Source organism: Schistocerca cancellata, chromosome 6 (assembly GCF_023864275.1).
Source record: "Schistocerca cancellata isolate TAMUIC-IGC-003103 chromosome 6, iqSchCanc2.1, whole genome shotgun sequence".
Classification (NCBI taxonomy): domain Eukaryota; kingdom Metazoa; phylum Arthropoda; class Insecta; order Orthoptera; family Acrididae; genus Schistocerca; species Schistocerca cancellata.
The window spans coordinates 538,496,405-538,784,762 of record NC_064631.1 but is presented as its reverse complement, the minus strand read 5'-3'; the positions used below and the strand labels follow the sequence as shown (position 1 = coordinate 538,784,762).

Genomic DNA, 288,358 nt, shown 5'->3' with positions numbered 1-288,358 from the left:
GCTGGAACTGCTGTAGTCTCATCCGAAATGTTCTGCTGCAGTTCTTGAAGACTATGAGGGTCGTTGTGATATGCCTTAGACTTGAGGGCTCCCCACACAAAGCAATCGAACGCTGGTACATCAGGTGACCTGGGTGGCCAGCTAGGGTCGCGACCAAACTGATTCCTTCAAACAACTCTGTTAGGCGCGAAGCTGTGGAAACTTGTTCCAAGGTTTGGCCGCCTGTGTGAGCAGTTGCTCCATCCAATTGGAAATAACTGCAGAACCTTTTCTTCTCCGTTTATGCTGCCACAAATGGTTTTAAAAATGTTGGCAATGTAACGCGCCGAGGTCAGTGCCTGATGAAAGAAGATGGGACTAATAATGCGGCATGCGGACACTGCACACCGTATCTCAACCTTCTGATCAAGCAGTGCTGTTTCGTGAAAGTTATGTGGGCTCTCCACTGCCCAGAGCCTGTGGTTCTGTGAACTGACATAACCACTCGGGTTAAATCAGGCTTCGTCGGACATAAAGAACAAGTCCTTGTCCAAGCAATTCACTGTTATTTCAGTGAAGAGCCATTCACAAAACTGTAGACGCAGAGAAGCATCTGCTGGTTTTAATGCATGAACAACAGGATGCATGTGCAGGTCCAGGTGGAGCATTTGTCCGCATGGTCGACGTGATATGCTGGTCTTTTGCGACAGGCGTTGAGTTGATTTTTTGGAAATATGAAGCATTTCCTGCTGAACTGCAGCCACATATTCTGGTGTGCTTGCACGTTACGGAACGTTTCTTGACTCTTTCAAAACAGATCCTATCTTACACTATTTTCGGACCAAGTGTTGAATGACACTCTTTGCCAGCACTTTACCATTAAACTTCTCAGCAACCGCGCGGGTAGCCGTGCGGTCTGGGGCGCCTTGCACCGGTTCTTGCGGCTACCCCGTCGGAGGTTCGAGTCCTCCCTCGGGCATCGATGTGTGTGTTGTCCTTAGCCTAAGTTAGTTTAAGTTCGATTAAGTAGTGTGTAATCCGAGGGACCGATGACCTTAGCAGTTTGGTCCCACAGGACCTTACCACAACTTTACAAAATTCCAAATCTTCTCAGCAAACAACTGACTACACCGTTTCCATGAGTTTATTTGTCAAATGAGTTTCCGCAACGTACACACGCTGCTACACTGACTACCATCGCCCCTTTAAACTGGTCCACTCACACTGAGACAGCCCGCACTACGGTCTGAACCAGTGTGGATCACGTGGCCGGCGTACACATGGTATGCGTTTCACAGGGTGTGGTTATAAACATACATTCATGTCTGACCGTATCCACTCGCCCGGGCCACTGTATTCGCCTCACCTTCTTGAAGTAGCTTCTGCAGTCGCCTTGCGCAAGTTAACTTGCTTGTGGGCACACACCTTAATGATCCTTTCGTCGCCGCAAGATTAAATCAGTTTCTACCGTTTTTGAAATTCGGAAGGATGGAGAAGCAAACAGGCTCGAAGAAACTCTCCGCTTTATCACTGCGTTTCCTATTTCGGTCTCAACAGACAGCCAAGGAAAGTTGCCAATTATATCACTTTTAGAGATATTTTTAAGTACTGTATCCCGAACGATTTCGAGTCGTGTCCCACTGAATTTCTTGTAGTGCACTGCTGCGTTAGAGATGAATTTGAAATAACACGATTTATTCTATATTACATAAGGTTGATTATACCTTTCTCACTGGTCACCCATCTTAAAAAAAGTCGTTGAGGTAGTACGTTAGCATTTTCTTGTGATTTTTACTGTGCATCGCAAAACAAATATCTATAGTGAATTTCATATTATTGCAAACAAATACTAACAATATTTGACTGCTGTGAGTAGTGGAAAAATTTCCATGTTAATACGCTTCATGATTCATATTTACGGAAGCGGCGCAGACCATAGGCGAAACAAATAGACCATATGAACGACGGGAATACAATACTTCAGTATGTTCTGTTACTATACAGAGGAGGATATAGTTTCAGATGCGGCATATTACAACTGAATTGTTGCATTTTATCTCCATACTACTCCATATACGATATGAATAACTGCAGCAATGTAACAGCACAGATATAGGAGAGGCAAGCATAATTACTATATCCAGTAATTTGTGTGATCTTAGCAGACAAGCAACGCTACACTGCTTTTACGTGAAATCTGCGGATACCCTTCTCCACCTTTCAAAAAGAGAAATTTCTTGATCGTCTCTGTTGCGTCAGACGCTGCTCTAGCTGTTACTTCCAAGCCACGAGTGGGATCTGAAGTCAAATGAGCATAGTAATGGCCTAGCAGACAATCTTAGCAAGAACCTGACACATTTTTCACAAATGATGCAGTTATCTGAAATGAAGTAAATCTGAAGGAACCTGCAGAGATTTTCCGGCAGATGTTGATAACATTTCAAAATGTTGCAACAATTCGCACAACTTGATGTTTGGGTTGTGGGGAGCTCAACTGCGCGGTCATCAGCGCCCGTACAACGTCGCAATTTTTACACAGTGCAATGTAGCCACTGTCATGAATGATTATCATGAAATGATGAGGACAACACAAACACCCAGTTTCCGGGCAGAGAAAATCCCCAACCCGGCCGGGAATCGAGCCCGCGACCCCATGATCTACAGGCAACAACGCTAGTCACACTTTTTTTATAATGAGCGGAGAAAATCTCCGACCCAGCAAGGAATCGTACCCAGGTCCCTTTGCATGACATTCAATCGCGCTGGCCAGTTTTTTAATAGTTTTTTTCTTTAATTGAAAAAAGAGAGGTTTTGTCTGCTTTATGGCAAAAACAGTTAATTAAAAACAAATGCCTCGCCCGGAAATTAACCCAAGCTGCTGGCCAAGCGCAACACCCCATTTTTTAAAATAATTGTGATGACTGGGTGTTGTGTGATGTCCTTAGGTTAGTTAGGTTTAAGTAGTTCGAAGTTCTAGGGGACTGCTGACCATAGATGTTAAGTCCCATAGTGCTCAGAGCCATTTTTTTAAAATAATTATTTATTTATTCATTTTATATAAGTCGTAACAAAAACAAGGGAGCCATTCGCCAAAAATTGTGCAGAAAATGTGAACTAAAAAGGACCATCCTGTCCGCTGGGATCACCTTATCGAAGCGGGCGGCCAGTAACAGGCGGTCGTCATTGCAATGGACATCACCAGTCATCAACCGTCGGAGCGTCCGGGACCACTGCACACAGTCAGATACTGTTTCAGTTACCGTAGAGGAATCTTGGAAACATCACGTCTGCAAGTCAATTTCTTCTCACACCCGGCACGCGCTAGCTGGGTGGTGGGCCCATGAATGACGATCCCAAATAGTTGGAAAAAAGGTTCTGGTATTCCGTTCTGTTCGTTAAGACCAGGAACTCGTCGATCATGTTCAAATGGTTCAAATGGCTCTGAGCACTATGGGACTTAACTTCTGAGGTCATCAGTCCCCTAGAACTTAGAACTACTTAAACCTAACTAACCTAAGGACAGCACACACATCCATGCCCCAGGCAGGATTCAAACCTGCGACCGTAGCGGTCACGCGGTTCCACACTGTAGCGCGTAGAACCGCACGGCCACCATGGACGGCGTAGATCATGTATTGCCACAAATCGAGGACTTCCTTTTCGCCGTCGTGGTACATGTAGTGTATCGCTATTCCTCATACGTAATTGACCGCATTCAACCGGATCATCGGTAAATAGACATCGACGGGATAAAAAGAGGTCCAGGGCACAACCGAAACATAGGGGCGGCGTAGGAGGAGCCAGTATATGCCGGATCAGTTTCCAGCACTGGCGTGCTGGGCTACAGTTCCGTGTGTATCGTCGCGCAACGGGGGCACGTAAGGTTGTCAGTTAGGTGAATGGCATGTAGCCTTCGTCGGGTCGGAAATATCTCGTTAGTGACCACATACCTCGTCGTCCGCACTAAAGTTGACAGGAAGGGTGCGTGGATGGCTCGCCAAACCCGCTTCCATACGACCGTGGGGTGGCGTCGTACAGTGTTGTTAGCAGGATTCCAGCGCTGGAGAACACTATAATAAGTCTTTGCTGTCGCATCCCGCGTCTCTCGTAAAACCCCCAACATATAGCTGTGCTCCACGAAAACGTCCCAAAATGTGACAGCGATGGCGATAAATGTCCAACAGGTACCTGTGGGCACAGCGCGTGTGGGGCCACCTCAGGTGTCAGGAGGCCAGGAACACTGTCTGTTGGTGAAAGCCAGAGTCGCCGCATTGAGCGAAGGTACAGCGCCAACGCTCTGTGGTTGACGTCAGTGAGTCCAACACCTCCTTTGTGGAAGGGTAAAGTAAGAGTAACAAAAGGATCTTAGAAACGGCACCACGTTCACCACGCGTCCGAACACTGCCTGTATCCTGGAAGCCATCGTGTCTGTCATCGTGTGAGTGTCTTCCCTTTACTTAGCTACCTAAGTGAGGCTGATCACTTTCAGCTGTCTTTAATAATACCTTTCCCAACACCAATAACTTTAAATAATTGAGTTTACAGCCTCACTATAAAATGTTGACCCCGCGAGACAAGTGTAAGTCACTGTGATTCACCAAGCTCTTCTGACTGCTTACTTCCCGAAGACTTACCATCCGTTGAAAAGATCGGCGAACAATAGGGTTATCAACGCAGGAGAATGCCCAACAATAAGCAGCGTTAAATAAATAACTTTGCCGTTCACTTACATCTGTCACACGCACATATTACAGATCATTTTCAAATGCAGCGATTACATAAAATTCATGAAAACCTTGTAAAAAAGAGGAAAGACCAACTAGTAAAAATGACGCGTCAGTATAAATTAAGAGTGAAGCTCTTTTACTAAATTTAAATTCAAAGTTGGGCGATCAGTTCCTGTCTTCGTATCTTAACTCAAGTAGCTGCTGAAACTTTTCCAAGCCTTAGTAGCACCCTTAATAATTCATACGTTCTCAAGGAAGCTAATCACAGTAACAGAAAACTTCGAATCCTCCATTCCTCTACTGAGTTCCTGCCTGCCACTCGTATACTAACTGCAACAATCACACAATGCAGTTTCACGACCCGCGTTTGCGTATTTGCTACTTTCTTGTTTTGTGGGCATTAGGCCTTGGACCAAGGCATATATCCATACCTAACGTTTCGTCTTCGGGTTCTGGAGACACCATCAGCGGTTTTAACGACTCAGAGAGCCCTTACAGTCTCAATAAAGCGCAGCAAGCCTGTATCTGTGGCAGGACTTTGAGCTGGTTCGGGTGTCCTCCGTGGTGAAAGCTCGCTTATCGATTTCAGGTCGATCGTCTTCACGCGGAGCACGAAATTTTTCTACAACAGAATTTGATGCAGAATGTAACTGGAAACCGCCGTCCTGATTGACAGGGCCTCAGGCAATCGCATTTCCAGTAACGTCGATGAGGCGAACGCGGAAGTCGCCCGGAGCAACGCACAACCGTGCAGCAGATTAATGTTCGCTTGTAGCAACGCAACCGCTGTGCAACTGTGAACACCATACATGCGCCGGCAAGGCCTTAAACAGCCAAGATCAGTGTACTTTCGGCAGTATACACCAGCCGATCATGAGAAGAGTAGCTACACTGGTCTCCAAAATTAAAGCATCAAACGGAAATTTTGGAAGGTTGCGTTTATTTTGCCACAAAATAGCACAAACAGGTGATAGTAAAGTAGAAATAATGTAGAGAATATAGAACGTAAACAACTGCAATATTCATAATACTAGAAAACAATGCTCTTCGTTTTTTTAACATAATGGATTAGCACACACATTCCGACAACCCAGTATGGGGTGTGACTACCTCTGGCAGTAATACAGGCCTGACAACGACGGTGCATGCTGTGAATGATATCATCAGTCTTATTTTGAGACAATAACGCCCATTATTCTCACAGGGCTACTATCAAGTCCTGGAGAGTGGTTTGTGGATGCTGACTTGATGCAACCCGTCACCATATTGCATCCTAGACATGCTCTGTGGGGTTCAAATCGGGAGAGCGAGGAGGCTACGCCATATGCGGAATATCTACCGTTTCCAAGAAAACATCAACCACTCATACTCTATGAGAGAGCATTATCGTTCATCAATACGAAGTCTGGGCCCACAGTAACTCGCAACAACCGCAGATGAGGTACCAAGATCTCGTCACGATACCTGACAGCAGTTAAACCTCGTCTGCTCACCCGTACAATTTCGTGAAGAGGTGTTCAAGTGGTCTGCATAATCCCTGCCCACACCATTATGGATACCCATCGATATCGATCCATTTCGACAATGTTTGGGCCCCGAAAAAATGTCCTGTGTTTCCTCCAAACGCGAATCAGTTGAGAACCACTCTTCGGGTCAAATCGGGACTCATCCGTGAAAAGAACATTGGCCGACTGTTAGACCGCCCAGGTGGTATGTTGACGCCTCCGGTCTAGACGTTCCCTTCTGTGAAGAGCTGGCCGTTGTGACCGAGCGGTTCTAGGCGCTTCAGTCCGGAACCGCGCTGCTGATACGGTCGCAGGTCCGAATCCTGCCTCGGGCGTGGATGTGTGTGATGTTCTTAGGTTTAGTTAGGTTTAAGTAGTTCGAAGTCTAGGGGACTGCTGACCTCAAATGTCAAGTCCCATAGTGCTTAGAGCCATTTGAACCAATTTTTGTTTTTGTTTTTTTTCTGTGAAGACGCATCAGAGGTACACATACAGCAGATCTCCGACAGTAAAGATCACTTTGCCGAAGCCTTCTTTATACCGTTTGCCTCGATACGAGACGTCCAGTGGATGCTGAGAGGTCAGATTCCACTTGCCGTGCAGTACTAAGGCGGTACCGTCGAGCCCTTACAGCCAAAAAACGGTGCTCTCTTTCTGACGTCACACGCGGACCACACCAGTTTTCGACTGTCCAGCTTCCATTCTTCCTATGGCCATCCACCGCAAAGAGTCTGGCAGCGGTCTTCTCTATGCCATACTGCATGTTCTGTGACTGTATACACAGCGACTGTGGATGTGGACTAACGACCCAAACACTTCTTCGGTGAATTTGTGCCCCGACGTCATCGTTGGCGCGGTTGTCCGTTCACTGGAATGCAGTCTTACGTGGAGAATACGTTCGTGGGAACACTTGTTGACAGTTTGTATGATTATATCGTGAATTTGACACAGGACCGATAAATAACGGTTTGGTGCTTTAATTTTGGACATCAGTGTAGTTAGAAGCTCGGCAGTTCACCCGAAATTCCATGGTACAATCGATATGCTGGGACATTTTTAAGTTGCAACACCGGTGTTTAGAAAAGGTGGTTGAGGCCTCTAGTTCCAGTACATCGAGCCGTCAAGATCCGCGTTTATCTCGTTCATCGTATATCTGCTTGCTGAATGTAGGGTTGCTGTACTTCACCTCCTACTCCCGACGGCTGTGGGCAAATGACAGGTTTTATCTACGAGTGTTGTCTCCGGTTGTAGTCAGCCTTCGGCGTTTTTCACCCGTCCAATTGTAAAAGCGCGCTATCTGACAATATAGCCTTTTATTCATCATTCTATCCTTTTAGTCATTCTTTTTTACATTTTCCAACAAGTCATGCTGCCCAGACATAGTAAACACTCGTTATACAGTGCCGACACCAGGCGTCCTAGCTCTTGAACAATGCTCGGTTTCCATGTCAAGTAGGAAGAACAGCTTTTGTGAAAAAGAGACATAGTTTAAAAACTAATAAATAATTTAAATGTTGACAATTGTGCCTGGATTTATTTGGCTGAAATGTAACCTTGTATAAAAATGAAATGCGACAGTAAACAATATAGACAGGAAAAGAATAGAATGTCTGAAATGCAGTGCTATGGAAGAATGCAAAAAGGTAACACAGGTAGACAGGATAAGTAATGAATCTAGGAGAAAAAAGTATGAAAAATTTAATACCAGACAACTAAGATACGGCTATCCCAGCCATCTTGGGAGGAAGTGAGGAGGACTAAAATCGTTGAATGAGATCAAGCATATTCAAGTGGGCATAGTAACGCAGAAATGAAAAGGGATGCACAGGATAGCATATTCAAGTGTGTGTAATTATGCAGAAATGAAGAGGCTTCCATAAGACTAGTATGGAGCGCTGCATCAAGCCTGTGTTCGAATTCATGACGTATTAATATTTGCAGATGATGAATGGTAGACTAAATTTAAGAGAATCACCCGGAAGAATCATTGGGATAAGAGGTGGCATACTGAAGTATTGAGGTATGGAGTGAGGGTCCTCTGAGACTATGGGTGCTGCACTAATGAATACCACAGCAAGCAGGTGAATTCAACGAACATAGGTACAAGGAAGTGATAGAACAAATACTTCAGTTGATCGGAATGTCAGTTATGAATGAAATGAACACATAGTGCCAAGCAGAAATGGCAGCGGGAAAAATGTGAAGAAATGGTCATCGGAAGGACTGATTCTGTACATAGAAAATTCAAAGCAACCTTCGCTGAAACTAAAACCGAGAGCGTCAACGTTAAGAGTGCAAAGGCAAAAGGCAATTCCACCGCCAAACGCAACAGAGACAGCAGATAGGTGGAAAGAGTACACTGATAGACTCTACGACAGGGTCGAACGGTCTGATAGTTTTACAGAACTCTGGAAAACCTGGGACAAATTAAGGCAGAAGCGATAGATAATATCCCTTCAGAAATTCTAAAATCAGTGCGGGAAGTGGAAACCAAACGACTATTCAAGTTCGTGTTTAGAATCTTCGAGACTAAAACATACCATCACGCTTGCGGAAAATATCATCCACACAATTCCGAAAGTAACAAGAGCAGATAACTTCGGGAACTATTGCACAATCAGCATTACAACACATGCAGACAAGTTTCTAGCACAAATATTAATAGAAGATGTTAAAGAAAAACCGTCAGTTTGGATTTCGGAGTGATAAAGGTACCAGGGAGGTAGTTCTAACTCTGTGCTTGATAATGGATGCGAGCCTTAATAAATACCAGTACACTTCCATAGAATTTGTCGATCAATAAAAAGCGAAACAGCACAAAATAATGCAAGATGTTCTAAATTATCATAAAATGAAAGTAAGCTATATCTAAAGATGGTTAATCGTGCAAGAATCAGGACGAGCAACAAGCATAGAAGTGCTCGCAAAGGGTGTAAAACAGGGATGCAGTCTTTGGCGCCTATTATTCAGTCTATACATCGGAGAAACAATGACAGAAATAAAAGAAAGGGTCGAGATTGGGATTGAAATACAGGGTGAAAGGATATCAAGATGACATTGCTATCCTCAGTGAATGTGAGGGAGAGATAGAGGACTTGTTGAACGGAATGCACGGTAAATGAACAGTCACTATGGACCGAAAGCAAACCGAAGAAAACTAAACTAACGTGGAGTTGCAGAAGTAAGATTAACGATACACCCTAAATCAAAATTGGTAACCATAAAGTAGATCAAAGTAAAGATAGCTACTACCTTGGAAATAAAATAGCCCATTACGGGCAAAGCAATGACGACCTAAAACGCAGATTACCACATGCAAAGAGGGCATTCAATGCCGGGAGAAGTCTTCTAGTACCGAAAATAGGCTTCAATTTTATGAAGAAATTTTTGAGAATGGATGTCTGAAGCACGGCATTTTTATGGCAATGAATCATGCTGTGTGGAGAAACCTTAAAAGAAGAAAATCAAAGCGTTTGAGATGTGGTGTTACGGAAAAATTTTGAATATTAAGTTCGTTGATGAGATGAGGGATGTGGAGGTTCTTCGTAGAATCAGCTATGAGAAGCATATGGGAAACGCTGACGAAAAGAAGTCACAGGATGAGAGAGCATGTGTTAATACTTGAGGGAATAACGTCCATGGTATCATAGGGAACCTTTAGAGAGTGAAGGCTGTAGAAGGCAGATATTGAAAACACTACTGAAATTTTACAAGGAATTGAAGGTAATTTATATTATTTTTTTCTGATTTTCATCTCTTATAATAATATGAACTTATTCGAAAGACCTTGCATACTTTAAAGGCCATTGCACTGTGCATGGCAGAGGGTACACCGTACAATATTCATCTATTTCTATCTTATTCCATTAGCATATCAAGCGAGGGAGAAATGACTGTCCATGTTGCTCTGCCCACGACCTAATCAGTCTTCGCGTCTCACGATTCCTGTACGAGATATACGGTGTTCACAGCAGATTCGTCACATACCGGTAGTCGTCTTCAATTATCGGTACAAAAATTACACTTTTGTGTGGGTTATATTGATCATTCACCATCACACCAACGTGCCTTTCTTGGGAGGACTCAACAAGGTTGAACTACTGCCATGGAGTGATTCTTAGAGACTAAAGAATGGAATTCGAACTGAACTGCTTTCATGCAACAGGGAAGTTTATGGTGATGTACTTGAAAAGCAATGAGTCTGAGTCGATGTAAAATTAATGCTTCTGCATGTGCACCTTGTTCAAAATGGCTCTGAGCACTATGGGACTTAACGTCTGAGGTCACCAGTCCCCTAGAACTTAGAACTACTTAAACCTAACTAACCTAAGGACATCACACATCCATGCCCGAGGCAGGATTCGAACCTGCGACCGCAGCGGTCTCGCGGTTCCAGACTTAAGCGCCTAGAACCGCTCGGTCACACCGGCCGGCTTGTGCACCTTGTGTCACAACTGTTTCTCCATTATGCAAAAAACTCATGAAGAGTGTTCACCGTAGAGGCTTGTTTCTCACCATACTCTGTCATCAGCGATTTGACTTTCATTAGATTAATACGTACATTGTATGGAAAGACGTTGCTCCCTTGTTGAGGGTTATAAATACAAGGAAGACATTAAGTGGTTTACAACATGTGAAAATGCTATTTACTACTTGTCTGATGGCTGGTAAGCACCTTCCTTTGAAACAGCCTTCTACTCTATACTCGACAAGGAGGCATAAAGATACTGGTTGTATGGTAATATCCTGTCGAGCGGCATTATAGTTACCACCACCATAAACTGTAAAGTCGACATGTCAATGCGAAGCCGTATTTCTACATGACCAGCGGGTAAAGTTCACTGAAAGTCGCTAAATAGGCCATTTACCTCAAACCGCTACCGCCTAACGTTGACAAGTCGACGGTTGCAGTTAGTTACTTTCACATTCAGCAGATCAGAATCACGATAGACGTCATGATGCGAAACGTTCCAATTGAACTAAAAGTTTCAGAGACGTTCAGTCTACATTTCTAAACTTCTGCTATCTGTCGGATATTTTATGTCGGGCAGATTACCAGAGATTTATAGCTGAGTATAGCAATCATTTCACTAGAGGGAAGTGCCGAAATTTCTTCCTTTTATACTGTGTTGAATGAATTGCTCTATTACTCCCAAACTGTAGTGACAGGTTGTAATGGCAGGATTTTGGTGAAAGATACTTCAGCAACATGCCAACACTGTGCGTCAGTAACTTTAACACAAGTGGTTGTGTAAGTCATAAGTGATAGCTACAGAAACGTTAACTCTTGTGCCTGACACACTGGCAGTCACAAATCAAACAGCCATTATCGTTTAGTTCTATGAGCTGAGTGATTCTGACGGGTTAATCTTCTGCAGAGAGACTGAAGCAGTTGTAACAGTAAAGCTGCCTGCGTTCCTCCACTAAACCTGCAGTAGCCCCTACAGTCTTCTGGCGCGTCCAGAGACTCAAACTCTCCAGTCATTATTGTGCCTCTGATTCTAACGAAGCAAAGTTGTAAGACAGCTCCCAAAGAAAGTAACATCTCTGCAGATGAGATCTCACTGTCGCACTTTTCAGCAAACTGCAGTCCTGATGCTGAAACCACTCTTTGCTGTTGCACGTAAGTGGACGTGACAGTCAACACGTCGTGTTGCTCGCCAGACAAGCGGCTGCAACACGTGACGCTCCAATTGTCTTTCCAGCCCTACATTTGTCACAGCGGTGACAGTAGCACAAGGTGTACTGCAAGCGGACAGTCGGGTACCATGCGTTCTGTCAACACAGAGCTGTTCAAAGTACAGCTCGTCGTGCTACATGAGGTATTTCAATGTAACTGTATGTTCTCAAAACGGATATATCTTGCCTCCTAATTCGTGTTAATAATTAAAATTGGACGTTCCTGAGATTATCAACAACAATTTATTTCAAAATGTACAAATCACTTGTCTGAGGTGCAATGACTTTGCCGGCGATACGAAAACCAACCTTCTGGATAACCAGACATCGCATTTTGACAACAGAGACCTGTCCAAAATTGTGTACGGAATCTCAGAGGGGTCGAATTCGGCACTGTTTTCTAGATTCAGGTGTTATCACTCGATGGTCATAATATGCTACAAACAAACTCTGAAGATAGCTCCACCTACTGTAATGAGTGTGAATAAAAGTAATGAAGATAGCTCCAACTACTGTAATGAGTGTGTATAAAAGTAATCTCAAAAGTAAAGGAAGAAATAAAAATACACAAAATTCGATTCCAAAATGAGGGGTAAGCCTTTAGGAGAAAATACTTCCACTGTCACATTCAAACATTTCGTAGTGAGGACGAATGGCAAACATATGCTTCTGAGAATTTTGCAAAGCGTGCCGCCAGCTCAACGTTCGCAGCGTTCAAGAATATTTGGTAACCTAGTATTGAGTTCTACTCGAATATGTGGCACAACTCAAAAGAACTAAAAGAACTATAAAATTCGTAATAAATTTGTAAGGACGTTAAGCATACGGCTTCACCCACTACAATGTGCTGCCAAAACAATGAGAAAACTTAAATGAAAATGCTTAAAATACTAAAATAAAACCGACGTTTCAGGCACATTGCAGAAGCCTTTATTGGGGCAATTTTATTAGATGTCGCACCAATACACTCAGAAGGATTTTAATGGGATTGAGATCGGAAGTGATCCTCGTGAAACGCGGTACTCGTCTTGGGCTATAACGATTCTACGGTGTTGTTCGCGTTGTGACTGCAATAATGACGTGTCTGAGGTGAGAAAGATTAGAGCTCGTACAAACGCATCAAATACCTGACTCGACTGGAAAGAAAGGGAATTGTAATGTTTCGAAGAAAACTCCAACATTCAGAAAAGCAATACTGCATTGACGAATGCTGTTTCTTCTTGGAATAGTACTTTCTGTTGAAAAATTGTATAGATTTGTTTCTGTAGCTAAGCTGTGTCGCGTTCATGTTCAAAGTAACAGCGACAGTAATAAAACTGTCGTTTACGTAAAATAATGTCATGGCTCGTTGGTTACGGTTCCTCTAATAATCTAAAGCGTCTTGTTTCGGTCGCAGCCACTCAAAGGATTCTGCGCAATATTTATAGCATACATGAAGTGAAGAGTTAATGCACTTCCTCGCTCTGCCAATGTTCTTCAAAAATGGGGTGAAGGAGCTGCTGGACACTTGATACTCTTATTGCCTCGAAGTTAGACAGTGCTCATGAGAATGGAAAAACCAACAGTCATTAACAAGAAGCGCCTATGTTCTATGTTAAACAGTATGGAAGTAAAAATATTCTCTTTACTACAGGACGGATGGCGTCGGTTTCAATACTTAAGGAAGTTCGTCATTGGTTCCATCAAGATAAGAAAAATAACCCCAATAGCACCATGTGAGGCGTCCTGCACAACAGCTGAGGAAAGCGCAGTACGGAGTGAATGTCTTAGCACTCCACGCAGATTGGACGAGTCCTAAACCTCGGTGGTATCGTCCCCGCCAGACATGATTCCCACTGACTTCACCAACAGATTGGTTGGTTGGTTGATTCGGGGGAGGGGACCAAACAGCGAGGCCATCGGTCCAATCGGATAAGGGAAGGATGTGGAAGGAAGTCGGCTGAGCCCTTTCAAAGGAACCATCCCAGCATTTACGAGCAGAGCAGAGCTGTAAGCGCTCGGGACCGCCACGAGGCGAAATTAGAAGGCGCGCAGGCTGTCCAGCTGGCGTCTGCTAGGCGATCGCAACGCCATTGGTGGAAGCAGTATCTGCGTAACATAGGCGCAACGTTCCTGTGTTCAACAGTGACAGAAATCTCTCTCATCTCAGTCACAATTGAAAATTCTTCTGGGCTCTGTGTTAGAAAATAGTTCTGCAGTGCGTTTACTCTTTCAAATGCTCCTTGCAGTACCCAGCGCCTCTAAAAATATCAATTTTGATTCTGGGGAGGAAAAGGAAGTAGAGCAGCCATAAAAGAACTACTTGTTTTGGAAAGAGGGATCGAGGTGAACAGAAAATCACATTCATCATCCATCGAAATATTTTTTCTTTATAAAGTGGACTGCGAAATGCTGTTGAAGAATAACATAAAATTCAAACAGAGTTGAGGTGTGAAACATGTATTCACAAACTGGTGTACATATATGGATATTAATCATGTTAAGAAACATTTAGAGTGAGAACTGGCATCCTATTAGGCTGTTATCATTCTCTCTATTTATTTAATCAGTTTGTAGTAAGTATAAAAGATACTTTGAATTTGTATGTTACAGGATGCAAATTATTGGAAACAAAAATATTGCACTTCGAGTACCTTTATTAACTAAGTAAGACAACGTCAAACGAATTGAGGGACGCGTTGCAGTAATCGTTACAGCTCGGAATAATCCGTATCAGTATGTAACAGAGATTCTCGGGGAACAAACCGGAAACTTTGGAAAAAAGGCGAATTGTTCTCGTGAAACCCTTTCGGGAAAATTCAGACAAGAAAACTGTGCAACAGCATCTATCGCATATTTCGCCTCGGGATAATGAGACAGATCATGGCACGTACTGAAGTATTTGGGCAGGTCATTTTTCCCTTGCTCCTTATGTGAATGGAACAGAAATAAGGTTCGTTAATATTGGTACGAAGTGTTTCCCGCCAGACAACGTTCACTGACATATGGAGTACGTATCTAAATCAGTACGATGATGATGTTCGGGATAAGAATATTCATCGTTTGTGACCTTGATGTTTGCTAACGCAAGTTACTCAAATGCACAGTGTTGTTCCTTTCTCCATAGCAGCATACTGTTCACCTGAACTATAAAGTTGTCTTGCATTTGGATATTCCTATGAGCAGTTGTTTCAGAATCTTCCGTATGGGGAAGCTTAAATACTGATTAGGCGATAGATCTTTCTTTAAGAAACGGCGCGAGATGATTCTCAATTTATAATTTTTGAAGTCAGTAACATCACTGAGACACACGTTATTGATGTATAGAACACGTGTGTGTATGTGTGTGTGTGTGATTTACTAAGACCAGAACAGTGGACGACGTTCGTCATTGATAGATATGTCAGCAAGAGCAAAACAAGAGCCATAAATATCTCTGTATTCCCGCCGATAGTTTTTACTATCTCTGGGCATCTAATTTTTAATTTCAATCTCTAGAAACCTTCTTACTGTTTTCCATTTCTTCTTCTTCTACGTACACTCCTAGAAATTGAAATAAGAACACCGTGAATTCATTGTCCCAGGAAGGGGAAACTTTATTGACACATTCCTGGGGTCAGATACATCTCATGATCACACTGACAGAACCACAGGCACATAGACACAGGCAACAGAGCATGCACAATGTCGGCACTAGTACAGTGTATATCCACCTTTCGCAGCAATGCAGGCTGCTATTCTCCCATGGAGACGATCGTAGAGATGCTGGATGTAGTCCTGTGGAACGGCTTGCCATGCCATTTCCACCTGGCGCCTCAGTTGGACCAGCGTTCGTGCTAGACGTGCAGACCGCGTGAGACGACGCTTCATCCAGTCCCAAACATTCTCAATGGGGGACAGATCCGGAGATCTTGCTGGCCAGGGTAGTTGACTTACACCTTCTAGAGCACGTTGGGTGGCAAGAGATACATGCGGACGTGCATTGTCCTGTTGGAACAGCAAGTTCCCTTGCCGGTCTAGGAATCGTAGAACGATGGGTTCGATGACGGTTTGGATGTACCGTGCACTATTCAGTGTCCCCGCGACGATCACCAATGGTGTACGGCCAGTGTAGGAGATCGCTCCCCACACCATGATGCCGGGTGTTGGCCCTGTGTGCCTCGGTCGTATGCAGTCCTGATTGTGGCGCTCACCTGCACGGCGCCAAACACGCATACGACCATCATTGGCACCAAGGCAGAAGCGACTCTCATCGCTGAAGACGACACGTCTCCATTCGTCCCTCCATTCACGCCTGTCGCGACACCATTGGAGGCGGGCTGCACGATGTTGGGGCGTGAGCAGAAGACGGCCTAACGGTGTGCGGGACCGTAGCCCAGCTTCATGGAGACGGTTGCGAATGGTCCTCGCCGATACCCCAGGAGCAACAGTGTCCCTAAATTGCTGGGAAGTGGCGATGCGGTCCCCTACGGCACTGCGTAGGATCCTACGGTCTTGGCGTGCATCCGTGCGTCGCTGCGGTCCGGTCCCAGGTCGACGGGCACGTGCACCTTCCGCCGACCACTGGCGACAACATCGATGTACTGTGGAGACCTCACGCCCCACGTGTTGAGCAATTCGGCGGCACGTCCACCTGGCCTCCCGCATGCCCACTATACGCCCTCGCTCAAAGTCCGTCAACTGCACATACGGTTCACGTCCACGCTGTCGCGGCATGCTACCAGTGTTAAAGACTGCGATGGAGTTCCGTATGCCACGGCAAACTGGCTGACACTGACGGCGGCGGTGCACAAATGCTGCGCAGCTAGCGTCATTTGACGGCCAACACCGCGGTTCCTGGTGTGTCCGCTGTGCCGTGCGTGTGATCATTGCTTGTACAGCCCTCTCGCAGTGTCCGGAGCAAGTATGGTGGGTCTGACACACCGGTGTCAATGTGTTCTTTTATGCATTTCCAGGAGTGTATTTCTTAGACACACTTTGACTTCTGAAGAAGGGCGTGACTGGAAAATATGGGTACTCAAAAATAGCTCTGAACACTATGGGACTTTAACATCTGAGGTCATCAGTCCCCTAGCACTTAGAACTACTTAAACCTAACTAACCTAAGGACATCACACGCGTCTATGCCCGTGGCAGGATTCAACCTGCGACCGTAGCGGTCGCGCGGTTCGAGACTGAAGCGCTTAGAACCGCTCGGCCACAGCGGCCGGCAAATATGGGTACTGCTCATCTCCGGTTGTAATATGCGTTAGAAAAGACTAGATGATGACGATCCATAATAACACGTCTCATACACTGACGGAAAAAAATCGTAACACCACGAAGGAGTTGGTAGGTGTATTTCTACACCTGAAAGATGATGTCTGTTTAAATTTCGCAGTAATCGCATAAGACTGCAATGTTGCAGAAATGTAGCCACTGCACATGATTGCTCGCAGTGGTGGTCACGAGCATGTACGGTCGTAAAAAGGCCGGGCTCCGGATGCCCACTTAGCACTACCATCGTGTTCGGCCTGTGTCTCTGTCTCGTAGTACTGCATCTGCATCATAAATCTGAGCATCAGTTGGCATCGCATTGACACAACGTACTGTTACAAATCGGTTACTTCAACGACAGCTCCGAGCCAGACACCCTGTAGCGTGCATTCCCTGACCCCAAACCACTGCCGTTTTTCAACTTCAGTGGTGTCAAGCGAGAGATCATTGGAAGTCAGGGTGGAGATCTCTTTTGTTTTCCTGGTGGAAGCTGGTCCTGCTTCGGTGCCAGTGATCTGTGTGTTGTTAGAAGGAGGCCTTTTTAGGGCCTGCGACCAACCTGTCTTTGTGCTACACACTTTGGACGTAGACCTATTGCTATGGTCTGAGTGTGCAATTCCGTATGACAGCAGGAATACTCTCGTGGTTATCCTACAAACACTGACTGCACATTTGTACGTCAGTCTGTTGTGCTGCCATTCATGAACAATATTACAGAGGATCTTTTCCAACAGGATAACGCTCCCGCACATACCGCTGTTGTAACCCAACATGCTGTACAGAGCGTCGACATGTTGGCCTGGCATGCTCGATCACTAGGTCCGTCCACATTCGAGCACATATGGGACATCATGGGACGACTACTGGCAATTATTAATGTGTACCAGCATTTCACATTTGCAGTGGCTTATCTCGCGCTTACCTTAATCTGTGACCTTGTAATGTTAATCATTTAAATATGTTATCTAGACAAATGCATCCCCGAAATTATATTACTGTACTTTTTTGTAATTTTTTTTCCGCCAGTGTAGTTGCGTAACAACGAATACGTTCACTCGAACTGGAAGTTTAGGGTCCTTATCCATGACGAAATTTTCGCTGTCTGTCGGTCCGGCAGATTCGCCGTGTTTGTAGTGATACATTGTAACTTACAATAACTTGTTCACGTGACAACACGGCAAAAAAAGCGGTCAGCTGTACGACGCGGCTCCAGCTTCCCATTGCAGAGCTGGCAGCCGCACGGCGCGCGGGGTTCTCAGGTACTTTGTCATCCTGAAAAAATTAACATGATTTGCATTTTCCTGTAGCGCTTTTCATACCGCATACTGAAGGCACCAAATTTAAAGCCGTCTAGTAACACAGCCTGTACCCACCCCGTCGACGTTCTTTCTACTGAGTGCAATGACAGTGTTAATAACCCAGTTACCCATCCTTCCGCTCTCTTGCACAGAACTCGATTGCAGTATTTGCAACGCGTCTGTTAGGAGGAGGTCTTTTGAGGGCCTACGACCAACCCCCCATGAACCATGGACCTTGCCACTGGTGGGGAGGCTTGTGTGCCTCAGCGATACAGATGGCCGTACCGTAGGTGCAACCACAACGGAGGGGTATCTGTAGAGAGGCCAGACAAACATGTGGTTCCTGAAGAGGGGCAGCAGCCTTTTCAGTAGTTGCAGGGGCAACAGTCTGGATGATTGACTGATCTGGCCTTGTAACATTAACCAAAACGGCCTTGCTGTGCTGGTACTGCGAACGGCTGAAAGCAAGGGGAAACTACAGCCGTAATTTTTGCCGAGGACATGCAGCTCTACTGTATGATTAAATAATGATGGCGTCCTCTTGGGTAAAATATTCCGGAGGTAAAATAGTCCCCCATTCGGATCTCCGGGCGGGGACTACTCAGGAGGACGTCGTTATCAGGAGAAAGAAAACTGGCGTTCTACGGATCGGAGCGTGGAATGTCAGATCCCTTAATCGGGCAGGTAGGTTAGAAAATTTAAAAAGGGAAATGGATAGGTTAAAGTTAGATATAGTGGGAATTAGTGAAGTTCGGTGGCAGGAGGAACAAGACTTTTGGTCAGGTGATTACAGGGTTATAAATACAAAATCAAATAGGGGTAATGCAGGAGTAGGTTTAATAATGAATAAAAAAATAGAAGTGCGGGTTAGCTACTACAAACAGCATAGTGAACGCATTATTGTGGCCAAGATAGACACAAAGCCCATGCCTACTACAGTAGTACGAGTTTATATGCCAACTACCTCTGCAGATGATGAAGAAATAGATGAAATGTATGATGAGATAAAAGAAATTATTCAGGTAGTGAAAGGAGACGAAAATTTAATAGTCATGGGTGACTGGAATTCGTCAGTAGGAAAAGGGAGAGAAGGAAACATAGTAGGTGAATATGGATTGGGGGGAAGGAATGAAAGAGGAAGCCGCCTTGTAGAATTTTGCACAGAGCTTAACTTAATCATAACCAACACTTGGTTCAAGAATCATAAAAGAAGGTTGTATACCTGGAAGAATCCTGGAGATACTAGTAGGTATCAGATAGATTATATAATGGTAAGACAGAGATTTAGGAACCAGGTTTTAAATTGTAAGACATTTCCTGGGGCAGATGTGGATTCTGACCACAATCTATTGGTTATGAACTGCAGATTGAAACTGAAGAAACTGCAAAAAGGTGGGAATTTAAGGAGATGGGACCTGGATAAACTGAAAGAACCAGAGGTTGTAGAGAGTTTCAGGGAGCGCATAAGGGAACAATTGACAGGAATGGGGGAAAGAAATACAGTAGAAGAAGAATGGGTAGCTCTGAGGGATGAAGTAGTGAAGGCAGCAGAGGATCACGTAGGTAAAAAGACGAGGGCTAATAGAAATCCTTGGGTAACAGAAGAAATATTGAATTTAATTGATGAAAGGAGAAAATACAAAAATGCAGTAAATGAAGCAGGGAAAAAGGAATACAAACGTCTCAAAAATGATATCGACAGGAAGTGCAAAATGGCTAAGCAGGAATGGCTAGAGGACAAATGTAAGGATGTAGAGGCTTGTCTCACTAGGGGTAAGATAGATACTGCCTACAGGAAAATTAAAGAGACCTTTGGAGAGAAGAGAACCACTTGTATGAATATCAAGAGCTCAGTTGGCAACCCAGTTCTAAGCAAAGAAGGGAAGGCAGAAAGGTGGAAGGAGTATGTAGAGGGTTTATACAAGGGCGATGTACTTGAGGACAATATTATGGAATTGGAAGAGGATGTAGATGAAGACGAAATGGGAGATAAGATACTGCGCGAAGAGTTTGACAGAGCACTGAAAGACCTGAGTCGAAACAAGGCCCCGGGAGTAGACAACATTCCATTTGAACTACTGATGGCCTCGGGAGAGCCAGTCATGACAAAACTCTACCATCTGGTGAGCACGATGTATGAGACAGGCGAAATACCCTCAGACTTCAAGAAGAATATAATAATTCCAATCCCAAAGAAAGCAGGTGTTGACAGATGTGAAAATTACCGAACTATCAGTTTAATAAGTCACAGCTGCAAAATACTAACGCGAATTCTTTACAGACGAATGGAAAAACTGGTAGAAGCCGACCTCGGGGAAGATCAATTTGGATTCCGTAGAAATGTTGGAACACGTGAGGCAATACTGACCTTACGACTTATTTTAGAAGAAAGATTAAGAAAAGGCAAACCTACGTTTCTAGCATTTGTAGACTTAGAGAAAGCTTTTGACAATGTTAACTGGAATACTCTCTTTCAAATTCTGAAGGTGGCAGGGGTAAAATACAGGGAGCGAAAAGCTATTTACAGTTTGTACAGAAATCAGATGGCAGTTATAAGAGTCGAGGGGCATGAAAGGGAAGCAGTGGTTGGGAAAGGAGTAAGACAGGGTTGTAGCCTCTCCCCGATGTTATTCAATTTGTATATTGAGCAAGCAGTAAAGGAAACAAAAGAAAAATTCGGAGTAGGTATTAAAATTCATGGAGAAGAAGTAAAAACTTTGAGGTTCGCCGATGACATTGTAATTCTGTCAGAGACAGCAAAGGACTTGGAAGAGCAGTTGAACGGAATGGACAGTGTCTTGAAAGAAGGATATAAGATGAACATCAACAAAAGCAAAACGAGGATAATGGAATGTAGTCAAATTAAGTCGGGTGATGCTGAGGGAATTAGATTAGGAAATGAGACACTTAAAGTAGTAAAGGAATTTTGCTATTTAGGGAGTAAAATAACCGATGATGGTCGAAGTAGAGAGGATATAAAATGTAGACTGGCAATGGCAAGGAAAGCGTTTCTCAAGAAGAGGAATTTGTTAACATCGAGTATCGATTTAAGTGTCAGGAAGTCGTTTCTGAAAGTATTTGTATGGAGTGTAGCCATGTATGGAAGTGAAACATGGACGATAACTAGTTTGGACAAGAAGAGAATAGAAGCTTTTGAAATGTGGTGCTACAGAAGAATGCTGAAGATAAGGTGGGTAGATCACGCAACTAATGAGGAGGTATTGAATAGGATTGGGGAGAAGAGAAGTTTGTGGCACAACTTGACTAGAAGAAGGGATCGGTTGGTAGGACATGTTTTGAGGCATCAAGGGATCACAAATTTAGCATTGGAGGGCAGTGTGGAGGGTAAAAATCGTAGAGGGAGACCAAGAGATGAGTACACTAAGCAGATTCAGAAGGATGTAGGTTGCAGTAGATACTGGGAGATGAAAAAGCTTGCACAGGATAGAGTAGCATGGAGAGCTGCATCAAACCAGTCTCAGGACTGAAGATCACAACAACGATCAACCTGTTCTCGTGCTTTACACACTGGACGTAGACCTACAGTTATGGTCCAGGGTGCGTTTTTCATGACGGCAGCAGCACTTCAGTGGTTATCCCACACACCTTGACTGCAAATCTGTACGTCAATCTGTTGTGCTGTTAGTCATGAACAGTACTCCAGAGGGTGTTTTCCAACAGTACAACGCCCGCTCACATACTGCTGTGGACATGGTCGACAGAAATGCTGGTCCGTTATAACAGTTTCCACAACGAAACTTTGTCTCGAAAGCTGGCAGAAAATCCAAAGAGATTCTGTTCGTATGTGAAGTATGTTAGCGGCAAGAAACAATCAACTAATTCTCTGCGCGATAGCCATGGAGATACTATCGAAGACAGTGCTGCCAAAGCAGAGTTACTAAACACAGCCTTCCGAAATGCATTCACAAAAAATACGAAGTAAATATTCCAGAATTCGAATCGAGAACAGCTGCCAACATGAGTAACGTAGAAGGAAATATCCTCGGAATAGTGAAGCAACTCAAATCACTTAATAAAAGCAAGTCTTCTTGTCCAGACTGTATACCAATTCGCTCCCTTTCGGAGTATGCTGATGCATTAGCTGCATACTTAACAATCATATGCAACTATTCGCTCGACGAAAGATCCGTACCCAAAGACTGGAAAGTTGCACAGGTCAGACCAATATTCAAGAAAAGTAGTAGGAGTAATCCACTAAATTACAGGCCCATATCGTTAACGTCGATATGCAGCAGGATTTTGGAACATACATTGTATTCAAATATTATGAATTACCTCGAAGAAAGCGGTCTATTGACACACAGTCAACATGGGTTTAGAAAACATCGTTCCTGTGAAACACAACTAGCTCTTTATTCACATGAAGTGTTGAGTGCTATTGACAAGAGATTTTAGATCGATTCCGCATTTCTTGATTTCCGGAAGGCTTTTGACACTGTACCACACAAGCGGCTCGTAGTTAAATTGCTTGCTTATGGAATATCGTCTCAGTTATGTGACTGGGTCTGTGATTTCCTGTCAGAGAGGTCACAGTTGGTACTAATTGACGGAAAGTCATCGATTTGATTTTTTTCTGGCATTCTCCAACGTAGCGTTATAGGCCCTTTGCTGTTCCTTTTCTATTCGATTTGGGAGACAATCTGAGCAGCCGTCTTCGGTTGTTTGCAGATGACACTGTCCTTTATCGACTAATATAGTTATCAGAAGATCAAAACAAACTGAAAAACGATTTAGAAGAAATATCGGAATGGTGCGAAAAGTGGCAATTGACCCTAAATAACGAAAAGTGTGAGGTCATCCACATGAGTGCTAAAAGGAACTCGTTCAACTTCGGTTACACGATAAATCAGACTAATCTAAAAACCGTAAATTCAACTAAATACGTCTGTATTACAATTACGAACAATGTAAATTGGAAGGAACACATTGAAGATGATGTGGGGAAGGCAAACCAAAGACTGCTTTTTATTGGCAGGACACTTAGAAAATGTAACAGACCTACTAAGTAGACTGCCTACACTACGCTTGTCCGTCCTCGTTTAGAATACTGCTGCACGGTGTGGGATTCTTACCAGATAGGACTGACGGAGTACATCGAAAAAGTTCAAAGAAAGGCAGTACGTGTTGTACTACCGCGGATTAAAAGAAAGGCGTTTTTCGTTGCAACAGGAATCCTCTCACGAAATTCCAATCACCAACTTTCTCCTCCGAATGCGAAAATATTTTGATGACATCGAAAATGGTTCAAATGGCTCTGAGCACTATGGGACTTAACTTCTGAGGTCATCAGTCCCCTAGAACTTAGAACTAATTAAACCTAACTAACCTAAGGACATCACACACGTCCATGCCCGAGGCAGGATTCGAACCTGCGACCATAGCGGTCGCACGGTTCCAGACTGCAGCGCCTAGAACCGCATGGCCACTCCGGCCGGCGTTGACATCAACCTACATAGGGAAGAACGATCACCACGAAAAATAAGGGAAATCAGAGCTCGTACGGAAAGATATAGATTTTAGTTCTTCCCGCGCGCTATACGAATTGGAATAATAGAGAATTGTGAAGCTGGTTCGATGAACCCTCTGCCAGGCACTTAGATGTGATTTGCAGAGTGTCCATGTAAATGTAGATAAATTTTTGTCATGGACAGGGGTCCTGTACCTCTCGCAGCATGAAACAAACTCTGAGGTTATTCTATGGATAAACGAATAAAGTTTGCTAAAAATGACTTTATAGTTAGCAATTCCTCTACCAATCCAAGAGAGAGAGAGAGAGAGAGAGAGAGAGAGAGAGAGAGACTAACTTTGTTGTGCAGCGTACTCGTAAATAATATACAAGAAATATTTCTCTACCATGAGAGTAAAAAAAGATCGTGAGACATGATCATAGGACGACTATTGAAAGGACAAAATAATTAAATGTTCCATGGGCATGATGAGTTTAATGCTCCTGCCGGAGACATTTCATCATCACGTTCATACTAAAAACTAATAAATTTTGGCTTGTGTTAGGTTGTAAATCAGTAGGCAGTAGTTCAAGGAAGAGTGTACAAGAGATTCACTGAAATAAACATTCTGTTTCATTACGTTTCAAGCAGTTTATTTCTAGGCTGTCGTCGTGTACCACTGTCGATTGTAGGCCTACACTATGGGAACGAACTTGGTTAAAGTAAATGTTGCATCTAAATAAACTTACCTTGTACTTATATGCGTAACACATTCTACACATACGCACGACTTCCATTGGAAGGGGCCGAAGAGAGAGCACGAAAATAAAGCTTCACTGCACGCCCCATACCACCTCGCGACTGATTTAACGACACTATTTTCAGTAATTACAAGACGCGCAGCTCGGAGGCACGACGTAATGGTCGTATCGGAATGGAGACGCGCCCGAAGAGTGAACACCTCGGGAAGCCATAACGGTTAATGGAATTCATTAATAACCAGTGGACGGACGTCGCTGCGCAGGTCTAGTACAGATGAAAAGGGGCCGCTTCCCCACCTCAAGGCCATCCAGTAAAACAGAATGACCGTACAGGATTTTCCAGAACGTTGTCTGTTTCCAGATGAGCAGTACAGGAATGGAAAGACACTTCAAAGAGCGAGTGCGTAGTGAGCCATAACAGTCAGCTACATTCATTAGCGCCAATCGTCACAGTCCGGTGTCGACGAAGATGGAAAGTAACGACCTGTGTCTGAATCCGAACATCGGGCCACACAATGAATGGCCACGGTTCTTCTAGGGACCTTTACTTCTCATTTATTGCAGGAACCTACCTAGTACCCGTAACCTTGTCCAGTTAAAATATTCCTCTTTGAAGATACAACGCACGTAGGATCAGCTTATCTGACAGCGAAGTAGCTCTTCATTACTGTTGATCTTACATTTCTGTTGTGAGAGATATGGACGGCTCGTTAGAGCTTACAAGGTTTGAACAAGGACTGTAATTCTCATCTTGAAAGTACCTACTGAATGAAATGAACAATATACTGAATACTGATTGTAGATTGAGAGTAAAACAAGGAACGACTAAGGAATAGAGCCAGAAATAAGATCAGCGTCAAATTTAAAATAATCAGAATTAGAGAAGTGATGGAATTTTGCTATCATGGAAACAAAATAAAGCGTGGGATAAAGCAAGAAGAAAATGAAACGACGCACACATACCAGCAGAACATCCATAGCCGAAAGACGTCTACTAGTTGAAGCTTTTCAGAATTGTACTGCAATGCACTGGAGCCATATATTACTTGTAGTAAAGCTGTCACCGACTTTGGTTTTAGCACCACAGTGCCTTTCTAGGCACTGCCCTAATCGAGATTGTATGCCCTTTCCTTCCTCTCACCTATGAAATTACTTACCTCGCCGGTTATAGGATGACCTGCGCGTTAACATGGAATCCGAAGCGCATTGCGAGTAGCATTTTGCACACTTAAGCAGAAGAGGAAGAACTTATAAAAATCTTATGATTGACCGGAGCGCGAACTCAAGACCTTAAGACCTGTAGCCTGTCACTTTACAACTTATTTAGCATCTCCCCATAAAATCCATCATGTCTCTCTCCTAAAATGCCATCTCTTGCCAGCATCTCACGATGTAATCATAATTTTTTTTCCTTTTTTTCTCCTCTTGCTTTTCTTTTATAGTCATTATTTTTTATATTAAAGCTCTTCATGCCTAAAATAGAAAACACGAAGTATAGTCCCTGCTTCGGAATTATGGTATTCTGTCTGATCCAGTAAAGACCGTAAACACTCCAACAGCGTGGTCGGTCCTCGTTGAATACGACCTTGCATTCCTCGTAAGTGCAAATAAAGAGACATGACTAAAAACATTCTGATCCACATCTGATGCATCTTTGTCGCATGATCCAATATCGATGTTGCTGAGTATGTCCACAGTGGTTATGGGTATCGAGTAGGTAGTGAAATGAGTCACGTGCCAAGCATACGACCGATGTTTGACTCCTAGGAACATTGAAATTCCGGCTGGAAAAATGATTTTCAAGCCCTTGATATTTACCCTCGTTCTAGTAATTAAAGCCAATTTCTTCTTCGCCCGCGACAAAATTAATCTTTGTTCTAAGTTATTCTGTAACTGTCATTTCCTGCGGAAAGGTCTCGTGTTAGGCTGAGGTTGTGTGACTTCTCTCCGTTGCTACATACCCATAGATTACATTCAACTAAGCGGATATGACATCTGACGGCAGGAATTCTTTGATGAAAATTCTGCCCAACCCTGCTGCAATCTCTCGGTAGGTAACTCCTGTGAAGTAGGTTTACCTTCGAGTGCTGAAGAGTTTGTTGGTGTTAAAAAAGCCGTGGAACAGTATAGGGAATCCTCCAGTATATTGACTTGTCATGGTGAAGTACGATTGAGTACAACGCGGTGTTGGTTCTGTTTAAGCATGAATCTTGGCGGAGACATGTCGACTTGCCTAGAAATGTGGAACAAGATTTTAGTAACAGAATTTACTATGGTTGAGGCGAAACTGAAAACAGTTCTAGTGTAAATAACGTCGAAATGTACTAGTGGACTGCACATATGGTCAGGGATTCGCGCCAGTGAAGCGGGTAGCAGGAGCGCCTGCACTGGAACAGACCCCTTGATAATGTTGGGTTATGTAGTTTTTAAGTGTCTCTTGTGTACTATAAAATTGGCTCCTGAGATTCTGGAGGGTGGCAATGATTTGTTGTTTGATTTGATTGTATTCTTTAATTATATGGTATACGGTTGTGGTGTGACGGAAATCTAACGCTGTATCTTTCGATCTAATTTCATATCTTTTTGTGGCAATGCTAGCACGGCGAGGATTCTTCACCTTGTATTTCCTGCTAAGTGATAGGTTCTGTCGTAGATGGTCAGGATCTTCATATAGTTGTCTCAGCGCTGTAAAATAGTACTCATTAGGGGTTGTCTCCAATGAGCTTACGTAAAAGCATAATCCTTTACACACTGAGTGACTTTCGGAGTGGCGCAGTTGAACCATCATTCAGTTGTGCTCGGGTTGGCGAAGATGAGCCAGTATTCAATTCTGCTTTTGGATGTTGGACGGGAAGAAACGCTGCTACCCCAGAGTGATACCATCCCATGTTGTAGTTCCCCATCTGTTAGGCAGCAAGTGCATTGCCGCTATAAATTTGTGGTTCTATAAATAGGTTGTCGCATACGACGCCACAGGAAGTCACTGGCAGAGGGATCCGAGAAACTGGCGTTGACAGTCGACGGATGTTCACTAACGACCAACTGATTTTTTTAACTTGCTGGAGATTCTATCCGGAATGTACAACGCCAAGATGATATCGAGTCGTATTAATTTTGCTCGCATAGTATTGTATTGTAATGTATGTATTGTATGTTAACCGGGGACCTAGAAACGACGGAGAGGCTCCGTCCCCGCCGCAGCCGCAGTGGTCCACAACCCCACGACGACTACCACAGTCCACTTCACCCCTCCGCTGCCCCACGCCGAACCCAGGGTTATTGTGCGGTTCGGCCCCCGGTGAACCCCTCAGGGAACGTCTCACATCAGACGAGTGTAACCCCTATGTTTGCGTGGTAGAGTAATAGTGGTGTGCGCGTACGTGGAAAACTTGTTTGCGCAGCAATCGCCGACATAGTGTAACTGAGGCGGAATAAGGGAAAACAGCCCGCGTTCACCGAGGCAGATGGAAAACCGCCTAAAAACCATCCACAGACTGGCTGGGTCACCGAATCTCGACATAAATCCGCCGGGCGGATTCGTGCCGGGAACCAGGCGCTCCTTCCCGCCCGGAAAGCCGTGCGTTAGACCGCACGGCCAAACGGGCGGGCTCACATATTATTAGTTGAATCTGCTCGTGAAATTCCAAGCAATGCATTAAAATGCAAAAATTTTAAAACAATACTTATGCTTAGCCGTCTGTAACCTCTAAAGAAATTGTCAGTTGGTTTACAACAGCTAGTCGTACTTCCATAAAATACCTACGGAAGGATCTACTTTACTGTTGCGAATTATGGCTACCAAGCTACATCTTCGATAAGGGAAACAGTTGCGTGTGCTTGATATTGTGAGACAGGTCTCGTGTTTACTGTGTAGTAGATCTCTTTAACTATTTACACTATTGGCCATTAAAATTGCTGCACCAAGGAGAAATGCAGATGATAAACGGGTATTCATTGGACAAATATATTATACTGGAACTGACATGTGGTTACATTTTCACGCAGTTTGGGTGCATAGACCCTGAGAAATCAGTGCCCAAAACAACTACCTCTGGCCGTAATAACGGCCTCGATGCGCCTGGGTATTGCGTCAAACAGATCTTGGATGGCGTGTGCGGGTACAGCTGCCCATGCAGCTTCGACACGATACCACAGTTCATCAAGAGTAGTGACTGGCGTATTGTCACGAGCCAGTTGCTCGGCCACCATTAACCAGACGCTTTCAATTGGTGAAAAATCTGGAGTATGTGCTGGCCAGGGGAGCAGTCGAACATTTTCTGTATCCAGAAAGGCCCGTACAGGTCCTGCAACATGCAGTCGTGCATTATCCTGCTGAAATGTACGGTTTCGCAGGGATAAATTAAGGGTAGAGACAACGGTCGTAACACATCTGAAATGTAAGGTCCACTTTTCAAAGTGCCGTCAATGCGAACAAGAGGTGACCGAGACGTGTAACCAGTGGCACCCCATACAACCGCCAGTATGGCGATGACGAGTACACGCTTCAAATGTGCGTTCACCGCGATGTCGCCAAATACGGATGCGACCATCATGATGCTGTAAACAAAACCTGGATTCATCCGAAAAAAATGACGTTTTGCCATTCGTGCACCCAGGTTCGTCGTTGAGTACACCATCGCAGGCGCTCCTGAACCCACCGGTTCCATATTCTGCTAACAGTCATTCTATCTCGACCAACGCGAGCAGCAATGTCGCGATTCGATAAACCGTAATCGCGATAGGCTATAACCCGACCATTACCAAAGTCGGAAACGTGATGGTACGCATTTCTCCTCCTTACACGAGACATCACAACAACGTTTCACCACGCAACGCCGGTCAGCTGCAGTTTGTGTATAAGAAATCGGTTGGAAACTTTGCTCATCAGCGCGTTGTAGGTTTCGCCACCGGCGCCAACCTTGTGTGAATACTCTGAAAAGCTAATCATTTGCATATCATAGCAGCTTCTTCCTGTCGGTTAAATTTCGCGTCTGTAGCACGTCATCTTCGTGGTGTAGTAATTTTAATGGCCAATTTTTGCTCTGTAATTACTTGTAGGTGTCATCTTCTGTTTAGCTTAGTAAAATTAGACCTTGCAGCAATTTAAAGACGCACGGGCTTCAGTCTGATTTCATTATCGTAATGGTCGGTCTGCACTGGTAGGGTCAGAGGCAATTATATGTAAGAGCAGGAAAATTTCACAGTTTGTTCCAGTTCATCCGCCTACACGATGGTGAAGTCAAGATTGGATGTATACTACATGCACAGTCATGACATGGAGCAGCAGCTAACGCATCACTAGCGGTAAAAGCCGGCTCTCGCTTCGTACTAGAGCGCAACACTCGCTCGCTAGGATACACGCAGCTACGTCCATCTGCCGCGAACGTTTAACAGCTTGCTGTCGTTGGTGTTATTGCGTTACATTTTCTCAGTCATGTGTTAATGCACTTTATTTCCTTGCTCTGGCGGCACATTGGACGCCTGTACTTGCGACACCTACGCACACCGTTACATGCACCTGCTGCAGTTAAATTCAGAAGTACATCGTGACAGTTGTAGGGCTAATTTGATGTCATTACAGGCACATTCCAATCGCCTAAAAAGAACATGCTAAGGGGAAAAGGCAATGCGCGTTGAATAACCGTCTCTGCCCAGACGTACAGGTTGGTTAGAAACTGCTGATGTACTGAATAGCCCGAAATGGTGTTCGGGGGGAGGTTGTACTGACAAATAATTGTTAAGAAAAAATTCAATGTGTTGGTCAGTTTCCAAGTTACTTAGAATTGTACGAGGCGCATTCAAGTTCTAAGGCCTCCGATTTTTTTTCTAATTAACTACTCACCCGAAATCGATTAAACTGCCGTTACTTCTCGACGTAATCGCCCTGCAGACGTACACATTTTTCACAACGCTGACGCCATGATCCCATGGCAGCGGCGAAGGATTCTTTAGGAGTCTGTTTTGACCACTGGATAATCTCTGAGGCAATAGCAGCACAGCTGGTGAATGTGTGGCCACGGAGAGTGTCTTTCATTGTTGGAAAAAGCCAAAAGTCACTAGGAGCCAGGTCAGGTGAGTAGGGAGCATGAGGAATCACTTCAAAGTTGTTATCACGAAGAAACTGTTGCCTAACGTTAGCTCGATGTGCGGGTGCGTTGTCTTGGTGAAACAGCACACGCGCAGCCCTTCCCGGACGTTTTTGTTGCAGTGCAGGAAGGAATTTGTTCTTCAAAACATTTTTGTAGGATGCACCTGTTACCGTAGTGCCCTTTGGAACGCAATGGGTAAGGATTACGCCCTCGCTGTCCCAGAACATTGACACCATCATTTTTTAAGCACTGGCGGTTACCCGAAATTTTTTTGGTGGAGGTGAATCTGTGTGCTTCCATTGAGCTGACTGGCGCTTTGTTTCTGGATTGAAAAATGGCATCCACGTCTCATCCATTGTCACAACCGACGAAAAGAAAGTCCCATTCATGCTGTCGTTGCGTGTCAACATTGCTTGGCAACATGCCACACGGGCAGCCATGTGGTCGTCCGTCAGCATTCGTGGCACCCACCTGGATGCCACTTTTCGCATTTTCAGGTCGTCTTGCAGGATTGTGTGCACAGAACCCACAGAAATGCCAACTCTGGAGGCGATCTGTTCAACAGTCATTCGGCGATCCCCCAAAACAATTCTCTCCACTTTCTCGATCATGTCGTCAGACCGGCTTGTGCGAGCATGAGGTTGTTTCGGTTTGTTGTCACACGATGTTCTGCCTTCATTAAACTGTCGCACCCACGAACGCACTTTCGACACATGCATAACTCCATCACCACATGTCTCCTTCAACGGTCGATGAATTTCAATTGGTTTCACACCACGCAAGTTCAGAAAACGAATGATTGCACGCTGTTCAAGTAAGGAAAACGTCGCCATTTTAAGTATTTAAAACAGTTCTCATTCTCGCCGCTGGCGGTAAAATTCCATCTGCCGTACGGTGCTGCCATCTCTGGGACGTATTGACAATGAACGCGGCCTCATTTTAAAACAATGCGCATGTTTCTATCTCTTTCCAGTCCGGAGAAAAAAAATCGGAGGCCTTAGAACTTGAATGCACCTCGTAGTTAGCCAGTACGGTCGTCACACTCGAAAAATTCAAGCAGGTTGCCAGATGTGTTGTCGCCAAATGTGTTCTTCGTTGATTTCCTCAAACCGAGCCGCGCGGAGTCGCCGCGTGGTTTGAGACGACAGGTCACAGATTGCGCGGCCCCTCCCGCCGGAGGTTCGAGTCCTGCCTTGGGCATGAGCGTGTTTGTTGTTCTTAGCATAAATTAGCTTAAGTTAGTTTGACTAACGTAAGTCTAGGTAAGGATGACCTCAGCAGTTTGGTCCCTTAGGAATTCACACACGTCTTCCTCAAACCGAACAAACGTAGCTTTTGCTCACGTAGTTTAATGTCATCACTTTAGCACATTTCAGTTGATAAAGAGCTTATGAACCAGTGATAACTCACAGACGCGCCGATGTCTGTGCATTGCCGCATTTTAGCGCGTGCAAATGCTTGAATTTGTGCGCGCAATGACCTGATCGGCTAACTTCAGTACTAAATAGCTCGGAAACGACGCAACGTGTCGAATTCTTTTCTTAAAAATTGCCAACACAACCTACCGTGAAACACCCTCACAAGGTTTTCAGGCTGTTTCTAATCACCCTGTATAAACCTTAGTGACTTACGGCGTATGCTATGGTCTGATTCCTTAACATTAACCCAACGGATGTGCGATAGCACAATAGGTGACGACGTCATAAAGTATGCGAGACCGAGCTGCACGCTGGTATATCGGAACGCACTTAAATGCAAGTCGATACTTAAATGTAAGTTCAAGATAGCTTCGAAACTATCAGGTGACGGTTTCTGTTTTGCGTTTATAGAGTTCAGTGACTGCAAACGAGATACAGCCAGTTCCTCAAGTAGGTTTGTAATGTTTTGACCAGCTAATGTTCTAAATGGTTCAAATGGCTCTGAGCACTATGCGACTTAACTATTGAGGTCATTAGTCGCCTAGAACTTAGAACTAATTAAACCTAACTAACCTAAGGACATCACACACATCCATGCCCGAGGCAGAATTCGAACCTGCGACCGTAGCGGTCACGCGGTTCCAGACTGAAGCGCCTTTAACCGCACGGCCACACCGGCCGGCTAATGTTCTAAAGTTCAGTGTTCAATTTATGATGGAATTCCGCCGTTCCAATAGATTTCACAGATGGTGACAAAGAATTTCATAAATAATAAACCACCGACCTTAATGACTCCATCCAACGACCGAATAAACGGCGTATCAAACGCCGATACTCAACGAGCCGCTGCATAGATCTTTGAATTTTAACTCAGGACACTTGAAACAGACATTGGTGGCTAGAAATTGTATGCCACCATTTCTACTCCTCTTACATACTGGCATACAATTTCATCCGCCGTGTTCCAGGATTTCTAACCAGCTGCCAGTGAATCGCGCAAGTGTTAAGGATTTCTTCTACTGCGGCGGGTCACAGGAAAGAAACAAACCGAGGTGGGCAGTGATAAGACACGTATGTAGAGGCGTTCTTTCTATGCCTGTTAAAAAAAGCAGTTACGCCAGTCACACAACGGGCTTCGAGCACCTCTTTGTGGAACATTTGTGTCAAGTTAAAACTCTGTCCGTAGTCTGAATTCGAACTCGTACCCTGCGTTTACTAAACAGCGCACTACCAAGTGCGCCCTCTTCCTTTCTTTTTTTGCCTCACTCTACTCATTCTAACCCACTTTATTCTTTACATAATCGCTTTCGTCATCTAGCATTTCTTTACATAAATTTGCTTAAAAACATCCACTAAAATAATTTGAAAACTGAAATTCTTCTTGATATCGCAAAAACTTCTGGAAACCTAAAATTCTTTCAGAGACTCTCTCTTACATGAAAACAAAATTCTTGTACCCTACAATATTTTCAAAATTCAAATCTCCTGGCTAATCACAATGTTTTGAAAATTAAACTGAAAATCTTCTTTACAACGAAAGTAATATTCGAGACAAATGACTTTTTATAAACGAAAATCTGTTTGAAAAAAAAAAATACATCTAGTAAACTAAAATGTCCTCTCGTACGTGAAATAAAAATAAATCCTCTTCTGTGGGGAATGAACACTTGATGTTTACTACTTAATAAAGGAAAATACCTGAAAGAACGCAAAAAAATAGTTTAAATCTTTCAGGAGCCAAGGGGAGGGAAATGAAAGGTCAAGAAACTGATACGCTAGTAGGTCTAAGGAGATTAGTGTTTAACGTCCCGTCGACAACGAGGTCATTAGAGACGGAGCGCAAGCTCGGGTGTGGGAAGGATGGGGAAGGAAATCGGCCGTGCCCTTTCAAAGGAACCATCCCGGCATTTGCCTGAAGCGATTTAGGGAAATCACGGAAAACCTAAATCAGGATGGCCGGAGACGGGATTGAACCGTCGTCCTCCCGAATGCGAGTCCAGTGTGCTAACCACTGCGCCACCTCGCTCGGTGCTGGTAGGTCTGTCTCGCTTGAAGCACTGAAATCGCACTGATGCCCCACTATTATTTCCGTTCCTCTCAGAGCCGAAATGTGAGACTCACCTGCTGTCATCTGCACTGCTGAACCTCAGAGAAGCTTGCAAGTTTGCTCAGCTGCGAGGTGTCCAAGCAACGCCTAATGACTGCCCAAACACTGGACCACCGTCGCACCGTCTAACGTTAGCCTCTGCGTGCGTGCCTCTGTGCGTATGTGTGCGTGCGTGTTTATGTGTGGTGTGCGCGTGTGTGCGTGTGTGTGTTTGTGTGTGTGTGTGTATGTATGTGTGTGTGTGTGTGTGTGTGTGTGTGTGTGTGCGCCAAGGGAGCAGGCCACGAGGCACGAGGAGAAAGAGCAATGTCGTGTATATCAGCAGTTACTGTTAGAGTACTTAGCGACACATCCAAAAATTGCGCCTCTGAAACCACGATTGATTCGTACAGATCTATTCACAGGCATACATAGTATGCACATTTTAAGCATTCTGTATCCCCTGACTGTGTATTGTCGACACATGAAGACAAATACAGTTGGTAGAGGACATATACGAACCTGTACGATCTCCACTGTATTATAACGATTAGGTTTATAGACGCACATGATAAGGGTCGTGGAAATGTATGGAATTTTTGACTTTCATAATTCAGTACGGTACGAAGCCTTGCGTCTTGCAGTCTGACTTATAACTTTGTGTCATTGGATCGAAGAGGAACGGCACACATTCTTGTGAAATTTTTCTTCAAGCGATCGGTAAACAAGACTAGAAAAACATCAACAGTGGCTTATTGAGGAACTAGACGAATAAGTTGGCGACCAACCGCGACCCATACATCCCCTGTAATCCCCATGTCAGGCCAGGCAAGTAGCAGATAGACTCACCACAATGTACCAAATTGTTCACCAGTTCAGTGCTTAAAAATACCAGCAACAACAAACAATGAGCGGCCTCGTCATCAAAAACCACCGTCTCCATCTACATTTTTATCCCGCAAGCAACCTTACAGTCTGTTGCGAAGGGCGCTTTGGTTACTTCTGTCACTTACCCTTCCAGGATGCTACTCCAGTCAGGTGTAAAAATGAATGTGCGCAACGGAAAATACTGAACGTGAAAATGAAGTTTTGGTCCTGTCTGACTGCCCCCTGAAGCAGATCTTAGGATCTCTTAATGGTGATATTATTTCCTCCTTGTTGCTCTTTAACATATAAATTACGTAAAATGATAAATGTTGATTCTGCTTATATATATTGTAGATAAAAACCCCTTTTACATGTTACAAATGTTTATATATCAAGATCCAATGGCCGGCCGGAGTGGCCAAGCGGTTAAAGGCGCTACAGTCTGGAACCGCACGACTGTTACGGTCGCAGGTTCGAATCCTGCCTCGGGCATGGTTGTGTGTGATGTCCTTAGGTTAGTTATGTTTAAGTAGTTCTAAGTTCTAGGGGACTGATGACCTTAGAAGTTAAGTCCCATAGTGCTCAGAGCCATTTGAACCATTTTTTGAAGATCCAATGGACATAAAGAGACACAAATGAATTTCCTAACTAATATGATTGATCAATTGCCCAAATCTGCCCCTTTTATTGGCCACGCGATCTAATATAAATAACGCGAGATGACTGACATCATCTACGTACCAAGCACTAGAAGACGCTACTTTCAAAGTTGATCTGCAGTGGTGTGCAACCTCAATGGAAATAAAACTTACGTGATCACAGCTGTTTAGCTTTATCACCCTAATATGCCTAAGCAATTAACAATATCACCATATGTAGTGCGTCCGGTGCGTCAGAGCGACGGTTCTCGTACACGTCTGCGACCATGGAAGAACTCCAGCCACAAGTAAAAACTCTTTCAAACACTAGAACTGCTTAAGGCGGTCCTCTGACTAGCATAATCGAATACTGTTTTGTCCTCTCTGTGTTCTACAGACAAGAAACGCGAAGTCCCAGCCACAAGGAAGGAATTCAGAAAACTTCTCTACGTGAGTACAGGCAGAAGAAGTGCTCTCAGTCACTGAACACTACATACTCAGCGACGACTCCCTACCCAGAGGTGAAGTCCAGAATCATATAAGTTCTCAGCAGTACAGTGCCTAACTGTTCTAACTATAAAATCTCCCTACAGCAAAGACGGTGAGTCCGTCTGTCCCAACAAAAGCTGATACTAAGCGACCGTCAAACACGGGTGCTCAAAACGGAAGACCACTTTCTCTCCACCGCTGGCTTCCCCGCAAAGCTTGGCTTCGCTCCATCGTAACTGCAGAAAGCGAATCATGTTCTCGAAACCATGGAATACTGCCGGCCTTGGTGCCCGTGCGGTTCTAGGCGCTCCAGTCCGGAGCCGCGCTGTTGCTACGGTCGCAGGTTCGAATCCTGCCTCGGGCGTGGGTGTGTGTGATGTCCTTAGGTTAGTTAGGTTTAAGTAGTTCTAAGTTCTAGGGGACTGATGACCACAGCAGTTGAGTCCCATAGTGCTCAGAGCCAGAGCCATGGAATACTCTCCCTCTCTACAGATTCTTCCGAACGTCGACCAATCATATTTTATTATTTTCTCGTCCACCGCAGAAAGTTAGCGAGGAAATACCTATCCCCATTAATTAGGAATACATACAATGGTATGCTTCTCAGAGTAAAACTAAAACCCAGCCTGCGTGATTTCCGAGGTAAAGCTTCCCCGTTCCTCTCTGCTGCGTCCAAGATTTTCAGAGTTTCCGAAGTATCATGCGGTTATCCTTCCAGCCCCGCTACAAAACCAGCCGGCCGCCGCTGTATTGTGCTTCAGGGCTCAGGTGCCCCGACCGTCCGCCTTGGCTACTTCCTGTGCTAAGCAGGACCTATGCGGGCTTTTCCACCCAGGGCTTGAGTTACGCCTGCCGTTTCATTTACACTGTCATTTAAACATGTACTAGCATAGCCAATCAATCATTGTTGTTGTTCTTGTTGTGGTCTTCAGTCCTGAGACTGGTATGATGCAGCTCTCCATGCTAGTCTATCCTGTGCAAGCTGCTTCATCTCCCAGTACCTACTGCAACCTACATCCTTCTGAATCTGCTTACTGTATTCATCTCTTGGTCTCCCTCTACGATTTTTACCCTCCACGCTGCCCTCCAATACTAAATTGGTGATCCCTTGATGCCTCAGAACATGTCCTACCAACCGATCCCTTCTTCTGGTCAAGTTGTGCCACAAATTTCTCTTCTCCCCAATCCTATTCAATACTTCCTCATTAGTTATGTGATCTACCCATCTAATCTTCAGCATTCTTCTGTAGCACCACATTTCGAAAGCTTCTATTCCCTTCTTGTCCAAACTATTTATCGTCCATGTTTCACTTCCATACATGGCTACACTCCATACAAATACTTTCAGAAACGACTTCCTGACACTTAAATCTATACTCGATGTTAACAAATTTCTCTTCTTCAGGAACGCTTTCCTTGCCATTGCCAGTCTACATTTTATATCCTCTCTACTTCGACCGTCATCAGTTATTTTGCTCCCCAAATAGCAAAACTCCTTTACTAGTTTAAGTGTTTCATTTCCTAATCTAATTCCCTCAGCATCACCCGACTTAATTCCACTACATTCCATTACACTCGTTTTGCTTTTGTTGATGTTCATCTTATATCCTCCTTTCAAGACACTGTCCATTCCATTCAACTGCTCTTCCAAGTCCTTTGCTTGACAGAATTACAATGTCATCGGCGAACCTCAAAGTTTTTATTTCTTCTCCCTGGATTTTAATACCTACTCCGAATTTTTCTTTTGTTTCCTTTACTGCTTGCTCAATATACAGATTGAATAACATCGGGGACAGGCTACAACCCTGTCTCACTCCCTTCCCAACCACTGCTTCCCTTTCATGTCCCTCGACTCTTATAACTGCCATCTGGTTTCTGTACAAATTGTAAATAGCCTTTCGCTCCCTGTATTTTACCCCTGCCACCTTTAGAATTTGAAAGAGAGTATTCCAGTCAACATTGTCAAAAGCTTTCTCTTAGTCTACAAATGCTAGAAACGTACATTTGCCTTTCCTTAATCTTTCTTCTAAGGTAAGTCGTAAGGTCAGTATTGCCTCACGTGTTCCAGTATTTCTACGGAATCCAAACTGATCTTCCCCGAGGTCGGCTTCTACTAGTTTTTCCATTCGTCTATAAAGAATTCGTGTTAGTATTATGCAGCTGTGGCTTATTAAACTGATTGTTCGGTAATTTTCACATCTGTCAACACCTGCTTCCTTTGGGATTGCAATTATTATATTCTTCTTGAAGTCTGAGGGTATTTCGCCTGTTTCATACATCTTGCTCACCAGATGGTAGAGTTTAGTCAGGACTGGCACTCCCAAGGCCGTCAGTTGTCTATTCCGGGGGCCTTGTTTCGACTCAGGTCTTTCAGTGCTCTGTCAAACTCTTCACGCAGTATCGTATCTCCCATTTCATCTTCATCTACATCCTCTTCCATTTCCATAATATTGTCCTCAAGTACATCGCCTTTGTATAGACCCTCTATATACTCCCTCCACCTTTCTGCTTTCCCTTCTTTGCTTAGAACTGGGTTTCCATCTGAGCTCTTGATGTTCATACAAGTGGTTCTCTTATCTCCAAAGTTCTCTTTAATTTTCCTGTAGGCAGTATCTATCTTACTCCTAGTGAGATAAGCCTCTACATCCTTATATTTGTGCTCTAGCCATCTCTGCTTAGCCATTTTGCACTTCCTGTCGATCTCATTTTTGAGACGTTTGTATTCCTTTTTGCCTGCTTCATTTACTGCATTTTTATATTTTCTCCTTTCATCAATTAAATTCAATATTTCTTCTGTTACCCAAGGATTTCTACTAGCCCTCGTCTTTTTACCTACTTGATCCTCTGCTGCCTTCACTATTTCATCCCTCAAAGCTACCCTTTCTTCCTCTACTGTATTTCTTTCCCCCATTCCTGTCAGTTGCTCCCTTATGCTCTCCCTGAAACTCTGTACAACCTCTGGTTCTTTCCGTTTATCCAGGTCCGATCTCCTTAAATTCTCACCTTTTTGCAGTTTCTTCAGTTTTAATCTACAGGTCGTAACCATTAGATTGTGGTCAGAGTCCACATCTGCCCCTGGAAATGTCTTACAATTTAAAACCTGGTTCCTAAATCTCTGTCGTACCATTATATAATCTATCTGATACCTTTTAGTATCTCCAGGGTTCTTCCATGTATAAACCTTCTTTCATGATCCTTAAACCAAGTGTTAGCTATGATTAAGTTGTGCCCTGTGCAAAATTCTACGAGGCGACTTCCTCTTTCATTTCTTAGCCCCAATCCATATTCACATACTACGTTTCCTTCTCTCCCTTTTCCTACACTCGAATTCCTGTCACCCATGACTATTAAATTTTCGTCTCCCTTCACTATCTGAATAATTTCTTTTATTTCATCATACATTTCTTCAATTTCTTCGTCATCTGCTGAGCTAGTTGGCATATAAATTTGTACTACTGTAGTAGGTGTGGGCTTCGTATCTGTCTTGGCCACAATAATGCGTTCACTATGCTGTTTGTAGTAGCTTTCCCGCATTCCTATTTTCCTATTCAGTATTAAACCTACTCCTGCATTACCTCTATTTGATTTTGTGTATATAACCCTGTAGTCACCTGACGAGAAGTCATGTTCCTCCTGCCACCGAACTTCACTAATTCCCACTATATCTAACTTTAACCTATCCATTTCCCTTTTTAAATTTTCTAACCTACCTGCCCGATTAAGGGATCTGACATTCCACGCTCCGATCCGTAGAACGCCAGTTTTCTTTCTCCTGATAACGACATCCTCTTGAGTAGTTCCCGCCCGGAGATCCGTATGGGGGACTATTTTACCTCCAGAATATTTTACCCAAGAGGACGCCATCATCATTTAATCATACAGTAAAGCTGCATGCCCTCGGGAAAAATTACGGCCGTAGTTTCCCCTTGCTTTCAGCCGTTCGCAGTACCAGCACAGCAAGGCCGTTTTGGTTATTGTTACAAGGCCAGATCAGTCAATCATCCAGACTGTTGCCCTTGCAACTACTGTAAAGGCTGCTGCCCCTCTTCAGGAACCACACGTTTGTCTGGCCTCTCAACAGATACCCATCCGTTGTTGTTGTACCTACGGTACGGCTATCTGTATCGCTGAGGCACGCAAGCCTCCCCACCAACGGCAAGGTCCTTGGTTCATGGGGGGGAATCAATCATTATGAAATTACAGTTAAGTCAATACCATTAGCTGCTGACGGTCCTTGATATACATCAACGGGGACAGTTTAAAATGTGTGCCCCGACCCGGACTCGAACCCGGAATCTCCTGCTTACATGGCAGACGCTCTATCCATCTGAGCCACCGAGGGCACGGAGGATAGTGCGTCTGCAGGGATTTAGCACCGGCGCGCTCGCCGTTAGACCCACACTCTCAACTTATAGTCCACACACTACATTCGTAGTGCCGCTGCCATTATACCCATTACTCGCGGCAGACAAAAAAAAAAAAAAAATGATTCAAATGGCTCTGAGCACTATGGGACTTAACATCTATGGTCATTAGTCCCCTAGAACTTAGAACTACTTAAACCTAACTAACCTAAGGACAGCACACAACACCCAGCCATCACGAGGCAAAGAAAATCCCTGACCCCACCGGGAATCGAACCCGGGAACCCGGGCGCGGGAAGGGAGAACGCTACCGCACGACCACGAGCTGCGGACTCGCGGCAGACAATCCACCGAGTCCCGTAAGGGTTCAGGCAAACCGTGTGCATCCGCACTGAGGAAGGACATCAGCCGGTTGGCCTTAAATGATATGAAGATGGCATCTGTTCTTTCGGACATGTTTTTGTAATATGTGGAGCTATCTATGGTCAGTAAGGTCTTTGTCATAAAAGCGAATAAGAAGAAGGTGCGTAAATGAAATTGTTAGCAGAGTGGAGGAAGAGATGGAGGACGGCTTCAAAAAAACTGAGAAAATAATGACTTTTAATAACAATAGTAATAATAATAATAATAATAGTAATAATAATACGCGCGACCGCTGCGGTCGCAGGTTCGACCTCTGCCTCGGGCATGGATGTGTGTGATGTCCTTAGGTTAGGTAGGTTTAAGTAGTTTTAAGTTGTAGGGGACTGATGACCTCAGAAGTTAAGTCCCATAGTGCTCAGAGCCAGCCATTTGAATAACTATAATAGTAATACATAATCCACCAAACATAGTTTATCTTGTAAGTGGTTTACCGTCTGATGTCTACGTAGTTATAAGCCAAGTTTTAACAGCTCTAAGATTAGCTTGTCCAATATTGGTTCATTTGACGTTTAAGACTTAGCTTCGTGCGCCAAGAGCTGCTACGTCACACTGCTTTGCGGACTGAAGGCTCCACCGGCAGGAGGAGTTTTAGTTTGAGCAGTAAATACTTCATTAAGCCTGTGACAGGTGCGCGCCGTGGCGGTCCGTCGAGCTCTGTTGCTAACACATCCACGACGACCTCTTCAGTTGCGAACAAACACTAAATATTTGAACACTGCAGGCGCTGCGGGACGTGCCTCGTGTGTAGAGAAATAATAAGCACCGATACCCCTCCCAGTGGGATGTGGAATAAATCATGGCTTGTTTCTGGAGATGAGCGCGACACGGAGGCGGTGGTCGGTCATCGAACTACCACAACCGGTTCTGCTGGCACCAGCCGGCACCGAATTTTACGTCCGCGCTTACCTGGAAGACGTGAACGAGGCGCTAAGCTGCGACTCGTCTGCTGCAGCGTGCATCTGTATTTCAGCAGGTCTTCTCGTTGTAGAGTCGGTTGACTTAGCAACCACTCCTTGGAATTCTCTTGCGGCCATCGCATCACGAATAACATCTTGCTAGATCCTAGATGGACGTCATGCTTATTTTTTTCTAGCAGAATGAATTCTCATACACTATTAGAACAGTTCTATCTTTGCCTTCGGCATGGTCGTACTGCAGTAAATGTTCCATGTCATCTGTCGCTTCGCTTGTGTTATATATTAGCCTTTTCCCAGTGGCTTCGCTCGTGTATGAGTTTGACACGTACTTTTCATAAATGTCCTCCTTCCCACTGTCTCTCCCTCTCCTCATCCTCTCTCTCCATCTCCATCCCTTCTCTCTCACCATATCTTCCTCCTGCTCTGTCCATGTCTTGCTCCCCTTATAGCCATCTATTCCTTCCCCTTCCTTTTCCACCTGCCTACTACCCCTCCCACACCTTTCATCTGCCCCCTACGTCTTCCCGTCCTCCTTCCACTCTCTGTCCATCTCCTCCTAGCCTCTCTCACTGTACATCTACTTCTCCACCCTCTCTTCTCACATCCGCCTCTCTGTGCTCAACCATGCACATCAACATGTGTAATCCCATAAGCCATGCCAATCTTACCTGCACAACATACCTCTTCCACCGTGTCTCTGTACATCTCTTCCCCCACCCCATCCCCGTCTGCCCCCTCCTCACCCCTCTCTATCCATCTCCTACTCCGCTCTCTCTGTGTCCACCTTGTCCTACCCCTTTTCTCTGCCCATCTCATTCTCCCCCCTCTTTCACAACTCATCTTCCCCCTTCCTCTGCTCTGTCGTGGCCGTCCATACGTGTAGCCCATGAAAAACAAGTCGATAAAGCAGGCCGATGCTACTCCAACAAAACACGTCTCATTGTAAAATCAACTTGACTCGATATTTCGGCGATCCAACTGGTCGTTATCTTCAGGAGAATGCTGCTTCTGCTGGTGAGTCCCGCTGAGAACTGACGCCACGCTGCAAATCGACGTCCTATATAGGCCACCGTTCAGTACACGGCGCATGCGCCGCCCATCACGGTTGCTGCCCTTCACGACAGGGTGGTGGCGCCACCCTTGGTAGAACACTGCTGCCAACGATATATCGCACTCAGGGCCGCACCGAAGCACGTTCAGTTTTGATGCGAGATAATACAGGATTCCACGTCTTGCTAAGAGGAAACCGATTGTCTCTGTTGATTAAATTATCCGCCAACCTAATTTCAATCGCCTCTTTGTAGACACTGTTCCAAGAACCGGAAATGGCGTCAGTTGTCAGCGGGACTCATCAGCAGAAGCAGCATTCTCCTGAAGATGGCGACCAGTTGTCTCGCCGAAATACGGAGTCAAGTTGATTTAGGATCCGGCAGCAAACCCGAAGAGACTTTCAAGACTTATTACGTGGGAAAGCCTACGTAGTCACAAAACCGTCTGCCGTAGAGGGCACCATACGCGTCTGTGGCTGGGAAACCAACTCTTGCTTCTGAAGAGTAGCCAGCCCTGGAAGGCACAATACATACATATATTCTCTTACACTGTCTTTCTTTGCATAATCTGCAGTCTAGAAGCCATTCTTTCTATCCCAGAACCACCTTGAACAATGCGAGTATGCTTACTGCGTGAGTACCATTTTCTACCTAAGTTTCTGTTTCAGAGGTGTTAATAATCTCAACAAATTTGAAAATGATGTGTCTCTTGTTCGTCATTACATCTATGTTCTGCAGTGTAAAATTCAACTAATGCACTGATAGTTTATTCTGAGAGATCTTACTATTTACGCTTTCGGTGTTTTTACCGTCTAAGGACATAGTGATGCCTAAACATATAAACCATAATTTTTAATCCTCTCTTTCTTACTTTTCTGTTTGTATTCTGTCTCTTGTTGATTTTTTCTTCGTACTTATTATTACGTTAGATTTTTTAATCTCACTTGCGGCATTCCCTGTCGATCTGCAAGTGCCATTTGAAATTGTTTCAGTTTGTCCAGTTCTTTATCCATCGGTTTCGTACCATAGCAGATAACAATTGGTGAACATTTGTTGCTGTCGTATCGCTACACAATGAAGAAGACGTAAGTAAGAGACCTATGGTAAAAATGTTTAGGTTGCCACGAATTTACTTATTAGCGTTTAATACAGTTTAATCCCATCTGCGATAGCTCCCCTTATATGTGTAATTACATACAACCATAGTGAGGACAATGCACTAACTACAGTAACTGATTAAAGTTAATCCACCATCTGTAATCAAGGCAGTAATAATATATTGACTTCAGTAAAGCTTTTGATATCATCAACGTTGAAAAAATAAACATAGAAATTCTACAGCAAGAAATATAACAGTGGTTTAATACATTTAGTTACCAGGTGACGTTAATAGGATTGACTTAAGCGTCAATATATCATCTGAATATGAGTGCGAATCTCGAGTTTTATCAATTAAAGTGCCTGTTAATTAAGAATACTAGCCTCAGAATCGTTAGTAAATAATATGTTTACGTCGATAGAAACAAATAATATGCTTACTTCGATAAAAACAATAGAAAGAGAAATTATTGTTTTCATGTTTCTCGTAAGATGTTACCTCATTAATAGCTCAAAACGAAAGATTTTCGGTTTTTTACCTACTTTTGGTGCGAGTAACCTACCTCCGAGATTTGTGTAAGCAGTTATGGTATGCTCTGTACATTTCCACATCCCTGTTTGCTTGCTATAGACAGAACATGTGGGTTTTATATCATAACTGTTTTAAAACTATTGAGTTATTCCATTTGTATTGAAATACTGCGTAGGTAAACACTAAATTAATCGTCTGTTTTAAACGCATTGCAACGCTTTGGTATATCAGATGGTCTGTTTAGTTTTCAGAAGCTCCACAGCAACACGGTAATGAATTTTTGAAGATATTAGACATCCATACGTTACGGGTAATAATTGTTCGTTCGATGTTGGAAACCAATTTTGTGCACAAACACGTTCCTAAGCGTTTCGACCGTTAGTTACTAATTGCCAGCAAAGAGAATACTTGCGGCTAAATGTGCTCTCAACTCATTACGGCATAATGGCGTGGTGATTATTTTCGCATTCTCAACTCCATTTACCGGCTCGTTACTGCTTGTTCGTGTCCGTAACAGCAGCTCGTTACGGAAGAGTTACCACTTCACAGGAATTCCATCCGGTCTCAAGAAGAGAATGGTATCCAAAGTATTTCTTGGTCTTCTTCTTCTTCTGTGTGTTAGCCGCCTGTATTTTGACACCTTTATGTTAACACACTCAAAATAGTAGATTGCGGTTCATCACCGCCGTATTATAATGATACACACATTTTAAACAAATGAGTTCTGTATCAGAATCATAAGTTTCTGCTTTAAATTTGTTGTCTGAAGTTACTGTCTCGTTTTTTTTTTTTTCATCTTATGCCGTCGCCCCGATTTTTTTCCAAAACGTCTTACGTCCTTAACATGTCTAGCTTAAAATCAATGAAAACAAATACTGAACTACATAGTCGGAATAACGGTTGTTGTAGGCTAAATTAATCTCTCGTTGTTACTTCTACATTAGTGGTAATTCATTATTGATACCTCTAGGTAAAAATTTATATTCTAATGCCTCGAATACTGTGTTTGAACCTATATTTGTTGCGATATTTTATCCATAATACTGCTGCCAGAGCAATCTGTATTTTGGTCTCCGTCACTGTACCTTATTCAAGTAAATGTTTAACGGCAAGTAGGCTAATTTGCGCAGCGAGTAATCTTACTCGTTCAAAATTTCAAGCATGCGCTAAACATGACGGCTACCCACTTCTCAAACCTGCAAGTAACAAACAAGCAGAAGAAAACAGACGCTATTTGACTGTGGAATGCGTGAGTCCGGGACAAATAAAAGTCCTGTTTCTTGTTTCTTTTACCAGACCTAAAATAAGAAGTCAAGCTTATAGTTATTACTTTTTTTGGGGAGGGGGGGGGGGGAGGAGACCAGACAGTGAGGTCATCGGTCTTATCGGATTATGGAAGGACGGGGAAGGAAGTCGGCCGTGCCCTTTCAAAGGAACCGTCCCGGCATTTGCCTGGAGCGATTTAGGGAAATCACGGAAAACCTAAATCAGGATGGCCGGACGCGGGATTGAACCGTCGTCCTCCCGAATGCGAGTCCAGTGTGCTAGCCACTGCGCCACCTCGCTTGGTTTACATTTATTTAAATGTGATATTAAAACCTGTAATAAAAAATTGACATTAGATGGATTTCATAACACTTTAAAATACAGACTCTGATCGTGTAAGAAGGTAATGGTATACTGCCGTACTGGTGTCATGAAAGATAACAGGGGCACACCTCCGTTAACGAGAAGCTAAAACGAAGAAGAAAGTAAGAAACGAAAAGGTACAACAGACTGGGTAAAAGAACGAAAGGGTGAAAGCTGTACGTGGGTACTTCACTGAGCAACGAGAAAAAAAAAGAAATATAGAAGCACAAGTAAATAACACCAAAGTCGTTTAGATATCGAATGTTTCCAACATTTGCGATGTGAAGATGACAATGATTGCGATAACGAGTTTGCTGGTTCACTGAACCCACACTATTGCAGTTCAAAATGGCTCTGAGCACTATGGGACTTAACATCTGAGGTCATCAGTCCCCTAGAACTTAGAACTACTTAAACCTAACTAACCTAAGGACAGCACACACGTCCATGCCCGAGGCACGATTCGAACCTGCGACAGTAGCAGTCGCGCGGTTCCGGACTGAAGCGCCTAGAACCGCATGGCCACCGCGGCCGGCCACTGTTTCAGTTCCTAATCTGTTAAGTAGTACATAAAGGCAAATAATTGCGTTACAGATATGTTCGCTGCTCTGTTTAGAATCATGATGCATGTACTTGTACGAGAAACGAATATTTAAAAAGTTTTGAAATGTGATTTGAAAGTGATTACACAAACCATATTACTGTATAAACACATTTCAGTATTCTAATTTCCTAACAGAAAATTCCAGATAATGTCAATGGCGGTTGATTTCACTCATGTATACTTATGTGTACAATTTCTTAATCATTGAGGATAATTAACTCATAGGTTAGTTAATCGCATATATTTGTGATATTTACTTAAGCTCCACTGTACAGTTCTGCACGTCTAAGCCGGCCGGGGTGGCCAAGCGGTTCTAGGCGCTACAGTCTGGAACCGCGCGACCGCTATGGTCGCAGGTCCGAATCCTGCCTCGGGCACGGATGTGTGTGATGTCCTTAGGTTAGTTAGGTTAAAGTACTGCTAAGTTCTAGGGGACTGATGACCTCAGAAGTTAAGTCCCATAGTGCTCAGAGCCATTTTTCCAAGTCTGAACTAATTTACTACAGTTCATATATACACTCCTGGAAATGGAAAAAAGAACACATTGACACCGGTGTGTCAGACCCACCATACTTGCTCCGGACACTGCGAGAGGGCTGTACAAGCAATGATCACACGCACGGCACAGCGGACACACCAGGAACCGCGGTGTTGGCCGTCGAATGGCGCTAGCTGCGCAGCATTTGTGCACCGCCGCCGTCAGTGTCAGCCAGTTTGCCGTGGCATACGGAGCTCCATCGCAGTCTTTAACACTGGTAGCATGCCGCGACAGCGTGGACGTGAACCGTATGTGCAGTTGACGGACTTTGAGCGAGGGCGTATAGTGGGCATGCGGGAGGCAGGGTGGACGTACCGCCGAATTGCTCAACACGTGGGGCGTGAGGTCTCCACAGTACATCGATGTTGTCGCCAGTGGTCGGCGGAAGGTGCACGTGCCCGTCGACCTGGGACCGGACCGCAGCGACGCACGGATGCACGCCAAGACCGTAGGATCCTACGCAGTGCCGTAGGGGACCGCACCGCCACTTCCCAGCAAATTAGGGACACTGTTGCTCCTGGGGTATCGGCGAGGACCATTCGCAACCGTCTCCATGAAGCTGGGCTACGGTCCCGCACACCGTTAGGCCGTCTTCCGCTCACGCCCCAACATCGTGCAGCCCGCCTCCAGTGGTGTCGCGACAGGCGTGAATGGAGGGACGAATGGAGACGTGTCGTCTTCAGCGATGAGAGTCGCTTCTGCCTTGGTGCCAATGATGGTCGTATGCGTGTTTGGCGCCGTGCAGGTGAGCGCCACAATCAGGACTGCATACGACCGAGGCACACAGGGCCAACACCCGGCATCATGGTGTGGGGAGCGATCTCCTACACTGGCCGTACACCGCTGGTGATCGTCGAGGGGACACTGAATAGTGCACGGTACATCCAAACCGTCATCGAACCCATCGTTCTACCATTCCTAGACCGGCAAAGGAGCTTGCTGTTCCAACAGGACAATGCACGTCCGCATGTATCCCGTGCCACCCAACGTGCTCTAGAAGGTGTAAGTCAACTACCCTGGCCAGCAAGATCTCCGGATCTGTCCCCCATTGAGCATGTTTGGGACTGGATGAAGCGTCGTCTCACGCGGTCTGCACGTCCAGCACGAACGCTGGTCCAACTGAGGCGCCAGGTGGAAATGGCATGGCAAGCCGTTCCACAGGACTACATCCAGCATCTCTACGATCGTCTCCATGGGAGAATAGCAGCCTGCATTGCTGCGAAAGGTGGATATACACTGTACTAGTGCCGACATTGTGCATGCTCTGTTGCCTGTGTCTATGTGCCTGTGGTTCTGTCAGTGTGATCATGTGATGTATCTGACCCCAGGAATGTGTCAATAAAGTTTCCCCTTCCTGGGACAATGAATTCACGGTTTTCTTATTTCAATTTCCAGGAGTGTAGAAACTACAGCAATCTTGCATGCAGTTAGGTTTAGGTTACTCAGTATGAATGTGAAAAAACATTCATTTTTACTTAAGTACACGCTGTTCCCCCACCCACTTCTCGTTATATCTCTCAGTTTGTGAAGAATTATCAAAATCTGTATGGTAGAGAGCACTCTATCGATGACCAAAGAACGGAAAAAGTTGTAGAATTAAAACTGACTTTTCACTGCAATTGCGAATGTTAAGAAGATCAATAAGCCATTGCACAGTGTTTCTTTTCCTCGCTGAAGTTCATGTCAACGAACGTTCCACTAGTGATACTTTTGCGTATGTCCTTATTTTGATTCGGGGTTATAGTGAAGTGTCAGTCTACACATCAGTCCGCAGTCTGTCCAAGGTTTTAATTTCCGCCCCATACCGCTGCTTATGTCTCTGACAGTGATTTACGCACATTGAAAATGCAAAGTTGCACCGTAAACCGGAGTTCGCGTTAAATTGTATGTCCTCCAATATTTTACTCGAAAAGTCAGTTCAAAGACCGTAGGATGACAGAGGAATATGATCGGCCACACGACAAACCTGTCTTCGCCGTAATGATAACTGTACCTTGTCTGTTTATAAGGTAAACTTTTATGTTGATGGTGTCTAGTTTATGTATTCCCCTTTTTGCCATTATCCTATTATCGACAGAAACCACGGCGTGAAGGTTGGGGGGGGGGGGGGGCGGTTGGGTGCCGGGGGCTCTTGATAGCTCTCAGTGGTGTAGAAAACAGGAATTTAATGAAGACATATGCTTATATCACTACGCTTCGTAATCTATTTCATTTAACTCAGCAGCAGAAGCAGCTAATTGCCAGTAACTACAATAGCAACATCGAACTGATCTTAAACAGTTGAAATAAGTAGTAAAACGATGCACAACTATCATCTGGTATATCACCGCCAGTCTGGTCCAATAGTAAAATTCCAGAAATTGACAAATTCTTCTGCTTGTAACGACATTGTTTGTGACCACGGACAAAAAAGAAAGGAACACACCTAACCTACTGCGTTTGTGCCTATCTGGCAGGCGATCGCATATCTGGGTACGGAATCTATAGCAAAGTAATGACAGGCGAACACTGGCGCATTGACAGTATAATGGTGCGATGAGACATCTGAGTAATTGTCTTGGAAATCCTTTCCGCATGTACTCTACTGGAACCTGCAGTGCCCTTTACTATTGTTGTAGAATGTGCATGAGTTTGATGTAGGTCCTTCTTACTGAATATATCGTTCCTACGCCTGCAGTGCAATATACAGAAAAAGAAGACAGACACATAACACTGCTAATTGTAACAGTACACATCTTGTGAGACAACTTGCCTTGTTTCTAGAAATAACTGTTGTACATTATTCAATTGGCCTACTACATCGCTAATGTGTTCAGTAGATCACGGTATTGTTTTAACTTTGTTATGTTATATTTATGTTGACATGAGAGGTACTGTTCTGAAGAATGCTCTTCTTAACCCATTCCTGTCGAAAGGTGCTGAAAAATCAGTAGGTTACAGCTTTTCTATTCAAGCTCACACGATATTGATAATTCAGTTGATTTCCACCAGATTCGATAATGCTAGCTGTAGGTCCAAAGTCTGCTGGGCTCCCGAATTGTTTCTCTTCATTTATGTATAGACATCAGGCTTTCGAATCGTTTAATAGCATTTTTCATCTCATACTATCAGATCAAATTTTCTAAACAATTATTGTCTCAATAATAAAATCATACATTTTATGTCTTCGTCTCCTTTAACAATTTCCCCATTTGTCGCAAGCTCTGGTGCTAAGTTAACCAGTCTTCAATTTCATAACAGATTTTTACCAACATGTTCATTCGTCCAGCCTGAATTCCCCACATTTATTCTCTGAAGGAACTATTGTTCAGTAAAGGGTTTTTGGAGCCATATGTAGAGTAAGCGCGAAGCTCTCTTGTTGCTGAGCGTCAGGAATATTTACCACAGCTCTCCAACAAGTATTATCCCTCATATGTTTCATTATTTTTGTAAAAAGAAGGGAGTGTCACACGAATGTTCACATACGATTCCAGACAAGAGAAAGCTGTCCGTTTAGAATTTATAAAAACAAAACTCATTCGTTTAATGAGATAAGAAATACGGGATTTGAATCACTGAGTGAAATTACAACAAAGATAACAGAATGTTAGTATGACAGCACTTGACTTGTAAACCGGTTCGCTCAATTTCACTTACTGATTGTAGGGGTAATAATCATATATTGTCGCTTGGGTCGTAGTTAAAATATTATAGTCAGTGTAATTTGGCCCAGTACGTGCCTGAAAGCTCAATCATAACTAAATACGTGCTACTATAATTCTAACGTGACTCATGTCAGCTACATGTATGGGCCTACGGAAAACATTTGAATGAAGACATGAATTGGAAGTAGGGTTCTTTCCGTTCTTTACGCTTCATTTATCCAGTGAAGTTTTGCCTTAATTCGAAAACACCCTAATTCAAAAACTTCGAGGATGTTTTTTCTACAGCTTATCTTCCCTCCACTTTTTAATTTCGTACACTGCTTTTCTTCAAATACACGGTTTCATAATTTTTTTCTCTCTTTAAATTTGTTTGAAGGGGTCTATCTTGAACAAAACATAGTTCTTTTTTTCTTCTATTACCCAGACATGTTCCACTTAAGTTTCAGCGTCATCAATTGTCTCTTATTTTCTTTTTATTAAACAAGAGGAAAATGCTTGTTCTCAGATAAATCCGAGTTTTTTAAGAAGGTATTTACAAATTTTGAAAACAAACTTTTGTAAAAATACCTAGTTACCACATGCTGTGGTTTTACTGTTTATTTATGTTTGATATTACAGTTGTTTTCCTTCTACAGTCTAAAATCTACAACCATATAGATCTTCATTTAGAAAAGTTATTTACTTCGAAAATTTATAACTGGGAATGTTGAGGTTAAATTGATAAATTCTATATGAGACTCTGTGTGTGTGTGTGTGTGTGTGTGTGTGTGTGTGTGTGTTTATGGGTTGCTGTTGTCTGCTAATTTTCTGAGGGCAGAGAACAGAGGTCGGTTTTAGAGAGCTATACATTCGTTCAGCATTTGTTTTTTTTCTCCGACTATGGCTTTTTGTATTTGGTTATTTTCTTCAGTTATTAGTTTTTGAGAGACGTCGGGGAGGGGGGGGGGGGATTGGCTGTTACTCCACCTGAGAATTTTCAAGAGGATATCTGTTAGACCGTGTTTGACGTGCATAAGATGTTCAGCAAACGTAAAATGACGGCTGTTACTTTTTAGTGCTCTTCTGTGTTCTGTGTATCTGGTTTGAAGTTTCTGCTTGTTTGTCCAGTACCAATAGATTTGCATTCCTGGCGTATTATTTACTTATTATTGTGAGCGTTTCTTCTTCGCGTGTGCTTGTGTGTGTGTTCTGTGTGTTTATGTTCTGTGTGTTTGTGTTCTGTCTGTCTCCGTTTTTATGGTAGCAGTGGACTGCTTGTTTTTGTTTTCTAGGTGTCCCCTTCATTTTTGTTTCAATTTTGTGATTCAGTTTCTCTCTTTTTACACCTGATTACAATTTCGTACTAGAAGAACCATGTGAAGTCTCAATTCAACATTTCAACACTTCCACTATATTTAATTAAACAGTTATTTGTATTGACTGTTAAACAATCACCTTCAGACAGTAGCTCCTAGTGCAACTCGTATCATCAAGCACATTGTGAGACGTAACCAATAAGTAGTGCATTGCAGGCAGCAAATTGTCCAAGCGCTCAAATGTACGCAGTGCACTACCAGCACTGTGTGCAGCTATCCCAAGACTTTATATATGCCTTCGTCTGTTTCAGAGTGCCCTTTGGCAGAATTCGTGAGCAGTTCGGCACCTCCACAGCGCGTGCCTTTTGTGTTCCTGCCGCTAGAAGGTCAGATCGTCCACCCTAGCGCCGACATCAGATTCGCAGGTAAGTGCACTGGCAGAGCAGAGGAGACACGAAATGTTGAAATAATCAGCTGACTTCTGGTAGACACCACCTCTCAGATAATCGCACCCTACACTGTTTCACACAACTAAGCATCACAGATATAAAGTACACTAATTAAAAATACATGCGTGTCAAGAAATGGCGTAAAAATGAAGGATATGGGTGATGCACTGACGAATGGCGTTATTGGCAATGATCAAAACAGCCCCACTGTGTTCAGAATGGGACCATAGTGTTGAGGATGACAACACAGCATGGCAACAAGAAATGCTAGTAATACACAGCTGCCCACTAAAATTGCAACTCCATGAAGGTCTATTACGTGCTTGAAAAAGTGTCAGCAATTGAAGATCCACTTTCAAAACGTCGTAGAAAGAGAAGCACTGCTCAGATTAACGTCAAATATGAACAACATATTATTGACGCAGGGGAAAACTGGGCTCTGAGCACTATGGGACTTAACATCTATGGTCATCAGTCCCCTAGAACTTAGAACTACATAAACCTAACTAACCTAAGGACATCACACAACACCCAGCCATCACGAGGCAGAGAAAATCCCTGACCCCACCGGGACAGGGGAAAACGTCAAGGAACAAGAAAAACGAAATTTTACCAATAGAAGGCGCTGTAAGGATCTTAACTGGGGCCTAAGCCCCAGGGGTATGCACTGGATATACACCACAGTGGTTAGACCTAGGTTTTCCTGTGGGGCTTTAGTGTGGTGGAAGAAGGTAGAACAGCGGGTTGCTGCTAAAGAGCTTGCTAAGGTGGAGAGATTGGCCTACTTAGCCATAACGGGCGGAATTAGCAGCACACCAACCTCTGGAATGGAAGCCATTCTGGATATACCTCCACTTCACCTTTGGGTTAAGATGGAGGCAGCAGCTGGGGCATACAGACTTAAAACTGGCCAAAACTGGGTCTCATATGGATATCCAGAATCACACACTAACGTAGCGAGTGAGGTAAATATAGGTATGGCTGGGGAAATGCCCGCTGACTATATAATAACTCCGAACTGCTTCGACAAGTCTTACAACATAATAACTGGAAGTAGGGAGCAGTGGGAGAAAACAGTTCGACACCGTATGAGGGACATCGTTTGGTTCACTGATGGGTCGAAAACAGATCAAGGCGTTGGAGCAGGGTTGTACGGGATTCAGCCAAGACTGGAGAGCAGTATCTCCCTAGGGAAACTGGCCTCTGTATTCCAAGCCGAAATTACTGCAATTAGGACATGTGTGGAGGATAATATGAGTAGGTGCTACAATGACCGTAGCATCTACATCTATTCAGACAGACAGGCAGCCCTGAAATCATTGGCAGCTCCTGCAACAAGATCTAAGATTGTTGCAGATTGCCACAGGGCTGTGGTGGAGCTAGGGGGAAGCAATAGGGTGTACCTAGTGTGGGTCCCTGGCCATTCAGGGATCTGTGGCAATGAACAAGCCGATAGACTGGCTAGGATGGGGGCAACAACTCCATTTATTCGACCGGAACGTGTCTTGACAATCACCAAGGATATGATCAAATTAGAATTATGGACCTGGCTTAGGAAACAGCTCGTAGGATATGGGACCAAGGTCCATAAACAAAAACATGGTAAGGTAATGATGCCCAAGCCATGTTTTAAAAGAAGCTCTGTAATCCTGGGATTGAACAGGAAACAGATCAAGCTCATGACTGGACTGATGACCGGCCATGGGAACTTCAAAAAACACCTACACACAATGGGTATAATGGAAGAGGACCCTAAATGTAGGATTTGTGATGAGGGTGAAGAAACTGCATCAGACCTAATCTTTGACTGCATGGCATTGGAGAGTAAAAGATACAGAATCTTCGGGACAACCACACCTGAAGAAATTGTGTCTAACAAAAAACTGGTAGATGGATTCCTTGTACTATTTAAGGGCACTGGTTGGCTTTACTAGATATATAGGGAGCGATAACGCACAATAAACCTAGTTTCGGTGCGGGCAGTGGCGGGTTAGACCTAAGCTCTTTTAGCTCTCCTGTTAAAATCAAATCAGATCAATGAAATCAAGGATCTTAACACAAATAGGGTCTGCTACAAATGACAGATGAATCTCTGCTCAACGACTGCGATTTAAGTTGCACATTACATCATTCTTACTGTTCAATGTGCGTGACTACACATGACACAGTCAACAGTTGTGGTAATGTTGGTTAGGTAAGCCCATCCACCATGCAAGGTCGCACCACATCTGATGATGAATACGGTTTTCAATTGTCCTGAGGCCAAAAATCATATAAACAGCAAAATAACATGGGCTTGTTACAGTTCTAGGGCGAGAAAACGCGTTTAAAGCGAAATGACATCGGTTGCTAACTGTCGTGAGACTTGGGCAAAACCTGTTCAGTGCGCTAACCGCGGTTTACAGCCACAAGTGGAAATAGAGAAACATGTTTCTTTACAGATCAGAGAGTCTCAGGGGTCAAGTTCAGAATGTGTTGTGCGATGCTTCTTTCAGTTCAGCTACGTTCGTGATTGAGGCACTGAAAACAATATCTTTCAGATAATCCTCAGAGCAGGGAGTCACACAGATTAAGAGCAGGTTATCTGGACGGTCAGGCTGTAGGGAAATGAGAAAGGTTATTCTAGCATTTTCGAAAACCCTCTGCAGCAGCCGCTTGACGGCCAGTGCAGTGAACGGAGGAGCGACATCTTGCATACAAATGTTGCTATCCACACATCCACACTGTTGAAGGGCTGGAATGACGTTGGTGCGCAAAAGACTCTCGTAACGTTTGCCAGTGACGGTACAGGTAACAGGACCCGCAGACCACATCTCCTCGAAAAAATACGACCCACGATAAACGATGCCGTACTCCAGCTCCACAAAGTAACCTTTGCATGTGCGCTCCGGTTTTTCGGTGGCCATATTCCGCAATTCTGTGTATTAATATGTCCTTGGAGATAGAAATGAGCTTCGTCTGTCCATAAAATGTTGTTTTGTTGGCTCGTTAACAGGATGCAACTCCTGTACGTGGGTGATTTTGTATGGCTAGTAGTGCAGAATGTTTCGTAGGATTTTATGTACCGTACTCGCAAACATATCCAACATTCGGGCAATTCCTCGTGCACTGCATGTTTGCACACCGCCGCTCGACACCTCCAGCAATGCTGTAGCCACATCTGCAACAGACGTCGGATCAGCTGCTTCACCCCCTCTGCCACACTGCACTTCAAAAGAACCCGTCTTCTCAAATTGTGGAATCATTTTTTTCTAGACCCTTAGCAGACATCGGACGAATTCTTTGTTTCATACCCATGAGTGCCCCCATCTTCCGCAGGGCCACTGGAGCGCAGTCACTGTTATTATAAAAGAGGTTTACTAGCGGTGTGCGATCTTCCATGGAGACATTGACTTTGGGCGTCTGAGGAACAACCGTTTGCCTCTCGTCCGTTGGTATTCTGACGCTTACAGTACTATGTATTGGTCACATTTTCATTAATTTCCCATGACGTTTCCCCATGCGTCAAGAATATGCTGTACAAATGTGAAGTCATTCCGACCAGTAGTTTTCTTTCTACAGCGTTTTTAAACTGGACATTTAACCATGGACATCCTGTAGATAGGAGAAACGCCATATAGATTCTTTGTACAAGGAAAAGGTACACAGCAATTTTGTCACTCATAAATAGCATTTCAGTGTTGATTTTTGATGAGAAAGTCGTGCTATATCTCTAGTAAAAAGGAGAAACATCAACCAATTTGTGTCGGAATTAAACAGCGGAGAGAACGTGCCCTGTCGAGATTGCTGTTTACGATGAGGTGATAGAAATTATGGGGTACCTCCTAATATCATGTCGGACTTCCTTTTGCGCGGCGTAGTTCAGCAACTCGACATGGCGTAGACTCAACAAGTCGTTGGATGTGCCCTGCAGAAAAACGAAGCTTTGCTACCTCTATTACCGTCCATAATAACGAAAGTATTGCTGGTGCAGAATTTTGTGTACGACATGAATTCTCGATTATCTCCCATAAATGTTCGATGGGATTCATGTCGGGCGGTCTGGGTGGCCGAATCATTCTGTCGAATTGTCCAAAATGTACTTAAAAGCAATCGCAAACAGTTGTGGCCCGGTGACATGGCACATTATCATCCATTAAAATTCCATAGTTGTTTGGGAACATGAAGTCCATGAATGGCTGCAAATGGTCTCCAAGCAGCCGAAAATAAACACTTCCAGTCAGTGATCGGTTCGGTCCAGCTGTACTAGAAGACCCAGTCCATTCCATGTAACCGCAGCCAACACCGTTATAGTAACCACCAGCTTGCACTGTGTGTTGTTGACAAATGGGTCCATGGCCTCGTGGGGTCTCCGTTGCACTCGAACCTTTCCATCAGCTCTCACCAACTGAAATCGGGACTCATCTGACCAGGCAACTTTTATCCAGTAGTCCAGGCCCACGAGCCCAGAAGAGGGGTTGCAGGTGACGTCGTGCTCTTCGCTGAGGCACTCGCATCGGTCTTCTATTAGTGCTATATTTCGTTGGACTGTTCTAAAGGTTACGTCCGTCGTACATCCCACATTGATTTCTGCTTGTCTTTACCAGTGACAACTCTACACATACACCGCTGCTCTCGGTCGTTAAGTGAAGGCCATTGGCTAATGCGTTTCCTTGGTGAGAGGTAATGCCTAAAATTTGGTATTCTCGGCACACTCTCGACATTGTGGATCTCGCAATACTGAATTTCCTAACGATTTCCGAAATGGAGTGTCCCGTGCTTCTAGCTCCAACTACTGCTCCATGTCGAAAGTCTGTTAATTCCAGTCGTGCAGTCATAATCGCATCCGAAACCTTCTCATATAAGACACCTGAAAGCAAATGAAAGATCTGCCAACTCAGTGACCTTTTAGACATTGTGTACGCTGTAATACCACTATCTGTATATGTGCATATCGCTACCCCATGATTTGTCACCTCTGTGTATTAGTTCAGTGATACTGCTGCTCGCAAATGTCGGGATCCATCGACTGCCACGCGAATCTGGATCGATGGATTCACTAGGGCCATATTAAGTGCCATGAAGGGTCTTTATGGCCCTGTACGACTAGCCCCGGAGAGCACAGACACGAGATGTTCCGTGAGAGAGTATGTGACTTATTTGTAACTGCACAAATATCCGTACAGGCAGTAAGACCGAGCAGTATGGTAAGGCAGCATGGGGACCATCGTTGTGGCTTTCCTTGTGGCAGCAGCAGAGAGAGGCGTGCCGAAAATGATTGTGCCCTCAGATAGTGATGCCCTCAGATAGTGAAGGGCACGAGAGTGGCACCAAGGGAGTGCCATAATGCTGGACGTATTCGTGTGTGTAGGTTGTAAGGAGACCGAACATTACCAGATTGCGTTAATGGTCGTTGTACCTGCGTAGCACCTGGTGTGACGGTGTAGAATGACGTTTAACACATAACGTAAGCATCTATGGTTCGGATTATCGGTAATCTGGACAGCATCCCATATATTTCTGACATTTTAAGGCCGGTGTCTGTGCCCAATCTACCAGTCTTGAAAGCCTTTGTGAGCCAAGCTCAGTTCGACTTATTATTTTTATTTGCGTTGATGATGTTACACAGCCGATTGAAATTAGTCTTCTGACTGGCTTTATACGGTCTGCCACGAATTTCTCTCCTGTGCCAACTTCATCTCAAAGTAGCACATGCACCCTATGTCTTCAATTATTTGCTGGATGTATTCGATCTCTGTCTTCCTCTACCGTGTTTACCCTCTCTAGCTCCCTCTAGTACCATGGAAGTTATTCCGTGATATCTTGAAAGATGCCCCATCATCTAGTCCCTTATTCTTGTCAGTGTCTTTCATATATTAATTTCCTCGCCGATTCTGCCGAGAAGCTCTTCATTTATTGCCTTACCACCTAGTTTTCAACATTCTTCTGTAACACCACATCTAAAATGCGACTATTTTTTTTGTTCCGGTTTCGCCACAGCCCATGTTTCACTGCCATACAATCCTGTGCTTCAAACGAACATTCTCAGAAATTTCTTCCTCAGTTTAAGGCCTATGTTTGTTACTAACAGACTTCTCTTGATCTCTCCATTGGCAAAAGATTCCGGAATTGTCCCCAATTCGGATCTACGGAAAGGGACTGCCAAGGGGGAGATTACCATGAGAAATAATTGAATAATCAAGGAAAGGATAACGTTCTATCAGTCGGGGCGTGGAATGTCAGAAGCTTGAACGTGGTAGGAAAACTAGAAAATCTGAAAAGGGACTTGCAGTGGCTCACTATAGATATAGTAGGGGTCAGTGAAGTGGAAATACGACAAGGATTTCTGGTCAGATGAGTATAGGGTAATATCAACAGCAGCAGAAAATGTTAGTCAGAAAGAATCAATACGCAAAGAAGTGGGATACGGAAGTACTGGGGAATGATGAGATACGCTTGAAATTCTCTAAGGCTATAGATACAGCAATAAGGAGTAGCTCTGTAGGCAGTACAGTTGAAGAGAAATGGACATCTCTGAAAAGCGCCATCACAGAAGTTGGGAAGGAAAACATAGCTACTGGTACGAAGAAGGTAACTGCGAAGAAACTATGGGTAACGGAAGAAATACTTGAATTGATCGATGAAAGAAGGAAGTACCAAAATGTACCGGGAAACTCAGTAATACAGAAATACAAGTCGCTGAGGAATGAAATTAGTAGGAAGCGCAATGAATGTAAGATGGCTGCAGGAAAAATGTGAAGACATCGAAAAACAAAATGATTGTCAGAAGGACAGACTCAGCATACAGGAAAGTACCTTTGCTGGCATGGTGCTAACATTAAGAGTGTAACGGAAATTCCATGGTTTAATGCAGAGGAGAGAGCGGATAGGTGGAAAGAATACATTGAAAGCCTCTATGGCGGGGAAGATTTGTCTGATCTGATAGAAGGAGTCGATTTAGAAGGCATAGGGGATCCATTATTAGAATCAAAATTTAAAAGATCTTCGGAGGACTTAATATCAAATAAGGCAGAAGTGACAGATAACATTCCATCAAAATTTCTAAAATCATCGGGGGAAGTGGCAACAAAACGACTATTCACATTGTTGTGTAGAATGTATTAATCTGGCGACACACCACCTGACTTTCGGAAAAGCATCATCCACACAGTTCCGAAGACGGCAAGAACTGACAAGTGCGGGAACTGTCACACAATCAGCTTATCAGCTCATGAGGACGGGAGGACGGGTGGGTGTGGCTCGACAGTAAATCCACGTGATGTCAACTTTTCTTATTATTCCAGTGGTGATCGCAATTATGTGTCAAACAAATAAAGTACTAACAAAATGTCAGTTTGGTTTTCAGAAAGGCTTTTCAACAGAAAATGCTATATACGCTTTCACTGATCCAGTATTAAATGCTCTGAATAACCGGACGTCACCCATTGGTATTTTTTGTGATCTCTCAAAGGCCTTTGATTGTGTAAATCATGGAATTCTTTTACATAAACTAAATCATTATGGTTTGAGGGGGGGCAGTGCACAAATGGTTTAATTCGTACTTAACTGGAAGAATTCAGAAAGTTGAAATAAGTGGTACATGTAATGTTAAAACAACAGCTGATTCCTCAAACTGGGGGGCTATCAAGTACGGGGACCCACAGGGTTTGGTCTTAGGTCCTTTACTGTTCTTGATATACATTAATGACTTACCATTCCACATTGATGAAGATGCAAAGTTAGTTCTTTTTGCTGATGATAAAAGTATAGTAATAACATCTAAAAACCAAGAACTAAGTGATGTAATTGTAAATGATGTTTTTCACAAAATTATTAAGTGGCTCTGAGCTAACGGACTCTCTTTAAACTTTGATAAAACTAAGTATATACAGTTCCGTACAGTAAATGGAACAACTCCAGTAATAAATATAGACTTTGAACAGAAGTCTGTAGCTAAGGTAGAATTTTCAAAATTTTTAGGTGTGTCCACTGATGAGAGGCTAAACTGGAAGCAACACATTGATGGTCTGCTGAAACGTCTGAGTTCAGCTACGTATGGTATAAGGGTTATTGCAAATTTTGGTGATAAGAATCTCAGTAAATTAGCTTACTATGCCTACTTTCATTCACTGTTTTCGTATGGCATCATATTCTGGGGTAATTCATCGTTGAGTAGAAAAGTATTCATTGCTCAAAAACGTGTAATCAGAATAATTGCTGGAGCCCACCCACGGTCATCCTGCAGACATATATTTAAGGATCTAGGGATCCTCACAGTAACCTCACAGTATATATATTCACTTATGAAATTTGTTGTTAATAACCCAACCCAGTTCAAAAGTAATAGCATTGTGCATAGCTATAACACCAGGAGAAAGGATGATCTTCACTATGCAGGGTTAAATCTGACTTTGGCACAGAAAGGGGTAAATTATGCTGCCACAAAAGTCTTTGGTCACCTACCAAACAGCATCAAAAGCCTGACAGATAGGCAACTAACATTTAAAAATAAATTAAAAGAATTTCTAGATGACAACTCCTTCTACTCATTGGCTGAATTTTTAGATATAAATTAAGGGGACAAAAAAATAACAACTTAAACATTAGTGTCATGCAATATTTTTTGTAATGTAATATCTTGTACAAACATCTTTTATTAACCTGACACGTTCCATATCATTACGAAGTGTCGTATTCATGATCTATGGAACAAGTATTAATCTAATCTAATCTAACCTACGCGTTTCTTGACCACACATTGCAGTTAACCCGTTATGAAATCGGTTGTTTTCACTCCTTCCTTCCACAGAAACCATGCGGTCCATGTCGGTTTGTGACAGTCGCCTTCCTTCATGACCATATTTCTTATACAAGGTGGCAGCCAGCAGAGGAATATTTTAGGGAATAGGTTTAAAAAATTTATTTCAAAGGTCCAGTGAAATCTTTACTAGCTTTCTCCCACAGCAACTTACGCTGTGCCTACGTGACACAAGTTGCCTGTCTTTCAGAACCGAGGTAGTTCTGTCCAGTGAAAGCTGCTGACAAGAGACGTCTTGTGCCCTCCGCTGAAACTGCTAGCGAATTCACGCCATCGGTTTTAGCCAATAGCGTTCGCGGGATACAGATCACGTTTGCGACGCTGGACCATTCTACAGTGCAGAACACAGTAGCTTCCCTCTCTTGTGATCCAGACCTCGAGCAGAACAAACGTCTTTCTTGGGAGACCGGTCACCGACATAAATTAACTTGAACCGCCACCTCTTCCGTAGCGCATTTCAGTTAATTGTTCGACCTCCTAGACTGGCCTAAACCTGGTAACTTCCGACCCTAAGCGTGCCCCTTGTATATCGTACGTTGAAACATATCCTCTTCATTTTACCTATTTTCCTGTTCTGTCATTTAGTGGCAGCCCTTGATGCCTACTTACAAACCCTGACCGCTCGATTTTCTGTGCATTGTCCTTTTAAGCCGGATGCAACAACCTGCTCCCCGCTTTCCTGCCCGTGTACATTCTCTAGTTAACAAGAAACAAGAGCTGCCCTTTCACTGCATACACTGTTCAAAACTGCCTCTGGCGCCTAGATGGTGTACTACAATCAGTTCATCGGTCTACGAGAGGACATCCCCATAGTTTGAACAGTATTCATACAACAACGCAATTGTAAATCGTTTTCGAACGGCCTTCATAATTATCATCTCCGCTAGTTTTAACACTTGTGGTTCATGTAGCACTTAAATTAGCATTTTAAATATAGGAAAAATACGAACGAATTGTGATGTTACTGATGAGAGTTTCGTTTGTGGATACATTAGTATCACTATTATTATTATTATTATTATTATTATTATTATTATTATTATTATTATTATCATTGTTATTTTAATGCAGAAAGTATAAAAATTACTGATTCAATGTGCAAACTTCGTCGTAAATTAGACCTAGATCAGTCACAATTGTTTGCACTTACTTTGGCACTATATTAACTGCTCGTAAGTTTAATACTGGGAGTAACATTTTGTCAAATAATCATCCACACTAGTAGAAAGCATTGAGCTCTAAGTGGAATGGAGACTGTGCGCCGGATAGCGCCTGGACGTTATGCAAGTGGCACAACAGTTGTGCATCTTGTGTTTCGTACTGTCAGGCGTTCACTGTACCTACACTTACAGCAGCGATAATGGGAGTTTTTCCTCTCGTCTCTCACAGAAGCTGGGACGAGGCCAGTATGTGCAGTCACCGGGTCACAGTTCCTGAGCCGCGGCGGTTGGTCGCCGTTAAAGACGAAGGACACCTCAGAACCGCCCTTCAGAATCTTCAGAGACGAGGGGCGCACCTTCTTGCAGGTATGTCGGCCAAACACACGAGGTACAATCTAAGTCTTTGGTTTCAGAAAAATATCAGATTCTCTAATTATGTAAAGACATATGCATTTGTTACTATTAGAGCAAGTTTGCAAACTTTTGTACATCAAAATATCAAACAGCTCAGACAGGTTATCAACTGTCCTGCCGAGCGTATACATTAATGTTTCAATATACCAGTTATGCTAAACAGAAAGAATAATATGGAATCATCGCGCATGGCGTATAAACAAGGAAAGTAAGATAAGTAAAATAAATTCGAACTGTACTATTAATCCAAGTATTGTAAATTTTTGGAAATTTGTGGTAAGGTCCTAGGGGACCAAACTGCTGAGGTCATCGGTCTCCGAGCTTACACACTACTTAATCTAACTTAAACTAACTTACGCTAAGGATAACACACACACCCATGCCCGAGACAGACACGAACCTCCGAATGGGAGAGGCGTGTGGACCAAGTATTGTACCTACATTCATAAATTGATACACATTCCTAACTGAAATTATTGACATTGAAACTGCAGTAGCTGTTCATGTACTACCTATTGGTTCCGGTTTGGTTCCTTTATGCTGGCTGACCATTTTTTACAATCGTCGAAAGTCAACAACATGTGCGACATCTTATCCCACTGTACCACTACCAGACTGAGGAAATGTAATTTCTTTATACAGTTTCCTTACTGGAATTGAGGTACGTTAAATATACAACCGATTAAAACCTAGCTTTTGGCATTTTTAATTGCAGACTAATATCTTCTTGAAGTTGTTGTTACTGTGGAACATAAAATCTTCATGCGAAAAATACTTTCAGGCAGATAGTATGAAATAAATCCAAGGGATTGGATACCCATTAAAAGCCAAATTTCTATCTACATCTACATGGATACTCTGCAAATCATACTTAAGTGCCTGGCAAAGGGTTCATCAAACCACCTTCTCAATAATTCTCTATTATTCCAATCTCGAACCGCGCGCGGAAAAAACGAACATCTACATCTTTTTGTGCGAGTTCTGCTTTTCCTTATTTTATTAAGATGATCGTTTCTCGCTATCTAGGCCGGCGTCGACGAAATGTTTTTGCATTCGCAGGACGAAGTTGGTGATTGAAATTTCAAAAAAAAAAAAAAAAGTTCAAATGGCTCTGAGCACTATGGGACTTAACATATATGGTCATCAGTCCCCTAGAACTTAGAACTACTTAAACCTAACTAACCTAAGGACATCACACACATCCATGCCCGAGGCAGGATTCGAACCTGCGACCGTAGCGGTCACGCGGTTCCAGACTGGTAGGGATCCCACACCGCGCAGAAATACTCCAAAAGAGGACGGACAAGCGTAGTGTAGGCAGTCTCTTTAGTAGGTCTGTTACATTTTCTAAGTGTTCCGCAAATAAAACGCAGTCTTCGGTTAGTCTTCCCCACAACATTGTCTATGCGTTCTTACCAATTTAAGTTGTTTGTAACTGTTATTCCTATGTATTTAGTTGACTTTACTGCCTTTAGACTTGAGTGATTTATCGTGTAACCGTTGTTTAACAGATTACTTTTAATACTCATGTGGATGACCTCACACTTTTCATTATTTTCAATTGCCAATTATTGCACAATACAGATATCTTTTCTAAAACGTTTTACAATTTGTTTTGATCTTGTGATGACTTTACAAGACGATAGGCGGCAGCATCATCTGCAAACAACCTAAGATGGCTGCTCAGATTATCTCCTAAATCGTTTATATAGATAAGGAACTGCAGAGGGCCTATAACACTACCTTGGGGAATGTCAGAAACCACTTCTGTTCTAGTCGATGACTTCCCGTCAGTTACTGCGATCTGTGACCTTTCTGACAGGAAATCGCTAATCCAGTTACATAACTGAGATGATATTCCATAAGCACGCAATTTCACTGCAAGCCGCTTGCATGGTACAGTGTCAAAAGCCTTTTGGATATTTAGATATACGGAATCAATATGAAATCGCTTGTCAATAGCACTCAAAGCTTCGTATGTGTAAAGAGCTAGTTGTGTTTCACAAGAACGATGTTTTCTAAATCCATGTTGATGTGTGTCAAAGACCGTTCTCTTCGAGGTAATTCATAATATTCGAACGCAATATATGTTCCATAATCCTGCTGCATATCGACGTTAATGATATGGGCCTGTAATTTAGTTATTACTCCTACTATCTTTCTTGAATTTTGGTGTGACCTGTGCGACTTTCCAGTCTTTGGGTACGGATCTTTCGTCGAGCGAGCTGTTGTATGTGATTGTTAAGTACGGAGCTATTGCATCAGCATACTCTGAAAGGAACCTAATGGATATACAGAGTGGACCGGGAGACACGCTTTTATTAAGTAATTTAAGTTGCTTCAGTACTCCGAAGATATCTACTTCTAAGTCACTCGTGTTGGCAGCTCTTCTTGATTCGAATTTTGGAATATTTACTTCTTCTTCTTTGTTGAAGAAATTTCGAAAGGCTGTGTTTAGTAACTCTGGTGTCGCAGCACTGTCGTCGATAGAATTTCCATTGCTATCGCGCAGAGAAGGCCATTGACTGCGTCTTGCCGCTAGCATACTGTACAGAATCTCTTTGAATTTTGTGTCATGTTTCGGGAGAAATTTTCGTTGTGGAAACTATTAAAATAATGCCGCATTGATATCCGCGCTAAATTTCGAGCTTCTGTAAAAGACTGCCATTGCAGGTTTTGCGTTTGTTTAAATATGGCATGCTGTTTTCGTTGTTTCTGCAGCAGTGTTTTGACGCGTTTTGTATAGCAATAGGAATCAGCTCCGTCATTTGTTAATTTATTTGGTATAAATCTCTCAATTACTGTCTATACTATTTCTCTGAGTTCAAGCCACAGGTGGTCTACACTCACATTTGGAAGGAGTGGAGATTATCACTCAGGAATTCGTCAAGTGAATTTATATCTGCGTTTTTTAATAAGAATATTTACTTCTTTATAAGAAGAAAATCTTATAGAGTTGTCGAGCTGCAGTACATTAAATTCAGTAGTATGGCACTTCACGATTTTTAGCTATCATTAGCTTAGTCGTATGGCTCATAAAACATCAATTTTATTTTTAACATACAATTTGCACGGCGCAGGGTTTTCGGCAGTCAATGTAATACAGAGTAAATATCGTGCGAAGATTAACGTGGAAGTTAACTTAGCTCTGTCCAGTTTGATTCTATGATTTTAGATGATGTGTGGGGAACAAACGCGTCATTCACCCTATTAATTATACTAATGATAAATTTGTTCGATAAATTGCGTCATAATTTAAAATCCTTGTTTCATTTTTTATTGTATTTTAAAGTAACTTAATCGGACCAACCTCGTAGTTCAGATGTTAAGTACATCAATGTTTTGACAAGGGCACCGTGAATGAGTTGTGATACAATAAGGCCGCTGGGAACAATATATGGTGAAGTCGACGTACAACAACAAAATTACAGTGGTTGTTTTAAGGATATTTTCTGGCTATCTGTATCAATATGTAAAAGGCTCGTGTGTGTACGTATTGGCTGACTTTTCTCCATGACCACCCACAGCCGTCCACTCGTGTTTGTGGTGGTATGTATCTCTTGGTTCCCTGCTGTTACTAAGGGAGTTTCGTTGCAGTGCGTGGCAATGGGTGAGTGTGGCGAGCAAAAATTCATGAAATATGGAGCAAGAAATACTGTTAGGAAAGCCATATACTCGGCGACTTACGAACATTACCGTACATGTGAATATGCGTTTATTGTTTTATTACTCAAACATAATACGATCCTTGCACGGTTTCGTCATACAGACTTTAATAATGACCTGTAATATCAAATAGCTCAGTTTTTAATTTCTCAGAGGGTTTTCATCCGCTTATTTTTCGTGAGTATAATCCTTTATACAGTTTAATGCGTTATCTTCAGTCACTTCGCTGGTTATTCTTTTGTATTATTTTTCGTGAGTATAATCACACAGTACAGTGCGGAAGAAAGCGTTGACGACTATCACCACGCAGAAGTGCCGCAACACGACGTGGCAGGGACTCGACTAATGTCCGAAGTAGTGCTGGAGGAAATTGACACCATGAATCATTCAGCACTCTCCATAAATCCGCAAGAGTATGAGGGAGTCGAGATGCAGGTGATCACATAGGATGCTTACGTACGTGTCACCTGTCAGACGTATCAGGGGTCCCATATCACTCCAACTGCACACGCCCCACACAATTACAGAGCCTCCACCAGCTTAAAAAGTCCCCTGCTGACATGCGGGGTCCGTGGATTCGTGACGATGTCTCCGTACCCGTACACCTCCATCCGCTCGATACAATTTGAAAAGACACTCGTCCGACCAGGCAACATGTTTCTCGTGATCAACAGTCCAGTATCGATGCTGCTGGGCCCAGGAGAGGCGTTAAGCTTTGCGTCGTGCGGTCATCAACGGTAAGCGAGTGGGCCTTCGGCTGCGAAAGCTCATATCGATGATTTTTCGTTGAATGGTTCGTGCGCAGACACCTGTTGATGACCCAGCATTGAAATGTGCAGCAATTTGCGGAAGGGTTGCACTACTGTCACATTGAATGATTAACTTTAGTTATCGTTAGTCACGTTCTTGCAGGATCTTTTTCCGGTCGCAGCGATGTCGAAGATCTGATGTTTTGCCGGATTCCTGATATTCATAATACACTCGTGAAATGGTCGTACGGGCAAACCACATTTCGTCGCTACCTCGAAGATGCTGTGTCCCATCGCTCTTGCGCCGACTATAACACCACGTTCAAACTCAATTATATCTTGATAACCTGTGTTTTATAGGCTTTGCCGACCAGAGCACCGTATTCTGGGTGTTTACGTATCTCTGTATTTGAATACGCATGCCTACAATGCCGAATTACAAGAGTTCAGAAATGGCTCTGAGCACTATGGGACTCAACATCTTAGGTCATAAGTCCCCTAGAACTTAGAACTACTTAAACCTAACTAACCTAAGGACATCACACACACCCATGCCCGAGGCAGGATTCGAACCTGCGACCGTAGCAGTCCCGCGGTTCCGGACTGCAGCGCCAGAACCGCACGGCCACCGCGGCCGGCTGAAGTACAAGAGTTAATACAAGGCAGGGACACAGTAAAATTTGTGAAATCACAGCGAATACGATGGCTAGGACACTTGGAGAGAATGGCAGAGGATAGAATTCCAAAGAAAACAATGAATGGTATGATCCATTCAGTTAGGTGAAAAGGGATATCTAGAAGAAGATGGATCGACGAGGTAATAATGGATATCACCAATATGGGAGTACTGGGTGTTGTGTGATGTCCTTAGGTTAGTTAGGTTTAAGTAGTTCTAAGTTCTAGGGGACTGATGACCATAAATGTTAAGTCCCATAGTGCTCAGAGCCATTTGAACCAATATGGGAGTCCGGGGGTGGAAAACAGCAGCAAATAACCGAGAAGTGTGGAGGAAGATTGTTGAAGAAGCCGAAGCTCACCAAGGGGTATAGCTCTACTGAAGATGCCTATACTAGTTTCTTTGGCGCTTCAGTGTATTATTTAGCTTTACTTAGTGGTATTTGTTGCTCCATATTTCGTGGATTTTTGCCCACGACACTCACCCACTACCACGCACTGTAACCAAACTACCTGACTAACAGAATAACGGAATTCACAATATCCTTAATCTGTATGCATCTCATGTCTATAATGGTACTCATGACTTTTCCCGTGACACATATTGTGACCAGGTCTATGCCGAGCTGATGATTTATGCAGCTGTTACCCCATTTATCATATGTTTCTGCAAAAATACTTTCATAACATTGAAAAATCATATAACACGCCATCATTCTGACCCAGAATAGCCCGGTTTTTCGTAACCGCCTACAATCAGATGCAAAGGCCTTGTGATGTTACTGTCACTGCGATAATATCTCAGTATATCGTGGAAGTCGTGGATGCTCTTATCAGTGCCAGTTCATTTTTGTAACACAACCACGACCAGCTTAGAGACCGAAGTGATGACACTTTCAGCACGACCTGACCATCATTATGTAGGACAATGCTCAAGCACGTACAGTGCAAGTTGTTACTGATTTGTTTGACTGATGTGCTAAGTGCTATACCACCTACTGCAGTCCCCTGACTTAAGCCCTCGTGAGTTCAACTCGATTTCTAAACTGAAGGAAACACTTCACGGCATTCGCTTCAAAACTGTGGGCAATAGACAGCGGGCAATAGACCGAGCCGCTCGAACTGTCAACACAACTGGCGCTGCTAAGAGTATCCTACGACTTCCACATCGCTGGCAACGGATTAAACACAACGCTGGTGACTACTTTGAAGGTCATTAAGACTTTGAAACACACATTTATTTTGTACGAGCTGTAAATAAATAGTTGCCACTATCAAAGTTCCAACCCTCGTATTTTCAGTGCAGTGCTGACATAGAGATAAATTATGGTAAAGATTCAAAAGAAGTGCGATAAATTATGGTAACGATTAACGATTCAAAAGAAGTGCGATTATGCGATTACTCAGCAGCTAGCAATCGGAGACCACAGGTTCCTCATATCAAAAGACTCAAAAAACGTTCCTCAATAAACTCCGAAATTTGTAGGCGGAGTTAGGGTTCACACTGTATACATACAGGGTGTCCCATTTTTCCTGATCATCTCAAACAACTTCTTGTCCAGAACAAAAATAAAAAATATATCAAGCAAATTTTGTTTCGCTGCAAGGCCGACCTTAACCAGCACGATTGCTTTTTTTTTTTTTTAAAAAACTCTCTTCATGACGAAGACATGAAGAATACTGTCTCATTTTTAAGTAGCACCCATTACTTTTTATTCGGTAATCTTTTTCTTCTTCTGTAGAGCTGTTCCAAAGCGTATCACAGTTACGAAAGGATATGCTTTGGGTAGTATTACCGGGTTTATAATGCATGGCCGAGCTGTGCTGGTGGGAGCGGATTCCATTGCATTCGGAATCCACCGGTCCGAAATCTGCTATATAACGCACCAGCGCAACAATTGCCAGTCCATATTTGACCTCTATACCACGTCACATAACGGATGCCCTCAACACTGTGCACATAGCAGACGCACAACGTCAGCAGTGAATTTCTAAATACACTCCTGGAAATGGAAAAAAGAACACATTGACACCGGTGTGTCAGACCCACCATACTTGCTCCGGACACTGCGAGAGGGCTGTACAAGCAATGATCACACGCACGGCACAGCGGACACACCAGGAACCGCGGTGTTGGCCGTCAAATGGCGCTAGCTGCGCAGCATTTGTGCACCGCCGCCGTCAGTGTCAGCCAGTTTGCCGTGACATACGGGACTCCATAGCAGTCTTTAACACTGGTAGCATGCCGTGACAGCGTGGACGTGAACCGTATGTGCAGTTGACGGACTTTGAGCGAGGGCGTATAGTGGGCATGCGGGAGGCCGGGTGGACGCACCGCCGAATTGCTCAACACGTGGGGCGTGAGGTCCCCACAGTACATCGATGTTGTCGCCAGTGGTCGGCGGAAGGTGCACGTGCCCGTCGACCTGGGACCGGACCGCAGCGACGCACGGATGCACGCCAAGACCGTAGGATCCTACGCAGTGCCGTAGGGGACCGCACCGCCACTTCCCAGCAAATTAGGGACACTGTTGCTCCTGGGGTATCGGCGAGGACCATTCGCAACCGTCTCCATGAAGCTGGGCTACGGTCCCGCACACCGTTAGGCCGTCTTCCGCTCACGCCCCAACATCGTGCAGCCCGCCTCCAGTGGTGTCGCGACAGGCGTGAATGGAGGGACGAATGGAGACGTGTCGTCTTCAGCGATGAGAGTCGCTTCTGCCTTGGTGCCAATGATGGTCGTATGCGTGTTTGGCGCCGTGCAGGTGAGCGCCACAATCAGGACTGCATACGACCGAGGCACACAGGGCCAACACCCGGCATCATGGTGTGGGGAGCGATCTCCTACACTGGCCGTACACCACTGGTGATCGTCGAGGGGACACTGAATAGTGCACGGTACATCCAGACCGTCATCGAACCCATCGTTCTACCATTCCTAGACCGGCAAGGGAACTTGCTGTTCCAACAGGACAATGCACGTCCGCATGTATCCCGTGCCACCCAACGTGCTCTAGAAGGTGTAAGTCAACTACCCTGGCCAGCAAGATCTCCGGATCTGTCCCCCATTGAGCATGTTTGGGACTGGATGAAGCGTCGTCTCACGCGGTCTGCACGTCCAGCACGAACGCTGGTCCAACTGAGGCGCCAGGTGGAAATGGCATGGCAAGCCGTTCCACAGGACTACATCCAGCATCTCTACGATCGTCTCCATGGGAGAATAGCAGCCTGCGTTGCTGCGAAAGGTGGATATACACTGTACTAGTGCCGACATTGTGCATGCTCTGTTGCCTGTGTCTATGTGCCTGTGGTTCTGTCAGTGTGATCATGTGATGTATCTGACCCCAGGAATGTGTCAATAAAGTTTCCCCTTCCTGGGACAATGAATTCACGGTGTTCTTATTTCAATTTCCAGGAGTGTATGAATGTCGCCAGCAGATCCCCACCCGGAAAGAAAATAAAGCCTAGTCGACAATGGATTTTTTTTTACTATTATCGTGCGCACTGTGAGGAAGCACGGGTAAAATGCTGTACTAATCATTCACGAAGCATAAATTAAATCTTGTGCTGCCCATTTACTTTGAAAAAGCTGTACAACTGAATTGGTCTCATGAAGCCTTATGCTAATCATCTGCGTTAAAATAACCGTCTGATGCTAGACAGGGAGGAACGACGATAAACGAGCAAAAAGATGGATATGCAACATTTCTCCAATGTTGTACATCACTACATTTAAACCTATCGCTTGCGAAGCCTTTGCACATCCGCTACTCGCGAGGACACAGTAACAAGTGTCGTTTTCTGAACTCTCTCGTCTCTTGACTGTCTTGCACAACCTTTTTGCGTAACCCGAAACTAATTTGCTTTAGCAACTGGTTTGAGCTCCGAAATAAAAATCTGCGAGCGCTATCCGCTGTTCACTACAATAAACAGCTTTGCATGTTATATAAAATTCCATTAATAATTTGGCCACTGCACAAAAAGAAAGCACCATCACATTGAAATAACACCTTACCGTATTCCCGGTCATATTTATTAAATAAGACAGATGTCATAGGAAGTAGGGTTCGTAAATGGAAATTGATATCACAATTACCAAACATTTATTCAAATTCAAAGCTAACATGGATAACATTGCAGTGCGAGTCTTGAGAAGCAAAGACACAGACAACTGCCCTGAAGTACTGAATTTAGCTATTTGGAACTTTGATTGACGTCGTTAGAAAGACTGAAAGAAGAACAAACTCCGAGTTCCTTATATGCTCGACTCGCATTTTCAATTTAACAAGAGAAATAAACCAATGTACTCTGTACGCAAGATGCACAAACAGCCAGGTAAATGTGAGGTTTTCAGAGTAGGAACTCAGAAATGTGAAAGTAAGACCTCATGCTATAGCAAAAACAAACACATACATCTTCAAACTCCACAGTTAGGAAATACCACAGCCAAGAAACATTGAAAATTCTTTGTTCTCAGCCTAGGCTCCGATGGAAGGGCAAGAGCGTTCTTGTAGCCAATTTGACGAACAAGAAGATTCCTTGAAGCATGAAAATAGAGAGGAATGATACGAAAATTTCCCTGGTACGGCGGGCAAATGAGCATAAATAATTTACTGGGTTGGTACCGAGTCTGAACTGTCTCTTACTGTTGGCTGGCATTGTCTAGTAGAGAATACAAAACAGAAACAGAAATACTGTTGAGGTGGCAGGAAATTTCTTACCTGTCATGGGAACAGTGAGGCTGGATTATTGTTGACATTCATGCTTAATCGATAAAGATGGGCACTTGGGACCAAGATACCCTTGCGGTTATGCGTAACGGTTTAACGACCGAAAGCCGCACCGTCAGAATCCAGTCAGCAGGCCCTCGCAACTTCTCCTGAATGCCAGCCAAGTAAGGCTTTCCTGCTTCACATCTACAGTAAACATGATATCTTCCGGAATCCACTTCGTTGTGTGAGAACCTTTCATTCACCACCCAACAGTTTGTACTGCCTGCTTTTATTATAAAATAAATGTGATTGACTTGATACAAGATCGAGAAGCGATTTGTGTCTCTCATATTAAAAAGCCATGTAGGAGTCACATATCTTACTGTTAAATAGTTAAGAACCAGTGCTTTAAAGGAGGAAGTTCATGAAATTGACAGAAAATGTCGGCTTTAAATTTTTTTTCTTTGTTAGTAGAACACATGGACAGTAAGTTCCCAAAGTTTCGGTGATGAAGTCGCGTCTGAAGTGTCTGAAAAATAATTAAATGCGTGACACGACCTTCCTGCCACCCCCACTCCTTGAAGCAATACTTCTACACTAGCTCGGTCAACAACGATCCCGTGGACTACTTTCAACTAAACTTTCAGTTGGAAAATTTGAATGCATTGGACACATCCAGAAGAGAATGGGCTATAGATTGACGAAAGTTAGTGACACAAAGAGTGAAAAGTTGGACGATGGAAAGGGCATGGATGAACACAACAGACTCACAAAGAAGATGACACACAAGCATACTATGGTAAGGCTATCAGACAGAACCTATTCATTATACTCGTAAGTGACATGAAAAGCGCAGTACGAGCTATATATTTGCATATAATTCCTGGCCTATCCTTAAGTCGTAACGGTGTTCATGGCAAAACCCAGAATCAAAATGAGTCTCTAAATTCACTCATATGGAAACGATGTCCTATAACTACATTTTCATCCACTAGAACTGTCAGAATTGCAACTTATGATGTAGTTTTTGTATTTAATGTTGAGAACGCAGGGAAGATGAAGGTATTAGAGAGAATGGGCTTTAAGATAGGAATTTCACTCAAGACATCTTGAGAAAAATTCATTTGCCTCTCTGCAGCAAAAAGTCAATTGAAGACCTGCTACAGGAAAGCAGGCAGAAAACAAGAAATAAGACGAGAAGACATGAGTGGGAAGAGGACCATGAGTATACATTTATGACTTTCCGAAGAGGTGTCATAGGAAAAAGCGTTAGGCTGAACTGCATTTCCCGAAAGTCATGGTTTTTAAAGTTCATATACTACCTTTTTCTCAGTATCTATGAAGGCTAGAATTACGAAATTTTATATACTCATTTCAATACACCCAATAAATGTTGTCTCGACAGTAAATTTTGAGATTTTGAGCAGAGATACGGGGCAAATTGCTTGGAATTTTGCATGAATATTTTAGTATACAGGATTATAATTAAAAAATTATTAGAATTCACCTATCGATATGTTCAAAAAACCTCATGAGAGAGGTTCACCATAAGCAGAGAGATTAAACAGAGAATATTTTGTAGAAATCTTTTGAATAGTTTCTGAGAAAAAGGCACATATACTATTTTCTGAAAATAAGATTTTTAAATTGCACGAATTTAAATATATATAATCCAAGGAACATACGTGTAAGTGTGTTAATTTCATGTAAAGGATACTACAAAATTTCATTGCCGTATCTTCAAAATTGTGAATTTGGTGCATCTTTCAAATAATGTGTTTTGCATGAACGCTCCCCTTAACTGTGAACGTTTCAGCATCAACCTCGCCCAATCGCCATCATTGGAAAGACACGATTGCAGCCTGAAAGCCCTACCTGTGTCTACTCCCGCCTGATTTTTTACTCCTGTTAATTTTACCTGTCACCTGTCGATTCACAGTGTTCGTCCGCATTCTTCCCAAGTAATCCTGTCAGCTCAGTGACTGGGACATGGCCCTGTTGCAGTGGCTGGGGGAGGGAGCCCTGCGGTCACGCATGGAGGGCCACGTGCTGCTGGTGCGGCTGCAGTGCCGCCAACCACAAGACGCCGCACGCCTTCCGTCCGCCGCCGACTCTGACGCCTCCGCCACGGCAGACTTCAGCCCCTGCGTGGCCTTCCGCGTCGCGGGTACACCCAGGGAACCCGGTACGTCTCCTCTTACTCCAACAATGCAGTCTGCCTACACGGTATCTCAGTCTTACCTATTTAAGAATGAAAAATACTATTATCGTAACACAAAAGGCGAATAAATCCTGGGCAGAGTAAAGAACATAAAAGAAGACCTCTTGATGGATTCGCGCTTTTAATCCACCCCTCGAAATTTTATATCCGCAGAAAAAAAAACAAGTGTGCTGTTGCTTATTGTGGCTGGCGAATCGTTTCGATTTTGGACACAGGACCAGAGACCTCAGCTTATAAATTGCAAGCTGTAGTTGTGCCAACACCTTGCAGTTGAGAGAGCTCACTGCGCTGCGGAAGTAGGTTTACCACTTAAAAAGACGTCAATATGTCAAGATGTTTTGTGGTGGATAGTTACTCATATATTGCCCGGCGGATTATTGTCGCCGGCCGGTGTGGCCGAGCGGTTCTAGGCGCTACAGTCTGGAACTGCGCGACCGCTACCGTCGCAGGTTCGAATCCTGCCTCGGGGATGAATGTGTGTGATGTCCTTGGGTTGGTTAGGTTTAAGTAGTTCTAAGTTCTAGGGGACTGATGACCTCAGATGTTGAGTCCCACAGTGCTCAGAGCCATTTCAACCATTCTGATTAGTGACGAGGCTGGATGTGCCGGCCAGTCTGTGGATGGTTTTTCAAGCGGTTTCCCATCTGCCTCGGCGAATGCGGGCTGGTTCCCCTTATTCCGTCTCAGTTACACTATGTCGGCGATTGCTGCACAAAAACTTTCTCCATGTACGCGTACACCATAATTACTCTACCACGTAAACATTGGGGTTACACTCGTCTGATGCGAGACGTTCCCGGGGAGGGTCCACTAGGGGAGGAGCCGTACAATAACTCTGAAAGAGTGGTTAGGTGTGGGGTGGCGGAGGGGTCAAGTGGTCTGCTGTAGCTTGTTGTGAGGTTATGGACCACTGAGGGCTACGGCGGGGACGCAGCCTCTCCGTCGTTTCTAGGCCCCCAGTTCAATACAATACCATACACTACTCATATGTTTAGTGACAAGTGGCATTTCAGTGTCAGTCTTATAAATACGCTCAAAGACAAAAAGAACATTTTTCCGAAGCGGACGGAAATTGGTAGACGTCGGTAGACGTAACGAACGGGTACAGAAAAAAAATGATTACAAGTTTCATAAAAATTGGATTTTTTATTCAAGTGAAAGAGCGACAGAAACTAAGCAAGTCAATAACGCGTTGGGGCAACTCTGGCCCTTATACGAGCAGTTATTGGGCTTGGCACTGACTAATAGAGTTGTTGGATGTCATTCTGAGAGATATCGTGTCAAATTTTGCCCAATTGGCGCGTTAGATTCCAGGACGGCTTGCCATGAATGGCAAAAAAACTGGTCGTAGAATATTATCAGCGTAGCGATGTGCTGCAATGGTGCCGCGGATGACAACGAAAGAGACTCTGCTATGAAAAGAGATGGCACCCCAGACCATCACATATGGTTGTCGGATCTTATGGCAGGCGGCAGTCAGATTGGTATCCCACCGCTGTCCGGGGGCTCTGGGGCTCAGTTCGAAGCGGGACTCATTCCTGCTCAGTTCGAATCGGGCCTCATCACTGAAGACAATTACACTCCAACCAATGAGATTCGAGGCTCATACAAATGTACGTACGAGTACGTTGCTGGTTTATAAAATATATGTATTCTCAATATAATCCTACCTTCATTTTACAAACAAATTATTTTTTTCTTAGTTAAATTTCATTCATTTACTTCAGTTTTTGATACTTTTACTTTTGCAAATTTCTGGTCGCCGATGGCTGGAATGTAATTCACTGTAGTAGAATAGTCTGTGGTTATTATCCGTGGCACCCAGACAACCCAGCGGTACTTCGACGATATTCTCCGTCATCTTTTGCTGCCCTTGATGACAAGTTGTAAGTAGGCTGTTTAGGTTTTCTTATTGGCAACGTTACGTAGCGCTCTGTATGAAAATCACTGGCTGTGCTGTGTGCAGGCTGTGGCTAGTTTGCATTGTTGTTTGCCATTGTAGTGTTGGGCAGCGGCAGCTGGATGTGAACAGCGCGTAGCGTTGCGCAGTTGGAGGTGAGCCGCCAGCAGTGGTGGATGTGGGGAGAGAGATGGCGGAGTTTTGAAATTTGTAAGACTGGATATATATTATGATTATTAAGGTAAATACATTGTTTGTTCTCTATTAAAATCTTTCATTTGCTAACTACGCCTATCAGTAGTTAGTGCCTTCAGTAGTTTGAATCTTTTATTTAGCTGGCAGTAGTGGCGCTCGCCGTATAGAAGTAGTTCGAGTAACGAAGATTTTTGTGAGGTAAGTGATTTGTGAAAGGTACAGGTTAATGTTAGTCAGGGCCATTCTTTTGTAGGGATTTTTGAAAGTCAGATTGCGTTACGCTAAAATTATTGTGTGTCAGTTTAAGCACAGTCATGTATAATTTTTCTAAGGGGACGTTTCAAAGTCATCCTGCGCTTACATTTTAGCAAGTAAATGCACACGATGAGAGTTTCTACTGCTTGTCTTTGTGCCTGACAAACCTACCTTGGCCACCAACGTCGTCACATCTTTTCCCCATTGAGAAAAAAAAATGTTCAAATATGTGTGAAATCTTGTGGGACTTAATTGCTAAGGTCATCGGTCCCTAAGCTTACAGACTACTTAACCTAAATTATCCTAAGGACAGACACACACACCCATGCCCGAGGGAGGACTCGAACTTGCGCCGGTACCATCCGCACAGTCCATGACTGCAGCGCCTAGCCGGCCGGTGTAGCCGTGCGGTCTGGGCGCTTCAGTCTGGATAGGGGACTGATGACCACAGAAGTTAAGTCCCATAGTGCTCAGAGCCATTTGAATCATTTTTTGCAGCGCCTAAGACTGCACGGCTAATCCCGCGCGGTACTGAGAATATTGGGAGCATTGTGGGCAGGATCCTCCAACCAGCTCGTGATTTTGACCTTCTAACTCTCCAATTGGACAGAATTTGGCGTAATATCTCTCAGGAGGACATCCAGTAACCGTATCAGTCAAGGCCAAGCCGAATACTGACTGCATAAGGACCGGAGGTGGACCCAAGCGTTACTGGCTTGCTCTATTAGTAAAGCTCTGCTCTTGAATAAGCCACCCAATTTTTCTGCAATGTAATCATTTGTTTGTATGTACATGTACATAACTTCTTTCGACTTCCCTCGTCCCATTCGAGTAATTGCTTCTTGCTGCGTCGTTTTTTTTTTCCTTTAGTGTAAATTTTCCGGACTAGTTTTATTTTGCAAACCTGTTCATCTCCATAATGTCTCTAAAGATTCCAGAACTCTGCTCTTAGTTTTAATTAGTGCATAAGTCATTTTTTCTTCTTGACATAGTCGGAAGAACCGTATGAGGGAAATGTCATACTAGAGAATTGGAGACAACGCTTGCGCTTGGAGCCGACAGTGTCATACTCCCTTTATCGTACTGCTAGCGAAAGCAATCCATTCCTCTACATATACTTTTACGAATAAATTCATAAACCTTTGTGAGCATGGCCAGAAAGGATTCAGGATTCACTATCATAGCAGTGGAAGTTCAAAGAAAATAACCAAATAATTTTTCTTACATGTGAAAGTTCATCATTTTTTCACTTCCATTGGCTGCGTTTGTTGCTGTAGGTACACGTTTCTTCATAAGTAAGAGAGATTCTTCGATAAATTTTGCACAGCATACAAACCATACTTACAGGTGTATGAAACTCTAGAAATTATTTAATTTATGAAAAACTGAATGTGCTGTTACATTTTAAACTTTATGTTTAGAAAAAGCTCAAATATTATAGTTAATTATCTCAATTTGTACCACAGTTGTAATATATTTGGAAAATTGTAGGGTTTCATACACCTGTAAGTATGGTTTGCATGCTCTGCAAAATTAATCGGAAAATCTCCCTTACTTATGAAGAAAAGTGTACGCATAGCAACAAATGCAGCCAATAGTAAGTGAAAAAAGGTGAAATACAAATGTAAAAAAAATAATTATTTTCTTATATTTTTGAACTTCCACCACTATCTACATCTTCATCTACATGATTACTCTGCAATTCACATTTAATTGCTTGGCAGAGGGTTCATCAAACCACAATAATACTATCTCTCTACCATTCCACTCCCCAAAAGCGCGCGGGAAAAACGAACACCTAAACCTTTCTGTTCGAGCTCTGATTTTTCTTATTGTATTGTGATGATGATTCCTACCTATGTAAGTTGGGCTCAACAAAATATTTTCGCATTCGGAAGAGAAAGTTGGTGACTGAAATTTCGTAAATAGATCTCGCCACGACGAAAAACGTCTTTGCTTTAATGACTCCCATCCCAACTCGTGTATCATATTGCCACACTCTCTCCCCTATTACGTGATAATACAAAACGAGCTGCCCTTTTTTGCACCCTTTCGATGTCCTCCGTCAATCTCACCTGGTAAGGGTCCCACACCGCGCAGCAATATTCTAACAGAGGACGAACGAGTGTAGTGTAAGCTGTCTCTTTAGTGGACTTGTTGCATTTTCTAAGTGTCCTGCCAATGAAACACAACCTTTGGCTCGCCTTCCCCACAATATTATCTATGTGGTCTTTCCAACTGAAGTTGTTCGTAATTTTAACACCCAGGTACTTAGTTGAATTGACAGCCTTGTGAACTGTGCTATTTATCGAGTAATCGAATTCCAACTGATTTCTTTTGGAACTCATGTCGATCACCTCACACTTTTCGTTATTTAGCGTCAATTGCCACTTGCCACACCATACAGCAATCTTTTCTAAATCGCTTTGCAACTGATACTGGTCTACGGATGACCTTACTAGATGGTAAATTACAGCATCATCTGCGAACAACCTAAGAGAACTGCTCAGTTTGTCACCCAGGTCATTTATATAGATCAGGAACAGCAGAGGTCCCAGGACGCTTCCCTGGGGAACACCTGATATGACTTCAGTTTTACTCGATGATTTGCCGTGATTTATAAGTGAAAACCCTGAATCCTTTCTGATCATTCTGACAAAGTTTTATGAATTTATTTTTAAAAGTACAGACAGTGGAGGTTAAAAATTCCTGTAGTATCTCTCCTGCTCCAAGTCGTCCCGTTTGCCGTCCTACCCCCCTTAAGCTGTTAAGTGGCAACAACTTTTTGTTGTCGATTAAAACTTATTTTTTTCCGTGCTCGGTGCAGACAGCGGCTTATCAGAGGCGGACGGCCGGCTGGGGGCTGCGCTCGGGGGCGGCAGCGACGGCGGCGGTCTGAGCGCCAGCGAGTACGTGGCGATCGGCGTGTGCTCGCTGCTGCTGGGGCTCGTCTACGTGGCGTCGGTGCTGCTATACCTGCACGCGCGGCGCGGCGGCGGCGGCTCGTCCAAGTCGGGCTGCAGCTCGGCGGAGCTGGGCCTGGGGGCGGCCGAGGCGCTGGAGCCGCCGCCGGTCGTCAAGCGCAACCCGCTGCTGCTGCAGCCGCAGGCGCGCGCCGGGGGCCGCAGGCGCCGACACGACGACACCGACTCGTGCTGCAGCTCCGCCAGGTCCTCCGACGCCAACGACGACTCGCAGGGCCCACTGTCCGACGACGAGCGCGGATCGGTAAGCTCCACGGCGAAATTCTTGGCTGCAGATCTGTCAAATCACTTCGTTGCAGGCACTACTGGCGTTGTTACCTGTGATGCTGAAATCGTTTCAGGTTGGTGTCATTCTTGGTATAGTGGCGCTTAAGGGTGTTTAGAGGTGGCATACATGGCGCGTTTGTGCATCGTGAATGACCCTCCCTCGCCTTCATGCAGTTCTCTAATGCAGAAGTTGGGAAGGAAAACATAGGTACAAAGATGGTAGCTGCGAAGAAACCATGGATAACAGAAGAAATACTTCAGTTGATTGATGAAAGGAGTAAGTACAAACATGTTCCGGGAAAATCAGGAATACAGAAATACAAGTCGCTGAGGAATGAAATAAATAGGAAGTGCAGGGAAGCTAAGACGAAATGGCTGCAGGAAAAATGTGAAGACATCGAAAAAGATATGATTGTCGGAAGGACAGACTCAGCATACAGGAAAGTCAAAACAACCTTTGGTGACATTAAAAGCAACGGTGGTAACATTAAGAGTGCAACGGGAATTCCACTGTTAAATGCAGAGGAGAGGGCAGATAGGTGGAAAGAATACATTGAAAGCCTCTATGAGGGTGAAGATTTGTCTGATGTGATAGAAGAAGAAACAGGAGTCGATTTAGAAGAGATAGGGGATCCAGTATTAGAATCGGAATTTAAAAGAGCTTTGGAGAACTTACGGTCAAATAAGGCAGAAGGGATAGATAACATTCCATCAGAATTTCTAAAATGGTTACGGGAAGTGGCAACAAAACGACTATTCACGTTGGTGTGTAGAATATATGAGTCTGGCGATATACCATCTGACTTTCGGAAAAGCATCATCCACACAATTCCGAAGACGGCAAGAGCTGACAAGTGAAAGAATTATCGCACAATCAGCTTAACAGCTCATGCATCCAAGCTGCTTACAAGAATAATATACAGAAGAATGGAAAAGAAAATTGAGAATGCGCTACGTGACGATCAGTTTGGCTTTAGGAAAAGTAAAGGGACGAGAGAGGCAATTCTGACGTTAGGGCTAATAATGGAAGCAAGGCTAAAGAAAAATCAAGACACTTTCATAGGATTTGTCGACCTGGAAAAAGCGTTCGACAATATAAAATGGTGCAAGCTGTTCGAGATTCTGAAAAAAGTAGGGGTAAGCTGTAGGGAGAAACGGGTCATATACAATATGTACAACAACCAAGAGGGAATAATAAGAGTGGACGATCAAGAACGAAGTGCTCGTATTAATAAGGGTGTAAGACAAGGCTGTAGCCTTTCGCCCCTACTCTTCAATCTGTACATCGAGCAAGCAATGATGGAAATAAAAGAAAGGTTCAGGAGTGGAATTAAAATACCAGGTGAAAGGATATCAATGATACGATTCGCTGATGACATTGCTATACTGAGCGAAAGTGAAGAAGAATTAAATGATCTGCTGAACGGAATGAACAGTCTAATGAGTACACAGTATGGTTTGAGAGTAAATCGGAGAAAGACGAAGGTAATGAGAAGTCGTAGAAATGAGAACAGCGAGAAACTTAACATCAGGATTGATGGTCACGAAGTCAATGAAGTTAAGGAATTCTGCTACCTAGGCAGTAAAATAACCAATGACGGACGGAGCAAGGAGGACATCAAAAGCAGACTCGCTATGGCAAAAAAGGCATTTCTGGCCAAGAGATGTCTACTAATATCAAATACCGGCCTTAATTTGAGGAAGAAATTTCTGAGGATGTACGTCTGGAGTACAGCATTGTATGGTAGTGAAACATGGACTGTGGGAAAACCGGAACAGAAGAGAATCGAAGCATTTGAGATGTGGTGCTATAGACGAATGTTGAAAATTAGGTGGACTGATAAGGTAAGGAATGAGGAGGTTCTACGCAGAATCGGAGAGGAAAGGAATATGTGGAAAACACTGATAAGGAGAAGGGACAGGATGATAGGACATCTTCTAAGACATGAGGGAATGACTTCCATGGTGCTCGAGGGAGCTGTAGAGGGCAAAAACTGTAGAGGACGACAGAGTTTGGAATACGTCAAGCATATAATTGAGGACGTAGGTTGCTAGTGCTACTCTGAGATGAAGAGGTTAGCACAGGAAAGGAATTCGTGGCGGGCCGCATCAAACCAGTCAGTAGACTGATGACCAAAGGAAGCAGCAAAGGGTTCTTATGATGTTTCAGTGCTCTTGTTTCATGCCCTCCTGCGGCCTGATTATGGAGGGGTGCGATATTCACACACGCGTCAATAAAATAATTGTGATCGCTTCTCAGCTTTGGTTACTGATAACTAGATACCAGTGTCGATGAGTTTAATTTGTACACCACAGCACTGAAGATGATCACTATGTGATTGAAAATCGATTTTGCCATCAATAAAACATCAATATTACGGCCAACGCTGACCTTCCTTTTAATAAAACAGCAAACGGTCCATCTAATACCCCCAGTCTCCCCCGCCCCGCCATCCTATAGGCAATGACCATCGCGGAGTCATCATACGAAGGGATGAAATATGGGTGAGAGAGGCTGTGACGGCCTTTCCAACGTCTGACACGTCCACGACGGGGTTGGGCAGAATTATGGTGAAATTTTGTGGCAATGGGACACAATAACCCGCTTTACACGTCAAATGAATTTGTGAGCTCTGGCCTTTTCTTTCCCTTGTGTCGACAGTTCGCTGTCTGAAACATTGTCGTGCCCGAGGGTGACATTGCAGGGCGTCATAATTTTGCACCATTACAGAAGAAGTCTGTAGGCATCTTTGAGCCAAATTTCAAACTTGTGCGTTGCAATGGGATACATTTACGTGGTTTCGAAAAAGTGATGCTCAGTGTAGTGTGGTACTGCCTGCAACTTCATATCATATAAGTATTGACTGTTATTACCAGAGTGGTTAGCACACTGCACTCGCATTCGGGAGGACGACGGTTCAAACCCGTCTCCGGCCATCCTGAGTTAGGTTTCCCGTGATTTCCCTAAATCGTTTGAGGCAAATGCCGGGATGGTTACTTTGAAAGGGCACGGCCGCTTTCCTTCCCCATTCTTCCCTAGTCCGAGCTTGTGCTCCGTCTCTAATGACCTCGTTGTCGAAGGGACGTTAAACACTATCTCCTCCTCCTGTTAGTATCAGGGAGTGATACGAAATGCGGCGATCATCTGAAATACCTTTTAGGGAAGACGAATGCAAGATTTAATTTGTTGGAAGGGTTCTAGGAAATTGCAATGCATGTGTCAAGGAAATCACAAATAAGACGCAAGTGCCATCGATTCTTAAGTATTTTTCCAGCATATTGACTCCGTATCAAATAGGTGTGGCGACAGATGGCCAACGAATTCAGAGAAGTGCAGCGGATGTGGTGACAGGTTTGTACAGCCCGTGTCAAACTACGCAGTCTGATCCAGAATACATATTACTGAACACTAATATGGACTGTCTCCACACTTCACCTTGACAGCTTCAGCTTTGTTCAGGACGTTCTCACTCATACCAAAGGTGTTCCATTGGGTTCAGGTCGGCACTCTGTGCACGGAAGTCCTTTTCAGGAATGTTATTGTCCACAAACCAATGTCTCACAGTTGCTGCTAAGAGACAGAGTGCATTCTCATGCTGGCACAATTAATCATCGTTTCCAGACTGCTCATCTACTGCACAAAATGTAGTAAAATGTGTTCATATCCATCTACATTTGCCATTTTTAAGAGCGATAAAGATTTCACACCCTAACACGAAGCACACGCCGATATCGTAACAGTACCTCCTCCTTACTTCACTGTTGGCAGTATACATTAAGGAGGCTAACGTTCTCTAGGCCGTCGACTAGACACAATCCTTCCGTTGGATTTCCACAGGGTACGGCATGATTACTCACTCCAGATCACTCGTTTCTAGATGCCGTTTCGCTTTACACCACCTCAAACGTCGCTTACCACTGACTACAGAAATGTGGGTGTGGCTTATGACGACCTACTCGACCACTGTACTCCAATCTTCTAAACTTCCTGCGCACAGTCATCGTGTTAGCTCGGCTGCTGGTAGCACGTTGGAAGTCACGAGTAATTCCTTCTACTAATTTCGTGCAATGTGTGTAAGGTCACCTTTTTTCAGCTGTGATGTTGTATTCACCTTTCCACTTTACAGTCACTCTCCTACTATCGATCTGGCAGGTCTAGAAGGATTTGAATGTCACTGATGGATCTGTTACTCAGGTGACATCCAATGACTGGCCCACGTTCGAAGTCCAGTCCGATCCATCACCTGTTATGCTACCGGATCTGTCTCTAGTGCCGTTTAGTGGTCAGTTCCGCATTACATAGGTGTATCCGAATACTTTTTGTCAGGCACCGTATATGCCACAACTTGAAATGCTTGGATATAATCAAACAGCATAGAAGTACATAGAAGTACACGTGCCAGTGTTGTGTCTGACTCGGGGTAAAAACAGACAACCAGGAATGCGACCATGAGCTGATTATTCACATAATTAAAGTATTTTTATGCAAATGCAACATTTTGTTGGTGCAGGACTTTTAACCCTTTTATTTCTTGATCAGTTTATTAGAAATACGAAGGCTGTAATAACAGACATCCAGGAATTCGACCATGAGCTGAGTATTCGCATAATTAAAGTATTCTTATGACACAGTCGCCGATCCGACTTAAACGTCTGTCGTAGCGTTGTACCAACTTTCCAATACCCTCGTTATAGAAGGCAGCCGCCAGTGCTTTCCGCCAACTCTCTACGCTGGCCTACAGCTTGTTGTCTGTGTCAAAATGTTGTCTTCATAGCCAGCGGTTCATGTGAGCAGAGATGAAACTCAGAGGGAGACAAGTACGGGCTATATTGTGGGTAATCAATCCTTTCCAATTGAAAACGCTGCTGGAGCATCTTCATTGCCCCTGCAGAATGCGGCTGAGAATTGTCTTGAAGAAGAAAACGCACAACAGTTATATAATGTTGGGTGCATAGCTTCAGGCGAAATTTCTCACCAGGCCCTCGTACTTGGCGAGAGACACTATTGCTCTAGGTATCTTTATATGCTCCCTGTGTGCTCAGAACTAAAAAGAACAAGGAAAGCTAACAGCAGGCATACTAGAGACACTGACCAACACACCTGTGCAAAATTTCATCAGATTTTTTCACTATGGTTTCCATTTCTTGACCGATAGTTCCTTACTTTCCGAAGTCCCAGCTGTAGTACGTATATTTTGGCTACTAGTTTATAACTGACCGGCTCATTCTCAAATCTGGCCTACTAAGGCTGGACTGGAACTACATTATCTTTTTTCTTTGTTTAATGTGTAATGTGTGATCGAATGTTATTAATTGTGTCAAGATACGTAATTCTGAAACGTAACTACGATGGACCAAAACATATACATTTTGTGGAGATGAAACTTTTATGATATACTCTATATCAATGTTGCAGGTCTGTATACGCTAATGACTAGAAATAATTCCTGCAGGTGGCACTCGTAATCCTTTCATTTCTTATTCATTGCAAATACTGCATGCTCGTGCAAATTATTTTGTAGTTACTAATCACGCTTACATACATACATTAACTTCATATGTCTAGACAAATAACATCATTGCTGCAAAAATGTCTGCAAAAAATGGCGCAAAGCTATCACTACAGAGTTACTGTTTGATGTCCCGTACGACCTCGTGGCTGCTTTTCTGATTCTTTGACGCCTTAAAGTGGCTCTTTGAGTACCTTCCTGTGGTACCAGTTTTCTTTTCTTTCAGGTGACAGTGGGGTATTAGCCAAGTGATTTGTCTATCGGCAGCTTTCCTGCTGCTCGACGCATCGCTAAGAATGCATTCCAAATTAAACACCTAATAACGTGAATGAGATTTTCACTCTGCAGCGGAGTGTGCGCTGGTATGAAACTTCCTGGCAGATTAAAACTGTATCCCGGACCGAGACTCGAACTCGGGACCCTTGCCTTTGCGGACAAGTGCTCTACCGTCTGAGCTACCCACGCACGACTCCCGCCCCGTCGTCACAGCTTTACTTCCGCCAGTACCTCGTCTCCTACTTTCCAAACTTCACGAATCGCAGGAGAGCTTCTGTGAAGTTTGGAAAGTAGGAGACGAGGTACTGGCGGAAGTAAAGCTGTGAGGACGGGGCGGGAGTCGTGCTTGGGTAGCTCAGATGGTAGAGCACTTGCCCGCGAAAGGCAAAGGTCCCGAGCTCTAGTCTCGGTACGGCACACAGTTTTAATCTGCCAGGAAGTTTCACCTAATAACCTGTTTTTTTCTTTTTCTTTTCTTTTTTTTATAGTTCTTTCTGACAATGAAAGCAATGGACGGGCTTTCGTTTCCCAATTTCCACAAAGCAGTGACGGAAGAACCCATATCACGGATCGTTGAATAACAGCGCTAAATTTTCTAGTTAGCATTGCTTTGTGGGTCTCACAAAATCAGTTTTCGTGAGGCGTCAGCCGTGGAACATCTTCGCCTCTCGGAGTCGGCAAGTAGGACAATTGGTCGTTTGTTGAGTGGGCTGGTTGTTGCAGGTGCAGGTCACGGTGACGTCGGCTCTGGTCCACTCGTGCCGGCACCAGTGCGGCGCGGAGCTGTACCTGTGCGAGCCGGCGTTGACGCAGGAGGGCGCGGGTTCGATGGAGCGGCTGCCGCAGGGCGACGTGTCCATCGTGGAGACCACCGAGGGCGACGGCCGCGGCGGCTACGCAGACGCCGACGACCACCTCGCGCTCTGCGCGCCGGGGTCTCTGCGCGGCATCGCCTCGGGCCGGCGAAAGCTCTACTTCAACCCCGCTTACTTCGAGCCGGAGCTCCTCGCGGTCAGTCTCCTACCATGCAGTTTTGGCTTCTCTTCGTTCTACACTACTGGCCATTAAAATTGCTATGCCAACAAGAAATGCAGATAATAAACGGGTATTCATTGGACAAATATATTATACTAGAACTGACATGTGATTACATTTTTCCGCGATTTGGGTGCATAGATTCTGAGAAATCAGTACCCAGAACAACAACGTCTGGCCGTAATAACGGCCTTGATACGCCTGGGCATTGGGTCAAACGGAGCTTGGATGGCGTGTACAGGTACAGCTGCCCTTGCAGCTTCAACACGACACCACAGTTCATCAATATAGTCACTGGCGTATTGTGACGAGCCAGTTGCTCGGCCACCATTGACCAGACGTTTTCAATTGGTGAGAGATCTGGAGAATGTGCTGGCCAGGGCAGCAGTCGAACATTTTCTGTATCCAGAAAGGCCCGTACAGGACCTGAAATGTGCGGTCGTGCATTATCCTGCTGAAATGTAGGGTTTCGCAAGGATCGAATGAAGGGTAGAACCACGGGTCCTAACACATCTTAAATGTAACGTCCACTGTTCAAAGAGCCGTCATTGCGAACAAGAGGTGACCGAGACGTGTAATCAATGGCATCCCATACCATCACGCCGGGTGATACGCCAGTATGGCGATGACGAATACACGCTTCCAATGTGCGTTCACCGCGATGTCGCCAGGCACGGGTGCAGCCATCATGATGCTGTAAACAGAACCTGGATTCATACGAAAAAATTACGTTTTGCCGTTCGTGCACCCAGGTTCGTCGTTGTTGAGTACACCATCGCAGTCGCTTCTGTCTGTGATGCAGCGTCAAGGGTAACCGCAGCCACGGTCTCCGAGCTGATAGTCCATGCTGCTGCAAACGTCGTCGAACTGTTCGGCAGATGGTTGTTGTCTTGCAAACGTCCCCATCTATTGACTCAGGGATCGAGACGAGGCTGCACGATCCGTTACAGCCATGCGGATAAGATGCCTGTCATCTCGACTGTCAGTGATACGAGGACGTTGGGATCCAGTACGGCGTTCCGTATTACCCTCCTGAACACCCCCCCCCCCCCCCCGATTCCATATTCTGCTAACAGTCATTCGATCTCGACCAAGGGGAGCAGCATTGTCGCGATACGATAAACCGCAATCGCGATAGGCTACAATCCGACCTTTATCAAAGTCAGAAACGTCATGGTACGCATTTCTCCTCCTTACACGAGGCATCACAACAACGTTTCACCACGCAACGCCGGTCAACTTCTGTTTGTGTATGATAAATCGGTTGGAAACTTTCCTCATGTCAGCACGTTGTAGGTGTCGCTACCGGCGCCAACCTTGTGTGAATGCTCTGAAAAGCTAATCATTTGCATATCACAGCATCTTCTTTCTGTCGGTTAAATTTCGCGTCTGTAGCACGTCATCTTCGTAGTGTAGCAATTTTAATGGCCAGTACTGTATATTCATTCCCCAGGTGGGGACGGGCTGACAGAAGTGATGTAACTGATATTCAATCTACAGGTATTTAACATAAAAGCAGTGTTAAAATAGCATTCATCAACATCATCAGCGTCGTGGTCGTCATCATATACATTTTCGGGTTAGGCATGTATGTCTATTTCGAAACAAAGCTACTGAAAGCCGGTCGCACCATTTTCTTCATGGTAGTCCAATCCTCCTGCTACTTTAGAGTCCACTGTCGTCCACAAAGGGAGTATGGCATATTTAAAATATTTTTCGTGATATATAATTTGAGCGTGCATAAATGTTTTTTGTTACAGGTCATTTTCTTCCAAAAAGGCGTTGTCTTTGTTCTGTCAACTGAAATTTTGAAGCACAGAATATTTAAGTCTTATTTGAATCAAATATTTCGTACTGCATACCACCGTCACTACCTGCAGTATGAATCAAAAACCATTGAAGAGCATGGAATTTGATGGTAGAATCTTCTGAGTCACCAAACCACGTCATATTATTCTCCAAACTTATTCAGTGCTTGACAGTTCGAACCTGCTACTGAGACCTTCGACGCTTCTTCAGAATTTCACTGGAAGGCTGAACGCTATCGAAGGATATTGATGGGCTCAGTTATAAAAAGCTATTTTTCCGCGATTTTTTGGAGACTTGAGTTACTCGGTAGAAACTTTCAAGTTATTTTTGGTGGATCATCGTGTTTGCGTGAACACTGGAGGTGGATACTGAAAGAGAGATGGAAACCAAAACATTATTGTTGTTGTGCCGCCTAGATTCTTTTCTGATCAATGTTTATGTTACTCGTTCGTAGTGGCTGAGTGTTTACTTTCTTGATAGCAGGGTAGCCACTAAGATGGATGCCTGTAGCCATTATCCCGATTGAAATTGCGCTTATTCTTCATTTACTTTTATCCTATTATTATTATTATTACACATTCAGGACAGTACATTACAGTTATTTACGAGCACAAAACAAATCTACAATCAATACACAAGACATTGCGCATGTCAAATTGATTTTGCGGCCCACACTTTGGCAGTTTTGATTGCTGGCTCATTTGCTCAAACCATGTCATACAGCGTGCAGGTTGCAGGAAAACGCCGGGCACACCAAGACATGTTCAGTCTCTTGAAATTCCCCACAGTCGCAGGTTGCATCTCCAGTAATGCACCACCGCCTTAAATTTTGTTTCTGCCTCGACGCTCCAGTTCGCAGTCTGTTCAGTCTTCCATGTGTGGTAGCGTAGTTTGAAACCAGCAGCGGGCTGTTCCTTTAGATTTTGTCTGCTACTTCCACTTGCCTTGTTACGCCACAATTCTATTCGGCGATGTAATTGTTTCAGCTGTTCAAAACAGGCTCTTTCTAAACTTCACTCTAGAACGTGATGGCTCGCTCTAAACTTGGGATTCCTGGTATCGTTTTCCTGTTTTCTTCTCAACCTCTGTAGCTGTTCTTTGTCTAATATCCGGGGGTGCTCTTCATATCAGATGGTACATGTTGTCGACAGAAGTTGGTCGTAAGCAGTCACTAATAATTAGGCCTATCTCGTTAAGAACGGTGTCAACATGCCTCGTGCATGCGGGGTTTTCCCAGTCTGGTGCTGCATTTTCTGCCGTGGAGAAATATAGAGTTAGAGAAGACTTACGTGAAACATATTGCTGAGCTCCCCCTCTCCCCCCCCCCCCCCCCACACACACACTCCACCATGTGCTATTAGTGGCTTCTGTATATTATTTCGGCTGCAGTCTTTAACCTTCATTTCTCCCAATGGTCTTTGAAAATAAGTGTACAATCGAGTTTTTCTCCGGGGTATGTAGCGGTGTCCAAACATTATAGTTCATTTCACCTCTCAAGTACTTCCAGTTACTCCCTAACTTGTCTATTCCCCAAGTGAAACGAACAGACCTGTGTTTTAGATGGGTTAGTCCTTCTTTGAGTGTGTGCTTCAGTTTTCTTAGGTCTGTCCACATTCGTTCCTTTTAATGTGTGTCAGGGCGCTGATGACCTCGATGTTGAGCGCCCATAAGCCCCAACATACCACCACCACCTTAGGTGATTATTGTCAAAGTTTTCTGCCACATCTTCAAGGGCAGCAGTCAGTTTAATTTCTACCTCCTCAAGCTTCCTGCCTTAGACTGCAACTACTGTGTCGTTGTCATAAAGGAAAGATCTTGTGTTTGTTCCGACAGATTGGTGATTGGTGTAGATATTGTACAGCAGCCTTTCTTGTTGTTCAACGTGACAAAGAACCGCATGCTTTGTAGTAGGCCTTGGATGAACTGCATTAATAGGTAGTTCTTGGTGATCATACAACTTTTCCTTACGAGTTTGTTATGACATACTGTATCACACGCCAATGATAGTTCCACGAATGCCATACCTGTAATCGTCCCTCTCTTGTATCCGTTCTGTTTAAGCCCAGCTAGTTTGAGGATCTGGCCACAACATGATTTTTCGCGGAATAAATCCTGCATGTTGTTTAATAAGAGTCTGGTCTACATATCCCTAAACATTCTTCAGGATTGTTCTTTCCAGCGGTCTGTATAGATGACAGAGAAGAGAGACTGTTGGAAAATTTTCTTACAGCAGCTCCTGGAAGAGTTGTCTCTAGACACACACTATACAGACGACTGAACAGACATGGTTTATTCGCCCGGAGACCTTCAAGGTGCATTCCACTGACCCCTGGTCACAGGAGAGCCCATAAAGCCTGGTGTCAAAAACACAATACATAATCATTGGAACAGTGGCCCCATTTATGTTCACGGAGGAGTCCAGGTGTAGTCTGAACAGTGATTATCGCCGGGTTTTCATCTGGCGTGAACCAGATACCAACCCCTTAATGTCCTAGAAAGGGATCTGTATGGAGGTCGTGGTTTGATGGTGTGGGTTGGGATTATGATTGGTGCATGTACACCCCTGCATGTCTTTGACAGAGGAACTATATCGGGTCAGGTGTATCGGGGCGCCATATTGCACCAGTATGTCCGCCTTTTCAGGGGTGCAGCGGGTTCCACCTTCCTCCTGATGGATGATAACGCACGGCCCCACCGAGCTGCCATCGTGGAGGAGTACCTTGAAACAGAAGATATCAGGCGACTGGAGTGGCGTGCCTCTTCTCCAGTCCTAAACCCCATCGAGCACGTCTGGGATGCTCTCGGTCGACGTATCGCTGCAGGTCTTCAAACCCCTACGACACTTTCGACAGGCACTGGTGCAAGAATGGGAGGCTATACCCCAGAAGCTGCTCGACCACCTAATCTAGAGTATGCCAACCCGTTGTGCGTCATCATCCATCAGGAGTAAGGTGGGACCCACTGCACCGCTGAAAAGGCAGACATACGGTGCAAAATGACGTCCCGATACACCTGACCTGTTACAGTTCCTCTGTCAAAGACATGCAAGGGTGTACGTGCACTAATCATAATCCCACCCCGCACCGTCAAACCACGACCTCCATACAGGTCCCTTTCAAGGACATTAAGGGGTTGGTATCTGGTTCCTGGTTCACGCCAGATGAAAACCCGGCGATAATCACTGTTCAGACTATACCTGGACCCCTCCGTGAACATAACCTGGGGCCACTGTTCCAATGACCATGTACTGTGTTCTTGACACCATGCTCTACGGGATCTCCTGTGACCAGGGGTCAATGGAATTCACCTTGCAGGTCTCCGGGCGAATAAACCATGTCGGTTGAGTCGTCTGTAGACTGTGTGTCCGGAGACAACTGTTCCAGTGGTTGCGGTAATTTCCCGAGCTAGGCTACCTGCAGTACTCCGTGGCCGTCTGCGGGCACTGATGGTGAGATATCGGTCTTCTTGTGGTGTTGTACACTGTGGACGTCCTGTACTGTAGCGCCTGGACAAGTTTCCTGTCTGCTGGAATCGTTGAGGATCACACATTGTGGCGCACGGAGGGCCCGTGCTATGACCTGGTGTGTTTGACCGCCCACCAGTCGCCCTAGTATTCTACCACTCATACCTCATGAATATGTGTTCTTTGAACCGTTTTCAACATACAGTCACCATTAGCACGTCTGAAAACGTCTGCACGCTTACTCGCTGCACCGTTCTCTGACGTGCACCAACACATCTCTGCATATGTGGACAGCTGCCAATGCCTCCGTGCTGCGACAGCAGGTCAAATACACCGCATGGTCATACCCCGAGATGATTCAAACTCGCAAACCTCCCACCAGAGCGTTGTTTGACGATGTATCAGCATTATCCTTAATTTATGAGCATGAGTTTACTATAGGAATTCTTTGCATGTATCGTTCAAGTTTCATCGGGCCGTGTTACTTGACACTAACGCGTCTCCCGAATGTTACTTTGGATCTTAAGTTCTGCACAACGGTTTATAAATGTCTCTACTGTGCGCTGTGCTCTCCAAGTCGTGTCTTCACAGTGATAAGAAGCTGTTGTCTACAAATCGAGACACACTGCAGCAATACAGTTGTCACGTGGTATCGCAGCAGGCGGTCGAAAATGATGTAGTAGATGTTCTCCTCCGCGCCACAGTCAATAAATGGTGAGAACGGCAGAAAACATCCTTTTATAAGTTTTTCTACAGCGTTCAGCCATACACGGCCAACAATGGCATCCTGAAGAAGATTCCAGCAGAGGGATCGAGTAGTTGACCATTGAAGAAGTTTGAGCAGGAATATGTCGCAGTCTGACGAGTCATAAGATTTTACCATCAATAAGAAAGGCCTCAGCAGCCTACAAGCTTGTATAAGCACCGATTTTGTTGATATTATTTTCGTCTACATAAGTTCCAGATCGAGAGCTTGACTACTATGTTCTGAATATGACGCTCGTGAACATATCAAAGCGACCATCCAATATGATTTAAAAATTTTTGGAGTCCCCAGTGGAGGTGGTCAGAGGTTTGTTTCTGGTCCGCAGGCCCCGCCGCCGGCCGCCATAGAGTTCCTGACGAAGATCCGCGAGGTGATGGCCGTAGCAAAGCACAAGATGGTGGCGAAGCGCTTCTCGCCCAGCCTGTCGGGCATCCCCGAGGAGGATGCGGCGTACGGAGGCGGCGGAGGCGGCGCCCAGCTCGGGGCTGTAGCTGCTCAGGCACAGGCCACCGCCCCCTGGCCGCCCCCCGGCTTCAGCCTCAAGCGCGAGAACAGCCGCCGCAGGGGTGAGTGCATATTCCACTGTGACACCACAACCTCGACTCTTGGAGAAACACATAAGCACATCTGGCAAAAATTTAGTCCTCCCCAGTGGACCGTGTAACACCACCTGTATCCTTGCTAACGGCCTCTCCGTGTGTCAAGAAACAGGAAATTTGTAGGCAGCGTTTAGAGACATTTGAAACTTATGCTTTGCTATGAGAGACAATTTACGCTATTTCGAGAAAGAGGTGGTTTTATTGTGCTCGCAAGTGTAGTTACCTGTTGGAAAGTTAATTTACAAAGCCTTGAGACGGAAGGGGAGGCGGAGGAGAGTGGGAAATATGAAGGGGTATCTGCTGAAGGCGATATATACAGGAGAGGTGCTCTTGCCTATAGACCATGTCAATATTTCACCCGAAAGTCTCTAATTCGTATACATGTGTCTCACTTTTCTTTTGCATAGCTTCCTTACAGTTACTGTTTATAAATAACTTCGAAACAATCTTCATATCTCATTCGTTAGAATATTACATTTTGTAACATTTTAAAAAACATAGTTCTTATATAGGCCGGCCGGAGTGGCCGTGCGGTTCTAGGCGCTACAGTCGGGGACCGAGTGACCGCTACGGTCGCAGCGAATCCTGCCTCGGGCATGGATGTGTGTGATGTCCTTAGGTTAGTTAGGTTTAATTAGTTGTAAGTTCTAGGCAACTGATGACCTCAGAAGTTAAGTCGCACAGTGCTCAGAGCCATTTCTTATATAGGAAAACAGCGATCTGTGGTTATTATAAATAAATTGGAAGCAGTCTTGATCGCTTAACTTTTTTAATGGTGACCGGTTTAGATTTCTTTATCAGATCATCTTCGGTAAACATTCATGCTCCGATGATGATTTAATAAAAAGATCGAAACCGGTCACCATTAAAAAAGTTGCGTGATCAAGACTGCTTCCAATTTATTTATTACATTTTCTTCTTGGATAGCAAGCTACAGTGTTTCTTTAGTTTTCCCTGTGGATTTTTCATTTCCATTCATCACTCTATTTTAGTTAATTTCTTATTGTTTATTATTGTGTACAATTTCGACACCTGCCAACTGGAATACTATGTAGGTCATATTTCCACACATCTACAGAAGGTTGTATAGAACTGGTGTTAACATTTACTTCGAGACTTGTAATTTAAATATTTTCGCTTATTACTAAAATTAATTGTAAAGGAATCAGAAAATTTATAAAATATTAAATTAAGAAGAAAAACACCCAAAGGCTTCAAACCATGACACTATACGTGTTAATCATCTATACTACCGTCACAGTAGATGGCTTACCGGCAGTTCCTAATCTTAACCACCGGGAAACAACAGGGTGAAGGAAAGTATATTCTTCAGGAAGCCCATGATGTGAATTCTTCATCAATAAGCCATCCTACCATTACTTATTTGTATGTAAGCGAGTCCCCAATTGCTGGGGACTGCATACTAAGGCTGTAGAACCCGAGTTCCACAGAATCCATACAACCCCAAACAATCCTGAACCCAATGCGCGTCAGCCCTGAGATGGACGGCTGAGCTATTGCTGGTGTCCGCAGTACCACTGTAGTTAACCAATGGAATCAACGGATTCACTAACCCAACCCGCGCAGCCACAGCTCACCCCCCCCCCCACCCCCCACCCTCCCTCTCCCCCCCGCCGGAGCTCACATAAGTCACCTATAAGCTCCCACTCATTATGCCTGTTCCGCCATAGCTGCCACGTTGTTGGTAGCACATCAACTGCCTTTAGTCGTCCTCTGTACAGAAATTAATTCCAGCTTCGGTAAATCCGCGGTCATATTCACTCACTCACAGGATTCATGGCTCTGAGCACCATCGGACTTAACATCTATGGTCATCAGTCCCCTAGAACTTAGAACTACTTAAACCTAACTAACCTAAAAACATCACAGGATTGACTTCACCATTATCACTCACAATTTATTTTCTTAAGTTCCCTCCCAGATAACGTATTTGCTACCTCGTTCCCTAGATTTCAGTAGTTACAGGGGCAACAGTCTGGATGATTGACTGTAACACTAACCAAAACGGCCTTGCCGTTGTGGTACTGCGAACGGCTGAAAGCGAGGGGAAACTACAGCCGTAATTTTTCCCGAGGGCATGCAGCTTTACTGTATGGTTAGATGATGATGGCGTCCTCTTGGGTAAAATATTCCGCAGGTAAAATAGTCCCCCATTCGGATCTCCGGGCGGGGACTACTCAAGAGGACGTCGTTATCAGGAGAAAGAAAACTGGCATTCTACGGATCGGAGCGTCTTGATCGCCTCTGTCTCGCTGGTTAGTACGCCGAACATTAAGCTATACGAGTAGGTTATCCTCAGTCACTCTGAAATAGTGAAATTATACAACTTTAAAACCCGCATCTCGTGGTCGTGCGGTAGCGTTCTCGCTTCCCACGCCCGGGTTCCCGGGTTCGATTCCCGGCGGGGTCAGGGATTTTCTCTGCCTCGTGATGGCTGGGTCTTGTGTGCTGTCCTTAGGTTAGTTAGGTTTAAGTAGTTCTAAGTTCTAGGGGACTTATGACCACAGCAGTTGAGTCCCATAGTGCTCAGAGCCATTTGAACCATTTGAACAACTTTAAACATAGCTGTGTGCAGCCGCCGTGAAAACATTTTTTATAGTAAAGACAGCCCACTGGTTGCAATGGATTTTATAGTCGAATTGACCACGGTTTCGACTCCTAAACTAAGTAAGTCTTCATCAGAATTTATATTACCTAAATAAGGGGGATATAAAGTTAGTCATTAATAAGAAAAAAAACAAGACAGTAATAATTAATATTCGTATGTAAAGATGTACTTACACACGTAAGAAGTTCAGCATAACAGCTCTCGTCATACAATTTAACACCAAAAAGGCCACGTCACATAATAAAACATCTTACGTAAAAGTTTTAGTGTCATTTCTAGTTGAAAATTGAAGATTGCCGCTAAGGGCTGCTTGTGTATACTGAAACAGGTGGCATCAGACTGGGTGGCGCGTGCGCCGGCTATACTACGATGTGGACATGAGGTGTCACTCCATCTAGCGATGAAAATTGGTAACATCTGCTTTACCTGATAGAAAGGTTACAGCAGTTTGTATAGCAGATGTGTCTACAACTTTTAAACATTTTATAGTATGAAGACATATTATAATTTAAAAGCAGTAAGAAAAAAAATTCAGTAATTTGTTACAGTAAAATACAGTAAGTGATTAAACTGCAATGACAGTACGGGGAGGAAAACAACATTTCAGAAAAAAACAAAAGGAGAAATTGACATAGATGAAAAATATCTTTTAAGGATCCTTCAGTAAAGGTTTGAAGAGTATGTATCTTACGACGAGAGCTGTTATGCTCAACTTCTAACGTATGTAAGTACATCTTTATATACGAATATTAATTATTACTGTCTTGTATTTTTCTTATTAATGACTAAGTTCGTATCCCCCTTATTTAGGTAATATAAATTCTGATGAAGACTCCCTTAGTTTAGGAGTCGAAAGCATGGTTCATTCAACTATAAAATCCATTGCAACTAGTGGGATGTCTTTACTATTAAAAAAATAGTGAAATTAGTCAATAGGATCATGAATAACTTTGTATCATGCATTAAGTATTACAGAGTTAGTTTGTTCTGAGAGTCAGCAATTTTTTTCTGTACAACTGTATCTTTCTCGGCAGGAGCTAATCACTGCTCGTGTTTCAGGGTGCGTGGGCTGTCCTACATGCCGGCCAATGGACATCCCCGAGCCACCATGCCGCGCGTGCTGCCTGGAGGGTGTCGAGGCCCCAAACAAGGAGGTGTCCATTCGCAAGTGGCTGGAAGAAGTTCCCGTGCCTGCAGCAGTGAGGACACAGCAGCTAGCCGGGAGGGACTCCATACAGCCTGATTCCCTCGAAGTCATCAGCTCATCGAGCACGAGCGATTCCAGAAGACAGCCGCAAGATCAATCTGCAGAGACAGGAAAATCACTATCTAACTCGGGGCAGAAAAAGTCGCAGCTGTCCTCTCCGCGACCACAGCATCAGGGAGTGAAGCCAAAGGCTCCACTGCACCCAAACTCTCCACAAAAGGACGATCCCAAAGCAACAAACACACAGCACACCGAAAGTGTTTCGAATGACACTACAACGCCAATGTCACCGCTCGCGAACCGCCAGAAAATGGTAGCCAAATTGATCGCAGAGACGGCTGCAAAATTTAATAAAAGCCCATCTGAACGAAGAAGTATTTCAAAGCCAGCACCAGTGCCACCAAAGCCCGTGTCTCCAAAAGTCCCTGATCAATCGGTACCGACTCCTCCGCCACTTCCTTCACCAACATCTTGTCCTGCCCCACCTCCAATGCCACCAGTAGTGCCACCAGAAGACAAAGAAAAACGGGTAAGCACGCCAAAACGCAAATCGCCCGCTCCAATGGAAACGAAACACCTGATGGACGCAGTCATCAAAGAACTCGTAGGCCAACGATCACAGGAAACGAGCAAGACTGCAGAAACACAGAATTCTCAGCTGTCGGGCAAGAGTAAGCTAAGGTCAAAACCATCTGTCAACAGTAGTTTTGAATCGGACAGTTTGGAGAGATCAGATACCCTCGGAGTTCACCAAATCGAAAACCGAGGATTCTCGACTCCCACTGATTACGGGGACGGAACACTCAGGAGCTGTCTAGGCTCCACTCTGCGGTCGAACCTTCCTCTCGAAGAGGAGATGACAATGAGAAATGAGGTATTTAATGTGAATACAGGAAGTACTACTATATCCAAGCTGAAACCTAAGCAGGTAACTCGCCCAGAAGATGACCACGAATACGAAGTCATCATGGCAAAAGATGATAAGAAATCTAGTAATGATGAGGAAAGGAGTGGGCGAGCGACAGAGTTCTCCAAAGTTCTGTGCAACGGCGGCGGCTACAGCCTCGTCAGCGAGGTATACGTCAATGATGGGTATAGTTATGACAGTGGTTCTCCATCGTCGTCACCGAAGTCGCGTGGTAGCACAGGCGGCCCCAAGATCAGGTATGACGAACCGGAGAAGCCCGGTCACCTCACAATAGAAGTAGAAGATTCGCCTGTGGAGTACGCTCCAGGAGACGACTCGGACAGTTTCGAGCCTGACACACTGGACAGAAAACCTAGCAGACAAGGGTCAACATCGGCAGGGGTCATAGAAGTGCCTGCAGCTGCGTCCCACGCGCCAGTACCTGCCGAATGCTACAGTGACTCTCTGGAGCGGCCGGCAAACATCCTGCTGCGCACGACGGGCAGCTTTCGTGCCGACTCTGCCAGCCAGACGGGATCTTTCGACGGTTACATGGCAGTGCAAGGAGATGACGAAGTTGCCTCCTTCTCCAGGGCCTTCGGCAGCCTGCGGGAGATTTACGAGGCGCGCCACCTGTACTACGGGCTGGAGCCGGCCGGCTCCGACCACTCTGCCGCCAGCGAGCCCGACTACTACGGCCTGGCCTGGAGGCGAACCAACGGCCCCCTGTTCGACGGCTTGCTGCTCAACCCGGGGTCGCGCCAGGCGCGCCGCCAGCGTGGGGCGACGTCGCCTCCGCCGCTGCCTCCCAAGGTGCTGTACCAGCAGCCGCCGCCCCCCAGACCAGTGATGCCACAGTCGCTGGTGCCTCCGTCCCTGCCGCCAAAAAACGCACCGTCCAGAAGCATCGCGCGGCCTCCGGACCCGGCCCGTAGGCCGCTGCCGCCGCTGCCGCTGCAGCGCCCCGGCTGCGCGCTCCCCCCGAACACCTCTGCCGGTGCTTCTGCAGACAGCCTCGACTCCTCCTCGCCGTCCGCGTCCTCTTCTCCTTCGTCACCGTCGTCTGACTGCGACGGGTACGAAGCGTTCTACGACGAACCTTTTGCCGGGTCCCTCACGGGGACGGACGAACGGAACAGGTCGGCCACCGGAAACCGATCCCACGGGAGGTCTGGCGCTCAAGACAAGAACCACACCACGGCTTCTGGCGGAGGCAGCACGCGCTCTTCTGTCATCAGGCCTGCGTCGAACGGGACAGACGTGTGCCACACTAAAGACTACGTACGTTTCATCAAGGTGCTACAACCAAGTTTTGTGTAAATCTGCAGGCTTTGGTGGCTGTTGTCACTGAAAATAAAATCTTCTGGGTTATTAGGCCGCGTCATGTTTCTTCTAAAATGTTCGACGTTTCGGCCCTCTGCTGGGATTTTCTTCAGGACCTTTTGGCGTCCACTACCAGTGTTCTAGCAGTAGCGGACACCAAAAGATCCTGAAGAAGATCCCAACAGAGGGGTCGAAACGTCGAACATTTTAGAAGAAACATGAAGCGGCCTAATAACCCAGAAGATTTTAACTTGAACCAAGTTTTCTGTTTGCATATTTATGAAAAGCTACGACTTCCTGTCAGACCAGGATTCTAAGCCGGAATCTTGCCTTTCGCTAAAAGTAAGTTCCATCTTGCTATGGACTGATTCACAGCCTGACTGCCAGTGGTTCCCCGATCTTGAAAGGTATAGAGAGTAATCGTTGATAACAACTGACTGAAGCTGTGACTCGGTCTATTAGGGGTGCTCCAGCAGTGTCATGATAGACCTATTATCAAACTAAACAAGTAGATATCGCAGTTAGTAACGCGCTGCAGATTCTAGTCCTGGATTAGGACCAATCTGTGTCATAAATGAAGAGTGGGAATGGAAAGTATGATATTGTCAAGTGAATGAAGAAAAGAATGTATCTCTGTTTCTATGTATAAGGGTTGGAGTTATAATGGTAGCAACTATTTATTTACAGCTCGTACAAAATAGATACGTGTTTCAAAGTTTTACTGACCTTCAAAGTAGTCACCAGCATTAAGTATAACCCGCTGCCAGCGATGAGGAAATCGTAGGATACTCTTAGCAGTGCCTGTTGTGTTGACAATTCGTGCGGCGCGGTCTATTGCAGCCGAATTTGTAGCAGTTCTGAAGCGAATGGCGTGAAGTGTTTCTTTCAGTTTAGAAATCGAGTTGAATTCACGAGGGCTTAAGTAAGGGGAGTGCAGTACGTGATATAGCACTTGGCAGCCCCATCAGCCAAACAAATCAGTAACAGCTTGCACTGTACGTGCCTGAGCATTGTCCTGCAAAATGATGGTCAGGTCCTGCAGAAAGTGTCATCACTTGTGACAGCAATCGTATCCAAAGGGCTAAATTCCGCTGAAAATACGAAAACTGTAAAGAAAAAGAGGAATAAAAAAAACAAGGAAACAGAAAAAGGCACAAAAAGATCACCAAATGGAAATAATAGTGAAGAGAAAAACAGAATGAAGAGCTCAATAAGAAAAATACGGCAAATTGCTCACCATGTTCAAAAGGTGCAAACATTGTATAAGACTACGAAAATAACTTTGATGAGTACGATGAGGGTGACTGTGCTGGCTGCGGTGAAAGCTATTACGAAACTTATAAAATTACGATTGGATTCATTGTGATGCCTCTTCACAATGTCAACATCTATTAATAAGTGTACCTGCTGTGATGAGAGAAAGATAGGCTAATTCTTGCACAAAACCAACAACTCATTAGAAAAGCCAGTGTTCAGTCAGGATTTATAATAAACTGATGTAATTGTTTTGGACTAAAATATTTAATAATATAGTTCTGTATGAAATTTTAATTCACTCTTTTCTTCATGTATAGCCATTTTTATATGGTCCATCTCTCCCAGTTGAGGGGTCAACCTCACCCGACAGCTATGAGAATATACATCAGTGGTCCATCTCACCCATAGAGACAACTGATGTATATTCTCATTTTATCTTACCTCTTGTACTGGAAGCGGCAGCGCGTCAGTAATGTGTTGTACCTAAGTTTATGTGACACTCTATTCGAATATGCCGTCAGAATCCAAAAACGGTGAAAAACAAATAAATTTTATGCTGAACAAAAATAATGGTCCAACTCTTCCGGACTTACCCTATTTGTGACTTGAAGAAGCACTATCAATGGTTACTCTCTCCTAAGAGCAGATCGTGAAACACGACGCGGAGGTGGTGTGGGTGCCTATGTTCGCTCTGATCTCAGACCTACTGTACTATGCACATCGGATGCAAAGGGCGAAGGAGAAGCAGAGTTCTTGTTTTTCGAAATAAACACATCAAATCAGAAACTGCTAATTGGAGTAATCTATAAACCTCCAAACGTCGGTGCTATGTCCTCCTTTCAGTCTGCCCTGTCCTCGCTCGTGACACTGTATGAACACATAATCATTATGGGCGACACAAACATCGACTTACAGTTAAAATCTCCCTCTGCAGAAAAACTAAGGAGACTGTTCCACTCCAATGATATGAGTTTAACACCGCTGGACCCAACTCACCACACGCCACACAGCCATACACTCATAGATATAATAGCAACAAAGCGACCAGATAAAATAATTCGCGCCAATCAGACATCCGTTCCAGGACTCTCTGCTCACGACGTGATATTCTTAAATTACTCAGTGCATACTACCAAAGAAAAATCTCACCTGGTAACCTACAGAAACCTAAAAAATGTTAACCATGACGCTCTTCAAAAGGATTGCTCAGACATCCCTTGGCATGATACAAGCAATGAACCGACTTTAGACGGAAAAATTCGGGAATTATGTCGCAAAATTATTACACTGTATGATAAACATGCTCCTCAACGCACTGTCAAGGTAAAGAGAGCTCCCGCTCCGTGGCTCACCACTGCATTACGCCAGTTAATGAATAAACGTGATGCAGCACATAGGGCCTTCAAGCGTAACCCAACTCCCGAGGCGTACGAAGCTTATAGGAAACTCCGAAATAGAACCAAGCAAAGCGTGAGGAATGCCAAAATCAGACATGCCCGCTCTGTCGTATGCGGTATAACAAAACCTGCTGCACTGTGGAAAAAGGTGCGCAGTTTCGGTATAGGGAAGCGAAGATCTGACGCTGTTTATCAAGCGTCTGCAGAAGAATTCAATGATTTCTTCTCAACAGCTATAAACTACCACGCAGCGACAAATTACCAGCCCCAAGATATCAATCTCTCGAGAGACAAGTTTTACCTAAAACATGTAACTACTGGCACAGTACACAAGACAATTATGAGAATCTCTTCCGAGGCAGTAGGAAATGATGGAGTGAGCATTGGCATGATTAAGAACATCGTAGACACTATTACTCCAGTTATCACAGACATCTTCAACCTGTCTCTTGTCAGTAGTACATATCCTACTGAGTGGAAGCAAAGTTTAATTCAACCTATATCCAAGACTGACAACCCTAAGTCGCCAGGTGATTACAGGCCGATCAGCATACTACCTGCAATATCTAAAGCCCTAGAATACATCGTCCATGAACAGCTGACGAATTACCTCAAAACTCATAACATCCACAACAAATATCAGTCAGGCTTTCGAAAGCACCATAGTACAGCAACTGCATTAATCAAAGTAACTGATGACATTAAACATGCTATGGACAGACGTGAAGCTAGCATCCTAACACTGCTTGACTTTAGCAAGGCTTTTGATACAGTTGATTTTGATATATTACTAATTAAAATGAAACAGCTGAATTTCTCAAACAGCGCTATACACTGGTTCGACAGCTACCTCAAAAACAGAAGTCAACAAGTCATTTGTGGGTCGGAAAAGTCATCATGGAAAAACGTGCGCTCTGGAGTTCCCCAAGGCTCCGTCCTTGGTCCATTACTCTTCTCACTGTACATTAGTGATATTTCTTCAGTGATTCACTCCTGCAACTACCATCTATATGCCGACGACATCCAACTGTACATAAGTGCAAGCCCCAAGAACATTGCTGACGCAGTAGCGAGTATGAACGCAGATCTTTGCTCTGTTTCTCGATGGGCACAGAACCTAGGTCTGAAACTAAACCCCAAGAAATCCCAGGTCATACTTATATCTCATCCAAAGTTAATCAGTCGGTACTTTCGCGAAACAGTCCCTCAAATACTCCTCAATGGTACCCAACTACCATACCAAAAAACAGTAAAAGACCTTGGAATAATCTTGGATGAACACCTAAACTGGGAAGAACAAACAGTCACAGCTTGCCGGAAATCGCTCTCCTCCCTACATGCAATTCAAAAATTTAGAAAAATATTTCCAACCCATGTTAAACAAAAATTAGTCCAAACACTAGTCTTGCCTAATCTTTACTACTGTGATGTAGTTCAACACGGCACAAATAGTGAAAATTCGAGATGCCTCGAGCTAGTGATGAATGCTTGCGTTAGATACGTATGCAATATACGGTTGTATGATCATATCAGTCCTTCATACTCCCAGCTAGGTTGGATACGCCCACATAAGGCACGCGATCTCCACACGATGTGCTTACTTCAACGATTTCTTAGCCACTGGTGCCCCCAATACTTATCTTCTCACATTAAACACCTATCATCATTCCACAGCCGCAATACCAGATCGGCTACATCTAGCATCTTGGCTGTACCTTTACATAACACAAAATCTTTCTCTGTGTCATTCTCCATCTCAGCCATACGACTATGGAACGCGCTCCCCTGTGATCTGCGTCTTATCCAGAACCACTTAACATTCAAGAGGGAACTCAAGACTTACATATTAGGGACGGTATAGCCACCATTGTCGTGCCCCTCTCATCTTTCTCTTTCTCCTCTCCATCATAGCTTCGAATTTTACCATTCTATTTCTCCTCCTCTAACTTATCTACCTTTTCTATATCTCTTTCACCCCATTCTATCGTCTTATGTCTCTGCTTGATGAGAATAACTCACAAGCTGCAAGAATATAACGAGAAAATTCCCAACTAGCAATAGGACTGACATTCATAAAAGAAAAAATATGTTCACTTTCCTATACATAGTCATTACTATTATTATTATTCTTGATTATTATAATTACTTTTTGATTGTTATAATTATCATTGTAGTACTTTTATAATCTCTAATTTTTTTCTGTAACATTCATACTGTATAACATGTTATATGTCCTTAATGTTCTGTAGAAACTGAAATTTGTTGAATCTGAGTATGCCTGGTTAGGTGTAAGAGAGGGCCTGAAGGCCCTAATCTTGCCAGGTAAAATAAATGCATAAATAAATAAATAAATATTTGGAAAAATTTTCAAAGGTTGAGAGAAGTGAGAGTGGCATTCTTCTGTTCCAGAATCCGTTTGATTGTAACATTGGTGATTTGCCACTTTAACTACAGTTGGCGCTCACTGATTTTCTAGCAAATGACTTCTTGAACGAAAAGCGGAGAGCAGCAAAACATATCGAATTTTACCGCTGCTTATCTAATTCTGAGTTCCCGAAACCGAAGCAATTTGCCGTTGATTTTGCACCTGTGTTTACAACAACTCATGTCTGTGAGCAAACGTTTTCGAAAATGGTGTGTGCTAAGTGAGCACATAGAACGAGATCGACTGATGATCATTTGAAAGCAATTCTCTTGATTGGATGCAGTGGTACAACACCAAACACTGATGATATCTTCAAAGCCAGAGTCAGTTACACAAATCTCACGAACATTTATTGCTGGTTAGTTTTTGAGATTCAATTATGTGCAGAATAGGTCTGACGTAACCAGCCTATTTCTTTGCTAATATCACCTTATTTGATAACTTTTGTAGTAAATATAGAAGTTCATTGTCTTTGTGTCTTTTTTGCGTGTGTGCATTGGTTGCCAGTCACCTGTGATTAAGGCGGAATGCTGAACTTAGTTTATCTTCTTTTTTTTTTCGCACAGCTTTCGATCTGCGGCCCACGCTCGTCATTTTGTCATTCATTCGGCTCGCTGCGAAGAAAGTTGGGAGACCTCTCTCATAAGGGATAAATTTACATCCAATTGTAACCGTAATTAGTTTCTGTATAACGTTTACAAAAGTTTTTCTTCTTTCATCACCTTTCCGTCAAACTTTAAGTTCATAATGTTAACCAAAAAGTTGACTGCACCAGTTGCGTAAGAGAGCGAGAGGATACCGAAAATCTTGCGCGTCACGCATGCGCTATAGCTTAGGAACGTTCGTAGGCCAGTTTGAGGTTGTTTTCATCTTGATTGACCGAAAGCGTTGCATATGAAGTTGTTCGTCTCGACTTCTTGAACCATTGTGTGACATTGTAAACAATCACCGTTTACACCCTGTACATATAGAACTCTACTTGGCCTACGTCCCAAGGGACCAGGCACTTGGTGCAAATACAACTAGTGGAGGCTACCATGGGCTTTATGAAATGAGTTTCCAGAAATCCGTCTGATTCGGTATTATTGACGAAATATCTTCATTGTCTTTAGTAGAATCGGAATTACGAAGAACCATTATGATTTGGAGCATAATTATGCTCTCCAGACCCCTACAGTTTCCTTGCACTGGAGGATTTTTCTTCTTTAAAAAATCAGTTACTGAATCATGCCTGTTTACGGTGAACTAACGACGCAGTTCGTAAAGCAACAACGAAGCTATGATATTATTCCTGAGACTTGGCGGCTGAAATGAAAACAGTTGTCTGTGTTACCATGTTATTTAACTGTGAGAACTTGTTGTAGAGATATAATATCTGTGAAATCCATATTACTAAATGGTTAACCCGGCTCATGGTGCGGAGTTCTAATTGCAGGTTTCCAGCCGAACGGCTTCAAGGGGCAATAAATTTTTTATTTGTGGAATTTCATATAATTATCGAGCGAATTCTAAAATTTAGAATGCTGTCATAATCTTCTCATTAAGAGGTACAAACTTATGTTAAGTGTCTGACTCAGTAAGACAAGTACTACAATTAGAAACCGTGTTGCGGCAGTGAAACTAAAGGCGCGGAAATCACCCACACTATATTCATTCAGTATTTGAGAATGAGAGTACTTCGCGATCTCCAATATAATTTCTACATACTTTCAAACCTATACTAAACTTTTCATCGCTGACATCCCCCACAAATTCATTGTTTTTGCTGTAAAAAGGCTTGGGTTTTAATTTATTACTTCTTTAGCACTGACTCTATTCGCAAAACATTTTGCAGACAGTATCCACGTACACCACTGATTTTATGTGTAAAATTGCATCATTGCATGACATATAGGTCAGGAGATACAACGTTTCAAACGCTGAAAAAGTAGCTTTTGCATAAAACGGAGCGAAAATTACCGAGACTGCGTTTATCCAGTGTTTCACAATGAGAGCACTTAGCGACTTCCAATAAACTCAAAACACAAATTCGGCCCTTTTTCTAAGCGTTTTCTCGTTTCCATAATTAAGATCCAACATTTAAGACATTAACTCATTAGTAAAGTAGTCAGACGTTTGAAACCGTTAAATACATGGCAAAAAATGGTTCAAATGGCTCTAAGCACTATGGGACTTACATCTGAGGTCATCAGTCCCCTAGAACTTAGAACTACTTAAACCTAACTAACCTAAGGACATCACACACCTCCATGCCCGAGGCAGGATTCGAACCTGCGACCGTAGCAGTCGCGCGGTTCCGGACTGAAGCGCCTACAACCACTTTTTTTCCCTTTATTAAAACAACCATATATGTACATAAGCACAAAAGCCAAATAATGAAGTGCTGGAACTGTTTCAACTCGAATTGTATCCTACAATAGACTGAAGAACACATTTCAATATAGCGCCATTTGTAAGCTTACAAAATAGATCAAAAACAGTAAACTCACAATAGCCTCTTCAGTCCAGACAGAGACATAGAACCAAACCGCAAACATACATATAATTGACTGTCTTAACTAGAATCGACCACCACGGCCGGCTAAATACGAGTACATGGCAGTCTGATACTATAAAGAACCGTGGTTCTTACTTGTTTACTTGTTACTCGAGAAGTTGAAGACCTATTTTTTCGAGAGGGCATATCGTGACAAAACTGGGTCAGCATATTTTTAGAAAATAAATAAAAATACTTTTATTAAACTAAATGCAAAATGCATATGCCATTTTAAAGAGGAAGGTCTCTAATATTTTAGTACAAGAAAATGAAATTTGTCGTTTATTGGTTTGGCTCGCCTTGGCATTAGGTTCTGTTTTGCCGAGTGTATGTAGGCTATTACTAGGCGGACAACTTCACCAAAACGGGCGCTTTGTTATCTACAGCGCGGAGAGGCGGCCGGGCACAGGGGTAGCTGCGACGCCAGGCGTCGCTCTAGCGGCCCTCGAGAGTCGGCGCGCCCGCGCAAGTCGACGGCGGACGTGCCCCGGAGGCGGCGTCGGATGCTGCACGGCCCCGAGGATTCGGGCTACCTGAGTACCGACTCCAGCGAGTGCCCTGCCCACTGCAGCGCCGTCGCCAGGGCTGGATCGCGCCCGCGCTGCGCTTCTGACGCCGACGTCGACGGCGGCGGGGGTGGTGGTGGTGGCGACGGCGGCGGCGGTGACGTTGCCAGCGAGTCGGGCGCGGAGAGCGTCGCCACAGACTCGTTTATGTTCGGCCGAGCTCGCCCGTTACCGTCGGCAGCCGGCGCCAGGGATTCCCCGGCGCAACGCGGCCGTGGCGACCGATTTCGCCACAACAGGCGCAGCAGTGCCGGCGGAGGGCTGCGCTAAAAATCGCAACTCAGTGGAAAGAAAAAGTTTCAAGTGTGCGGTAACCATTTCTCATACTACTCAACCCTCTGTGAGATTTCAGATTCTAAGCAGTGTCAGCAAAGAGCTGTGCTGGCTAGTGTCAGAAATACAGAAGTTGCCAAGATCCTCTGGGCAATATTCACATTGTACTTATCTGTAGGCTTTGCGATACACATTAACATGTAGTACCTGCCTCAAAACGCAAAAATGGGAAGTACATGTACACGTCTACTGGAGTGGTTAGCAGCCACATTTGTGGTTATCTCCCAGATCTTCAGTGTGCCTGCCTGCCTACTATTTGGTTCCATGTTCACAGAGCTCCCCATGTCCATGGCAGTATTTAACTGCGTCCTGCACCAAATTTTACATCACCTGGGTAAAAAGTCTACAGTGTCACTAGTTGTATTTCAGCTGTATTTGAGGGATCAGAACAGAACCTCAGCCTAAATCCACACAAAAACTGCAGTGGCTGGTACTATGAAAGACTCTCTTATACATTGCAAGGAATCAAAGACAATTACAATCCTTTTATCCCAAAAATCACCACAGTGAACACTCTGACAAGAAAAGGCTAAACAGGCAAGAATATCATCACACAAAGACAGAAGAAGTAAGCATGAAACAGTCATCTCATATTTGTACTATTGTAATTAATACAGACTTGTATCAAGTCTCATTTTCAATTACTAGTATCAGTGGGGAAGTTGTACTTTTACCTTCCAAACAATATTTTTAAAAACCGTACTTTGACATTCCATTATCCTGCATTATTTTTAATGCTAGAACAGAGAGTCAGAGGGACTTTAGACATGATCTGTAGCTCAAAGCCAAATTGTACAAGAGAAGTAATATGTATGAAAAGCCGTAAAATGGTGCATATTTTACAACAGATTGTCTATTTTACTTATCTGCATGATCTTGTTCCTTTTATTCTCCGTTCACAACTTGCAAGTTACATATTAGCCACTAGCAACGAGTCACTAGTTTTGTACATTATGTGTTGCAAATTTAGTTATTAGTTCTATGAATCTAACTGCATTACACCGTCATTTTTATCTGATTCAATAGATTTGAAGACTTTTCCAATTTTTGTTGAACTTTCATATGATTACTCACTACCTGAATCATCATAAAGTACTGAAAGTACTAAATAATTTCAAGTAATTTTTTTACTGCTATAATATCTTTCCTGCAGCATCAGAGCAACAACTTAACAAGAAAATTTAGGTAGTTTCTCATTCCTGTTTCATGGCATGAAATTATCTAAGCAGCCAATCATCTAACAAAGTAATTACTACATTTACTTCAAGAATATTAACTCAAAAATAAACTTAATTATTGAATAAGATCACTGTAGTACAATGTGTTGGTAAATTCTGTTCAAAATTATTCTCTGAAACAAATTTCTTGTATTAAATAACCAAAAAGGAATATTTGTTAAAGTAATAATTGCTCATCAAAAATCAAATGTTGAATAAAACACAACAAAAATGCAACAAAAGAAAGCTTTTAATAATAACAATTATATTTCATCTATGTTTTGATGAATGGTTTCAACAATCACTGCTTTGACTAAACCCCAAGTAACAATACATATGTAAATAAATATAGCTGAAACACTGATACACAGGTGAAAAGGTCTCTCTCAATGTGTTCTGTATCTTGTAAATAGTATGCTGTTTCACATACTGATGCCAAAGTGATGTCTTACTTTTTTAGTAGGCTAAATTTAATCAAAGGTAATTACTGTAACATTATTTAATATGTAACACATCAGTATATACTTATTTTTTCCATGTGTTCTTTATGTTAAATGAATTTATGATTGTTGAGGCAGTTAATATTTGAATTATAAGCCAAATGCCTTTTCCATAAGGCAGTGTTTAAGTACCATGAAGGCCGAATGTGCAATTTTGTAAATAACAGATACCTTAAAGTTGTTAATATTTTTGTTGTATCAGTTGAGTGTTATCATAAAATGTTGTTATTGTTTTGTTAAACTCTATTCATTGTTGATAATGTTATTATTACCCCTAGCATAGTTGTAGTGTGTTTTTCATACGAATACCTACTCAGATAATTGAGTCTTCAACTATATCTTGTCTCTGCATGTAAAATAAAGACGTTTCCTAAGCCAAAGGTGGGAATGCATAGAGCAGATAAGAAGATAATCATCTGTTTTTTGAGGAATTGTATACTAATTTTGATGGCTCTGTATTTTTCAACAATTCACCCATGATAGATATCTAGTACAACATATTTTTGGTGACCTATTTATGTCACATAACTGAAATATTGACGCTTTCTGTGACAGCCTCCATTGTGATAAGCAGGAAAGCCAAAGATTAACAAAGAGATGACTGGGATTCACACAAGTACATGATGTAATGATGCCTCATGTGACCATATATTACACCAATTTTATGATTGAGTGTATTATCACTAGCCTCATACAAATGTAAAATAGTGTGTATACTTCTGGGAAGTTTCTCTCTAACTGGTGCCTAATTCTGCACACGTATTAGTAAATAATCTCTGCTGTTGTTAAAACTGATAAAATACATTCCGGTATCTGTGTCCTCGTGGATAACTGACTGCAGGTAATCTGAAATATGGTCTAAAATCTACGTCTACTCTAACAATTTTTTATGCTTATCTTTTGTGATACATCTAAAAGAATCAGCAATGGTAAAACACAGCTCTTTGACTAAAGACAAAATCTTGTTTGACTAGAAATAGGCTAGCAAACATTTTATCTCATTGGGACTCTGATATCAAAGATGCCACTGAAATTAAATTGTATGTTAACAATTACAACACTGCATAAACAATCAGTTATGCTTAGAAGCAGATGGTTGCCACTGAGAGATTACAGGATTGGGCACTATGATTAGACCGCGATGAAAAGAGTTACGGTGTGGGAAATGCACCAACATGAGTAGTGATATAATTTCTTATCACAGGAACCATCATTACCTCATTTACATATATTGATCTATCATCTCTTTGATAGTCAGCATCACAAAGACATTGGGGGATACTGTCAAAACTTCAAAACTTATGTGACATTGATTCAAGATGTTTTCCAAGAGCATTTCACATTAACATTGCAAGTTTGTTTCAATGAAACAATGTTTTATACACATAAAACTAAATCATGAAGACTCTTCTTAAAATATGTAGAATTGGGAAGAAGGGAGTAAAATGTGAACAATTTACAAGTGGATGCAGAAAGAAGCAGACAAAATACATTGTTAATAGAAAAACAATACATTGTCTTACAACCAAATGCCTATTGCTTATTGTTTCTAAAATAATAGTCTTATTCTCAAGGTTGTAGTACATATGAACAATCTGATCTTCATTTAATAGATGGCTAGTTTAATGTTCTCCATTTTACTTGCATTGCTCTGGATCAATCCATCAGGCTCCTATCTGTTTTAAGGAATAACAAAAGGAAAATTAAAAACATTAGCTCTCTAATGAATAAAGTAACTTGGGTGTAGTGAACTAACCAAAGATGAGCTGTAGTGGTGTGATCCATGTGCCAGTATGAATGTCACATGGCAAAGTAGCAGTCTTGCATCAGCTGCACTCAGTCTCCAGGTTTGACTTTTGTGTGCTGATTGGAGGAGATATGATTTTGCTAACTTTATCAACTTCAGCAGCATTGTTTAATGCAAAATTAACTGTATATGACTTAAACATTCTAATATCAATTGTCTATCTACAATCCTAATTTCATCATCACTTTGCTAAAACTGGGTTTTTCCCACTGTTACACTTTTCCTTCACTTAATTCTTAACCATAATTAGTGCAAGACCATCTACTATCAGTAACATACGAAATGTAGACAGTTTGTGTGAAGGAATTACAAGTGCCTCTTCATGTTCTCCCTGCTGGATTTGGAGTATAACTCTCATCACCAGAAATGTATCAAAGAAAAACAAAGAGAGATGAAATCTTCCAGATTTTGTCACTAGATTGTGCACTAATTGTCTCAGATAAAATCTGAAATCTGTTTCAAATGTCTGATGAATATAGTACTGGAAGTCCTGGTTGAATGTAAAGAAAGTAACGATAACAACTCACCAAATAGTAAAGGGCTGAGTCACTGAAAAGCAGCTAACAGGACACACACACACACACACACACACACACCTCTGCACAGTTATAGAGTTCTGTGAGTGTGTATGTGTGTGTGTGTGTGTGTGTGTGTGTGTGTGTGTGTGTGTGTGTGTGACTCAACTCCTCACAATATAGTGAGTTGTAGCCTTTACTCCTTAAATTACATGAAATGTCTCTTGGATGTACATTATGAGGGGATGTTCATAATAGTCAGTATATCAGCAGTGGTGTTGAAAATAAACCCACTTTTCCCTTTGGTGCTATTTAAGAGTAGCAAGAGAGTAGTAACACATTACAGCCTTATATCCTTCCTGATACTAATGGAAGAACTAGTAGGTAGAAAAAACCATATTTTTGCATTTTCTAATGAAAACTCCATTACTTGGTGCTTCTTTCTTATTGACCTGCATGGAGTCAAAAAAGATAGATGAAATGTCTTCCTGTTTCTGCCAATGCATTCTGGTACCATTAGAATCACTGTCGAGTTTGGGGTACTGACCATAAAGGGGAAGGAAGTGGGAAAAGCTGTAACTCTTAGGTGAGATATTGCAGCAAGATGCTGGCAATAACATAGTATTTAGCTCAGATGAAGCACACTCAAGAACTGATATAACAGTATATGTGTGGTGCACTTGTACATATGTGTGTGCATGTGCATGAGTGCATGTGCAAGGTTTGTTTGTGTGTGTGTGTGTGTGTGTGTGTGTGTGTGTGTGTGTGTGTGTGTGTGTGTGTGTGCTGTGCCAGCAATACATGTTTTTGATGTGGCAGTTTTAAGTTAGTTCAAAATGATGTATCTGGTGTATGGTTGTCTAAAATTTCAAGTGAATTTAATATGTACACTCGTTAATATTTTGTGTAATTTTTAGTAAACTGTAATGAATGGATTGTTAGATTATATATCTGGTAAGGGAACAAAAAGTGTCCTAGAAAGAGCTGTATCAATTTGTTCATCAAAAATTATAATTAAAATAGAGAACAGCCGTTTTACTTCAAATAATTGTTCTATTTTCAGAATCATGCCATGCTTCTTTGTACCTGTCCACTGTATAAAGACATAAAAATCTGATGAATAATTTTGTATTACAACATTGGAGGATACGTGATGTCATGGTGCCTTTATAATACTGCAAAATATACTAAAAATTTGTAATTGTTCTTTTTGTATTTTCCTCAACAACCTGAAGTGACAATCTGTGGATTTGGGTATTGCTTGCATATGCTATAATTCAAACCATTGAACAAATCTGGAGGACTCTGATACATCAGTGTTGCACTGCAGTTATGGTAGATATTTAACTGATATGGTGCTATGTTTTGCATATGAGCAGCATCACAGGAAAAAAGCCTTGACATTTGTGAAATTGATATGAACAGTTACTTTCCTTTAGCATTACAATGACAGAACAGTATTAACTCCATTTTAACAAAATTTCATTTATCTTTGCACATAAAATTAGATCAGGCATTTCCAGAAAAGAACCAATTGCAAGTCATCTTTTTGCTGTCTCTACTCTTTCACTTCCAAATATAGTAAATTTTTCATTGTCTGCTTGTTCATAAGCAATCTTAAAGACAAATACAATTTCTATGACACAGGTTTGTACTTTAGCCCATGGTGGCTCCACAGAATTGTGATTTTGTATTACAGTAATATGTGCTCTTATTCATTTTATGATCTGAAATTTTCGGTAACCTCTGTTTATACTTGTGTAAATATTATAGCTCCTCCTATAAGGCTTCTATCTTGCACAATAATATTCTCCTGATTTTAATAGTTCGTTGTATAATTATTTTATCAGGAATACTTCTGCAGGGTTAAGAACTATTGACAGTTTAAATTTAGAAAAAATTTAACTAAGGGATTTAAGCTACAAATTGTGTTACAAAGTACTTAAACATTAACTTCTTTTGTCAACCCATGGATCACTCCACTCCATTCTCTGTACCAATGGCCCAATGTTGTCTCCTTCAAAATAATCTCACAATGAAACAGATGACAATATCCATATTTGTAATCATTCTGCATGACTCAAAACATATACTACTGGAAGAAACTTTGTAATTCTTCATAATTCCATGAATTATTGCTGTACAGAATTCCCAGATACATATTCTGAGCCTGGAGTCATCTAAAAGCACCAAACAGCAAAAGAACCTTATCTTTCTGCATCTGCAGCTACATCTGCACTTATACATTGTGAACCACTGTGAAGTGCATGGCAGAGGGTACATCCCACTGCACAAGATATTAGAACATTTTCCTGTTCCATTCACATATGCAGTGTGGGAAAAATGATAGTTTAAATGCCTCCATGGATGATGTAATTAATCTAGAAATCTCCTCAAGAAACCTATCGGAGTGATATATAAGGAGTTGCAGTATATTCCTAGAGTCATAATTTAAAACTGGATATTGGAACTTTGTTAACTTTCTTGGAATAGTTTCCATGCACCTACATGAAACTGCCATTTCAGCCACTTCAACATCTCAGTGACGCTCATACATGGGCAATTCAAACATCTGACCAGATTCAGATTCTTTATTTCCACTGACCATATACAGTAGAATAGGCTTTTACAGTGATGGTAAGATACAAATATTGTTCACGTTACACGTAAAAATTATGTATCTTATATACAGCTAGAATCTTAATTATTAATACCAATATTGTCAATATCATAGAAGTATTTTATATGATAACATGGGTTTTTTGTTAGCCAGTCATATAATTTTATTTTGAACTTTTTAAAAGGTAAGGATTGAGCAGCAAGAGGAAATTTGTTAAACATTTGGAGGGCATTTACTTTATGGGAATTTCCTTTTATTGCTAGCCTGTGCTTGGAATTTCAATGTTTGCCTTATTTCTAGTAACATGTTTGTGGATTGTTTCCTTGACAATACATTCTTTAATGTTATTCCTGCCAAAGAGTGCAGCCTCATAGATATACAGATTCACCACTGTTAGTATCCTAAGCCTGGGAGAAAGCGGACGACAGTGTCATACAAGACTAGGCAGCATCACACATTATGCAAAAAAATTTTTTTGGGGCTTTTAAGATGTTGCTGTTATGAGGAGAATGTCCCCTAGATGAGTAGGTCATATGGTATATGTGATTGAAAGAGTCCAAAATATGCTATACGGAGATAATTATTATTGACCATATCTCTCAGTTTCCACATGAGGTAGGTCACTCTTGAGGGGTTTTTTTGCGGATTTGGCTTATATGCTCTTCCCAAGTTAGTTTGGCATCAATATGTACTCCGAAGAGCTTGACACTTTTATTTTCTATATTCTTAGATAATCCTAACGTAAGATTTTGGGTTTTGTCTGAATTACACACTAGTTTATTGGTTGCAAACCAATTTAATGCAGAGTCAAGAGTTTCTTGTGTAATCTTATAAAGGGTTGGGATGTCATGGTGTGAAGTAGGCAGAGTTGTATCACTTGCATAGCAGATAACAGACCGTGATACAGAATGGGACAGGTCATTGATAGCCACAATGATAAAAAGGGTGCCGAGGACAGAGCCCTGTGGTACACCCTTACCAATTTCTACTAATGGGGAATGCTTATTTCTAATTGAGACAAACTGTCTTCTGTTGGTCAAATAGGAAGAAATTATTGCTAACATAGATTTTTGTACACCATAATACTCCAGTTTTGTTAATAATATGTTAAAAGGAATGCAATCAAAAGCTTTACTTAGATCACATAATACAAGTGACACCATCTTCTAATTTTCAGAATCTGTTAAAGTCTGATCAACAATTTCCAGAACAGCTGCAGTGGTATTTTTACCTAGCCTAAATCCATATTGATTGTTGCAAAGAAAAATAACTGCTCAATTGAAAGTACATGTGTGATTCAATTATTTTTTTAAATATTGGCGCAATAGATACTGCTCGGTAGTTCTGGGGGAGTTGTTTATCACCCTTTTTGAATATGGGGATAATTTTTGAGATTTGTAGCAAATCTGGAAAAACTCCATTTCCTAAACATCTGTTAAAAATAAAGCTTAGTGGTTTACTTATGAGGTGGACTGTTCTTTTAACAACATAACTGAACATCCAGTAGCAGTCCATGCATTTGGAATTTGATAATTTAGCAACAGTTTTACTAATTTGATCAGGCATGATATTCTTCCAGTGAAATAAAGGTCCTTCAGACAGCTGGAGATGAAGCAGATCCCTTGCAGATGTGCCTGTAGTATCTGAGTTCTCTGACTGATTTGACAAAGTAGTTGTTCAGTTCTCCTGGGTTAAGTAGACTTTGACATACTTGTCTGGAAGAATTATCTTGTCTAATAACTTCCCATGCTGCCTTACACTTATTTGGAGCACCTTCTATATACCTTTCATAGCTGCTTTTTTGGCTTCTCTGAGCTTAGCTTTGTAATACTTTTTATTTTTAAGGAAAGCATTGCAGACCATATCCCTCTGTTCAGACCCTTGATTGTCCTTGTTTTTGTATGTTCGATACAGTATGAGCACTTTTTCTCCAATTCCTGCTGGTTCTTTTGTACACCAGTTTATTTTTGTAATTTTACATTTAACTGAGGACCTAACTTTTATTAATGGGGAACAGGAGTACCATATGTCTCTATATTTCTTAAAGAAAGCTTCAAAATCATTTTCAACTCCTGTTTTTCCTGGATGACACATGAACAGAGTCCCAGTTTGTGTCCTTTAACTTGTTAATAAATGACATAATGTGCTCCTCTCTCTTACCCCTTTCACATGCCACATTAAATTCATTGGAATAAGATGGTTTATTATGATAAAGTGTTAAAAACAATGGATCATGATCTACAAAAAACACTATCAGCCAAGCTAACCATATATTCTTCTCTATGCAAATTAACAATAATATTGTCTAGGCATGCATCATTATGAGTAGGACACTGGTTAGTGCAGTGCAAGTGTAAAGATCTTAATATATTTAAAAATATTCTGGAGTCTTTGCCTTGAATTTCCCATTTCAATACTAAAATCACCACAAATAACATTGTTTGTTTTAAACTTAAAAAGTTTCATAACTACTAGTTCAAAGTGTTCAAAGAAAACATTTATGTCTCAATTTGGAGACCTATACAGAGTAACAATTATTATGTTTTCTTCAGTCAATCTTATACAGCTAAACTCTGCATTTACTTCTGAACAATATAGTGTTATATCTAGTTTTGAAAATTGTTTGCCATGCTTGATATAAATTCCAACACTCCCATTTTTTCTGTTTCTCCTGCACATTTTATCAGCTAAAACATATCCTTGATAAACAAAACTGTCAACTTGATTTTCTGTTAGCCAGTGTTCTGACACACATATCACATCTACATCCTTAATGTTACAAAAATGTTCTAATTCTAACAGTTTATTTCTTAAACAATAAATATGGACTTGCAGTGACCTTAATATTTTGTCATTCTTTTCATTCTCAAGTGAGCATTCATCTGCATGTGGCAAATCAAAATTGCACACATTGTTTCTGACTAAGTTGGAGTTGCTAGAATATTTACTTTTGCTAAAAAAGCATTTTCACCAATGCTCTTGGTATATGTCACTGTTTCCTCATGTTGCATGTTAAATTCTAAAGATACATTACTTTTGTCTTTCAAAGGTATAACATGCTTTATATCTCGTAGCATGTTTGATTTTGCAAGAACTATATTCAAGATCTTGCAACAACAAATGCTTTTCCCAGTCTATTGAAGTGCAAACCATTTGTTCTGCCCCTCTCTGATTATGTTTAATATCCCCTACTAGACATCTCTGCTATGGGTCCCACACACTTAAGCAATATTCTAGGATGGTTTGCATGAGTGATTTGTGAGCAATCTCTTTTGTAGATTTATTGCAGTTCTCTAGTATTCTACCACAAAACTAAAGTCTGTTACCTGCTTTTCCTACAATTGAGGCTATGTGAATGTTCCACTTCTTGTACTTTCTAAGTGCAACATCCAAGTGTTTATGAGTTCACAGATTCTAGCTGTGAGTAACGAATATTGTATTTATAGTATACTATTTCCTTTTTCATATTGCGAACTGCACAGTTTCACATTTTTGAACAATTATATCATTTAAAGCAGTCATTGCACAACTTCAAAATCTTATCGAGGCCTGACTAAATATTTGTACAGCACTGTTCAGACTGTACTTCACTGTAGATAGCTGTATCATCTGCAAAAAGTCTGAAATTACTACTGGTATTGTCCACTAGATCACTAATATACAACATGAACAGCAAGGAACTCATACACTTTCTGGGGTAATCCTGAAGTTACTTCTGCATCTGTTGATAAGTCTCCATTCAAAATATCATGCTGCATCCTCCCTACCAACAAATCCTCAATCACACATTTTGCCTGATACCCCATATAATCTTACTCTTCATAATAAGTGTAGGTGCAGTACTAAGTCAAATGCCTTTCAAAAATTGAGAAATATGGCATGTGCCTAACTGCCTTGATCCATGGCTTTCAGAATGTCAAGTGAGTAAAGCATGAGATGGGTTCAATACAGTATGAGCATGTTGTTGTTGTTGTGGTCTTCAGTCCTGAGACTGGTTTGATGCAGCTCTCCATGCTACTCTATCCTGTGCAAGCTTCTTCATCTCCCAGTACCTACTGTAGCCTACATCCTTCTGAATCTCTTGATGCCTCAGAACATGTCCTACCAACCGCTCCCTTCTTCTGGTCAAGTTGTGTCACAAACTCCTCTTCTCCCCAATTCCATTCAATACCTCCTCATTTGTTATGTGATCCACCCATCTAATCTTCAGCATTCTTCTGTAGCACCACATTTTGAAAGCTTCTATAATCTTCTTGTCTAAACTATTTATTATCCATGTTTCACTTCCATACGTGGCTACACTCCATACAAATACTTTCAGAAACGACTTCCTGACACTTAATTCTATACTCAATGTTAACAAATTTCTCTTCTTCAGAAATGCTTTCCTTGCCATTGCCAGTTTACATTTTATATCCTCTCTACTTCAACCATCATCAATTATTTTGCTCCCCAAATAGCAAAACTCCTTTACTACTTTAAGTGTCTCATTTCCTAATCTAATTCCCTCAGCATCACCCGACTTAATTCGGCTACATTCCATTATCCTTGTTTTGTGTTTGTTGACGTTCATCTTATACCCTCCTTTCAAGACACTATCCATTCTGTTCAACTGCTCTTCCAAGTCCTTTGCTGTCTCTGACAGAATTACAATGTCATCGGCGAACCTCAAAGATTTTATTTCTTCTCCATGGATTTTAATACCTACTCTGAACTTTTCTTTTGTTTCCTTTACTGCTTGCTCAATATATAGATTGAATTGCATCAGGGAGAGGCTACAACCCTGTCTCACTCGCTTCCCAACCACTGCTTTCATGTCCCTCGACTCTTATAACTGCCATCTGCTTATGTACAAATTGTAAATAGCCTTTCGCTCCCTGTGTTTTACCCCTCCCAACTTCAGAATTTGAAAGAGAGTATTCCCATCAAAATTGTCAAAAGCTTTCTCTAAGTCAACAAATGCTAGAAATGTAGGTTTGCCTTTCCTTAATCTTTCTTCTAAGATAAGTCGTAGGGTCAGTATTGCCTCACGGGTTCCAACATTTTTACAGAATCCAAACTGATCTTCCCTGAGGTCGGCTTCTACCAGTTTTGCCATTTGTCTGTAAAGAATTCGCATTAGTATTTTGCAACTGTGACTTATTAAACTGGTTGTTCGGTAATTTTCACATCTGTCAACACCTGCTTTCTTTGGGATTGGAATTATTACATTCTTCTCAAAGTCTGAGGGAATTTCACCTGTCTCATACATCTTGCTCACCAGATGGTAGAGTTTAGTCAGGACTGGCTCTCCCAAGGCTGTCAGTAGTTCTAATGGAATGTTGTCTATTCCCGGGGCCTTGTTTCGACTTAGGTCTTTCAGTGCTCTGTCGAACTCTTCACGCAGTGTTATATCTCCCATTTCATCTTCATCTACCTCCTTTTCCATTTCCATAATATTGTCCTCAAGAACATCGCCCCTGTATACCCCCTCTATATACTCCTTCCACCTTTCTGCTTTCCATCTGAGCTCTTGATATTCATGCAAGTGGTTCTCTTTTCTCCGAAGGTCTCTTTAATTTTCCTGTAGGCAGTATCTATCTTACCCCTCGTGAGATAAGCCTCTACATCCTTACATTTGTCCTCTAGCCATCCCCAGGAAACGTCTTACAATTTAAAATCTGGTTCCTAAATCTCTGTCTTACCATTATATAATCTATCTGAAACCTTCTAGTATCTCCAGGGTTCTTCCATGTATACAACCTTCTTTCATGATTCTTGAACCAACTGTTAGCTATGATTAAGTTATGCTCTGTGCAAAATTCTACCAGGCAGGTTCCTCTTGCATATTTTAGCCCCAATCCATATTCACCTACTACGTTTCCTTCTCTTCCTTTTCCTACTGTCAAATTCCAGTCACCCATGACTACCTGAATAATTTCTTTTATCTCATCATACATTTCATCAATTTGTTCATCATCTGCTGAGCTAGTTGGCATATAAACTTGTACTACTGTAGTAGGCGTGGGCTTCATGTCTATCTTGTCCACAATAATGCATTCACTATGCTGTTTGTCATAGCTTAACTGCACTCCTATTTTTTTATTCATTATTAAACCTACTCCTGCATTACCCCCATTTGATTTGGTATTTATAACCCTGTATTCACCTGACCAAAAGTCTTGTTCCTCCTGTCACCAAACTTCACTAATTCCCACTATAACTAACTTTAACCTATCCATTTCCCTTTTTAAATTTTATAACTTACCTGCCCGATTAAGGAATCTGACATTCCACGCACCGATCCATAGAATGCAAGTTTTCTTTCTCCTGATAACGACATCCTCTTGAGTAGTCCCTGCCCGGAGATCCGAATGGGGGACTATTTTACCTCCATAATATTTTACCCAAGAGGACACCATCATCATTTAATCATACAGTAAAACTGCATGCCCTAGGGGAAAAATTATGGCTGTAGTTCCCCCTTGCTTTCAGCCATTCTCAGTACCAGCACAGCAAGGCCGTTTTGGTTAGTGTTACAAGACCAGGTCAGTCAATCATCCAGACTGTTGCCCCTGCAACTACTGAAAAGGCCGCTGCCTCTCTTCAGGAACCACATATTTGTCTGGCCTCTCAACAGATACCCCTCCATTGTGGTTGCACCTATTGTACGCCTATCTGTATCATTGAGGCATGCAAGCCTCCCCACCAACGGCAAGGTCCTTGGTTCATGGGGTAGGAGTATGAGCATATTTTCTCTAATTCCTGCTATTTCCTTTGTATACCAGTTTATTTTTGTATTTTTGCATTTAACTGAGGACCTAACTTTTATTAATGGGGAACAGGAGTACCATGTGTCTCTATATTTTTAAAGATACTTCAAAATCATTATCCATGTTTCTGAAATCCATGCTGGTTGGTATAGAGGAGGTTGTTCGGTTTGACATACATTTCTGCTTTTAAGCTCAGAATATAAGATTAAGTATTAATGGATCCAAAGATATTGGATGGTAGTTTTTTAGATCACTTCTCCTACCCTGCTTGTAGACGGGTGTGAACTATGCTTTGTTCCAACTAATGGGTATGGGTGGTTCTTTTTGAGGCTAACTCAGCCACAAATTGGGTATCGAATCTGACAGGAATTTTATTGGGCCATGGGGCTGTAATCCATTTGAATGATTTCAGCTGTTTTTCAATGCCACTAACACTAATATATATTTCACTAATCTATTCAGTGGTATGAGAATTAAGTTGGGGCAATCATCCGAGGATGTACTTTGTAAAGGAGCATTTGAAAACACAGTTGCGCATTTCTGCTTTTGTTTTGCTACTCTCAGTTTTCAGTTCCAGTCTCATCCATGAGTGGCTGGACACTGACTTTGGTGGCACTAACAGCCTTTAAATATGACCAGACTTTCTTTGGGTTGTGTGAAAGATCATGTGACAATATTCTGCTACTGTAGTCATTGAAGGCTTAATGGATTACTCTTTTGACAGCCAGATGTGCTTCATTCAGCATCGCTCTATCTCTAGCCCTATGCTTCTTGTTACACCTATTATGCAGTAATCTCTGCTTGTTTAGAAGTTTCTTTACAGTAACTGTACACCATGGAGGGTCCCCTCCCCCTCCCCTCATTTATTCACTGGAGGGTCAACTATTCTTTTTAACTTGAGCCATAGTTCCTGTATGTGTTCCTGTCCTGAACTGAAGGTTTCAAGTTCCTGGTTGAGTTATGACACTATTGATTCTCTGTCTAGTTTGATAAACATATAAATATTTCTGCCTGTTTCAGTTGCCCTTCGTGTTTTGATATTCAGTGTTGCCACAACTGCTTGATGGACACTGATATTAGTTTCAGTGTAGACTTCCTGAAAGATATCAGATCTGCTTTTTGCCTTTAGATCTAATATATTTCCATCATGAGTGACATTCTGAACTATCTGTTTATCCATCCATTTTTCTCCATTCTCATCTCAAAATTACTGAAGACAGGACCCCCAGACAGCTCTATGGATCTCCTTCATGTACAAATTTCCAACCTGGAGTTTTTGCAGATAGGTCACCCAAAAATTTGGTAATCAAGTTTAGTTATGATACAAGCCTCCACTTACCTTAAATCTGTCCTCTGCAGCCAACTAGAACAGATCAGACAGTACTAGACCTCATACATTGTAACAATGGCTTGAGTTTTATAAGCATCCACAAGCTATTAAGATTATCCTCATTTTCATTTTCTAGACTGAGTTTTCCTACTAATGGAAGTGTTCAATCTGTGGTTATGGGCTTTCGTTCAGCTGCACAATAATATTTGGTGAAGCCCACATTAAACCTGACTTTGCTCTCCCTCTATACCAGTGAATACACTCCATGACCTCTGTCATAACTGCTACCCTAAAATACATTACAGTACGTAAACAAATCAATAAGTTCTGCAACACTTGCATATCTATGAACAAGTGTGGGCTTAGATTAAAGGGAAGAAGGGTATGAAATAATAAGAACAATGAAATTAATGAAATCACTTTATTGTGAAAATAAAACAAAACAAAAGTAACAAAGCTAGAAGCAGACTGTTCTCAAGTGCACAACTTTGCATGTTTATGAAATCAAGATCTGCTTCTGGTTAACATTAAACACCAGGCTGCTTCACTTCATACAGTGTAAACTGTTTCAGTTCTCTTTGGCATACTACTCTCAAAGTGGTTGAGATGTTATGGTTCAAACGTGTCTCACTCTTTGAGAGTGGCGTTCTTGAAGTTATTTCAGTGTGTGATAAGGTTCCTGTGATGAGGTAATAAGTTTCATCTAGTAACAAGGACATTCAGGAAAGTTCACATTAATAGATGCCATACGCTCCTGAGAGAAAGTGTTCCTGAGGTGGGGGTGGTGTTCTCATACATTGTTGTCTTGGGAAACAAACCCATCACTAAAAAGCTTTCTATATGGCTGCAGAATAGGTTGGAAGATCTTGCCCTAATACTCCGAAACCATCAAAATAATCCTGATGGTGATAAGGGGCATCCACTATTTATACCCATAACAAGCCCAGAAAATGACTCAACCACTGCCTGCTAAATTAGTGGGACATCATGTTTGAAATGTTCATTAGTTCTTGGCCATATTCACACTCTACTAAGCCAACCATTAGACAGCTGGAGGTAAAGAGAACCCAAATACTTTGATCTGGGCTACGTTCTAAGGTCAATCCTTCATGCATCACAGTGCAGGGCAGGGGAAGTGGTGGGGGGGGGGGGGGGAGAGGGGGGAGGGGAAGAGGGTTTATGCTGGAGTTTGTAAGAGATGCCTGGAGGCAAAATTAATCATGTGGAGACAGTTATCTACACTCTGAGATGACACTAACAGTTGCCTGCAGAATGAAGGTACCGTATTCATTTCTGTTCTGTAGTTTGTAAGTAGAGGCCATTAGATGATGTTAGTGGTGGATGAGTGCATGGTGTCAGATCTCTAATATTTTTTGTTGTGTCTGATGCTAGTGGTTGGATGTAAGTAAGATACTGCTGTGGCTGTACAGCAGTATACCAGGAAACTTCTCATGTTAACAGCCCTTCTTGCTGTATGCTAATGTGCACATTGTCTATATTTCAAATGACACTTCAAAGCATGTGGCAGTTACCAGCATACACAGCCACACTGTTCCATTCATGATTGGAGACAGAGTGCACTCAACTGAATTGCACTGGGAATGTTCACAAACTAAATGACAAACTATGTCACAAACTTATCACTGATAGAATAAAATCCAAAATAGGAGTAATTGTACTAGTAAATTTATCAGAAATTCCAACTCACTATGCTGTTGGTGGGGAGGCTTGCGTGCCTCGGTGATCCAGATGGCCATGCCATAGGTGCAACCACAACAGGGGTATCTTGAGAGGCCAGAGAAATGTGTGGTTCCTGAAGAGGGGCAGCTGCCTTTTCTGTAGTTACAGGGCCAACAGTCTGGATGATTGACTGATCTGGCCTTGTAACACTAACCAAAATGGCCTTGCTGTGCTGGTACTGTGAATGGCTGAAAGAAAGGGGAAACTACAGCCGTAATTTTTCCCAAGGGCATGCATTCTGCATCAAACCAGTTTCAGGACTGAAGACCACAACAACAACATGCTTGCATTTATATGTATCTCTCATAGTGTCATATTATAGATGTAATTGTTGTTTTATATCATTTCGTTTCATGTTGCCCTGCAAAATTTCATGTACAGTAATGCAGGTAACATCAGTAAAGCATTTTGTCTACAAGTTATGACTGTTGGATAAATTATTTAACTGCAAATCTGTTAGATGGCTTTCAAGAACTTCGGGATATTTTTACACTCAGTTACCATGTCACATGACAATGAACTGTACTTGTAGCTTTTAATAAAAACGGATTTCAGTTGAACTATAATTTGTGTAATCACAATAAAAATGAAAGTTTTCATACATCATACAAACTTTAAGATCCATGACACAATATAAGGCATAGTGGTAATACCTTCAGTACAATGTTCCCTAATAACACTGTGAAACATGATACAGTGATCTAGATACATAGTATCCAAAAAAACTGGATTTATCAAGCTATGAAGTGTGAGGCAGTTTTGTTGCCAAACAGGGTAGCTATCAAATCCACATACCCACTGTGTTTCAGCAGACCTGGCATGAAGTGCAGTAATGCCTCCCACTGCCGTACATCTCCCCTCTGTAGGTTAGCTGTGATCTATGGGCACAGTGTTAGTCATTTGTCTAAAGATGCCACATGCATATACAATACAATCCAAGGAGCAAAATGGCCAATGTACACCCTTGATGGTTTTCAAAAGGCCCTTTGGTTTTATAACATTCTTAGGGGTTGTTTTACTTATCGTATCTGGCAATCTGTCGCAGCATAAGTCCTGAAACAGTAACTGTAAAAGAAAATGACTATAAAGTTATTTTTTAAATAATTAATCCTGTTTTTTGTTTCCACTGAACATTTATTATAATCTCAAACTAATTAAAAGCATCTTGACAAATCTGAAACAAGTTGTAATATACTTACAGTAAAGAAATAAATCACGCACAGCAAGCTACATGCTTTCTGTCTAAAATCCAAAACCAGACTGACTGACTCTGCCAACATGGCAGTCACTATTTATAATTTATTTACAATCCTGAATAATCCTCAGCATTGTTTAAAGTTGTTATTTCATTAATTAACAATTAAAACTCTCATCCTAAAACAAATGTCACATTTTAAAGATTACCTAGATTCTTATATATTAAACACATGAGTAAATTCTCATCTATATACTATTTATATAGTGTTCAAACACTTAGGTGTTAAATGATAACAATACACTTGTTATATTTACTACTTACAGAAGATTCATATCATATAAAATGTTCCTTCCAATTAATAGACTTCTACACATTAGTGTAATCAAGATTCCGTAATTATTTTCTTTGTAACTTTTTCATAAGTACATATTTTAATTAGACATATATTTTAATTAGACTATAACATTTCAACAACCCCCAAAAGGATTTGCAGAACTGAAAGTTGAACAAAACCTTTTCTGGCAGATCTATGTAACAGTCCTCATTTTACAATAAACTGGAGGAACAAGCATTTTACTTATGGTTTGAGATAAATCCTATGTTTGATTAAAAACATAAATTAATTATGAAGCATTATGCAATAATTATTACTCAGTAGTACAAAGGGAAGTACAAGTTATTTCTTAACTGTATGAGCTAACTTGCAACTTAGACTTTCAAACTAGTACAATATTCCTAAGTGTAAATGTACTAAACTCTGTACTTTACACATAAATGTAAATAGTCTTGATGTTTGCAGTTTGCTGACTGCTTCTTAGTGAATCTTGAAGACTACTTTGTTGAGGATCTTGAAGTTTGCAGTACGCAGACTGCTGTTTGGGGTGAAATGTCTGACCAGTGACCAATCTTACTATTTTTCATTTATCAAGACACTTCCAACAACACTTTCCCATGTTTACAATCATTCAAACTTGATATGTAAGAGTGCATATTACATCATATTGGTTGTGTTTTATAAGTAATTGAGTGATGGTACATATAAAAATAATTACATACAACTACCTTGGACATTGATGAATGTAGAGAGTAGTGTAGGTGAGCCATGCCTCATAATAATTACAAATATTGATAAGTGAGCCATACCTCATGATAATTACAAATATTAATAAGTGAGCCATTCCTCACGATAATTACAAATATTAATAAGTGTTCACAACTTTGAGTGCTGGTATGTAGCAAAATAAATACATGAGTAAAATGTTTATCAATTTGGTGACAACATAACAACAAAATTAGACATAAATAAATAATATAGTATGACTGAGAATAGTTACATCTAATAATGCAGGAATGCTAGCTTGTTCCCCGGATCCTCCTATAAAATAGATTTTAGTCCCCTAATAAAGGTGACATGGTAAACAAGAAGGGTCTCAGCAATCGAGACATATGCATGTGGACAGAGGGAAGGATAGATTGGTACTCTATTGAGAAGTAAGAAATGAAATAGAAGGTTTGGAGTGTTGGAGTGAAGAAGAAAAGACGACAGACCCCAAAGAGAGGAAACCCCCCTACCCAGGACCCCCACTGTTCCAGTACTTCACTGTGGCACTGGAGGGAGAAGAGTGTTCAGCATTCCCTGCAGAATGGACTCGCCACATCTTCACCTTCCCAGTCCCAGAAAATTAACCCCAACACTCCCTATTGATTGATCAACAAAGGGTGAACAAATAGCATTCTGCTGGTCAGAGTAAATGACAGATAAGATGCTGTATTAGTTAACCAATTAATAAATGCTATACCCAACAGCTTACTTATAAGCAGTCCCTCTAGTATCTGGGTCTGATCAAACATAATCAATTACATAAACATATAATATTGAAACCTGTGACATATCTCAGACATATACATGAAAATTACTAAAGTGACATACAGGATTACTGTGTTCCTCTGATATCTGTTGTTGCTCAAACATAAATTATTGCTTGAACATGAAAAAATAGAAATAAGGTAGTAAAATGCATTGAATTACAGCATATCACATATAAAAAAAATAATAAACAACGTCATCTGCCTCACTGGGCAGATGGTCCAAGTGTTACCATGTTCACACTATTATATGAAGCACTTTCATATACATCAATATATTTGCTAAACATCACACAGCCAAGTGTGACAATGATAAAAGAAATTTTTTGTTACATTTTCAAAATTAAATAAGAGGTAGGTCTGAGATACAAAATTATAGTTCCAAATGTCCTGGTATATATAAGTTTTACATTAAGTTCAAGGACATATTTACAATAAATAATTGCAGAGAATTAGGTTGCATGTGACAGCACATCATAGTATATGTCAATACATCAGTAGTTCCAATTTTGTGCCTGTAAGTTGTAGGTTAATTATAGTAAGTGCATTTCTTTTCAAAAAAATAGAACTGATAATAAGTGCTTGCTGAGAACAGTATATCATTGTATTAAGTATATGCAGAAAATATTACAAGCAGCAGTGCATATGAATAAACACTGAAAGTTTGAAATTACATTGACAATAGGTGATTATAAAGGAATATATTGCATGTAACAGTATATCATTGTATTGAGTCTAGACAGACCAGATTAAAGAGATGATTATAGTATGCATTGTTTTATGTACAGGTAGTTGTCAAGCAATTTACAAGAAACAGTAATTGTTAGCCTCTTCAGGCATCTATTTCCATGGAAAAATTATGTCAGTTTTCAACTGTTGAAATGCGCATAGATATAATGACTATACCACTTGCAGGGCCAAACATCCTCATCTCTTTACAAGTCAAACTCTGACTTTAGGACAACTGAGCCAACATGAACATTTCAGGTCAGGAAACCACAAGGACAGATAAAGGGATTTGCCACAATAACTGTCAAAGGCACCTTGTTCTCATAGCTTGAATGTCATCATCCCAAATTTTTCAGCATCTTCTTGTAGAGACTGAGAGCCACCATGGCCACATGCCACTGTAGAATCAGATTTACTTTTGCAAATTAAGTACCAGCAGGTTACTTCCAGAACACATACTGCTCAACAACTAGTTGACACATTTCTCATTGGTAATCACCACATTACACATGATGTAGCAACATCAGATCAGACAGTAATTAAAATTGGGCACAGATAAGGTAAATTCCAACATAGGTTAAGGCACAGGGTAAAGTACTAGTGGTTAAATATGAATGGGTTAATATTAGGAGTAAAATAGTTAGTTCAGCCACTCTAAAGGTATGATAAATATAATTATATTTCCTCGTCAGTTACATATTAATGAATCAACTAGTCTTCAATTGAAAGTAGATATCTGCAAGAACCATAACTATATCATGAATATAAATCCTCAATCTTTAGCTTTTTTTCTTTGCTACTCATTACACATGAATTATTAGTGGTCATCAGAGTATTTTCAATAAGACATTGGAGAAAATTAACCAGTTTTCATTAATAATCAGATAATAAGCTAACATTTGTATGTATTGAAAGGCATGGACTTGCTGTGGCTGTAAGATACAGCAGTATTAAACAGTTCATATTTGTGTAGACATAGTGACAAAGAACACCTCTTATCTGTACTGAGGAGAGAGCATGACTTGTACAGATACCAAACATGTTGTAAACATCATCCATATCTTATAGTGTTAAGATGGCAAAAGAATAATTAAATAAGGCTACCAATAGTTTGGTCATTGAAGTGGTAGAAAATTACATGAAAATAAAACTATGTGAATCTTAAATCCTTGGAATCAGAACACTTCCGTTCCAATAACTATTTCCAACATAAAATTCCATTTTCCTTGTGCTTCACAGATGAATTACAGAACTAATAGAAACATAATTAATTTTTTTCTGATAAATGGTCCTTTTCCAATTACATATTAGATCTAACACATTTTAAGGACAAGATCATGACAAAGTATTTTCATACTTGATAGTAAATCAATGTCTGTCCAGTGACTTTCACATAATTGGTATAGTAACAGGTCAAACCAAATGAGAACATGTATATAAGGCTACAAACAGTCTAACCTAATTGTAATCACATGTCAGTTGTAAAGTAATAGTATATTGCTATAACAGCACAGATATCTTAAGTAATCTTTGCACCAATTTTAAACATTTTCTCAACTTTCCACAAAGTCATCAGCACAATGAGATTTTAACTTTATCAGCATGGTGAGAATAACTATAAAGACATAACTAAATATTACACCAACTCTCCTCAGAATTCATACTCTGGTTGTATTATTAAACCACACATTATTAAATCTGCCCAAAGTTTGTACTCGTATCCAGATAACCAGAAAAAAACAGCTTGCCCAGTATAAAATACGTGCACCAGTTCCTTTTGGCATTCAGTCTCTAACTACTCATCCAAATCAGAAAGTGGAAGAGGATGAGTTAGTACAGATAAGTAAGAGAGGACGTGACTTGAAAAGGAAAGAGTCACACCAGCTCATAGCCTTGGGCTTGCCACACACGAATTGCAAAAAGAGCTTGCAACCTCATGAGGAAAGACAATTCTTATGATGTTATATGAGTGATGAAGGCTGTTTGTATAATTTCAGCTGTGTAACATTCCTAAGTCCAAATAATCCTTTGGACTTAGGACATGGAAGTCTATAAGCATTTGGGTGTGGTTTTTCAACAGTTTCAAATGGTCCTATATAAATATCAAAAAATTTCTTTATTTCTCTATTTAGTTCTTTAGATTTGGTGTAACTTTTTGTCAATACTAGATCCCCAACTTTGAATTCTATGTTTTTTATCTGTTCATCATGCCATTTCTTTCTTTTTCCGTAACAATCTTCCATAGTTCTTCTATCTCCTCTCTTTCAGCTGCTGTTATACTTTTACAAGCTGGAAACTCTGTAAGTTCTTTGATTAAGTAAGGTGGTTTTTAGTCAAACATGATCTCATAAGGAGAATATCCTGTGGTAGTATGTTGTAGGCTATTCATAATATCTTCAAGTTCTTTAACATAACATAACCAATTTGTGTGATCTTTCTGACAGTAAGTTCTACACAACCTACCAATTTCCCTCATGTACCATTCAGTTGGGTTCCATTTAGATGAATAGGATGATATTAAGATATGTCTGATGTTATGTTCTTCTACAAATTCCTTCCAAAATTTCGAAGTAAATTGGCTCCCATTGTCAGATAAAATAGCCTTAGGAGTACCCATTTTAATAAAGAAGTCCATTATAAATGTAGAAGCTATTTTATCACTAGTGGCTTTCTATAAAAGATAAAATTTCACATATTTAGAAAACAAATCTACAGTGACAAAAATGTACTGAAATCTTCCTTTAGCTCTTGGAAGTTGACACATATTATTAAAATATATACACTCTTGTATTTTTTTAATACATTTCAATGCACCACAGTGTCCGAAGTTTTCATGTGTGTACTTTATCAAAGTATTTATGTGAGAATCTGGCCAGAAAACTTTCCAAGCATCACTGTCTGAACTGAGTCTATAAAATAGAATACGTTTGAAAACCTGATAATACATTTGTACTTTCTCATGAACTTTCTTCCCTAAATAACTTTTTACAAGCTTCCAATGATCATCACCATTTTATATCTTCTCAATTGATTTCAGATTTTTCTAATTTCACTTTCCTCTTTGACATCTTTAAAAGACATTATTTTAAACTTTCCCTCCTGACTATTGTTTCCATTATCGTTTCCATTCTCCACTGGCATTCCTGATAAAGCATCAGCGATGACATTTTCCTTGCCCTTTATAAAATGAACTGTGTATTTAAACTGTTGTATGAACATTGACCATCTGTTAACTCTCCCATGATACAATTTACACTCTTGTAAGTAAGTTAATGCTTTATGATCTGTATAAACTTTGACTTCATGCCCAAACAAATAATTTTTAAATTTTTTGAATCCCCATATAATTGCCAAAAGTTCCTTTTCAATAATCATGTAATTTCTCTCATCTTTTTGTAAGGTTCTGCTTGCAAATGCTATAGAAAATATTTTCAATTTCCCTGTTAATTTCTTTCTCTTGGAACAAATGTACCCCCAATCCATAATCACAACTGTCTGACATTATACAAAATGGTAAAGATAAATCAGGTCTATGGAGGTTTTCACTTTCTGCCAAACCTTTCTTAATTCTGTCAAAAGCTATCTGGCATTCATCAGATCAATCCCACACTGCAGTTTTTCTTAACAGGTTCATTCAAGCATGGTGCATTAAGTGCCTGTGTTTTCACATATTTTTGATAGAAGTTTACTAATCCAAAATAAGATTTTAAATCTTTTTTATTTCTAGGTTTTGGGAATTTTGTGATGGCCTCAATCTTTTCTCCATCAGGTAAAATCCCTTTTTCATTTCTGCAGTGGCCAAGAAATTTTAATTCTTTCATTGCAAACTCACATTTTTCTAATTTCAAAGTCATACCCCCCTGTCTCATTTACTCTCCAATTTCCTTTAAAATTTGAATATGTTCCTCCCAGGTCTTACTTGATACCAAAATGTCATCCACATAAATAATTAACTTTTCTAAGAGTTCTTTACCCAAAACAAAGTCCAATCCCCTAATAAATTCTGCCACAGATACATTTAAACCGAATGGTACAACATAATATTGAAAACATTCCCCAATAAACAAAACTGCAGTGTATTTTCTAGAATCTCTTTCTAATTCAATCTGTTGAAATCCAGAAGTCAAGTAAAGACTAGTCATATATTTTACATTTTCACACTTTTTTTTTATTAGTTCATCTATACTTTCAGGGTGGTCAGTTTCTCTCTCCAAATATTGATTCAGGAGTCTACAGTCGAGCACTAAACGAATACAGCACTCTCGTTTAAAAACTACCACTAATGGGTTATAGTAACAATACCAGAGAAGGAAAGTTGCTCCTCACCATATAGCAGAGATGCTGAGTCACGGTAGGCACAATAAAAAGATTCACACAATTAAATCTTTAGGCCATTAAGGCCTTTGTCAGCAGTAGACACACACACACACACACACACACACACACACACACACACACACACACACACACACACACATAAACGCAACTTGCACACATGTCTGCAATCTCAGAAAGCTGCGACCACACTGCGAACAGCAGCACCATGCATGATGGGAGTGGCGACTCGGTGGGGGGTAAGGAGGAGGCTGGGGTGGAGAGGGGGACGGATAGTATGGTTGGAGTGGCAGACAGTCAAGTGTTGCAGTTCAGACAGAGGGCAGGAGAGAAGGTGCCTAGGTCAACGGGGAAAGTAGCAGAAAGGACAAAAATAAAAGAAATTAAAAGACTGGGTGTGGCACAGGAAAAGGATAGATTGCTAATCACTGTAAAGATGACCCACTGAATTGCACACAGACATAACAAAAAGATTGTTACTCATTATAACTTTTGGTCAAAACCTTCCTCAGCAAAGAAAACACACACACACACACACACACACACACACACACACACACACACACACACACACACACAAGCAAGCACACTTAACGCACAAATAACTGCTGTCACCAGCAGCTACATTCAGAGCTGCCAATGATAGAAGTCATGTGCGTGTGAGGTGTGCTTGCTTGTGTGACTATGAGTGTGTGTGCATTTTTTTTTTTTTTCCTTTGCTGAAGAAAGCATTGACCATAAGTTATAATGTGTAACAATATTTTTGTTGTGCCTGTCTGCAACTCAACAGGGGTCATTTTTATAGTGAGAAGCAGTCTATCCTTTTCCTAATATTGTTGATATTACAAACTGGAGTTTCCATTGTTTGAGAATACAATGTTTGTTTTATTATGGTGGTTGAGGCTGACCTGTTAGGACACAGTTGTATAACTTTGCATCTTATACATGGAATACTATCATAAAATTAATACATGGTAATGGAATAATTCAAATTAACATAAGGTTTATGAAAGATTAGGTACAGAAAGAATGACAAAATTATGAAATGGAATGGTGGGAGGTGTGCAGAGGTGGTCAGCCAATAGCAGGCAAAGTGATAGTTATTGAGAGAATACTGAAAGTTTAGATGGGTACTGATGTTGAGAGAATTTGAAGACTTGAATGTCAGACTCCAGAGAGTTCACACATTGCTGTTTTCAATTATTAGTGGACTTTGTTCTGGGGCTCCAAAGAGTCCAGATATTTTTGTGAGTGTTGCATTTTGTTTGTATTGGGAGACTTCAGTCTGGGACTCAAGAGAGTCTAGGCAGTTTTCACATCTGTTTCTGTTCAAATGAATCAGGGATTTTAATTGGGGACTTGAGCATCCAGACATATACCTTTGTAAACAGCTGTGTTTCCTAAATGGTGTTGGTTTTGAACTTAGCTTTTATCATGAGTATACAACGATACAACAATTTACATATTATTGAACTGTTAGATCTTTGAGCAATCACTGGGTTTATCTCAGTTTGGAATTCTCAGCCCCTTAGTATTATGAGGGTGGTTTAAAAAGTTCTCGGAATCAACACGAGAGGTCAGTGCTAGCACAACGAGTTGTTCACGTGATATTCATGGGACTGTTGCCTGTAAACACATGCCACATCAGTGCACTTGGAAGACAGCTGTGGTGGTGATGTGGCTCTGTTGTTGTTCCTGCACAGTGATTTGCAAAGATGGAAAAAATTGAGATTCGAGCAGTGATTAAGTGCTTCATAAAAAAAGCTATGAAAGCAAAGGACATTCATTCTGACTTCCAGAATAAACTGAGAGACTCTGCTCCTTCATATTCAGCTGTTGCCAAGTGGACAAATGAATTTAAATTTGGTCGGGTGAGTTAGATGATGATCCGTGCTGTGGTCAGCTAAGATGTGTTGCTACTCCAGAAATCATTGGAAAAGTACACAAAATGGTCATGGAGGATTGCCAATTGAAAGTGTGTGAAATTGCTCAAGCTTGCCAGATGTCATCTGAAAGGGTATATCACATTTTAACTGAAGAATTAGAAAGGAAAAAATTATCTGCTATATGGGCGCCATGACTCTAGATGCTGGATCAAAAATCCATGAGAATGGAGATACTGGGACAATGTTTGGCCTTTTTTGAGAGAAACATATAAGATTTTTTTGCTCTGGTTTGTGACCACAAATGAAACTTGGGTGCACTACTATATCCCAGACACAAAACAACAGTCAAAGCAGTGTAAACATGCTGATTTTTCGCCACCGAAGAAAACACAGACAATTACTTCAGCAGGAAAGGTCATGGCATCAGTGTTCTGGGATGCAAAGGGGATTCTGTTTGTAGGTTATCTCCCCACTGGATGAACCATTACTGGAGAATAGAATGCTAACCTCCTGGACAAATTGCAACAAAAGATACGCAAAAAAAGCCAGGTTTAGCAAGGAAGAAAGTCATCTCCCACAAAGACAATGTGCACCCGCACATATGTGCCATCACGATGGCAAAATTACACAAACTAAGGTGTGAATTGTTGCCACACCTGCCTTATTCAGCTGATATGGCTCCTCCAGACTTTTATCTCTTCCCAAAACTGAAAATTTTTCTTGGTGTATGAAGAATCACTTCAAAGGAAGATTTGATAGCCAGAGTTGGCAATTATTTTGCAGGCCTGGAGGAGACTCATTTTTGAGATGGGATCAAGGCACTGGAACATCGTTGGACCAAGTGCATTAGTCTACAAGGAGACTACATTGAAAAATAAAAAAATAAAAATCTGTCATGTAAGTACTTTTTTCTATTCGTTCTGAGAAGTTTTCAAACCACCCTCATATATTCAAGCAGGAAAGTTCTGTTGGAAAGTGTGATTGCACTTAGGAACAGTCACAACAGTTCTTTTGCAATTTGTAAATGAGACTTAAAGTGTGCCTGCAAAACTGGCTAACTGCTGCAGTGATTGAGATTATTAGTGCAACTGATAAACTGTTACTATTAAATAAATTAGAGTACTTTAAACAAGTTCATCTGTGTCATCACATGTCATTGTTGAATTCCAGATCCAGATCCTTAAATTTAATTACAGTACAGCTTGCAGATCTGCTTGGCTATTAGAAACTTTATTTTGTGGATCCCACCACAGATGTGGAATATGCCATAAACAACAGGCTTTGACATTGTGATGCAGTCAATCCTGTAATATATTAAGAAACTTATGATGCTGGTGTGTATCATTTTTTCAGTTTGACAAGGATAATTTTGACATACACACATTCGTAAAAAAGAGTTATTTCTTAGTTAAATATTTGTATCCTACAAATTTATTAATGTTAAATCATTTCAGTTGAGTTCATGTAAATTTATTTTCTTAATTGTTTCAAATATGAACCAGCAATTATCATCAGTAGTGTTGTAAGCTCTTTGACCTTCACATGAAATCACTGAGGTACAGAGACTTGGCGAGAATGTTGTGGATGGATGCTCTTGGTATTATATATTACTTGTGCCAAGTATGGAAATACTGAAGAATATAACTGTTTAAGAGTTCAGAAACTGCATTTATTGGAATATTAATCAGATGTTACATATATAAAAATCTGTTGACAATTTAATATTTCTTGGTACAAGGATAACAACTTGGGCCCAGCAACATATTCCATGGAGGACAATGAGACCAACAATGCACAAACAAGATAAGTACTAATTAAATGGAATCACTATTAGAAGTAATGTAGGACTGAATCCAAACTAACTACAAAACGGTAGTCAGTGTTTGTTTTAAGATAGATTGTTGAAAGTGCAGTGCTGCATAACCCATCACACTTGGTGGCCTCATCAGGTATAATTACTCTGCATCAAGAAATAGTAATCAAACTTATTTTTCACACAAGTTAAATGTAAAATTACCATAAATGCAAAAGCCAATGAAATAGAAATGAAAGAGAAGAACGCTTGAGATCTGTGAACCACGGGACTGGAGAACAATGAGGATATAACAAACATACAACAGAAGTTATGTATGTGATTCCAGCTTTTACTTTAATTATCTTAATAGCAAAAAGCACAAACAGAAAAGTTACTACTTGCAATATTGGCTTTTTTTTTGCATGTAAAGTAATTTTGCTAAAATAGATTATTAGTTAAATTTGCAAAATGGCACTAAAGAAAAATAAAAGTATCTCTGTACAGGACATTTTGGAGGAAGACAACTCAGGGTTAGAACTTCAGAAGGATAGTTTGGAAGATTCAAGAGAATCAGGAAACAAACCATCATTAGAACAATTAATGAGAGAAATGACCTCAGTTATAAAGGTTTTTTAGTATTGACAAGGTCATTTCAGAAAAAGATAATAGGTTTAAAAATAAAGTGTTATGTTTAGAGAACAATTTTCTTGATTTTCAAAAATATAGTTTACAGTGAAGTGTGACAACAAAAATATTTTTTAATGCAAGTTGTAATGGATTTTCTTGTAGCCTATGTTAGTGAAACTTTATCCTTGAGATGGAAGTTTGCATCCTCTTGATTTCTTATGACTCTGTACAGACAGCTTCATTCAAAACTTAACTGTTCATCTTACAATCAAATCTGTGAAAGATGTTTGGATGATGAAGCACTCTCTTGGACAAATCAGAGTTATACACAAGATTTATTTTATCAGGATTTAAAGAGTTTTCTTAACAAGTTTTGATCAATGAGAACCTAGAATTAAATGCAAAATCCTCAGCAAGCTATCTTTCAAAGGTCACAGAACAGAGATGAAATAATTTTGTAAGAATCAGTTACAGAAAATTCTTCATTTAAATCAACCTTTCAACAAACTGATGCTTTAAAGAGAAGGTCACCTGAGAATGTGCAATGGGGATTACTGTATGGTCTAATAATTATTCAGCTGAACAGTTACTTAAATTTGTAGGTAAGTTGGACAGAGCATTTGATATAAATAATAACAGGGTTTTTGTTCAAATCATTTCAGACAGGTTGATTATAATGGAATTTTGGTAAATAATAATTATCATGGGAAGAATGATAATGATAATCACAGAATTCCAGAAACAGGACCATCAAGAAGTTTTGGTAACAGAAGGAGGCACTACAATAGCACATACGAATGAAGTAACTGAAATCATAAGCAACATCCACCTCAACATTTCAGTCAGGCTGCTAAAATTAGTGAAACTGAAGGTTACTCTGCTGCAGGTCCTCGATGTGAGAGCAAAGGATAATGATTTCAATACATGGACCAAGGAGGGTAATATGATTGCTACTCAGAACAGTTGCTAAAACAGGAGAATGATTACACAAGAGTACCAAGTTAATAGAACAAGAGTAGGTTAAGAGTGTGGGCAAAAGTTTTGGTAAGGTAGAGCTAAAGCACAAAACACAGCAGAAACTAAAAATCCAAAGTATCAGTTACAAGAAGGTGATTAACAAATTTTTCCAATGTTGACATGGGAGATAATCTGAATGGGATTGCTGATGTTACCTTTAATATTTGAGAGATCTTTTCTGAATTTAAAGAAGTAGTAGAAACCAAGAGGGTGAGAAACATAAGGCAGACAAAGATGTAATGAATGTTTGTGGTGCTGTTGATGAAGGAGGAATCAAAGGCAATGAAAATGAAAAATTTGGATTATTTTGCTGGGTTTAAGGATGATTCATTAGATTATGAGGGAGATGAGGGCATGATATTCATTAAGTTGGCAGAGTTAAGTTGAAATGAAAATGAAGTTGCAAATGAAGTGTCAGAACCTGTTATGTGTGTAAATACCAATGATGCTCTTGACTTAGACAATGGAAGTGTTCAGCACAAACCTGTATGTGTAATGCCTAATCAGTCTTTGATTCTGAATACTGAGTTCATAATGAAAGGTTTCTGAGCACAGTTTGAATAATTGTTGGGGAAGAGCTATTTAGTGAAATGCTTTGGAAAAATTAGTTATCTTGAGCAAAAGAGTCTATCCTTATTCGGGGGAAGTTAAATGCAAAATAATTTATGAATCACTTAACAGAAAGGTAGGTGTGAGGGAAGATTTGATTGTGTTCTTAGGGAACTTGTGTAGTGACCATTATGATATAAGTAACAATGATGACACTGATATAAAAATTAATTAGATGGAGTGATTTAATGAGAAACAGGAGCATTCAAATTAGAAAATATATGGCATTCAATGCATTTGAAAAGAACTTGTTAGATGAAGACATTTATACAAAGACAAGTGATGAAATAGGAAATCCATATGATCATGTGCAAATAGGAAATTGAAAGGGCAAAACATTACTGGGTTTGCACAGCAGAATTTCTGTAATATAAGAATCTTAAAGTACTGAAATTAAACACAATAAGAATTATATTGAGATGCTGGTAATAGGAATTAGGCTTACAGGAGCTACTGGTAGGTGCAGTAAGTTGGTGAGATACCAAAATTTACTCACATTTGAAACTGAGGGTGTAGATTTTGAACATTGTTGCTGAATAATTTCACAATTACTTGAAAATTTATTTTGGAGACTGCTTGGTTACATAAAGTTAATGCTGCTCTTAAATGGAGATAAAAAACATTACATGTTACAGGAAAGAAAGGGGATATAATTCAAACAAAATTCATGGAGATGCTTGTAAAAACATGAACGGGTTGGCATTAGTGGAAGAAGGAACTTCTGTAGTGGAGGTGGGGTGTATTCTTCCTTCTTTTCCTGCTGTTGTTTATTTTGTAAGACTTGTGGTGGGTCTTATACCAGCACTAGGGGGAGGTTGCATCCCTGGCTGATATAATAGGGCTATATTTTACCAACCCCAGTACACCGCCAGATGAAAGTAATATTACCTTTATCCTCTCTTCTCAGAGCAGTTTTTTGGTAGTCTCGATCCTTCCATGCCACTTCCCTGTCAATCCAACTGCAGTGAAGATTCCTGGGGTCAACTGAAGAACAGGAACCTGTCAGCTTTGACCAGTGATGTCATAGGTTACTCATAGGTATTATGTGTTTACTTTCAAGTCACAGATAATAAATCAGTTGTCTGCTGTGGATAAGTGCCATCATTGTAAATTGAAAGAAAAATGAAAGGTTTTTAAAAAGACAGTGGTAAACATTGTGCAAGATTTTTTCATTTGCACTGATTTAAATAATTGGTCCTTTCCAATTTATATGGTACTTAACTTCATTCTTAGTGAGTTTGAGATAATTTGGAAGAGTAGTTTTTCATTTAGAAAAATTTTTAGTATTTCATTTTCATCTGTAGGTATGGATTTATCTATTCCTATGAATATGGAAGACTTAAAGGAGGCTTTGGATATAGACATGATAGCCCCCATTCACTTTTTGCAAATGTCTGGTCTTCTTGATGATTATATTTGATGTCATGAGTGCAGTGAACATACGCACCTGATAAGTGTGACTGCTCATTGTCCTCCCGATTTATTCATATGGAGGTGTAGCAAGGATTGACTATGGCTCTTAATTAGACAAGGAACATGGTTTGAAAAGTCAAAGCTGGCCTTGAAAGATATAATAAAAATTACATAATGTTGGTGTTTGAAGTATCACGTGTCGCTGTGTGTGCAAGAATAGAATGTCATTTGAGTGAGCATACCATTTTAGACTGGTATTTGTTTTGTAGGGAAGTTTGTGGGGAATATATAAAGTATGTGGGCCCGGGTGTTATACTCTAAATCCATGAGTCTCATTTTGGCAAAATCAGATACAACAGGGGGTAACCTGTGGTTGGATTATGGGTTTGGGCGGCATGTGTTAGAGGGTTCTGTAGTTATTTCAGATGGTTTTTCTTCATATAGTGATTTGGGGAATAGGGGTTTTCAGCATATTGTTGTCAATTACAATATTGAACTCAGATCTTGCGCCAGTAGTATACAGGGTGTTACAAAAAGGTACGGCCAAACTTTCAGGAAACATTCCTCACACACAAAGAAAGAAAATATGTTATGTGGAGATGTGTCCGGAAACGCTTACTTTCCATGTTAGAGCTCATTTTATTACACATTAATTGTGGAATGGAAACACACAGCAACAGAACGTACCAGCGTGACTTCAAACACTTTGATACAGGAAGTGTTCAAAATGTCCTCCGTTAGCGAGGATACATGCATCCACCCTCCGTCGCATGAAATCCCTGATGTGCTGATGCAGCCCTGGAGAATGCCATATTGTATCACAGCTGTCCACAATATGAGCACGAAGAGTCTCTACATTTGGTACCGGGGTTGCGTAGGCAAGAGCTTTCAAATGCCCCCATAAATGAAAGTCTAGAGGGTTGAGGTCAGGAGAGTGTGGAGGCCATGAATTGGTCCACCTCTACCAATCCATCAGTCACCGAATCTGTTGTTGAGAAGCATACGAACACTTCGACTGAAATGTGCAGGAGCTCCATCACGCGTGAACCATATGTTGTGTTGTACTTGTAAACGCACATGTTCTAGCAGCACAGGTAGAGTATCCCATATGAAATCATGATAATGTGCTACATTGAACATAGGTGGAAGAACATGGGGCCCAATCAAGACATCAATGCCTGCCCAAATGTACACAGAAAATCTGTATATGACGTGATTGCACAATTGTGTGCAGATTCTCGTCAGTCCACACATGTTGATTGTCAAAATTTACAATTTGATCACGTTGGAATGAAGCCTCATCCATAAATAGAACATTTGCACTTAAATGAGGATTGACACATTGTTGGATGAACCATTTGCAGAAGTATACCCATGGAGGCCAATCAGCTGCTGATAGAGCCTGCACATGCTGTACATGGTACAAAAACAACTGGTTCTCCCGTAGCACTCTCCATACAGTGACGTGGTCAACGTTACCTTGTACAGCAGCAACTTCTCTGATACTGACATTAGGGTTATCGTCAACTGCATGAAGAATTGTCTCGTCCATTGCAGGTGTCCTCGTCATTCTAGGTCTTCCTCAGTAACGAGTCATAGGCTGGAATGTTCCGTGCCCCCTCAGATTCCGATCAATTGCTTTGAGCGTCTTCCTGTCGGGACACCTTCGTTCTGGAAATCTGTCTCAATACAAATGTACCATGCCACGGCTATTGCCCCGTGCTAATCCATACATCAAATGGGTATCTGCCAACTCTGCATTTGTAAACATTGCACTGACTGCAAAACCACGTTCGTGATGAACACGAACCTGTTGATGCTACGTACTAATATGCTTGATGCTAGTACTGTAGAGCAATGAGTCGCATGTCAACACAAGCACCGAAGTCAATATTACCCTCCTTCAATTGGGCCAACTGGCGGTGAATCGAGGAAATACAGTACATACTGACAAAACTAAAATGAGCTCTAACATGGAAATTAAGCGTTTTCGGACACATGTCCACATAACATCTTTTCTTTATTTGTGTTTGAGGAATGTTTCCTGAAAGTTTGGCCGTACCTTTTTGTAACACCCTGTAGAAGGTTACTGCTCAGCCATACAATCTGTTGTAGGAAGGGGGAAACAACGAATTTTGATGCTACAGATCAATTTAGATCAATATTCATGGAGGTTTAGTGTGCCTGATACATATTGCCCACTTAAGTGTTTCCTGAAATGTGTTGGGCAAATGTATCATCCAAAATTTGTTAGTTAATTTCAGATTGGGATGGGGGTTAACTGATAATTAAGGAGAAGGATGGGTGTGGTCGAGATAGTTAAAATATTGATTTGGATTTTTTGGGGTTGATCCATCATTCTTCATTTTCTTATGTCCCATAATTTTCTTCAGTTTATATATATATATATATATATCAACTACCGGTTTTATATATTTGTATGTGTGTGTGCTTTTTTGTGATGTTGTGTTTCTTGTGTATGTTGGTATGTGAATTTTGTTGAAGTATTTCAGAACGAGCTACTGTTTTTCGTGGAGGAGTTGGCACATGGTAAGTTTAGTTCTTTGTTTTTATGTTGTACTGAATTTTTCTATTTTCATTTTTTTCTTTGTCATAGTACACTGTTCTGCATTAAGTTGGGTTTGTCAGCTGCAGTACTGAATACAAATTTTGTGCTGTTGCTCTATATAGGCCAACTGAAGCAAAGGATACGCGTGTTATAAATGTCATTATTTCCCATTTGCTAGTGCTAGTATCCTATTCTTCAGTTGACCTATATTGCTCAACTGAAGAATGGGATGCTAGCATCCTATTCTTCAGTTGACCTATATAGCTCAACTGAAGAATGGGATACTAATTTCACTGCTGTTGGTTTTCTTGTGATCACTAGCAAGACTATGATAACTTTCAGTCAATACTATTAGTGTCGAAGGTAAAAAAAAATAAAATAAAATAAAATAAAATAAAAATAAAAATTGTATCCCGTACTTCAGTTGACCTATTTAGTTCAACGGAAGCACGGTATACTAATTTTATTTGTGTCATCTTCTTCCGCCTTCATGTAGTTGAAGAGAGGTACAGATTACCAATGTTATGTATATTGATTTCTTTGTTTTCATTAGCAGTAGTATTCTTCAGTTGACCTATATAGGTTGACTGAAGTATGGGTTACAAATATTGTGTATGTAGATCTTTCTGCCTTCACTAGTAATACTATCATCACAAGAACAGAATGTTAGTAGTAGCAGAAGTGAAAGAAACAACACCTGTAAAATTTGTATCCCATACCTCAGTTGACCTACATAGTTCAACTGAAGAATAGGATACTAATGCTAACAAAAATGAAGAAATCAACATACGTCAAATTTGTATCCTGTACAGCAGTTAACCTATACATATCAACTGAAGTTCAAGATACAACTCATATATATGTCAGGTCGGTACTCTATGCTGCCACTACTTCTATCCCCTTCTCTTTTCTTTATTTTTTACAGAAGTACTAGGACTCAAACAAGCAATATCCTTAACATTATGGTCGAAATATTACTGGACATGATATGTCTACCATCTGCTTTCTCTCCTGCATTCCATTGTTTATGAATACTATCTCAGTTGTTAAATCTGTGTAATAAACCATCTCTGGCAAAGTCTGACATCATTGGTCAAAGCCGACGGGTTGTATCCAGTGCTTCAGTAGTCACGATTCCTGGAATGCTTCCCCAAGTTCTCTCTACTGCACTACTAAATAAATAGCCACATTTCTCAAAAATAGGGGTATATCTCATACAATATTTTCACTATTACTTTTTACGACACAACTAACAATTGCTGTGGTAATACCACTCTCTTGAATACATTCAAACGACCATACATGTATCTGTAGGACCTGAGATAAAAAACCAGAAAATCAACTACTGCTCTTCAATTGTTCATTAATCCCTTGTTGGTGCATCATTTACTCCATGGTTCATGGATTCAGGCACTTGCTGCACCATGGCACAAATGACTCCTGGATGACCAGTGGTTGTAATACCATTTTTACTGGTTCCCTTCTCGCTGGCTCCACCACTGCTCCACATTCACTGTGTACCAGAAAGGAAAACACACAGTTTTCCTTTCCCACTACATTTATCCTTATTCAGTATCCCGAAACACTGCAGAGGACAACTCAGAACCAGAAGCTGAAGAGAAGGGGTCAACAAAAAGAATTGAGGAAAATGTATCTGAAGCTATGGGGCTGAAGAATAAACAGAAACATGAGGTTAAAGGTTTGTAATTGGAATATGGGGATGTGTTCAGTGATAAATCAGAAAGAATGGATGTTGCCACATGGAAAGAGTTGGTGTTGATAAAAAGGACCAACTGCAAGTGGACCAACATTTAAAAAGAAATTGCAAAAGATGGAAAGGTATGGCATAGCTGAGAAAAGTAGTAGTGATTGTTATAATCCTTTGGTAGTTGTAGCAAAACTTGATGGGAGTATTCAACTTGTTTTAGACTCTAGATTTCTGAACAAGTTTATACACAGAGGAAATGACGATCCTGAGAACATAAACGAATTATTACATAATTTTTAGTGCATTAGACTGATGAAAAGCATAGATTTAACCTCTGGTATTTTTATTTTTGTAAGTGCTAGCAATACTGTGATGCACCCTTCAACTTAAATATTTCAATACCTGAGCTCATCATAGCTATGGATCAAGTGTTAGGTCAGGAACTATCTTTTAAACTAATGACTTTTGCTTTGCAATCAGAGTTGGGATGAACATTATTAGTTACTAAAAGAAGTATTAAACAAATTACAAACTGAGACTGGGAGGGATGTCATTAAAATTGTAAAAATGTAAGTTTGTGCTTAATGAACAGAAATTCTTGGGGCACTGCTTTACTGAGAAAGATATATTACCAGATTCTGACAAAATCAGAGCCAATTCTAAGTTTCTAGTATCCAAAAATAAGAAGCAATTGGAATTCTTCTTTGGAACGTGTAGATGTTGTAGGAAATACCTCAGAAACAAAGTATTTAAGCAGCAGGTTTGTGTAATTTACTGAGAAAGAATTCTTTTTAGATCTGGAACAAGGAATGGCAGGAAGTTTTTGATGCTATAAAAAGTGATTTATGTAATGGTAACTGCTGTGTAGACAAAACATATCCTTACCATTTTGTATATTGTGTGATGCTAGTGACTGGACTTGGTGAACATTTCTTTCAAATGATGATTGTAAATGGGGAAGACACAAATAAAACAATTACTTTCCTGGTTAGGATACTCCACAAACATAAAAGAGATTATACTGTAACTGAGAAGGAAATGCTAGCTGTACATTTGCATTTACCTAATTCAGAAACTACTCGTCAGGGCATAAAAATATTGTGTACTCAAACCAAAATGCTACAGAAAAAATTAAAGTTGTATCACAGTAGGTTCACAATGTGAGCCATATTTTAGAACAGTTCGACTATGAAGTTAAGTATGTTAAGGGATCTTGGTATCCAGGTGCCAATACACTGTCTTGGTTACCATTAGGAGGGGATAATAATAATATTGAAGAAGAGGAGGAGGAGGAAACCATTGAGTTCAGGATTATATGCCTGAAAGGGGTTGAAGATGAGAAGGTAATTAAGATCATCTGTAATGACATTCATAGCTACCAGAATGATAATTGCAAACTAGTGAAAAGTTGCTTTGGTAAAAGGACTTGTTACCTTCAACCCTGTTCAGATACCTAATTCTCAAATCAATGGTTTCCTTCTCCTCCTCCCCCTTTATATTATTATTATCCCCTCCTACTGATAACCAACACAGTGTATCTGCAGCTAGATACTAAGATCCCTTAACATACTTAATCTTGTAGTCAAACTGTTCTAAAAATATGGCCCACCTTGTCAACCTCCAGCTCTCGGCTGATATACATCTACATAGTGGCAAGTTAAGTGTTTATCTTTTTCTGTATTTTCCACTTAGAACATTTACTAAATTTTGTGCACATTTCTCTGTTTAAGAGGTTTAATCTCAGGTTTTTGTAAGTGTAGATTCATTCAATCTGTAGCACAACAATTGCTTACTGAAAAGACAGCTGTGTAGCCCTTTAATGTATCAGTGTCCATTGGTGACATATCAGGAGGGAAACAAGTTGCATATGTAGGATTGTCTGCTTTTATAGTTCACTTCTTCAGTTAGCCTTGCTAGGATATGTCCATGCTGTGTGCAGACCCAGGAGGAACTGGCTTCAATTTATGAACAGCTGAAGGTGCTTTTGGCTATGATCAATCAACTTCAGGCTGCTGCCTTGGGGTGTAGTGGTGGTGGAGAATCTGGCACCTCGTAGGCACACTTCAGGTGTTGCTTATTTTGCCATGGGCTCTGCTTCCAAGGCACCTCCTAGTGCAAGCAACATGATGGAATCACACTTACAGCAGGGTTAGTGATGGGAGGTAACATGTTTGTGTTGATGGAGGCCGAGGGGCAATGTGGAGACTGGCCACCTGGCATTGCCCATTCACCCTGTGAGGGGACAGGTGGTCACTCAATCAGTAGGGTCCAAGCAGGCACGGAGGAGAAGGGTTTTACTAGTTATTGGGAGCTCTAACATTAGGTGCATTATGGAGACCCTTAGGCAGATAGTGTTCAGGGCTGGAAAGAAAGTCAATGTGTACTCAATATGACTGCTGGGGGCCTCAACTGAGATGTGGAGGTGGCCTTGCCAGTGGTTATTGTGCATGCGTGTTGTGGCTCATGTCAGCACCAACGATGCCTGTTACATGGATTCTGAGGAGATCCTCAATTTGTACAGGCAACTGGTGGAGTTAGTGAAGACTGCTGGCCTCGAGCATGGGGTGCAAGCAAAGCTCGTAATTTGCAGCATTGTTCCCAGAGTTGACAGGGGCCCTTTGGTTTGGAGCTGAGTGGAGGGTCTCACTAAAGGCTTCATCAACTCTGTGACAGTCTTGGGAGCACATTTATAGATATGCATTATAATATGGGGACTTCTAGGACTCTTCTTGATAGATCATGGATGTACTACATGAAGGAAGCAACTACTCAGGTAGCAGAGTATTTGTGGAGTGCACTGGTTGGTTTTTTTTAGGTTAGGCATTAGTTTGAGGTGCTCTGATGAACAGTCAATATGCAGCAAGGGAAGTCAAATGGAGTTCAGAATAAAGACACTTTGACTGTCACAATTTTATCAGAAAACTATCGAAGCATTTGTGATAAAGTTCCTGAGTTTACTGCCCACCAGGAATGTTCTCATGCTCAAGTATTTCCTGGGACTGAGAGCTGGCTGAAACCTGAAGTGGAAAGCTCTGAGATACTTAGTGAGTCATGGAACACATATTGGAGAGACAGATTAGAGGTCATAAGAGGGGGAGTGTTCATAGTAGTTGACAAAAATATTTTGTCTACTGAGGTCATAGTTGAGTGTGACAATGAAGTCATCTGGTCGCGTATAACAGGTGTAGGTGAAACCAAGTTAATTGTTGAATATTTTTACCAGCCACCCAATCCTTCTGACAGTTCTAGAGTCATTCAAAGAAAGTCTATGGCCAACAGCATGTAAATACCCTGACCATGGAATACTAATTGATGATGTTAAGCTGCTTGAGTATAGACTAGGATGTCTATAGATTCATTGTGGGGAGTACAGACAGACAGACAGTTACATGAAATACTTTTGAACATGTTTTCTGAAAATTGTCTTGAGTAGCTAGCTTCGCAGGCCACCTAAAATGGAAATACCTTAGACCTAGCTATAAACAGGCTGGACCTTATCAACAACATCTCTATAGAAACAGAGATAAGTGATTATGATGTCATTATAGCAACTATGATTACAAAAGTTAATAAATCAGTCAAGAAGGCTAGGAGAGTGTGTCTGCTAGATAGAGCAGATAAGCAGTCTCACTTAGACAATGAAGTAGCATCACTTGGTTTCAGTAAAATGGATGTAGAGGAATTATGGGCAAAGTTTAAGCAGATTGTAAATCGTGGTCTGGAGAACTATGTGCCAAATAAATGGATAGAGGATGGAAAAGATACACCATGATTCAACAACAAAATTTGGTGGATTCTGGGAAAGCAGAGGCTGTTGCACTCTTGGTTCAAAAGAGAAATTCTGGTTGCTTGCACAATCACTCATTGGACCAAGGCTTCCATTCAGTCCCTTGTTGACCAGTCTGGTGTGGCAATTGCAGATAGCAAATCAAAAGGGGAAGTTTTAAATTCCATGTTCAAGAAATATTCACACAGGAGAGTCGTAAAAACATACCATCATTTGACCATAGGGCAGACTCCTGTATGGATGACATACTAATAAGCATACAGAAACAACTAAAAGATTTGAAAGCAAATAAATCATCAGGTCTGGATGTAAACCCAGTTTGATTTTGCAAAGAGCACAAAGTCCCAAGTGATGGGAAAAAAGCGCAGGTGACTCCAGTATAAAAGAAGACCAATATCCCTAACTTCTGTCTGCTGCAGAATCCTTGAACATATTCTCAGTTTGAATGTAATAAACTTTCTTGAGTCTAAGAAGCTTATGTCCATGAATCAGCATGGTCTTATAAAGTATCGATCATGTGAAACTCATCTTGCCCTTTTCTCACATGATATACTGAGAACTATGGATGAAGGGCAACAGGCCCATTTCATATTTCTAGAAATCATTTGACATGGTGCCCCATTGCAGGCTGTTAACGAAGGTATGAGCATATGGAATAAAATCATTGATATATGAGTGGCTTGAAGGCTTCTTAAATAATGGAACCCAGTATGCTGTCCTCAATGGCAGTTGTTCATCAGAAACAAGTGTATTGTCAGGAGTGTCCCAGGGAAGTGTGATAGGACTGCTGTTGTTCTCTATATACACAAATGATTTGGTGGACAGGGTGGGCAGCAATCTGTGGCTGTTTGCTAATGGTGCTTTGATGTACAGTAAGGTGTTGAAGGTGAATGACTGTAGAAAGATAGAAGACAACTTAGACAAAATTTCTAGTTGGTTTGATGAATGGCTGGCCATAAATGTGGAAAAATGTAAGTTAATGTGGATGAGTAAGAAGATCAAACCTGTGATGCTCTGATGCAGTATTACTAGTGTCTTGCTTAAGGCAGTCAAGTTGTTTAAATGTCTGGGTGTAATGTTGCAAAGCAATATGAGGTGGAATTAGCATGTGAGAACTGTGGTAGAGAAGGCAAATGGTTGACTTCAGCTCATTGGGAGAATTTTATGAAAGTGTGGTTCACCTGTAAAGGAGAGTGCATGTAGAACACTGGTTGACCTATTCTTGAGTAGTGCATGAGCGTTTGGTATCCGTGCCAGGTTGGATTGCAGAAAAACATAGAGGCAGTTCAGAGGCAAGCTGATAGATTTATTACCAATAGGTTTGAACAACACATAAGTGTTACGGAGATGCTTCAGGAACTCAAATGAGATACCCTGGAAGAAAGACAGCATTCTTTTTGAGAAACACTATTGAGAAAACCTAGAGAACCACAATTTTAAGCTGACTGCTGAACGTTTCTACTGCCACCAACATACATTGTGCCTAAGGACAACAAAGATAAGAAATTAGGGCTCATATGGAGGCAAATAGACAGTCATTTTTCCCTCTCACTATTTGCGATTGGAACATTAGAGGATATGACAAATAGTAGTACAGAGTACCCTCCACCAATCACCATATGGTCACTTGTGGAGTATCCATGAAGATGTAGATGGGGATGTAGCTGTAGATTGTGGGAAAGTTGACAAATATTACAAAGTACTGTAATAACAGAACTTTTTCCCAAGTAGTGAAGTATGTGATACCACCTAAATTGTGGGCAGATTTGGTCATGTTCTATTTATAAAGTACATAATCAATTACTGGTGATGTTTATGAACATGTCTAACCTTCAGGCTTAACAAAAACCAGAAGATAAGAGAAATTTCACTGTAAAACTTTGTAACATTCAATTTTGATAACCTTCAGAATTTGTTTTGTACAAATTTTTTTTTGTTCTTTTTCCTTCTTGCATCACGGGACACCCATAAATGCTTATTTATGAAATTCTGGGGGGGGGGGGGGGGTTATGTAATCAAGACAATAATATAATAAGAAATGTATGGCACCAGTATGTACTGATTTTTCAGTTTTATAGGAATTATTTCAATGCATATACATTCATAAAATGACCACTACATGAGCTCGCTATTGTTGGTCATTAAGAGAGAGGTATAGAGACCTGGTGGGAATGTTGTGGAATGGATGCTCTAGGAAGAAGAGTCATTGCAAAGGGCTTGATGTTGTTCAGAACTGCTGAAGGCAAAAGTACTGTATGTTATTAATACTGAGTGTGAAATCACTAAAGCATATATTTATTTCAAAGTTCAAAACTGCATTTATTGGAATAACCATCAGAAGTTAACTGAACAGCAAACTTTTGAACATTTCACATTTAATGGTACAAGGATGGCTTGGACCCAGCAACATATCCCAAGGAGTAAAATGAGACTAACTATGAACGAACAAGACAAGTATTAATTTAGAATTATAGATGCGATGTGGGACTCAATGCAGACTAGTCATAAGATAATGGACAACATCTTGTCTGAAGATAGATCAGTAAAGAGGCAGCATTGACATATTCATTACAATACTAATTACATTTGTGTTCTTCCACAAATACTCTCTCTGTAGTTAGCCTGTTGCTGACTTCTATGTTGTGTGAATGTGTTTCCATTGCTCTTTTGATATGAATGAAGCAATTATTATTGTATCCTGTGGTGTTACAGTTTCATTCAGTACACTTCCCATATAAGAGACTGACAAGTTCATCACACAGGAAACTGTTCTGCAGCAATTTGTATTTGGTCTCTATACAAAATCTGATGAGCTGAATTTCAGGTAATATCTAATTACAAATTAAAATTCCCTTCAAAGATAGAATTGTAGTTCTCAACAGGTAGTCCTAGCTCACTACTCAGGAGAACATCATTATTAGGAAAAGGGGAACTGACATTCTATGTTTCAGAGTGTGGAATATTAGATTCCTCAATCAGGTAGATAGGTTAGAGAATGTTATTATATGCCAACTGTTCCAGAGGTGACAATGAGGTTGAAAAAATGTATGATGAGATAAAGGATGTTATTAAGATAGGTAAGGTAGTTGAACATTCTAAAGTGATGGATGACTGGAATTTGGTAGTAGGAAAAGTCAGAGATGATATTGGGAAAACATTTTCTGGGGAAAAAGAATGCAAAAGGAAGCTTCCTGGTGGAATTTTGCACAGATTATAATTTAGTCACTTGGTTTAAGAATCATGAAAGATTGTTGTATACATGGGAGAGACTTAGGGACAGTGTAAGGTTTCAGACTGATTGTATAATGCCAAGACAGAAATTTAAACAGTAAGATACTCTCAGGTTTCAGATTCAGATTCTTTCTTGCCATTGACTACATACAGTAAAATGGGCTTATCCAGTCACAGCAAGTTACAGTTGACATCAAAGTATTAAAATTAAAATTCATATTATATGTACAAACCAAGTACCTTGTATAAACCTATAATCTTAAATGTTAATATCAGCATTGTCCATAACAAACACTTTTTTATATGGTAACACTGATTTTTTGTTAGTCATTCTTATAATTTACATTTGTATTTTTTAAATGGCAAATTTTCAAGCAGCAAGAGAAAACTTGTTAAGAATTTTAAGGGCTTTCGTAATGTGGGAGTTCCCTGCTACCGCTAGCCTGTACCTTGGAATGTCAATGTTTTTCTTGTTTATTTGTGAATTGTTTCCCTGATAACACATTCTTTAACATTTTCCTTGGTGAAAAGTGCAGACTCATAAACGTACATATTCACCACTCTTAGTATTTTATACCTAGTAAAAAGAGAGCAGCATTGTTCTTTAGGGTCAACCTCACATGTTTAAACTTTTAAAATGAGAAGAATGTCTAAAAGCACAAAATATGTCATACGGAGATAATTATTGCTGGCCATATTCCTCAGTTTCCACATGAAGTAGAACATTCATGAGTTTCTTGTGAAATCTTATCAAGAGTTAGGATATCATGATGTGAAGTAAGTAAAGTTGTATAATCAGTATAGAAGATAACTGACTGTGATACACAATGGGACAGGTCATTGACAGCCATAATGAAAAAGAAGGAGCAAATGACAGAGCCCTGTGCAATACCTGTATGAAAATCAACAAAGGAGTAGTGTCTGTTTCTAATTGAGAGAAGCTTCCTTCTGTTGTTCAAGTAGGAAGACATTTCAGCTAATGTAGATTTTTGTATGCCATAATACGCTAATTTTCTTAGGAATATGTTAAAAGGAATGCAGTCAATTGCTTTACTTAGATCATATAATCCTAGTGACACTGTCTTCTTAGTTTCAAAAGCTGTTAAAGACTGATCAACAATTTCCAGAACGCCTGCAGTGGTATTTTTATCTGGCTGAAATCCATACTGACTGTTTCTGAGGAAGTCATGCTTTTCAAAATAATTGCTTAATACTTTGTACATGAATGATTCATATATTTTTGAGAATATTGGCACAATTGAAACTGGCCAGTAGTTCTGGGGGAATTGTTTATCACACTTTTTGAATATGGGATTAATATTGAGATTTTGAGTGAATATGGAAAACTCCATACTCTAAACATTTTTTTAAAATGAAACTCAGTGGCTTACTTACAAAGTGAACTGCTCATTTAATGACACAGTTAGAAATACAGTAGCAGCCCATGCTTTTGGAATCAGTAAATTTGTAAACAATTTTACAGATGTAATTGGGTGCAATTTTATCCCAACGAAACAAAGGCCTTTTGAACATCTGGAGACCAAGCAGATCCCTTGCTAATGTGTCTGTGGCCTTAATTTTGTCTCCAAGTTCTATTACTGATATGACAAAGGAGTAATTCAGTTTTCCTGGATCAAGCAGAGTTTGACATATGTGTCTGGAAGAACTATCTTGTCTGATAACTTTCTATGCTATCTTACACTTATTTGGAGCACCTTCTGTATATCTTTCACATGCTGCTTTTTTTAGCCTGAGTGAGCTTACCTTTGTAATACTTTTTACCCGTAAGGTAAGTACTGTAATCTAAATCTCTCTTCAGTCCCTCAATTATCCCCATTTTTATATATTTGATACCATATGAGCATGTTTCCTCTAATTTCTGCTAGTTCTTAGTTCTTTTGTACATTAGGTAATATTTGTATTTTTATGTTTATTTGAAAAGAGAATTTTTATTAATGGGGGACATGAAATATATAAGTCCCTATATTTTTTAAAAAGTCATCAAAATCATTTACATCTGCAATTTTTCTTGTTGATTTTCATACACATGCTCCCAGTTTGTGTTCTCAGAAAAAAACATAATGTGCTTCTCCTTCTCCCTCTTACCTCTTATCTATGCCACACTGAATTCTTGAATAAGTTGGTTGCTTATAGTAAAGTATTAAAAAATGGAACATAATCTACAAATACTCCATTGGCCCGGTTAGACACATATTGCTCTCTGTGTAAGTTAACAATAATATTGTCTGTTCCTGCACAATGCAAGTTTAAATATTTTAAAAAATAAAAAAATGCTCTGGAGTCTTGTTACTTTGAGTCTTCCATTTCAATATGAAAATCTCCAAAGATAACAACTTCATATTAAACATAAAAAGTCTCTTAACCACTAACTCAAACTGTTGAAAATTACGTTCATATTTTCATTTTTGAACCTATACAGGCTAATGATTATTACACTTTGCTCAAGAGCCTTATACAACTAAACTCAGAATTTACTTTTGAACAATGTGGTGTAATGTTTAATTTGGTAAGTTTTAGCCCATGCTTGATGTAAATTCCAGCACCATCACTTTTTTTGTATTTTATACACATTATGTCAGCAACAACATATCCTTGAGGGATGAAACTGTCAATTTGATTTTTGGTTAGCCGTATTCTGATACAAACAGCACATCTACATCATTAATGTTACAGTAATGTTCCAATTCTAATAATTTATTTCTTGTACAACAGACATTGACTTGCAGCAAAGTAAATGTTTTATCATTGTTTTCTTTCTCAAGCAAGCACTCATCTGCACATGGCACATTCGAATTGCACACATTGTAATTCTGTAAACTGGAAAAAAAATTATCAGGATTCTGGGTCTTGATAGAGACCACCACTTGTACTGTTTCATCTCATCACAAGCTAAATTCCACACACATTTCACTTTTACCTTTCAAATGTACAACTTACTTGAAACCTTGCTACACGATTGACTTAAAATGAAATGTATGTGAGATCTTATGGTTAACAAAGGCCTTCCTCAGTTTATTGATGAGTGAACTATGTGCTGTATGAAATCAACTCCCTAGTGTGCTTATAGTAACACATGATGCATTTTTAAAGTCCCTGCATAGATTTTCCACAGCCTTATTAATTTTTTCTACTTTCTTATTCACCCAGGACCGATTATATCGATTGTGGTGATGGAGCATAGAAAAAATGATCACATCCATGTTTCTGAATTCATGCAGCCTCCATTTACAGGAAAGAATAAAATCTTTTACATTGTTCTTTGCTATGTCATTTGTCCCTGCAAGAAAGACAGGAGTTGATGTGGATTCTCTAAACCACTCTTGCTCTGTTGATTACAATAATCATCATAATAAAGCAATTAGAAAGCTTCACAAACTACAGAATTTGCATGAGTTTGCATAATAAATACTTTATAGTATGAGCAAGTGTGGGTAGAGTAATCAAAGTCCATTATTTCTACTTTATTCTGAGCTCATTAGAATTGTTGCTTGTTTGTTTGTCTAGATGGTAGATTCTCCTTCCTGTGACACATTGTTTGGTTGTTACTTGGAAATATGTACACTGAAATAATATTTTGAGGCAGATTACTTCTTCACATCAACTATTTGATGGACATCAACACCAAGTAGCACACACTGTAGCTTTACAGCATCTCAATTCAAACATAACATACGGGCTACATAGAGCAACCATGACAGAAAGACACCAACTACTTGTTGACACATATACATTTACTTACAAATACATACAAATACAGTTGAGGCAATCAATGTTTCTTAATGAAAGAGATTTAGTTACTAATGTTTCTTGAACAATAACATTTTTTATAAATTTTAACTTTGTGAGTAATTATGAAAAGCAATAAGTACAATTATAATACCAAATTTAAATGTTCTTAACTTTAAATTATAGTGCTTAGACTACTTTACTATTTCACAAAAAAGAGTTGTGTTGAACAGTTTCATTACTAAAGTTCTCGTATAGTTTTTTAAGCAAGAACACATGAACAAAATTATGACACCAAAATAACGGAACTGTTCAAGGCTGTTTTTTAACAAATATAAAAGAGACAATTAACTTTGTAAGACTGAATTGTGTCTGCCATGTATAGACTCTGCGGTGTTCAGGCATTATTTCAAGTTGCCAAAGTGGTGTCCAATTGAGAGACTTGCATCAGGCTGTTGTGCCATGTGACTTTTTCCTTTCTTTTTTTTTTATTTTAAACACAATTACATAAAACAACCATACATTAGTTAACTAATTAAGGAATACTTTATACAGACACAGTGTTGAAGTTGCTGATATAATTCTTTTTATTTGCAGTATTCTTTATATTTGGCACACAATATGTCACTGTAAATTTATACCATTTATCAGGATCTTTAACAGAAAATAAGAACATGTACATTTATAGACCATCTTTTTACTTGAAAATAAAGCATAGTTTTTACTTTATAAAAATGGCACAACACAATCATACTCAAAGCCTTCTTCTTTTCACTTAGTCAGTTTCATGTCATTTGTATTGCACCATCTTATACCTTGTAATGTATCAGTCCTTTACACACCTTGGTTTGGTAGAACATTCTTTACATGAGTATGAACCCTTTCTACATCTTGACATAGTAGGATGTTCCTTACATGAGTGTATTGTCAGCTACAAGAAACATCACTAATTAGTTTCAGATGACATTATCAGTTATACATGAGTAAATGGGCATCAGGTTTAAATGTCTGGGATTGACTTAATTTCTGGGAGAAATAAACAAATATGAACATTTTCTCAGAAGACGTGCTGATAGATACAATAGGTCAGAGTTGAAATTGCAGATTATTTAAGTATTTACACATATCCTTAAAACACAATTCAAAAAAATGAAATTTTGGTGACCTGAGACCAACTGACGGAATTTCATTATGCAGTATGGGTACAAAGTGATATCTCTATCTTTCTGTTGTCTTTTTCCTTTTGGGTTTGTAATGTGCTTATGCTACTGGTGTCTCTTTCAAAGTGTTTTTCCAAATAAATTGTGGTTATATGTCATGGCATATCATTTCATCTTTTGCAGATAGAATACCACCAAAAAAGGAATCCTACATTGTTGACTTCCCAACTATTTCATGCAGAATACTTAAAAATGGAGTCAGAATTTTCATCATCATACACAACAGGCACAACTTGGAAGACATTTCTGCAGCATCAAACAATGACAACCCTTCGCTCACTACTCCAGCCATCACAACTCCAACCAAAAACAACTCCAACCAAAAATGTGCAATCAAGTTCTCACTCTGACTCAGATCAGCAAAATATTCACTGAACACTGATAATGTGAAACTCCTGTCATTCTGATTAGTGATTTTGACAGACACATATTACTATTGCCATAGTTAGATAATGGGCACATAAAAAACATCGAGGATATGCTACATGAGGAGGTCTATTCATGTGTGAAAAACACACAGATACATCATTATTCATTGCCTCAACATGAACACTTAAAAAACTTGCTTTCACCTGAAACTCATGTGCAACTGAAAATTTTGAAGTTTTACTTAAGCAATACTCGTTTACACTTAAAGGTATCCTAGCAGAAACTATGTCATGTTTTTTGTGGCTTGGCGAACTCTCAAACAAATTATGCCCTATGTTTCTAGCAAATACTAATCTGCCTTCCTCAGAACTTGCAAAGAAGGCTGAGAATAGCTAGCTACTTAGAAGATGATTTTCATGATGCAGTTTCTTCAATTTGTGGTTACAGCCCTGGGATGTTCATTTCAAGTGCTGATGCTACAGGCCCTGAATCATGCATGCCAACTATGCTTGATGCTAGTTACTCTGACCCATTTGACTTCTCACACAAGTCTGAACCTTCGAGCAAATCTGGTGTGTATAGAGAACTGAACTCTAACAGTGATACAGAAGAAGGCCTCTTTGTGTTGGCTACATAAAAAGATTGGATGCAAGGCTAGAAAATGTGCAGTGCTATGCAATTTTCCTATTGGGAACCTTAATAATAACAAACACATTAGTAATTTTCAGTGCTCTAATGCTACAGTAGCAGTGCTCAGATGTTCCAGAAGGTCATTTATTATAGATATAAGCATGGGACATACTTTTTGCTCAAGTCATGTTCTCATATTAGTCTTTTTCTCTGACATCTGTGTTCTGAGCTGATGTCTGCCACATATCATACCCTGATGGTGGTGAACAATACACACATCAATTCATATGGTGAACAGGGGTTCTCATTACACTTCTGTCCTAATTTTTCGCCTACTTGGAGGTTTGTTATTGCTGATGTCAGTGGCTGCATCTCAGCATCTGATTTTCTGAAATTTTTCAAATTGATGCCAGGCCCAGTGAATGGTTGTTTTGTCAGTACAAAAACTGACAATTGTATACCTGTCACGGCACCTACACTGGTTTGTAATGAATGCATGAGGCTCAACACGGCCTTCATGAAGATTTCTGTGATGCATACTTTGGATGCACAAGACTCATACCTCAACAAATGTGGGCTACACAAATGTGTGCCCATTTCTTCTGCTACAGTATTCACAACAGGTGAACTATCTGATATTTCCAATGATGCTACTTTTGCACAGTTGTTGAATTAATTTCCTGCACTGACAGAAACACTCAAAACAAAATGACAATGCTGCCACACCAAGCAGTATCATTCAAAAATCTCCCCCAGACAGTCCATTTTCTATCATGCACACTGTATACCTCCAGAGAAATTTGTTCCAGCACAGAGGGAGATGAATAACATATTATGTGAAGATATCATGTCCATCTCACAGAGTGACTTGACCTCTCCATTCTACATGGTGAAAAAGAAAGATGGTACATGTGGATTAATCAGTAACTACACAGCACTGAATGCTCATGCAACATTGAATCACTATCCAGTATCTCACACAGCCAAATTTAACCATATTATCAGTAGGGCATCTGTTTCCAATGTTGTTGACTGTACAAAAGTAATCTCACAGATTATGATGGCCAAGGAGGATATAAAGAAGTCAGCAATTATAACACCATTTGGACTACTTCATTACAGTGTTATGCTGTATAGTTTATGTAATGCCACACAGATTTGTTAGAGGTTTATGCATAGTGTTAAGTGATCTTCAATCTGTTTTTTTGCTGTCTTGATGATATACTGCTCTTTCCTACATCCTTGCAAGAATATTTACAACATATGTGTCAACTCTTCCAACACCATGGGGACTTTGGAGTCCTCACTAATGCCAAGAAGTGTGTGTTTTCTTTTCTGGGATATAAAGACTACTCTGCTGGATTGGCACCACTACATGATAAGATTTTAGCCTTTCAGAACATGCTGCACCCTACCACATACAAGGGTCTTAGGTGTTTTTTTGAGCAAGGTAAATTTTTGCCACCGTCTTTTACCTCACACTGCAGTTGTGCAGCTGTCTCTTTATCTGCTTCTCTCTGGAAAAAAAAGAAAAAAGATACTTCCAGCAACAGAAAAATTGTGTGGTCTGCTGAATCATCTAAAGCATTTGAAGACATGAAGACAGCAAATGCTGCAGTGCTCACACATTCAAAACCCAGCACCACTACTGGACTTTTCATCAATGTCAGTCAGGTAGCAGTGAGCACAGTCTTACAGCAAAAACTACACAGATCTTGGGTACCCCTAGAATTTTTTGTCTAGGCATCTTACAGTGCTATAGATAGGGAACTGCTTGATATACACCAGGTTATCAAACATTGTGATCTCATTTTGGAGGGCCAACATTTTGCTGTTTTTACAGACCACCAACAACTTATTTCTTTATTGCAGTAGGCGACTGAAATTGTTTTGTCACATCAGGGCACCGTGCCAAATTTGTGGTTTAGTTTACTACACACATGTGCCACATTGAGGGGAGAGACAACACCATGGCAGATTGCCTTTCCAGGAATTGGGCAGAAATTGCAGATGACCAGCTTATCAATGCATCCATACATTTCACCCATGATGGTACATAATCATTTTATTTGACTCACATGCCAGTGGACAGATTTAAAAACAATCTATAGTGTGACTGCAACAGCAGCTGTGTAAGGCCTTTAATTCTGCAAAAACATCACCTTGAAGTCTTTAGTGTCATTCATAACTTGTCTCACTGTGGCATCAATGTTTCATGAAACCTGTGTCAAACAGAGTGGTCTGGACTGGTGTTAAAAAAAGACAGCCATATGCAGATGCACTCCTATGTCTTGTGCCAGGAAAACAGAGTTTTGTGGCATCTGCACGCAAAGATTCAGAATTTTCCTGACAGCATGTTTTGTACACATCCATCTGGATTTTGTTGGTCTGTTTTGTTGATCACCATTATGTACTATCATTTATTGATATACCAGATGACCAGAGACTGTACAACTTGCAGATATGAGGGTGGTTTGAAAAGTTCTCGGAATCTCCATGAGAGGTCTGCGCTAGCACAATGAGTTATTCATTTGATATTCATTGGACGGTTGTCTGTAAGCAAGTGCCACATCAGTTGTCTTGGAAGACAGCTGTGGTGGTGACATGGCTTTGTTGTTGTTCCCGCCTAATGACTTGTGAAGATGGAAAAAATTGAGATTTGAGCGGTGATGAAGTACTTTGTAAAGAAAGGTAAGAAAGCAAAGGACATGCGGATTCCCAGAATACATTGGGGGACTCTGCTCCCTCATATTCAATTGTTGCTAAGTGAACAAATGAGAGCTTAGATGACAATCCATGCAGTGGTTGGCCAAGACATGTCACTACTCCAGAAATCATAGGAAAAGTGCACAAATGGCCATGGAGGAAAGAGCATGAAATTGCTCAAGTTTGCCACATGTCATCTAAAAGGTTATGTCACATTTTAACTGTAGAATTATAAAGGAAAAAATAATTTGCAAGATGGGTGCCTTGACTCTTGATGCTGGATCAAAAACACGTGAGAATGGAGATACTGGAACATTGTTTGGCCCATTTTAGGGGAAACAATCAATATTTTTTGCTCTGGTTTGTGACCACAGATGAAACTTTGGTGCCCTACTGTCCCCCAATGACAAAACAACAGTTAAAGCAGTGGAAATATGCTGATTCTCTACCACCAAAGAAAGTAAAGACAATTCCTTTGGCAGGAAATGTCATGGCATCACTGTTCTGAGATGCAAAGCGGATTATTCTGTTTGTAGATTATTTCCCCACTGTACAAACAAGTACTGGAGAATACTATGTTAACCTCCTGGACAAATTGCAACAAAAGATATGCAAAAAAAGGCCATGTTTAGCAAGGAAGAAAGTCATCTTCCATCAAGACAATGTGCACCCGCACACATGTGCCATCACCATGGCAAAATTACATGAGCTAAGGTATGAATTGTTGCCACACCCACCTACTTCAGCAAAAATGGCTCCACCAGACTTCCATCTCTTCCCAAAACTTCATACAAAGAGTTGATAGCTGGAGTTGACACCTATTTTGCAGGCCTGGGGGAAACTCAGTTTCGAGATGGGACCAAGGCACTGGAACATCATTGGACCCAGTGGATTGATCTACAAGGAGACTATATTGAAAAATAAAAAACAGTTACAATGATGTAAGTACTTTTTTCTATACCATTCCAAGAACTTTTCAAACCACCCTCTTATTAATACTGAATCCAATGTCAAGGCACTTGTAGGCGCTTACCAGGAACTTATCTATGATCCTTGATCTTTTTCAGTAACATATGTTGCGATTTTTGCATTACAAAGTTAAATTCAAAAATTTCACTGTTACATTTTCCGAACAGTCTCTCTACTAATCTAACAGTCACATCAGGTTTGTGTAGTTGTTTAAAAAGCACATGCCTAACTTCACATTCACATACCGATACTTTTTTCTACTTTCACACTAGATTTACAACCAAGTACTGACCAGCTAGTCTTTCAACAGAGTCAAACGCTTTAAATGTGTCATTAGAGCTTGCTTTCCAGTTGATGTTAAACAGTCTGAAAAAGACGTCCAGGTACTCCTTTAATGTTTCACAGAATTCTGACAACCTTTCCCAAACAGTTTTGTTATTACTGAATTTGCGCTCCATAAGACTCTCTATGTCTACTGCTGAAAGTTCATTTTTTAGCCATGCAGGGTAGCCGCACAAGCTGAGGTGCCTTGTGATGGTCCGTGCAGCTTCCCCCATCGGAGGTTCAGGTCCTCCCTCAGGCAAGGATGTGTGTGTTGTCCATAGCATAAGTTAGTTTAAGTTCCATTAAGTAGTGTGTAGGCTTAGGGACTGATGACCTCAGCAGTTTGGTCCCATAAGACCTTACCACAACTTCCAAAACTTCATTTTTCACAACAGGAAAATAATCTGTCTAAGCAATGGGATAGGCTATAGCATTTTCATAAAAATTACCTATTTCATTCAAAAGACCAACATCTTCCTTAACTTTGTCATTCAAAGCATACAAATTTACTAAATCACCTTTTTCAGTTTTGTTATTATTAGTTTCTTTCATAATTTTCTGTATTTCACTCAGTACATTTATAAGATGACATATAAATTAATCAACCAAGTGTCCTACTGCTTTTAAAGTATTTCTCATTTCCTTATTTTCAACCTTAATATGTCCTAAAACTTCTTTTGTTTCTTGATAATGTTTTTCTTGTTGTTTATCTAACTCTTTAAAACATTGCTTCAAACCTGTAATTGTTTACAATTCCCAAATACTTCCTCTATCATTTTTGAAAGGTTTTTATCACTTGCAACTAAGATAAATAAAAAGAAAAGAAAAATCCCTTCTTTACTTTAGGTGACCATTTACACTGCTGTTGATGGTTAGGCCTGAAACTTTATTGTCCATCATAGTTATCATCCTTTATTTGGAAAGAAAACCTTTTTTCGCTTCAGTTAACAGTATTTGTAATTTTCCTTGATTTCCTGCTATGTACATGTCACTATAGTGCATTCTATGCTTATTTATATCAGAGACATAGATCCCAAATTGTCACCCAAACCTCACGCTGCTGACTACAATAGTTGTAGTAATAAGGATATTAGCAAACTTTGCAGACCCTTTATTTTGCATACTTTTATATAATAAATAAATATTATATGTAAATTGAAATTGGAGAGGAGAAGAAGGAAAAGGAAAGGCAGGGGACCACTGCTGTCATCTGCATCAGGACATTATGCGGTATCAGCAGTGATGAGTGAAAATATGTACTGGATCAGGATTCTAACCCAGGCTCTCCTGCTCCCTAGACATCTGCATTAATCTCTGTGCCATCTGGGACACAGAATTATGATAACTGCATGGACTGTCCAGGCACACCTCATAGCTGATCCACATTCCCATTAAGTGCCACCTATCCACTGATCCTGTCCATTTCCTATATGTTCATAACCTGAGATTCCCACAGGAAGTCAGGCATATTTATGTATCCACATTGAAGAAGGTGGATCCATTGCCCAGACAGGCACATCAATCATATCAATGTGCGAAGTCTGTTCTCTCAGACATGTCTGAAAGAACAGACACCACCTGGAATCAGCAGCTGTGATAGATTATAAGTAAACTGAAGGTGGAGAGGGGAGGAAAGGAAAGGAAAGGGAGGGGATCACTGCTGTTGGCTGCATCGGAACATTACATGGAATCAGTGGCAATGAGTGAAAATGGGTACCAGACTGGTATTTGAACCAGGGATCTTCTGCTTAGTAGGCAAGTGCATTAACCACTGTGCCATATGGGACAGAGCATTATAGAAACTGAATGGACCGTCAAGGCATGCCTCATGGCCACTCCACATTGTCATCAAACACCACCTAACCACAGACCCTATCCATTTCCTCCATGTTCACTATTCTGAGATTCCCACAGGAAGTCAGACATATTTGTGAATCCACACTGAAGAAGGTGGATCCATTTCCCGCCTTGGTGTATCAACTATATGAATGCATAGTGGTGTTGTGTGTGTGTGGGAGTGTATACCTGTCCTTTTCCCCCCCTAAGGTAAGTCTTTCCACTCCCGGGATTGGAATGACTCCTTACCCTCTCCCTTAAAACCCAAATCCTTTCGTCTTTCCCTCTTCTTCCCTCTTTCCTGACGAGGCAACCGTTGGTTGCGAAAGCTAGAATTTTGTGTGTATGTTTGTGTTTGTTTGTGTGCTATCGACCTGCCAGCGCTTTTGTTTTGTAAGTCTCATCATCTTTCTTTTTAGATATATTTTTCCCACGTGGAATGTTTCCCTCTACTATATTCATAGTGGTGTTCTTTCAGATGAGTCTAAGAGAACAGATGCCACCCATACATAAATCACATAGAATGTGTATTAGTATGACCAATAGCAGGCAGGATGATCAAAATTTATTATTTCTACCTAACTTTGTACTCATTGGAATTGTAGTTTGGCTGTTTGTATAGATGGTATATTGTCCAGCCTGTGAGTTGTAGTTGGGTTGTTATTTGGAAATATGTATGTTGAAAATACTATTATAAAGCAGATTACTTTCTTAACATAAGATTTTTAACTAACATCATCAGACATGTTTTAACATCAGGTAACATATTCTGTAGCTTTACAACATATCAGTTCACAGACTAAATACTGTTGCTCCATAGATCAATCACAGCAGACTGATACCAACAACTTGTTGTCAATTATAAAGATAAAAAACAGTTTATTTACAAAGATATATGTGTCAAGTCAATATAATCAAGTCAATTACAAAGATACAAAAAGTTTAATTACAAAGGTATATGAGTCAAGTCAGTATAATCAATGTTTCTTAATGATAAATTTTATCTTTTTGAATAATTATAGAAAACAATAAGTATGACTATAATACAAAATTTAAATATTCTCAACTTTAAATTGTAGAGTATTGCCTACTATGATACTTCATGAAGAAAGAAGTGTGTTGAGCAGTTCTATTACAACTCTAACCATGATTTATAATTGATAAACAGCAGATTAAAACTAAATAAATTGCAAAATGTAGGAATTTAAAGACAGGGCCTGGAAGAATCGGAAGAACAAGGAGCTGTTGAGTGTTTCAAAGTGAGTGCTGGGCAACATGTGAATACAAATAAGGAAAATAAAAACAATAGAAGATGTATATGCAGCTTTGAGATATGAAATAGTGAAGGCAGCAGAGAACCATATAAGTAAAATGATAAATCCTAGTAGAAATCCTTGGATAACATAGGGAATATTGAATTTAATTGCTGAAAGGAAAATATATAAAAATGCAGTGAGTGAAGCAGTTGAAAGGAAATCTGGATGTCTGGCAGAAAATGACTGGCAGGAATGACTAGAAAACAAATACGACACTCTAAAAACATGCATGACTATGAGAAAGATAGATGCCATCTATAGGAAAATGAAAGAGATCTTTAAAGAAAAAAAAGAAGCAACTGTAATAATATCAAGAGTTCAGCAGACAAGCCAATACTAAACAAAGAGGTGAAATCTGAAAGGTAGTAGGTCTATATAAGATAAACAAGCTTGTGGACAATATTATAGAAACAGAAGAGGAAGGAAGGTAAGATTGGATGGATGTTATGCCACTGCGAGAAGAATTTGACAGAGCCCTGAAAGATTTGTGTAGAGGCAAAGCACCTGGAGGAGATGATGTTCCTTCATAATCATTAGAATTTGTGACATTCAGCTGCATTATTTCTTCATTGATTGACCTTGGTGTTGACATACTGCATTGCTATACCGGCTGAAAAATAGAGGGGTGGAAGTTCAATACTGACTACTTTAAATGATGAAGCCGACAGTTGCACTGTTGCATTTCACTTCCATCTTTACTTTCACTGTTCACAAGACCCACAATATTACACAGTTAATATGGCCAGCACACTACTGTTTAACACTTGATAAGCCTCGCTAATAGTTTGCAGGTAAACATCAGCATACTGCTACAATCGTTTACTGTTGAAAATCTACAAGCAGTAAAAATCTAACCTCACAGTTGGTGCAGAATAATACAGTATGTATGGAACAGACACTGCCATTGTTTTAACACATGGCCTATCTGTGTTACACTTATTTCACAGTTAAGTTGATGCATTGCTGTTGATCTTACCACTATCGGCTCCTCTTCTGAAACTCAACTGTGGTCTGACTGTCTTGGGACTAAAAATCAGGTCTTTATATATCATCACAATAATAGGTACTGAAACTATACATTGTTTGATGTTTAGTTTACAGAAATTGCAATTAAAACATAAACCAATAAATTAACTGAATACATAAAAAAATTGGTCCATTTCAACAGTTTCATTTACCCTGAGGGTTAAGCCAAATTACTTGTTTCAGTCATGAAATTAACAGATATAGTTATGCAAATAATAAATTCAACAAAACTGGTAATTACTTTGGAATTAATTAAGGGCTGGCTTTTTTAACAAGTTTTCAAATAGAGCCAAGTAAATAATTAAAGAATCCAAGTGATTCATCTTAGAAATGTTTATAATTAGTACAGAATTTGTTTGTAAGTCAGCAACAGAATTTAAGTAACAAAACAATTACTGATTCACCCTACAACAAAAGTATTAACTAAGAACAGTCAAAATAAATTAGAAAATTGATGACATAAACAAAACTAAGCACAAAATTAGATCTGGTGGTATATTCTTGAATACTGAGGGCCAACCTTTCTCTTTTATGAAAGTGCAGATTATACTTATGTATGTTGATGGTAATTAGTTAAATGTGAAAACAATATGAATTTTAAGGAGGTGGATGACAAAACAAGAAATGAAGTAAAAAGATCTTAATTTGCTTTGTCACAGATTCTTGGGAGCGAGTCACGATAAAACTACTGCACCTGTTGTACAAGATATTTGAGATAGAAGAAATACTCTTGGACATTAAGAGTGATGAAATAAATCAAATTTCAGAGAAGGCAGGCACTGACAGGGATGAATAACACAGAATCATTACGGTAACAAGCCTGGGTGTAAAGTGCTGACACAAATCATTTACAAAAGAATGGTAAAATGTAAAAGGTGACCTTGAGAATAACTGTTTTGGATTGAGAGGAACATGTGAAGTAACACTGTTGCTATGTCTCATCTTAGAATATACATTTATAGCATTTGTAGTTTTAAAGAAAGCTTAACGCTGACTGGACAACATGCTGAAATTTTGAAGGTAACGGGGTTAAAATATAGGAAGCAAACGTATATTTACAACATGTACAGAAACCAGAGTGCAGTTATAAGAGTCAGGAGATATGAAAGAGAAGCAGTAAGTGAGAAGGGATGAATGAGATTTATATTCCATTCCCGATGTCATTGCATCTGTACACTGACCAAGCAGTAAAGGAAACCAAGAAGACATATGGGAAGGTAATTAAGGTTCAGGAAAATAAATGAAAGCTTTGCTGTTTTCTGATCACATTGCAATTCTGGCAGATATGCAAAGGACTTGGAAGAGTAGTTGAATGGAATGCATAGTATCTTAGAAAGAGCATATAAGATGAAAATCCGCGAAATTAAATTGGAAGTAATGGAACATGTTGGAATTAAATCTGGCAATGCTGAAGGAATTACATTAGATATGAGACAGTGAAAACAGCAGATGAGTTTTGCTATTTAGGAGCATATAACTGATGATGGCTGAAGTAGAGAGAATGTAAAATGTATACTGGGTTCAGAATGTAGGGCTATAGAAGAATGCTGAAGAAACAGTGGGAACTCCAAATAGGAATATCAATGTAAGAAAGACATATTGCTACTTACCACAAAGACGACACATCAAGTTGCAGACAGGTACGATTAAAAGACTCTCACATATTGCTTTCAGCCACAGCCTTGATCAGTAAAGACACACACACACACACACACACACAGACACACACACACACACACACACACACACACATACACACAAATCAATCACACCTCATGCACACACGACTGCCAACTCCAGCATCTTGGGCCGGAATGCGTCATCACATGGGATGCAAGCAGGAGTCAGGAAAGGTGGGGAAGGGGAAGTGGAAGGGGAATGGGAATGGGAAGCAGTAGTAATGTACAGGTGGAGAGAGAGACGAACGTGGAGTGTGCAGGGACTAGACTGCCAACAGGCACAGCATCAGGAGTTTGTGAGGCAGGGACATGGGGAAAGAAGAGACAAAAAAGCAGAGGGGCGGTGGAAAAACTGGAAGATGCATTGTTAGAGGGCTGCAGATAAACATGATGAGAGACAAGAATGGGCAGGGAGAGGATGTGGAAACTGTTGGGTGCAGGGTGTGAGATAGTATGTTTCTGTAAGTTGAGGCCATGATAATAACAGGAGCAGAGAATGTGTTGTAAGGATAATTCAGACCTGCACAACTCAGGAAAGCTTGTGGTGGAGGGAAGGATCCAGATGGCTCGGATAGTGAAGCAGCCACTGCAATCAAGTGTGTTAATGTCAGCTGCATGCTGTGCCACTGGGTGGTCTACTTCGCTCTTGGCCTCAGTTTGGCCATGGCTGTTCATCCTGGTGTACAGCTAGTTGGTAGTCATACCAATATAAAAAGCTGTACTGTAATTGCAACAGGGCTGGTAAATGACATGGCTGCTTTCACCAGTGACCTGGCCCCTGATGGGGTAGGATAAACGTTTGACAGGGCTGGAATAGGAAATGCTGGGTGGATGGGTCTTCCACGGGGTATGATCCTTGTGGCAAAGGGTTGGGACTGAGAGTGGCATAGCGGTGGACTAGGATGTTGTGAAGGTTGGGTGCATGATAGAAGACCAGGTTAGGGTGGGTGGGAAGTATGTTGAGTAGAATGTCCCTCATTTCAGGGCATGATGATAGGAAAGGTGAAAAGTGGAACGACAGCAAAAAACATAATTAACTTTTTGAAGAAAATCCTACCAGGTCATTGCAACTTTCACGTGGAAAAATTGGAATCTAAGGGTTTAAATAGTAGTTTTAAGATTGGTGTAGACTTTCATCTAAAAGGCAAGCTAATGGACACTGCTGTATGGCCCAAAAATGTTGTAATTAAGCGTTTTCTTTCTGGAGACCAACCATTATGCCAATAAAATAGATTATGAAGTTAAAAACAAGGATCAATGCACAAGAATGTTTCTAGTACTGAAAACAATATGCCTATAATCATTGCAAGTGTAAATGTGCAGTGCATAAGAACCAAAATGGATCTCCTATGATTTTTTATAGAAGAAATTAAACCAGATGTTTTTGTATTTGTGAACACTGGCTAGCTGAAGCAGAAGGTGATTTTTATAAATCTGTTGAATACTTACACATGGCCAGTGCTTGGTTTCGAAGAACTGCAACCCACGGTGGGGTCTCTGTGTATGCCAACATAGATCATAGCATCAAGGAAATTGATTTAAGCAGTTTTTGTGTGGATTTTGATCTTCAGTTAGCTGCACTGTTATTAACAAATATTGATTTAGTTGTTGTTTCTGTGTGCCATTCACCAGATGGTGACTTTGAGAATTTTATTGGACATATGGAGAACTGTTTGTGTTACCTAACGCGCCTAAAGTCAAAAATTGCACTGTGTGGAGATTTTAACATACACATAGGTGATGGAGATGCCAGAGAGAGGGTCTTTATGAGATTAATTACCAGTTATGGGTTGTTTATTGCAAATAAGCTCCCAACAAGGGGTAGTGCATGCCTGGACACCATAATCACCAACCTCAACATCTGGGATTATAAACTCAGTGTAGTTGAACCTATGATAGCAGATCACTGTGCACTAGTAATGGAAACCAGTATGAGGAGCAAACCGCAGATAAGCACATGGCATTCAAACTACACATTCAAAAGAAGATTTGTTAAAGAAGAGAGACTAAACGATCTCAAAGCATCTCTATCTTGTGTAAACTGCCAGCAGAAAATTGCAGAGTTAGTAGGCAGTGATTCTTTCTTATGTCTGTTCCAAACCTTAAAAGCAATATTTGATGACATGTGATTCTTGAGTTTCTCCCGGCGTATTTGATAATCAAAATATCCACGGGTATGCTGCCGGTCTATAGTGTCCAACGGGCACAATATTTCGGCGATCAAACATGTCGCCATCATCAGGTGAACTGACGGACTGAGCTCCTGTGAACGTGCCGGCACGGAGATCCGTACGCTATGGCTGCTCAGAGGGAACTGGGTTCGGTCGCGGCAGCGGCCGATTTAAATACCCTCCGCCCGCGGCGCGTTCCCTCCGCCGTCCGCGCCCAGCGCCACGGTCGCGCGGTGGAACAGATTGCGACGGCGTCTGAGATGACGTCGGTGTGATGGCTCTGTCCGCCGTGGTCGTCACAACTATACGTCTGCTCGATTTACTCTTGATTAACCCGATCGCTGGTTCCCAAGCCTTGCTAAGATTATAGCCACTGTCCCGGTTTATGAGGTCGTCATTGGTGCGAATTTCGATGGCCTCTCTAACAACGCTGTCCCAGTATCTCGACGTCTGTACCAGAATCCTCGTGCGGTCATACTCCATGGCGTGATTTTCCGACAAACAATGTTCAGCGACCGCCGACTTGCTCGGATACATCAGTCGAGTGTGCCTCTGGTGTTCACGGCATCGATCCTCGACGGTACGCATCGTCTGACCAATATACGACTTGCCACATTGACACGGAATCTGGTACACGCCGGCCTTCCTCAAACCGAGGTCATCTTTGGCGCTCCCCACCAGTGCACGAGTTTTATTTGGAGGACAAAACACAGTTCCGACCCGGTGTTTCTTCAGAATGCGGGCGATTTTCCCCGAGAGTGCGCCTGTGTATGGAATAAATGCAGTGCCTACCTCCTCCCTCGTGACTTCATCCATCTCAACAGGTTGTGCTGCAGTGGTTGGGCGGAGAGCACGTTGAATCTGCCACTCTGAGTACCCATTTTTTCGAAATACAGTTCTCAGATGTTCCAATTCCTGGGGTAGACTCTCTGCGTCAGAGATAGTGCGCGCCCTATGTACTAGAGTTTTAAGTACCCCATTCCCCTGTGAAGGGTGGTGGCAGCTGTCTGCATGCAAATACAGATCAGTGTGCGTAGCCTTCCGATACACCCCATGACTTAGGGTGCCGTCAGCCCTTCTCTTGACCAAGACGTCAAGGAAAGGTAATTTACCCTCCGTTTCAGTCTCCATAGTGAATTTGATGTTGGGGTGTATGGAGTTTAGATGTGTAAGGAAGTCAAGGAGTTTATCCATACCATGTGGCCATATGACGAACGTGTCGTCCACGTAACGGAAAAAGCAAGTAGGTTTCCATACGGATGACGACAGGGCTTCCTCCTCGAAGTTCTCCATGTACAAATTCGCTACCACCGGTGAGAGTGGGCTACCCATGGCGACTCCCTCCGTTTGTTCGTAGTATTCTCCATTAAAAAGAAAATACGTGGAAGTCAAGACATGCCTAAAAAGTTCAGTGGTCTTCTCATCAAACTTCTGACTAATCAATTCTAGTGACTCTCGCAGGGGTACCCTCGTAAACAAGGAAACGACATCAAAACTCACCATGATATCTGACTCATCCAACCTGAAGCTATCAAGGCGTTTAACAAAATCCACGGAATTACGGATGTGATGAGGGCATTTACCCACATAAGGACTTAATATTCCCGTCAGGTATTTGGCCAACAAATATGTAGGTGCCCTGATGTTGCTGACAATGGGGCGTAATGGTACCCCCTCTTTGTGAACCTTCGGGAGTCCATATAGTCTAAGCGGTACCGGACCTTGGGGTAACAATTTCTTAGCGTCACCCTCCGGTAAATCTGCGTCTTTGAGAAGCGCCCTCGTCTTGTTCTCCACCTTCTTTGTAGGGTCAACGCTGATCTTCCGGTAGGAATCGTCATTTAGCAGACTCTGCATCTTATCAGTGTAGTCCTTATGGGAGACAACAACTGTAGCATTGCCTTTGTCAGCTGGTAAGACAACAATTTCAGAGCGCTCCCTCAGATCACGAATGGCCGCCCTCTCTTTACTGCTGATATTTGACTTCATCGGCTTGGATTTCGTCAACGCACGACAAGTTTCACGACGTATTTCCTCGGCTGATTCTGGCGGAAGTCGAGCTGCAACCTGTTCCCTGCAGGTTCCGTGCAAGACTGTCATCAATTTGAGTGGCATGGTGTTGAGTGATGATGCGGTCTCGGTTTTGCAGAGAGGTCTCAACTTCGCTCCCACCCCCAAGTTCACTCCGGTCGCAGAAATTGTTAGTGCTGTTGAACAGGTTGCAGCTCGACTTCCGCCAGAATCAGCCGAGGAAATACGTCGTGAAACTTGTCGTGCGTTGACGAAATCCAAGCCGATGAAGTCAAATATCAGCAGTAAAGAGAGGGCGGCCATTCGTGATCTGAGGGAGCGCTCTGAAATTGTTGTCTTACCAGCTGACAAAGGCAATGCTACAGTTGTTGTCTCCCATAAGGACTACACTGATAAGATGCAGAGTCTGCTAAATGACGATTCCTACCGGAAGATCAGCGTTGACCCTACAAAGAAGGTGGAGAACAAGACGAGGGCGCTTCTCAAAGACGCAGATTTACCGGAGGGTGACGCTAAGAAATTGTTACCCCAAGGTCCGGTACCGCTTAGACTATATGGACTCCCGAAGGTTCACAAAGAGGGGGTACCATTACGCCCCATTGTCAGCAACATCAGGGCACCTACATATTTGTTGGCCAAATACCTGACGGGAATATTAAGTCCTTATGTGGGTAAATGCCCTCATCACATCCGTAATTCCGTGGATTTTGTTAAACGCCTTGATAGCTTCAGGTTGGATGAGTCAGATATCATGGTGAGTTTTGATGTCGTTTCCTTGTTTACGAGGGTACCCCTGCGAGAGTCACTAGAATTGATTAGTCAGAAGTTTGATGAGAAGACCACTGAACTTTTTAGGCATGTCTTGACTTCCACGTATTTTCTTTTTAATGGAGAATACTACGAACAAACGGAGGGAGTCGCCATGGGTAGCCCACTCTCACCGGTGGTAGCGAATTTGTACATGGAGAACTTCGAGGAGGAAGCCCTGTCGTCATCCGTATGGAAACCTACTTGCTTTTTCCGTTACGTGGACGACACGTTCGTCATATGGCCACATGGTATGGATAAACTCCTTGACTTCCTTACACATCTAAACTCCATACACCCCAACATCAAATTCACTATGGAGACTGAAACGGAGGGTAAATTACCTTTCCTTGACGTCTTGGTCAAGAGAAGGGCTGACGGCACCCTAAGTCATGGGGTGTATCGGAAGGCTACGCACACTGATCTGTATTTGCATGCAGACAGCTGCCACCACCCTTCACAGGGGAATGGGGTACTTAAAACTCTAGTACATAGGGCGCGCACTATCTCTGACGCAGAGAGTCTACCCCAGGAATTGGAACATCTGAGAACTGTATTTCGAAAAAATGGGTACTCAGAGTGGCAGATTCAACGTGCTCTCCGCCCAACCACTGCAGCACAACCTGTTGAGATGGATGAAGTCACGAGGGAGGAGGTAGGCACTGCATTTATTCCATACACAGGCGCACTCTCGGGGAAAATCGCCCGCATTCTGAAGAAACACCGGGTCGGAACTGTGTTTTGTCCTCCAAATAAAACTCGTGCACTGGTGGGGAGCGCCAAAGATGACCTCGGTTTGAGGAAGGCCGGCGTGTACCAGATTCCGTGTCAATGTGGCAAGTCGTATATTGGTCAGACGATGCGTACCGTCGAGGATCGATGCCGTGAACACCAGAGGCACACTCGACTGATGTATCCGAGCAAGTCGGCGGTCGCTGAACATTGTTTGTCGGAAAATCACGCCATGGAGTATGACCGCACGAGGATTCTGGTACAGACGTCGAGATACTGGGACAGCGTTGTTAGAGAGGCCATCGAAATTCGCACCAATGACGACCTCATAAACCGGGACAGTGGCTATAATCTTAGCAAGGCTTGGGAACCAGCGATCGGGTTAATCAAGAGTAAATCGAGCAGACGTATAGTTGTGACGACCACGGCGGACAGAGCCATCACACCGACGTCATCTCAGACGCCGTCGCAATCTGTTCCACCGCGCGACCGTGGCGCTGGGCGCGGACGGCGGAGGGAACGCGCCGCGGGCGGAGGGTATTTAAATCGGCCGCTGCCGCGACCGAACCCAGTTCCCTCTGAGCAGCCATAGCGTACGGATCTCCGTGCCGGCACGTTCACAGGAGCTCAGTCCGTCAGTTCACCTGATGATGGCGACATGTTTGATCGCCGAAATATTGTGCCCGTTGGACACTATAGACCGGCAGCATACCCGTGGATATTTTGATTATTTGATGACATGTTTCCAGTAAGACCAGTGAAGAATCCTGTGGACAAATCACAAGGCAGGCAAAAAGTTATCAATGTGAAACAATGGTACACCGCCGAGCTCAATAAATTGAAGTGTATTGTAACAATGTGCAAGGACCAAATGAAATCAGCTTTAGACATTCCAGCTAAAGAATTACATCACCACAACTACCTAAAAGCCAAAAAAGCTTATAGGAAGGCAGTAGAGGAAGCAAAAAAGAAATATAATGATACATACATTAAAGAGGCCCAAAATCCTTGTAAAGCTGCCTGGAATCTTGTAAATGAGAACAGAAAGAAGACTACCTCCTGCTTAAATTCATGTAGCCCTGATGACTTCAATGAATATTTTGTCAGAATAGTGGAAAAGACAGTGAGTGAAATTCCACACTCTGACCTAGATCCGACTGCAAACATAAGAAATGCAGACAGTTGTAGTATTCAAATCTGGAAGGAAGTACACCCTGAAGACATGATAAAAATTGTGAACTCCTACAAACACTCAGAAAGTGTAGACATCTATGGCATGTCCTGCACACTGCTAAAGAAAATTATTGCAGAATTAGCTCAGCCACTAGCCATAGCAATAAACAAATGTCTATCTTCTGGTGCCTTCCCAGACTTCCTTAAACTGGTGTGCACAGTACCAATATATAAGAAGGGGGATCCATGTGAGGCGTCCAGCTTCAGACCAGTCTCAGTGGTACCAGTACTAGCCAAAGTTACTGAGTCTGTGATGCACCGCCAGGTACTGAATTACTTTGAGGAAAACAACTTATTCCAAAACACACAGCACGGATTCCACAAAGGGAGATCAACAGTGACAGCCACACAGGACTTATTAAAAACAATTCGACAGAGTTTTGAAGAGAGAGAGAGTGTGGCACTGATACTCTGTGACCTCAGTAAAGCCTTTGACTGCATCTCACACACAACACTAATAGCCAAGTTAAGATGCTATGGTGTAGGAGGTGTTGTTCTGTCAACACTCCAATCTTATTTGGAAAACCGAAAGCAGGTAGTATCAGTGCATGGAGCAACTTCTCTTAACACAAACTGTAACACGGAGTGCCCCAAGGATCAGTCTTAGGACCTCTCCTATTCCTCATATATGTCAATGATATGAGCTGTAATAGTCAAATGTTGCAGTTTGCAGATGACACTACCCCTATTGCCAAAGGACATACAGCTGCAGAAGCTCTTAGTGCATCAAATTTGATGTTTGAAGAAATAAAAGAATGGTTCGTAATAAACAAAATGAAGATCAATGAAGAAAAAACCCAACATTTGATATGCAGTCTAACCAACATTGAAGACCAAGAAAACATGGAGACTGTCAGACTACTGGGCTTCAAGATTGACAGCAAACACTCCATGAATGATCACACTGCATATGTATGCACCAAACTTTCTCGTGTGCTATACCTCCTGAGGAAGCTGAAGAGGGTAATAACTGACCAGTTTCTCACAATAGTCTACCATGCACTCTTCCACAGCCACATTAGCTATGGACTGTTGTTATGGGGACACTCCTCAAGCAGCAAAGATGTGTAGCTATTACAAAAAAAAGCCATCACGATCATATTCTCTAGCAAAAGACTGGACCACTGTAAGCCTATTTTCACCAGGCTAGGCATAATGACTGTTTTTAGCCAGTATGTGTTTTTCTGCCTCATTTATATAAAAGAAAATCAAAGGAATTTTAGCATAAGACAAGAAATACATAATCATGACACTCGCTGTAAGAGGAACAGTGAAGTGCTAAGGTGTCATCTATCAAGTACACAAGACAGCTTTCCAACAGTCGCCCTAAAAATGTACAATCAACTGCCTCCATTAGTGAAATCCCTGCCACCTGAATTATTTCGGAAAAAAATTGCTCAGGACTTGAAATAACATCCACTATATTCCTTGGAAGAGTTTTTCAACAGCAGTTCTAGTGAATGGACAAAATAATAAATATTGTTATGTTTTATATATAATTTTGCCTAAATTTAATCTTCTTTTTATGTTAACTGCACATTTCATTTTGTGTTTTACTTAAAGTACATATTTTGCCAAAATGAAACTTTGTGTGTGTGATCTACATTGACTCGTAAAAATTTTGCTTTATGGTATTTTCATTTGCTGCTATGAAGTTTTACTTTCCTGTTTAGTTATATTTTATTCCCTCTATGTTCTATGTGTTTTGTGCACTGCATAAATATTTTCTTTTATTTGTAATATAAATTTTGTATATGGTGTTGTATAAATGTTAGTTGATAAACATTGTATTTGTGACACAGTCTGTCCAGCCATGGCTGGTAAACGATGAAGATATAGTAATAAAATAATAATCAAAGCCCTGGCGAAGGATCTGGTTCAGTTGTTCCAGTCCAGGGTGGTACTGGGTAATGAAGGGGATACTCCTTTGTGGCTGTTTTTTTGGGAGTGGTGGGAGTATAGAGGTTGTGAGGGGAAATGGCACAGGAGGTCTGTTTGCATACTAGGTCTGGGGGATAGTGCCTGTCTGTGAAGGCCTTAGTGATGAGACCCTCAGCATATTGAACAGGTTAGTTTCTGTCACTGCAGATACTCTGTCCCTAGGTAGCCAGACTATATGAGAGGGAGTTTTTTGTGTGAAAAGAATGACAGCTGTCAAAAGCAGGTAGTGTTGGTGGTTGGTGAGTTTAATGTAGACAGTGGCAAAGATGGAAGAATCAGAGAGAAGGTCAACATCTAGGAAGGTGGCAAGCTGGGTTGAGGAGGTCCACATGACATAGATGGGAGGGAGGGTGTTGAGGTTGTGAAGGAACAAAGATAAGGTGTCTTGGCCCTGGGTCCAGATCATGAAGATATTAATGAACCTGAACCAGACTAGGGATTTGGTCTTTTGAAGGCTAGGAAGGTCTCCTCTAGATGACCCATAAAAAGGTTAGCATAGGAGCTTGCCATGTGGATGCTCATGGCTGTTCTATGGATTTGTTAACATACCTTACCTTCAAATGAGAAGTAGTTGTGGCCAAAAGCTATATGTAAATGTGCTTTAATCATGCCTGTCTGCAACTTGATGTGCCCTCTTTATGGTAAGTAGCAATCTGTCTTTCCCTATATTGTTAATGCTGAAGATCAGATGGTAATATCAAGTAACTCTTCATTAGAGTTACTGAGATAGGAAGAAAGACTTCTATGACACAACTTGACAAAAGAAGGAATCAGTTGACATGACACACTCTGAGGCACCAAGAAATAGTGTATTTGGTGATGGTGGGCAATGTAGGAGGTAAAAATTGTAGAAGGAGACCTAGCGGTTGTTATTCAGAGATTGAGAGATCTGCATGGGATAAACTAGCTTGTAAACCTACATTAAACCAAACCACAGCATTGAAAACAACAATTCAAGCCCATAGCTCAGGTGAGTATAGACTATTATATCTTTGAGCTAAGTTGGCAGTGGTACTTTAGTGCCCTTCTTATGTTCTTTGCTATGTTGTTGTCACCTGCACCATAGTCTTTGTCTCTGTTTGTGAGTGTGTAATGGCAAAATAAAGTGTGTGGTTTTTATATCCATGTATTACTGTGTAATCGAGTATAAAACCCAATAACTTGCATTAAGGAATCAAATAAAAACTCTGTATGTCTCTGAGAAGAAATTTAACATTCATACAAATTAACATTGACTGTATCATGTAAGAAATGAAAATTATAATGTGGACTGAGAAGCAGCAGTGAAGAGCCATGTGTCTGTGGATAACCCGAATGCCATCTCAATGCCTGAGTTCACAAAACAAAGTGGAGTGTGTGTATCTCCATTATGAAGTAGCTTCTTGTGGACAAGATTCCAGACAACCTGCAAATCAACAACCTGCTGAGTCTTCTGGGATCTGATTATGCAGCTCTCATGCTCAATCTAGCAGTCTATCAGAAGCTAGAGGATATGACTTTTGACAAAATAGTGAAACTAGTGAGATATTACTACAGATAACACCTTTTGCAATTCAGGAACATTGGTAGTTTCACAAGAGAAAATAAGTGCTGGAGTAATCTATTTCCCAGTAAATATATTAGTTTAAATCTTTGTCTCATTGCCTTGAGTTTAAATATAATTTGTATGAAGTACTATGATGTAGATTACTATTTGGTTTTAAAATAATTAAACAGTCTGAAAGAAAAAATTTGGAGAATGTAAACTGAAATTCAAGAAATGTCAAGAAACTGCAGTGACTATGGACACTGATGCAGCACTGGTTGGCACTGGATATAATTTGGCTTCTTCAAGCATAGTGCATTAAGTAAATTTGCAGTCTGTTAACTCACACTGTTATTGTTGTGGGGCACAATGGCATTATTAAGTCTCAGTGGTCAGGAAAGGATTCCGTTTCTGAAACTTGTGGAATTCAAGAGCATTTTCCTAAAATGTGTCATATATAGGGTGGCAGCCCTAAGATGCCAACAACAAATAAGTCAGGGACCAAAGGAAGTTAGTGGGAGAATACGAAAGAAGACATACTCGGTAACATAAAGAAACCCCTAAAAATGTGCAAGCTGGTGTTGGAGAATTCTGACATTAATTCAGAGTGTTTATGCTGAGAATATTGACAATATTTTGAATGTTCTTGACTGTCAGTGTTGCTGAATTTTCATCCCTGTTGTGCTGCTTGTTGATTGTATATGTGCATATGGCAGAACAGTCAGCTAGTTCCTCTCCATGAGCACATTAACTGTGTGCAAATCAAAGTATTTACCTTGTTGATATGGTTATAATAGAAGGAAACATTCCATGAAGGAAAAATATACCTAAAAACAAAGATGATGTGACTTACCAAATGAACGTGCTGGCAGGTCGACAGACACACAAACGAACACAAACATACACACAAAATTCAAGCTTTCGCAACAAACTGTTGCCTCATCAGGAAAGAGGGAAGGAGAGGGAAAGACGAAAGGATGTGGGTTTTAAGGGAGAGGGTAAGGAGTCATTCCAGTCCCGGGAGCGGAAAGACTTACCTTATGGGGAAAAAAGGACGGGTATACACTCGCACACACACACATATCCATCCACACATATACAGACACACTGCTTGTGTCTGTATATGTGTGGATGGATATGTGTGTGTGTGCGAGTGTATACCCATCCTTTTTTCCCCATAAGGTAAGTCTTTCCGCTGCCGGGACTGGAATGACTCCTTACCCTCTCCCTTAAAACCCACATCCTTTCGTCTTTCCCTCTCCTTCCCTCTTTCCTGATGAGGCAACAGTTTGTTGCAAAAGCTTGAATTTTGTATGTATGTTTGTGTTCGTTTGTGTGTCTGTCGACCTGCCAGCACGTTCATTTGGTAAGTCACATCATCTTTGTTTTTAGGTATATTTACCTTGTTGTTAATAAATATTCTTAAGATGATAGCAATCTATGGTTGTTAACTCAAAAGAATATTTTTATTCAATGAACAGTGATTTATGAAATTGGCCATAGCTAACATTAAAATACCAGAGTTTGATGAAGTTGGCTGTGGGAACTGGAAAAGATGAATGGAAATTTATCTGAAAATGGAGGAATGCTACACAGTGGCTTCAATAGCAAAAATGGTCATAGACAACATGGATACTTGGCACAAAGAAAATCTGATCACAGTGACTTACATTTGTGGAGCAATTTTAAACAAGTAGTGGGGAAACTGCAGTAGAGACAATGAAAAATTTTGGTGAATGATACTCCATGAAATTGACATTACTGTGAATTTTTGTAGAACAAATTGAACATACTGAGGTTAAAAGATTAGTGAAATGGCAACATTCTTCAGTATTTTTGAAAAGACCACGAATAAATTACAATTAGCAGTCACAAATGGAACGCAAAAGGAGGAGCTAATCTACATATTGAGAACCCTTAGGGACACAGTCAGTGTTTTAAAAGAAGTAGATCAGACAATTGAATATTTGTTAAAGGTAAAATTCAAATGATGACTCTGAAAGGAAACAATGGAAGTGAAGGTCTAATATCCAAAGCATTTTCCGCTGAAACGAAAAACAGTATTAGCTACCAGAAGCAATTGTGTTATGGATGTAGCAAACTGGGGCTTCTAAAGAGGAACTTACATCAATCAGGAACAAGTAGTGTTTGAAGCACATGTAGGAAACATCATCAAGGAGACCACTGAGGAGATTTCAATCAATGTGGCAGTTAACATTTGCCATATAGTCAATGTAGTGGTAACAACAACTGCTCACATGGTTGAAATAAGCAGTATGGTGCAAGTGATGGTCAGCTTTGAAGAGGCCAGGGCTATCAATAGAACAGAACAGGCATGAGCAGCTCTGTGGCAGGTGTACAACCCATGATGGCATGGAATAATACTAGGCAGACTGATCAGTTATCGGAGAGTGACTGCATGGCTCACATTATTAATAGCAAAAATTATTTTTCTGACTTTGTAACTTGAAAAGAGCCTGTAAATTTACAGATTGCAAATGGTTAAGTTTTGGAAGCCACAAAACCTGTAAATGTAATTAATTATTTTTCAGTTGATGATGATATGATACCAACTCAAAAGAAATATGTATTTTACTTCAAAGTCATGGATAAAAAAATTTTATGTGAAAATAACAGAAAAACAAAAGTATTTTACCTACAGACAACATCTCAAACATTTTTGACAAATATAATAACTGCCCTATGAACCATGAACTTTGTCATCTGTGGGGTGGCTTGCATGCCTCAGTGATACAGATGGATGTACTGTAGGTACAACCACAACAGAGGGGTATCTGATGTGAGGCAGACAAACATGTGGTTCCTGAAGAGGGGCAGCAGCCTTTTCAGTAGCTACAGGGGCAACAGTCTGTATGAGTGACTTATCTGGCCTTGTATCATCAACGAAAAAGGCCTTGCTGTGCTGGTACTATGAATGGCTGGAAGCAAAGGGAAATTACAGCCACAACTGTTCCTGACAGAATGCAGCGCATCTGTATGGCTAAATGATGATGACATGATCTTGGGTAAAATAGTCCAGATGTAAAATAGTCCCCCATTCAGATCTCCAGACAGGGCTTACTCAGAAGGATGTCATCATCAGGAGAAATAAAACTGGCATTCTAGATCATAGGGTGGAATGTTAGGTACCTTAATCGGGCAGGTAGGTTAGAAAATTTAAAAAGGGGATGGACTGGTTATAAGATATAGTGGGAATTAGTGAATTTTGGTAGCAGGATGAACATGACTTCTGGTCAGATGAACTCAGGGTTATAAACACAAAAACAAATAGGGATAATGCAGCAATAGGTTTAATAATGAATACAAAAATATGAATGTGGGTAAGCTACTATGAAATGAAATGTGCTGAAAATACACTCACTCATGCAGCATATTGGTTCAGAGCAAATGGTTTCCTGCTAAATGAAAATAAAACTCAGCCGATAATCTTCACTCTAAGAGACAAGCCACTATCTGATGACCCTAGTTCTGTTAAATTCCTGGGAGTTTATTTAGACGATAAGTTATCCTGGGGCCAACATGTAAACTATATTAGTAGTAAGCTATCTAGAGTAATTTATTTATTAAGACAACTCAGAAATTGTGTACCTGAAACATATATCAGATCATCTTATTTTGCATTTTTCCAAAGTATAATATCCTATGGCATTATCTTGTGGGGTAACTGTAGTTATATACATGACATCCTATTATTGCAGAAGAAAGCCATTAGGATAATTACAAATTCATCAAATAAGGCTCACTGCAAACCCTTATTTACTAAACAAAAAAGTATGACTGTAATAAACCTCTATATATACAATGTCTTAATCTTTGCGAAGAAGAACCTAAAAGATGTGAAATGTAGAGAAAATGTACATTGTTACAACACAAGAAGAATCAAACACATATACACGCCTTACCACAGACTATCAAAATCAATAAATAGCTATAAAGTCACAGGGCACAAACTATTTAATAAGCTGCCACAAGCCATACAGGATCTTCCTGAACATACATTCAAAGAAAGACTGCATGAATGGTTTATTGCCCACCCGTTCTATGATATCAATTAATTCTTCAATTGTAAAATGCAGTAATCCAACAGATGACCCACTGTACATTTATTGTAATATAAGCTAAAATATTTCAGTAGTCAATACCTTATCACACTGTATTATAAATTGTAACTTCATTTGACGTTGTCAATTGCTGTTTTTTATTTATTCGTTCGGCATATACAAGGCAAATATTACAGTGTCATTACAATCCACCAGGAAATTACAACACTACACAATGCTACTTATAGTTTTGAGCCAATCTATGGCTAGGTCAGGCAGGTAATGTATGTCCTTCAGTTCACCACTATATCCTGCCACTTCACACACCAGTCCATTGTCTGGATTTCACCACATTCACACACAGGACTCTCCACAAGTCCCCATTTATTCATTAGATGTTTGCATCTTCCCATGCTTGTTCTAAGGCAATTTAAGGCAACCCAGAGCTTCCGAGGGAGATCAAAACCATTTATCTTCTTGCTGGGGTCATTGATAAGTCTTTGGTTCTTGTGTGTCCCTTTGCGCCATGATTCCCCCCAGGCTAGCTTTGGGTCGAAGTCCTGTAATTCCCTGCCAATCTTCCGAAAGGGGGACCTAGATTTTAGCCTGTTGATGGATGATAAGTTTTGGTGTATAGGGAGTTCTGGATTGTGTACAATCTTCCTATATATTCTTGAGGTCACCATGGAGCACCTTATATCAGGGGGTTCTATGTTGGCAAGGACTGGGAGCCAGTCACATGGGGTAGCCCTAAGTGTGCCTGAGATAATTCTCATCGTCTCTTTCAATTGGGTGTCTACTTTATTTACATGCACACTTTTCGTCAGACTGGTGAACAATATTCAACCAAGGTGTACACGAGGGCTAATGCTGACGTCCTTAGTGTATTAGCTCTGCACCCCCATGATGTTCCGGCCAGTTTAGACATAATGGCATTTCGAGATTTTAATTTCTGTTTGGTATCCTCCAGATGGGAGCTAAACGTTAGTGTGTGGTCTAATTTTACTCCCAGATATTTGGGTTTGTCTTCATGTCTGATATGCTGGTCATTCAGGGAAAGCTGTAGTTTCCTGCTTGAAGCTCTGTTATTAAGGTGCGTTATGATACTGGTCGTTTTATTGGGGTTGGGATGCAAATGCCACTTAAGGTAGTAGGTGTTCAGCACTTCAAGGTCCGCATTCAATGTTTTTTCAAGATCTTCGAAATTTTTGCTTTGGTATGCGATGGCCAGATCATCCGCATATGCAAATTTACGCGACCTGGTGCTCGGCATATCAGATATGTATAAATTAAAAAGGGTCGGCGCCAGGGCTGACCCCTGCGGCAGGCCGTTGTTTATGACCATGATTTTGCTGCTCTTTCCATGGAGATAGACCTTGATCTTCCTGCCTGTCAGCATATTTTTTAGTAATGTGTACATCTGATTGCATTTGATAATTCGAGTAAGCTTGAACAGTAGTCCTTCGGTCCAGACAGTGTCATAGGCTGATGTAAGATCTATTAATACCAGGCCCCTTTGCAGCTTGTTCTGATAGCCTTTCTCTATATATGTTGTACGGTACAAAACTTGTTCACAGCAGTTCCTTCCCACACGGAAGCCTGCTTGATAATCTGGGAGGTTCGCCTCAATGTATGGTGCTAGTCTGGCCAGTAATATTCTCTCAAATAGTTTGTAAGAGGTACAAAGTAGTGAGATCAGTCTATAGTTCTTTGGATTATCTCCATCTTTCCCTGGTTTCAGTACCACTATTACCTTAGCTTCTTTCCATAACTTCAGGAGTGCACCTGATTTAATGCATTCCGTGAAGAGCTTGGCCATCCATTTCCTCCCAATGGGTCCCAGCTCCCTCAGAAATTCTGGGACGATTTCGTCGGGTCCAGCTGCTTTCCCTGGTTTCATTAGTGTTAGGGCCTGGGTAATCTCCTCGACGTCTACTGCTTTGACAATATCTAGATTAGTTGGATTATTGGCTAATTCCTTGGTTAGGTTCCTGGGGATCCTTTTCTTCTCCTCAGTCTTCAGGCGTATTTTGGGGGTCTGTTTCATGGCAGTCGCTATTTCGAATGGGCCCACACCCGTGGCCGATCTTCGTGGTGTTGTGGCACCACCCAGTTTCCATAGTAGACCCCAGCTCTTCCTGCTAGAATGAGTAAAGTCCAGATTCTCCATTGCCATCTTCCACCTGTTCCTACGTTCCTCGTTCATAGTGTTGATCAGTCATTCTGCAGTCTCGTCCTCCCCACTCCTCTCATACTGCTCTAACAATGACTCACACTCCTCTGACCAGCAAGGAATGTATTCCCTCTGGGCCCCTCGGGGGATAGCCTTTAGGGCCCCTTTATATATCAGGTTTACAAAATTTTGGTAGTTCTGTGCACTTGGTGGTATTTGATTTATTGTCTTGTCAATAAAAGATTTATATTTCCCCCAGTCTGCTTTTCTCAGATTCCACCGTGGAATCGGGGGGCTCTTTATGATCGGAATGGAAAGGCCGATCTCCACAATAATCGGGAGGTGTTGGCTCCGTGGGAAAGCTTTGAGGACTCTTCTTGTAGCTTGCATTGGTACGCCCGTTGCGCCGCGTGTGACAAAGGTCAGGTCAGGTGTCGTCTTTGAGCCCCATACTTTTGAATTGAAGGATGCTCTGTCCTTGGGATCAAACAGTAGGTGTAGGTCCCGGTTGTCAGCCCAGTCACTTAGTCCAACGCCTTCCGGAGTGGATCTCTGATATCCCCATCTGGTGTGCTGGGAATTAAAGTCGCTGGCATAGATTGCTGGATGATTAGCCTGCGGTAAGATTCCTATAGGCCATTGATGCGAAGGTGGTTTGTAGACATTGTAGATTGTCATCTCTCCCAGTTTAATGCCTATTGCGTGTGGAACCGATTCCACGTTGTTCTCGAGGTTTCCTAGAAGCTCATTTTTCACCAGGGTCACCATACCACGTTTATCGTGTCCTGAGTATTCCACATTGGTGAATCCTGGTATGCATAATCGTTCGATGTTTTCATCCGTCACGTGTGTCTCCTGCAAGAGTACAACACTTACTCTTTCTCTTGTTACAATTTTTTCAAGGGTTTCTCCTTTCGTCCTTGTGTAGCTGTGTAGCCTTTGCTGTAATGGCCTAAAGACAATAAAATCTTTATTATTATTATTATTATTATTATTATTATTATGAACATCTGTAGCCAAGATAGACATGAAGTCCACGCCCATCACAGTAGTACAAGTTTATATGCCAACTATCTCCATAGATGATTAAGAGTTCAAAGAAATTTATGACAAGATAAAAGAAATTATTCAGATAGTTAAGAGGCACAAAACATTAATAGTGATGGGGGAATGGAATTCGAAAATAGGAAAAGAAAGAGAATAAAAAATAGTAGGTAAAGGCAATACTCACCCTACTATTTATCCAATTTATCTTAGGACATAGGTTAAGGAAAAACAAACCCATGTTTATAGCACTTGCAGACTTAGAGAAAGCTTTTGACAATGTTGCCTGGAATACTTGCTTTGAAGTTCTGAATGTAGCATTCATATAATACAGGAAATGAAAAACTATTTACAACTTATACAGGAACCACATGGCAGTTATATTAATTGAGGGACATGAAAGGGAAGCAGTTGCTGAGGAAGGAGTGAGACAGGGTTGTAGTCTTTCCCTGATCTGTACATTGAAAAATCAGTAAAGGGAACGAAAGATAAATTTGGGGTAGGAACCTATTGACCACAGGATAGAACCTATAATGGTGACAAACAAGTGATGTCACACTCAGGATGGTGATGGTGTGGATTTGGCTATGTCTTCTGTGCCAGCCTCCTCCACATCGATTGTGTCCCCTGGTCATCTTTATCCTACGATACCACCCATCCATGGTCTAGTACCTTCAGCCACAGAAGTCGAACACGTGGCAGAACAAATGGATGTGGTCAGCCCATAGAGGGCTCCGCCTCCGCGGCGGCTATTCTGCACAGCAACTCTAGCGCAGCGAGGGCGCCACCATTAAGTCACGTGCAGACAGCGGCCAATAGCCGCTCCCTCTGGTTTCATATATAGAGACCCACTCTGCCCTAGTCCAGCCAGTCTGGTATTTGCTCTGGATTTCGTTTCTATCTCGGTGGTACTGCATTCTGGTCGTTGCTCGTTGTTGACATTTGCCTGGCTCTGGTTCCGAGTGGATTTACGTTTGGTGTTTGGTGTTGTGGTTTCCACAAGCCTCCATTGTTTATCTCTTCCTTGTTGTGTCTCATAGTCGGTCGTGGTCGGTTGTTGTCAGTTGTCATTGGTCTGTCATCCTACTCGTCCTGTGTTTACCCGGTGGTGCATGCTCCATCGCCGGCGGCTTCCCTGCCTGGCAGCTCCAATCCACAGCCCAAGGCGTTCCCACTGTTGGTTGTGGTTACTACACATGGTACGATGAGTGGCAAAGAAGTTATCTCCAGCATCCCTCCTGCTCGTGAAGTGGTACCTTCTGAGCTGCCTGTGTGTGTAGAGGGAGCAGAATCCCCCCTTCATCTTTGTGTCCTCCATTACAGTCTGAGATGATGCAATGTCCTCCTGCTCCTTTGTCTTCAGCCGCCGACAGTTTCCTGCATTTGCCAACTACAGCAACTCCTGAGGAGAACAAAAGTATCACCTGTTGCATTGGCAGTTCCACAGAATGCTTCCACCTTAGTGACTCGAGCTGCATTACATGACCCTAATTCCAAGGGGCAGAAAGCTGTGCCTATGACCCCTCCCACACCTCCATGTGCAGAGGTCGCCATCCCACATAGCCAACAGAAACAGTGTCTACAACCTGACCATATGGTGGCATGTAAGAAATATAAGAAAAAAAGATTGTGATGATGGGGGTTCTGATCCACCAGTGTCTCATTCCTCTGTGGATTCCACAATGTAACTGGACTCTAAGCTGTCTACATAATTCTACTCAGAGTTCCATACATCCATATCCAGCGGTGATCAATGACCGAAGACTGCACATCCCTTTCTTTAAATGTTAAGCATGTGGAATCAGAACTGCGATTGGCTTTACTGCATCAGTTCATTTATGATAAATGTGCAGACATAGTCTTCATACAGGATGTGTTATTTAGTAATTTCTCCTTACCTGGTTTTCATATGATCTTTAATGTAGCACCCATAGTATTCTATGGGTACCACCTTATTATTTTGCGAAGGCATCCCTATTGCTATGGTGGAAATGTTGGGTTCTGGCAGGAGCATAGGTTGTCAATTTTTTAATCTTACCTTGGTTCTATTATTTGCCCCTTCTGGCACTGGTCATGCAGTGGATTGTCCATATTGTTATAAAGAGATAATTGTTTTTCTGTTGTGTTAGAGTCCTCCGGGTATTCCGTTGGGTGGTGATTTTAAGTGTGTACTGCAGATAAGTCTCCTAATTTTAATTTCTCTCGTGAATTACATGAATTGGTCCACTCCTTGTGCCTAAAAGATATCTGGATATGTAAATACCCAACATTAGTAAAATTTACCCATTTTACAGCAACTTCTAGTAGCAGGTTAGATGGGTTTTACTTATGACTGCCTGAGCGATAGTATTCTTGAAGTTGAAGTCATCCTTGCTTCATTTACTGATCTCTGCACTGTGGCCACAACTCTCACTCTTGAATGGCAACCAGTCAAATTTTTTCACCCTCCGTGAATGTTAAACGTCACTCACCTAGCTGCCACTCTCTCAATGACATGATGTGAGTCATGTGGGAGTGTACTCTACAGTCCACTGGGAAATATTCTCCCACCCTCGATTGGTGGACACTGCTAGCAAAACCAAGGCTCAGGCAAACTTTGATACTTTTCTGCACTGCCAAAGTGTGAGACTTTTTGAGAACTTATGAATATTACTATTCCTTCCTGCATGAACTTTATGCTGCTTCAGATCACACCCCTCTGTGAATTGCGGATGTTAGGTGTGTATAAGCAAAATTGTTGACCTTGAAGAGAATACAAATGGAAGGTTTGAAAATCCGGTTGAAGCCACATTCATTGGTGATGGAAGAACTGACTTCCTTATATCATTTGCTTCAGCATCAGACATGTTGCCGACATGCTTGTATTCATTTTCTCATGACAAATGATGGACGTATTGTAATGACGCAAGCTGATATAGTGCACATCTTACGCCAGTACTATGTAGATCTCTATGACACTGATGAGTCCAGTAAATTCTTTTACGACTCACTTGTCAGCATCTTGGATACTACAACTACACCTGAACATAATGCATCACTCTTAGCTGCCTTTCAGCCTGAGGAAGTTTACAGACTTATTGTAGAATTGCCTTCTCAAAAGTCTCAGGGTCTAGATGGTCTTCCTAAGGAATTTTACATGCTCTTTTGTCCATTGTTGAGTGCTACCTTTACCTCCCTTTTGAATGAAGTGTTACAGGGTTAAGTAGTGCCAACCTCATTCAAAGTGGGAACAATTGTCTTCATCCCAAAACGCCCTGGACCAGCTGCCACTGATAGCTTTTGCCCACTTATTTTGTTAAACTTTGATTATAAGACCATGGCAAGGGCAGTTAACAGCACAATGTCATCTCTGATGGAGACAATTGTCAAAGCTGTGTGCCTGGTTGTACCATTCTTACCCCTATAGTCAAGTGTTATGACGTAGTTTCGGTTGCTGCTGTAATGTCCGTTCCTTGTGCCCTTACTTTTCAAGACTTTGACGAGGTATTTGATTGTGTTAATCATGACTTTCTGCTTTGGATTCTGGAGGCAATTAGCTTCACTGTTGACACTCAGCAAGTGCTCTCACATCTGTTTACTGGCACTTCAGCGTCGGTGGTTGTTAATGGCCAATGACAGCCCCAATAAATATCCATAGGGGAGTGCCTCAAGGGAGCTCACTGCCAATGACTTTGTTTTTGTTTCTCTGGAGCCCCTAATTCAGACCCAGCTTACAGGTTGGATGCTTTCTGGCAGGACTATAGGTGTTTGTGCGTATCCTGCTGAGATAACTCAACTGAAGGCTGTAATCAGTGATTTTTGTTGAAGTTCAGGTGCAAAACTTAGTGAAGGTAAATGCAAGCTTCTTACCTTGCAAGGTTTTGATGATGTGGTTATTCCATTGGCTACTGCAGTGCATCAGCATATGTCTCTCATTATCATCATTGATCGTTGTCCATTCAAAATGGCGACGCTCAACCAGAAGTCCATTACAGAAAAAATTCAGGGAGCAATACTAGAGCATGAAAGGCATTCTCTTACTCTACTCCAGAAAGTACAAATACTGGATACATATGTCTTATGCAAAGCTTATTACATGGCCCAGTTTATCCACTTCCCTTGATGATGGCAAAGAAACTACAACAATTGTCTGGTCGTTTCTTATGGAAGAGACATTTATTTTGCTTACGGTATGAGGTGATCATGAAGTCTTGTTCCTTTGGGGGGTTGGGACTGACTGACATACAAAGGGAGATGCAGATGCTATATGGGCAATATACTGTTTTGGCGATGACTCAAGAAACTCATACATTCACATCTCATTTATTTCTCTGTGTCCATCCTGCTAGTCTTGAACCCCCTATTGATGTTGGTTGCATCAATTATAAGTTAAAACATATGTGTAACTTCTACCTTGCAGTGAGAAATTTAAAGGCTGACATCTTATGGAGACCTTTCCTCACCATGAAATTCCTAAAGACTTGATGGGAAACAGTCCCTTGCCTGAACCTTGTGAAAGAAAATCACCGCATACTACCTGGATGACAGTTTGGTTCAATATCAGTCGTCTGATTTTGCCAATGTGTGTAGCATCCTCGTGGTGTAAGGTAATAAATAACTTGATTCCTCTGTATGAGTGTCTTTTCCGTATTGGGCTTAGTAACATGGATTTATGTGGTCGTCGTATGTCTCCAGATATGATACGACATCGCTTTACTTGTGGAGGTCATATGGCAAACTGGTCTTGGATCAATTGTATATTGGCCTTCCTTATTCAATGTTCTGAGATTGCATACACTACAGACATCATACTGTGCACAGATTCTTCTTTCTTTCCATGGTCAAAAACCCATACTGTTATGTGGTTGCTGGGACTGTTTATTCATTATGTTGTAGAAGGCAAGGGGGAAGACCACATGAACTTCACTGCATATTGGACATGCTTGTGAATGCCTTGATATTGAGACCTCTTCGCCAATATGTTGAAGGTGTTGGTTAATTTAATTTTTCTGATATGTGTTTTTCTTTGTTATGTATATTCCCATCTGATTTGCCTCGGCTTGTCCTCTCCTGGTTTCCCTGTTCATTTTGTTCTGCATGTTGACTCAGCATCACTCCAGTTCTATTGTAAAATGTGTATATATGAAGTATAGATTGGAATGTAATCTGGTTTGATTTTCCTTCTACTTGTAGATTCTATTACAAACAATAGAAATAAATAAAAAACACAAAATTAAAAAATTACTCAAAAAACGCATGTAAAATAATTATTCACACGTATCATGTGAGCTTGGTGGTGGTTTGTTGAGTATGTTTTCGGTTTTTTTCATTATTCATTATTCTGTTATAACAATTAAATTTTTCTCCCATTTGCAGCTTATATTAGATGATGATTTGACTATGGTCAATTGAAGTGTCATGATGGTACCAAGTCATTCTGATTAAAAAAAAAGTGGTTAGGCAACTGCTTGCAACAAGCATGAAATCCAGATTTGAGTCCCAGTCCGGCACAAATTTTCATTGTCATCATTCCATTCTACAGCTGATGCCTGCCATTATTTCAATTGTAGATACATTTAATTAATTTAGATGAGGTCACTCTTTCCATTATTTAAGGTCAATTGTCAATTTTTCCACCAAACAGATATCTTTTCTAAATTATTCTGTGATTTATTTTGATGTTCTGGTGACTTTATTACATGATAAATGACATCATCATATGAAAACAACTTACTCTAAGATGGCTGCTCAGATTTAAAAAAAATAAAAGAATTAAAAAAAGTGGACCATGTGGATGGACACCATGCAGAAGACCTGATATCAATTCCTGACACTGCCACGTATTTTACCTTGAGTGGGGGGTGGGGACTGGTATGGAATGAACTCATCCTTGTGATGCCAACTGAGGAGCTAGTTGAGTGAAAAGTAGCAGATCCACAGTCTGCAAAGCCTGCAGCATGGCTGGGAGAGCGGAGTGCTGACCACGTACCCCACCCCTCAATACTGCATCTGTATGACACTGCCAGGCAAAGGATGGTATAGTAGCCAGTAGGCATCTCTTGGACATTCATGATGTGGATGAGGAGCTCATTTTTGTATGTGTCTTTGTTTAGTATTATACCTTATAAGGCGTGAAAGTGCGTGAATGTTTTTAAAAGTTTGCTAATCAGATAACTGGTGTTGTCCTAATCAGTTTTGGAAAACCACCTAAAACCAACATTGTTAACCTACCAAACAGATTTGATGAGGAGCTGGTGTGCCTCCTCAAATCTAGGAAATGGCATGCTAATAGACACAACTATGCGGGTGGTTGATCAGTTAATTTCTAAAAGCCAGATCATACCAGTTATATAAAGTTTTGGTCCATATATCTAGTGATTCAGTGATTATGTCTTCCCAGAAAGAATAAGGTATGCTATAGTGAAGCTTCTTCACAATAAATGAGACAAGTTACAAATTATTTTCCAATTTCTTTATTTACCAAATTCTCAAATTTCCTTAAGAAAATACTGTATTCTAGAATTGTGAGACACGTCAGAAACTTGGACATCATCAGCAAAGATTGTTTGGTGTCTGAAATGATATGTCTGCAACTGAACCTGTATTTCATTTCACATAAAATGTGCTGGAACCTCTAGGATACAAAAAGAAAGCAGTTTGTAATTTTGTGGTCTTTCTGAGGCATTTGAGTGTATGGATCACAAATACTTATCAACACTGCATGCCACTATGACATAACAAGTGCAGTGGGAAACTGGCCAAAATACTACATCCAAGATGGGTAATAGAAGCTGGTCTTGGCTGAAAGCAGCAAAGCAAGTGAGGGGGTAGAAACTGACTTGTGTGCTGTAGTGCATGGAGTTATCAGAGAGATTTCTACTTTCCCTGTTACTGCTCCTCACATACATAAATAACTTATTTTTTGCGATACCAAACATGCAAGTTCACTGTTTGCTGATGATATCAGCACTCTAATAAACAAAAAACAGCCCATTGATCTAGAGGCTGATAGCAAGAAACTATTTTCAGAACTAATAATCTGGTTCAAAATAAACTTCCTGTCATTAAACCTTAACATCCACGTTCCCCTTATCACAGATTCAAAAAGGGGATGCTTACTGTACATGACAGTCAGCAAATTTCAAGGGTACACTGCGTCAAATTCTTAGCCCTCCACAGAGATAACAGGGAACATAATGTAATCCAGACCATGAAAATGTTGTCCATGTCTAATTCTATGATTAGTGAAGAGTCAAATATTGGAAACCTGAATATCACAAAGAACACTTATTTTGGATACTTCCATCCTTTTATGTCCTATGGAATTATTTACTGTGGCAAATCACCCACACAAATGAAAATTTTCTTTCTGAAGAAAGGCTGTCTCACTATTGTGCCTTAATATTTTCAAGAAACATATGTTACTTACTACAACTTTGCTTTATATTTTTCCATTATGAGCTTCATGGTTAACAATTCTGTGTACTCTGATATCGCTGAAAAGTTTCACAATCACAATAAGGAAAGCTGACCTCCATTGTCATTTCCAAAATCTAACTCAGGTACTGGAGGGTATAAAGTATTCCAATATTAAAACATTTTACTCAATGCCAAATAACCTAGGTAGCAACAGTGAACGTTTTAAAAAGAAAATAAGGCTTTATTACCTTCATCAAACTTTCACTTATCAGATGAATTTTGAACACAGATATACAGATTTATTATGCATACTTTACTGTTGTTTGTTTTTTATGTATTGTACAGTGTGGACAAAATAAAACTGTCCTCAAAAATATATGTAAGACTGAACTGGAACTGACCCTCATTGCTGGTCGGGGTGGCCGAGCGGTTATAGACGCTACAGTCTGGAACTGCACGACCGCATGTGACTGCTACGGTTGCAGGTTTGAATCCTGCCCCTCGGGTATGGATGTGTGTGTTGTCCTTAGGTTAGTTAGGTTTCAGTAGTTCTAAGTTCTAGGGGACTGAGGACCTCAGAAGTTAAGTCCCATAGTGCTCAGAGCCATTTTTTTTACCCTCATTAATTAACAGGAGAATTCTCCATCACAGACAATGGAAGTGCACCACTTGATTATTGTCACATGTTTGCATTTGGTCATCTCTTGAAGGGATGCATGAGGTGTTTGTTGAGGAGAGGTCAATCACAAGGGGCAATGTAGTCTGTTGGCCACCTCAATCACCTTACCTCTTCCCACATGATTCTTATCTGTGTGGCAAATTGAAGAACCAGGTGTACTAAAATAATCCTACTGAAATAAGCCTCACTCACTGGAAGAGCTATAAAAGAACAATGAGAAAATGCTGTTAGTCTATCACTGAGGTAGAGTTGCTACACATGTCTCACAGTTTGATAAAGCAACCACAGTACTGCATCATTCTCAACTGTGACCATCTCCAGTATCTTCTGTAATGTTCATTATTCAGGGCTGTGACATAGCAATGTGGATTCTTCCCATATGTTTTGTTTTTTCTACTCTCATAAATAACCAATACTATTACAAATTTTTGTCTTATTTTCAATACATTTATCTATTTTCATGTAACATTACATAAAAATCTCAAGATCTTGCTTAGGCTTAATTTCTCTTTAATTTATTGGTCAAGCTATCATTCTGGTTGTTCGGCTTACAATGACGCAATTTATTTTTCATTAAGGCAGACATAGGTTGAATGTGCAATTAATGAATATCAGTGTTACAGTTCACAACATGCGAAGTTCTAAGGGCTAGCCAGTATATTTGAGAAAGGTGACTCCCTGCAACAGAAATTCTGACAGTCGCATGTGCTTTGAATCATCTAAAAATAATTATGCTAAGCAATGCTTAACATCAAAATTCTAGACTACTGTCTCTTGCTATTGCAGATTTTGTTATGACTATTGTTAGATTATGAACCTTTACAATGTACTTTTGTTACATTTTCTGTACAAAATGACGTACACCACTGATTAATTAACTCACTAATTAATAAACTCATCTAATTTACCCTAATTTGCAATATGACACTCCGGAATGTAAAAAGGGGGAACCACATCCTCGAAGAATAACAGTATCCATGTATTTTTCTAAATTTATAACTAGCAACTTTTTCTATTAGCCAAAATCACATTAAATTAAGTGCAGTTTAACTGCTTTTCAAAGCATAATTTAGTTTAAAGTGTAATGGTTTGTTCCTACACCAGTCTATAAGTAGCTGGATATTACCCAAAATTTGCAGTTCACAGTTTGAAAGCTCACAAGTAACACCTATGTTTGGTACACTCCCAGTGTTGATAATACTACAAATATGCATGTTCTTATGCAACAATATGTGCATTGACATGTGACATGTATGAACAACATATCTCCACCATTGCAAGATCATTGACTCTTTAACCTAAAGGCCCACACCATCTTGCTTATTCAGTTCGCTGTATGATTTGCTCTAATGTGGACTTTGTACTTGCCGATACAAAATATATTGAGTCTTACAATATTAAGTGTGTCTTGCTTGGGCTGCAACCAAACCAAATTCCCACAGTGGTGACCCCAAATAAGAATTTTCTTGCCATTTCACATCTACTGTGCCAGCTTTGTTTACATGTTTGTTTGTTCCCCTTGGTCATGTATCCTGCCATGCAGCATGAGGATAGCAAAGCTCCTGCACCTAAAATGGAACATTTTGTCACTTCACCACCACCTGGATTCTACAACACATTTCCTGCAGTTTCGTCATCCCAACATGTGACTGTAGACTCAGCCTTTGCCTCTCCAGTGAGTGTGCATTGATGTTTGCATTTTGAAAACAATAATGAGATGATCAAAGTTCCTGTATTTCATCATGCTAATGTGATTCTGCATTTCGTGCACAAACTATGTATCAGATGCCAGCCACCCAGGCAGCTGTTACAACAGTGCCATGTGCAAACTCACCTTTGTTGAGACAGACCACTTGTACTGATCTTGCTGCCGTGATGCCCGAGTGCTTTACCACTTCATTGGTTTACAAATTGGACAACGCCCAGTGTATATCACGACTATTTCAATGTACGTTTCCACCCCCAGTGACAGTTCAGCTGCTCAATGCACTTCATGGGCCCCCACCTGATGTGAACAATGTGCCTCATAGTGATACTAACTGTAGTTTCCACCTGTGCAAACATGCCCTGGCTCGTCATGTTGACAGCATGGTGGGAACATTTTATTGTGCTCCTCCACACATGTCTACTCTTACACCCCTGCAATTGCAAGTAAACTTTCAGGGGGTTTCAGCTGCAGCCATTCACCCACTAGCTTTTCACATGGCATCAGCCATACCTTCTGCTTCAGACTTCTGAACCACAAATATTGCATTGGACATTTCTACAGCATCATTACCTAGTGCTTCCGTGCCATTCTCATCGTCTCTGACAGACTGCTCACTCGCACCCTGCACAGTGCCATCTGCGTCGACCAAGCTAGTACAGCATCAACATCATACAAGTGATATGAGGGACACAGTACAGAACTAGCTGTGCCTTCATCGCCACCATCAGGCTGCTTACCAGCCATGCTCCTGCTATCCAAAGACAACCCAGCAATGTGGTTTGCACTAACGGAGAACTTTTTTGAACCGTACTGCATCACTGATGACAATTAAAAATTCCTGTGTCTCATAACTCATCTGCAAAGGCACATGGACCTGATCTGTGACCTACTTCTGACACTAGTGCTAACTTTGAAGTATGATTTTGCAAAACAGACTGTCATCAAGTACTTCTCGAGTTCCCCAAAAGAGGTTATTCTGCGAATACTGTACGAGGAACATCTCAGTGACCGCACCCCATTCCAGCTTTGGTGGCGGCTATGCCTCCTGGTCAGTGACCAGATGATGCTGGACAAAACCCTGTGGTCAGTGTGGTTATTAAAACTGGCTACAGATCTCCTGGTTTATCTCCTCACCCACACCATGGAATCCATCAGTTAGCATGTCACATGTATGGATGGCTGACCAGGTCTATTTGCTCAAACACCAGTGCCACCAACAGGAGTTCACGCAAGAGGTTGGCACTCGTGCACTGATAGTTTGCCTGTCCACTGGCAGGGCACTCTGCACTCTGCTCCTCGGACAGCTGCACCACCTGGCACAAAGTCCAAGCACTCTCCGCCCACCGAGCTGCTGCATATCACACCTGCGCTATCTGTCCCAGCATGTGAATGCAAACACATTGAGGTCGATTGGCCACCTCTTCTCCCAACATACCCTCACTGTTGTTACCACACAATATTTGGCAATGACTCAAAACATTGTTGCCCTCCATGCAAGCATCTGAAAAGCCCACTGTCTGATAAACACCAACCCACACTACATTCCATCCATGCCCCCACCCATCGAATGGCCACCTCTACATCAAAAATTATTCTTCATGTCTCAACTTCCTGATGGTCACCGGTGCTGATATCTCATTCATACTTAAAGTGATGGTCACACGCCCCTTCACACGCACATGCTCTCTCCTACAAGCCCTGAATGTGTCTACACTCTATACCTGCACCTCGATCAAGCTTCAACTTGACCTCCCTAACAGCCTTTCGTCCCTCTGGGTCTTGCATGCGGTGGTCATCGCACACCCGATCCTGGGAATTAACTTCTTATTACACCACCACCTGTCTCTAAATGTTGTTTGAGGTTTCACCTTATCTGAGTGTAAACACCATTAACATCAGTGATTGGCCTTTGTGAGCAGGACTTATACACCTCAACCCTAAAAAAACGGCTCCTTTCGTATGTGTGGAGACTACAGACACTTGAATTCTAGAACTGTGATGGAGAATTATCCTGTACTGAACATTTACGACTTCACTCACCTTCTCACGGGTGCTACAATTTTCAGTCAACTGGAATGCAAATGTGCTTATCACCAAATCACAGTCGTATCTGAGGACATTCCAAAAATGATTATTATCACCCTGTTGGGTTGTATGAGTACCATTCCATGCCATTCAGGTTAAAAAGCACCTCTCAGATGTGGAAACGCTTCATTGACTCTCTCTTGCTTCAGTTCAACTTCTGTTTTGTGTATCTCGACAATATCCTGATCTTCAGCAAATCTGTGCTAGATCACAAATGCCACATCATGATAGTAAAGGACACACTCTCACCTAATTGAGTTGAGATTAACACCGACTGCAACTATGCCAACAATCTGTCCAATTCTTAGGGTATGCAGTCTCGGATGCCAGTATACACCCCTTGAATTGAAGAGGCAATCAATCTTATTCAAGCCACTCCCTACTACATATAAAGAGCACCTTCGATTCCTGGGAACTATAAGCTACTACTGTCGTCATTTGCCTGAAGCAGTCAACATCCAGGCCATCTTCACTAACGCCCTCGTCAGCAAGCAAACAGGGACATGACCCATTCCGTGGATGGAACCAATGCGCGCAACCTTCCAGGACCTGAAAGACTCTCTCACACAAGCCATCACCGTTGCTCATCCAATCTCAGATGCTAAACTCTTCATCACCACTGATGCCAGTGACTCTGCAGTAGGTACAGTCTTACAACAATGCCACTACTACATGGTGATGCCACTTTAATTCTTTTCAAAAAACCTTTCACATACCCAACAAAAATACTCAGCTTTCGACCATGAACTTTTAGCATTTTATGAGGCAGTGAAATGCTTCTGCCCCAATGTTGAGGACCAACTTTCCCACAACCTGACAGACCATAAACCAGCATCAGATGCCATATGAAAGCCCCCTCTCGAACTCCCCCACCCCCCCACCCCCTTCTGCCACTTTCGGCATTTCAATTTCATCTCTCAGATGAACATCAACAAAAACAAAACAAGAATAATGGAATGTAGTCGAATTAAGTCGGGTGATGTTGAGGGTATTAGATTAGGAAATGAGACACTTAAAGTAGTAAAGGAGTTTTGCTATTTGGGGAGCAAAATAACTGATGATGGTCAAAGTAGAGAGGGTATAAAATGTAGACTGGCAATGGCAAGGAAAGCGTTTCTGAAGAAGAGAAATTTGTTAACATCGAGTATAGATTTAAGTGTCAGGAAGTCATTTCTGAAAGTATTTGTATGGAGTGTAGCCATGTATGGAAGTGAAACATGGACGATAAATAGTTTGGACAAGAAGAGAATAGAAGCTTTCGAAATGTGGTGCTACAGAAGAATGCTGAAGATTAGATGGATAGATCACATAACTAATGAGGAAGTATTGAATAGGATTGGGGAGAAGAGAAGTTTGTGGCACAACTTGACCAGAAGAAGGGATCGGTTGGTAGGACATGTTCTGAGGCATCAAGGGATCACCAATTTAGTATTGGAGGGCAGCGTGGAGGGTAAAAATCGTAGGGGGAGACCAAGAGATGAATACACTAAGCAGATTCAGAAGGATGTAGGTTGCAGTAGGTACTGGGAGATGAAGAAGCTTGCACAGAATAGAGTAGCATGGAGAGCTGCATCAAACCAGTCTCAGGACTGAAGACCACAACAACAACAACTCTCAGTTCTCTACTGACGTCTGCCATATCAAAGGCACCGACAACATCATTGCAGGTATCCTTTCCTGCATTAGCGCCATTTCAACAGTTGTTGAACTTTCTGACCATGCGTCCCTACAGAATCAGGTTGAGGACGCACAGTAACTTGTCAACAGCACCTCCACTTTACTGTCTTTCACCAATGCAAAATTCGCCAGCATCCAAGAGAAGGTCTGGCGTGGCTCCTCCACCGGCACCCTCCACCTCCTCATCCCCATCTCCTTCTTCCATTCAGTGTTTGACACACTACATTCTCTAGCACACCCGGGAATTAAGTCATCAACACATCTCATGTCCAAACAATTCAGGTGGTGAGACACGACGTGTGATTGTCAGACCGGAGCCCCGAACTGCATTACCTGCCAGTGAAACAAAGTCACCAGGCACACTGTCCCACCTGTCCACAATTCCGGGATTCCATCTGGCCGCTTTTGGCAAGTACACCTGGACCTCATTGGCCTCCTTCCCCCCTCAGAGGGCTTCCGTTATGTTCTTTCTTGCATCGATTGTTTATCTTGGTGGGTAGAGGCCGTACCTCTCACCAACATAATAACCAAAACTGTGGCTAAGGCTTTGGTTTCTTCCTGGATTTCCCACTTTGGCTGACCCACTGCTGTCACCAGTGACCAGGCTGTCAGTTTGAATCATCACTCTTCGTCCAACTCTGCCAGCTGTATGGTACCACCAAATGTTGAACGACTGCCTACTACCCCCAAAGAAATGGACTGGTAGAATGGTGGCATTGCACTTTCAAGACAGCATTACAGTGTCACAACAGTCTTTGGACTGAGGACCTCCCATATGTACTCCTCAGCCTATGGTCATCATACAAACCAGATATCGAGGGCACCATGATTGAGTTCATCTATGGTGAAAATCCTGTCCTCCCTGGGTAGCTGTTACAACCTACCCCCTCTGATGCTCCCACCTCCCTTCCTAATTTCGTAAGATGGATCAAAACGCATTTTGAAAACATTTCCCTGACCCCCATCTAGCCATACTCTCCCCTGCTCCTATGTGTCCTCCAATTCCCTTACATGCAAGTTTGTTTTTCTCTGTGATGACACTGTCTGGGCTCCATTCACCCCACCATATCCAGGCCCATATGAGGTCATAAGCCACACTGCTAACACAATGGACATCTGGGTTAAAGGTTTGCCATTCACTGTTTCTCTCCACCATGTGAAAATGGCACACCTCAACCCAGCATATTTCGTGCCTGAAGATGTTAAGCAGCCTCCCAGCCCTGAGGATTTGCACTTACACTATTATAGCTCAGAGCTGCTGCCACTGCAGCATTCACCTGACAATGTGCCTGCATCACCATCACTGCCATTCCTTGGGTTCTTGCCCTCTCTCTCTCTCTCTCTCTCTCTGTCTCTCTCTCTCTCTCTCTCTCTCTCTCTCTCTACCTCCTCCCTGCTATCCCCTCTAGTAGTTATGCAAACTGACATTCCACCTGAACGTGTGGAGGATGTCACCATCTACATTCTGTTGCAAGCCAACTTGCTCCACCCGACCAGGGACCTGTTTCGTCAGTTGATCGTTGGCTTCCATGCGCTCTTGTGAGGGGTCAACCATGTGTTTCTTCAAGCTACAGTGACCCCCTTAGGGAGGGTTATGGTTCAGATGCTGCCAGCTGCCAGCTGATCATGCAGGGAACATAGTCCCTCCTCACACTGCTCCATCCTCATGTGTGGGCTGACACCTTGTCCACCCACACCACCTACAGGAGTTCCCTGTCGACCTCCCAGCATGGTCCCTGCCACAACAACCTCCATAGAAGGAATCCCCAACTCATCACTGTTGTCTTCCTCATCACCTTCATTGCCAGACACAAACTCCTTCCACTATGCTCAAACCACACTCCACACTGTGGGAAGTGGGAGCAGGGGGGGGCTCTGTGGCAACAAGTACAAACAACATATCTCCTCCATCACAAGATCTTTGACTTTTTAACGTATCTGCCTGTGCCATCTTGCTTATTCAGTATGAGTTGCTGTAATGTGGACATTTGCACCTGACGATACAAAATACATCAAGTCTTACAGCATTTGAGCCAACTGAATTCCCACAAACATCTGTGAAACTCTGTGTTATTAATGTTTAATAACTTTCAAGTAGTTTTTATGCATCAGAGAAATGAAAATTTTAACTGAACTCTGTTATTATTATTAACAAGAAGGGGTATGTTGTCATTGCTACTGGAATGAGCTATTGTTGGATATGATTCACATTATAAACTGACTTCATTGAACTAGCACATTGTATTAATCTGTGATAAATTACTACAGGAGACTGCTAAGTGCAAACTGTGACTTCTTCACATAAATTTGAACTGTGTTTTGTACCTAAAAATAGAATAATTATCTTCAGTCTGAACTATTGGGAGGTAAATGTAAGTGCCAACCTAGTTCTATGAGCTGATAGTTTTACACAATAGCTACACTCACCATCATCAGTAATAAATGAACTTTGCAAGGGGTGAATGTGTGTGTAAGGACAATTCAAATTCTTGAGCAAACAGCATCCTACATTCATTAGATTTTCAGCTTTGATGTGATCAGATGTTTGTGCAGCCAAGGGGAGACTATGATAACCAGGTCAGAGAGAGAGAGAGAGCGGAATGTTATACCTTAGAACAATTCCAAGAGGCTGTTGACAGTGAATTATTATTTACAGTGGTGAAGTGAATTTTGAGCAATGAACTATATTTTTGTGTGGCACAAAGGAACTAAACTAGGTTTAATGTGCAAAGGGGACAGGGCATGGACAATTTTGAGGACAGTGGATTATACTGAATTATTATTCAAGAAACAGATCCAATTACCAAGAAAGCTTTGATGAATATGAGGACAAAACTGAATGACGTCATCACTGACATCACCTAGGGCAGCAGCCAATCATCACACTGCGTGCCAGTAAACAAACTTACCTGACATAGAACTTCAAAAGAGTTGGCATGGGAACTGTGAGTGCCTACTGCCTACTGCCTACTGTAGTGTGAGTGAGGAAGTGAGCAGTTTGGAGTTGATGAAATAAATTAATGTTAAGCAAGAGTTGCATGAGTAGAGCAACAGTAAATAGGAAGTGCCAGTAAATGAGGAATTTTAGTCAGCAGTGTTGAAGTTTATGTACCAGTTGGCTTCAAAAATAGAAAAAAGTAGGTGTGACTTTAGCAGTTTAAGAGCAGAAATGAACAGAAATAGCAGTAACAGTAAAAAAGACATGGATAGTTTATGATTAGAAATTAAAAATGCTACTGTTAATTTGAAGTGAGATTTTGACAAGAAAATAGAACATGTGAAAACTAACTTTGAATACAAATTAGAGAATACACCTAAAGCTATGGATATAAAAGTGACAAATCCCAGGTAGCATTCAAGAAGTTTTGTTCTGAAAACAGAGATGAGTTGGAGGCTCAAACTGAACAAACAAAATCAGATCTAGACAATAAAATAGGAACAGCAGTAAATTAAGTAGGAAGAAGTGTCTGAACACTACTGAAAAGAGAGTGGAATAAGTAAATGAAAATGAAGGTTCTAAGTTTTTTGAAACTTAAAGAAAGGCAGTAAAGCTCAAAATGTGAAACATAGTGTTTGTTTTGTGGCTAATGGATCTTATTTTGTTAGTTGTAAATGAGTTCAGTAACATCGAACCATATGGTAATGCATATCATCTTGCTTTTAATACAGAGTTTAATAATTTTCCTGAAAACTGGAGAGATATAAAGAACTGTCTATCATAAAAGATTTCTTAAAAGCAGATCTGATGGCTGGGAAGATGAAGTTGCAGAACTGTGTAATTTATGGGAAGAGTTTAAAATAAATTTTTTAGAGGGGTATTGGTCTACAAATGAGCAGGAAAGGATTTTGAGTGAATTTTGTGGTGGTGGTAGGTACTATTCAAGAAGAGGCGCTATTAAAGGGAAAAACAGAAAGGGTCAGATTCATAGCAGAAGACAATGTGAGAAACTTTGTAGATAGGAACCAAGCAAGTAATGATTACCATATGGGTAGAGTGAGTAGAGGAGGTTATGGAAGTAATAATCATGGTCCAAGTAATAAATGCATGGTAAATGGTCCAAATGGGAATAGAACTGACAGAAGAAATTTCAGTGATAGGAATATAGGGAATGGCAGTTATAGACTGAAGTCAGAAAACTGAACTTTGCTCCAGTTGGGGCTGACTCCTATGTAAGACATACAAAAGATCCAATTGTAAATAAATGAATGCCAACATTCAGCAATAGTGATGTGAGTAGAGATTGTGAGATAAGCAGTGAGGCTGAGTGTTGTAAAATATCAAAAGAAGTAGACATAATGACAGAGCAAATTGATGAGGTAGAAAATTTTTCAGCTGTTCAGGAAGAAGAATATTGCAAAAACAGTTTTCAAGATACTATGAGAAAGTGCAAGCAACTGCAGAAAACAAAAAGTTTAAGTGTCTTCCTTTAAGACAAACAGAGAAGATAGGGAGCAGCTGATTAGCCAAGAATATGAAATAGTGACAGTGACACAAGTAGTAATTCAAGTAATAGGTGAAGTAGTGAAAGAGTAAGTAGTGACGAAGAAGGTGAGGAGGCTGAAATATTTGAGCTTAGTTTATGATGATGAAAGGATTATGTTGAGATAAGAAAGGGTAAATGATATTAATGAGCAAAGTGATAATGAGGCGAAAGTATAAAATTAAGAAGGAACAAGTAACAAAGATAATTATGCCGTGTGTCCCTTAATGGTAACTAAAATAGGTTTGGTGGTCAGGTATACTATTTTTCCATTAAAATGATTAATGTGGAATTGTTACATGGAAAATACATGGAGATAAGTAACAGAGAGATATGGAATTTTGTCGTTTTGGCGAATGTTCAAGATATTTCTGTTAAATGTTCACTGGAGAGTGGCAGGGGGATTTAGATTGTATTTCGAAGAGTTCTCTCTTTTTTTTTTTTTTTTTTTTTTTTTTTTTTTTTACATAAGGAGGTGGTAGTGATGATCATGTTTCAAGAACTATAATTATGAGTGCTACTGGAAAGATGTCCAAAAGTATTACAGACAAAATATTACTAACTACTGAACTGGCAGGACAGCAAGTAGACCACAAACATTCAGTAGTACTTGACCTGAGCATATATGTGATTTTAAGTACAGGGTTGTGTAAATGGAATGCCAATATTGATTTTGCTGCAGGAACATTTAGTTTTGAATGTACTGCAAATCTATATAAAATGACTTTTCTAGAAAAATGGATCAAGATGTATGGTGAGTTAGATTTCCCATTAAGATACTTAGCTACTGGAAGTGACAGACATAAATCAGAGGAAGAAACAGTACTGTTGGAAATAGAAAAGAAAACTGAGGTTACTGGGGGTAAATCAGCAAGTCGAAAGAGTGTTTTTGAGAAAGTGTTAGTGCAAAATAATTAAGTGTTTTAAGACAAACCTGGTTTTGTGGAAATTCTTGAGTGCAAATTGACATGAATCCTTTTTCAGGAAACCTGTTATCTTTCTATGTTGTAAGAGGTAAGCTGTGAGAAAGGAAGCAGAGAGAATCCAAGTGTACACACAGTAGGTACAATAATTTGTTGGTGGTTGTGGAAGCTAGAAAATTAAATGAAATACTTTTAAGGGAGAGTGACATACCAGCTAGTATTGGTGAAATACTGCAAAAGACATTGTTCCAATTTCTTTTCTCCTTTGATGTAAGTTGAGATTACTGTAAAATTTGTTTGGAAAAACAACTGAGACCTTGTATAACCTTTTTGCATGAAGGTAAGAGTTATCAGAATTGTGTGGTGCCGTTTGATCTAAATTTGTCTGTTTGCATATTCATTATTGCTGTCAGTAAATTTTTAGGTAGTGAACTGCCTATGTGCCTGTTTATGTAGAAGGCAGTTTTAAGTGGCTACAAATGGTACAGATTTGGATGATGCTATTTACAGAGGAGGTATCAAGTTGAAATTAAGTAAGTCTACAAGTATCAAGAATGAAACTTCATTTTCAGGGTGTATAATTAATGAAAAAGGGATACAACTCAGTACAGAAAAATTAAAAGCTATTGGAGATTCTTCATCACCTAAAAACACAAAGCAGTTAAAACTCATGTTTGATCTATTTGGATATTATAAGAAGTTTGTGAGAGATCAATTATTTAAGCATCCTTGTTGGGGGTAACTTGTTGCAGAAAAATGTTGTGTGGAATTGGACATCTGAATATGAAGAAGCTTTTAAAAATACAAAGAAGTTATTAGTAGACAGTAAGTAATTGTGTTGTCCTGACTATTCTTGGCCATTCTGTATGAGTACTAGTAAAGCTTTTGTGATCTGTGGGTCAAACTTTTTGAATTACTAGAAACACATACAGGAGTGGAACACAGACCATTGCATTTTAAGTAGGACCTTGCATGTTTATGAGAAGCACTATTACACTTCTGAATTGGAAACTTTAGGAATAGATTTTGCATTTAAAAAGTATGAGGAAGACTTACTAGGACACAAGACAATAGTTTACACAGATCACAAAGCTTTTCATTTCCTAAGCAGTATAGATTAAACCATAATTGCTTAATAGATGGGGTTGTATCTGCAGCAGTTTAACTTAGAAATTAGATACAGCCAAGGCAAAGACAACATTATGATAGATTAATACCCAAAATGCCTGTACAGAAAAGGAATGATTATGGTCATGACTTAAATGAGTGTATTTACAGGGACTCAATGATAAAAATTGATTAAGCATATTTGTAGAAACATGATGAGGGAATAAAATTAAGCTCTAAATTTGAGTTTGATGAAACATATTTTTGCAAAGTGGGGTGCTAAAGTTTCTTTTGTTGGACAATGGATACCAATTTACATCCAAAAGATTTATGCAGATGTAAAAAAAAAAAATCATATCAAAATTTCTGCCTATTTTCTGCAAGGCAGTATCAATGAACGGCTCATGAAGCAAAACAATAGATTGTGAAGGACATCGTGTAGTAAAAATGAAAAAAAAACACTGCATGGGGCAGTCACACACGCTCTTTTAAGAACATCGTTAACAACCTTTGGAATGAATCTACTGGATTTGGTTCTTGAGAAATTATGTTTGGGTGGAAACCTAGTAAAATTATTCCAAAGGAGAATGTGCCTCTTATACTGAATGAAATCAACCAAGATGAAAATATCAGGATAGCTAAGGAAACATTAGGGGAAAAAGCCAAGGACAGGAAGAGGATAAATGATAGCAATGTTAAATCTACAAGCCTCAAGCTATGGGAATTAGTATTAGTGAAGACTAAGGAAAATCCAGTAGGGCAAATGAAGAGCCAGGAAAATACTTTTGTAAGTGCTATGGTCCATTCAAAGGAGCTAGAAATGCTCATGACAATGCCTTTAACTTGCATATCCTAAATCCAGTTAAATATTTAGATTGAAGAATATAATAAATTTCAAACCATATGTTTTGTATCGTAAATATTATAAATTTCATTCAGTCAACTTTGAAAAATTTCTGAAGCCGGGAAACATTTATTTTTCAAGAGAAGTAAAGACATTTGTAGTATTAGGTAAAGAACATAAGTAGAATGTCTGCACAAAATTGTGTGTGGTGCCTTACCCAGCCTTAGCTGGAATGTTTCAATTTATCCATTCTGGTACACTCATGTTTTCCACTTTCCTGTCTTTGGTTCTGCCCCAAAATGCTTTGAATTTTTCTATCCAAGGGTATATACCACTTGGGTTACATCTCGTGAGCATCTAAGGTTCTGCCTCCAAACAGAGCTCTTACCTGATTTATGAGTTTTACATATTACTTATGGTTACTGGCCTTGGAACAACTTTCATGCCCTGCTTTCATAAAAAAGGGAGCACAGGTAAATTTTTGAAGTGCATATCTTTATATGAAGCGATAAACATGAATTGTCTGACATACATAATAACAATAACTGTCATTTTGTTTTCAGAGGGATGCAGAAATTTCTCTAAATAAAACCATTTGAAATTAATAAAGATAGCTTCTGTCCCCTTTATCAGCATGATAATGTAATGTGCTGTAATATACTAGCAGCAAGTGATAGGTTACAAAATGAAATTTTCTTCTAAGTGGCAGGCAAGTGTTTTTCTCATGTACCTATCTACAGGGCACAGAGATATAACTTATTTTCAGTTCTCAACTAAACATTTTTTTTCTTGAGTTTGAGAGTGATACAAACTTGCTGCAGTTTAAAACTGATGAAATGTGAGCAGCTGTATGGGTGGTGTAACTCAAGTAGGCTGCTTACCTTTTTGTTCCTCAATGTCATGAAATTATTCACAGGAACTTGATTTAGGTGCATAATCCATTCAGTGTTGTTAGTGAATTCAGTAAAAGGAACAGCGTTATAGTTTCCAAAACATTTTCATATTCAAAGTGACACAGGAGGTCTCTTGCAAACATCAGACCAACATGTACCCTGAACTCTACAATTCCTGCACTTATATAGGATTTTGAACAACTGGCTCACTTAATAGTCCAATTTTTAGATATTACAATTAAAAATCATGACACCAAGTTGACTAACATACATATAAAAGTTTAAAATACCCTTGTCATCTTCAGGCATACAATTCAGCCAAATAATGTCATAACTCAACTATGCTGAAAAAAAAAATAGCTTCTTTAATTACATGAAGATGAAATCAAGCATAGGTTTCCTGCAACATTTTCAATATATAATTGAATAGAACTTTATTAGTAAAGATATTAGTGTTAACAATAGTTTTGCCATTTACATAGAAAATCTCTTTTGATTGTTTGTTTGCATGTATTTGGTTTCAAAGTTTTGCAGAGTCTCATGATTATCTAAAAATTAGTGAATTTAGTTATGTACATAAGTTATACAAATGAATAGTAGAAGATGATATACTAATTCAAACTTCGTTTCGTTTATCTTGGCTGACAAATGAAAATGAGAAACATGGTACAATATGATTTCATTATGCTAATTAGAACAGAATCAGGAAATTTAAGACGTTTCTACCAATTGACCAAGTTTCATAGCTTTGATATTTTGGTATTTTGTAATCATTTATGTATTAAATTGGCCACAAATTAGAGATTACAGGTTCTGATGTTATAATTATCTTGTCCATTGGAATCTAGGTGATCATTTTCCTCACTGATCAAGAGTTCTGGTACAGGACTGTACAGTAGGTATTCTAAATTTCCAGCACAACAATGCCTATGAACACTGGAAATGAAAATCATCAGTTCAACAGTGGTAGGCTGTGAGTGGAAGTGTACGTCTGTGATTCAAACTTTTCTCAAGAAAAAAGTTTGAAAATATATTATTGTACATTTTAGTAAAAGATTTTGTTTCTCATCTGAAGTATCTAGTGCATTTACTCACTAAAAGTAATGTCTGAAATATGTACACTACCGGCCATTGAAATTGCTACACCAAGAAGAAATGCAGATGATGAACGGGTATTCATTGGACAAATTTATTATACTAGAACTGACATGTGATTACATTTTCACGCAATTTGGGTGCATGGATCCTGAGAAACCAGTACCCAGAACAACCACCTCTGGCTGCAATAACGGCCTTGATACCCGTGGGCATTGAGTCAAACAGAGCTTGGATGGCGTGTGCAGGTACAGCTGCCCATGCAGCTTCAACACGATACCACAGTTCATCAAGAGTATTGTGACGAGCCAGTTGCTCGACCGCCATTGACCATACGTTTTCAATTGGTGAGGGATTTGGACAATGTCGTGGCCAGGGCAGCAATTGAACATTTTCTGTATCCAGAAAGGCCCATACAGGACCTGCAACATATGGTCGTGTGCTATCCTGCTGAAATGTAGGGTTTCGCAGGGATCGAATGAAGGGTACAGCCATGGGTCATAACACATCTGAAATGTAACACCCACTGTTCAAAGTGCCGTCAATGCAGACAAGAGGTGACAGAGATGTGTAACCAATGGCACCCCATACCATCAAGCCAGGTGATACGCCAGAATGGCGATTACGAATACACACTTCCAATGTGCATTCACCGCAATGTTGCCAAACACAGTTGCGACCATGATGCTGTAAACAGAACCTGGATTCATCTGAAAAAATGACGTTTTGTCATTCATTCACCCAGGTTCGTCGTTGAGTACACCATCGCAGGTGGTCCTGTCTGTGATGCAGCATCAAGGGTAACTGCAGCCATGGTCTCTGAGCTGCTGCTGCAAACATCGTCGAACTGTTCATGCAGATGGTTGCTGTCTTGCAGATGTCCCCATCTGTTGACTCAGGGATCGAGATATGGCTGCACGATCCATTGCAGTCATGTGGATAAGATGTCTGTCATCTCGACTGCTAGTGATACAGGGCCATTGGGATCCAGCATGGCGTTCTGCACTACCCTCCTGAACCCACTGATTCCATATTCTGCTAACAGTAATTGGATCTCGACCAATGAGAGGAGCAATGTCGCGATATGATAAACCGCCATCATGATAGGCTACAATCTGAACCTTAACAAAGTTGGAAATGTGTTGGTACACATTTCTCCTCCTTATACAAGGCGTCACAACAATGTTTCACCAGGCAACGCTGGTCAACTGCTGTTTGTGTATGAGAAATCGGTTGGAAACTTTCCTCATGTCAGCACATTGTAGGTGTTGCCACCGGAGCCAACCTTGTGTGAATGCTCTGAAAAGCAAATCATTTGCATATCACAGCATCTTCTTCCTGTTGGTTAAATTTCGCGTCTGTAGCACGTCATCTTCGTAGTGTTGCAATTTTAATGGCCGGTAATGTATATTCTTATAATTTACGTCAGTGACCACTTTTAGCATGTATTTCATTTGTGTATGCAATAGTGTGAATTTGTAGTTTATTAAAATTTTGCGTTTTTCATGATATATGTCGAAATATTTGCAGCTAACAATCTGGACATTGTGATTTGTGATTTTTATTGGTCCCGTAAATTACCTTTGTACAGATATGTACTTGTAACATAGGGCAGGTCATTATGCTTACAATCTAGATAATGTTGTCGTTGTGGTCTTCAGTCCCGAGACTGGTTTGACGCAGCTCTCCATGCTACTCTATCTTGTGAAAGCTTCTTCATCTCCCAGTACCTACTGCAACCTACATCCATTTGAATCTGTTTGGTGTATTCATCTCTTGGTCTCCCTCTATGATTTTTACCCTCCACGTTGCCCTCCAATAGTAAATAGGTGATCCCTTGATGACTCAGAACATGTCCTACCAATCGATCCCTTCTTCTAGTCAAGTTGTGCACAAACTTCTCTTCTCTCCAATCCTATTCAGAACTTCCTCATTAGTTATGTGATCTACCCATCTAATCTTTGGCATTCTTCTGTAGCACCACATTTCGAAAGCTTCTAATCTCTCCTTGTCTAAACTATTTATCGTCCATGTTTCAACTCCATACATGGCTACACTCCATACAAATACTTTCAGAAACGACTTCCTGACACTTAAATCTATACTCGATGTTAACAAGTTTCTCTTCTTCAGAAACGCTTTCCTTGCCATTGCCAGTCTACATTTTATATCCTCTCTACTTCGACCATCATCAGTTATTTTGCTCCCCAAATAAAAAAACTCCTTAACTACTTTAAGTGTCTCATTTCCTAATCTAATACCCTCAGCATCACCCGACTTAATTCAACTACATTCTATTATCCTTGTTTTGCTTTTGTTGATGTTCATCTTATACCCTCCTTTCAAGACACTGTCCATTCCGTTCAACTGCTCTTCCAAGTCCTTTGCTATCTCTGACAGAATTACAATGTCATCGGCGAACCACAAAGTTTTTATTTCTTCCCTATGAATTTTAATACCTACTCTGAATATTTCTTTTGTTTCCTTCACTGCTTGCTCAATATGCAGATTGAATGACATCAGGGAGAGGCTACAACCCTGTTTCACTCCCTTCCCAACTACTGCTTCCCTTTCATGCCCCTCAACTCTTATAACTGCCATTTAGTTTCTATACAAATTGTAAATAGCCTTTTGCTCCCTGTATTTTACCCCTGCCACCTTTAGAATTTGAAAGAGAGTATTCCAGTCAACATTGTAAAAGCTTTCTCTGAGACTACAAATGCTAGAAACGTAGGTTTGCCTTTCCTTAATCTAGCTTCTAAGATAAGTCGTAAGGTCAGTATTGCCTCACATGTTCTAATATTTCTACGGAATCCAAACTGATCTTCCCCAAGGTAAGTTTCTACTAGTTTTTCCATTCATCTGTATAGAATTCTTGTTATTATTTTGCAGCCATGACTTTTTAATCTGATTGTTCGGTAATTTTCACATCTGCCAACACCTGCTTTCTTTGGGATTGGAATTATTATATTCTTCTTGAAGTCTGAGGGTATTTCGCTTGTCTCATAAATCTTTCTCACCAGATGGTAGAGTTTTGTCGGGACTGGCTCTCCCAAGGCTGTCAGTAATTCTAATGGAATGTTATCTACTCCTGGGGCCTTGTTTCGACTCTAGTCTTTCAGTGCTCTGTCAAACTCTTCACGCAATATCTTATCTCCCATTTCATCTTCATCTGCATCCTCTTCCATTTCCATAATATTGTCCTCAAGTACATCACCCTTGTATAGACCCTCTATACACTCCTTCCACCTTTCTGCTTCCCCTTCTTTGCTTAGCACTGGGTTTCTATCTGAGCCCTTGATATTCATACAAGTGGTTTTCTTTTCTCCAAATGTCTCTTTAATTTTCCTGTAGGCGGTATCTATATTACCCCTAGTGAGCTAAGCCTCTACATCCTTGCATTTGTCCTCTAGCCATCTCTACTCAGCCATTCTGCACTTCCTGTCGATCTCATTTTTGAGATGTTTATATTCCTTTTCTCCTTTCATCAATTAAATTCAATATTTCTTCTGTTACCCAAGGATTTCTACTAGCTCTCATCTTTTTACCTATTTCATCTTTAACACTGATTTCTATTCCTAGTTCTTTTTATGAGGCGTTAGATTTATCACTCACAGGATGAACTCTTGATCACTGTTTGCTAATGTAGTCAGCTACACTATAAAATTCTCCTTGTATCAGAAACTTTTTAGAGTGGTGGCGAATGTTTTACATTGTATTACATAGAATATCCTTCCCATTAGTTTTTTTTCTACTCCCATAAATAACCAATCTTTTTGCTAATTTTCAGTACATTTATCTAGTGGCACGTAACACTTACATAAAATTACCAGGATCTTGTTTAGACTTAATTTATCTTGAATTTCTTGCTCAGGTTATCATTTCGGTTGTTCTGTTTCAATTAATGTAATTAGTTTTCATTATGGTACTCATAATCTGAAAACATAATTAATTAGTATCAATATTACTGTCAGAAACATGCAGATTTATGTGCTAATCAGTATATTTGAGATATGTGACACACACCAACAGAAAGCCTGACAGGTGTATTCTCATTTAAAGTGCTTTGAATCACATTAAATTAATTAACATATTGCAATGGGACACCCGTTTCTAACATAACCTTTTTTTATAGAAGAAGTTGATACCAGGATTAATCCTGAATCTGGTGTAGGTGAACGTTCTCGGCTGCTTCACTGAAAGAATTTGATTTGATTTTGTATACGATGTATTAAATTTCAGACTAAAATGTATGAAAGGAAATTAATTTGTTACACTCTCTATGTGCAGTTAAAATTATTCTTCTTTTGAAAATATTTGAAACTAAGAAAGTCTGTCATACTTGCAATTCATATTGTGTGTGTGTGTGTGTGTGTGTGTGTGTGTGTGTGTGTGTGTGTGTGTGTGTGCGTGTGTGTACCCAAGGAGAGTGTACAACCTTTGATTGAGGCTAGATGCTTCTTACAACTACTCTTTGCATATAATTGAACTTATTGATATGATTGTGAGCTTAATATATCTTGTTGTGTCGAAACTAGTTTATGTGGCTGATTACTTTCTACAGTATATTTTTACTCATCTGCATCTGTTGTCATGAGTTTTTCAAGTCAGCTCACTCGTCATATACTTAGGCTCTGAAATTTTTCTCTTCACTTTTGAAAATTTTGAAGGTTTGATTGCATGGATGTTAACTTACAATTTATAATTCTTGTAATTAAGTGATAGTATGTTTCACAGATCTGAAAATCTGAATACCATATCCTGATATATGTATAGATTATGACATGTACAGTAGATATTTTTCTTATGTTTCCTGTAATATGTTATGTATCAGATATTCATATTCATCTATATTCTATCCTGGGCATCAGTTTGTACACTGTTTGGAAAACCTTATTGTCTGTCACAAAATACTGTGAACATCTTGTTTCCAAATTTGGGAGGGGTTAATGTAATCGGACACCCATTTCTAACATAACCTGTTCTTCTTGTATAGAAGTAGCCGATACCAGGATTAATCCTAAATCTGGTGTAGGTGAACATTCTTGGCTGTTTCACTGAAAGAATTTCATTTGATTTTGTATACAATGTATTACATTTCAGACAAAAATGTATAAAAAGAAATTAATTTGTTACACTCTCTATGTGCAGTTAAAACTATTCTTCTTTTAGAAATATTTGAAACTAAGCAATGTCTGTCATACTTACAGTTCTTATTATTAATCCACAATCTGATGCTATTTATTAAATGTATATCTGGATTCATTTATAAAATAATGATGTAACTTGGTGAAGATTCTACTTTCGACAAGAAAGTTTGTAAACTCTTGCTTTGTAGATTCTTTGGAATATTGTGAGTACCACAGAATTTAAGTTGTAGTGGGTATGCCTCTGAATCAAATGCACATGTTTTTTTAATTTTTTCTACAACAACATAATTGATCATTATATGAAAACGGAGAACGTGAAGCCAGTGTGATTTAAAAGAATGGGATAAAATAAAATAAATCATGAAAACATATAGTATTTCATCAGTTATTTAGTCATCTGGAATCCAGTAAGTCAAAATTACAGCCTCAAGAATGTACAGCTAGATGCAAGAACTGTAGCCAAAAACAAGAAGTGAAAATGAAGATAAGTAAAAAGTTTTTCTTTTCTATATCTTATGCCTCTTGAAGCATTCAAAACTTTTAGAGACAGAGAAATTTAATGGTGATACGTGGGAGGGTAAAATTACAATATGGAACAACTAACATCTGAGTAACAAACTATTGGCATTTACATTTCAGATTTTATTACAACTATTGTCAGATTCTGAACTTCTACTACACACTTTTGCTGATTAAATTTTTTCTACAAAATTGGATACATCATCAGTTAATAAACTCTGGTATTGCTATCATTACGAGGCATCTTGAAAATGATTGATTATTATTGTTATTATATACTTCTTACCCACTAAGCTTCTATTAAATGGTCTCAATATGTCAGTTCCCATCATTTGAAAAGGTTTTTCTGATTCTAGTAATCTCTGAAGTTGTGTAATTTGGTGACTCAAATCCATTCTTTAAACACATAGAATGCAATTTTTTATGTATTGCTCCACATCACTGCATTGTACACTCTATCAGAATCTTTCTGCAACTTGCTGTCAGTAGCTCTCCTACCTTCATGTCCTAATAGTACATGGTCATGTGCTTGTCATAATGCTTTGGTTCACAGTGCTGTAGGAGTGACATTCAGTTGTACTCATTTAGTTGACATACACAGTACACCTAGTTGCATAAGAAGCTGTGGTTGTGTACTGTACACTTGACATACTGTATCCACTGCTTAAGCTTTTTTTTTTTTCAAACCTACAAGATTCAGATCCCAATACTTGCAACACTGCAATTTTCATACTGAACATATCCCCATTCGTGTGCTTGACACCAGGCTTGTGAACTACTTGTTATTGAAATCCACTTGGTTTCAGTGCCCATCTTGTTAATCAACTTTAAAGGTCTTTTAGTTCTAATAACCAATTCAAGGATTGATTTAAAATTTACAGTCATGCAGGTAGCAACAGAAATATAAAATACCAAATATCAAAGCTAACATTTTCTTTCCTGTAGCAGAATAGTTGTTCTCAGCTTTATTCAATTGGCAAGATGCATAAGCTACTGGATTTTCTTGTCAGCCTACCATTTAACTTAAAATTACACACAAAGCTATATTGCTTGGATCACATCATAATATAAATTCTTTAGTAAACTCAGGAAAAATTAATACGGGATGTGAGATCAGTATCTCTTTCAAATTTTGAAATGTTCATTGACATTCTGGTATCCACTGAAAAACAATCCCTTTTCCAGTAATCGAGTCAATGTGAACACTTTGACAAATTGTTGTTGTTGTTGTTGTGGTCTTCAGTCCTGAGACTGGTTTGATGCAGCTCTCCATGCTACTCTATCCTGTGCAAGCTTCTTCATCTCCCAGTACCTACTGCAACCTACATCCTTCTGAATCTTACTCGAATCTAAGCCGCACTCGAATCTAAGCCGCACCTGAAAAATGAGACTCGAAATAAAGGAAAAAAAAATTCCCGAATCTAAGCCGCACCTGAAATTTGAGACTCGAAATTCAAGGGGAGAGAAAAGTTTTAGGCCGCACCTCCAAATCGAAACAAACTTTGTCCATTGTAATATGAGACACAATTTAGGTCGAATGAATGACGATACAGCTACAGTAGTTTGGTTCGTGTCTAAGCTTAGCAGTTAAGCTTTACCACGTAGCCATTGCTATGCGTCAGGCGCTCCGTCCGTATTTATATGGGTGCCCTTCCTTTTTCACGTGCTTCGTCTGGTTTGAATCGATTGCTTATTTTGCTTTGATCTGATAATTGCCGTTTTCTTTGTTATAGGTGTTTGCGTCGCTCTTAAGCTGAAAATGCATTACTGCACTGTGTCATGGATTGTTTGTCGCATTCTGATAGTGCGTATTTACGGCCTGTCGCGGCTCGCGGCACGGCTTGCTTTTGTGCGCGTTACCGCCGCGTACAATTAAAAAAAAAAGAGGAATCGTCTCATTAGCGAAACAATGGCAAGAGACCGCAATTTGTTGTTACTTACACTGCTGCTTTCTTTGATAATGATCAACAAGAATCAAATAATAGACTGCGTATGATAAAACATGTTCTGAACGAAAGTTAGCCGAAAATTTTTCTCCGTTTGAAAATCTTTGCGGTCGCTTCTTTATTACATCAAATTCTGCACAGAAATTAGTCATTTTAGATTTAAAAATCTAGTCACTTGCCGTGCTTCATTTCTGACTGTATCACTATTAGGCATAAGAATAATACGAATATAAACATGACACGATACGTATATTCTTCCGCGTTTGCTGTTGTCTCACTCTAGTTTCGTAGTTTATTAGGCAGACAGGATTTAAATGAGATAGCAGCAAACACGAAAGAATACATGGCAAAATGTTTATATTCGTATAATTCTTATGGTGAAGAGAATACTGTATATGATTCAAATTGCATCAGTTTCCTATTAGCAACCATCTCTTCTCACAGATAGGAAAAAATTCAGAACGTAGAGTAGGCCATATTGACAAACATCCCAAACAGTCTTGCCAGTCAGATTTTCGTAGTACACTGCAATTGTGCTACATTCGAAGATGAACAATACGGAATTTGTATTTACTTCGTTGGATAATGTATGAAAATGCAGTGGTCGAAACTCGCGGCGGAGAAAAAAAAGGTTGTCTTCCACTTTTTTTTTTAATTTATTTACTGACGCTGAGATTTTGGCGCCAGTATTTATCCTTGTGCCTACAAAACATGCCTGCGTAGCGCTACATATATTCGGCGGCATAAGTTAGTTGTGGCGGCATGTACCGACATTTTTCATAACTTCTGCATGCTTTGCACTCGATTCTAAGCCGCAGGCGGTTTTTTGTATTACGAAAACCGGAAAAAAAGTGCGGCTTAGATTCGAGTAAATACGGTAGTTTGACAAATTTTCGACAATAATTTGCCAATCAAAGAAATGATCATAATTTCTTAACTGTTTGTGGAACTGAAAAATCATGTACAGCTGAAATGAGATGAGGATCCATCCTCACTCCATCTTGGCTAATAATATGCTCCAGTAAGTCACTATTAACTGGGCAAAGTAACAATTATCTGTGCTTCAGTGTGAGAAGAGTTGTTCCCAAACTATCAAATTGTTCAGTTCTGTTTTAACCCTTGAATGTCTGCATCTAACAAGCACTGGAATGTTGCAGGTGTACTTTTTTAACTTTGAAGGATGCTGCAATACTGGGAGTGACTGAATGATGTTTACAGCCTATCTTCTGGACGTACTTCAATATGGTGATATCCACTCCTTATACCTATCTTAGAAAAAAGTTTATACTGTCCCAGGTTATCCAAAATGTCACTTGTATTGGGAGTCAGGTATGCATTGGTTACTGTACATTCATTTAAAAACTTATTATCACAACAGAATTTACATTTCTTTGTTCCATCAGATGACATCTCCAGCATGATTACTTTAATTGCTGACTAAGGTCTATTGCTGTTCTCTATTGCGTCTTCTTAATACTGCTGATCTATATGCTTTTCTATTAACTGCTGGAGATGTTTTATTGACCTATACTGCTTACAGTGCACTGGTGCATGACTACGTGTTGGAATATGACGTTCTCTTATGGGTGTGGCTGGCAAAGGATCTTCTGCAGTAAAGAAATCTCTGGACAGAAACAGAAGTGACTACATGACTGATCGATCATTACTCTTTAAGTACGAGGGTCAGTCAAAAAGTAATGCCTCCTATTTTTTTTCTACGTTTAATTGTCAGGAAATTTAAATGCAATTACATAGGTTGAAAACCACAACATTGAGGATCATTTTGTCATTTTTCAATGTAATCTCCGCCCATCTCTACAGTTTTGGTCCATCTTTGAACAAGGGCATGTATCCCAGCACGGTAAAAATCACAGCTCTGCTTCCTAAGCCATTGACGCACGGATGTTTTGACGGCCTCCTCATCTTCAAAATGAATCCCACGATGAGCTTCTTTTAGTGGCCCGAACAGATGGAAGTCTGATGGTGCCAGGTCAGGGCTGTATGGGGGATGAGGCAAAACTTCCCATCCAATTTTGACAATCTCGTCAGAGGTGTGACGACTGGTGTGTGGTCTTGCATTGTCATGCAAAAGAAGAACATCTGCCATTGATTTTGTTGGGCGAACTCGCTGAAGACGTGCTTTAAGTTTGTTGAGGGTTGTGACGTATTGAACAGAATTTATTGTGCATCCCTGCTCCAAAAAATCAACCAGAATCACACCCTCTGTATCCCAGAAAACTGTTGCCATAACTTTCCCTGCCGATCGCACAGTTTTGAATTTTTTCTTTCTCGGCGAGCTTGTGTGACGCCACTCCATTGACTGCCTCTTTGATTCGGGTTCAAAAAAATGCACCCATGTTTCGTCCCCGGTCACAATTTTTTTCAGAAACTCATCTCCCTCCAAACGGAAGCGCTGCAAGTGTTGGGAGGCTATTGTTTTCCTTGCCTCTTTATTCTGATCGGTTAACATTCTTGGAACCCACCGTGCACAAACTTTTGAGTACCCCAATTGTTTAATAATCGTGATCACACTGCCTTTACTAAGAGAAATAATGCGACACACTTCATCTGCAGTCACCCGACGGTCACCACGAATGATGTCATCAACTTGCTGAATGTTGTGTGGAGTCACTGCACTCACCGGCCTGCCGCTCCGCTTTTCGTCAGTCAACGGTGTTTGCCCTTCAGCTTCCTTACAACGACGAACCCATCGTCTAACAGTGCTGACATCCACTGTCACAACACCATACACCTTCTTCAGTCTTTCATGAATGCGTATGGGCGTTTCACCTTCTGCATTCAAGAATTCAATCACACAACGCTGTCTCAAACGAACATCGATGTCGGCCATCTTACAAACTTCTGCTGTGCTGACACCTGTTGACACAGAAAGTTACTACTGCAGTGGATTGCAGAAGAAGGTTTGAGGAATGGCGCCAAATTCAAATTTTTCACTTAACTTAATTTATTTAAGTAGAAAAAAAATGGGAGGCATTACTTTTTGACCGACCCTCGTAACTAAAGTTGTTATGCAACACAGACATGCTGATAGTTTGCTTGATATTGTACTTTATTTCTGACTCATTGGTGTGTTCTTCATTATTTATTTATTTATTTTAGTATCCATTTTTAGGCATTAAAAATGCATTTGATGTTGTCATTTGTGTACATATACAGTTTACATAACTAACAGAAATGGTGTAATATATTGTCGATCGTTACTGTCTAATAAGGTACAGAAATTTGTCCTTGATGCTGCACAAGGTATTTGCATTATATTTACATGTATAAGTTTAATCTAAGTGAAACTGTATTAGTACCGGTACTTAAGATCATCTTCAGTGCACATTATAAACTCTTCTATTGTATAAAAAGCTTTTTCTCTAAGCCATTTCTTTGTGACACTTTTAAACTCATTCAGTGACACATTATGTGCCTCTATTGGCAACATGTTAAATAGTTTTACTCCCATGTACTTGTAACTATCTCGAGTTTTCTTTAGTCTAGCAACTGGGATGTCAATTTGCTGTTTTATACGTGTGTCATGGTGATGGATAGATTGTCGTAGTTTGTGACTGTGTTGGTTTTCTTTTGTATGTATCAGACAACTTAGTATAAGGAGGGCTGCAACTGTTAGTATTTTTAGATTTTTGAAATACGGTCTACAAGACTCGTTATTTCTGATTCCACAGATGCATCTGACTGCCTTCTTTTGCCAAATGAAAACTTGTTTTGCTCCGGGTGACTTTCCCCACAACAAAGTGGCATATGTTAAATGGGTGTGGAAAAAGGCATAGTATGCATTGAGTAATAACTTACCACTAACACATGACCTTAGTTTACCTAACAAATATGTCACACGTGCTAACTTAGTACAAATATAATCGGTATGACTCTTCCACGTTAATTTTGAGTCAAGATGGATCCCAAGTAGTTTAGCTGAGACACGATCAATCTTATCACTCTTAACACACAAGCTAAAAAGAATATTTATAGTTTTATCATGATTTATATGCAAGTCATTGAGTTGGAACCACTTGATGGCTGCTCTGAGATGAGCCTCACTTTCCTCGTTTCATTTTCCTAAATCTTTCCCTGCTGTAACAAAAGTTGTATCATCTGCATACAGTGTGGATTTACATAACATGGTGTTGGGCAAGTCATTTACATACAGTATAAAAAGTAAAGGTCCAAACACAGAGCCTTGTGGTACACCCTGCATGATGTCTAAGACATTTGACCTCATATTGTTAAAATGCACAATTAGTATTCTGTCGCTCAGATAGGATCTGATCAGAGATAGTTCTGAGCCTCTAATACCATACCAGTGCAGTTTTTCTAGTAGTATCCTGGGACTGACAGAGTCAAATGCCTAGCTGAGGTCCACAGGAGTGGCATTAACTGATAATCCTGATTCGAATGATGACAATATATATGAAACAACATCTTCAACTGCTTTTGCCATTGACAGGCCAGACCTGAAGCCACACTGAGAGTTACTAAGAATATTATTCACAGACAGACATTGACTGATTTGGAGCTGTATGCAATATTCCACTACTTTTGATATGATGGGTACAAGGGAGATTGGACAGTAATTATTAGGACAAGACTTGTCAACTTTCTTGTGCAGTGGACAAACATCCGGTTCCTAAGAGATGTGCTATTACATCTGCTACTTTTTTTTTATTACAAAATTGGAGAGACCATAAATGTCTTCTGATTTTGAGTAATTTAATTTTGCTATTGCAGTTTTCATATCTGTTACTTTTACTTCTTTCCATTTAAACACAGGAACCATATCCTCAAAATTTTGTAGAAATGAATTTCTATTATTTGAGATATGGTTGTTGTCACATTTGTGGATATGTTCATTTGCAGCACTGTTATTCATACTGGCAGCATTAATGAAGAAGGTATTGAAAACATCCGGTGTGATACAAGCATCACATGAATTATTTTTGTTAACATCTTTATTTTTTTATCCAGACGAGTCTTGATAACAGTCCAGGCTCCTTTGCATTTATTTTGGGACTTATTAATATAATCATCATCTGCCTTGCACTTGCTTAACCTAATTTATGCCTTGTATTTGTTCCTCAAACTTATGTAGTTTGCTTTTTCGGCTTCACTATTTTTTGATTTGTCATAGGAAATCATTAACAGAGTTCTGAGTCTTTGTAGGTCAGGTGTGAACCAGTTATGCACTGATGTGAGACCATGTTTCCTCATAATTCCCTTATTTTTTCTCATTACTTTAGGGCAGCAAGTTTTAAATGTATCTGAAAATGCACTAATGAATAATGTAAACGCTTTTTCAATATGATTACTTTCCAGCAGAATGTAATTCCAATTTTTCAACTTTATTTGTGTTCTGTAGTTATCAATGTTCTCTTCATTCAAAAGCCTAATGTACTTAATTTTATTGGAGACAGATACTGGCTCTTTTGTTATCAATTTTAACCAAATACCTTCATGGTCTGATAAAAAATCAGTATTAAATAGCCCTAGTTCATACCGATTTGTCTCAACATTTGTGATTACATTATCAAGGCAGGCAGATTGTCTTGCTGTGTTTGAATTAATGCAGTGCAGGTCATGTGATCTTAGCATATTCAGAAGATTAAGTTGTTCAGGTGTGTTCTGTCTTATATTAAATTTACGTCACCAAACATTAAAATCCTATATTTAGGCCACTTATCAAGGAGTAGTATCAGTTTCTGTAAGTCCTGTGCAAATACTTCAACATCATTATCAGGTGTACGGTATACAGACACAATTATGAGTTTTAACATGGGCAGTAACATTGCTGCTATTTCCAGTACATTTTCTATACGGTAATCATTAACACTAAGGGCACTGTAATCGAAGTCTATACCACTACTAACATGTATAGAGGCTCCCCCATAGTTGTGTGTTGGTCTACAATAACCTGTTACTAAATCAAAGCCTGGGGTTACATATAACTGCAGTTGGTCTTCACTTAACCAGTGTTCATTGATACATAATGTAATATTCTTGTTCACTCCTAACAAAAAACTCAGATCATCAGTTTTGTTTCTTGTTGTTGTTGTTGTTGTCTTCAGTCCTGAGACTGGTTTGATGCAGCTCTCCATGCTACTCTATCCTGTGCAAGCTTCTTCATCTCCCAGTACCTACTGCAACCTACATCCTTCTGAATCTGCTTAGTGTATTCATCTCTTGGTCTCCCCCTACGATTTTTACCCTCCACGCTGCCTTCCAATACTAAATTTGAGATCCCTTGATGCCTCAGAACATGTCCTACTAACCGATCCCTTCTTCTGGTCAAGTTATGCCACAAACTTCTCTTCTCCCCAATCCTATTCAATACTTCCTCATTAGTTATGTGATCTACCCATCTAATCTTCAGCATTCTTCTGTAGCACCACATTTCAAAAGCTTCTATTCTCTTCTTGTCCAAACTATTTACCGTCCATGTTTCACTTCCATACATGGCTACACTCCATACAAATACTTTCAGAAATGACTTCCTGACACTTAAATCTATACTCGATGTTAACAAATTTCTCTTCTTCAGAAACGCTTTCCTTGCCATTGCCAGTCTACATTTTACATCCTCTCTACTTCGACCATCATCAGTTATTTTGCTCCCCAAATAGCAAAACTCCTTTACTACTTTAAGTGTCTCATTTCCTAATCTAATACCCTCAGCATCACCCGACTTAATTCGACTACATTCTTTGTTTCTTAATGACCTGATATTTATATGTACAAATAATAATGAGTCATCCTCACAAAGGGATAGCTCTGGATTCCTCTGTAGCAGTATTGAGTAACTGTAATGCAGCTACTATCAATCCCTTTGGAAGACTTACTTCGCTCACTCCAAATCTATTCAGGCATTCTCGTACCATAACCTGACTATTTATTTCCCTTGCATGTGCTATACTTCTCTGTATAAAACAATGCTGTTGATCCAACATGTCATTACTCGACAGAGGTTCTATTAAACATAAAGCTTGTTGTGGAATATCGACATCTATCGTAACCCAAATTAACTTTCCATTACCTGCTGGTACTCTGTCATGCAAAACAACTTTAAATTACTTGTACATAGTTTAGTTGGTTCTATCTTAGTAATGGGTGTACTTTGTGACACAGAAACATTTAGAACCGTTGTACACATCGAAATTCCGCCGAGTTCAACTGTTTGTTGCCAAAGGTCGATTTTAGAATGATGCCTAACCAGAAAATCTAATCTAAGGATTGCTGAATGTCGCTGCTGCACAGATGGCAACACTTCCACTTGCTCCTGAACCCATGTGCTTCCTACCACGAATTTGTGTTTTCCCAATTGAACGTTCTTCTTTACTCCTGTTGCGCGCAATCTATAGTCTGGTGTTTTCAGTCCACTCTTGTCCATGAGGTCCAGACTCACAACTGATACGTGTGTCCCAGTATTTTCTAAGAACTTACGCTTTTATTTATTCAAGCTATCAAGCAACAATCCATCTCTGCATTGATTTCTACAATATGTGATTTACTGGGAATTCTTCTTAATGGAAGGAACATTCTCATTGGTATTTAACTGTTTCTTTTTCGTATTCTATTTGCCCTGTTTTTCAAATCCATAAGCCCAAGCCTTATGCCTGAAATGTTGGCCATTATAGCATTGTGGTTTGTGACACTGTGTCTTTAAGTTCCCCTGCTGATGACAACGGTAATATTCCTTACCAGATATGAATAGCTTCCATTCAGTACACGTCGTAGTTGCACTATCCACTTCATGTAAATGCTTCACAATGCGAATTGCTCTGTTTAAATTCTCGGAGTTTTCCATTAAATTTTGGTGGATCCCTCTAAGAAACGCGTCCAGTGCTCTATCTCCACTTCTTCGAGGAACACTCTTCTAGCGTCTGGCATGTGCATAAGCTTATAAATTTGTGCACTGATCTGTCATTTTCTGTCAGCAAATGATTCCACTGTTTCATTCGCCTTCTGTGTTTAACTATTGAAGTTCTCTCCCCCCCTTTAAAAAAAAAATAAAAATAAAATGTACTGCTATGATTCTTTTTCTATAACTCTGATGCAATACGTCCGCTAACTCACGGAATGTGGATTCCTCAGTAAGCACTTCATGATATGAGATATAGGTTTTTGCCTAAAGATACGTAACTTAGCCATCCGTAAGCATGTTTCATCTGACCAGCTACTTAACTTGGCCGGGGCTAATACATCGTCCGTAAACACAGTAACGTCCTCCGTTGTTTTCCTGGAGAAGGGAATTATTAGATATGCAGTTGAAGGGTCAATAAATGACGTGGTAACACTTACTACTGTTTTAATCTCACACAAACCCGATTGAGGCTGTTGTGCAGATAACGATTGTACCTGTAGCGTTAGCTGTTCGTTAAATGTATTCTGCTGTTCATTATCCTCCAACAATTTAGAGACATGCTCCGTGAAAGTACCTATCGCCTCGTTAGTACGAGCTAGTGGTGGGCAGGAAATCGCGTATCTGTTAGAAATCACAGTGACTGAGAAGTCACAGATATCACAGTAGGAACTTTACAGAATCTAACTGCGATTTCAGTCACAGTTAGCAGTTGCAAGTAGTTATTTCATATTCAAAGACGTGAGCCATCTATTGGTCGAATTTAGCACTGCTTTCTGCGATTTCAGTGACAAGTCGCAACTAAGAGTCGCAAGTAGCAACTAAAAAGCGCGGTTAACAGTGGCATCTGTTGGCCAAAGTTCGTACTACGTCCATCTCTGCGGTACGCTATGGAGTCCAACTGCGATTTCCGTGACAAGTCGCAACTAAGAGTCGCAAGTAGCAACTAAAAAGCGCAGTTAACAGTGTCATCTGTTGGCCAAAGTTCGTACTACGCCCATCTCTGCGATACACTATTGAGTCCAACTGCGATTTCCGTGACAAGTCGCAACTAAGAGTCGCAAGTAGCAACTAGAAAGCGCGGTTAACAGTGCCATCTGTTGGCCAAAGTTCGTACTACGTCCATCTCTGCGACGGTATCGAGTCTAACTGCGATTTCCGTGACAAGTCGCAACTAAGAGTCGCAAGTAGCAACTTTTCCTAGTTTTCGTAGTGACGTACGTACTTCGTTATGAGAGCCTTGTGCCTCACGAGATCGATGTGCTGTGTGTGCATATGAAGGGCTTATTTCAATAGTGGTACAAGTCCATTTTTGTTCATTTTGAGATACAGAGTCGTAAAGTTAAATGAGCGCTGACAAATCTGCATTTGAGATACCAGAAATATTCAAGCATATGGCTTCTTGCTAGAGATGAACCTTTATTTATGTTTGTTTGGATCACTAATTTCAGAAGCATTATAGACAGAAAAGTGGAGGTAATGGACTTGTACCACTATTGAAATAAGCTCTTCATATTATATGGCGACATGCACATTCAGCATCAGTTATGGTTGGTCAAATACTGCTGTGACTCTGAATGTATTATATTAATAAGAAGCAACATTGCCTTTTTCTCCTGAAAATATCAAGTAACGTAACAAATGTGTTTGATTCTGCTTTCAATATGACAATTTTGGTTAATACTCCACATGCCTACAGGACTTTGCAATGTTAACACAGCAGAACTCAGACATCTGTATAAGTGTAGAGAAATGAAAACAGTCATATGAATGCCTCACTTTTGTTCCGACACAGTTCAAGACTCGGGAGAAAAGTTTTACACCTGGTGTTCTACATGGCAACTTCACACACAAGAACTTTTTGCCGACACTGCTACCACCTACATAAGTAAGCTTTTCCTGTGTTACTTTCAAGTAATGCACTTAAGCTATTCCTGATTTAACTGGAAGATCTGTACTTCCCACTTTCATATCAACAGCCTCAAAATGCATTTTGTAGACTTCGGGATATGTTACAGGTCAGTGTCACACCAAGATTGTGGAGAAAGCGGGTGGGGGGGGGGGGGGGCGGCATGTCACTCTCCAACAAGTGTTTACCAATAAGTAATTGGCGGAAAATTATGGGTATAGGACGGCTTAAACATGTGGAAAATGAGATTTTTATTATTCACTCACTGTATTTGACATTTATTATTCCTTTAAAATCGCACAACAACTTCAATAAAACACAGTTTAATCATTCACACACTTATTTCACAATTACTTCACTTTTAAACTGCAAATCCTCTAAGAGCTGTCTTGAATCTTCACGAGTCTCTCTCAAAAACAGCCTTGATGTGGATAGATACGTACAGCAACCAGTAATCGGAGTCAGAACTGTGTCTGCAAAAACACAAGGATTATTAAACAATTTTTGCTGTCATTAATTACTAGCAATATAATTGACAGAGTAGATTGCTAATATTTGCTATAATGAATATCACATTTGCAAGAACGATCTCACTGAAGTAATTAAGTCCATCGAAACGATTAGAAACTAACCTCCCGTCTGACGAAAACGGTCAAAAGACGCAGTGGCAATTTCTTCAGATCTGTTGACAATGATATTTTGAGTTATCACTTTACTGAGTGACTGAAACGTAGTTCAGGTACCTGTGAACATAACAATATGTTAGAATTAATTTTCTAAATACGAACTATTACAGTACTGTACGGCTACTTACATATTAATTACACTATTAATATTTTCACAGTTGTTTCTTTAATACAAATTTAAAGCCACCGGAAGAAAAAACGTAAAACATACTTGCCAATGACAGGTTTGTTGACAGATGTAACTTTTTCATACGGTGGTAAGTCGCAGAAATCGCAGGAATCACAGAAATCGCAGAAGTCACAGAAATCGCGGAAGTAGCAGAAATCGCAGAAATAGCAGTGGCGGAGGGATACACGACCTATGTTCCTTAACTGCGACTCTTAACTGCGACAAATCACAGTTAAGAATAACAGATACTGAAAAGTAGCATTCACAGAAATCACTGATATCGGAAAATCGCAGTTTAGCCCATCACTAGTACGAGCTGCCTGTGTTTGTGCCAACTGCCAAGCACGTGCGGTTTACCTTTCCTCTTTCAGACGATTCAGGCTAGCCAACGTTAACAGCCACAGTTGCAAATATAAAACAATTACATTTAATTCCTGCTCCTGATCGTTAACCAACGGCATTCTTAACAATCGTCTGCCATGTAACCGTATCTTCTAAAAGTAGTATGTATCGCTGATACAAATATATCACCTCGTGGACAATGTCATGTAAAATTACAAGTTTTACAGTGTTGGAAGAACATATCCTTGCCGAATAATACTCTCGAACTGCGATAAATCTGTTGGTTCTCTCGGTCTGTATGAGGTAAAATAAGTTTTTAAAGGTAGTGAACGGAAGTAGCAAAGAATACAATTTTCCTTTTAGAACAAATAACTCACCCTCAGTGACTGTTGCTGACGTCGTGTCAGATCGTTGCCTTCCAACTCTTAATTGCCCTGGACTAGAACACCTCTGACTTCCAATTTGCAGGTGTCGCCAATTGTTGGGTCGGAAACCCCTAAAGTTTTGTCAGGATGCATACTGAGGACTGTGCAGCATCATTAGACGCAATAAAACAGTGTTCAAGATTATTCCATTTATTATTCAGAATAAGAGTAATTGTCGTTCATTCTGCGACAACTGGTGGCTACGTAATCCAGAGAGGAATCCTCTGAATCCAACAGCGAACTCAAGGCTGCTGAGAACAGTACATCAACTTGAAGTGGAAGTCGATGACACCATATTGCGACAGTCTGCCACCAGCTGGCGAGTTAGACACACACTGTCTGTAGGTGTTGGTTGACTGCGACGTGTTCGATGCACACGCCGTTAAGGGGAGAGCGGTACCCATGTTGTTCCATCAGGTGGATCAAGACTTCTGAACCCATGATGTGCTGAATTCTGTACTTAGCCCACTTCCCGTATACTAGGACTGCTGATATTTTTGAAAATGTTGGAAAACAGATATATGGATATTTAAAAAATATCATTATCAGCTGTTCACATAACGAAAAATAGTATCGATATACCGATATATAAAATATGGACGTACCTGCCTATAAAAATATTGGCTGTACATTGTAAATATACTGCCAGTTTTAGAGCTGAATATTTAAGTATTGATTTATTATTAGATATTCAGATCAACAAGCTAGCATCCTGCCTATCCCCCTTAGAGCAAGAACTGAACGGAGAACAATGTACTTTTACGCTTGGTGATAACCATTTTGCTAACAATTGTAACTGTATGTAAGTGACGTGATAAAAGGTGTCTCATGGGTACGTCGTTAGGTTTCGTCACATATCGAATTTGTCCGGAACACTTCATAACGACTTACCTGTTTTTTCACTTGTACCAACACCAGCGACTTAGCAGTTGTAGTGACAAAATTGTGTACTGAAGCTAAACGCTACAATTTCTGTTGGTAAGCGCTGAGCGCCGATTACGCCACCCACCGCAAAGACCAGTCTTGTCATTTAGATTTTTGTTCATTATTTTCGGCAACTGTTTTTGAAGAATTGCATCACATAGTCAAAAGAGAAAGATTGGACGTGGTGAAAGCTCAAAAAGAAGTAAGACTCCCTTACATGGCCAAAGTAAAATACGTTCTACTACAGCTTCAAAAGAGGAACTTCAAATATTTATCAAAAATTGTGAAAAATATAATATAAAATAAAAAAATCAGCACCCGACATTGCTACTTTAATATCGATACATCGATTTATCTGTGGAAAGAACATGCCGATATATACCGAAATTGTTTGGAAAAAACGATGTATCGATATTTTAACGGCATCTCTAGCCAATGCGGTAGGCCGTCAGACTCGTGCGAAGCTGGGGTTTTTGAGTAGCTTCTGACCTGAACAGGAGCCATGTTGGCAGACCTCTGGACTAGCCGTCAGTGCTTGATGATGTGTTGAGTTCAGTACTGTATGTTGGACATCATCATCCATGGTTACAGATCGTTGACGTTTGTGAGATGGCAAGTGTGAGACCAACACCAGGAGTAACACTGAAGATTTAACCATACCATAACCAGAGAATCGAGAGTGAACTACATGGAGTCCATCGATCATAGTGATCTACATCTACACGGATACTCTGCAAATCACACCTGAGTGCCTGGCACAGGTTACATCGAACCACCTTCATAATAATTCTGTATTATTCCACTCTCGATCAGAGCGCGGGAGAAGACGAACACCTACACCTTTTCGTATGAGCTCTGTTTCCCATTATTTTATTATTGTAATCGTTTCTCCGTATGAAGGTCGGCGTAGCGTCTTTGATTAGTAATCAAAACGTCCCTGGTCCCGGATTTGAAACCACCACTGCTTAAATTTTGATTAATAATCAACATTGGCGGCCGAAGACTTCCTCCATAAGAAGTCACCCTCATTCTGCCAACAGCCTCGCCAAAGAGGGTGGGGGAGCGCACAGAGGTTCAGGGCACTCTCTTCTCCTAGGTGTGGGAAACTGCCCTTAAAGGCCGAATAATGATCAACGGCATGAGGATGCAGAAGGCAATGGAAACCACTGCATTAAAGACACGTGATGTGTATCCACAGGACATGTGACCTACAATTGAAAAAGTGTCATGATGAGCTCTCCATTGACAAAAGATTCCGGAATAGTCCCCCTTTCGGATCTCCGGGAGGGCGCTGCCAAAGGGGAGGTGACCATGAATAAAAGATTCAATAATCAACGAAAAATAACGTTCTACGAGTCGGAGCGTAGAATTTCAGAAGCTTGAACGTGGTAAGGAAACTGTAAATGGAAATGCAGATGCTCAGTCTAGATACGGTAGGGGCCAGTGGAGTGAAATGGAAAGAAGACAAGGATTTCTGGTCAGATGAGTATAGGGTAATATCAGCAGCAGCAGAAAATGGTATAAAGGGAATAGGACTCGCTGTGAATAGGAAGGTAGGGAAAAGAGTGTGTTACTGTGAACAATTCAGTGATAGGGTTATTCGACAGCAAACCATCACCGACAACGATAGATGAGGTATACAGGATAACCTCGTAAGCTGAAGGTAAGGATATAGAGAAGGTATATGAGGATATTGAAGGGGTAATAAAGTACGAAAAGGGAGATGAAAATGTAATAGTCACGGGGAACTGGAATGCAGTTATAGGGGAAGGAGTAGAAGAAAGGATGCAGGAGATCGTGGGCTTGGGACAAGGGGTGAGAGAGGAGAAAGACTAATTGAGCTCTGTAATAAATTTCAGCTAATAATAGCGAATATCTCTATTCAGAAATCACAGGAGGAGCAGGTATACTTGGAAAAAGCCGGGTGATGCGGGAAGATTTCAGTCAGATTACATCATGGTCAGACCAAGATTCTGAAACCAGATACTGGATTGTAAGGCGTACTCAGGAGCAGATATAGACTCAGATCACAATGTAATAGTGATGAAGAGTCGACTGAAGTTTAAGACATTAGTGACGAAGAATCAATACGCAAAGAAGTGGGATACGGAAGTACTAAGGAATGACAAAATACGCTTGAAGTTCTCTAAAGCTATAGATACAGCAATAAGGCATAGCTCAGTAGGCTGTGCAGTTGAAGAGGGATGGACATCTCAAGAAAGGGCCATCACAGATGTTGGTAAGAAAAACGTAGGTACAAAGAAGGTAACTGCGAAGAAACTATGGATAACAGAAGATATACTTCAGTTAATCGATGAAAGAAACAAAAATCTTCTGGGAAACTCAGGAATGGAGAAATAAAAGTCGCTGAGAAATGAAATAAATAGGAAGTGCAGGGAAGTTAAGACGAAATGGCCGCACGAAAAATGTGAAAGAATCGAAAAAGGAATGAATGTCGGAAGGACAGACTCAGCATACAGGAAAGCCAAAACAATCTTCGGTGACATTAAAAGCAAGGGTGGTACCATTAAGAGTGCAACGTAATTCCACAATTAAATGCAGAGGAGAGAGCGGATGGGTAGAAAGAATACATTGAAAGCCTCTATGACGGGGAATATTTGTCTGATGTGTCAGAAGAAGAAACAGGAGTCGATTTAGAAGAGGTAGGGGATCCAGTATTAGAATCAGAATTTAAAAGAGCTTTGGAGGACTTAAGATCAAATAACACAGAAGGGATAGATAAGATTCCATCAGAAATTCTAAAATCGTTGTGGGAAGTGGCAACAGAACGACTATCGACTTTGGTGTCTAGATTGTATGAGCCTGGCGACATACCATCTGACTCTCGGAAAGTATCATCCACACAATTTCGAAGACTGCAAGAGCTGACAAGTGCGAGAATTATTGCACAATCAGTGTAACAGCTCATGCATCCAAGTTGCTGACAAGAATAATATACAGAAGAACAGAACAGAGAATTGAGGATGTGCTAGATAACGCTCAGTTGAGCTTTAGAAAAGGTAAAGGCACCAGAGAGGTAGTTCTGACATACTGGTTCGCAATGGATCAAGACTAAAGACAAATCAAGACACGTTCACAGGATTTTTTCAACCTGGCAAAAGCATTCGACATTGTAAAATGGTGAAAAATATTCGAAATTCTGAGAAAAATAGGCGTAAGCTATAGGGAGAGACGGGTAATACACAATATGTTCAAGAGGCAAGGGGAAATAATTAGAGTAGACGACCAACTACGAAGTGCTCGGATTAAAAAGGGTGTAAGACAAGGATGTAGTCTTTTGCCTCTACTGTTCACTCTGTACATCGAAGAAGGAATGATGGAAATAAAAGAAAGTTTCAGAAATAGAAATAAAATTCAAGCTGAAAGGATAACAGTGATACGATTCGCTGATGACATTGCTATCCTGAGTGAAATTGAAGGATAATTACATAATCTGCTTAATCGGATGAACAGTCTAGTGAGTACAGAATATAGATTGAGATTAAACCGAAGGAAGACGAAAGTAATGAGAAGTAGGAGAAATGAGAACAACGAGAACTTAACCTCAGGTTTGATGGTCATGAAGTAGATGAAGTTAAGGAATTCTGCTACCTAGGCAGCAAAATAACCAATGGCAGACGGAGCAAGGAGGAATCAAAAACAGACTAGCAGTGTCAGAAAAGGCATTCCAGGCCAAGAGAAGTCTACTAGTATCAAGCATGGGCTTAATTTGGGGAAGAAATTGGCCGGCCGAAGTGGCCGTGCGGTTAAAGGCGCTGCATTCTGGAACCGCAAGGCCGCTACGGTCGCAGGTTCGAATCCTGCCTTGGGCATGGATGTTTGTGATGTCCTTAGGTTAGTTAGGTTTAACTAGTTCTAAGTTCTAGGGGACTAATGACCTCAGCAGTTGAGTCCCATAGTGCTCAGAGCCATTTGAACCATTTGGGGAAGAAATTCTTGAGAATTTACGTTTGGAGCACAGCACTGTGTTGTAGTGAAACATAGACTATGGGAAAAGCGGAACAGAAGTGAATTGAAACATTTGAAATGTGATGCTACAGACGAATGTTCAAAATTAGGTGGACTGATAAGATAAGGAACGAGGAGGTTCTGCGCAGAATCGGAGAGGAAAGGAATATGTGGGAGGCACTGACAAGCAGAAGGGATAGGATTATAGGGCATCTGTTAAGACATCAGGGAATGGCACTAGAGGGAGCTGTAGATAAAGGCGGAGATTGGAATACATCCAGCAAATAATTGAGGATGTAGGCTGCAAGCGCTACAAGGGAATGAAGAGGTTGGCACAGGAGAGGAATTCGTGGTGGGCCGCATCAAACCAGTCAGATGAATGATGACCCAAAAATAAAAATAAATTTGCTTCAACAATTCAGAGAAGAAAGTTCGTTACTGAAATTTCGTGAGAAGATCCGCAGCAATCCTATCTACGTAGTAAGGATCCCACGCTGCACAGCAGTATTCCAAAATAGGACAGACAAGAGTAGCGCACGCAGTCTCCTTAGTAGTGTCCTGCCAATAAAAAATCAGTCTTTGGTTTGCCTTCCCCACACATTTTCTGTGTTGTTTATAATTTAAATTGTTCGTAGATGTAATTCCTAGGCATTCAGTTGAATTTGCGTACTTTACATAAGACTTACAAGATTTATGGTGTAACCGAAGTTTAATGGATTCCTTTTAACACTCATGTGGATGACCTCACACTTTTCATTATTTAGAATCAGTTCCCAATTTTCGCACAATTCAGATACCTTTTCTAAATCTTTTTCATTGTTGCAAACAATCTAAGATGGCTGCTCAGATTGAGCCACGCGTGGCTCGTGTTCATGCCACATCTCATTTGACATCCTGTTTTTACTGTACTACATCTCGTTATGTTAATTTCAATTACTGATGTCACTGAGTTGCCACCTTGCCTGCTCGTGAGGTCAGCAGCGGCGGTTATTGATATAAGCCGTGGCATATTATCTTTGCTCACTGCTATTGTTTCCCAGTTGTCGTGTTTTTGGAGTTAGTTCGGATCTTCCATTGAGTTGGGAGGCGCTAGCTGTGCAGTTTGGACCTGGCAGCGTTTGACTTAAGATGCGGCAGAAGTTCAGTCGGGGCGCGGCTGCAGTGAGGTCCAGACAGCCGTGATTCGTTCGACGGTTACCGATATGTATCACTTCAGTGTGGGCCACCTTGGTTGGTCGTCGGTCAGTCATTTTGTCGGACAACGTGTATGTTGCCTGGCGGTCGCTTATGGGTTGCCTGCTTGTGCCAACTTGTGATTCGTCCTTGTTATTGCACAGTCACTGCTGGTAGTATTGTCTCGTCCTTCGGGCAAGTGTTCATGAAACTGTGCGTAGCTTGTGATGTTGACTGCTCAGTTATTTTAGTGCTGTCTCCATGCTGATGTGTGGGAGTCGGTCTGTTGTCATGGAGCAGTGAGAAAATCTCGGTAGGGCGTGGTTTTGCCGGGCCTGCTGGCGATCTCTACACCGTGTCGGAGTGTGTGGGGATGTTCCCATTGCTACGAGAACTGTGGCTCACCGACCCTGGACATGAAAGTTGAGTTTGGATTTAACTTATCAGTAAGTCAAGACTGTTCACAATTTGTCGGCTGGTTCTCATTGTTGGCTGTTGGGACATTCCCGCGAACAACAAAGTTTGTGTCCGAGTTGGTGAAGGTTTAGCCACCCTCCGGTCGAGTCTAACTGTATTTGGTTATTTGCAATTGAAGTGCACCAGCGGAAGTTTCTGCCTTGTGGCCGTTAACGTTCCGGTTACCTGCCCTGGCCGTTGACGTAAATTTAGGCAGTGTCCTCTCCTCACCATGTTGTCGCTGTCCAGCACGGTGTGTAGCACGACAGCTTTATGTATGCCTGGTCGTGGGAATCCACGCGTTTTACATTTGCATTGAACTCCCGGTTGAGTGCTGGTCGAGTGGAGCGCAAGCTACCTTGTCGGTGGGTCCGCTGACTGTCTGTTGGTTGGGTTGTCGTCTAATCGAGAATGATTGGGCCGCCTGCCTGTCTCACCTAATTTTTTTTTCCTTTATTGTAATTTTAGCACCTCATACAGGCGGGCTGTCAGCAGCATAGTACGCCGCTCTTCAGCCTTAAGTGGTACAATCATATGACAAAGAGGCGACATAGACAATACAATGAAAATGGCGGGCAAAAAAAGTAGAGACAAAAGACAATAGACATGAAGCCGTTGACGCTGGACGATAAAAACACTAACACTTGTTGACATGGCGCACAGAACACGGAGGACGACGACGGCACATGTGAACAGTGGAGTGGTAACTGCGAAAGAACACGAAACACAAAACGAAGCACACACACGAGACACTGATGGCGATGATCTCCGGCGCGCGAATGTTCACTATGCGTGTGCGAGTTCGGGGACCTGCCAAGAGAGGAGGAGGAGGAAGGGGAGTGGGAGAGCGAGAGGGGAGAGCAGAGATGCCACGGGCAGGGGAGATAGGGGGGAGGGAGGAAGGGGGAGGGGAAGCCCGGGGGAAGAGGGGTGGGGGCAGGGGACGGGGGAAAAGGAAAGATAAGGGAAGGGAAGAAAAGGGAGGGAGGGTGCCTAAAGGAAAGGACACCTGAAGTGGGGGTGGGGCAGGGTCAAAGTTGATAGGAGGGGTAGATGGAGGGAAGGAGGACATCCTCAGGGAGGGGGAGCTGGCGGAAGCCACCTTGGGAGAGGGTAAGGAGGGTGGAGAGATGGAGACCGGGTGGGACATGGGAATACAGGCGCGGCAGCGGGCGGGGGTGGGAGAGGATCGGGGAGATGAGCAGGTGAGGAGGATCGAGTTTACGGGAGGTGTACAGGATCCGTATCCTTTCAAGGAAAAGGAGGAGGTGGGGGAAGGGGAGGAGATCGTACAGGATCCGCGTAGGGGAGGGGAGGCGGATGCGATAGGCAAGGCGGAGAGCATGGCGTTCAAGGATTTGGAGGGATTTGTAAAAGGTAGGGGGGGCGGAGATCCAAGCCGGATGGGCATAACAAAGGATAGGGCGGATGAGGGACTTATAGGTGTGGAGGATGGTGGAGGGGTCCAGACCCCACGTACGGCCGGAGAGGAGCTTGAGGAGACTGAGTCGGGCGCGTGCCTTGGCTTGGATTGTCCGGAGGTGGGGAGTCCAGGAGAGGCGACGGTCAAGGGTGACGCCAAGGTACTTAAGGGTGGGAGTGAGGGCGATAGGACGGCCATAGATGGTGAGATAGAAATCAAGGAGGCGGAAGGAGGGGGTGGTTTTGCCTACAATGATCGCCTGGGTTTTGGAGGGATTGACCTTGAGCAACCACTGGTTGCACCAAACGGTGAACCGGTCAAGATGGGATTGGAGAAGGTGTTGGGGGCGCTGTAGGGTGGGGGCAAGGGCAAGGAAGGCGGTGTCATCGGCAAACTGGAGAAGGTGGACGGGGGCATGTCCGCCGGTCTCACCTAAGTGAACGTTAGTATTTCAAGTGCTGGCCGACCCACGAAACTTTTGAGCGCCGTTAGCTGCACTGCCTTTTCTTATTTTCTGTTGTGTGTATTTGTATGGCTCATAGCCGATGGTTTTGAATTAAAGTTGAATTCTTTTTAGTGGTGTTTTAAGTCATGGGCCTTCAGCCGCTTTAAAATTAAAATTACTTGCTTGTCAAGTGTTAGATTGTTTGGACCTTCAGCCTGATTAATATACTGTTTAAAGATAAAGCCTTGGGCCTTCTGTCTGCTACAAATTATTTTAGTTGTGTTTTAAGTAATGGGCCTTCAGCCGATTATAATTAAAATTACTTGCTTGTCAAGTTTAGATTGTTTGGACCTTCAGCCTGATTAATATACTGTTTAAAGATAAAGCCTTGGGCCTTCTGTCTACCACAAATTATTTTAGTTGTGTTTTAAGTAATGGGCCTTCAGCCGATTATAATTAAAATTACTTGCTTGTCAAGTGTTAAATTGTTTGGGGCCTTCTGCCTAATTTAAGATTAGGCTTTGTTGTTTAAATTTATTTTACCGTGAGTTTTAAGTCATGGGGTATTCAGCCGTTTTTAAATTAAGGCTGTTGCTTTTCAAGTGTTCGAGTTTTGGGCCTGGAGCCAAATTACAGATTTTACTTAACATGAGGACTTCTGCCTTCTAAATACTCTTTTGGCGTACAGAATTTTGAGTTAATGGTTTTCAGCTGTTTTAAAAATTAAAGTGGTTGTGCCCTTAAGACATAAGACAATGTGGTGTGTTCAGCCGATAACTACGTTCAAGAATTTGTACTGTAATGTTTGGTCAAATATTTTGTGTTTGAGTGTAACTGACAGCCGCTCATTTTGGCCCCTTTGCACAATTCCAACTGCCTGTCCTGTCGTGCGTGTTTAGCAGGGCGTTTCACAGATTATCTCCTGAATCGTTTATATAGACAAGGAACAGCAGAGGACCTATAACACTATCTTGTGGAACGCCAGAAATTAGTTCTGTTTTATTAGATGACTTTCCGTCAGTGACTACTCTGACAGGAAATCACGGACCCAGTCATGTAATTGAGGCGATATACCACAAGCACGCAATTTCACTAGGAACCGCTTGTGTGGTACGGTGTGAAAAGCCTTTTGGAAATATAAAAATACGCAATCAATTTGAAATCCCTTGCCGGTCGCAGTGGCCGTGCGGTTCTAGGCGCTACAGTCTGGAACCGAGCGGCCGCTACGGTCGTAGGTTCGAATCCTGCCTCGGGCATGGATGTGTGTGACGTCCTTAGGTTAGATAGGTTTAATTAGTTCTAAGTTCTAGGCGACTGATGACCTCAGAAGTTAAGTCGTATAGTGCTCAGAGCCATTTGAAATCCCTTGTCAATAGCACTCAACACTTGGTGTGTGTAAAGAGCTAGTTGCGTTCCACACGAACGATGTTTTCTAAATCTACGCCAACTGTGTGTCAAAAGACCGTTATCTTCGAGGTAATTCATAATGTTGGAACACAATATATGTTCCAACATCCTGCTGTATATTGACGTTAATGATATGGGCCTGTAATGTAGTGGATTACTCTTACTACCTTTCTTGAATATACCGAGCGAGGTGGCGCAGTGGTTAGCACACTGGACTCGCATTCGGGAGGACGACGGTTCAATCCCGTCTCCGGCCATCCTGATTTAGGTTTTCCGTGATTTCCCTAAATCGCTTCTGGCAAATGCCGGGATGGTTCCTTTGAAAGGGCATGGTCGATTTCCTTCCCCATCCTTCCCTCACCCGAGCTTGCGCTCCGTCTCTAATGACCTCGTTGTCGACGGAACGTTAAACACCAATCTCCTCTTCCTCCTCCTCCTTTCTTGAATATTGGTGTGACCTGAGTAACTTTCCAGTCTTTGGGTACAAATCTTTCGTCGAACGAGCGGTTGTGCGATTGTTAAGTGTGGAGCTACTGTATCAGCATACTCTGAATGGAACCGAACTGGTGTACAGTGTAGACCAGAAGACTTGCTTTTATTAAGTTGCTTTGCTACTCCGAGGATCTCTACTTCTAAGCTACTCATGTTGCCAGCTGTTCTTGGCTCGAATTCTGGAATTTTTACTTCGCCTTCCTTGATGAAGGCATTTCGAAAGGCTGTGTTTAGTAAATCTGCTTTCGGAGCACAGTCGTCGATAGTATTTTCACTGCTATCACGCAGAGAAGGCATTGACTGTCTTTTGCCGCTAGCATACTTCCCCTACTACCAGTATGTCTTTGGATTTTCTGCCAGGTTTCGAGACAAAATTTCGTTGTGGATATAATTATAAGCTTCTTTCACTGACGTCTGCATTAAATTTCGAGCTTTTGTAAAAGATCGCCAATCTTGTGTTCTTTTAAATTTGGCATGCTGACACGTTTTGCGTACCGGGGATCAGCACCGTCGTTTGTTAATTTATTTGGTATAAATCCCGCAGTTGCTGTCGGTACTATTTTTTTTTAATTTAAGCCAAGTCTGGCCTACACTTACAGTGTTAATTAGGATGGAGTGGTGATTGACTCTCAGGAAGACGTCTATCTGCTTTTTTGAACACGTATATTTTTCGTTTATTTTTGGAGGATTTGGGGGTTACAATAATCACCATCGCTACTAGAACTCTGTGTTCATTAGTCCCTGTATGCGTTAGATGCTCGTTATTAGATCAGGATTATTTGTTGCAAGGAGGTCAAGTGTGTGCTCTAAGCTAGTAAGGGTGGGATATTTATGTCATCTAGGAGAGTCTCCACCCTACGACTTCATTCATAATGACTGAACCCACTGTCTCTTACAAAACGTTATGAAAGTTAAGAGGGCTTTACGGTCCTTGCCCTTATAACCATTTTCCGCTGAGCTCTCTCCCAGTGGCACGCAAGAACGTCGACATTGCTGTCTTCCTGGCCGAGTTAACAATGTTGAAACGTTTATGCATCTCAGCTGGCGGCTGTTGGTACTTACGTGCGAATGAATAACGCCGCCTGTTCCCACATTACTCTCCCGCTTACTTACGACTTTGTCGTACAACAGTACTCATTACCTAGGACAAAGTTCCAAGTGTTGCATGTTTAGGACTGGCTAATTTCTACAGGCAGTTCAGAAAGGAAACCATAATTGTGTCCAGTGTGTGCCTGTAGAATGAAAAGAGTGTCACGTGGAAGTAGGCTGGGCTGACGTAGAGCAAAGAGAATTTGATGATTTGAAGAGAGCATTACTAAGATTGCCACTTTAGTTTCATCGCGACCTGGGCACGAAATTCTGTATGTGCACTGATGCCTCAAAATCAGGTCCTATCGTCCATATAATTAAGAAAAATGAAGGTCTTGGAGAGACAGTAAAGAGAACTGTCGCCTTTCGAAGTCGCATTCTAATCAAAGCAGAGAAAAATTACTCCGTGACAGAATCAGAAGCTCAACCTGTTGTTGTTTGGTGATTTAGTAAATTCAGATACTTTTTGACAAAACCAATGATAAAAGTGTACGTTGAACATAAAGCCTTAGAAATTTTAATAACTGCGTTATGGACGACTCTTCAGGTGGGAAAATTATCTGCCAGAGTCCAAACTTTATGTGTTTCACTTCCCAAGTGAAGATAACATCATAGCAGATGTACTGTCATGAGCACCCAGGGACTGACAAGTAAGAGTGATAACGAATTTGAGGAAGCAGACTTTAAAATTCTTTAGATGAAGAAAGTGACATTCGAAAATTTTATTCGGACAATGCTTACCAACATTGGAAATGAACGAGACAGAGACACAGTCTTAGGGGCAGTAAAAGAATAATGGAAAGACAGATCTTTCGCAAGTATTAGACAGTACAGCTTGATCAGGTGTACCAGCGGAATGAACTCCCTAGTGTGTATCCGGGAGGAATCTAAGAACACGCCGATTTGATTTGGGCACCTTAGTCACGCTCACTTTGGTTCCTGAAAATGTTGTACTAAAGTGAGAGAGTCGGTACAACTCAGTAACATGTACAGCCAAATAAGAAAGGTACTGGACAGATGTGCACCTTGTCAGAAAGCAAACCCCCGACTGTTACTCATTTTATATACCGCCGGCCGGAGTGGCCGAGCAGTTCTAGGCGTTTCAGTCGGGAACCGCGCGACCGCTACGGTCGCAGGTTCGAATCCTGCCTCTGGCATGGATGTGTGTGATGTCCTTAGGTTAATTAGGTTTAAGTAGTTGTAAATTCTAGGGGGCTGATGACCTCGGATGTGAAGTCCCATAGTGCTCAGAACCAACCAACCCTTTACATACCATGTTTGGATCAATTATTCCACCTTTCTGCTTTCCCTTCTTTGCTTAGAACTGGGTTTCCATCAAAGCTCTTGATATTCATGCAAGTGGTTTTCCTTTTTCCAAGGGTCTCTTTCATTTTCCTGTAGGCAGTATCTATCTAGGGAGATAAGCCTCTACATCCTTACATTTGTCCTCTAGCCATGCCTGCATAGCCATTTTGCACTTCATGTCGATCTCATTTTTGAGACGTTTGTACTCCTTTTTGCCTGCTTCATTTACTGCATTTTTATATTTTCTCCTTTCATCAATTAAATTCAATATTTCTTCTGTTACCCAAGAGTTTCTACTAGCCCTCGTCTTTTTACCCATTTGATCCTCTGCTGCCTTCACTATTTCATCCCTCAAAGCTGCCCATTCTTCTTGTACTGTATTTCTTTCCCCCGTTCCTGTCAATTGTTCCCTTACGCTCTCCCTGAAACTCTGTACAACCTCTGGTTCTTCCAGTTTATCCAGGTTCCATCTCCTTAAATTCCCACCTTTTTGCAGTTTCTTCAGTTTTAATCTACAATTCATAACCAATAGATTGTGGTCAGAGTCCACATCTGCCCCTGGAAATGTCTTACAATTTAAAACCTGGTTCCTAAATCTCTGTCTTATCATTATATAATCTATCTGATACCTTTTAGTATCTCCAGGGTTCTTCCATGTATACAACCTTCTTTCATGATTCTTAAACCAAGTGTTAGCTATGATTAAGTTATGCTCTGCACAGAATTCTACCACGCGGCTTCCTCTTTCATTTCGTAGCCCCAATCCATATTATCCTACTATGTTTCCTCCTCTCCCTTTTCCTACTCGTGAATTCCAGTCACCCATGACTATTAAATTTTCGTCTCTCTTCACTACCTGAATAATTTCTTTTATCTCATACATTTCATGAATTTCTTCGTCATCTGCAGAGCTAGTTGGCATATAAACTTGTACTACTGTAGTAGGCGTGGGCTTCGTGTCTATCTTGGCCACAATAATACGTTCACTATGTTGTTTGTAGTAGCTTACCCGTACCCCAATTTTTTTTATTCATTATTAAACCTACTCTTGCATTACCCCTATTTGATTTTGTATTTTTAACCCTGTATTCACCTGACCAGAAATCTTATTCCTCCTGCCACCGAACTTCACTAATTCCCACTATATCTAACTTTAACCTATCCATTTCCCGTTTTAAATTTTATAACCTACCTGCCCGATTAAGGGATTAGACATTCCACGCTCCGATCCGTAGAACGCCAGTTTTCTCTCTCCTGATAACAACGTCCTCCTGAGTAGTCTCCGCCCGAAGATCCGAATGGGGGATTATTTTACCTCCGGAACATTTTACCCAAGAGGACGCCATCATCATTTAATCATACAGTAAAGCTGCATGCCCTCGGGAAAAATTACGGCTCTAGTTTCCCCTTGCATGATACGCGAGCAAAAATCATGTTCTAAAATTCTACAACAGATCGATGTCTCAGATATAGGCCTATAATTTTGCGCATCTGCTAGACGACCTTTCTTGAAAACTGGAACTACCTGTGCTCTTTTTCCAATCATTTGGAACCTTCCGTTCCTCTAGAGACTTGCGGTACACGGCTGTTAGAAGGGGGGCAAGTTCTTTAGCGTACTCTGTGTAGAATCGAATTGGTATCCCGTCAGATCCAGTGGACTTTCCTCGGTTGAGTGATTTCAGTTGCTTTTCTATTCCTTGGACACTTCGGCGGGGTCAGGGATTTTCTCTGCCTCGTGATGGCTGGGTGTTGTGTGCTGTCCTTAGGTTAGCTAGGTTTAAGTAGTTCTAAGTTCTAGGGGACTGATGACCATAGATGTTAAGTCCCATAGTGCTCAGAGCCATTGGAACCATTGGAACCTTGGACACTTATTTCAAAGTCAGCCATGTTTTTGTTCGTGCGAGGATTTAGAGAAGGAACTGCAGTGCGGTCTTCCTCTGTGCAACAGCTTTGCAAAATGGTGTTTAGTATTTCAGCTTTACGCGTGTCATCCTCTGTTTCAATGCCATCATCATCCCAGAGTGTCTGGATACGCTGTTTCGATCCACTTACTGATGTAACGTAAGACCAGTAAGACCAGAACTTCCTAGGATTTTCTGTCAAGTCGGTACATAGAATTTTACTTTCGAATTCACTGACCGCTTCACGCATAGCCCTCCTTACGCTAACTTTGACATCGTTTAGCTTCTGTTTGTCTGAGAGGTTTTGGCTGCGTTTAAACTTGCAGTGAAGCTCTCTTTGCTTTCGCAGTAGTTTCCTAACTTTGTTGTTGAACCACGGTGGGTTTTTGACGTCCCTCACATTTTTACTCGGCACGTACCTGTCTAAAACGCATTTTACGATTGTTTTGAACTTTTTCCATAAACACTCAACATTGACAGTGTCGGAACAAAAATTTTCGTTTTGATCTGTTCGGTAGTCTGAAATCTGCCTCCTATTACTCCTGCTAAACACGTAAACCTTCCTTCCTTTTTTTATATTCCTATTTACTTCCATATTCAGGGATGCTGCTTACGATCACTGATTCCCTGTTCTGCGCTTACAGAGTCGAAAAGTTCGGGTCTGTTTGTTATCAGTAGGTCCAAGATGTTATCTCCACGAGTCGGTTCCCTGTTTAATTGCTCGAGGTAATTTTCGGATAGTGCACTCAGTATAATGTCACTCGATGCTGTGTCCCTACCACCCGTCCTAAACATCTGAGTGTCCCAGTCTACATCTGGTAAATTGTAATCTCTACCTAATACTATAACATGCTGAGGAAATTTATGTGAAATGTATTCCAGATTTTCTCTCAGTTGTTCTGCCACTAATACTGCTGAGTCGGTAGGTCGGTAAAAGGAGCCAATTATTAACCTAGCTCGGTTGTTGAGTATAACCTCCACCCATAATAATTCAAAGGAAGCATCCACTTCTATTTCACTACAAGATAAACTACTACTAACAGTGACAAACACGCCACCACCAGTTGCACGCAATTTTTCCTTTCTAAACACCGTCTGTGCCTTTGTAAAAATTTCTGCAGAATTTATCTCTGGCTTTCAGCTTCGGTGCTTTCCATCAGCACTTGAAGTTCCGGTACTTTACCAATGCAGCTTCGACAGTTTACAATTACAGTACCTATTGCTGCTTGGTCCCCGCATATCCTGACTTTGCCCCGCACCCTTTGAGGCTGTTGCCCTTTCTGTACTTGCCCGAGGCCATCTAACCTAAAAAACTGGCCAGTCCACGCCACACAGCCCCTGCTTCCCGTGTAGCCGACAGTTGGGTGTAGTGAACTCCTGACCTATCCACTGGAACCCGGAACCCCACCACCCTATGGCGCAAGTTGAGGAATCTGCAGCCCACACGGTCGCAGAACCGTCTCAGCCTCTGATTCAGACCCTCCACTTGGCTCTGTACCAAAAGTCCGCAGCCGGCCGGTGTGGCCGTGCGGTTCTAGGCGCTTCAGTCTGGAACCGCGTGACCGCTACGGTCGCAGGTTCGAATCCTGCCTCGGGCATGGATGTGTGTGATGTCCTTAGGTTAGTTAGGTTTCAGTAGTTCTAAGTTCTAGGGGACTGATGACCACAGATGTTAAGTCCCATAGTGCTCAGAGCCATTTGAACCATTTTTTGAAAAGTCCGCAGTCAGTCCTGTCGACGATGCTGCAGATGGTGAGCTCTGCTTTCATCCCACTAGCGAGACTGGCAGTCTTCACCAAATCAGATAGCCGCCGGAAGCCAGAGAGGATTTCCTCCTATCCATAGCGACACACATCATTGGTGCCGACATGAGCAGCCACCTGCAGATGGGTGCACCCTATACCCTTCATGGCATCCGGAAGGACCCTTTCTACATCCGGAATGACTCCCCCCCCGGTATGCACACGGAGTGCACATTGGTTTTCTTCCCCTCTCTTGCTGCCATATCCCTAAGGGGCCCCATTACGCACCTGACGTTGGAGCTCCCAACTATCAGTAAGCCCACCCTCTGCGACCACCTGGATCTTGCAGACTGAGGGTCAACCTGTGGAAAAGGACAAGCAGCCATATCCGGCCAAAGATCACTATCAGCCAGAGACAAGAGCCTGAAACCGGTTCGTCAGAGAAACTGGAGAGGCCTTCCGTTCAGCCCTCCGGAATTTCTTTCGCCCCCTGCCACACCTCGAGACGACCTCCCACTCTACCACGGGTGAGGGGTCAGCCTCAATGTGGGAAGTATCCCGGGCAGCCACAACCGTAGTCCGATCGGGGGATGCGTGGGACGAGCTGGCCGTCCCCGACAAACCCCCATCCGGACCCCCACAGTGATGTCTATTGGCAACAGCCTCAAGCTGTGTGACCGAAGCTAACACTGCCTGAAGCTGGGAGCGAAGGGATACGAACTCAGCCTGCATCCGAACACAGCAATCGCAGTCCCTATCCATGGTAATTACTGTTGTACAAAGAACGTCTGAACTAATCTACAGAGAGCACAAACAATTCTACACAAAATTTAAACGGTTATTAAAATACCAGACTGCCTAGTAAATGCAGCAATGCTGCTACTAGCGCACTGCTGACACACTGTTTGGCGGCAGAAGGAGACTACGCGATTTTACACTATTCAGGTTCTAAAACGCGATGCTACAACTCTCAAATACTATAATACGTCCGAAATTTATGAATTAAACAATGCAAGTACCCCGAAACACGCAAAGAAATTAAGAATTAAACTATGTAACAAATGAGTGAGCTAAGAGTATACGACTTGCTGCTGGCAGCTGCGTATCCAACGGCGGCAGGGAGCACACTGGCTGTGACCAACCGGCACTGGCCGTTCAAAACAAAAACAGAAGACAGACGACTACGCGAATTTACACTATTCAGGTACTAAAACGCGATGCTACAACTCTCAAATACTATAATACGCCAGAAATTTATGAGTTTAACAATGCAAGTAACCAAAAACACGCAAAGAAATTAAGAATTAAACTACAGTAGAGCGTCGATTATTCGAAGTAATTGGGGGACATGGGTGTTCGGAAAAACTAGTTTGTTCGGATAATCGAACTGTACATGTTTATTTGCCAAAAAGAAGTACTGTACAGTAAATTTATTCATAAAAACAGACATCTCTTTTAGTATTACAAAGTAACATACAAAGGCAACTTCAGTAGCAATATATAGTATGTGGCACAGTTTATTAAGCAAAAATATATGCATATTACATACGCATTTTGCATGAACAATACACACAGTATACAAAATTAACGCTTAAAAAAATCCTTTATTTTGGTCTGCTTAAGCAAGCCTACACGCTTACGAGCAGCTAAGTCACATACTTTTTTTCATTACAGATATCTGAAACTGGTCACTTTCATCTTGGGCTTCAAACCATCGCAAGGCAATATCTAAACAAGTGAAAGCCTCAGAATCTGTTGGTATACTTTCATCTTCACTTTCTGGAGCACTGATTGATGAGATGCTGGCGGCGTCATCTTTACCAGTGACGACGTTTACAATCTCGCTGTCCTGCATGATTTGGTGTCCTGGATCTGCATCATCGATATTCATCCATTCATGAACGTCTTCTTCATCACATTCGTGGCCCCATTAGAAGCAATGTTCCACCAGCGGTGGCCCAGTGCGGCAACTTCTGTGGGAAACTTGGTTTGGGAGTGAGGGGGATGATGGACGGTAGGGTGGGAGAGTAACAGGTGCGAGCGAGTGCACAGTTCGGTTAGGCGGTCGTTCGGTTGACCGACGTTCGGATAATCGACGCTCTACTGTATTTAACAAATAAGTGAGCTAAGAGTATACGACTTGCTGCTGGCAACTGCTTATCCAACGACGGCAAGGAGCATCTTCGTGAACTGACTGTGTCTATTCGTACAGCTAGTTAACTTTTCGTAAGATATGTAATATTTATCATTCTTTTTACTCTCTTTTGACTTAACTGTTAAAATTGTCTCCATTTCATTTGTAAATATTTTAGACTTGTTTGATGGGAATGTGTAAGAGTACAGTACCCTTTACATACTATTCTTGGATCGATTACCCACAGGCGACAGAGAGAACAATTGTAACTGTTGTGGACCGACTGAGCTTCGCAGTAGCGTTCAGGGAGAGCTGATAGTGGCCCACTGGATGCAATAACGTACAGGCAGAGCTAATAGTCATGCATACGGTTATTGTGTAATGGCATACAGTTTGTTTAAAGTGTCCTTTAATTGTGTCTGTTAATATCAGTGCTCATGTGTGTGACGAAATAAATGCTGTATAGTAAAATCCGCAAATGACTATAACCCAACATCACTTACAATGATGAGTAAAGTTAACAGTAGGAAAGCAGCATTTCCTGCCTAAATCAATTAATTTCTGACTATCCTTTGACCAAAAAAAGAGTGTATTCCGTGCGCAGATGTGGGTAGTAGCGTTGCAATTGAGCCCCTATGTTTCTGAAAACGCCTAAAGGATTGAGAGACATTGTGGCCACAGATCTTTTCTGATCGTTTCTGATCTCTCACGTTATATATCGATACATATTAGGAAATGTCGAGCTAACTTCTAAACTTGTTACATTTACTTCATTAAAGAACACCACAGGCATGTCAGTACCAAGAGTATTTAATAATCATTTTCTTCACACAGTAGGAAAGGTGAAAAGGATATTATGAGACAACATGCCACAGTTCAGGTCTAAGGTGTGGAAGAATTTCGTGAGACAAAAGAAGATTGAAACACTATATTTGCAAGACTTACAGAATGTCCTAAATGATTTACCACTTGAAGCTACAGGAGTGGCTCCTGGATTAGTTCTGGCGAATCAACTACCTCAAGAGCAGATGAGAGAGTTCTCGAATCAAACGTCACCAGCAATTCACGGTACTAGCCTTGAAGAAGATTATTGCAAAAGTAGAGAAGAGGAAAGAAGACCGGAAAGGACCACTAATTTACAATCACAGTGGGAGATATATTTTTGCTAAGATCGAGAAAAAAAAATCAAAGAGGAGTCAATGTTTAAACAATAAATTTTATATGTTGTGGGTCTCACCGAAAATGTATTGTGCATCAAAACGTCATGGAACTGGAAACTCTACGAAGTCGTAAGTCTATCAGAAACCACCACTCTTCGCTCATTAAAGCATTCATGGTATGAGAAGTATTGGAAAAAATGAAGATAGGAAGACAGATGCAATATCCACTCTTCAGTTATTCGTGAAATGATGCAGTGATAATAACATGAGATGATCCTATAAAATATAAGAGATATATATTGGAGGAAGGGAGTTTTGCATAGATTAAATGCAATTATCGTCAGAAGAACCTTAGGAAGATGATGCAGGAGATACCGGGAAGCGGAACTTTAAACAGACCATTCGCTATATTTGCCTTGATGAAGAAATGTATATTAATTGAAGTTTAATTTTTGTGGGTACACCAGACGTAATATCTCACTGAGCAAAGTACATTTGAAGGACTGCTGCACAGTTAGTTTAGCAGATGTGAAGGAACGTTGCACAGCTAGGGTTTAACAGACAAAATGCATGAGAGTTTTGTTACGCTGGTTTAGGTGAATGCTTTGCGAGTTGATGAGACTGCGATGAATGATTTTATGTACAGGCATGAACTGCTGACAGGACAGACAGCTGACTTATTGAGAGTAACCACGTCGAAGGTAAAATAAGTAGAGAGAATGAAAGAGATTGCGGCCCATGTTAACGGAAATAATATCTAAAATTTTTGGATCTATCACTAAATAGAGAGACAGACCACGAATCATGGTAAAATATGGATAAGATAACATGCAGGAGTGAAAAGGGGTAAGGTAAAGAACCACAGTAGTTCAAGAACTTACGAAATGAAGTGAGTGGACGTAAGTAAATTTTCTAGGTGTTGGAAGCCAAGTTATGCTTTTTCTCGTTCACATTTGCGATTAATAATTTTATAGAACCCACCATATACGTAGCTAACTTGTTGATATGGTGGATGGATGGAAGATGCATCAGAGACAAAATAATGAACTGAAATACTAGGAATGAGTAGGAAAATTGGATGACTGTTACGTGGTCTCAGTAGTAAGAGTGCCGTAACTTGATGCAAGATTAAATTAATATTTGAGTGAATTGATTAAAAAGTAATAGTCATATATTTATGTAAATTCGTAGTAAAATCTACTGAAAAGGTTTGTGCAGATATATTGTACTTGTATTTATGTGAATTGTATTGTTAGTGCATGTCTTGTAAACTTGTTATAGATCACAACAATTACATGAGGGAAGGCAGTATGAGAAAAATGCGGAGGGGAGATGGAACAAAAGAATGGATGGACGTTGAACCATGACAGAATAGCCATCAACCATACACGCAGAGCATGCACGTTAAGATACACTATTTCAATTTATTCCAATATTTTATTATTTTAAAAATTAATGTTCACAGCTGTAATCTGATTTTGGAATTAGATAGGCAAATGAATGTCATCAGTGATGTGAACAATTGAAGTTCAAATTCTGTGTGTGTTTGTGCATGTGTGTGTGTGTGTGTGTGTGTATCTGTGTGTGTGTGTGTGTCAGAGATATTAAGGAAAAGTATTACGCTGCGGACGATCTTGCATGGCAGCCAGTTTTCCATTTAAGGTTCAGTCCGCCACAGTGGAATAAACGTATTTCCGTAAAAAGTGGTTGTCGATATTAACTGTGGCCCATTGATCGTGACCGAGCGAGGTGGCGCAGTGGTCAGACACTGGACTCGTATTCGGGAGGACGACGGTTCAATCCCGCGTCCGATCATCCTGATTTAGGTTTTCCGTGATTTCCCTACATCGCTCCAGGCAAATGCCGGGATGGTTCCTTTCAAAGGGCACGGCCGACTTCCTTCCCCGTCCTTCCCTAATCCGATGAGACCGATGACCTCGCTGTCTGGTCTCCTTCCCCAAAACAAGGAAACATTGATCGTGACCGGGCCAAATATCTCACGAAATAAGAGTCAAATGAAAAAACTACAAAGAACGAAACTTGTCTAGCTTGAAGGGGGAAACCAGATGGCGCAATGGTTGGACCGCTAGATGGAGCTGCCATAGGTCAAACGCATATCAACTGCGTTTTTTAAAAATAGGAACCCCCATTTTTATTACATATTCGTGTAGTACGTAAAGAAATATGAATGTTTTAGTTAGACCACTTTTTTCGCTTTGTGATAGATGGCTCTGTAATAGTCACAAACATATGGCTCACAATTTTAGACGAACAGTTGGTAACAGCTATGTTTTTTAAATTAAAATACAGAACGCATGTACGTTTGAACATTTTATTTCGGTTGTTCCAATGTGATACATGTACCTTTGTGAACTTATCATTTCTGAGTACGCATGCTATTACAGCGTGATTACCTGTAAATAACACATTAATGCAAGAAATGCCCAAAATGATGTCCGTCAACCTCAATGCATTTGGCAATACGTGTAACGACATTCCTCTCAACAGCGGGCAGTTTGCCTTCTGTAATGTTCGCACAGGCCTTGACGATGCGCTGACGCATGTTGTTAGGCGTTGTCGGTGGATCACGATAGCAAATATCCTTCAACTTTCCCCACAGAAAGAAATCCGGGGGCGTCAAATCAGGTGAACGTGCGGGCCATGATGTGGTGCTTCGACGACCAATCCACCTGTCATGAAATATGCTATTCAATACCGTGCCCGCTTCAACTGCACGCGAGCTTCAACCGCACGCGTGCTATGTGCCGGACATACATCATGTTGGAAGTACATCGCCTTTCTGTCATGCAATGAAACATCTTGTAGTAACGTCGGTAGAACATTACGTAGGAAATCAGTATACATTGCACCATTTAGATTGCCATCCATAAAATGGGGACCAATTATCCTTCCTCCCATAATGCCGCACCATACATTAACCCGCCAAGATCGTTGATGTTCCACTTCTCGCAGCCATCGTGGATTTTCCGTTGCCCAATAGTGCATATTATGCCGATTTACGTAACGCTGTTGGCGAATGACGCTTCCTCGCTAAACAGAACGCGTGCAAAAAATCTGTCATCGTACCGTAATTTCTCTTGTGCCCAGTGGCAGAACTGTACACGACGTTCAAAGTCGTCGCCATGCAATTCCTGGTGCATAGAAAGATGGTACGGGTGCAATCGATGTTGATGTAGCATTCTCAACACCGAAGTTTTTGAGATTCCCGATTCTCGCGCAGTTTGTCTGCTACTCATGTGCAGATCAGCCACGACAGCAGCTAAAACACATACTTGGCCATCATCATTTGCTGCAGGTCGTGGTTGACGTTTCACATGTGACTGAACACTTCCTGTTTCCTTAAATAAAGTAACTATCCGGCGAACGGTCCGGACACTTGGATGATGACGTCCAGAATACCGAGCAGCATACATAGCACACGTCCATTGGACATTTTGATCACAGTAGCCACACATCAACACGATATCGACCTTTTCCGCAATTGATAAACGGTCCATTTCCACACGGGTAATGTATCACGAAGCAAATAGCGTCTGCACTGGCGGAATGTTACGTGATGCCACGTATTTATAAGTTTGTGACTATTACAGCGCCATCTATCACAAAGCGAAAAAAGAGGTCCAATTAAAACATTCATATTTCTTTACGTACTACACGAATATGTAATAAATAATGGGGGCGTGAGCGGAAGACGGCCTAACGGTGTGCGGGACCGTAGCCCAGCTTCATGGAGACGGTTGCGACTGGTCCTCGCCGATACCCCAGGAGCAACAGTGTCCCTAATTTGCTGGGAAGTGGCGGTGCGGTCCCCTACGGCACTGCGTAGGATCGTACGGTCTTGGCGTGCATCCGTGCGTCGCTGCGGTCCGGTCCCAGGTCGACGGGCACGTACACCTTCCGCCGACCACTGGCGACAACATCGATGTACTGTGGAGACCTCACGCCCCACGTGTTGAGCAATTCGGCGGTACGTCCACCCGGCCTCCCGCATGCCCACTATACGCCCTCGCTCAAAGTCCGTCAACTGCACATACGGTTCACGTCCACGCTGTCGCGGCACGCTACCAGTGTTAAAGACTGCGATGGAGCTCCGTATGCCACGGCAAACTGGCTGACACTGACGGCGGCGGTGCACAAATGCTGCGCAGCTAGCGCCATTCGACGGCCAACACCGCGGTTCCTGGTGTGTCCGCTGTGCCGTGCGTGTGATCATTGCTTGTACAGCCCTCTCGCAGTGTCCGGAGCAAGTATGGTGGGTCTGACACACCGGTGTCAATGTGTTCTTTTTTCCATTTCCAGGAGTGTAGTTTTTTCGTTTGATGCTTATTTCGAGTGCGTGTAACGGAGACTGACCGGAAGGTCTTACGGAAGAACATTACAAATGTATTGTTAACTTACTTTATTATATAATCACGGTATTTTGTGGAGGATCTACGTGTGGAAATGTTCAACGCTACCAGAGAGTGTGAATGAGGTCAATATCAAAAACTTTTCGGAGTAAGAACGAGAATCAGTCGGTGTCTGAAAGATGGAATGGATGAATGTGTTCAAACCGCTGATGTATGATTGAGCAAGTAGAGTAATATTACGCGGTTTGTAAAGTATCTTAATGTGAATGCGTGTTACAGAAGATGATTTGTAATGTCAATTTAAAGAAGTATGGGTGCGTGTAAGTTGGTACCGGTACAAACCTGTTATGTTTGAAGAAGAACAAGTTAAATGTATTCCTGCAAAATAGAACAATGAATATGTGATGGCTTAGCAGATTAATTAGAAGTGGCCTTTAGCCTTCACCTTTGGACTGCCCCTCTGACTGCCTGTTGTTGCATGCCAAATTCGTATAGGGCATTAAAACGGGTAAAATTTTCAAAGTCCCCGGTTGAAGCTATCTCACTACATTATGGCAATGTCGACATGAGGCGGAAAAAAAAAAATTCGCTACCGAGACTGGGTCAGGGCAACACAAAACAACGGCTTTTCTGGCGAGCCAGGCAGCTGAGTAGAATGTAGTGGGTCAGAGCAGCTAAGCAGGCTCACGTCACCTTCGTTATGTAACGAAAGAAAGGCTAAGGCGAATGCAACAAACGGTACCTAGAGCTTTTACGAATCAGTTCTATACTATAACAAACTCGTTAAGCAAGCACGGTAAAAGGAAAACTACTGATACCTTCGTAACAGCAAGTTCTGTGCGGTCATGACGAGTGACGTCTGGTAAACATTAGTCAATATTTCGTTCCATAATACCCTAGCAGTTTAGCTCGTGAGGCAGTGGGTCAGGCGGATCGATGGTGTGAATGACGTTTGCACTCTATTCCCTGATTGCAGCGAAGTGACGTCTGGCACAAGTCGTTAAATATTTCCTGCATGCTATGGACGACAACAACAGCCGTTACTGGGAGAGATGGATACCTCGTCATAATCACCAGCCGCAGAATTCAACACCACAGTCTGCCTCTGTCGCATATGGGAAGACCTGGAGGTCTTCCCTTCCCACCAGGATCAGGACACGAGCGTTCCTGACATTCCATTGGGCTGAATAGGGCCTACCTGGACGGCAGTCCAATATCGTCGAACTTGACGGCTACATGGCAACTGTCATCGGAGTGCCACGGATGGCGAAGAAGGGTGGTGAGCGGGAGGGGCAGAGCACCTCCCACGTCGCCATGTGTGAGTTCAGTACACTAGAGATGGGGGATCCGCTCTTGAACTAATTCAGAGAGTTGAATCTTTCAAGGGAGTGAACAATCAGTGATTCAGAAAAAAAGAACGGTAGCTCCAAACGTTTCCCACAGCAGAGACAGAGAGAGAGAGAGAGAGAGAGAGATACGGAGCATATCAGCAGCGCCTCTGCTGGTCAGAGCACAGTGCACGCCACACAACACAGCCAGCGCCGGCCTCTGCCCTGCTTCTACCTTAGCTGCCTGCATTGTGCAGTGCCCCATTGGATTTTGTGTTTCACATATGCCGTGCCGTCTCTGTGCGTCGTGCAGTGTCTGGCGCAGCTTAACTTCGCATCGCACTCTGTCGGCGATCGTTTCAGTCGCACGTCCTGCCCTCTGGGCAGTTGATGCGAGCAACAGGACAGAGAGCCACCTAGCAGATAACATAGGAACTACTTGCAAAAAGCTGCTCGCAAGGGAACGGACGATTTGTCTCGGAACGGGCAAGTTCACCGCTCCCCCCACCCTCGGAACTCGCCCGCTCGACGCTCACCCCACCGTCTCGACTCTAGCCAGAGCGTTGAGCAAAGCGACTCAGGTGTCACTCTGGTCTCTGCGGTCTCAGCTCATGCAGTAATACAGCTCGCGGCTCGACCTGCTCGACTCAGTGCCTCTGCATCGGAGTTCGTCCCCACTGGATATTGTTCTTCATAGTAATACCGCTATGTATATTACATTATTATGTTATGTATACATCAATTGTTTTTATTTTATTTTTATTTGTTTAAACTGATTAGATTAGGTTCCTGATGACTCCTCTTACTATAGGATTTTTATTATGGGCACTCGAATTTACGCTTTAATTACGAGCGAACCGATAAACGTATCGCAAAATGTGATACACCAATATTTTCCTTGTTTTATTCTGCGTAAGGCTATATGCAGCACTTTCGTTTTACAGTCAAATTTATATATTTTTTTCTTATTCTGGTACGGATTTTGCGATTTTAGGCGTCTTCGGAAGGAAACGTTCACTTTAAAAATATATGGCTTGCGATGTATTTGTATGAGGTTAATGAAATTTTAATACATTATAGCCAAATATATTGTTAATGTAAATCTCAAGTTACAACATTTTCCGATCACCCAAAAAACCACGATAGTGCAAAATAAATCAATAATCAAAAACTTTGTCATATCGTGGAAATTTCAATAAACAATACAAAATTCTTACTCATTATCTGTGTTACTTCAAAATAGGATCAAATAAGATCAAAATACAGGTATAGTACTGGAATAAACCAAGTTTAAAGGGCAATGTGCCTTCCATTTAGTTTCTATTGTAAATGTGTGGTGAGTCATGAAAAAGAGATAATTCATTTCAGGGAGTGAACAGTTCTGATCCAATCTCTGAAAAGAACAGTTTTGCCCGTCTTTACAGTACACACGCCGCCATCACTCACTGCCGCGGCGAACCGTCAGTGCAGTAGCCGGCCGGAACAAAGTGTGTGCTGCCTTCAGCAGGTTGAAGGCCGCTAACGATAATTCCTCAGCGGACGTTGTCAGACAATGCTAACCACGAGCCAAGACGCAACCTTTACGTTTATTAAAATAAATAGTTAATTCTGAATCTCGTTCCTCAGCGCCTACTGGCAACCACAAGGTCACTACCATCCTTCCGAGGAATACTGGCAAACGGCAATGTGAACTGGGAGAGTACCTCTACTTACGCCCTCCCAATAGTCATATCTTGCACTACGATGCTATCAATGTTCACATTTGAGCAAATGAGCTGAAGGACTTAGATTTCGGGCTGACTGATGTACCGATAATGACTCACTGTACAGACCCCTTGCCTCCACCTACAGACTGATATGCTGAGAATGAGCCACAATAGTGAGTTGATATGTATTCGAATGACCTATTTGCTTCCAGGTCCGGCCCAGATGCAACATAGTCTCTTCTCTGGTGCTATCAGTGTTTTATACTAACATCATGACAACAATAGTACAATTTTGGGACTGCATTTTTTTTCGTTTTTATGCTTGATTCCTGAAATCGTACCCCAAAATCTTTCGTCGGATATGTCAAGGTTTCCCTTCAGAATTATTATTGTTTGTCAGTTCATTTATGAGTCACTTTAATGTGTGTGTGCGAAATATTATGGGACTTTACTGCTAAGATCATCAGTCCCTAAGCTTACACACTACTTAACCAAGTTATCCTAAGGACAAACGCACACACCCATGCCCGAGGGAGGACTCGAACCTCCGCCGGGACCAGCCGCACAGTCCATGACTGCAGCGCCTTAGACCGCTCGGCTAATTCCGCGCGGCAGTCACTTTAACGTAATGAAGCAAAAAGCAATAAAGTAATAACCATTGAATTGTTAATCATCATTTCGGAGAGTGTACAATTAACTCATGTCATAACAGTCCAAGTTAGAACGCATTCAGGCTAGCCAACTCAATGGTTCCTTGCATTCCCTATAAGATTATCTTAACAGACAAGTATTTCACGTAAAAAAAAAATCCAGTCGATGTATGGAATATAAAAGCATCGATTCATACAATATATTACACCGTTAATTATACGAGACTAAAGAGCCAAAGAAACTGCCTAATATCGTGGGGGGCCCCCGCGAGCACGCAGAAGTGCCGCAACACGACGTGGTATGGACTCGACTGATGTCTGAAATGATGTAGGAAACTGACATCATGAATCCTGCAGGGCTGTCCGTAAATCCGTAAGAGTACGACGAGGTGGAGATCTCGTCTGAACAGCGCGTCCCATAGCATCCGAGATGTGCTCAATAATGTTCATGTCTGGGGAGGTCGGTGGCCAGTGGAAATGTTTAAACTCAGAAAAGTGTTCCTGGAGCCACTATGTGGCAATCTGGGGCGAATGGGGCGTCGCGATGTCCTGCTGGAATTGCCCACGTCCGTCGGAGTGCACGATGGACGAGAATGGGTGCAGGTGATCAGACAGTATGCTTATCTACGTGTCACCTGCCAGAGTCGTATCTAGATGTATCAAGAGTCCCATATTACTCCAACTGTACACACCCCACACCATTACAGACTCCACCAGCTTGAACAGTCCCCTATGGACATGCTGCATCCACGGATTCATGAGGTTATCTCCATACCCGTCCACGTCCGTACGCTCCATACACTTTGAAATGAGACTCATCCGACAAGGCAACATGTTTCCAGTCATCAACAGTCCAATGTTGATGTCGATGGGCAAGGCGAGACATAAAACTTTGTGTCGTACGGGCATCAAGGGAACTCGAGTGTGCCTTCGGCTCTGAAAGCACGTATCGATGATGTTTCGTTGAATCGTTCGCACACTGACACTGCTTGATGGCTCAGCACTGAAATCTGCAGCAATTTGCGGGAGGGTTGTACTTCTGTCACGTTGAACGATAATCTACAGTCGTTTGTCCCGTTCTTGCAAGATTTTTTTCCGGTCGCAGCGATGTCGGAGATTTGATGTTTTACTGGATTCCTGATATTCACGGTACACTCGTGAAATGGTGGTACGGGAAAATCCCTACTTCGTCGCTACCTCGGAGACGCTGTGTCGCATAGCTTGTGCGCTGACTATAACACCACATTCAAGCTCCTTAGTTCTTGATAACTCGCCATTGTAGCAGCAGTAACCGATCTAACAACTGCGCCAGATACTTTTTGTCTTATATAGGCGTTGCTGACCACAGCATCGTATTAGGCCTGTTTACATATCGCTTTATTTGAATACGCATGCCTATACAGTTTATTTGGCGCTTCAGTGTGCTACTGCTTCTTCTTCTTCTTTTTCTTCTTCTTCTTCTTCTATACTTCATGCGTTAGGCATTGTTGCCCCATCTGACTTCTGTCTGATATTCGTGAGTGATCAGTGCAATTCTATCATTTAACACTTTGTTATATATTGATTTTATATTTAATTTTCTCCTCAGCCCTTCATTTAGTACTCGTATATTGTTTATAATTCCTTAAAATTCTCATTTCTACTGATTGTCTTTTATTTAGTTGTTTTTCAGTTGGCATCCAGGCTTCGTTTCCATAAAGCAGTGCCGGTGAAGCCAATACTTTATAAAATTTGTTTTTTGTTTTTATCTAACTGTATTTTTGATGCCTTAATTCCTAGATTTGATTTTGTTAAAATGTCGTCAGTATTCATATTAAGATGTGTGGGTGATAAGCTACACCCCTGTTCAAGTCCTATATTTGCTACACTGATCCCTTGTTTTAATTGTTATGTCTATCATAAAATTGTTTTTTCGCTACAGGCTCCTTATTACCAAAATTAAGTATGGTGGACAGCCATAGTTTTCTGGTATTACATCTATCCAGTCATTCGCCTTATCAAAGCCTATAATTGTCCTGCTACTTGTCGATTGGTGAAAAAATTACCCATGTACACAATGTGATCACAAGTATCCGGACACCTGTCTGAAAATCTGAAAATGACTTACAAGTTCGTGGCGCCCTCCATCGGTAATGCTGGAATTCAATATGGTGTTGGCCTACCCTTAGCCTTGATGACAGCTTCCACTCTAGCAGGCATATATTCAATCAGGTGCTGGAAGATTTCTTGGGGAATTACAGCCCATTCTTCACGGACTCTGTGCAGGCCAGTCCATTACAGGAATGTTATTGTCGTGTAATCACTCCGCCACAGGCCGTGCATTATGAACTTGCTCGATCGTGTTGAAAGATGCAGTCGCCATCCCCGAATTGTTCTTCAACATTGAGAAGCAAGAAGGTGCTTAAAACATCAATGTAGGCCTGTGCTGTGATAGTGCCACGCAAAACAACAAGGGGTGCAAGCCCCCTCCATGAAAAACACGACCACTGCCTCCGAATTATATTGTTGGCACTACACACGCTGGCAAGATGACGTTCACCGGGCGTTCGCCATACCCACACCCTGCCACCGGATCGCCATGCTGTTTACCGTGATTCGTCGCTCCAGACAACGTTTTTGCACTGTTCAATCGTCCAGTGTTTACGCTCTTTACACCAAGCGAGGTGTCGTTTGGCATTTACTGGCGTGATGTGTAGCTTATGAGCAGCCGCTCGACAATGATGAAGTTTTCTCACCTCCCACCTAACAGTCGTAGTACTTGCAGTGGATCCTGATGCAGTTTGGAATTCCTGTGTGATGATCTGGATAGACGTCTGCCTATTACACATTACGAACCTCTTCAACTATCGGCCGTCTCTGTCAGTCAACAGACGAGGTCGGCGTGTATGTTTTTGTGCTGTGCAAGTACCTTCACGTTTCCACTTAACTATCACATTGGGAACAGTGGGCATAGGTCAGACGTATGACACTAATGATACCCAATCACCTGACCAAGTTCGAAATCCTTGAGTTCCGCGGGTCGTCCCACTCTGCTCTCTCACGATGTCCTATGACTACTGAGGTCGCTGGTATGGAGTACCTGGCAGTAGGTGGCAGCACAATGCAACTAATATCAAAAACGCATGTTTTAGTGCGTGCCCGGATACTTTTTATCATATAGAGTAAGTTTTTCATTTCCAAAATCCACACTTCTCCTAATAGTCGATATGAAGCAATTGTTAATCTGATCGTACAAATGAAGGCTGTCGCGACCGGAAGTCATGGTTGCTGATGAATCTTTCCAGCTGTGTGGCAATGGTTGAGGAAACTTTTCGGTTCTTTTGTCCAGGGCTGCGCTGGGCATCTTCGGATGTGCTCCTGGTGACGCTGAATCTTGCCGATTGACGAGTCGAACGTCGGAGAGCACAAAAATATTGTGTAAAGAGGGTGTGGTGAAGTTTACACGTGATCAGTAGAACGGATCTTTTTCAGAGATAAAACTTAGCTATCGATTGTAACCTGTCATGGATAAAAACTTATCTATCGATTCTGCACAACAATTGTCCGTATATCATTGAATTTCGTGTCTTCTTTTCTGTTAAAATTATCACTATACTTATGTTTCTCGATGGCTTCTCTACATAGTCGTCGATAATAGTTTCTCATACTAGATAAAATTTAATTTTCGGAGAACTTCACTTCAATTTCCTGAGTGAAGAGCATGTTCTGCTGTAGCTGATTTTTCTGTTTTCCCAAGTCGGCAAAGACTTTTACGTGCTTTCAGTCATGTATTCAAGCTTCTCTTGGGGGGTTCAACGCAGACCTCTCCACAAGTACACAGAATCTTATAGACTCCATTTCCTGGCAGAGAAAGGCGTTTGTTCTTCATAGATCGGAGTGCTTGATATATTTTCTCAGTTGGTCTAAGAAACAGTCTGATGTAATGTTTCTGTAAAATCTCGCCGACCTGATCACTTACTTTTTTGGTAAAAGGGAGAGAAACAGTGTTCTTCCATCGCTGTGTTTTATCGTTGTCCTTCATATTGTTATTAGGTTGCAGAACCCTATTTATGTCTTTGCCTGAAAAGCCATTCATCTCGAAAGTCTGCTTCAGTTTTCTTTCAATTCGGCGTCCAGGTGTTCCGGCGTGCGAATTCTTTTGCCTTTCTCAATAAGACTTTTAATGGCCCCTCTCTTTTCTTGTGGACGATGGAGTTCTATATGAATGTGTGAGTTCTCGAAAAAAATTATGTTTCAGCTTTCCATCAGCCTTTCTCATAACTAAAACATCCGCGAAGGATATTGCGTTGGCTTCTTCCACCTCCATGGCAAACTGAATTACTTGACAAATATTATCTATGCTCGTCACATGTAAACTCGACCACGCCCGCTTTACACGCGTAATACGTCCAACTTGTCAGTCATCTGGAGCATCTCCGAAGATGTCTAGCGCAACTGTACGAGGAACATTAGGGTCGGAAAGGTATCTTCGACGGCAGTCATGCAGCCCGGAAGATTCATCAGCGACTAAGTCTTAGTCTGTTTATTACTAATTTAGCATACATTTTATATCCTGTTTTGATGGCACTATTTGCTCTACAATTTTCACAATTTTTGCTATCTCCTTCTTTGTAAACATGTTTTACTAGAGCTGTTGAGAAAGAGAGAGAAATATTTGGCAATTTTTCCAGCATTTATAGAACAAATGTAAAATTCTCAATTTGCGTGTTATACCATTAGAAGTTCCATATTCATTCCATCTAATTTAGGTGCCTTCCTAATATTTGCAGATCTTAATACTTTATCCAGTTTTTGTAATGTTGTAGGATCTACTACTGCAACTCTGTTTCCATGGGAGCTATTTATTTTTGTTTCATTGAGTTCCTCATTGCACCATAATTGTTTATTACGTTTTTTCTGGTGTTGCTCGGTTTTTAGGTTTAATGTTGCAGTATCTTTTCCTGATTTATCAATTCTCTGACATGACAAAGGTCATGGGTTAGCGATATGCACATATACAGATGGTTGTACACAGGGTATAAAAGGGCAGTGATGTGAAAAAGTTTGTCCAACTTGGTTACGACCGCACGACGGGAATTAACAAAATTTGAACGCGGAATAGTAGTTGGAACTAAGTGTATGTGACATTCCATTGCGCCAGTTATTAGAATTTTTAGAATATGGTCAGTCGTGAAGGAAGTGTCTGGTCAGCAGTACACGGTCGACGATATAAAGTCAGTTCGTAGTGAAAATATTTCTATTACTGATAAGTCAGATGTACGTACAGTATTAAACAATCATTTTCTGAGCATTGCTGGTGAATTAAATAAAAACTTAGTTTCTACTGAGAGTCACATAACTCTCTTGGAAAATGCCTTCCCAAGACTGATGTCTGAAACACTCCTCTGCGATACTGACAAGGGAGAGATTGAGTCAATAATTAAATCAGTGAAGACTAAGGATTCTTATGGATATGACGGAGTGCCTAGCAGAATATTAAAGTACTGTGCTGCACGTGCTAGCCATGTACTTAGCCATAGTTGTAATTTTTCCTTTAAGAATGATAAGTTTCCTGAACGCTTAAAGTACTCAGTAGTAAAGCCGCTTTATAAAAAGGGAGAAAGAGATCATGTAGACAATTTTACGCCTATTTCTAAGCCATCAGTGTTCGCTAAAGTTCTTGAAAAGGCTATGTATGTAAGGATAACGGATCATTTTATTTCACACAGCTTGCTATCATATGTACAGGTTGGCTTTAGAAGGGGGCTTAACAACTGAAAACGATATATTCTCTTTTCACTGTGAGGAAATGGATGAATTAAACAGAAGGATTCGAATGCTAGGGATCTTTTTCGATTTAAATAAGGCGTTTGATTGTGTTGATCACAAAATGTTACTCCATAAGCTGGTCCTTTGTGGAATACGGGGAGTAGCTCACGATTGGTTCACCTCTTACTTTAACAACATATAGCAAAAGGTCATTATTCACAGTGTTGAGAGTGGTGCGGGATCAGAGTGAGGCACGGTCAAAGAGCGGGTACCCCAGGGATCAGTGCTGAGGCCACTCCTGTTAATTATTTATATAAATGATATGCCCTCTAGTATTACAGGTAATTCTGGAATATTTATGTTTGCTGATGACACTAGTTTCGTAGTAAAGGATGTTGTGTGCAACACTGGCTCTGTTTAAAATAGTGCAGTTTGTGACATAAGTTCATGGCTTGTAAAAAATAAATAAACGCTACATCATAGTAAGACTCAGTTTTTTTAGTTTCTAACACACAATTCAACAAAACCCCACATTTCAATTGCACAGCATGGGCATATGATTAGTGAAACTCAACAGTTCAAATTTCTACGTGTTCAGATAGATAGTGAAGTGTTGTGGAAATCCCACGTTCAGGATCTTGTTCAAAGACTTATTGCTGCCAGTTTTACTATTCGAACGGTAGCTGAAATAAGTGATAGTTCGACACGGAAGGAGTCTACTCTACTTATTTTCATTCGCGAATGTCTTATGGTATTATATTTTCAGTAACTTCTCATTATCAAAGGATGTTTTTGGCTCACAAACGAGCAGTTAGGGCAATAAATGGTGTAAGTTTCCGAACTGTCGACCGATGTTCACTAGTCGGGGTATTCTGACAATACGAGCTTATTCACAAGAATTAGCAGCTTTCACTCAATTAATACTAGGCAGAACTCCAATGTACATTTGGATCGCACTTCCTTGACAGCGATCCTGAGGCTGACTGGATTTATTACTGGTTTTACATTTGTGCATTCATAGGCGGATAATTAACGTTGAAGTTGTTAATCTGTTGGTTCTTTCAATTTCTAAAGCAAATAACTTAAAAGTATAGTGAAGTGTGTTTTCTCAATGATAATTAAACGTTCAGGTCGGCCTGGCAATATTTAACCATTTTATGCTAACAGAGACAGTTTTGTGTTCCATAGCTAACGCCGGGAAAGAATTCAGTAAATATTTAAAAAACCACTGCATTTAGAAAATGTGTGCCAAGGCCGAAATACGTAAAAAATTTAATTTAAATAATTTTCAAAGTCATAAATGTTATTAATCAGTTAGTTTGAATTTATCAGCAGGAGAGGGTTGCTAAGGTTCACGTAATTTTAAATGTGCTTAATTCTGTGTACAGTACACTGCTGCATCCATTTTCAATAAGCTACCACAAGAATTTAAAAATTTTTGCAGTAATCCAAGCGCTTTCAAATCGAAACTGAAGAGTTTCCTCATGGGTCACTCCTTCTATTCTGTCGAGGAGTTCCTTGGAAAATTGAGCTGATTCCTGCGTCTACTGTTGACTGCGTTTACATAAACTTATGGGTTTCCTTTTTTTTGGGTTCATAAACATTTAGTTTCTCTTTTATTACTTTTATATTTTAAAGTAATGTACTGACATGTTTCACGACTTTGGAGAATTGCTCCTCAATTTGGTGCTACGGAAATAGACTGTAAAATAGAAAAATAGAATTCAATATTCCGAGAGGTACCATTTCAAGAGTGTGTCGGAATAGCAAATTTCAGACATTACCTCTCACCAAGGACAACGTAGTGGCTGACGGTCTTCATTTAAGGTCCGAGAGAAGAGGCGTTTGCGTAGAGTTGTCAGTGCTTAGAGACAAGCAACAATGTATGAAATAATCACAGAAATCAATACGGGACGTACGAGGTACGTATCCGCTAGGACAGTGTGGCGAAATTTGGCGTTAATGGGCTGTGGCAGCAGTCAACCGACGCTGGTGACTTTGCTAACAGTACGTTATCGCCCACAGTGCCTTTCCTTGGCTCGTGACCATATTGGTTGGGCCTTAGACGACTGGGAAACAGTGACATTGGCAGATGGGTCACGATTTCAGTTTGTGAGAGCTAGTTACAGGGTTTGGGTGTGGCGCAGACAGCACGAAGCCATGGAGCCAAGTTGTCAACAAGGCACTGTGCAAGCTGGTGGTGGCCCAATAACGGTGAATGGTGTGTTTACTTGAAACGGACTGGGTACTCTGGTGCAACTCAACCGATCTTTGGGTATGTTCGGCTACTTGAAGACCATTTGCAACTATTCATGGACTTGATGTTCCCAAACTGTAACGTTCCCTGGCAGCACACGCACTATTAATAACATGAAATGACACACAGAATTGCTGAACTCGAGCGTGCACATTTGCAAATGCCACAACTGTGGCACGCCTGTTAGGAACGTGTACGGTAATGAGAACACTACGTACAGTTCATACCAACAAAGAAGCAATTCGTATATACTGTAATTGTTTAACAAAAAATATTATTTAATTTTGTATAAAGGACGTTGGTTATTATTGTAATATTTTCTGTAATAATATTCTCGATGTATTTATGATTGTAATATTTCTATACTCATAATTTAATTACGAAATATGTTAATATCTGCGATGAAAAAATGTAAAACATAGCCACAGAGGAAAATAATGTTGTAAGATTACAAAGAGATATTCAAAATCAGCAATACTATAAAAAGCACTACATAATGTGCATTATTTGTCGTCTCCCTCGAGAGCTGAGAGAGAGAGGAACCTGAGACGTAGCATTATATGAATGAGTAGACTTCTTTTGTCTGTATCTATCTTTAGCGGCCATTAGAGGAGAAATTATAAAGGTGTGTAATTGTAATTATTGTTATGGTCTAAATACATTATAATTTATCAAAATTGTGTATTACTAATGTAAATTAGCTTGCCCATGTCATCTACAATATTTCTTTAAAGAATTTTCAGCACTTTTAGCGATTATCGTTGGTGTTGCTGGGCTGTGCCGCGACTGAACGATTTGCAGCGGCGTCACATTTAAAAAATTGTTCCGCTATAAAATTAACCAAACCCGTAAATCGGGAGCAGGTAAAATTAGCAGTGAATTACAAAATATTTTTCTTTTACAGCGATCCTGAGGCTGACTGGATTTATTACTGGCTTTACATTTGTGCATTCATAGGCGGATAATTAACGTTGAAGTTGTTAATCTGTTGGTTCCTTCAATTTCTAAAGCAAATAACTTAAACGTATAGTGAAGTGTGTTTTGTCAATGATAATTAAACCTTCAGGTCGGCTTGGCAATATTTAACCATTTTATGCTAACAGAGACAGTCTTGTGTTCCATAGCTAACGCCGGGAAAGAATTCAGTAAATATTTAAAAAACCACTGCATTTAGAAAATGTGTGCCAAGGCCGAAATACGTAAAAAATTTAATTTAAATAATTTTCAAAGTCATAAATGTTATTAATCAGTTAGTTTGAATTTATCAGCAGGAGAGGGTTGCTAAGGTTCACGTAATTTTAAATGTGCTTAATTCTGTCTAAATGAATTTTTATTACCACACGTAAAAAAGGGGTTCTACAACAAAGTTCGTGCTGAAAGAGTAATTAACAAAAATATTTAAAGCCATTTCTTCCCCATTTTCATCCATTCATTTTTACATAATAATTTTTTTTTTCTCATTAAAAAACCAAAGATGGAATTGTTGTGACTGACATTGTGCCATGTCACTAGGGCCGTAGTTGTTTGCGATTGGTTTGAAGAACAATCTGCACAATTAGAGAGAAATATATGGTCACTGAGATCGACCGACATGAATATTTATGGGATGCAAAGGAGATGTCAGCTCGTACACAAATTTTGCACCGGCAGTTATCGGCTTTAGAGCAACATTGCTCAATATTTCTGCAGGGGACCTCCAGAGACTTGTTGAGTCCATGTTACGTTGAGTTCCTGCACTTTACCGGAAAAAGAAGGTTCGCCACGGTATTAGGAGGTTGAAATGGTTCAAATGGCTCTAAGCACTATGGGACTTAACATCTGAGGTCATCAGTCCCCTAGACTTAGAACAACTTAAACCTAACTAACCTAAGGACATCACACACATCCATGCCCGAGGCAGGATTCGAACATGCGACCGTAGCAGCAGCGCAGTTTGTAAAGACATTGCTTTCCCCGAAAGTCGATAATATATATATATATATATATATATATATATATTCTTTTGTGCATTACCTTGTCATAGTACGTATGTATCATTTATTTCAGCTATTCTTTATTTATTAATACGTCACATTGTTTCTTCATTCGTTTTGCTTTTGTTTTATATTTTATATTATACGAATATGAATGTTCTGGTTTTATATGCTTTGTAAATCTTTGGTTAGGCTAGGAGAAGTACTGTGTCAGAGAGAGAGTGAACGACTATCGATAGAGAGCGTGTGAGCTGTGGTGGTATCGCGGCCGGTGCGCGGGTGGAGAAACGTTGGGAAGTTCGGCGTGAAAGACGGTGATACGTGGAGAAACAATTAATTACAGTGCGTCTGCTGTGTTAATAGAAGATCGTGCATTATTGAGTGAACAGTAAAACCTGAAAAGTATATCGAGTGTTTGCGGTGAGGATTTTACATACTGTGTGAACTTGTGACAATTAGCCGTGAACCAGACACCACTGTCGTGTGGAGACTCTAAATGTTAGGATTACGTGAAAGTGGAACAAACCAGAATGTTAAGTAAAAGAACAGTGCTGTGATTTGATCAAGAAACATTTATTATATCATCCATGCTGTCTTAAAGACGACGACGTAAATTGAACTGATGTTTAAGGGACTGTTACAGTGATAAATACATGTGACTGTTCTCCTGTGGCAACACGGTGAAAGAACTGTGCGAAGTATTGGAATTAACCGGCTATATATCGTAAAAACTAAAGACATTGCGTAATTCCGACCTACCGCACCGCGTGATTAATGAACTTTTAATAATAAAAAGTAACGCGCTTAACGACAACGCACACATAGGAACTACTATTATCGCGCCAGTGCTGCCAGCTGGTTCGACTACAACGGAGACGTGGACCACCGCCGTAACTGGAATATTAATGAAACAGGAGGATCTATCATTATCTTCACGCCACGAACCAGGATTAACTTCACACATCGTCCGCGCGGACCACCGCTGACGTCATCGCACTGCCTGCAGCAACAGTTAAGACATTAAAAGAAAATTATTACGCTCTCTCTCTCATTTCAAAATTAAAGACAACTGCAGTTACATTATCTATTTTAAAAATACTGTCTCAATATCAAGGTTCAATTTAGTTTAGTTCCAATAAATATTCTTTCCATTATTTCGTCTTGTTGACAGTGTTGAAACCCCGTCAAATTAAAGTTCAATTAATAATTTTCTTTCAAAATTCTTCTCAGACTTTTTGCTGTTCATCATGATTTTATTTTAATGTTTGTGTGTAACTTCTTTTGGAGGGAGTACATATTTTATTTTTTGTGTAGTAAAATTAGCTACCATAAAATTACGTATATTACCAGCTGATGCTGTCCGCCATTACTGCTTGAAAACTGACCAATAGTATTTTTGCACCTATTTCCTCGTTGGCTGTCAGCTTCAAAACGAAATTACGTACTTCGTATGTACCTAGCAGATGCGCGATGTCTATGTAGGCCCCTACAATATATATATATATATATATATATATATATATATATATATATATATATATATATATATATATATATATATATATATATATATATACTTTTGCAGGTTTACTGGAATTATGTTGACTTTAATTGTTCATTTGACCCCCGTTAAAGTGATTTATCGCATCTATATAATAATTGTACTGAATTACCTAATATTTTCTTTATATATATAATTCTACTGTACGTGTGTATGTCACTGAACTCCTCCTAAACGGCTGGACCGATTTGAATGAATTTTTTTGTATGCGTTTGGGTGGCACCCTGGATGGTTTAGATTCACAAATCAGCCCGGCAAATGGCACTGCAGTCAGTATCTAGGTTATTTATCCATACTGCAACTAAACGGCTAGATCGACTTGAATGAATTCTTCTGTATGCATTCAAGTGGGGGGCCTGGAAAATTTACATTCTTAAATCAGCACGGTAGGCGGCGTTGCATTTTTGTGTGCAATATTGAGCGTATTACGAGGGCAGTTCAATAAGTAATGCAACACATTTTTTTTCTGAAACAGGGGTTGTTTTATTCAGCATTGAAATACACCAGGTTATTCCCCAATCTTTTAGCTACACAACACTATTTTTCAACGTAATCTCCATTCAATGCTACGGCCTTACGCCACATCGAAATGAGGGCCTGTATGCCTGCACGGTACCATTCCACTGGTCGATGTCGGAGCCAACGTCGTACTGCATCAATAACTTCTTCATCATCCGCATAGTGCCTCCCACGGATTGCGTCCTTCATTAGGCCAAACATATGGAAATCCGACGGTGCGAGATCGGGACTGTAGGGTGCATGAGGAAGAACAGCCCACTGAAGTCTTGTGAGCTCCTCTCGGGTGCGAAGACTTGTGTGAGGTCTCGCGTTGTCATGAAGAAGGAGAAGTTCGTTCAGATTTTTGTGCCTACGAACACGCTGAAGTCGTTTCTTCAATTTCTGAAGAGTAGCACAATACACTTCAGAGTTGATCGTTTGACCATGGGGAAGGACATCGAACAGAATAACCCCTTCAGCGTTCCAGAAGACTGTAACCATGACTTTACCGGCTGAGGGTATGGCTTTAAACTTTTTCTTGGTAGGGGAGTGGGTGTGGCGCCACTCCATTGATTGCCGTTTTGTTTCAGGTTCGAAGTGATGAACCCATGTTTCATCGCCTGTAACAATGTTTGACAAGAAATTGTCACCCTCAGCCACATGACGAGCAAGCAAATCCGCACAGATGGTTCTCCTTTGCTCTTTATGGCGTTCGGTTAGACAACGAGGGACCCAGCGGGAACAAACCTTTGAATATCCCAACTGGTGAACAATTGTGACAGCACTACCAACAGAGATGTCAAGTTGAGCACTGAGTTGTTTGATGGTGATCTGTCGATCATCTCGAACGAATGTGTTCGCACGCTCCGCCATTGCAGGAGTCACAGCTGTGCACGGCCGGTCCGCACGCGGGAGATCAGACAGTCTTGCTTGACCTTGCGGCGATGATGACACGCTTTGCCCAACGACTCACCGTGCTTTTGTCCACTGCCAGATCACCGTAGACATTCTGCAAGCGCCTATGAATATCTGAGATGCCCTGGTTTTCCGCCAAAAGAAACTCGATCACTGCCCGTTGTTTGCAACGCACATGCGTTACAGACGCCATTTTAACAGCTCCGTACAGCGCTGCCACCTGTCGGAAGTCAATGAAACTATACGAGACGAAGCGGGAATGTTTGAAAATATTCCACAAGAAATTTCCGGTTTTTTCAACCAAAATTGGCCGAGAAAAAAAATGTGTTGCATTACTTATTGAACTGCCCTCGTATATTCAGATATAAGTTACGTGCATAGGATTTCGTTTATTTTTCGACATTTTAATTGGAGTGTATTATATTATGTGTGTTTCGTTATTTTGACATTTTCATTTTTTTACGGTGTCTTTTGATATTTCAGGTGTCACATTTCAGCGAATATTAAGTGTATTATATCCACATATAAGTTACGTACATAAAACAATGCCATGTCTTCGTCGACGAGGAGGAAATATTGGTCGACGGACTCGAAATTCACAATTAGTCCAGAGCCGTCGGTTAAATAGATCGGCAGAAGATCAATTGACGGACAATGAAAATTTAAGAAACCAGGCTGCAATCAGACTTGCTAATGCAAGTCAAGAGCAACGCAACGAATGCCTTCGAGCTAATGCATTGATATACTCAACGAGTCACCGACACATTCAGAACACGTGAACAACAGCGTTTGCAAGTGTATCGCGCATTGACACATGCATCACTTCTTCGCCTTGCGTTTGAATATGAGTCGGACATCGACTATTCGTCACATTCACAAATTGTAATCGGTGCTATGAACAAACAATGCCGACACTGTCATGCACTCAAATACAAAGGTGAATCGGTCGGTTTCTGCTGCGCTTCTGGAAAACTTGTATTGGCACCACTGAATTCGCCGTTGGAACCATTCAATTCATGCTTTCAAGTGACATCATTTGGAGCAACAAAAATCGTTCAGAATGAGGATGGTCGCAATTTTCACTCAACGTTTAAGATTCAGGGCCAAGTGTATCATCAAATTGGTTCTTTAATGCCGATGCCTGATACCGATTCAAAATTTCTGCAAATCTACTTCATGGGTGATGAGGAGCAGCAAATAAACGCACGCTGCCAGTACAACAATATCGAGCAGATAGAGGAGCGAGAAATTGTGGGTATTTTAGAACCGTTTTTACAGAATCACAACCAGTTGGTCCAGTTGTTCAATACCGTTTCAAACAGATTGCAAAACGACAATTATACAGCAGACAAAGTACCATCTGGGCAGCACGCGGGCCGATGTAATGCACCGACCATTAATGAAGTTGCAGTTGCTATGGTTGGCGACGTATTTGAACGTCGAGATATACGAATCCTATGCAGAGATAACACAGTGCATACGATTGAAGACAGTCATCGCTCTTACGACGCTCTTGCAATATCCATTGATATTTTGGGAATACAGCGACAGCAACTGATATTGTTTATATAACAATATACAGCGTACAGTTGCAGGTTAACTTTATCGTTTACTTAGGTTTCAACGTTAGTAATAATGTCTTCTTCAGAACCTGCAACAAGTTAATATTATAATGCACTAGTAAATTATATTAGATATGGTCATTCTACAAGGTGTAACGTATAGTACTTACATAAATTATTATTCACAATAATTCATAATGCATGTGACCTCACAGTTTCTGTAATAATAGATCCTTTCCTACAGACGTTAATACGAGATCTGTTGGTTAGTTTAGAAAGCTCTGTAGTAGAATGTAAAACGTAGTCATGCTGGATACTGTAATTAACTTATAATAGTAAAATATAAAATTAATTCATAGCAAAAATGTTATCTGGCGCGTGATTCTATACGTCTCGCGCATGCGCGCCGCCCTCTGTGAGGCAGACCGCGAAGCCCTCGCGGTCCGCAGTCTCTAGTTACACGACGAGGCCCATACAACGGGCTTAAAGTGAATTTCTACAGTTGGTTTAATAGAAGTGAGAAAACCTTATGGTTATGTATCAAGTTTTATGAAGTTGACTTAGGACATGGCCTGTTTTAGGCAAACATTTAAATAATAATTTATGTAAGTACTATACGTTGCATCCTGTAGGATGACCATATCTAATATAATTTACTAGCGCATTATAATATTAACTTGTTGCAGGTTCTGAAGAAGACGTTATTACTAACGTTGAAATCTAGGTAAACGATAAAGTTAACCTGCAACTGTAGGCTGTATATTCTTATGTATTTTTTTATTACCTAAACATCGGCATACAATATTTAGATTAAAATTGACGTCTTATTGGCCCCACATAAGATTCTGCACGTTCTGACAAAGACTATGCCTAATTTTATTTTCGTCCATGACTGACAGGGGTAGTCAGATTCCTGGTATAGGTCATGGTTTATTATTTAAAAGTTTTTTTTTTGTTTTTATAAGTAGAGAACCAGTTTCCTTACAGATTCCAGACTGAAGCGCCTAGAACCGCTCTGCCACAGCTGCCGGCTAGGAGGTACCTCAAGACTTTGTGACGTCAGTGTATATCGGTTCTATTATTGAATAGATGCCACAGATCGAGTGTTTTTGAATACATAGATGTATGTGTGTCACCCCTGTGACGCAGCCTGTAGTGGCGTACTGTTGGATCAGAAGCGTGGTGTCATACCTGCCGTGCTGTCGTCGCTCGCCGTGCTTGGTTATCAGCGAGTGAAGCCTGACCGGATTGCAGCCGCGCCGCGGGCCTTCCCTCCAGTGATCCGGAGCGCAGCGCAGCACAGCCGAGCTAGATGCGCGCGCCTCCCCACCCACCTCACTCCTGCCACCTCCCAGGGGACGCGTCGCTTGCCGCCGCCGCTGCTGCTCGCCCACGGGACGAACGCCGCTCCCCTGGAAGAAAAACACGACTGCTGCCGCGTCTCTGAAGAGTCAGCCGAGTTTCTTCTCTAGCCCTCCTGCTTCTTTCCTTCTCTCTCTCTCTGTCTCTCTTTTCCTTCTCCCGCCTCTTCCCGCACCCTCCTTGCGCTGGCGGCAGCGAAATTGCTGTGTATTTTCTAAGGAGCTGGAAATAGTTGAGAGAACATGCCGACAAGTCCATGGAATTCTCGAAGGCGCCAAGTGTTTCCCCCGATCTCACTGCGTGGCGCTGGACCGTCAGCAGCACGTGGACGACGGCATATTACCATCGCCCAGACGGCCGTTCTGAACAGTTCATTGACCTCGGTCGTCCTTTCCGTCTGGGATGCTCATGACTACCAGCGGGACAAAACTTGATAACTGTGGTGTGCGTACTGTAAGACCTTCGGTACACACACCATCAAATTATTTGACCTGTCGCTCTAACGAAGTAGGCGAGTGTCAGCAATATGTCTCGTGGTCTGATCGTGGCGTGTTTATCTTCTGCCGTTAGGTCAGACGATAGAAATGCCACTTTCACACTTAAAGTAGCAGATTGACGGTGACCAACTTTAAACAGAACTTGATTAATTTTCACACACATTTATTAAAATAATAAGAAGCATAGACATTACGTAACTTGATTCTGGATGCTGTTTACAATTGACAGTCGGAAGTTCCTTTGGTCTTGGTATGTTACTCTTATTCTCACATATCTCTGATACTTGACAAAAGTGTCTATTCATTTATCTTCATGGCTATGTACAGGAATATGGTGCAGACTGAAACTTGACTATAGACTGGTACAGAGTGGTGCAGACAAATTCAGACTGACTAATCGAAGGTCTGTATACTTGTTATAATACCTCGCGCGTTCAGGTATCACTGTGCGAGTGTGATCCGCGAGGAGAAAAGTTTCTACGTTAGCAGCAATCTCATCGGCTGCGTTACATATTAATACACGGATCGGCTGAAGCAGAATTTGGTCCGTCTCTAAGGCAGCACCATCTCGTAATGCGGAGATGGACGAGCCCTGCGCCTGCGCTGTTGTGCTTAGCGGGGTGCGCTCTAGTGGGAAAGTTGTGTACGCACAGACTACGCGGAACTATGTACACAACAATAATGTAGTCCCTGCCACTCTTACGGCAATGTGCATTCACAGGGAAATGTGGCCTTTAAATAAGGCAATATAAGTTAAAAAATTTAGGCGTTTACTCAGAGCCCATATTTTCAGAGTCGCATATTCTACTAATAATAGTTTACATAGGAATTTAATTCACTCCTTGCAGAGTAAGAGCGATAAAATTTCCAAATCAGGAGTATATAAAATTACATGCGGGGATTGTCCAAAATTTTACACCGGACAAACGGGGCAAGCTCTGGGTCTCAGGTATAAAGAGCATACTCTTACTAGAAGCGGTGACGGTACTAAGGGCTTTACTTACACGGAACACGTGCAAACGGCTCATGCGCCGAGCCCTCCAATTAATATCGAGTTACTTCATGTCGAGGTTAAGGGCTTAAAACTGGATGTTTTAGAAGAAATGCAGATCTTTAAGCATCTGCAACATGTTAAAGACAATATCCTCAATGACCAACTCCTAAAAAGAAATAGAAAATTTTTTGAAGGTTTCGCATCTTTACTTTGTTCTTCATACTTGTAAATCTGATGATCTGGGGATTATCACAAGCGCGCGCTGATTGGCGAGCACGGTTGGTCAAGCCGTTCATCTTCTTCCTTTCATCCTCATTTTCCTTTTATGATGAAGGTGATTTTAGCCCGTTGAACACCTCACGTTTTATCCCTATATTCTTTATTACCACGAAACTTTAGATTACGTCCTCTCTGCCCCTCCCCCCCCCTCCTGGCTAACTACTGGCTTTAGGTATAGTTTTTAAGAGTTCCTCCTGTTGTCATAGGTAACTTCATATATAAGCAACTAGCATAATCAACTGTGTGCGGTTATTTTTAGGTTTCATCTCCTATTTAGCTCGTCTCTTGATCTGTCCATTTCATTTTTTGATATACGTTGATCCTTGGTTGGGAATATATGGGCTATTTACCCCTGACCCATGTATAAACTTTCTCGTATTCGTATGCGCATGCGCATTCAAGTAACTTCCCTTGTCTTGCGCATGTGCATAGATAGCGGGTCCGGCTTGTAAGTGAGCGACCGTTTGTAGCTGCAGTTTATGGCAGGTCATGGCCCATCGAACATAGGCACTTGTCTTAGGCACTTGTGGGTTTTATTGTTGTTCTGAAGAAGGAGTAGTTATCTACGCCGAAACCTGGGTTAATACTTAACACTAGGTGCTTTTTTCGCAATCGAGGCGGGTTTTTAGTTTTTTAATATATTAACTAACAATTGCTGACGCGCTGCGATTTTGAAGGTTCTTTAAATAAGAGTTTGTTAATAGGTGGCGACCTTTTCATAAATCCAATCTTGTGTATCCATTAATAGTTCCTCGGATACAAAAATGAAAACGGTTTTACTGATCGTTTTCTTTCAGTGCGCGAGGTAGTCTGTGTATCTGCCGTTGAGAGCTTTTTATAAGACAACTAAGAGTGCTTATCAAATTTTATGAACACTCAAAGACAAAAAAACACGCAACATGAAGGAATCATCCACAAGGGATGGGAATCGGTAGAAAAGATGTACATGTACAGAAAAACTGATTACAATTTCAGAAAGATCTGGGTGATTTATTCAGCCGAAAGTGCTTCACAAACGCCGGCCGCTGGGGCGGGAAGTGCAAAATGGCGAAGCAGGGATGACTAGAGGACAAATGTAAGGATGTAGAAGCGCATACTACTAGGGGTAAGATAGATACCGCCTACAGGAAAATTAAAGAGACCTTTGGAGAAAAGAGAACCACTTGCATGAATATCAAGAGTTCAGATGGAAACCCAGTTCTAAGGAAAGAAGAGAAAGCAAAAAGGTGGAAGGAGTATATAGAGGGTATACACAAGACCGATGTTCTTGAGGACAATATCATAGAAATAGAAGAGAATGCAGATGAAGATGAAATAGAAGATATGTTACTGCGTAAAGAGTTTGACAGAGCACAGAAAGACCTAAGTCGAAACAAGGCCTCGGGAGTAGACAACATTCCACTGTAACTACTGACAGCCTTGGGAGAGCCAGGCGTCACAAAACTCTACCATCTAGTGAACAAGATGTATGAGACAGGCGAAATACCCTCAGACTTCAAGAAGAACATCATAATTCCATTCCCAAAGAAAGCAGGTGCTGAGGATGTGAAAATTACCGAACTATCAGTTTAATTAGCCACGGCTGCAAAATACTAACACGAATTCTTTACAGACGAATGGAAAAACTGGTAGAAGCCGACCTCGGGGAAGATCAGATTGGATTCAGGAGAAATGTTGGAACACGTGTGGCAATACTGACCGTGCGACGTATCTTAGAAAATAGATTAAGGAAGGGCAAAACTACGTTTCTGGCATTTGTAGACTTATAGAAAGCTTTTGACAATATTGACTGGAATATTCTCTTTCAAATTTTGGAGGTGGCAGGGGTAAAATACAGGGAGCAAAACGCTATTTACAATTTGTACAGAAACTAGATGGCAGTTATTAGAGTCGACGGGCTTGAAAGGGAAGCAGTGGTTGGGAAGGGAGTAAGACAGGGTTGTAGCCTCTCCCCAATGCTATTCAATCTGTATACTGAGCAAGCAGTAAAGGAAACAAAAGAAAAGTTCGGAGTGGGTATTAAAATCCATGGAGAAGAAATAAAAACATTGCGGTTCGCCGATGACATTGTAATTCTGTCAGAGACAGCAAAGGACCTGAAAGAGCAGCTGAACGGAATGAACAGTGTATTGAAAGGATATAAGATGAACATCAACAAAAGCAAAACGAGGATAATGGAATGTAGTAGAATCAAATCGGGTGATGCTGCGGGAATTCGATTAGGAAATGAGACGCTTAAAGTAGTAAATGAGTTTTGCTACTTGGGAAGCAAAATAACTGATGATAGTCGAAGTAGAGAGGGTATAAAACGTAGACTGGCAGTGACAAGGAAAGCATTTCTGAAGAAGAGAAATATGTTAGCATCGAGTACAGATTTGTCAGGAAGTGGTTTATGAAAGTATTTGTATGGAGTGTAGCCATGTATGGAAGTGAAACGTGGACGATAAATAGTTTAGACGGGAAGAGAATAGAAGCTTTCGAAATGTGGTGCTACAGAAGAATGCTGAAGATTAGATGGGTAGATTACATAACTAATGAGGATGTATTGAGCAGAATTGTAGAGAAGAGAAATTTGTGGCATAACTTGACTAGAAGAAGGGATAGGTTGGTAGGGCATATTCTGAGGCAGCAAGGGATCACCAATTTAGTATTGGAGGGCAGCGCGGAGGGTAGAAATCGTAGAGGGAGACCAAGAGATGAATACACTAAACAGATTCAGAAGGATGTAGGTTGCAATAGGTTCTGGAGATGAAGAAGGTTGCACTGGATAGAGTAGCATGGAGAGTTGCATGAAACCAGTCTCTGGACTGAAGACCACAACAACAACAAGCATTTAACATAACCGTTGTACTGTGCTCAAGTCCATATTCTGTTGCAGCGCATTCACGTTTTCAAAATACAAGAAACATTTATTTATCTATGTATAATCACTGAAAACAGGGTGTTCATAATTAAAGGTTCCGTTTCAAAACTCTGTAGAAAGAGAATCATTACTGGGAATGACGTCAAATTTGAATAGCATGTTATTGATGCAGGGGAAAGCGTCACTGCAAAAAAAAAAAAAAAAAAAAAAAAAAAAAAGAGCAAGAGATCACGCTGTAAGCGTTGGACTACGCACAACCACATATGGGCGGCACACACGTGTTCCGCAGTTTGCGTTCGAGACGCCCAAGATGACTGTCATTATGGTGGTAAAGCTCCTTTACAAAAACAGTGGCTGTGCACCAGTAGCGCTGCAGAAGTTCCGGATCCTCAAGGGTGTGATTAAAATTTAAAAAAATCATTGGGCCGATGTCTGCTAAGGGCCTGGAGAAAATGATTACTAAATTCGAAAAGACAGGTTATTTCGAAGCGCAGTATGACGGGGCAGCAAAGCAGTTGACCCGATGTCTGTCGAAATGTGACCACACCACTGAAGGGCGTGTCCAACGGTGGTGTGCAAACATCTAGTGCACAGGGAATTGCCCGAACGTTGGATATGCCTCTGAGCATGGTGCATAAACTTACGAAACATCCTGGATTGTTATCTACCAAAAGAACATACACGTTAAGGAGTTGCTTCCTGCTGACCTGCCAGCAAGACAAACCTTCGCTCTGGAGTTTTTTGCTCGTATTGAGGTAGACAATATGTGGTCATGGAACGTTCTGACAGTTTCAGCCCCAAGGATATGTCAGTACGCAGAACTGCAGAATATAGGCAATGGAAAATCCTCACGGACATCAACCGGTACCACTTAAATTCAACAAACGTGACCATATGAAGCAGGTTGACGGTATCACTTATCGTAGGGCCGTATTTCTTCGAGGAGATGAGTCGTGCGGGTACCGTCACTGGTAAACGGGATAAGACTCTTTCGCGCACCATCGCTTTTCCAACCCTTCTACAGTGTGGACGTGTCAGTAGGATCATTTTTGCGCAAGATGGCGCTCCTCCGCACATTGTACTGCCAGTAAAGTGGCTGCTGCAGCGGTAATTCGGAAATGCTAGAATTACCAGCCGTCTCTCAGCCGTCCTTCCTCTGCACCTTCGCCTGATCTCAATCCGTGTGACTTCTGATTGTGGGGATATCTGAGAGATGTTTTTTTCAGTGCCCCAATTACGAGCGTAGCTGAAATGAAGGCACGTATTGCGCGACGCATTCTGAACGTGATCCCCCAAGACGCTACGATGTGTTGTGGAACATGCTGTCCCTCGATTTCAACTTTTGGCAGAAAACGGTGAACAGCAAAACCGATTTTTTCCACGACCTTGTCGTGGTGGATGGGTTTACCTAACAAACTGTGTCACGACTGTTGACTGCCGAAATTGTCCAGTAACGCACATTGAACAGTATGGATGGTTAAACCGTAGCCGTCGTATTGCGATTCATCTGCCATTTTCAGCCGACCCTATTTACCTTCAGAGGCTTACAGCGCTGTCTATTGGTAAAATTGTCATTAATTTGTCTTTTTTGTTGAATGGAGTTCTTCTCTGTGTAATAATATGCTATTCAAATATGATGTTATCTACAGTGGTTCTCTTTCGACCGTGTTTTGAAACTGCAACTTTAATTATGAAAACTCTGTGTACATGTCTATATTCTGTTGCAGCTCATTCATACTTTTAAAAGAAAAGAAAAACTTTTAAGAATATAACCATTTCATAAAATAATGAAACTGTGTCTGGAGGATAACGAATAATCAAGCTCCATTAATTGCATCTGTAACTATCTTTGCATCCAGTGTAAGCAAGCATATCTGTAACATGTACATTTTGAAGTGACGTTGTAAACGTAATGTGTAGTGGAGAGGGCGTACAACAAGTTTTCTAAAAAAAATTTCATCAGCAAAGGTGTATCGTAATCTACACTGCCCTTGGTTTGCTTTGTTTTCTGAAGATGCTGAACCTTTAATATTTACTGATTGTGAGAATGGGCTGTCATGTGACAAATGAACATTTCGCTACCAAAATGAAATTTTCACTCTGCAGCGGAGTGTACGCTGATATGAAACTTCCTGGCAGATTAAAACTATGTTCCGGACCGAGACTAGAGACCTTTGCCTTTCGCACACAAGTGCTCTACCAACTGAGCTACCCAAGCACGAATCAAGTCCCGTCCTTACGGCTTCAGTTCTGCCTGTACCTAGTCTCCTACTTTCTAAACATCACAGAAGCTCTCCTGCGAACCTTGTAGAACTAGCATTCCTGGAAGAAAGGAAAAAAATTGGAAATTCGCGGTAAGATCTCAAGGGACGAAACTGCTTAGGTCATCGGTTCCTAAGCTTACACACTTCTTAATCTAACTTAAACTAACAACAACACACACCCATGCCCGAGGGAGGATTCGAACCTCGGATGGGGGGGGGGGGGGGACGAACCGTAACAAGGTGCCCGGTGCCCGAGACCGCACGACGGCTACCCCGCGCGGCCCTGGAAGAAAGGATATTGCGGAGAGATGGCTTGGCCGCAGGCTGGGGGCTGTTTCCGGGTCCCGAGTTTAGGTCTCGATGCAACACACAGATTTAATTTCCCAGGAAGTTTCATTTCGCAACCAGTTTAACTGGAATTTTCTTCCTCATTTCATACTTGTTTCGCTTTTTGTACTAAGATGAGTCATTTACGTGATAGCACTAGCACTTTGTTATAACAACATAGCAATGGGGGGGGGGGGGGGGGGATCCCCAAAACTGACTTTACAGTGCGATATCTTTCCCCGTCATTCTAGGAAAATCAACCAGCAGCTTTATAGAGTAGTAGGAGTCCCTTTACTGGATCTCTATTGACCGCAGTTCCTTCTGGAATCAACATTTAATCTTGTGGTTGCTCTTAATTTCTACTTCTATAATAAAGTAAAATAATGGACATTATGAAATTCACTCTTGGACCTATGATTTCATTTAACCAGGGAGACAAAACAACAATGATCCTAACCTCCCCAAAACTGACTTTACTGTGCGATATCTTTCCCCGTCATTCTAGAAAAATCAACCAGCAGCCTAATAGAGTAGTAGAGTCCCTTTACTGGACCTCTATTGACCGCAATTCCTTCTGGAATCAATGACCGAAGTATTTTGTGTGTTTTGTCTGCACTGCTCCACGCATTTGAAGATTAAATGTAGTGAAGTTAGCTCCCTCGTATCACAGAGACTGCACACAGGGGGCTTCTTCTCTATCATCATCGTGTGCAGGTGGTCCCTGAAATTAATATAGCCAGTCATTAGAACTATCATGTGTTTAATATGCCTTCTGTTCAAGCCCAGCATTACAGAACATCTATTTAAACGTTGTTTCTGAATCAGGTTGCCACGTTTTTGGTTTTTTTGGCTTTAATCCAATATTCTACGTGCTTCCCTTTGATCCAGCTACGTAGTTTAGAGACTACTATTGTGACGCTGAACACACGCTCAAGGATAATTCAACTCAGTGAAGACAACGCAATAATTACCAATTAAAGGCAATATCTGGGCTGTAATTTCCAACAGGTTTTATTTGGCAAGACCCCAGAATAAAAACAGACAAAATGTCTACGGGCGTCAAAGCCCACGCCAAACAATACATAATTTTAAAACCGTCTTTCCATAAATCTTAAGAACCATACGAACAAGAGGAACAGAAGCAGGACACCTTTTAAGACGTAAAGCAGAAACAACTCGCAATTTCTCTCTCACAAGAAGGTACTAAAAACCCAGTACAGTGAAAGGCATCTTTCAGCTATTACAGTATTTCAGTGACAAGTAGTGGTACATCAGAAGTTCGCGGCAACTACAACTCAGACCGAGTTTGAATGAAAGCTGGATGGAACGGTGAAGACAGGAAGACGGGCGTCTTGTTGTCACCAGGAACAAACAATAAAATACTCAACTTAAATTCGCCGGAAAACTGGAGTCTACTGATAAACACAGCGACCGCGCTGTCGGTTACAATTCAAACAGGCTGCCGCCAAGGCGTCGTCCCCCGATTAAACGACCAGCTACAACGGATGACACACATCGCTGACTATACTACTGAAACAACAACATAAAACCATCCTGAATAACTATAATTACAACTACAGAAAAAATTCGGAACAGGAATACGGCCACAAGGAACCTACAAGCCATTCGCATTCAGCACTTCCTACTAACATGAAATAGTGATCTACACAAATTACTCCCACAAAATTTTTTCTATCAGCCTCACACATATGGGACAGAACTTAAGTTAGGCGCACGTCTAATCGATGCCACGGTTCTGCAGAATACTATAAATAACAGCACTTCAGGCAACATTGGTGACATTGCACTGGCTGTCACTATTCGCTTTGTAAATTAATAATTAAAATGTTCACAATACAATCTTGTTGCAAATAGCGAAGATTATAACTATGCCACTGGTTCTGTCCTTGCTCTATTTCCAACTTTATCACTGACGGACCAGAACTTGATCAGGAAAAAGAGTTGCTAATAGAAACGATACAAATCCACTATTATCTTCTTCTGGTAAAAGTAACAAATTAATAATAAACTTCTCACATTCTTTCAAGTCGTTTAACAGCACAGACGAGACCATCGTCCTCTCACTAGATGCCGTATAGACTCGCCGACCGTCCGTCCGCAGCCCCACTGCCCACGTGACAGAAAGAGGCAGAGGATGTGCAAAGAGCGACCACAGACAATAAGATTGCATACCGGAGCACTAATCAACTGACTAAAACCAGCCCTCTCCCCAAAGCGTCGTGCTCTTACATAGCCGAAAAGGGACCGAAGAGGAAAACCGTGGCCACGCGATACACAGTCAATCGCAGAGATCTTAAATGAATAGAGAGAAGCGACTGGCGCCAACGGCTTCACGTATCAACTATCGCCTGGGTGATGTCTACGACAGGTCCCGGACCCACAAATCGAGTCATCCCGCCTGCTCTGGCCAGCATATCAGCTTGTTCGTTACCAGTAATTCCTCACGGACCAGGGACATGCAGCAGCTGTTTTCCCCTAGCCTCACAAGCGTCTCATAGCATTCTCGAATGATCTCTGATCTCATTGCAGGCGCTGATATAGGTTTCACAGTACGTAGATCCTCCCCCATACTTACTGCTATAGCACATGTCTCTGCCAGGAGAGATTTAGCACTCCAGTCGACGCCCTCTGGGGATTATTTAGGACTTGACGACTAATTGCAATTATTTACAAAATAATTAAAAATTATGAAATTCTTAATTCCGTTTTTTCTCCTCACAGAGAAAGAAATTAGCTTTGTAGCACTGCAGGTGGCATTTTACTGAATGTCCAAAGCTGGCGAATCTTAAGTGGATCTTAATTGAGACATTTAATTTATAAATTAACTCTGTTGTTTGAATTATTAATTTCTCTCACAAGGCGGCTACTTTTAGAATTTTTATTGATTTTTTAAAATAATAAATCGAAATTATTTTTGTAGCTGGTAATCAAAGTACAATCCTTACTTATGGATGTTGTTGTTGTTGTGGTCTTCAGTCCTGAGACTGGTTTGATGCAGCTCTCCATGCTACTCTATCCTGTGCAAGCTTCTTCATCTCCCAGTACCTACTGCAACCTACATCCTTCTGAATCTGCTTAGTGTATTCATCTCTTGGTCTCCCCCTACGATTTTTACCTTCCACGCTGCCCTCCAATACTAAATTGGTGATCCCTTGATGCCTCAGAACATGTCCTACCAACCGATCCCTTCTTCTGGTCAAGTTGTGCCACAAACTTCTCTTCTCCCCAATCCTATTCAATACTTCCTCATTAGTTATGTGATCTACCCATCTAATCTTCAGCATTCTTCTGTAGCACCACATTTCGAAAGCTTCTATTCTCTTCTTGTCCAAACTATTTACGATCCATGTTTCACTTCCATACATAGCTACACTCCATACAAATACTTTCAGAAATGACTTCCTGACACTTAAATCTATACAGGATGTTAACCAATTTCTCTTCTTCAGAAACGCTTTCCTTGCCATTGCCAGTCTACATTTTATATCCTCTCTACTTCGACCATCATCGGTTATTTTGCTCCCCAAATAGCAAAACTCCTTTACTACTTTAAGTGTCTCATTTCCTAATCTAATACCCTCAACATCACCCGACTTAATTCGACTACATTCCATTATCCTTGTTTTGCTTTTGTTGATGTTAATCTTATATCCTCCCTTAAAGACACCATCCATTCCGTTCAACTGCTCTTCCAAGTCCTTTGCTGTCTCTGACAGAATTACAATGTCATCGGCGAACCTCAAAGTTTTTATTTCTTCTCCATGGATTTTAATACCTACTCCGAATTTTTCTTTTGTTTCCTTACTTATTGATGTTACGATAAAAAGAGTCCAATGGACAAAACAGATACCACTTCTTTAAGTTTTCAGTTGTTATTGTAATTTTTAGTTTACTTGTCACAATATGCAACAAACTACTGTCAAATAATAACCCAAACTTAACAAGTTACACAAGTACGAGGTTACCATTCTGTTTCCTCGAAATTATATTCCAGTCGGTTCCTTGCAAATTATTGAAATTTTTTTGTGATTGAATCATTAATTATCACAAATAATTACTATGGCGAAACGTCAATCTTGTATTGCAAGAGGTTGTTTCTCTTAAACAACAGTGCACCATGGTATTAGGCTCAGTTCCTGTAGAGTAAACATTTGTTCGATTGTTTTCAGTCTAATGTTTCAAGAAAATATCAGTCAGATTCCTGCTACACTTATCTCGTTTTAGTATATCAGCTAATGAAACAAAATTGCGTCACCATATTTATATTCATGCGTAGTACCATTCAGGATTCCTTAGAAAATCTGTGTTGAGATCACCACAGAAAGTTACTATAGCAAAACATCTAGAATTGTAATGAACAGTTAGATAAATGACACCGTTTTTGTGTGCCAACTCACAAGTACATTCCTTCATGGAACAAAAATCTCAAAATCTACTTATTTAAGTGTTTCTAAGGTTGTGATTTGCCCGCATCACAGATACACATTTACACACTATGCTGAGTAATGAAGTCGCCTGCCTTAGCAAATCTGGCAAACATTATTATCACAGCTCTATCTAAGATTTTATCATTGTATGGTTAGCTTTTTTAAACGTGTTTCAAAAGCTTTATCTAGGAATCAATACAAAAGCGTAATAACTTGATTATTAGAACTACATGCCGTTTATCCACACATTCCTTTTAGGAGATGGGAAGTAAGGCTTCCTTAAGTTTGCTCAGTGCCAGATGTTGTAACGATTTTCGATGTTGGAAGAGTAGGAGGGTGCTCTGTAACTGACGGCCCCAGGCAGCAATTACTGCTGCCCCCCTCATCATAAAATTTTCAGGTCGTAATCTTCTCTCCATCACTTACGCCACACCCCTTCCCCTATGGAGATGTAAGCGCGGCTGGGTATTCATTTGGTCCGCGTGATCGCTTTGACGAAACACGAAGGATGTTCGTGTGTTTTTGAAAGGATAGGTGACACATGTTACTTTTACACAGCGATTCTACTTTTAAGTTTCGTGAAAATTTAATGGCATTTTAATGGCTATAATTTCACTGCGATACCGTCATACTTACTGAACATTTCTGTCATATAGCTGTAAAAGTACCACAATTTCAATTATTAGAATCAATAAATTTTATTACTGCACTTTGTGTCTTACAAATACTCGAATTCAAAAGTTTTCCTGTAATTATTTTCAGAATTGCGTATTGAGGTCCTTCAGTTTCTTATTTCATAAGTCATCTCTATATGCAAGGTGTTTCGAGTTATTGTCACGTTAATATGGCACTTTAGCAAAGAGGGTTATGAGGTATGTATATTCTTTTGGTCACTCTGTAAATTCTGTTTCATGCGCTGCTCAAGCAGAGAGTAATTATGTAGCTCAGTAATTTTTGACTATTGCTACAATATCTTTGTGTTGCTGCACTGCATCTGCTAGCATAGTTACACACATTCTCAGATGAGCAGTGTTGAGTAGCATTTATTATAACAATATTTGTTTATTGTTCATTTAGACTTTTTATAACTTTTTTCTTTTGCTTTAAAATTTTCGCATATTGGTACTAAATTGTCTGTATATGCAAAGTAAAGTGTATTATAGTGGAGGCTGAAGTCCTTAGCATTGTATATGAGTAATGTATATATATTATACTGTGTAAATTGTTTATTACCTTAAATAATTTTCTAATGACCTTTCGTATTTAAAAATATTTTGTGTGTATACATTGTTCATGTCGATGTAAATTTAAAAATTAAAAAATTGTCACGCTTAGTAACAATATAAGAAATAGGTGTTTTGTAAATGCCAGTGTGCTTTTGTTCAAAGCTAAAGTGGATCTGGGGACTGGGAAAGGTGGCAAGGGCGAACTGGCGCGCTACCTGGAGCAAACGCGGGAGTAATTCACACAGTCTGTAAGCAGCAGTGATTGAGGCAACACGTTTGTGGAGTAGGAGAAGCTTTGTCTGCAAATTCGCACAATGGAGACTGCAAACGGCTTACGGCAAAGCAGCGAGTTGTTGGGCTACTGTATGTAGAATCGAACGACGCCAAGAAGAGAAATTAAGCCCATACAGCAAGAGACTTGCAGGCCATACTGCGGATAGTGCAGGCGCCATAATTGTTCACCATACCCAAGCCAACAGCCACCAGGTAAGACATTTTTATAGTAAATTTACTTTTGTACAGCGTGAACCATTAATTTAAAATGTGTTTTAAAACATTCTTGAACTTTAGAGAAAGTGGTTCATACTGTTATTTCATCCTAACCATTCACCTATATAGGGTTCCTTCCTGGTGTTTGATGAATCCGAGTGTCCTATTTTACAGATTTATGAAGTGCGAAGATAATGTAAAGATAAACCATTTAGGTTGTTTTTGTGTCTTCTTAACAATTGAAAAGTGTTATAGTAAAAGTTCGTTTACGTAAAATTCAGTCAGAGTGTAGCCAAGTTACTTGAAGCTGGTAAATGACTAAATAGTGTTTATTCAAAGAATAACAGCTTTTGAAAGTAAATTCCAGTACGAAAGATTGTTTATTATAGGAAATGATTCTTTATATGTCCCCCCCTGGCCAAACATTTTCAGTTTCTCTGAAGTTATCTACTGGGATTTTTATCTTTTTAAAACGTAATTTTGGAGTAGTCAAAAGAAATTCCTGTGTGTGCACTAACACTGTTTACGTGGAGTAATATTAATCTGAAGAACCAAATTAAATAGTAGGAAGAAAGTAGGCAAAAACTCGTACTTCTGCTTTTCCAACACTTCACTGTTTCATTGCCTGGACAGGCTGGCGACCATTATTACATGTTTTGAACCACTAAATGAACTGTCCTAGCTTCAGTATAATATTATTCATACTGCGTTTCTGTTTAACCGCTAGATAAAATCTTAGGAAAAGAATTGAATAGTCTGATTTACTTACCCATTAGACACATCACACGGTCAAATCCTGTACAAAATTGCCTGTTGGTTGTGTTATTACTAACGGAAACCCAGTCAAACTTCATGCAGTTTTATAATTGGTCAAGAAGTGTGCGGTTGAATTCATTCATGCAGTATTTCACTTGAAGGTTATGAAAGTGAAGAACGTTCCAATACTGCACTCGCGTATGTAAACACTAAGGAAGTACACACTATTTTACGACATGGCAGTTTTTCGCGCCTACATTCTTGAATAAATGCTTGACAGAGTTCCTTCCCTTTCATATCTGTACTGAATCTCAGTACTATAGTCTTGGTTAAAGTTACATTAAATATTTTTTGTGAAGAATTAACGGTGAGACACATTCTGCACTCTGCCTGTTTAAAGATATACATCCTGTATAAAGTTAATAATTTGTATTAACAGTTTTGTGAGTATATACATTTCAGAAAAATGCTATCCTGTATTTTACAGACAGACGTCTCGCATGAACAGAAACGGAACAGGGCTCAAACGAAGACTTTTAAACTACGAAAAGAGCTGTAGAGAGAATAATACTCAGCTACAACCGTTAAAGGGGGCACACTCGGAGACGTGCCTATCTGAAAAAAAAAGAGAAATAACCTCGAGGCCTTTGCAAAATATTTGTCAAGTGGATTTTCAGTGCACTCTTTCCGGCGGAAAATGATTTGCTTAACCACGCTAATGTAATCAGCAGGTCCCGCATTTCCGGGACGCTGGCAGAGCTGTGGTGCAATTAAGGGATGCGGAAGCTTCTTCCCGGCGCCGCATTTACAGCGCATTTGCAAAACCAACACCAGAAACCACTCAGGGAGACACGCAAAGTGGGCGGCTCAACGGCGGTACGGTGTGAAAGCAGCCTCTCGTGTTCCCTGTAGGTGTCAGGAAGAGGGCGTGCGAGGGGGCGGCCAGCGGGGAAACTTAAGGAGCGCCCTCATAATGTGTGTCGCACCGGGATAGCGTTTCGGCTTCTGCCGCTGCACTAGACACATCTGGAGCAGGATCTTAATGTTATCTTAGCTGTATGACATCGCTGTCACATTTCGCGATACCGTGTTTATCTTTTTATTTGATCATTTTTTGGCTATGTTTTTGAAAAACACAAGGCTGGGAGGGAGGTTTCAGTTTGCCTTAGTGGAAAGCGAGTGGGCTGAGTGTCTGCACAGTAGTTCCGGCTGGATCATCTCAGGAGATCTGTCCTGAAGGCACTAGTGGGAGGGGGCCGGCATCGACGGTACATCTTACCGGGCAAGCGTCTATGGTGAGCCTCTGGATTCCAGTTTCGGCTACAAGTGCGGTTGTCTCCTTTGAAAGTCCCCAGAGGAATGCCGTGTGTGACGAATATACCTTCCAGAACAGAGAAAGATATGCCACCGCTAGCCTATTGTGGAAAAACTCGTTGCTTTCCCTTCTAACTCTGGTTATCCAATCATGTTACAATGCCCTCCGTGGCTTTGTAGCGAGAAGGAAGTGACTATGCCTTACTTCTCTGGTTTCTGTATTACAAACCTGGTGTCTTCTACATCTACATCTACATCCATACTCCGCAAGCCACCTGACGGTGTGTGGCGGGGGGTACCTTGAGTACCTCTATCGGTTCTCCCTTCTATTCCAGTCTCGTATTGTTCGTGGAAAGAAGGATTGTCGGTATGCCTCTGTGTGGGCTCTAATCTCTCTGATTTTATCCTGATTTACTCAACCCCCTTCAACTCACTTATCACCCCTAATACTCCTTATAGATACTACCCCCGACACGTGGCGCTCACTGATAATCAATACCTTCATTTTAACTTTATAGTTTGTTTATCACTGCCTTATCCGACTCTGTACTTCGCCGCGAAGGACCCGACCACTGAGTGGAACGTGGCTAGGAGTCAATACCAACCTTCTGCACACTACAATGCATTCAGTGAACCAAGAATAAGACATTTATGGAGGGTTCTCCTATATTCTGGAAAAGAAATCGAAATTTTCTACGGTCGGTACGGCAGTGCTTGGGGATTGTCTCCTCCAGATTGACTTTTTCGAGAGGTAGAGAGTTAGTTGGAGATGATGGTTCCGTTGCGGAACTTGCCATAGAGCTGACGTCTGTATCTGTCCCGATGTCGGTGGAAACTATTCTCGGCTGTCATCTCAACCATTTTTCTTTCGGTGCTGACTTGTGCGTTGGGGCACATGTTAGCTAAGTTTTAAGTAAGTTCCGCATTTCGTAGTTAGTGCTGTTCATTATCCGAGCAGCTCACATTTTGCAGGATTTGCAGTGCAACTTGTATTGGATGATCACTTGTCTTATTTCGCGAGTATTGCACCCGAGTACTTTGCGTTTGCGAGCTGTGCAGATTACAAAAGTTTACTGCGCTTCGCAAGTTGTGTTCCAGTTACATTTGACGTATCCTCCAAAGTGTTAGGGTGCATTCAGATATTATTAAGCTTCTACTGAGCCACTGTTGGCCATTATTGTTCAGAGAACTGATTATTCTCACAATACAAACTGATTTTTAGTCATTATCTTTGGTTCATGTAGAAGTTTGTTCACAATGAATGGAAATTGTTCAATGCACTCTTGCGTTGCAATTATAAACCCGACTGTTCTACATTTAATCCCAACTATTCGATCCTTATATAATAAACTAGCTAGTTTTTTGCATATATAATTTGTTGTCTCACTATGACGGTATTTCCGTTGCATAACATGTGCCCATGCTTTGGAGAATTTGATTCAGTTATTTAAATTAAAGTATAACGAGCATTGTACTCTGTCCTCTAGCATTTCAAGGAGGACTGTCGAGCCCAGCACGATTTCGACATAATATCTCATTTGACACCAATAATTCAATACTGTGAAAGTGTTAAATTTAAACTGGTCGTTATAGTCTGGCAGCAGGCGCGTACCCAAGGGTAGGGTCGTGTGAGTCAAGAACCCCTCCAGAGAAAAAATTACTAATTTCGCTTATATTTTTACATAGATTAGTTTCCATATTTTTTGTCGTCTTACAGAGAATAATGCAGCTCGAAAACTAAGGGGCTTGAAAATGTGAAGGAACCCTACTGTATCGGTGCTGACCGCTAACCTGACACCAGTGTTACAGGATGGCCTCTTAGGTCTTCAAAGTG

General features: G+C 41.3%; 1 protein-coding gene across 1 annotated transcript; it reads left to right on the top strand.

Moving 5' to 3' along the window:
- The first annotated feature begins 52,624 nt into the window (after nucleotides 1-52,624).
- On the top strand, nucleotides 52,625-271,177 carry LOC126088415 (uncharacterized). Its single transcript, XM_049906555.1, has 9 exons — nucleotides 52,625-52,757; nucleotides 62,968-63,104; nucleotides 74,959-75,167; nucleotides 80,408-80,753; nucleotides 87,286-87,573; nucleotides 93,961-94,201; nucleotides 97,923-100,258; nucleotides 108,302-108,551; nucleotides 270,855-271,177. The coding sequence occupies exons 1-9, from the start codon at nucleotides 52,625-52,627 to the stop codon at nucleotides 271,175-271,177; spliced, it is 4,263 nt and encodes a 1,420-aa protein (XP_049762512.1).
- The last annotated feature ends 17,181 nt before the right edge of the window (nucleotides 271,178-288,358 follow it).

Coding starts and splice junctions, on each gene's coding strand:
- LOC126088415 (XM_049906555.1), top strand. CDS start 52,625: ATGCCTTCGTCTGTTTCAGAGTGCCCTTTGGCAGAATTCGTGAGCAGT. Junction 75,168..80,407: donor CCTCTTACTCCAACAATGCA/GTCTGCCTACAC, acceptor CGGGGGCGGCAG/CGACGGCGGCGGTCTGAGCG. Junction 80,754..87,285: donor CCGACGACGAGCGCGGATCG/GTAAGCTCCACG, acceptor TGGTTGTTGCAG/GTGCAGGTCACGGTGACGTC.